Source organism: Dipteris shenzhenensis, chromosome 26 (genome assembly GCF_047967505.1).
Source record: "Dipteris shenzhenensis isolate YYH24624 ecotype China chromosome 26, Dip_SZ_1.0, whole genome shotgun sequence".
Classification (NCBI taxonomy): Eukaryota; Viridiplantae; Streptophyta; class Polypodiopsida; order Gleicheniales; family Dipteridaceae; genus Dipteris; species Dipteris shenzhenensis.
This window is the reverse complement of record NC_141621.1, coordinates 44,369,850-44,658,207: the sequence shown is the minus strand read 5'-3', so window position 1 is coordinate 44,658,207 and position 288,358 is coordinate 44,369,850. Positions and strand designations below refer to the sequence as shown.

Genomic DNA, 288,358 nt, shown 5'->3' with positions numbered 1-288,358 from the left:
TAATCATTTTTATTCTGGTCATGTAGCTCACATTGGAGTCTGATTTTCTAGGACCTTGAACTCAACCATTTATGGTTTGTGAATTCAATAGAAGGCTATCATGCCAACTCCCCAAGGTAATTATTCTCTTAATATTTTTGATACTTTCTTATTTTGTATCTTATGATCATGACATATTAATATATTTCATATGTCATGCTGGACAGTGCTGCATATCGGCTAGTATCTACTATCAGAACAACCACGGAGCAACAAGATCAAGTAGAATTCAAAAGACATCTGCCAGTGGAGCAAAAAGAATATGATGTAAACTACTCCCTCAATAAGATGAGTCATGAAAATATGAATCTATTGGAGCAGATTGGAAGTTCATTCACTGCTATGTTGTTAATTCGACAACAACCTCATTTTTTTGAATTTGGTGAAGAAGAGATTTCAATCCTCTTGAATCCTAAGAATGAGGTTAATGTCAAAGTCATTACAACCATCCTCAAGTTTGATGCAGCCTTTTCCTTGGCTTTATACTTTGCTTATTTTGATTAAACCCAAGAAGCTAATACTTTTTTTTTAAATATAGTAATGTTATAGCAAATTTTTCGCAAAATATACAAAGCGTTTCATATATGCTCGATCCTCGTATTTCGGAAGTGCTTAGCAACAAAGAAGAAACCATAGAGAATGTTTGCAAGTGGTTGAAGCACGTTCCTATGAATGACGCACGATTTATTTTTACAGCATATTATGAGAAGTAAGCATCAAACCCTACTTGTTTTTTCTATTGCATTGCTAGAATTGTCTCAAACACAGTAATTATTCTTTATTGATAATGCAGCTCACATTAGAGTCTGGTAATCATGGACATCCTTGCGAAGAAGTGCCTCTTTGCCAACTCAATGACATTCGTCCATGGCAATGTGTTAGAGTAAGTATAGACTACACTTGTTGTCACTTCTTGACATGTAGATTGATATGCAATGCACATATTCACTGTTGTTATATGTTTTGATGTGCAGATCAACTCGAAAGTTAGTAGGTGCTATCGACATAGTAATGCGGCAATGTGACTTGGCATAACAAATAGAGTATATAACATGTCAGGTATCACATCAAGAGAATAGCCACATCTATAATTGTGGATGGAGGGTGGGCTACAATTGCTTTTTGGTACTTGGTCAAATTTTTGAGATACAAAATGGCACCACACTGTCAACATATACGGATTTGCATCTCTATGCATTTATAACATGTACCATTCGAGCAATCATTGATTGCAAAATGAATGCCATCAAAGAGTCAAAGAGGATAGAAGACCTCAACTCTACAAACATGGCTTCATTAGAAGAATTGGAAGCTCTTTTAATGTTAGGGTTATGATTCAACATAGATCTCAGTATCTTGAATTTGGGGGAGAGGAGATTTCAATTCTCTCTAGAGCTTCAAATGAGGTCAATAACAACGTTATGATGGCCATTCTCAGGTTTGATACAAACTTTTTCTCTACTTGATAATTCAATATTTTGATTAAATCTAATAATCTAATATTCATTTATTTGTTGGTGCAGTATAGTTATCTCACGATTTGGTAGAGTCGTACAAAATCATGTGTATATGTTGGATTCCCTCCTTTCTCCTATACTTAGCAATAGCAGAAAGACAATAGCCGATGTTTGTAAATTGTTACAGCCTTTACATTTACATGGCGTGCGAGTCCTATTTATGGCATATCATGAGATGTAAGTATCATGGCAACGTTTATTTTCATCTTATACTGGCAACATTGTGTTAAATAATAATGGTTCTTAATTATTCGTGTAGGGAACATTGGAGTTTGGTGGTTTGGGACCTTGAAGACAACTATTGTTGGTTTGTTAACTCGATTGCAGGCTTTCATGGCTCAGTGCAAACGTAAGTATTCTATTAATCTGTTGTTACTTCTATATTATGTACCTTATGTGATAGACACACTAAGTTTTTTTAATATGTCACGATGAGCAGGTCGATTGAGAAGTTGGTATATGCTATCAGAGAAACAGGACAGTACAAAGACTCGGTAGACTTCCAAAAGCATTTAGTAGTAGAGCAGGAAGATGGGCATAGTTGTGGGTGGAGAGTTGCCTACAACTGCATGTTGATTTTCAAAGAAATTTTCTCACTTAAGCCACAGATCTCATCGGAAGACTCTTTGGAGCTCAAATATTCAGAGGAGGATATACAATTGTTTAGGGCTGAAATCATTCGAGACCTAATTGCTGCCATTAGAATACAACGTGCAACTGAAGCAATATCATTCGAGACCTAATTGCTGCCATTAGAATACAACGTGCAACTGAAGCAATATCAGAGCTTCCCTTTAAGGAAGAGGAGACTGAGTCTACTATAAAAGCACTGCACACTACAGAAGAACTAGAGACCCAGTGTACACCTACAGCACCACAACCTCCACTGGAAGCATCAAAAGAGTTGCCACCGCCTTCGCTTCTTGCATTTAAGGAAGAGGATACTGAGTCTACTCCGAAAGCACTACATACTACAGAAGAAGTAGAGACCGAGTGTACATCTACAGCACCACAGCCTCCATTGGAAGCATCAGAAGAGTTGCCACAGTCTCCACTAGAAGCATCACAAGAGTTGTGATGCATGTATGATGTTGTACTTGTAGTTTTTGTTGATTATACACCAATTTGTGACTTATTACTTAAGTCGCATAATCTGATGATATTTATATAATTACTTTATGCACACAATTTTATGATATGAATGTGTGATGATGTGATTATTTGGAAATAAATCCTTGTGTGATGAGAATTTTGATATGAATATGTGATGATGTAATATTTGTAATATATTTCTTCATGCACACAATTTTATGATATGAATGTGTGATGATGTGATTATTTGGAAATAAATCCTTGTGTGATGAGAATTTTGATATGAATATGTGATGATGTAATATTTGTAATATATTTCTTCATGCACACAATTTTATGATATGAATGTGTGATGATGTGAGTATTTGGAAATAAATCCTTTTGTGATGAGAATTTTGATATGAATATGTGATGATGTAATATTTGTAATATATTTCTTCATACACACAATTTTATGATATGAATGTGTGATGATGTGATTATTTGGAAATAAATCCTTGTGTGATGAGAATTTTGATATGAATATGTGATGATGTAATATTTGTAATATATTTCTTCATGCACACAATTTTATGATATGAATGTGTGATGATGTGATTATTTGGAAATAAATCCTTGTGTGATGAGAATTTTATTCAGTTGGACAGTCTCCACTCAGTTAAAGTAGAGCATTCGCAATGCTTCTCTCACTTTATTCCAACCCTTATCCTTATCATCTCCACTCACTTAAAGTAGAGCATTCACTTAAAGTAGAGCATTCAATCTCCACTCGCTTTATTCCAACCCTTATCCTTATCATAGTGAACACATCGTGCCTCTCACTTTATTCCAACCCTTATCCTTATCATAGTAAACACATCGTGCCTTAGTGCACTTGTATTCTTCCATCCTAGTCCTTCCACAAACACTCTCTTATTTCTCACATCCTAGTCCTTCTGAGTAACTTGTATTCTTCTATCCTAGTCCTTTTGCAAACACTCTCAGAGTCTTCTTTCATCCATCCTGATAACCAAGTATTCTTCTATCCTAGCTCTTCCACAAACACTCTCTTCTTTCATCCATCCTAATGCTTCTTATTAACTTGTATTCTTCCATCATAGTCCTTCTGCAGACACTCTCTTCTTTCATGCATCGTAGTCCATCTCCCTTTCTTTATCATCTCCCCACCCATGGATGTCCTTGGCATTGTCGAAGACGTGCAGTTCGGAATTAACGATCTCAAAGAATGGATTGCTGACCAAGGAGCACAGACAGAGGCCAGAATTTGACAAGGTTCTCCTTTGACTTGTATTCTTCTATCCTAGTCCTTTTGCAAACACTCTCAGAGTCTTCTTTCATCCATCCTGATAACCAAGTATTCTTCTATCCTAGCTCTTCCACAAACACTCTCTTCTTTCATCCATCCTAATGCTTCTTATTAACTTGTATTCTTCCATCATAGTCCTTCTGCAGACACTCTCTTCTTTCATGCATCGTAGTCCATCTCCCTTTCTTTATCATCTCCCCACCCATGGATGTCCTTGGCATTGTCGAAGACGTGCAGTTCGGAATTAACGATCTCAAAGAATGGATTGCTGACCAAGGAGCACAGACAGAGGCCAGAATTTGACAAGGTTCTCCTTTGACACACATGGAGAGAGAGGAATTTGCTGCACAAAGGCACACAGAGAGGCAGGAGACTCTTAAGATAGAAGAGAGTGAAAGACTTTTAAGACGTATGATAAAAGCATGACAAGATCTATTAGACTTCTTAAGTAACCTGCATTATCGCAGCTCTCGTCATGGGCGATTTGATGCGGATGCTGAGAGAACAATAAGAGCCTCTCAGAGAAATTATAAAGAAACAATTTATGATTGCTTAAATTTCTTCTTCGCATGTAATTATGTTGAGGATACAACTGTGGAGGCAGTGAAAGATTGGGTTGTTGAGAACATAAGAGAGACCAATGATGAGATCTTCTAGACTTAGATAAGAAAAACTGTATTAAGGTGTTTTTTAACAACATATGGCTTTGTATTAAGGTGTTTTTTGACACCATATGGCTTTGAGTAATATGATCTACTTCTTGTACAAATGTGATGTTAAGATGATGTTAAGAGAGATTGTATTAAGGTGTTTTTTGACACCATATGGCTTTAAGTAATATGATCTACTTCTTCACAAATGTGATGTGCTCTTTTTGAAATGTACTCTAGTTTTCATAACATGTCACGCCATTTTTTCTAATTTGATTTTTTAAAATCTTCCTTTTTGACTCAATGTTTTGTTTTATAAGAGCCTCTTTTTTTGGAATGTTTTATCCAAAATTATCTCACAAAATGAATTTGGACAGCAGTGCAAGAGTCCAAAATTAATAAAATAGGTGTTGCATTTTGAATCTCTACCACTGAGAAAAGGGGCTTTCTCCTATTGGAATATATAAAAACTAAGCTAGAATATAGAAGGGGGGTTCTTCCATTGCATCATGGTGTGAATGGAAAGGCACCACCATGATAGCAATACACACCAATAGAGGTGGGGTCCTCTTGCATAAGCGGTATAATGTTTCCTTTGCCTTTGACCCCTACCATAATCTTTACACAAGAAAGTAATTGGACTTTTAGTACACTTTTACAAAAGTAAGGGAGAATGTTATACATTTTCCTAATAAAATTTCCAATAATTGGAGCAAACATGGATTGCATTTATCTTGTAATATGCATGAAAATATCACCAAGTTTTATATTTTTGCTTTCCCCCCTAAAACATGTGTCTCACTAGCCTTTACTATAAATGTGGACATTGGATCCCCGACCTCTAATATATACATACTTTGGAAAAGGGAAAGTACCCATACTATATTAAATACATTTTTCATAATGAGACCTTGATCCAATTTGATAATGATTTAAAGAAAATTGAGCAATTCAATTGCATTTGAGTGTAGTACATTAATGGCCATTTGATGTCACACAATGTGTCCAACACTTTGGCTATAAAGACAATGTTTTTATACAAATTGCAATGCCAATGTTGTTAATGTGATTTAAATTAATGAAAATACCAAATGGATTCTCCTATTAGCTCTTCTAAATTCAAATCTTTTCTTATCATCTTAGATTTTACTACTACATTCAATTATGATTATGAATAAACCCATTTTGAAAGACTATTTCATTTTTTAAGGACAAACCAACCTATGCCTAGAGAAGTCTAGCGATTTAATATTGAGGATTAATAGATATCAAAAGAACCTTTTAACATTTGCTTTGCCAATTAATCTATGCTTCGTGAGTCAAAATATTGGGGTTCAATTGAACTTTGTAGCAGGTGAAACGGTAAAATATTGGGTTGATTGTGCTACAAAGTTGACGTAGGTGACCCCTTCTTCTTTTTCCTTTTTCCTCTTTTTTTCGCATGAAAAGGAAATGTTTATATAAAATAAAAGGACTTACAAAAAAGAAAATAGATAGCTATATAGCTAGGACTAATTCAGCGCTGAGTTGAATGCCTTATTAGCTACAAGAACGTCTTCGCTCTTCCTCTCGAAGAAAAATAGAGAACCTAGAATCTCTCAGCGAATGTGAAAATGAAGATCTACTAGAACTGGCACCTTCTGAAAGACCAAACGTCGATTCCTAGTGAACCAAATGATTTGAGCTAAGGTGATAGGTCACCTTGATTAAATGCCAAACAACCCAGCAAGCTGAGATTCATTCAACTTCACCTTATCACCTAAAAGAACCACTTTCCATTGTAAATAAATCCAAATTGTAGTAGACCGAGCTAGCCATTGTTGAAGCATACAGAAAAAATGCTTAATCGTGAAGCATTCCCAAAATAGGTGGCGTCTCAACTTTGCAAAAAGGACATAGAGGTGAGATGTCCTACCACTTCACCAATAGATCCTTTGTACATAATTTACAAGTTCTAATCCTCCATACGAAAAAATTTAACCAAGTGGAAGGAGTGAGCTTCTAGACCCATTGCAATAGATGGGCCCAAACATTTACCGAGTCCATCGGAGCCTTGGACCACCAAGCCAATTGAGTCATGTGACAGATATTACTCTCTTGATCCGCAACAAGATCTTTTCGAGCCCTCCTACCAATGTGCCATGAAGAAAGGATCCTTCGAAAGCTGAAAACGAATCACCATCTCATGAGGCTTAATCAACTATTGGTGGGGCTTAATCAATGGAACTCCAACTCAAGGCTAATGTGCATGAAAGGGCCACTTGTATAAATTGGAACCTAACCTCAATTGCCCCACTTATATTTAATCTTTCCCCATTTATTAACGGTTAAATAAATGGCCATTATTTGTTGAGGGGTCATGTATGACAGTGGATTTCAAGATGAAACCAAACTAAGCTTAAATTAAGGATTCCGCGTGTATTTCATGGCGTAGAAAGAAATATTTTCTGGATTACAAAAGTAGCTTTATGCCATAGGACCAACAGTTTTGCTTCGGCATTGGGCGGCAGCGCAAAACACCAAGTACAGAGACTGTGACCTATCAACTTTCCCCTCTTGTGTAGATGCGAGCATGAGCGTGTATAACTTCAGAAATCAAACCAGAGTGTGTATAGCCTCATAGAGGAGTGCATGATGGCAAATAGTTCGAAGCCTCATGCAGTGGTGGTACCACAAGGAACTTTGAGACGTTCTCTCTATAGGAAAAAAAGAGGATTCTCTATATCATTTACTAGTTAGAAATTAACATAACTAGTAAGAGTGCAAACTAGAGAAAATGGAACACTTCCTAGTTACCTTATCTAGGGAATCAATCAAAAAATTCCCTATGCAAGTCAATGCAGGGAATCATTAGAGAATTTCACCATATAGGAAAATTTTCCTAGATAGTGAAATTCATTAGTAATTCCCTACATAGTTTAACTAGGAAATGTTCCATTTTCCCTAGTTTGCACTCTTCCTAGTTATAGTCTAGTAAATGATATAGAGAATCCTCTTTTTCTTTGTAAGACAAACTAGGAAATGCCCCATATTTCATAGTTTGCAAACTTCTTGGTTATGAACTAGTAAACTATATTGAGAATCTTCTATTTTCCTATATAGGGAGAACGCGAAATAAGTGATTTTGTCTAAGTTATATCATTTAAGAAATGAAGCACTCATGTTTCACATTTTCATATGTAGCAATTTTAACTTTTAAAGTACCTAGAGCAATAAGCAATTGTTACTATACTTACATTAACTCACATTATCTACAGTAAGATTCAACAAAACCATCAAAAAGATTATGGAGTTCTCTTTAATATTTCTACAAATAATAAGAAGGTAAAAAGTCCATTCGTTATTACAATATTCAAAAGAAAAAGCAAAAAACTTCTACTAACTATAAGAAATATAAGACAACCAAAGAGAGCTAAAAGAGCTCTACGTAACATCTTTGAAGACTTATTTGAATCAAGCTAAATGTCATATCAAAATCTCTATATCTTTTAAACTAAGCACACCAGATTTTTCCATGAATCTAACTTTTTGACTTTCAATAAGCCAATGCACAATGTCCCTTATCATAATGTTACTGGCTGGTTTCTTGATGTCTGTAGAGTATTGTTTGAAGCTACTCTCCATCTTTTTAAGCTTCACATATGTACTTTTTAAGGAAAAGTACATATCATGAATTGTGTGGACTCCCATGTATTTCAAAAGTATCGTCTCCATATTTTCCTCAGAAATGTCATCCACCTGAGGGCATAATAATAAAGCAAGTGACAATATATTAACAAACTCGAAGCAAATGATTTAAATAATGAAGCCTAATGTAAAAGGCTGTCACATACTCTTTTATACTTGCTTGAAATCGTAGTCACCTCCATGTCTGTACCTTGAATATCTTTTAAGTTGTAATTAAAATAAAAAATTGAGATTAAAATCAAGGTATGAAGACTTAAAATCATAGAAAATAAATTCTAAATATAAGAATACCTTGCATCCCTTTCCTTGGGATTTATCACTTCTTTGCACGGTCTTCTGTTCTAAGTGATCTCTCATTTTTTCACTCACCTATGAATGATAAACAACAAGTAGTGTTAATGCCATTGGAAAGAATTATGTAAAGAATACAAGCATACAAAGTACTTGCTTTACTTTTAAAGGGTATTGCATAAATGAAAACTTTTACCTTTCTCTTTCGTTCACTTTTTCTAAACATTTCATTCATAGAATCAATCACATTTGATATTGGATCCTAAAAATATGACAAAATTAAATTAAAACTTGTCTAAAAAGAAGATGCTGATCACAATTGAATGCCAGAAAATAGCTTCAATCATAAGCATATCTAAAAGATAAAGGCAATTCATACCTTATCTTCATTTGTAGTGATGTCATCATGAAGCATCTTAGAAAATGTCATCTCATTCATATTAGCATTCGCTTCACCATAAGAATCCTAACATAAAATATTCAAGATAGATGAATTGTGAATAACTGAATGGTTAATAATACTTTTTCAAAATAGAAGACAACTCATGATTGAAACTTACACACCTGATCAGAGTGATAATACTCAAACCCTTCAAATCTCTTCGCCGTGAACTTATCTATCTACACAAAAGAACATATGATTTTATTAAAGAAAACATTTTATATCCTTTATAAAATTAAAAACATATCTTTTATTGGAAATGCTTCAACAACCTCAGACGTTGGACGTCCTTGTCCATAAAATTCTCCTCCAATAGAAATTGAATTTCTAACAGACTGCCAATGAATTAAATAATCCAAGTAAGATGTCACATAAATTACACGAAAAGGAAGAAGATTGCAGATTGAAGAACCAACAGGTCAATTACATAGCATCGTCATCAAGCCATGAGCCAAATGGTGACATCAATGGAATGTATTGAGAAACAAAAACCTTGCCAACCTTGCCTATTTTTTAAATCAAACCTGACCACCTAAGAGTAGCTATGAAAGCACCCAGGGGAGGTATTGACATGTAAAAACCACACTTGACCACGTTAAGTAGCAATGCATGCACTAAGGGAGGTGATGGATTTGTAACTCACATCTGACCACCTTGTAGGAGCCAAAGGCTCATGGCACCAAGGGGAGATGTTGAGAGTTGTGGTGCCATGAGCACATGTACAGCAAAGATATGAGTAAAGGGAAAGCTACCACATGGCATGGAGGAGATATCCCACATGTGAGCAAGCATATGGATGTAAGTACCCTCACCTATAAAAAAAAGGTTCATTTGAAGTAATATCAATCAAGCACTTTGCACTATCTCAAGATTCTCTTTATGAGTCCAAGCTAATATATCTTGGAGGCTAATTGACTTGAGGTACATGTCATGAGCACTCTCTTCATCATGTCTCCACATAGGTTCCATCCACCTTAGAGTGCTCCATTTGATCCTGTGGCACTCTAGTTTTGTCAGGATGGACGTGACACATATGAGGAGAGTTTGCAAAGAAAAAAAGAAACAACGATATTGAGGAGGCAAGGCGTAATGAAGAGACTTCTCAACTACCAAATCAATGCACAAGATTTAATTTCCCAATACCTTTGGATCGAACAGTCCACATACATTGCCCCGATCCTCCTCCCCCAAACATCTCCTTAATAGATAAAAGAGATTATCATTTGAAGCTCTCTCGATGCCTTTCATGACCTAGAGAAGGGCGGGGGGAGTTCGGGACCTACTCCATTTTGCTCTTCATTTTTTCATGGTGATCAACCACTCCTCCACAAGTCACTTTTCTGGTTTTTTTAAGGGGAGTGTTGGAAAAGTAGGGGCTCATTTTGATTTGTCCCGAATGTTAGAAAATTGGGGCCTCATTTGGATTTGGGACAGAAAGCTCATCCACCATGCTATTTATCCTTTTCTTAAAAAAAATCTAGGTCGATTACCAAAAATAGCAAAACTCTGACAACCTATATCATTTCATCAATAAGAGAACCAAAATAGCATTTGCTGACTTAGGTACTTCCTCACAAGAGATTCTCATGCATACTCTCGGTGCTTCAAGCATACAAATATCATGTTATGTGAATGTGAATCCACAGAACAAGAACAAGGTAGCAATATCTCTCGTCAATATCCAAGAGTCCACCAAATGTCCTTGGAAGCATATTTTAAAACACAGTTTTTTTAGAAAGCCCAACAAGATGTTTTTGAGGCGATATATTATACTGGATATCCTTTGAACATGGTTCAGAGCCCCCATTAGAAAAAGGCAATGACCTCTGTGAGAGTAGGAGCTACGTTTAGTATGTCATCTTACCATGCTATGCAAAATGACATGTTGGATATTAGATACTATGATAAGATGAGAGAAGAGATACACCATGGCATGTATGATGGCATCGGATAAGACTGCTTACACCATTGTGAGCCATGGATGGAAGAACGTGACAAAGAGACCACTAATTAATATAAGGAGTAGCATGACTGGTAAATGAAGGGCTAGTTCAAAGTTGGCATCCTAGGTTGCCTTTAATTTCAGGGAATAAAGTGCCTAACAATTGTAGCCATGTTTCAAGTATGGAGGTCCTCCGTGCTAGTTTTGTAAGAATGTGCAAAACAAAAAAATTTGGCATGATATAGACCTTGTTTTCTAGGAGAATACTCCTATGAACTCTTTCTAGATGCAAAAAGCGCATGGAAATTAGTGAAGTATGGCTACCAAGAGGGAGAAAGAAGACAAACTTGGTGCAAGACATTCAAGGTGAAAGGGAGAAGAGAGGAGGCATGGCAAGCAGGTGATGGAGTTGAAAATGGAGGAGGAGGAGGGGGGGCAAGAGAAGAGGGCAATGGAGGAACCCATGGGAGCAAGCGAAGGAGGATTAGGAGTGAGAGAGGGAGGTTTTAATGAGTGGGACCTATGGCAAGCAAGATGTGGGAGGCAAGGAGTAGAGAGGCTGCAAAGAGGGGATACAATGTGGCACGGCCCTTTCTGAGTGCAGCATGGCACAGGACAAATAAGGAGATTAGAGAATCTATATATTCTTTATTTGTGAGGTGCTATGTGGCTCTCAAGAAGAAATGACATGTGTTGGGAGCTTCCTTTGAGTGCCATCCTGTTTGGCTCTAACCCATTCGTCCACATCCTCTAAGATAGGTGAAGATACCTTTCATCTGTTGCAACCTCAACGAAGTCCGATTGGCCAAAAGCTTTGAAGGCTTGGATCACAACCTTAAGCCCACACTAACTGCTTTATCGACTTTTCTTAGCTCAACCACCTAGGGGGACCACCATGTGAAAACCTTTATATAGCACGTGCATCAAGGGTTATTAAAACACACCCTATCTATAGTTTTTTGTAACCTATGTATGACCCTTTTATAATTTTTTGGGATGATTAAAGTATCCCTTCTGTATGAAAATTCTCACTTTTTGAATTAAAATACCCCGTACGTATGTATATTTTCTATAGCTCCATAAAAATATAAAACCCCTTCTGTTGATCACACGTGCTATCTTATGTATTTCTTAGTGACCCCCCTGGGCTCAACCCACACCACATCTTCTACATTGAGAAAAAAAAGATTCTATTTTAGTAAATTTATTAATTTAGAAGATTGCTATAAGGGCCACATGGTAGTGCCATATGGCACTGCCCACTTTGTAAAAACCCCATATAGCACATGCGATCAAAGGGTATCAAAAAAAACCCCTACCTACAAAATTTTATAACCTATATACAACCCTTCTATAAATTTTGAGATGATTAAAGTATCCCTTCTATATGAAAATTTTCACTTTTTGAATTTAAAAATCCCTTATGTATGTAGATATTCTGTAACTCCATAAAAAAATATAGTCCCTTCCGTTGATTGCACGTGCTATCTTACGTATTTCTTAAATGAGCGCCCCCGGTCTTGGGAGCCCCTCCTCATATTAAAAGGTGGCATATGTACATGTTAGCAAGTGGTAACAGTTTACACATGAGTTGGTGGGTTGTAAAGAGGTGAAGGAGTCTTCTCCCTCCTACTTTGTCTCAAGCATTTCAACCATAGTTTATGCATCTCTAGCATAAGGTAAGGAGTCATGAAAAACTTGGCTACTCCCATTGACAAACACAATCTAATTCAAATAATCCAATGGTAGAACCCAATTCAGGGTGCATTACTAAGAAACCCTATGTATCATGTGCATTCAAGGACTATTAAAAAAACCCTTCAACTTAAATTTTTGACTTTATAAACACACCCCTCTTTACTTGTGAACTAAGTGATTTTTTTCTAAAAGATGAATTAAAGAGGAATTAAAAAACCCCTCCTATTATTGTAATTCTATTAAATTTTTAAAAAAGGTTGAATTAAAATACCTCTCCTTTTGAATGCACGTGGTACACTAAAATTTTGTGAGGTGAACCCCCCAAGTGTCAAACTATGTATCCAAAATCAATATATTTGCAAAGTCAAGAAAGACATCATACCCTTCATTGGGCTTTCGCTTCTAATCACTTGTATTATCACTTTCATTATTCTACATGAAAGGATTTGCAAACTTTCATTTCAAGTAGCAAAGGGGAAGAACAAAGAATTGTCAACAAATGTGATGGAGAAATTGAAAAAAAGTTTCATTTTATGACATTTACAAACATTTAATGTATAAAACAATAAATTAGCTGAAAGGCAAAAGTCATGATGTGACCATAAAACCCAAAGTCTTCAAAGCCCCATGCATTTCCCAAGAGGTAATGGAAAGTCTTCTCTCTTGTGTTTAAAAGCAATGAAAAGTAGGTACAAAACAGATAACACTATGCAGCTAAAAGTAGCAACATAGATTCAAGGCAAAGGACCTTGAGGTTGTTTGGAAAGTCAAGTGCAACGTGTTTCTCTAATCACTTTCCAATTTTATAGATGTTTGTGATTCCTTGTAAGATTTATAAGCCTGTTGGGCAAATGTTGATGACATATGTTTAAAAGAAATGGCACATTCATTTCTGCTTCACCGATTACAGACGCTTCACGAGATCAATATACCCCCACAGTGTACGATTGGTAAAGCATGGGAAACTCGCAACGAGGTACATCTGCACGGGAGCTGACGACGCGGGTGATGATTTGGAGCTTGCAGTCGAGAACATTGGTGCAAGAATCATGCTGTGCAGTGTGGAGAGTGGATCCCTCTTTAGATTGGACCGTTAGAGACGTCATATCCCCTTTTATATGAAGGTAACTTCCTCCCAAGGTTCGGCTTGTCTACAACATGTGGCTGGATCGATTGCCGGATACTTCCATTGTTTTAACCTCAAATCATGTCGCCTCCCTTGAGTCGATCCTTTACTTGAGTGTTCACGGGCTTAATATGAATTGCAAATTTTGGAAATTGAAGTCAAAAAGAGAAAGAGAAGTTTTTTCCGAATTCTGCATTTGACATATAAAACAACAACGAAAACGTTTTTGAAAGTTGTTGAATGTTGTATATTATGTTCAAAGTTGTTGAATGTTGAGAGAGAGAGAGAGAGTATGTATTATATACATTTTTTAGGTATCATGATTCATAGTTTATAGTTCTAAACTTTTAAACATGGATGATGGAACATTTACAGGGCTACCACCTACATGATACATACTAGTTACTCTCCTTACTCACCCTCATGAGTCTAAGTACTACATCTAGCCTCTCATCTTTTGCTAATTTCTCTAGTTTGTATCCTTTGTTCTTGTAAGCTTTTTTGCTTATTGAAGCACATAAAGAAGCAGTGACTCATTAGTATGCATTGGAAAGCTAGTTTAAATTATGTTAAATAAGGGTTTTTCATATCTATTAGATGTTTTGTGTGAACAATACTCTAATTTGATGAAAGAAGGAAAGAAACATATTCAAGAATACTTGAATCTCAACAAAGACCTTGTAGTTCCACCATCAAATCATCAAAGGCTCCCTTGTAGTTTTGTCTTTCAAGAGTTTGAAACAACTAGTTTTACACACATTACTTACTTCAAATGTCAACATCAAAGTCCATAGAGTGACACATCTAAGAGGAGTTTCAGAACCTAAGGATGCCTATTGACAATGCTTAGGAAACACAAAGGGTTCATCTCATGACCGAAGTACTTTTGTAGAATCAATAGAATGAACTTACCATTTTTCTCCCTTCTAACTGCTGCAGTGGGACCCCTGTATATCACTTGAAACATTGTGCTTTGACTGGAACAATTTTGAAAAGCCTATAGTTGACTTCTATTATTTGCTCCAATACTCTAACATAATTTAACTCATTGCCAATTACATTTGTATCTTTGTCACTTGCATAACTTTGTTGTTGAAATGATACAACAAGACCACAGTCCATGGTTATGCACAACTGTCAAAACACACTCTGAGGTGTGTAGTGATAGCGGTAGAGGAAGAACTTGGGCCTTTGGAAGAACCAAGGCCTTTTTTGTTAGCCCAATATGGGCACTTTCACTAGTAATGACCTTTTTCACTGCCGCAGTGATTACATGACCTTTCTTCCTTTAAGCCCTCCTTCTCAGCTTCAATCCTTGTATCAAGGGTACGATGTCCTTGAAACTTACCTAACTACAGGGCTACCAAAGCATCGGAGCCACTGCCATGGAGAGAACTTTGAAACCGATCCTCTTGATCCATAACCATAGGCACTAATTCCTTCTAGGTGAGAGTACTCATCCTACCACTAATGATAAGGGAAGTATAAAAAGCAGAGTACTAGGGAGTGAAATGAGACAACAATAAAGTAATGGCCATATCCTCAAATGAGATATCCTTTTCTACCTAAAGTATCTCCTATTGGAATTCCTTAAGCTTATTGATATGTTCTCTCATGGAAGATGACTTAGCAGGATCTAGTATTCTCATCTAAACATCAAGAGAGACCCTCTTCATCGGAGTGGTTCGGCTATAGAGGGAAGTGAAATGCTCCTAGATAATCTTTGCCAATGACATGTGCTTGACATGTCTAATGATCTGAGGAGTAGAGTTCAAGAAAATGAACGATTGAACCCTTGCATTGACACGGCTATAGAGGGAAGTGAAATGCTCCTAGATACTCTTTGCCAATGAGATGTGCATTCAAAAAAGGTTCTCTCTGTGACATTTGGGTAGCTCACATTTAGGTCAATGGTCTTTAATAATGACATTGGGAGTTCATAACTAAGGCAATAATCTCTCATTTGTGCGCTCACATCTAAGGTGGTGTTCTCTAATTTATGGGCTCACATATAAGGCAGGAAGGAGAGAAGGCTGAAGAGGTTTGAAGAGGATGGCTTACTTCAACCTTTGAGAAATTTTCCTTCACTCAAACTACCCCTTCGATATGAAAACACCCTTCAAAGTAGCTATCCTTTTGTGTACTTCAACAGCAGGCCGTACCTTCTTAATTCCCACCACGAATAGCTTGTTGAATCTCCTCTCCATATCTGGGGTCTTTTTAGCCATCCTTAGGCTTTGATACCGTGTGACAAGTCCAGCAATGCAGAGTAGCAATAGAGAGAAAAATAGCATTTGGATGGAGTACATTGAGCATGTGGGGCCATATCAAGTTCTCTAGTTTTTCTTTAATGGTGAGAACTCCAATAGAATAGTAGGGAGAATTTTGGAACAGAAGTACCCTCACCGTACCTTCACTCCTTGCATGGCACATGGGTTGAATAATATCTTGAAGGATATTGGTTAGTTGGATTGGGTGGATCCTACCATTGATATGGGTAGCATGATGTATCTTTCATCACTTGCCATCACTACATTTTGGCTTAACATGTTGCATTTTCTTACCAAGGCTAGGGCTGCCTAAGTCCCCATAAAGGATGCCCACAACTCGAGCTAGTGGGGTCGGTTGAAGGGCTAGCAGTCAGCCATTATGGCCCTACAGATCCTCATAAGGGCTAGCTAGACCATTTTTGAATTCAAATGTGAGAGCTGCGCATTCATAAAGCCCTTGTTTGGTCTTGAAAGTTGTCTGGGTAGGGCATTATACATCCAGTAAGCCAAATGGGACAAGCTAGAATGTTGTTTGGTAATAAAAGGGTGAAATATTCAATTCATTGTGCTCATGAATATAGCTGGATGATTGTTGAATCCAAATGGGAGAACCAAAGATTCATAAAGCCCTTGTCTAGTCTTGCTTCCCTTATATAACCCCCCTCCCTTACACTCACGTGGTACCATACGATAAACCCTAGTGGACCCCCTGGGCCAGAATTGCAAGATGTTCAGTAATATGTGAAAGAAGGCATATTTCCTCGAGGGTTAACTCCATAATAGAAGCTAAGATTCGTTACTTTTGGACACGCCTCCATAAGGATGTATATGAATGTCACCAATGGAACCTATCAGCTTAAGGATGTTGACGGCATGGTGATACACAGATGCACTAATGAGTATCACCTTTAATTCTTCTATGCTTAACCACCTTGAGGGCCACCAAACCCTCTTTGTCACTAGAGAGGATCTGCTAGGGAGGGAAAGATGTGATGCCAAAATTTGATACTTTTTATTTGGCATTGGTATTGCTTTCTTCTATGTTTGATAAGAGTTTGAGTATCAAGTGATAGCCTAGTGGCTCTCACTTATTTCTATTTTCTAAGATATTATATGGGATTGAGAGGATGAGTGGAATGGATCATTGTAAATACCATGTGTATGAATGATAAATAACTTGCTATGGGGTGAGAGTTATTTGTGTATGGGATATTATGGGGTTTTTAGAAAATAGGAAGAGTGGGTCATATAAAGAGGTGGGCTCATGTCCATGTGTTCCAATAATATAAGAGAGGACATGCCAAGTGTGTGGAAGGCATGTGGAGTCAAGAGAAATCCTTCTAGAATTCCTATGTGGAATAAGAAGGATGTGGACATATGGAAAAGAGAGGGTCCCTATGGGCTCCATGTGGGGAGACTCTTGACTTATTTTAAGAGTCTTGATCATCTTTTGATGGGACACATGGCAAGAGTAGCCAAAAAGGACATGGATGGTCACATACAGGCTTATGTGATTGACAGGGAAAGGAATCTACAGGCAGCAATTGTAAATGGGTGAAGGAGGGTGACAAAATCTCTATAAAAGGAACCCTCCTATCCCTTGTTCATCATCTCTTCTAGCATTAGGCCTCATGTTGCTATAGCTCTAGTCTCCTCAAGCCTCTTCTATGAGCCTTCTCTCTCTCTTGTAGACATTCTCTTATGTAGACTCTTGAGTCCATCTCTCTCTAGTTCATTCTCACTTTATGAGTAGTCTTGGAGCTTCTGCTTCCTCTTGTATGTATAAAACCTCTTCTTCTCCCTTGTGTTTGTAGTATACTTTTTGAGTTGCATTGGAGTGGAGTCTCACTCTATTGGCAATGAAGGTCACTTCAGGTTCTCTCTCTTGAGTGTCTCTTTCCTTTTTCCATTGTTTTCTCTTCCAAAGTTCTCAAAAGTGTTGTCTATTCGGCCGCACATTGCACATACATGATTTATCTATTTCCCACGCCACAAAGGGAGCTCTTCCTTTCCTCCTAGGTGACCTCTATGGGACTTGGATCGTTGATGAAGTCTAAGTATGGAGGAGTATCATCCTATGTCTTCAGTTATTATATTATATTTCAAACCAAAAATCTATGACTCTCTGTGTGTGACTATTTATTTTTCAGACAGGTTTTACCCCCGTCTAGTAAACTGCCCATATCTTTCCGACCGCTTTTTTGTTTCTTATGAAACTTATATCAAAGCGAAGCCCATTTCAAGATGCATCTAGATATGTGTTTGAATATTTTATATCGTGTCTCTACTGAAAGTTTTAGGTCTCTGTGTCTTATGACAATTTGGAGAGTGTTTTGAGCTAGGTGTAAAGGTGTCTATGAAGGAGGTGCAATGTTTCCTCGGAACCTACCCATCCGACGCAATCAGCCCCTTCAAACTCCTTGATATATATTAGTTCATGTCATGTTGAGCCGCAAGATCTTCTTTCAACAACGTATCGCTCTTCTCTTTGGTGCAGACCGGCTTGCTGAGATTATGGCCTCCACTGATCCTTTCCTTCTCCCTATGCTTGAGTACAACATCACTTGGGATGTTACCGTCTTCATTCTCGTCTAAGGGAGGATAGTATGGTGTGTCTCTTGGTATAAAAGCTTCTTTTTAATGTCCCTTTCCTAGTGATGAATATCTCTATCACTCAGTTCAAAAGCAATAGAAAGTGAAGAGGTGCGTGAAGTTATTACCCCCAATTTCATGTCACAGTGGTAGTAAAGGGAGCTTAGATAGGGTCATAATTGTCAAGTATAGTAGCACCACCACTTATAGATGTACCAATAGCATCACCAAGAGAGTTAGAGTAGAAATAGATGGAACAATATATGGAGCATGAACACATGAAGAAACTGAGGGAGAATTTGGAGGAGCTAAAATAGAGGAGATTTCCATGATTGTAGCAGAGGTTCTAGCTAAGGAATTCCTTTATGAAGAAGAGGCAACATAGGGCAACAAGACATGGAATGTCCCTGCTCTCTTAATGAGAGTAGCACACTGTTTTGCACAGACAAGCAAATTTTGGGGCTGATTGTTGCTTGGGAGTTTGAATGGAAAAGGAAGCCTAGAGTCATAGCTGAAAGGAGGATGTCATATGTATGCTAGGCAAGGACTACGAAGAAAATATCTTGTCATATTTCACCAACTTGTAGATATGGCCTTTGGCCATGTCAACTACAGATACTCTAAGATGGATCCACAAAAATATGTATGCATAATCCATGATAAGATGAATTTAAAAAAGGATATGATTCCAAGACTTCAGGTGAGGTCCAAGGACACTAACTCCACATGGCAATTATAGGTTTCACTCATTGAAATGATTACGCATGGGCACAATAGAAGCACTTCTTCTTCTAATTTCTCTTCTTAGGGTATCGTCTGAAATTAAGAGGCCACCTCCCCATTAAGCCTCCATATGAAGACCTTGTTGGGGCAAGGGGGGGAGGGGGGGGACCTTGGGTTTTGAGAGATGGCAATATGGGCAGCATGACGGCTGCCATGGGGGTAGGAGTCATATAAAGAAAAGGAATCACCACTTAGTGAATGGATGACTAACGATAGATCAAAAAATGACCAACGGATGGGAAAAAAATCCTTGGATATTAGCAGCCACCCCCTGGTGATTCTGTTGTGTTCTCCTAGTCAATTATATAATAATTGTTCATAATAAATTTTAAGTGTTTTGTTCATCAAATTATTGTGACTTATGGAGAATTGAACCCCAAGCAATATTCTGAGGGGATCGGCCATTATGTTATTATGGTTAAAATAGTATGTTCATAAGGTCAAAATATCAAGCTAGTTAGATAAAACCTTATCTAGAATGGTTATGGTGCCATCCTCTAGATGTCAAGGATGTCAGAAATGATAGTTATAGATTGGCATAGGTGCCATTGACTTGAACACCATATGATTATATTGAGAATGGCACCAGTGCCGTTAATCACATGGATTGAGTGCCCTTATCCATTCTCTAGGTGATGAATGGCATTGGTGCCATTCTCCAAATATTCATATAATGTTGTGTTCCAACACTTCAACTCATCTGGTGAAGAATATCCCAACAAAAAATTTGAGGAAGGCGGAGTAGGTAAAGAAGACACCCTCATGACAATTTCTAGGTTAAAGAAGACATCCTCAATTGCATATGGTCAACAATTTGAGTTATAATGTCAAAATATTGAGCCATAGTGTCAAATCATGCATATGGTCAAAATATTATGGCCATATGATGAAATATGCCAAATGATCAAAACTTTAGCCATATGGTGATTAATCTTGTGGATTGCACATAATGGTTATGGTCCCATTCTCTAGATGTCAAGGATGTCACAGACGATGGTTAGAGAATGGCACTGGTGCCATTGTCCACAACATTGTTTGATTATATTGAGAATGGCCCTAGTGCTATTAATCACATGGATTGAGGAGAATGGCACCAGTTCCATTCTCCATGTGATGAATGGCATTACTACCATTCTCCAAATATTCATACAAGGTTGTGGAGAATGGCACCATTGCCATTCTCCAAAACTTCAACTAATTTGGTGAATAATACCCCAAAAATTTTGATGAAGGTCTCATGAGTTAGTAGCCTGTACACCCTCATGACAATCTCGTGGATTGCACACAATGGTTCTAGTGCCGTTCTCTAGATGTCAATGTTGTCAGAGATGATGGTTAGAGAATGGCATTGGTGCCATTGTCCACAACGCAATATGATTATATTATTAATGGCACCAATGCCATTCTCTATTCTGCAATAATGAATAATGTCCCAAATTTTTTTGAGGAAGGCATCATGAGTAGGTAAAGAGTACAACCTCATTTGCATATCCCAAAAAAATATCCCAATGTTTTTTTAGGAAGGCATCATGAGTAGGTAAAGAATACAACCTAATTTGCATATGGTCAAATCAATTGCATATTGTGAAGAATGGCGATCCATAGGGTCAACAAATCTTTGGCAAATGGTTAAAAGATCATTCCATATGGTCAAAACTTTAGGCCAAATGACCAAAGTATTTAGCCATATGATGATAACTTGTGAAGAGTTTCATGGACAAAACTTTTGCTTATGGTAAAAATCAATTGCATGTGGTTAAAGGATTGAGCCATGGGGTCAAATCTTTGGCAAATGGTCAAAAGATCATTCCAGATGGTCAAAATATTATGGCCATATGATTAAAGCATTATGGTCAAAAGGTCAAAAGATCCAGGCAGATTAACAAAACCTTAGCAATATGGTGATGAATCTCGTGGATTGCACAGAATGGTTCTGGTGCCATTCTTTAGATGTCAAGGATGTCACAAATGATGGATATAGAATGGCACTTGTGCCATTGTCCACAACACCATTTGATTTTATTCAGAATGGCACTGATCAAAACTTTAGCCATATGGTGATAACTAGTGAAGAGCTTCCTGGCCAAATCTTTTGCATATGGCAAAAATCAATTGCTTTTGATTAAAAGATTGAACCATGTGGTCAAATCTTTGACAAATGGGAAAAAGATCATGCACATGAACTTAATATTAGGCCAAATGGTCAAAAATTTAGCCATATGTTGATTAATCTCATTGATTGCACACGATGGTTGTAGTGCCATTCTCTAGATGTCAATGTTGTCATGGATGATGGTTAGAGAATGGCACTGGTGCCATTGTCAACAACACCATATGATTATATTGAGAATGGCAACAGTGCCATTAATCACATGGATTGAGGAGAATGGCACTACTTCTATTCTCCATTCTCCATCTGATGAATGGCATTGGTGCCATTCTCCAAATATTCATGTAATGCTCTCTCTCTCTCTCTCTCTCTCTCTCTCTCTCTCTCTCTCTCAATTGGTCAAAACTTTAGCCATATGGTAATAACCTATGAAGAGTTTTATGGCCAAATAGTTTGCAAATGGTGAGAATCAATTGCATGAGGTTAGAGGATTGAGACATGGGGGAAAATGGTCAAAACTAAAATGCCATATGGTCAAATTATTACGGCCCTATGGTTAAAATATTAGGTCATAAGGTCAAAATATCACGCTAGATGGTAAAAACTTTAGCCATATAGTGATTAATTCGTGGATTACACACAGTGGTTCTGGTGCCATTCCCTAGATGTCAATGTTGTCATAGATTATGGTTAGAGAATGGAATTAGTGCCATTGTCCACAACACCATATGATTATATTGAGACTAGCACTTGGGCCATTAATCACAAGGATTGACGAGAATGGCACCAGTGCCATTCGCCATGTGATGAATGGCATTGGTGCCATTCTTCAAATATTTATATGATGTTGTTGGAATATGAAGCCAATGTGAGCCTAAAATGAGTGTTCTAGGTGTGTTTTATAGTCTAGTGAGTTCTAGACATGCCATGTGTCATATTTGGAGTCATCCCATATACACTATGGCTTTCTAGAGTCTAGTGTCAGACTATATAGTGTTGTACGTGTCTATTGTCTATTACATCAATCAACATCAAGCTCTTTGGTATCATGTGACTACTTGTCCATTGCTTTCATTTTCTTTCCATTTCATTTCCATTATGCTTGTAATCTTTCCTTTCCATTCCTAGTGTTAGCTTGCTTCTCTCCCTACCACTATGACCTTTCATGTGGTATAAGAGCCATGTTTCTAGCCCTGCTCTCTCTTTCCCTTTCCCTTTCAAGAGGTTGAGGTGAGGGAGGACAATGAAGCTACTCTACCTCCTCCTCATTGGAAGGCTGCCCTCTTCTCTCCTTCCTTGAGCTCTCTTCTCCATGCCATGATCTACCATCTCTCTTCTCCTTCCTTCAGCTATATCTTTGTGTGACCTGTGGACAATGTGATGCTTCTATCCTGATCTAGATACAGAATCACAGCTTTGTGTCTTCAGCAAAGTTGTAGAGGACCTTGAGTACTACAAATTTTGCTTTTACATCATTGCCATCCGAGTTCTTTGTGAAAAGTTACAGCCCTTGCAAGAACTAATAAAATTTGTTTTTGTGTGGAAATTTTGTTTTGGAGCTCAATGATTTGATAGCCCAAGCATGACGCAGCCAGCTCAATGTGGAGCTGTCCATCCTCTTCATCGTTGATCTCTACTCTAGCCTGCCATTTTCTCCTTCTTCCTGACGTTCTCTTGGAGACGTTGTCCACACTGTCTCTGTCTTCTCTGGCCGTGACTTGATGTGAGCTCTTGATATTACATTGCGGTGACTCCTTCATGTGACTACTCCAAACTTTGGTGAAGACTTACCGAGCTAGATGTGACTTCTCTGATACTACTCTGGCACACTCCACTACAGTGATCTCTCTGATTAGTGGATTACATCGATCTTAATGTAGACTACTCTACATCAACAAGTGACATCTTCAACATTGCTTATTTGATCAGTGGTTGAGGTACTTCGCATTGATTGACTTTCCGATTGGTCGTGGTACCTAAGGCTTCTACTTCGACATTGATGACTCTCCTTCTGGCATTTTTAGAGTCATCATGTAATTGCTCCATGTAGCTACCCAAGGACTTCACCGGACACATATTTTGGGGCATTCCTACCTAGCAATTCATCAACATCGTCATCGTCTCGTAGGGATGTGCACACGTGCAGAGGTTACTTGGAGGACATCTCTTATCATAAGAGATCTATTTTTTATTACAACATGCTTGATGTTATTTTGGGGTCCTCTGCCCTGGGTAGTCCCCCTAAAATGATATGTATTAAGAATTTTTTGGTTTTCATTAAGTCTAAAGGTCCTCTGCCTTGGATAGTCCTCCTAAAAAGATGTATTGGTTTTCCTATGTTTTGGTGTGTGGCTTCCTAACATGTCTTGTTATGAAGCCAAGGGGGGATGTACTGTGGGAGCCATATGTATTGGCTTTGATAGTTCTCATTTATCAAGCCTGGCCGAGTTCCAGGATGTTGGTGTATTCCTAGACCTATGAGCTGGTCATGTAGCCATGCTATAACATGAGCCTCTGAGCATGTTGAGTCTCAAGCCATGAGAGTGCTTGGATTAACCTCTGAACACGCTCAAACTTTAGCCTCTGAGTTACATGGGGTGCATAGTTTGATGACTGTCATTGTCATGTTTTGTTCTTGGTTCCATTCCCGTAGTCTCTCACCTTGCCTTCATGGGAGGGTGTTGGAATATGAAGCCAAAGTGAGTCTAAAATGAGTGTTCTAGGTGTGTTTTGTAGTCTAGTGAGTCCTAGGCATGCCACATTTCATATTGGGAGCTATCCCATATACACTATGGCTTTCTAGAGTCTAGTCATACTATATAGTGTTGTACTTGTCTATTGTCTATTACATCAGTCAACATCAAGCTCTTTGGTATCATGTGAGTACTTGTCCATTGCTTTCATTTTCTTTCCATTTCATTTCCATTATGCTTGTTATCTTTCCTTTCCATTCCTAGTGTTAGCTTGCTTCTCTCCCTACCACTATGATCTTTGAGTTGTGGAGAATGGCACCAGTGCCATTCTCCAAACTTCAACTCATCTGGTGAAAAAAAATCAAATTTACGTGAGCGATTTGAATTATTCCCTATATGTCAATGTTGTCACAGATGATGGTTAGAGAATGGCACTGATGCCATTGTCCACAACACCATATGATTATATTGAGACTGGCACCTATTCCATTAATCACAAGGATTAAGCATTCTCTATTCTCCATGTGATGAATGGATTGTAGGATCAACTCCAGCTACTAAAAGGATCAACTCATAGGTATAAGCATGTTAATGTGTACTAAAACCCTAGTCCGAGACATCCCAACTAGAAATTTTTGTTATTTGTATTTTAAAATCTCCAAAATTATCATTTTTGAATTTCAAAAATTCTTGCAAATGTCATTCCCCCCTTTGTAATATTTAAAATTAGTGCCTTTAGCATAGTGGCATTCAGTTACATGATAACTAGCAAGATATGCTATTTTATACTTTATTTTTAACATGCTAACAAGATGTGCCATTTGGTACAATCTAGCAATCATTAAAAATGTAGCATGTGAACCCACTTACACCCTAATGGGCCAACTTGTTGCCATACATCAAGTCCCAAAAGTGAAAAGCTAAATTGTCATCACATATGAAACGATTCATGAAGATGTCAATTCGTGAGGACGCCGTGAGAATTTTGACCTTGGAGGGAGAGAAGCAAGTAAGGCCTTTTCATTTTGAAAGGGTTTTTTGCTTCTTCTTTTTTCACATTGCTTTTTTTTTTTGCTTTTGTTTTGTTTTTTTAAAGCATTGCTTTTAGTCGAAATCAAAAATCAAAAATCGAATATTTTAACTATGTATGTTAGACGTGTATACTTTTGATACTCCGTATGGTATCATTTTTAACATCCCTTAACAAAATTTAGAAAATTTTATGTAGATTGATTAAATTATATTGGATGTCAAGAGGAGCCAAACATGTATACTTACACAAATTGGAAAACAATAATGAAAAACTAGGTAGACTTTGACTATGGGGCTATTTAAAATACATGCTTACATATAGATTCTCTACCATTTTATAGAGTGACCAACATTCACCAGCCACTACCTAGTATAAGTTTCATCATAAAAGCATGACTCGTTGAGAACAACACATCATAACACATGGAATATGATGTGAAATTCAATTGGATTTCGGCACTTGATAATGCCATGCTTAAAATGTGATGGGACGTTGATTGCAAAAAAAAAAGAGCACTATATTGCCTTTATAACTACTGCAACCTCTTCTATAAACTCATCCCTTCCCCAAACACCAGACACCATATACTCCCTCAACCTTAGAAGTCTTCACCCCAGACAAGCTTCAAGCAAAACACATCATCCAAAAAAGGTCCTGCTGGAGGCAAAGACAGATTAACCCACTCAAAGTATAAAATTCCTTCATGTACATCCCACCAAATTCAATGCTCTGCACAGATAGACCCAATTCCCAAGATCAAGTACATGAATATATAGTTTCATATTTTTAGTATTTATATCCACTCATCAAACTCAACATTAGTACAAAGACTCATCCAGAGAATTTCTTCTAGGAGGTCATCCATTGCTGGTAACACAACACCCTGCCACTCTTCATCATTTACATACAACAGTAGGTGCGACACACCTTGTGCTTCAAAGTTGAGGATTTCTTCAAACTAAAAGTTTCAACTGAAGCTCACTGCATCATACTGTGATTCTATCTCTAAACAAAAGTACTTTTTTTTTGTTTTTTATTTCCTCCAGTGACTCCTCTACTGGTGTCACTCTATTTCCTTCCACAAAAATATCTACAGAACCTGACCCACACCCAAATGACACTGATATGATATCTACACTCTAGTCTCAAAAAAATACATATTTTGGTATCATATCTATCTCATAAAACAAATCTCTCGGCCACTGGCTCCTGGGAAACTCCAATCCTGCAGCTATCTCATCTGTTATCTGAAGAATTAGAGTCCACCTCTCCTCTGTAACTTCATTGTATACTACTTCATATTGCACATGTCATGATACAATTATTGCCTCCACCCTGTGGTTCATTTCGAACACCAGAAACATCTTCCTAGTTACACCAAGTCCATCAGTCTCTTAGCCCTTCCCTAGTCTGGAAGACTCTCTAGTTGGAAAATGATTGCGACCACCAACTCTTGCTGCCCACAGATTCTATAAGTGCAAATTCAACTCCTCTGGCTACAATTTCACTCTTCAAGCTCTCAAGATATTGCTACTAACAGTTTTCTCATCATCTACAGCTCCTCCCAGGACACATAATCAGGATTTCAAGAAGCTCTCAGTCAAGGATGCACCACATCTTTACAAGCCATGCATGGAATTATACACAACTACAGTCTCTCTGTCATGAACTTACCATCCATAAGCTCCCATTTATTCTCCCTAGACCTATGTTGAGCCAAGCTCGGGTGGTGCAACTTACTATTCTCTACTCATCTCTACTTATCGGCCTTTCCATCAACCCACATGATGATTATCTTCGAGACTTTTCAAGGCATCGACCCATAATCAAAATCCCACAGCCAAGACTTGTAAGTCTTCATCAAGAGCAACAGCTCATAACTCTTTATGTGATCATAACTGCTCCACAACATCTCCTTCTCAAACACTGAGCTCTAGCATTCCATAAATCTCCCAAAAACTACAGTCAATGTGACCAAAGAGTGAGAGGGACTAGCTAGCGAATCGCATCGATCATCTCTGCTCATACACAACTACGTCCAGCATCTGTATCTTTCTCTTGCTCGTAGAGTACTCCATACTCATAGCTTCATGTCGCCACAATGCTTCAGACAATAGAAATGATACCACAGCTATGCCTCAGGCTTCCACTAAGCAATAGCTCGCAACCTCCTTCCAGCCAAGAAATCATCAATCCCACGCACTACAAAGAAAGCTCCCCTGCGAAGCTCACTGCGTGACTCTCCATTGACCTTCCCCCCCTCATCTCTGGTCTTCAACTTCCTCCAATATCCTCGAGCTGATGTGCCCAATCCCTCTTAGTTGCTCTCTCTTCATGCCTCCAGCCACATAGTAGCCACACCCAATAGGACTCCAAAGCTCCTCGTCCTCCCAGAATTCCTCTGTGAGCTCCTCCCCTTTCTGTAGTCGCGACCCGCCTCTTTCAGCAACAGTCCCGTCTTGTGATGCCCAGCCACCACCTTGCCATCTAGAAGCGCCTCCTTCACTCCACATAGCCACAACTCATGCATGCTTTTTTTATTACAGCCACATCATCACGTGGAATTTACCACTCTATAGGAAAGCTAGACTCACATGGAGAATGGAACCAGTGCCATTCTCCACAATCCCACATGGAGAATGGCACTATTGCCATTCTTCCCCAGTACAAGGACATCTTCATTGGTCTTATGAAATTCCTTGGTTGGACTTTGTTCATAATTAATTTTTCGTAATCGTAATAATAGGGGATGGCTCTCAAAAGCGGGGACAAGGTCATGATGATGGTGGGGAATGAAGTGGTTGCATGTAGAGCATCACACATGCTGCCAATATTGGGGATGGGAGAGTTCCCAAGAGATCTATGATTTTCCAGCACACTTTTACAAACATACGCATTAGAAACATGTTATATTTTTCAATTGTCTTTACATATGCAATATGTGTTAAGGCTCAGAATTGAAGGCTATTAGGGCAATCTATTCCATAGACATGAGTGTGTCCCAACCACGCTCCATTGTGGCTCCTTGGTAATCTTATGCTTGAATCTGGAGATTGTTGGCTTGTCTATCGTTAAGATTCATGAGATACTAGCAAATTTGCAATTTTCCTTGAGCAAATTATTCAGTTCAAAGTTCTCGCACACTTACTTTACTCTCTCAAAGATCCCCTTCCATATGTGCTCCACCCTGACCTGCCTACGAAGCATGACCATGACAAAAACCAATTCAAGAAGTCCTGCATCAGAAGATTGGTGCCTTGCGTTGTCCTTGAACAGTATATACATAAATTCTTGTAACCCCTTCACAACAGCAAGGTATTAAAACCACGAACATCAACGAGACAAGGACAGAGTCCAAGAAGCATTAGGTCTGCTGTCTGTGCAAATACCTGGATCACAAAGCTATCTGTTGAGCCTATGAACGCACACCTGAGATAGCCACTACAATGCCTTGGTCAAGTATCTGCATCAATGCAAAAAAGCACTGTTATTCAAATTTCAGATGAGGCTAGGTGTCTTTAGTTGTTCCATCCATCTCCTCTCGCAGCATTGAGGTCCCTTCTTTTCTTTCAGGTCCATGTGGAAATAATATACCATTTACCTCTTTCTTGGACCTTTCTTGCGACCTTGACTTGTCAGCATCGTCCATAATGGCATCATCATCCACAACTGCAGCCAATCATCATCCATTAGAAAAAGGCATGCAAATTACAAGCAGGAATGAAAACAAAAGGTGGGCAAACCAATAATGTGAATGAAAGATGTTTAGGAGTGATTGAACATCAATGTTGCCCAATCAGAGAAGTTTTGTTAAGGTCCTTTTCTAACAACTAATGGTGAATGGGAGGGGGCATAACACATCCCATATCGCTCATTAGTAGGAGGGCTTATGTACGTGATGATCTGTACAGTGTACATGTTGGAAAGGTCACCTCCCCATCTGTAAGCCCCCAAATGAGGAGTGCGTGGGGGAGGAAGACCTAGGGCAGGATGTGCCCAAGAGAGAAGAAAGAGGGGGCTGCCACATGGGCAGCACCTCACAGGATTGGAACCTGCAGATGGCGTCAGCATGGCGAGGGTAGTAGGCAGGTGAAGGGCCTGCAATAGACCCTGATGATGGCGCAGTACAGGCGGGTCAGGACAGTAGGATGTACAGGAATACGGCGCAGGACACGTGGCTGGGAAGAGGACCTGGCAGAGGCGCAGATATGGCAGGATGTGCAGGCCCAGATATGCAGCAGCAAATCTGGCTGTCAGTGGGCAGAAGGCAGGCCTTATATAAGCTGGATCCCTGCCTTGAATGGAGGGCAAAAGGGCCCTGGAAGTTTGGGCCAAAAGCCCTGGATTGTGTGCCCTTTTAGGGCTGGACCAGCGACAGACTGGTCGGCCAGTCTGGTTGGCCAGTCTGCTGCAGGCTAGTCGGTTTTTTGTCAGCCCCCTTGGGGCCTATAGAAGGAGAGGCCCTGGGCCTCATTTCACATCCAACAGTTCAGCAAAACCAGCAGCAGACAGGAGCAGCCAGAAGACATTTTCTTGGGCCTCATCTTGGAGGTGAAAGAGAGTAGAAGGTGTGCTGCAGACTGAGCTCTCAAGGGCTGAACCTTGGCTGTCTCTCAGGGCAGCAAGGTGTTGTGATCTGGACAGAAAGTCTACAGAAGCTCTAGGTGGAGCACGCAGGCTCGAGTCTAGAGATAGCCAGCAGATAGGAGAAGGACCTTGTGGTAAGATCAGAGGACCACATCATTGGTGGGACTCTGGATCTGTCTCTCTTGTATTGTGTCCATAGTTTTGGACGGAAATATATATTTTTTGGTGGTTTCTCTATCTGGTTGGTTCACTGTCTATTGATGAGTCTGCACATCTATTGAATGCACGTAAGTAAAGAAGTTTGTGATTCCACACCCACCGCACACTGTGTGCGCTCCTGGGCATTACTATAAGTCTTCCGCTGCGTGTACCCTCTGTTGGGTATTTTCTAACATGGTATCAGAGCCCAAGTAGGAGGCTCACAGGTGTGGGAGCCTGAGGGACCTTGCTGAAGGACGACCCTGATTCAAAAGCTCTAGGGAATCGACTTCCACGACTGGAGGATTGTGCCCTTGTGAGAAGGAGGGTGACTCGGGTTCAGTCGGATGCATTCAGAGTTCTGGTTTTACTGAAATTGAGTTTGGTTGACTTTGCTGTGTGGTATAAACAGCAGAGATGTCGACCTCTACAGCCTCTTCATCCCCTGCTTTCCCTTCCTCCTCCCCCAGTTTTCTCTCTTTCACTATCCCTAATATTGGAGAGTCTGGGAACCTGGATGGGACTAATTACCCGATCTGGAAAGTGAAGATCCAGAGTCATTTAGTGGCTCGGAAGTTGTGGAAGCTGACCACGGGAGAGGAGTCGAAGCCGGAGGTCATGGTGGACAGTAAAGGGGAGATACTCATGGCAGTAGACACAGAGGAGCTTGAAGCTTGGGAAGACAGAGATGCCCATGCCTTGGCAATAATCATAGGGACTACGGCGGATTCCGTTCTTCCACATATCCAGCTGGCCGAGACATCAGTAGAGGCATGGGCTACCCTAAAGGATCTGTACGAGACGGACAATACCTCCCGGATTGTGCTTCTTCAGCATCAACTCTACAATCTTGATATGGAAGGAGATACGGTACATAGCCATTTGACGAAGGTCAAGGTGGTGAGGGATCAGCTGGCAGCAATTGGTCAGAAGACAGACTCATGCCATCTGGCCTTGATGGTACTGAGGAGACTACCTCGGAGTTTCAAGAGCTTTGTTACGGCTGTGACAGCAAGACAGAGGACCAAACCTCTGACGTTTGAGGAGTTGTGTCCATTACTGCTACATGAGGAAGCTCGGGAGAAGCTCTACAACGAGGATAAAGATGACAAGGCGATGCTAGTGAAGGATTCCGCTGGCAAAAGAAAGGGCAAGCCTAACGGTAGCAAGTCCAAGCAAGACGACTCTAACGACAAGGGGACTTCGAAGAGAAAGCACAAGAAGAAGTGTTTCTACTGTGATACGCCAGGACATTTTGCAAAGGACTGCAAAAAGAAAAAGGCGGATCTGAAAAACAAAAAGGAGTGTGACTCAGATTCAAAGGGAAAGGCCAAAGCAAATGTGGTAATCGAAGAGTTGTTCCTGGTGACATCACCGAGTGTTACTGAGGTCAGATATGTTGATCTAGAAATCACAGTAAGGATGTATGACATATAGATGTGGGTTGACGAGGAGTCAGATGCCTTTATGAAGGTGAAGGACAGCATGGAGCGCTTGGTACCTTTCAGGTGTGTGGCTGTTGACACTAACACGAGGGTGGATTCCATGGAAGGCCCTGGGGTCTCATGGTCAGATGGATGCTGGAGTTCAGAAGGGGACAGTACAGGATTACACAAGCGCTTGGTGGGTGCCTCGATGAGAGTTTGCTTTCAGAGCGAACATTCAAGCAGTACAACAGTCTGGTATGTATTTGATATTCTGCATTTGAGTCTTTATAGCATGCTGTGGAGAGACTCTGCTCTTCATTTGTCTTAGGTAATAAGAGATTGGAAGGAATTGGCCTTCTTCGAAGGCAGAAGGGGAAGTATTGGTGCTTCTTCAAATCTTGGACGCAGATTGCTAGAAGGTGATGGACAAAGAGTACTAAAGCCAGAAGAGTACCTACTTGAGAACTCAGTGAGAGTTCATGGTCCAGGTTATCTGGAAATATTCATTGGTTGCAGACCTTGCCAAAGGAAGGACGGGTTGAAACAAACCCTCAAAGCATGGTGCCTGGAAGACTCCAGGTTGTTCACTCATTATGAGGGGGACAATTGGAAGATCGTGACGGCTGGATTGCTCGAGTTTAGAGGCGGGAACGTGACTAAAGGAGGTGGTACCACGAGGTGCTACCAAAGATGGACCTGTGTACCAGGATGGTGTGCGGAAGCGGAACCGGACCTGGTGGAGCAAGAGCCACTGGATGAAAAACCAGGAAAAGATTTCGACACCGAAAGGTTCCAGAGGACTACAACCAGGGAGTTACTGGAGCATTTTCATCGACGTGTTGGCATTGGGCCGATATGTGTCGGTGAGAGGGGGTGTTGGAAAGGTCACCTCCCCATCTGTAAGCCCCCAAATGAGGAGTGCGTGGGGGAGGGAGACCTAGGGCAGGATGTGCCCAAGAGAGAAGAAGAGAGGGGGCTGCCACATGGGCAGCACCTCACAGGATTGGAACCTGTAGATGGCTTCAGCATGGCGAGGGTAGTGGGCAAGTGAAGGGCCTGCAACAGACCCTGATGATGGCGTAGTACAGGCGGGCAGGCCCAGATATGCAGCAGCAAATATGGCTGTCAGTGGGCAGAAGGCAGGCCTTATATAGGCTGGATCCCTGCCTTGAATGGAGGGCAAAAGGGCCCTGGAAGTTTGGACCAAAAGCCCTGGATTGTGTGCCCTTTTAGGGCTGGACCAGCCACAGACTGGTCGGCCAGTCTGGTCAGCCAGTCTACTGCAGGCTGGTCAGTATTTTGTCAGCCCCCTTGGGGCCTATAAAAGGAGAGGCCCTGGGCCTCATTTCACATCCAACAGTTCAGCAGAACCAGCAGCAGACAGGAGCAGCCAGAAGACATTTTCTTGGGCCTCATCTTGGAGGTGAAGGAGAGTAGAAGGTGTGCTGCAGACTGAGCTCTCAAGGGCTGAACCTTGGCTGTCTCTCAGGGCAGCAAGGTGTTGTGATCTGGACGGAAAGTCTACAGAAGCTCCAGGTGGAGCACGCGGGCTCGAGTCTAGAGATAGCCAGCAGATAGGAGAAGGACCTTGTGGTAAGATCAGAGGACCACATCATTGGTGGGACTCTGGATCTGTCTCTCTTTTGTATTGTGTCCATAGTTTTGGACGGAAATATATATTTTTTGGTGGTTTCTCTATCTGGTTGGTTCATTGTCTATTGATGAGTCTGCACATCTATTGAATGCACATAAGTAAAGAAGTTTGTGATTCCACACCCACCGCACACTGTGTGAGCTCCTGGGCATTACTATAAGTCTTCCACTGCGTGTACCCTCTGTTGAGTATTTTCTAACAGTACATGCCCCAATATGACAGCTCTAATGAAATTTAGCCAATTCCTTGTCAATCTGGAATGCACATTGGCACAGCCAAACGGGTATTAAGGTTTGTGTTGGACAGCCGGGCATGGATTGCGATATTCTGGGAGCTCAGCCAGAATGCTTGACTTTGCGGACATCAACTGGGCTGGGGATCCAGATAACTGAAAGTCTACCTGTTGCTTTGTGAATTTGCTCAAAGGAGGAGCCATCAATTGGTCCTCATCAAGAGATAGGAGTCTGCCATGCAAACAAGGAATAAATCTGGCTCAAAAACCTCAAGAGGGACCTCAGACTCGAGCAAATGTGGATAGTGCTTTATAACAACCAAGGGTGCTTGCTTCTGAGAAAAAGGGGAAATTCGATAAAAACACAACGGCCTGCAGCAGTAACACCTTATACGATAACTGGTACAGAATGGAGACCTGGACCTGCAGTTCTGCAGCACCCACAACACGCTGGCAGACATGATGACTAAGTCCTTGACAAAGGATTGGTTCGCCTGCTTGACTAGTGCTATTGGGCTCAGGCCTGTTGAGCTCTTCTCAATCTGCAAATTGAGAAAGGGAATGGAATGTTAATATTTTACTGTGTAGAATAGCAGGAGGGTAGAAGGGGAGGATGGAATAGCATAAAGGAAGGGAGGGATTGCAACAGACTAATCTGTTATGCAGAAGCGGGAACCAGCTCCACTGGTATGAGCTGTAAAAATTTTCTTGCCTTGAAATGCCACATTGAAATGCTCACACATCGCAGTTTGAATGATTCTCTTGCTTCTGCTCTTTCTTTCTCTTGCTCTCACTTGTCTTGCTTCGAGCTCTTCCCAAAGCCTACATTTCTCCAACTCTGGTTCCAGGAAACAATTACCTCCAACATGAGCAGCGTCTCCCAGGAGGTTCCAAGAAACACTTACCTCCAACATGAGCAGCGTCTCCCAGGGGAGATGCTCAGCAGCTTCTTGAAAGGTACCCACCCAAGCTTCCCTTGGAGAGCAACAAGATAGGAGCTCCATGCCCCTCTAGTTGCTGCAATTGACTGATAGATGAGTAGCAGGGAGGGTTGGCATCTGCCCCATTGCTCACAGGATGCTTCAAAATCCCTGAATGGGTTTATACAGCCATCTGTGATCGCTTTTCAAAATGGTACATCATCCGACATCCCATCTGCCGCACATACATTTGATAGCAGTACATACAGCGATGCCTTCTCTGGATCCAAGTCCATAGCACGTTCTGCTGCTCTTTTTCCTCGCTCGACATCACCATATATTCTGCAGGCACAAATCAATGTTTCCCAAGCTGCAGCATCGGCTGGAAATGGCATTTCCTCAATGATATCCTCTGCCGCTTTCAACTGACCAGCCCGGCCAAAAAGGTCAATCATGCACCCGTAGTGCTCGACTTTGGGCATGATGGCATATTCTTTGCTCATGCAAGAAAAGTATTGGCAGGCCTCATATACAAGCCCAGCATGACTGCATGATGAGAGAACACAAACAAATGTGATCTCATTGGGCTTGAAACCTTCCTGCAGCATTCTTGATAGCAGTTGCAAGGCCTCCTTACCATGGCCATATTGAGCACATCCTGTAATCATGGCATTCCAGGACACTACATCCCTTTCATGCATACAGTTAAAAGCCCTCCACGCCTCCTCTAAACACCCACTCTTGCCATACATGTTGACAAGGGCATTGGCCAGCTGAGCATCTGACTCAAAACCATGGTCAATAATATTTGCATGAATTATCTTACCCTCAGTCACAGCTGCTACGTTTGCACATGCACCTACAGCACAAATAAATGTAGAAGTGTTTGCTTGCACACCTTCTTCATGCATCTGCTGGAAAAGTTGAAGGCTTATTTCACCATAGCCGTATTGGACATATATGCCAACCATAGCAGTCCATGATACAACATTAGGCCGATAAATTTTATCAAACACCATTCTTGCTTTGTCCAGACTCCCACATTTGCCATACATGTTAACCAAGGCATTTGCAACCACCACATTTGAGTCAAATCCATTAGCAATAATCACACCATGAAGGCTTTCACCCTCTTCAAAATCTGCCACGCCACATGCATCTAAAACACTCACAAAGGTAGTTTCATCTGGCTTGATTCCAGCCTGCTGCATTTGTTGGAAAAGTTGAAGGCTCTCGTTCCCATCCCCATGTTGAGCATAAGCAGCAATCATGGCAGTCCACATAACCACATCCTCACAATAATATATGTTAAACACCCTGCGTGTCTCTTCCATACTGTTGCATTTGCCGTACATATTGATTAGGGCAGTCCTGAGAACAGCTCCCGAAGCAAATCCCTCCTTGATAAGCTCAGCATGGATTTCTTTGCCTTCCTTAAGGACTGCCAGGCTTGCACATGCACTAAGGGCACTACAGAAGCTAACCTTGTTGGGTTTCACACCTTCCCACTGCATTTGGTGGAAGAGGTAAAGAGCTTGTTTGCCATGCCCATGCTGCACATATGTCGAAATCATGGCAGTCCATGAGACCACATTTCTTTCAGCCATTTTGTGAAACACCCTCCGTGCATCATCCAGTTTTCCACACTTGCCATACATAGTAGCAAGAGCATTCGCCACTACAAGATCTGACTCATCTCCACTGGAAACGATGCTGGCATGTATTATCACACCTGCTGCTATCGATTCAAGACTGCTACATGCACCAAGAACGATGCCAAAGGTGAATTTGTCAGGTTTGAATCTTTCCTGCTGCATTTGCTGAAAAAGTCGGAGGGCCTCGTTCCCAAATTCACGTTGAACGTATGATGACATGATGCCATTCCATGTACGCACATTCCGTTCACGCAATGCATTGAATATTGAACGTGCATCCTCTAGAGCATCGCACCTATCATACATGTTTATAAGGGCGGTGCCCACTAACACGTCCCACTCAAGTCCATCTCCAACAACAATGGCATGGATCATCCTACCTTGCAGTAGAGATGCCGTCGCAGAACAAGCAGCAATGACAGTACCGAAGGTGACCCTGTCTGGGATCCGACCTTTCCAGCGCATTTCCTGAAAGAGACGGAGAGCTTCGTCGCACTGTCCGTGTTGAACATATGCAGCAATTATGATATTCCACGAAAACAGGTTGCGCTGGGGCATTTTGTCAAAAATTGAGCGTGCCTCGCCCAAAGCTCCACACTTTCCATACATATCCACCAGCAAATTCTTCAAAAATAAGTCTTCTATATGGTTACTTGTAGTTAGGCGGTCATGGAGCTGGCGTCCCTTGGAAAGATTCTTCGCATTGGTGCAGCTCCGTAGAAGGGTGGCAAAGGTGGCAATGTCTATTGAAGAGCTCCGTTTCAGGCGATGCAGATCATCACTGAATGGCCCATCGTGCGACTCGAGACTAGTGGTGCCACAATCGAGCGAAGGGGTGTGTTGGGTGGTGGGAGCATCGCTAGCACGATATGAAAGAGTGAATTGACGTCCATGATGAGGAGGGAAGGGAACGAATTGGACGCTTACGAGCGGGGAAACAAGGACAGGTGAGAGGAAGACCTTACTTAAGTTTGGGGAAGGTGTAAGAGAATGCATGGACGGTTGGAAGGTGGGAGATGAAGACCTTCCTTACGTTTGTTGGAAGGGAAGGAAGGTAGCACAAAATGAACTACGGAACCCCATTAATTAATTAGCGTGCGGAAGAGGGGGGAGAGACCCGCTTCACAAAGGCGAATTCAACAAAGAAGGGGAGGGTGCAAGAGGCTTCTTGAAGAAGACTTTTTCTACATAATGTTCTCCAAGTGCCTCTTTCTCCAGAACGTTCTGCAGGTGGCTATATATATGAGGACACTCTGAAGGGAGGAGGTAGGGGGCTGTGAAGGCTCTCCAGAACTAAAATAGGAGAAGGGGGAGGGAGAAAGAGAGGAGGGAGGGAGAGGCGAGGGCTGAGTGGAGGGAAAGAGAGAGTGAGTGAGTGGAGGGGAAGAGAGAGAGAGACAGTAGAAGAGGAAATTGCAACAAGGAGGCAAGAGGTCGATTAGAGCAGGGAGCGCGTGTAGATTTTATAATTAATAGGTAGGGAGTGTAGATGCAAATAGGGAGCCTAGATTGTACAAATGATGGAAAGATTGTAGACACTCAACGCTACCTTAAGCATCCCATAGTCTCTTCACTCTTCTAGTATCCAAAAATTATCTCCCTTTTTCTATCCACCGCTTCTTCTGCAATAACTAGAAATTGATTGTATCTTTTTGGACTCTTGCAAAAGTAAGAGTAGCATTTTTAACCAAAGTCTCAATTGCTTGCACCAAGGGAAATGTGGATTTAACTTTGTAATCCATATTCGTACAATGTGCCATACAATGTATTCCAACACAATAAGGAACACATTTTGTTTCTAATTGCCTAGAAACACCATTCTAACAACCTTGCAAGACTAAAGAACCATCATAAGAACATCTCCTTACATATAGTTCACCAGTGGAATTGACGATGATGCTCGCACCTGCCGATGCAAAGCTTGCACCTTGGAGAATGTTCTCACTTGCTTTCAAGTAAGCGGGAGAGAAAACAATGAGCGTATACTTTCATCTCACCGAGCTAGTCGACACTAAGCGAATCGTTGCAAAACCTTCCAATGGGGCGGTGGCTAGGGAGATCTCAGCTGTAAAGGAGATGATATTATGCCTTGGCGAGGGTGATCAAGTGGTCGTTGTTCCTAGCGTCTAAGAGGGAGTCACAAAAGATAAAGATCGCAGGGAAGCTGCAGAGAACAGATCGTAAGGTGAGCGAGAACAAGATCAGAAAGCCTGCAATGGAAGGGCATTATAAGGTGAGAGCCATAGAAATGAGGAAAACCAAATCAAAGCGAGGGGCAGCATGCATGGCAAGACTGCCAGTGGCATGCCTGCCAGCAAACTCAAGATCCACCAAGTACATGGCTGCCACTTCTCAACACACGCAAATTCAAAGGAGTAACTTAATCATTGCCATAGCCTGCCCCTTTTAGGGCATTGCTAACAAATGCAACTGGAGGGTGTTCCTCCCACTGTGCATCTTTATGTCACCACATTTGTTTGTCACTTGAGAGCTTGTTGTAGCATGGGAGCCATAGACAGAAATACATGCTAAGGTTGGTAGAAAGTGCTGGAAATAGATATTTCACCTTGCTGGATATCTATGCCAAATGCAAAAGCATGGGAAGCATTTTACAAACTGCCGATTTGAAATGAGGCCTTGTGTTTCATGAAAAATAAAATGAGGCCTTCTAAAACCACATAATGAAACCAAAAGGTAATCTTTTCAACACACAAATTCACTACATAATCAATTGGAGAAGGAAAAGCACAATCACACCATGAGAGCGACAGCAGACTGGGTACAATCTCCCTCCCCTAGATGAGTGGCTCACGCTTCCTCAACTAGAGTATTTATGATATTTCATAAAAGCACCAAGGAGCCAAAATTATCCCTCTCATCCAAAAATGAGGGATTTTGCTTTACATAGCCATCTTAGGGCCCAAAATGAATTATGTCCACAACAAAATATATTGCTCAAACTTGCAATAATAAAACAAATACAAAATTGGCCCATGGCCATATATAATGCGCTGTGCGACACCTTGATCGGTACCCTCGCACTAACTCCAATCCTTGCTATGAGTTCCATCATCTGTACTCACGCTGCCAATTAATTACATTAGTTATTAACAATCGATTGAACGAATCACCGAATCAACCAATCCCAACATAACCGCACTCAAAGCATAATAATCAAGCACAACACCAATAACACTAGCAACATTAGTATTAACATGGAGTCACCCACAATACCGACCATCTAGCATGGCAAAACACAAGCTAGTCACGCGTCCCCAACTAACCACACAAAGTATTCACTAGGACCCCCGCCGCATCCGGTGCGCTCCTATGGCACTAAGCATCATCTCTTGGATGATTCTTAAATTTGAGCAAGTATTTAATATAGACATTTCCTTTTCGGGTCGAGGTTTGTTGATTATCAATAATGCATTTGGGCTCTAGAATTTCTTCTTCATCAACAATCAATGGAACCTCTTCATAGACAAGATGAATAGGTAAAGGTCCTTTAAAGGGCTTTAAGAGGCTGATATGGAAAGCATTATGTATTTTCCAATTATGAAGTAATTCAAGCCTATAAGCTAGATCATTGATTTTTTGAATCACCTTGAATGGTCCATAAAAACGTGGTGACATCTTGATTACTGGCCATTTCTCAACACTCTTCAATCTTCTTTTCTCAATCCGAAGAAGTACATGATCGCCTTCTTTAAAAAGCATGTGTTTCCGTTTCTTATTAGCTTGTTTTGTGTACTTCTCTTGAGCGATTGCAATGGCTTCTTGAACCTCTTTGAGAATATTTTGATAGTTGTGGGTAAATGCATCTGCTGCTTCCACTCTATGGATCAATCGTGTGATAGGAATAGGTAAAACCTTCCCATAGATAATCTCAAAGGGTGCTCTTCCAGTTGTAGAGTGAGGAGTATTATTATAAGCAAACTGTAAGAGATGAATGTATTTGTCCCAAGTCTTTGGTTGACTTCCCGCATAAGCTTTTATCATATCCAGAATAGTACTGTTTGTAACCTCAGTTTGTCCATTCGATTCTGGATAAAAAGCTGATGAGAAGTCTAACTTAGTGCCTAGATTATGAAATAATGTAGTCCAGAAGTTACTGCAAAACTTCGAATCTCGATCAGACAATATAATCTTTGGCAAGCCATGATGAACAAAGATATGCTTGATGAATAAATGTGTAGCTTGCTAAGCTGTTAAAGTCTTCTTGCATGGGATGAAATAAGCTTACTTACTAAAGCGATCTACTATCATCCAAATCATATCATTTTGATTCACTATAAAAGGAAAACCTGTTATGAAATCCATAGATATTTGTTCCCAAGGTTGCGTAGGAATAGGCGAAGGCATAAGCAATATTGGGGTCTTTCCTTTGTAACTCTTGATCTTCTGATAAGATGCATTTGGCTACAAACTTAGCCACATCTTTTCTTATAGTAGGCCAATGAAATTCTCTTGCTATCACTTGTAAAGTGGCAGTCACTCCCCTATGTCCCATATATGGTAGTTGGTGCATTTCCTCCATTACAATTTGTCTAAAGAGTCGAGTGATGCATAATTTCTTTTGATAAAAGAGGTATCCATCATTGCATGAATAGTCCAACATAGGATTCCAATTGTTATTCTCTAATTTGTTCCATATATCAGAAAAGTCTGGATCCCCTTGATAAGAATTCTTCACACCTTCAAAAGGCTGAGTCTCTACAGCAGTGATGTGATTAATACTTGGCTTTCTGCTAAGAGCATCAGCAACTACAAAGAATGGTCTAGAGAAATTGGCTAATTGCAACACAGGAGCTTGTGTGAGAGCTTCCTTCAAAGTTGTAAAAGATTTATCTTGACGCTCAGTCCATAAGAAATGCTTAGCTTTTCTAAGAAGGTCTGTCAATGGATGTGCAATGTATGCGAAATTCTTGGCAAACTTTCTATAAAAGCTACACAATCCCAAGAATGATCTTAATTCATGTATATCTTGGGGTTTAGGCCATGTGATTATGCACTCAATCTTCTTTGGATCTACTCGAATCCCATCGGCAGATACAATGTGACCCAAATACTCTATCTTATCTTGAAAGAAACTACTCTTTTCAGGGTTTATGTACAATTGATTTTCTTTCAAGAGTGAAAAGACTAGCTTCAGATGTCCTTTATGCTCCTCAACATCTTTGCTAAATACCAGAATATCATCAAAAAATACTACCACACAATCTTGGTGTTTAAGAAGGATTCGGCTCATCATTCTACTAAAAGTAGCTTGAGCATTAGTTAGCCCAAAAGGCATAACTAGGAACTCATAATGTCCCGTTTGAGTTCTAAAGGCAGTCTTGTATATATCCTCTTCTTAGTTCTACCATATGAACTTGATGATAGCCGGATTTGAGATCTATCTTACTGAAGGCCTTGGCCCCTTTCAATTTGTCCAAAAGATCATCAATCCTCGGAATTGGATATTTGTTCTTCACTGTGATTTTGTTCAATGCACGATAGTCTATGCACATTTGGTAGGTTCCATTTTTCTTTTTGACTAATAAGACAGGTGCTCCATAAGGAGAACTATTAGGTCTTATCAATCCTCTCTCTATTAGTTCCTCCATTTGCTTTTGAATTTCCTTTTGTTCTAGTTGATTGACTCTATAAGGAGCTTTGCAAGGCGGAGTATTGCCCGATCGGATTTCTATCCTATGATCTTCAGGTCGAGAACATGGTAGTCCAGGCGGTAAATCTTCTAAGAAACAATCAAAAAATTGAGAAAGAAACTTTTGGTGTGTAGGCTTAGTGTTTGGTTGAGTAGCCATTATCGTATTCACCAAAATCAAATATGTCTTCTCACGTTTTCTAATTGCTCTTTTGGCTTGTGTGTGGTTGAGTAAAGGATTGATCTTAGGTCTCATTGAGCTTTTTAGACATGTTTCTTGTCTGTCCTTCTCAATCCACATCTGATGTTAATCATATTCTATCTTAGGATTGTATTGATGTCTCCATGGCATTCCTAAGATGATGTCCACTCCCTGTAGGGGTGCCACTAGAAAGTCTCGTGTATCCTTGTAAGGTTTGATTGAGATTTCAAGATTCTTGACTTCTCTAGTACAATTGTACTTTGTTTTGGTAAAAGCAGCTTTGACCTTATAGTTAGATGGGAAAGACTCTAGGTTTAGCTTTGCTAAGGTTCTTTCCGAAATGAAATCATGCGTACTACCATCGTCATGCAAAATAACAACCTCTTTGCCATTAATGAAATCTTTCATCTTTAGAAGAGCATGACAATTATACTTACCTCCCTCTTGCTTGGCTGCTTCATCGTCAATCATGTGCACTTTCGCCACCAGGGTCTTCTTTCTTTTAGGACACTCAGTGGCTATGTGTCCCACCGTGTTGCACTTGAAACACCTTATTTTTTTCTTTGGAAAATTCCCACCATTTAGAATCTGTCTTCTGTGGAGCAAAACCATTTTTAGATTTAAAGAAAGGCTTTTTATCAAATTTCTTTTTCTTATGGAAAGGTACATGCCATTCTGAATCTTTCCCTTCTTTTGGGATCCCATTCTTCCTTTCACAATTCATTGCAAGAGAAATTGCTAAGCTTAGTGAGCGAGGATGAAACATGTTAATCTCGGCTCTCAACTTAGACTTTAGACCTGCTACATACTTCCTTCGTTGATCTCACTCATTAATTTTCTCTAAGGATTGTAATTGGATCAATGTTTGCCAAAATCTATCAATATATGTGGAGATCGTTTCCTTATCGAATTGCCTGAAAGTATCCCATTGTTATCTAGCTTTTGCTTTGAAATGTGAGGGGAGGAAATCTCTCTTGATGAGCTTTTGAAAAGACTTCTAAGATTTTGGTCACCTTTTACTGTGCTTAGTGATGTTCCACCAAAGTGCAGCACTCTCTACTAAATTATTTGCAGCACATTTAATCTTATCTTTTTCAGAGAATTTCTCCCCCGAAAAATAATCATCAAGCTGACTGATCCAAGACAAGACTGTGCGTGCTTCTTTCTTTCCATCAAAATTTTGAAATGAGAAAGCTTTTCTACTTATCTTAGTCTTCTTCCTCGAATTTTGTGCTCTCAGTGTGGCTTTGACTGTCCTGATAATAGTATCATTGTCGGATGACTCATCATCAGATGAATGTCTCTTCCTTTTCTTACCATTGATTTTCTTTTCCAATCTCTCCCTATGCTCACGCTCATCGGCCAACTGTGCCTAAAGTGCGTCTAGCTGCTCTTGGAGCATGGGTGGTTGTGGCTGATGCGCCATGATAATGCGATAAGTACAAATAAAATGGAATGGAGGAAAAATAAAGATATTAAGTGTATGAGAATTAAACGGATGAAATAAAGATCTGATTGAAGTGTATGGTAAGACAACAGATGGCGGAAGATAATAAGTGCATGAAATATAAAGCAAAAAGAAATCAATTATCTCGCTCTTTGATCGGATGTAGAAAGGACTAGAGTGAGAGATATGTGACCAATGATGTTGCTCGTAGTCATCTTTGCACTCGACTGATCTCCAATTAATTGCTCGGTGGTTCGTCATTCCAATCACCTTCTTGATTTGAGCTTCTTTAGATTTTGCCTTGCTCTCTCTCTTTTTTTTTAATAATGCGCCTTCGTTGGTCGGTGGGGTAGGCTTGCACTTTGTGTTGCAGAACACCAACGAAAGGGAAAACGTCTCTCTTTTTGTTTTAATAAATCCTTTTTGAAGGGCTTTTTGAACCTTAGGGTACCTTTGTTTGAAGTCAAAGGATTTCCTTTGACTTAATTCATTGTCTTTTTTTTTTAAACAAGCCTTCAAATCTCACGCAAATCTCACGCAACGTGTGATGGTAGAAGCAAAAGAAGTGACCGCTATGATGAGACTGCAGGGTTGCAGTGGCTACTATCTTTGATAGCAAAGTTCTTCGTAAGTCTCTACAGAGGTCTCTTTCCCAAAGGTGGCATGAAAAATATGCTCTTCACAGCTTCAAGATATCAATGCAGTCTGTCACGAGCGTGCAAGCTGAGGCTGAGTGTGCTGACAACAAGACTTGCAATAATGATTTGAATCTGCTTTGATGAGCAGGATCAACAGGTGGTTGTAGGCAGGCGCGCGGAGTTGCAAGCCCTAGATGTGAGAGGCTGCAACGAAATTCATGAGGCCGTGACAAGGCAAATTACAAGCTGCTTGTGGCTTGATCTGTAGCTGTGAGTAGTCTGTGGAGGCACGACATCCAAGGGATCTAATGGGCACATGAACTGAAAGTGTGGTTATTGACGGTCAAGCCGTAGTGTGTGCAAAACAATGGACGCACAATGCAGACTTCATATGAGAGAGCAGAAAGCTAATCGAGGTGCTAAAGCCTATAATGACTCCTAGAGTCCAATAGCACATGTGACAGCGTGTGCGACAGTCAAATTTCCCTTGGAGACTTGGACACTATGCACTGCACGATGCACACGGTAGAAAGAAGGCTATGCAAATTGCCTCGCCTTCCACCTCTTGGCAAAACATGACCCTATGGGCCCCTGTGGGCTTCAGAACAGCTTCTTCTCTCACGAGGGATTTTAACTTAATTTTCTTTTCTTCTTCCACAAGAGCATGACCATCTGCTATGATACCCCAAAAGGTAATCTTTTCAACACACAAATTCACCACATAATCAATTGGAGAAGGAAAAGCACAATCACACCATGAGAGCGACAGCAAACTGGGTACAATCTCCCCCCTTAGATGAGTGGCTCACGCTTCCTCATCTAGAGTATTTATGATATTTCATAAAAGCATCAAGGAGCCAAAATTATCCCTCTCATCCAAAAATGAGGGATTTTGCTTTACATAGCCATCTTAGGGCCCAAAATGAATTATGTCCACAATAAAATATATTGCTCAAACTTGCAATAATAAAACAAATACAAAATTGGCCCATGGCCATATATAATGCGCTGTGCGACACCTCGATCGGTACCCTCGCATTCTCTCCAATCCTCGCTATGAGTTCCATCACCTGTACTCAAGTCACCAATTACATTATTTATTAACAATCGATTGAACGAATCATCAAATCAACCAATCCCAACATAACCGCGCTCAAAGCACAATAATCAAGCACAATACCAATAACACTAGTGGCATCAGTATTAACATGGATTCACCCACAATAGCCACCATCTAGCATGGCAAAACACAAGCTAGTCAGGTGTCCCCAACTAACCACACAAAGTATCCACTAGGACCCCCGCCACGTTCAGTGCGCTCCTATGGAGTATTTTGCCATAGTCACACGACTAAAATAATAATGTCCAAAGCAAGATATATATCAAAAATATATTTTTCGTAACACATAATGCTCCTTTCAGAGTGGGAACATGCTTTGTGGTTTCAAAATAAGTTTACACATGAACAAGCCCCCAAAAAAGACTCCATAAATGAGTGATTTTAGTACTTTTGGAGTTTGAGCTTTTTGTAAATGCAAGTGGCTGCATTGAAAGCGATGAGGGAGACACACAGAGAGAGAGAGAGAGAGAGAGAGAGAGAGAGAGAGGCTAAAAATGTGGAGGATTTGTAGAGGCAAGTGATCATTAAAAAATCTAGATTTTTTGATGGCCATTTTTTGCTTCTTGTTGAATCACCTTCACTTAGATTTGCCTATGGCAGGCCAAAAAGGCCCATTTTTGTTCATGAGGTTTGCTCATTTTCTCATATACAAGCGGTCTAGGAAAGCAAAAATGAGCAATCTTAATACTTTTGGAATTTGTTCTTTTTAACAAATGTTAGCTGTCGAGATAAAACTCAAGACAAAAATGCCCATTTATAGTCTTTGTTTTTGCAAACTCTAGGCTAAACTATGTGGTCAAAAGGTTGGTCAATTTGAATAAATCAAAAGTGGTCATTGTGCCCACTAGACTCAATTTTGTATAGGCCTTGGCAAAGTTTTTCAAGTGTTTGCTAATCCATGAACAAAAGACTTTGCTAATCTTTTGACTTGTAATGTCCACTTGATAGGTGAGCTTACATCAATCCATCTCCACCTTTTTTTCTTTTTTTCGCAAGAAGAAGTAAATTCTATTCATGCTTGAAAAAACAATACAACCGGCTTCCAATAGGAGCTATCGATGAAAAAAAAGAAAAGAGTTGGTTGCTGGCTATAAGAACAACCATTCATTTTCAGATCTCATGGCTCATCGCCTATAGAGAGTCCGAAACAGGAGCTAGCAGGCATGCTGGTGGTATATATGCCCAATGAATACCCCTCGCGAAAAGGGTGTAGAAAAATCTTGCTGGCCATGTCTAGCAGAAACGCAATCCATCTCAACCTAAACACAATAGTTTGGCATTAAGGCCCTCTTTCTCCCCAACTCTTTCCTCTATGACTCTTTTTATCGAGGAAACTGGGAAGCTCTTTACGTGTGATACTTGCAATAAAAAAGGAGTATGATTGGCAATTTTGGCTAAGGTTCCATATTATTCTTGGCATTAAGGGCTTCATTAACCATGCTAAATATGATAATACTGGGAACAAAACTCTTGATGAGCCAATTGCATTTATGAAAGAAGAGATGAAGGTGAATTGGGAATCTCCCATAGCGGCCTCCTCTCTAGAAAGGTGAATGTGAAGATGAAGGCAAAGGAGGGGAAATATAAGTTTAAAGATATAAGTTTGGAAAGGATAGGAGCTTGTAACTTTTACATGGAATATAGTTTCAATAAGGAAATAAGTTTGGTTGTCAAGGGAATAACATTCTTTTGAGTTCCAAATGTTAATGTGTGACAAAAATTTATTACATGGATTAGTCTTCTTTAGTTCATGAATGTTTTATAAAACAAATAAGTTTGGTTGTCAAGCTTGTGATACTACTAATGACATTATCCTACACTATATTTTGTCAAATTTGCTCCGAGCAAGCTGATGCAACTTAGTTTGAGACCACGTTCTTCTTTCGAATTCTTTTTGCTGCACATTGTTTTGCTGAACAACCTCTTCATTTGATTGCTCTTTTTTAGCAATTGCTAATTTCTTTTTTGTGCTCATGCGGTCGCTTATATGTAAGTGGATATCTCTTTCATTGTACTTTTTCATGAGAGCTCAGAGAGAAGATGTGATTCTTGAATCGGTTGGCAAAAGAAAAGATTTCTTTAAAGTTGACATTCATATGCTTGTCTTATTTTAGAAGGTGTGAAGAACATGCAGGAGATGATAGTGATGTCATGTAATTTGTGCAATTACACCCTTTGGTGGGCATTCCTATACATTAAAAATTTACATTAGAGTATTCCTCCACCTCATTTCATGCATCTCATGAAAACCTAGATTAAAAACCATGAAATCCTGAACGACGTGACTTAGGCCTAATTTTTGCGCAAGTCGCACCGTTCCGGTGCAAAAAGTAGGCCCTGGTCACACCGTTTAGAGTTCCTAGTTTTGAATGTATTAAATCAAGTGGAGGAACACTCTGGTTCAAAGAAAACACAAACCAAAATTATCAAGCTAAAAAATTAGGGTTTTTAAATATGAAGGAATGTCTCTAGACATTTGGAAATTTCCCCCCTTGAGTATGTTTTGAGTTGAGTTTATACTATCTTTGGAATTTTAGACTTGAACGAGGCCCTTGTAAAAACTATCCTACAAAAAATTAGGGTTATAGAGGCCTACAAAAAAAATAGGGTTATAGGCTTCTTTCATGTCTTATTTCATCAACAACATAAGATCAACTCAAAGAAGACTAGTGAAAATAAAGCACCCAAAAAAAAATCAAGTCCAAAATTAAGGGTTCTAGATTTGACCAAATGTTCCAATGAATTTGGTATATTTTTTACTAGAGAAGGTTTTGAGGTAAGTGTATATTTTATTTCGAGTAAGAAGTCCCACAATATACTCACCTCAAAGCATAATATGGTACAAAAAATATTAGATTAATTGGGACATTTGCTTACATGTAGAAACCCTTATTTTAGACTTTATTATTTTGATTTGTGATTTGTTTGCATCAGATTTTTCTTTAGTATAAAATCACCTCACAGTATACTAAGGTGGAAAAACATACCAAATTCCTTCAGGCATATGGTCAAATCGAAAAGCGTGAATTTTGGACTTAATAATTTTGTTTTTTGTCTTTTTTGCACAAGTGTGTTGCTAGAGTTGATGAAATACGTATGAAAAAAAATCATATTCAACAAACCCTATGGCTAGGAAATTTGGGACGGTGTTCGACCTAGGCCTAATTTCCTAGCTAGGGAGCTCTTTTTTATTTGGATTTCATTACATGCATGAAATCAAGTGGGGAAACACTCTGGTGCAAACAAAAAAAAACAAAATTATCAAGTCCAAAATCAGGGTTTCTATATTTGACCAAATTTGGTATTTGTTTTCAACTGAGTATGCTTTCAGGATAGTTTATATTACTTCTAAAATTTAATAATTGAATGAGGCCTGCAAAAGCTACCCTATAAAAAATAAGGGTTAGAAAGCCCTGCAAAAAAAAGAGTTGGAGGCTTCTTTTAGGTTTGAAATTTTACCCGCAGTATACACTCCCCTCAAAGCTTACTCTGATAAAAAACCATATACAAAGTGCAATAAGGAATTTGGAATGGTGCAACCTGGGCCCATCATAGTATTCCAGATTTCCTACATTGAGGACACTTTTTAATATGGATCTCTATCAAATGTACATCAGCTACTACGATGCAAGGAAATGACAAAATTTCATTGATACATTATTAGGGTTTAGGGGCATCTTCTATGTGGTTCAGATATTTCTCTTGATTCCAGGATGCTTTGTGGCGAGATGACTCTGTTATGCACAAGGGTGGAAGCATAGGATCTAATCGAGAAGGGATGTCTTCTATTGCGCATTATCTTAATAACTTCATCCCCATATATTGGTCTTCCATGGGCAAGGAAAGTTTCAATAGAAACAAGAATTAAAATAACTCATGATTATTAAGATGGTTAACCAAATCAAACATGCTGAATAGAATATAAATGTCAATAACGTCAGCAATTTAACATGGTAGAATGGCGGCAAACAACTATCACCTAAATAATAAAGTAAAATGCCCTTGCAATTGTATGTAAAGCAAAATATCTAATGATGGTACCAAGCATGATAAAATAAAATATGAATGTCAATAACATCAGCACATAGAGATGGTGATGATAGCAAAACAAAACTAATACGACATACAAAGGCAACACATACATAACAAATAACATGAACTTGCATTTAAAAATTTTAAAAGCACACTTGACTCAATAAATTACAATAAAACAACACATATTACATTTAGATACCACAAATGTTGTTGAGCTATTGGGAAGAAATTTACAAATCTTTGCTTTGGGCCAGCAGCCTAAATTTCACATACGCGCATAAGCTACCGAACGAGATACATTTCACCGACGAATGAATGCTGCGCCCCTATAAGAAATGGTGAATCTAAAATAAATCAAAAATTTGTGAATGAGCCATAGTGGATTCTTGGAACAGGGATCTTTGAAGGGAAAATGTGATCCAACAACTTGTCCTCCGTAGTGGCTCCTCTTTTATTCCTTGTTGAAGTTGATGGATCTTGCTCCCAAAAAATTATATGGTTGCAAACATCTCAAAATCAATTTCTATAAAGCTTTTATAGAAAATGATCAATAGTAAGAGAGTGCGTGCTTGAAAATAGCTCCAAAGTGACTATACTTTTATATTTAAACGACCCTCCATAAAATTTCATTGAAAATAAAAAATTCCAATAACTACAACAAAAATTAGATTAAAAAACTATAAACGTTATTAAAATATTGATTTAAAAACAAGATCATAATATATGAATTAAACATACCAAGTTTTTGAATTAAACATACCAAGTTTCTAAAGCAGATTCTTTGAAGGTGCCAAAGTGATCTGTTACCTTTTTCTTCTAACTAGACTCCATTGTGTTGCATGTTGAATAGCATGCAACTTACTCTAAAACAAATTACATGCTCCCCAACATTCTAAAATCTATTTCATGACACCCTTGTAAAATCCTACATATGGTAAGAATGTATGTATTTGAAACTATCTGCTTACTTGAAAGGATATCCAAAGTGACTATTCTTTTACTATTGCACTCTTCTCACTCTCCATAAAATTTCCTAAAAAGGAAAAAAAACCTCTGATATTCTCAAATCATGTACTGAAAGAAAACAACACAACTATACAAAACAAATTACAAAGTGGTTGTTTCTTCAAAGTTGCATCATAAAATTTTAAATGTCATGATTGTCTATATATTGCACTATTCCAAATGTTGTCTCACCTCAACCTCCATGAAAGGTGATTGGGTGCACACTAAACCTCCATTAATGTTTCAAAATCATGCCTCTCTAGAGATTGTAAAAGGATAGTAATCATTATTGAGCGATGGATGTAACAAGGATTCATTTTCATGCATAAGCAATGCATAAAGTTTAATCCTCCTACTTCCTTTCTCAAATAATCTCATGCATTAGCTCTTTCTAGGCCTGCTGAAACACTTTGTAGCATTCATGGTTCATCCAGCAACATTGATTGCCTCAAGCTTTTGAAGTGGAAATTGTTTGAAATCTAAACAGAATCTTAGATCAGAGAGGAATTGGAGAGACTTGAAAGAGAAGTGCCCAAAATGGAGCAAGAAGAAGGCAAGGTGCATCTCTATCAAAAATCTTGAAATTTTGAGAGAATGATGATGAAATGGGAGAGCTTCAAATGTAGAGAAGGGAAATGATAAGATACTGTCGTGAAAGTCCATCTCATGATAGGCAGAACTGAGAAAGAAGCTTCCCACTCAAAAGAAACTCAGACATTCAAAAATAGGGCTTGAGCAAGAAAGGTTTGAAATGGTGCTCCAAAATGAAAGAAAAGGAAGAGAAAAAGGTGAGAGTAAGACGAGTGTGGTAGTTGGATGGGAGGATTTGGTTTCTAGGTAAATGGTGCAAGTTTGGTTGAGAAACATGGTTTTCTAGTTGGTTACTATTCAAAAACATGATTGGAAAATTGAGGCACCACGTGGGAGGTCTACATCAAACTTTGGTCCATTGAATAAGACAGAGAAAAGTCAAGCCATTATCACTATTATATTTTCCTTTACTAGCCTTCCCCTTATCCTTCCATGTCACCAGCTAAAGGACTATCTTACAAGGCTTTTCAGCATAATTTAAATAGAACGCAATGCCATGCAAATCATTGACCTACAACTAGACTGCAATGTCAAATAAAACTTCAAAGGCATGCTTCAACAAAAGCAAACAAGAACAACTGCAATATAAAGCAACACATCATTAAAAATAGAATGGACCAAATGCACCTCAAGAAGTGGCACACACCACAACAAGGCAACATCAGCAAGCGCCTAGAAACAATGCTATGTCCACACAAGCAACCAAAACTGAAGCAGTCAGCTACATAGCAACGTTCAACATCAATGCCATAAGTCTTCAAAAAGTTCAGCTTCTCACGATGCCACCATATATTCATCGACACCATGGCTTTGCATAAAATTTTCACCTTCTACTTCACCTAGGTAAATAGGGCTACCCAACCTAGGTCTAAATTTTGACACATGGTAGAGCCTTATCCACATGCCACATCAGCAATCATCTAAAGTGCCACATGGCATCATAATGCCACATCACCTTTACCTAATCAATAAGCCTACACATAGGTGCCATATCATCCTTACCACCTTAGATGACATACTAGCATGCATGTCACTAGTAGCGACAACTCAATAGTGCCACCTAAGCACATAGCAACATGTGAACACACACTACCACACCATCACAAAATGCCACATCATCATTTTAAACCTCTCCTTGGACAAATTATGGCTCGAATTTTAAATGGTCATAATTTGTGATCCCAAAAGATTTTTGTAGTGTTGTAAATAGCAAAAAGGATCAATAGATCATCCTGTACTTGCTGAACATATAAGATCTACATTTTGACTTTTTCACAAGCTAGGATCATGTAGTCCTTATCATTGGAAGCACCTCCTAATCCATTACAGCCACCCAACACATAAAATGAACAAAGATAAAAAACTTTTGCTACATTTTTCAATTCAATGTGTAGTCTAGCTGTAGACTAGCACAGTCATCATAGAGGAGATTAAACTCCACCCATCCAAGTGAGCCATAGTCCATATCACCTGATTAGTTTCCACCATCCCATCGGATCTATCATCAGTGTACACATTTGTAAATTCGGCATACCACCTCGTATCTTAGCAGTTAACACTTCATCACATCTTGCAGAGATTTGTGACACTTGGCTCTTATACCATGCTGGAGTATTGGGGGCAGAGAGTGGAGTGCACAAGGTAGGTAACTTTATGCTATGCACTGCATAATACATTGTATTGAACATAATCATGAAAATACATGAGGACACCTTAGGGTTAGGGTTAGGGTTTATCCTTATGCTCTTATGTCTATGGTGCAATTTACACTGTCCTTGATTGTTGTTTGAGCCATAACTTTTTGTCTTCCATTTATGTTTATACACAAATACCTAGATATGTGTCATCATTGAGAAGGGAGATGCATCATTGAGAACTTTTTAGAATTTAGGCATATGTAGAGGATGAGATAAGTAATAGATTTAGATGTTTGAGAATCTACAGTCTCATAGAGTTTATAGATACACATCTGCACAATTGTTTGGTTGTTGTAGCAAAATTGTTTGAGATGTTTGAGAATTTATAGTCTCATAGAGTTTATCGATACACATTTGTAGAATTGTTTGGTTGTTGTAGCAAAAATTGTATTATAAAATAATTCACATGCCACTAGTCTAGTCGAAAGGAGAAAAGGCGTGTCATTGGGAAATGTAAGATTTATAACAAATTAGGAAAAACATTTATTGGAAAAGGGTTATAAACACTATATGTTAGCTTATGAAAAGAATAATAATGGGACCCATTAAAGAAAATTCAAGGCCTTTTACTAGAAGAAACCCAAGGCTCAATCACTTGGATGTAAAAAATGAGCACGCATAGTTGATCATCAGAGATGGATATTGGCTAAAATCTAGGAAATAATAGTGGTTGGAGATAGTAAGAAAGTAAAGCATAAGTTATGTTCGATCCTACACTTGAAGAAGCTTTCTATGTTAGATGTGAAGATCTATTGATAGAGGCAAACACATGATTCAAATACCAATTTGATTCAAAAGTTGTAGCCCCCTCCCATGGTGATTTGAAAAGTTGTAGGCCCCTCCCATCTAACATAGAAGCTTTCTATGTTAGATGTGAAGATCTCTTACTTAGACATTGATAGAGGAAAATATCTTATTCAAATACCAATTCAATTCGAAAGTTGTAGCACCCTCCCATGGTGATACATGATTTGATGATGGTAAAGGGAGAAGTTGAGAGGCAAATCATCAAGGACAATAAGAAGATGGAGATGATTATAATATAGAAGGTCAAAAGGCTCCAACCGATGCACAATCTTACTAAGATGATGACAAAACTTTTGTATCAATAGCTAAAATGATGCCAATTAAAGCTTGAATCTTACTAAGATGATGATAAAGCTTTCTATTGAATGCTAGTTAGTAACAACAAATCAAACCCCTGGCCAAAAATCAACAAAGACAACTGGTATGATAATGCAAGCACAAGCTAAATGAAGCACATTTGACACGAGATATTTTCATCAAACAAAGAATTCAACATAGCTCTCGAAAACTATAGCACCAAGGACAATGTTACCAAAGGTAAACATATGGGTTCTAGTTCCTTCTATTACCACATCATTTATTGTGTATATAGAGCATTAATGGTTATAGGATCCAGGAAGCTTATCTACTAGATTTAAAGGTAGAGCACAACCCACATATCTATGTTTATGTTCCTTAAATCTTCCTCTCTTTTCTCAAACACATTTACTATGAAATAACGAGAAAAGGATGTAATGGATTGTGTCCTTATCTTGGTTTGTGGAATTAAAACAAATACATCATCCTTGCAAGAAGTCTACACAAGTAGCTTGGGAGTGAAATAAGATTTGCTTGACAAAGTTTCCTTACATAAAAGCTTTTTGCAAGACTATTGAGCAATTGGGCAATCAAGGATCTATTGGAAGAGTTAATGGATCCAAATGGTGCCTTATTTTAAAAGTTTAGAAGCAAAGTTGGATCTTTCATAGTTGTTAAGAAAATCCATTGGATTTTTTCTTGTATATAAACTTTGAAGTTTAAGGCCTTTATACTACTCATTTTGAGGTTTCTAACCCAATTTTAAACCTTATTTCAACAACCTAAAGTTTATAAAGGCATACCAAAATGGCAATTGTAAATTGTATTTGTATGATTATAGGAGTATTTAAATTTGTAACACAATAGTCGAATCTTGACTTTGATAATGAAAGCTAAGAAAACAAGGATTCTTCTCATACCACCCACCCCCACTTTAATATGTCTCCTTGACTTAGGCCCACTTTCTACCCATGATCTATATCAACTCTCAATTAATTTCTCCTTTTTGGCACATCAATTGGCTCGTAATGGAGTTGGTTGCAAGGATGTCATATGTACAACACAAATTGAAATTTTGAATGCCACTAACTGGCTTAGCTAGTGCACTTATGCAATGGTCTTAACAAGAAATTAGTAACTTGTGAGATGATAAAAAATCTGTCAGCTCAAAGGTGAACCAACTTTGGCATGAGGATGTGCATATCCATGTTGTTTCACAAGCAAAACAGAGGTGCATGGTGGCGAGCATGTGGGCACCCTCAATTAATTTTTCTTTTTTGCACATCAATTGGCTCGTAATGGAGTAGGTTGCAAGGATGTCATATGTACAAGACAAATTGAAATTTTGAATGCCACTAACTGGCTTAGCTAGTGCACTTATGCAATGGTCTTAACAAGAAATTAGTAACTTGTGAGATGATAAAAAATCTGTCAGCTCAAAGGTGAACCAACTTTGGCATGAGAATGTACCTATCCATGTTGTTTCACAAGCAAAGCAGAGGTGCATGGTGGGGAGCATGTGGGCGCCCTCAAGTCCCAATCCACAAGAGGGAGATGGTGAGGCCTTAAACTCTTCCAAGTTATGTCATAATGATGCTCAAAATGTGGTTGAGTTGTGATTGAAGGCTCTTTAAAGACCATGGACCACCCACCCATGGTTAATCACGGAGCCAAGCAAGATGCTCCCGTGGGGTGGTGACCCACACATTAAAAATTTGGGTGAATCCAAAAGTTGAGTCGGTTGCCACCTCTTGCCCCATCATAAGAGATTTCTTGGACGAGCAACCTTGGCACCAGAGTGTTGCTCCCCTTTAAATGCTACGATTTTATAAAGGAATCCCTTGCCCATGACATTTGTGCCTTTAGGCTTTGACATCTGGACTGTGTTTGGGAAAATGAGATATGTGAGACTCGGTAGAGCAAGCTCCTTCTCTTGTTCTTGTCTCTTGGTGGGTAGGGATAAATACACATGGCCAATATCTGGCTGGTAAGGTTGTTGCATACTTGCCATGAAGGGTTGGGTTCAACTCCCACCTATGGTAGTGGCAAGAAATGATATCATTAGAAGTGCTTGCTCATCCACCGTGCGTGAATTCACAGATCCAATGTTTTTGGGCAACAATACGTCTGGGAGTCTCAAGCTGGCGGTTCATTCTCTGTGACACGTGTAAGGCAGGTTTCAGACGAGAATTCCTTGGCAATGTAGCTTAGGCAGCTGACGGATGACACGTAGGCAAGCCCTAAAATTGGGTGGTGCTTTGAATACTGGGATGCCACGTGGAAGGCAACTCTCCATTCCACGGTCTTGTTGTTTCCTGGCATTTGTGTGCTCGCTTCATCGTCAATCTCATCATCTCAGCACCACCTCTTCCAATTCGCCATCGCCATCGCCATCGCCATCGCCATACCATTCAAACCTTCTCAGGCACGTTTCTTTCCTTTTCATTCCTCGCTTTCTCTTCACTGAATTTGACGTTTCCCTGTTCGCTGCTTTCCCTTACTTACTTGGATCCCTCCATCCTACGTTTCCGGCAATCGTTCGGTGCTTATTAGTTGCACTTGTCCACCTCCTCCTTTCCAACCGTAGCTTCCTCTCCGTCAGCTGTTCCCCTTCCTCAGCAAATGTATTTAGCATTGTGGAGATCTGGGTGTGAATCTTGAGCGACTCATTCAGTTTAGCAGCGTGGACAGAAAACGCTTCCTTTGTTTTTCTCTTGTGTGGCAGACTAGGAGAAAATGGTGTCGTTTGTGCTTCAACATCGGAAACTTGAAATTCCGCCGTAGTGGCTCCAAAGAATAATATGAAAGCAAAGGAGCACAGAAATGGCAGCGAATCACAAGCCTAGCGATTATGCGGAGGCAAAGTTATCGCCACAAAATTTGCAAGTCTCTGGCACCACTTCCGAATACCCTTGTTCCAACGACGATATAAGGTACCATCTTTTTGTTTCCTATTTTCAAATAGGGAATGGGGCGATGCCTGTTTTTGAAGCCGATGGTACGCAGGAAAAGCTCGAGGATATTGTACCGGTGCTTCATGAACATTTAATTGCCGCAGATATGCAGATCAATGTACTCAATGAACTAAAACCTGTTGACTTGGGCAGTTGCATAGCCAAAGGAATGGAAACCTTTCAAATTGAGGACAGGGAAAAGAACACTTGCTGTACATCAAGTTTAGGCTCGTTAGATGCGGCACCAATAAAGATAGGAGAGGAATCGGAACGGTCTATGTCTCCTGAGGCGTCCTTCACGCATGCTCAAGCGAACTGTCAAGATGCGGATATGGGGCTTAAAACGCCAACCAGAAGGGATAGCCATCTCCAAGGACCTCCAGTTTTTAGCAAAGCACGAAAGTCTCGGAGAAAACATGGTCTCAAAGCAAATGGTAAAATTGTTATGAAGGCAGTTCAAGTCAGTGAGCGAACAAGAGAGTCATCTGTGTACTTGTTCCACCCTAGCCTTTTTAAGTTAAATGAGAACGTGGCCTCAGTTGAGTTTAAGGTTTCTGTTGAAAGCAAGGATAACCGTTGCCCTGACAAAGAAAAGAAGGTGAGACTTTTTACCGAAAATCATAAGAATATAGAGGGGAAGGCTGTGGAAGGAGGGGAAAAGGCTTCCGTTGACACCTTCGTATCTGAACAGTCTGATGGTTTAAATCGAAACAGTGCACCTGAAACGGAAACATTGGCTGAGGAACCACGAACAGAAAATTTTCCCCCTGGGGAAGGTTCCGAGCTAAAGTGCGTCACATCTGAAACCGATTTTTCAATAGATTGTTCTAGCTGGCACTCCGGTTCTGTTGTTAAGAAAAAGGATGGTGTCTTTGAAGTTGACACAACTGATAAGGAACTTGCAACTCAAGAGATAGCTCCTGATCATTATCATCGACTTGGTGAGGAAGAGCTTACGGTGAATGATGCGTCTGAGTCAAAGGGTAGAGAGGCTGAAAGCGTGCTGAAAGAGCCTGTTGCACAACTACAACCAAAGGAGGGTGAAAGGATGCTTGAGAAGACTATGGGACAAAAGAGGGAACTTTACAAATTGCCTGAAGAGAGTTTTGAGCAGCAGAGGAACATTCTGTTTTGGTGTTCTTATTTAGCAGTCCAGGCTGTTGGATTCCAATTGAAATTGATGTCTCATGTGCTGGGAACCATTGTATTTGCATTCCAGCATTTGTGCCTGTCTGTGCCATATCCAATATTTCAGATTCTGCAGGCCAAAGGTAAGGTTACCGAAGAAGACACAGAAATGAAAGGGCACTTGAAAGAGTTTGGCTTTGGAGGTATCAAGGAAGCATGGCTTACCGTGCAACCCGTGTTGACAATAGGTGCTAAAAGGATTGGATTGGGTTGTGTGACTGCAACCTATGTGTGTGCCATTTTGAGCTTCCTTTTTGTCACCACATTCTTCTTCAGCTTTCTTCTGATAAAAGGTTGTGTCCATGAGCCCATCCAGATGAGAAAAATTCTGCATTTTGATTACACCAAGCCCCACCCTGCTGCGTCCATCGATCTTTTGACATCCACCATGTACCTCAAGGCTAGCAGCAAGTCCAAAGGGGTCACATTTCCTGCCAACAAGTTCCATGCTACTGTTGTGCTCACGCTCCCCGAATCAGACCATAACAGACAGCTTGGTAATTTTCAGGTGTGCTACTCTCCTCTCTCTAGAAAAGGGGTGAAAACGAATTGATCGGTAGTGAGGAACGTTCTTAATGCAAAATACAACTTTCCCACTGGTCCTCGTAAGATAGCGTGCGTGCCGTTTGTTTAATCTTGTTTTTGGGTGAAGGTTTATGTTTATCGTGTGAGGGTCTCTTGAAATTTCTGTTTTGAAGCTGTTGTGAGGTTCCTATACTACCGCCAAAGGGTGCCGAAAGTGTGGGCACCCAAAAACATTCATGGGCGGGTTGAAATGGGCACCCTTGATTACACACCGACCGCCCATTGTGAGATCATAAAAAATGGGTGTCTATGGATGAGCACCCCTTTTACACACCGCTCAAGTACAAACCCTTTTTGTAGAAATGAGGGTCCGGATGGGTGTGGAGCAGCTGGGGGACCCAAATGGTGATGGTGATTGGCTGAATTCAGCTTGCCCATCGGTGGGCAGCAAAGCTTGGCTGCCCAAGGAAGGCCTTTCTCCGGGCATGACGTGGACTCCATGTTGGATTAGAAAAGGTCTAAGCTTGGGCACTGTATGTGTCTTCAGGTGCCCGCCCAAACTTTAAATCCTGACTTTCTATTTGTCCAAACGACCGCCCAACCTTGGGGGCGTTCGGAGTGTAAACAGTCTAAAAAATAAATCACTTTATATTTGGCACTCTGCGATGCACAAAGATGACCCGTAGTACTTGAAGAGCTTGACTCCCGAGACATTTTCAGTGCCATGAAGCTAGACCACGCACCTCAATGAGATCATACTGGCATATCCCCCAAAAAATTGAGCAAATCCTGTTGGGGAATATTCCACATTATAGCCCGACGTCGCACACTTGAGCAGTGCTGGGCGGGGTTTGTGCTAGTCAGAACACCCGGATGGACAATCGGCCAGTCAAGTCCACCACCTTCGGACATGTTGCAGTTTGGGCACTTGGAAATCGTTTCAGAATACAAGGAATGAGAGAGCCACTAAGGAGTTCTTATGGCCAACAAAGCATATAACAGATTAAAGGCAATCTTTAGAGCAGTGTGTGTGTTCCAATATGATTCAAAACTCGGTGAAATGAACAAAATGAGAGCCCGAATGCCTATGTATCGATTCGTAGACCATGCTCGATCTCGATATTATATAGTCTCTCAACTTTCAAAAAACCTGATATGACATCTGAAAGTGTTACAAGTTCGTCGTCTCTTTTGGAGCTAAAATCAGTACAAACACAGTAAGTGCTGTCATATCCCAGCTAGAACCTGCATTTACATGCCGCCTAGTAGTGTGCCCCAGGTGAGATGCTACTACCACTTCAGGTTTTGTCATGGTTATGGATAGGTTTACATTTCATTTATTTGGGCTGATTTCCACAGTGTTCTCCGTAAAGACTTGATGTCAAAGTGATTGCGAGTACAATAAAAAAATGTCATGTTGCTCCTGGGGTTACTCGAGTCTCGTAGATGTGCTTTACCGAGCTGGACGACGTGTATAATTAAGTGATACGAGTTAGTGACAGATCTTCTTTGCAGGTTACGGCAGAACTCCTGTCAATTACAGGTCAGGTCTTACTCAACGCAAGCCAGCCATGCATGCTTCGTTTCCAGAGTACCACATTACGGCACGCAAAGTCAGTACTCATGGCTATCCCTTTGCTTACGGGTTTTTCTTCTGAGACACAAACTCTGGTGCTGCAGTTGCTTGAATGGCAGGAAGAGAAGACTTCCCCAAGCTCTAGTGTGAGAGTTTCTTTGGTACCAAGGGCAGGGTGTCCTACAAGTACTGGAGTGCCAGAATTATATGGGGCAGAGATCCATGTGGGATCTGAACTTCCATGGATGTTGTCAACTGTTCGGAGCTGGAGATGGACCTTGTTTGTGTGGACAGGCTTCAGTTTATTTGTTACGGGTGTTCTTGTCCTCATGTGCCTTTGTAGACAATTCCTCTTGCCTGACATAGGGGCAATCAAAAGCGATTTGAAATTGGGTGCACAAGCCAAAAGCAGCATGCCAAACGGTCGACCCGAAAAAGGAGTCTCCTGTGGGGATGAACATTCAAGCGTGTCTGAGGAATGTAGGGCGAAAAGGGCAAATGAAACCATATGTTTTGAATCCATCTAATCAGTAGGTTGGCATTGGTTGCAATGTCTTCGGTTTTTGGCATAGCATAGGCTACATAGCCAAGGTGCAGTGGGGTTGGGATTTCGTGATAATTACAGTGTGAAATATGTAAAACATCTGCCATCTAATCACAGCAGCAGAGCCTTGTTGTATAGCATAGGCCAGATGGCCAAGATGCAATGGGTTTCTGGGCTTTTCCGTCACAACTACAGTGTGGGAGAATATGTAAAATGTTTGCCATCTGATCACAGCAGCATAATCTGAGGCAACCATCCGGCGTACATTGTACAGAAAACTCTTGATCAATTGAGTATCTTCCCAGGAACCGGTGTGCAATAGAAGTTCATTTTTCAAAATAAGGATGCCAACTTTCTTACCAGGGCATTCGAAGTTCCGTAGTACGTTGAGTTGCCCACCTCACGAGGGAAATGAACATGGATTACATCATGCATGACGCGAGGTGCTTGGAACCATGGAGGGATTTCCCATGACCATTCATTTTATCTTGAAAGCCCATTAAAGGGCGGTGTGTTTGGTGTGAGATACAATGTAATTGTAGCTTTTCGTGTAAAGTTTGAAGAGATATATCGTTTCCATTTCATCTTTTAATACTGACATTGCTGTATTTGTTCCTCTTGCCATTTTTTAATCATGCCATGCACATCGTGGCAATTCACTCTGCAATTCCCTCTGTTGGCATAGCTAATTCACTTATCAAGACTTCCTCCTTGCTCGGGTGTTTGAATTGCTATTAAGTATGACCAAAATACATGTGGTCAAGGATAAAACCTGGTGGAAACCCTTGAAAGCATCATGTCATTTAAATTACTCCTTGTTGTAGCCTCACAAGGCGATAAGAGCATAGAGCCTTCATTACTAGATTGCACTTTAAAGATGGTAATAGCAAAAAATTATGATAAACACGCCATTGGTCTAATGAAATTCTATTTATGGAAATAATGACGCCCACAATAAAGAAATTCACATTGAAAAGAGCAATTTAATAATGGTTTTACGGGTACTTCTATTGTCCCATTTAGCATTGTAATCTTACAATTTTCATTAGAAAAATTTTATGATGGCCTTATTTCCACTATGACACCAATATAATGATGTTCTTTGTTACACTCATTCTTATAAATATGACACTCACCATTGCTATTACTGGAAGTGTGCTTTTGTTGTCATGTGTGTTTAGGAAAACTTGTAATGGTCTTATATTTCCATTGCAATGCCACTATAATGATCTTCATGACTCCTATCATTATTATAATTACCCTACTTATCATTACTATCTTGCGATCTCCATGATCACAGATTTACACTAATACTCTTTGACTACTCTTGCGGTTTAGATAGACTAGTACTAGTATCATGACTCAAATTTGTTCAATTTGACATCACTACTAAGATAGACCCTCTTGTTCACTAGGTCATAGCATTTGTAGCCCTTTTTCCCCACTAGGTGTTCAAGGAAGATGCGCTTAACTACTTTTGGCTCCATTTTTCTTTTCACCTCGTCAAGCACATGTACATGACATCTAAACACCTTCATATGTGCTAGTGTTGGCTTCCTTCCATGCACCTCTCATCTGGGAACATGTCTCATGTATGATTGCAGTGGGTGATATTGATAATATGCATTGTAGTGTGCACAACTTCTGCCCAATAATGCAATGTCATGTTCAATTGGTTCATAAGAGCCGTGGCAACCTTGGCAATCACTCTATTCTTCCTCTTAGTGTGACCGAATTTTGTTGAGCCGTGTAGCTACATGTTAGTTGTTTCTTGATGCTATTCTCTCTCAAGTAGTCATCAAATTCTCAAGACATTATTCCCCACCCTTGTTTGCTCTTAAGCACTTCACATAATTATCAAACTCTTTCTCAGCAATGCTTCAAAACTCGATAAATTTCCTCCAAGGCTTACCTCTTGTGCTTTAGGAAATATACCTGTGCCATATGGGTATGGGCATCAATGAAATATAGAATTTGGCTCCACCAAGTGATGCATTCTAGCATGGTCCCATATGTTTGTATGTAGAATTCCACAGGCTTACTAGTCACTCTCCCTCTCTTTGGAAATGGGAGTCTACTTTGCTTGCCTGACACATAATTGATCTAGGCAAATCTAGGTAGACCAGTCACACACAATCTCTCCAGTTTGCATATGCTTTAAAAAGTTATAAGTTGAGATGACTGATTCGTCAGTGCCATAGCTCAACATCCCTGCTTTTCTCATGGCATTTAACTACATGCATGCATGTGTGAACTATGGGGTTTCCTATGTCAAAAGCAAAGAGTCTTCCTTTCTTTCTAAACTCCTTAATAAAGCATCCATACTTTGCATATCCTGTTCAATCGTCTGTGCAATGGACACTAAGTTCTTGGTAATAGTAGGCACATAAACCACGTATTCGAGGTTATTCTATCCTCCATCTCTCATTGCCAATGGCACATTTTCTATATGCATGATTGGGTGCATGATGTCATCACTTGTAGTAGCCATGTACTCCTCACTCTTCACATGTTGCTTATAATCAAACCACTCCTCATGATGCATCATGTGGTTTATGGCACCCACATCAATAAACCAATCATCATCACTAGGCAACTGTGTCATGCTACCAATGACATGTTTCATGGCAAATAAATATGTCCACACATTGAAATGGAGGCATCTAGGCCTTATTGCGGACCTAAATCATTGAAGGTCACTAAAACTAGATCATCAAACAAATGAATTAATACTTCAACAATCTACTTGAGTTCTACACCATTAGTCAATAATAGCCTTGTTTCCTCTGCAAATGCCATGTAGCCACTACTTCAACTATATCTTATGATCCTCAATGCTCATGCCACATAGTTTTACAATAATGTCCCAGGCTTCCTTTGGGTTTGTCGATTTCTTGAGGTGGGAGATCAAAGTTTGTGAGACACAAATAGAAATTTAGTGCAACACTTTTAGGGATTTTTCAACCCATGCTTTATACCCTTTACCGTCTCTTCCATTATATTCTCACCCTAATTTGGACACTCATCATCTCTCACAAACAAGACCCCATTAACCTTTTCCCATAATGAAGTTGAACCATGCAGTAAGACCATGCATTGAAAATTTCTTTTGACATCTTTTCACCCAATATTTGCATAATGTGTGAATCCTCACCCATAATGCAACCACAAAAAGAAATAAAATCGCAAAATCTTTGTTACCAATCAGTCAATGCATCCAACCATCAACCATATCACTCAACACAAGTAATTCCAAGCATTTGTTAAGCATCCACACAGATACTTTTTCAATGTTCCAGCATGTGCAGACTCAATGCATCACAACAACACATAAGTCGTCTGATAAAAAAATCCTTGAGCATGCCTTTCCAATGATCTTCCTATCTACTATCTAACATGATAAAATGCACAAGAGATATGACCATAATGGACCACAATAATGTATATCGGCACCATGTCTTAATGAATTTCCAATATGTCTTTCAAGGCACAAATGCAATCATTTTTCTGTGTTCTTACTTTTATTACTACATGCCTCCCACAAGAATCCACACAAAACCTGCATTTCTCTCAATATTCACACTATTGTACATGCATTTAGCATTCATTATTCATTTCCTTCCTTTAAATGTTCATACATTGAGTACTCTGCACTATTTCAAACTCTTTCACTTAAACATGCAACGTATAAGGAAGCCTAAAATTTTGCGCTCTAGAATTAGGCATTGTTTCCTATAATTGGCATTATTCTAAAATCAACATTGTTTAGAAATTTTATACTCTTAATTAGCATTGTCTGAAAGCCATTGGGCAATCCATGGAGCTCAAGGGATTTGTATTATTTTTCTTTGACCCTCACCAACACTAGGTTCTTGTGTCTACCTTCTAGCTAATAAAAATTCTAACGACAAGATTAAATATCCCAAGGATTCTACTGTTGAGAAAAGAAAGTTGAGATGATCTAACATGTGATTAAGGATCTTGAATGGATTCAGAAGGGCCTGGATGAGTATTCCTTCAGCAACACCTAGAGGAATCCAAACACGAGTTTTCCAATCGAGAGGGCTCCGTTGGCTTTCTCTTTTGTTGCCATGCAAGAGAGAATAAGCTCTCATGCATTGTATAATTAGCAGTGTTTTATCTTTTGAGTAGAAGTATGCAATCCAAGGCACCAAATTTTCATGCCTCATCTTGCCTATAGCTATGATTCGTTGCTCAAAACCCTTGCACTCAATGGTCACATCATTCAATTTCTTGATTGCAAATATAGAACCAGCTTCCATAACCACCTTGTAAGTAGTTGCAATGCTTTCTTTTCCTAGAACCTCTACTGATGCTTGTAAGAGTTCCTTGCCCTGCATTGATAAAACCATTTCTATTGTGTTGTCATATACACAATAGTATGGAAACTGAATGTTGATCTTAGAGGAGGTCAGATGCAAATTTTTTGTATAAGCAAGCTCAAAGTTACTCAAAAGCGCGTGATTGATTTTGCACCCATATTTTGACGAGGATTCCTTTGAGACTCCTCTTGCTTTTCCTTTGTTTACCTCTTTGTATTTGAGAGGATACTCTTTTCTCTATTTGTTGCACTCATTCTCAATCTTGTTGCCCAAAATGCTTTCTAAAGCTCTCTATCTCGCAGCTTCAATGGCTTCTTGAGCTCCACGTGCTCTAATACCACTCCTTTACGAGAGAGAGTATAGTGTGTGCATCTGAGACAATGGACACTTATACTTTCCTCGACCTTCTCCTTCTTCATTATACATATCAATTTTCTTCTCACTGTCATTCTCAATCTCACAATACAATATAGATTTTACACTTGAGGTGGCACCGAATAAATAAGGTGGGGGGAAAGAGTTCTCCATGAGATGTTTGGTGGGTGTAAGTGCCTCACACATCAAAGCCGGCTCTCAAAACAAAATAATACAATATGGATTCTATCTTATTTCTTAAGGGTCAATTCACACCACACACAAGCACAACATGTAATATGTACTTAACATGGGCTATCAAGATTTCATGTAGATGGTCTTATACTAGATTCAATATCAGGTGGTTCATGTCCAATCTTTGTGAGGCCTCTCAATGCCTCTATAGGAGCCTACATGACACCATGCAGTCATTGCTTTGAGTTGTCTTGTTAGACACCTCCCAGCCATTTCTTTTGTCATTTATCCAATTACAAGCATCCAAAAACCATGAATAGTCTTGGGATTGGGTGGTAATTTGAAAAGTTGAAATACTTGGGAAGGGTAGTATTCCTCTTGATGTAAACATTTACAAGCTTCTTGGATCAATGGGTGGCACCATTGGGGGACATTATTTTGTAGATTGCAATCCCAACCATTGCAATATCTTGGAGATGTATATTTAGCAATATTGAGTTTTGATGTTCAGGGACCATGTTTGGTATTTCCTTCATGCACCAAAAAGATAAGATTTCTTGGAATGGGATATAAAGGGTTTGCATTTTCTTTTTTTCAATATTTTGAGTATCATTCTCTTAGAAGTATCTTGGGGGAATCACACATCATATGTAACCCTATCATGTGAGTTCAACAAATGTGTTTTTGTTAATTCCATTACTTACAGATTTATAAACACATATGTGTTGAAGTAGCATGGTGACAAGATAGAGGCAAAAAGATGAACAATGAAGCTTGTTTATTCATTGAGAGTGTCATTATATAGACACTGGGTACATCCATAGATTACATCATATGTGAGCTCAATAGTGATCATCTAGATCCACAATCATCTCCATGAATCTCTCAATTAGACACCACACTCCTAGATTCACTCATTCACACCACCCACTAACTGACACATCATTAGTCACACCTAACTCAAGTGCGCGTGCACACACACACACACACATGTGTTCAGATTTCAAACAATTGTGGCATGTTGCATTACACTTCTAGAGGCCAGTTTACCATTCCAGTAGTGATTCGCACTCATGTGATCACACTCACAACCACAGACCTTGTAATCCTTGTTATTAACCCGATTACATCAATTTGTCCCATAATACCCCCCCACATATTGATGACCTCAACCCTAACAATAGTCCATGGGAAACTTCATGGCTTGCACACCTCTAGTGACAACACTCATGATCACTCACTCTAGTTGCATCAGCTGTAGACTCATTTGGGCATCCTCACCCCAACATGATCTCACTCTGACTTTGGTCTCTTGGCTTACAATTGGAGGATTGGACAATGACTATGCATGGGAAATCCGATGGATCTAACAAGGTAAAACCTCAAACATATGACTAATAATCATTTAAGGGGACATCCCAGGGCAGAGAACCCTTATTGACCACACACACAAAAATTCTAAGTTGAAGATGTGGGGAAATTCCCCCCCTTGATGGAATTATTTTTCTAACATTGTTTCCAAGACACCATTGTATCAGACTCATAAACTTGCTTGTCCATTGCATTGTACTTGGTGTTGATGATGCAGAGCTTAGGCTTCTAGGTAAGGTCTTACCACATGGGCAGTGTCTAATGCCCTACAAGGTTTGACAAATAGACTCTAATAAGTGGAACTTAAGAACATATTCTTCAAGAGCACAATCATCATGTCATCCCCATATAGATGCAAAGAAGTTGCATACATCATAAGATATGTTGCATAGACCACTATGTCATCTCCATAAATGCAAAGTAAGCTAAAATTATCCAAAATAGCAGCCAGAGATAGCAGCAACTTGGAGGGTTGAATTCGTACATATGGAAGATCTAATGAAGGGTATTTTTATGCCAAAATAAAGCTTATATACTTGAGAATATCCAACCTAGAGGATAGCTGAAAATATGCGCTAGGTTGCTTGTGAGAGTTGAGTTGCTTCAAAATTGATTGGTTTTTCTTTGATTTCTCCCTTGTCTGTGGACCAAATATGCTCAAACCTTTAAAAAAGCTAGCTCATAAGGTCTCCACAACTATAGCTAGGAGGGTGGGTTGAAATTTTACTTCTATGGGTCCTAGGTAGCAAAAGTTTGTTGAGACATAATCGTGTCGATACGGGCTGAGAAAGGACAATTTCTAGAAACCCTCTAGAGTGGAAGTGAGCATATATGAGGGGAATCTATGGCTAAAAGGGTTTGGAGAATGGTTGCCTACAAAGGGAGAATAAACACTTGAAAATTTTGCTCAAAAAGAGGAAAAAAATGGAAAAGTGAGTGTGAGGATGAAGATGATGACGTGGCTAAAAATGGCTTAAGGAGGGTGTGGTGACTCTAATACCACATGTTGGAGTAGCATGGTGAAAAGATAGAGGAAAAAATATGAACAAGAAAGCTTGTTTATTCATTGAGAGAGTGTCATTATATAGACACTGGGTACATCCATAGATTACATCATATGTGAGCTCAATAGTGATCATCTAGATCCACAATCATCTCAACCATGAATCTATCAATTACACATCACACTCCTAGATTCACTCATTCACACCTGCTAACTAGCACATCATCAGCCATACCTAACCCATGCACACCTACAAACATGTACACATGTGTTCACACACTCACTCATGTTATCACACTCACAACCACAGACCTTGTAATCCTTGGTATTGACCCTAGTACATCAATTTGTCCCATCAATAAGGAAGTAAATTAAGGCCTAAAGGTTAATATAGAAAAGGGTGTACTATATTCAAAAAGTTTTAGAAGCTCGCAACATGCAACATGTTGTTTGAGTAGCACATGGCTACTCTATGATTCAAATTAGTATTCATGGAGCACCTAGACTTGATGGTTTGCTACTTGAATTTTGAAGCATTTTTAGGCCTTTATTAGTAATGGTACAGCTATAGTACCAAATCATGGATGTAAGATGGACTAGTCCCATGAGTTCATGCAACACACCAAGTTGGGCTAGTGCTACAAAACATAACAAAAATGATCTCTCTAAGAATAAAAATATCTTCTTTTTGGCCTATGCACGGCATGTTGTAAAATAGAATGGATTTCAAAACATTAAGAAATGCAACCAATTTCTATAAGGTTTAAGTGAGAAATTCTTGGAAATCTAAAGGTAATTATGCACATGATGATAATTATAAACACTTATCATGGATAAAACTAGTGAAACAATAGACCTCACACGTAGTTCCATTTAAGTCACTGACCATAAGAATAAATAAAACATTGCTCCTACTATTTAGGATGGAGAAGTCACAAAAAGTTTGTTAGATAAACAACCAATGGATGCTCAATTAGAAATTTGCAGATTGAAGGCAAATGTGAAATCGCCTTGTAGTAACTCCCTTGTAAGTGGTGAAACTCCTCAAAGATGCAAGATAGTAAACTCATAATAGAAGATATTTTATCCATCGAAACAAATGTCTCCATCAATTGCCCCACAAATGTGAAGGAATATGCCTTACAATAGAACATATATAACCTTGGTCAATTAAGAACACATGGCTGCATGGTGTTTCAGGCATTAGAGGATACTATGGAGATCTAGTGGGCAGGCATGATTACTAGTAAGCATCTCTACCTTTTGATCTTTTGAGTTTTGAGCTTTACTCTAGCATTATTGGCAGTTATGCATTGGTTGATATTGTTTGCCCATTTTGTAGCAGTTCTTCCACAAGTAGTCAACTTCGTCGCATATGCATTTGCTCCATCTATTCTTGTGACTCCTATTAGAGCTCTTAGTATTATTGTTAGGTATAAATAAGGCTTGCCTTCAATAAACAACATTTGTATACATGTGCTCTTAGTGTGATTTAGACTATGTAACACAAGACAAAAGCACAAATGTTGGGTGCTTCTAGGAAACTATTATGCTTGGCGCTAACTATTATGAAATATATGTTGAGTGGACAAGCCTTCTTGCAAAAGAAAATTGCTAGTGGGACTAGGAGAAAATTCCAAATCAAGTAATATTCAAGCTAAATTTGTACTTGAATGAGCATCTTGCAAATAGTGTATGCTAAGCTAAATGGAATTTCTATTTGGAACATTATAATGAGTTCCTCTACTAGTTTAAAGATTTATAGTGTCAGAAACTACGAATTACCTTATACATTCATTTCTCTCACTGTGAAATTTCTACATCCACCGTTCAATTTACAAGGATTACATCATTGACAAGAATGCTAGGACTGGAAAATGTGTGATGATAGCAGTAATCCATGTAGCATTCTACATACACAAAAGTTAAGGACAAGAAGGTAAGAAGCTAGGCCTCTAGATTTTGGGATGAAGATATTTCGACATCATGTAGTTCAAGAGCTGCATGCCCACCTTTCACACTCCCTTAACATATATTTAATTTAAATGTAAAATCAAGACATGTCTATCTTTTTCAAAATGAGAGGTGGTGTTTTGTGGTAAAAATGTCATGTCAAATTTTTTACTTGATCTCTCCCTAGGTGACTAATGCAAATGAAATTAACCAATCATTCATCTGGGAAGACACTTTTTTTCTTGGTGGTATAAATGAGTCAAGGAGATGTGTTTAGATGACATGGAGTATCTCTTTGGTTCAAACAAATGCTTGACTAGCTCTATATGGGAATTTCTTTGTAAACAATTAAGTGTGCTAGCTTTCACTTTGGTTGTGCAATAGATAGATGGATAGACATAATATACAAATAGACAGACAGGTACGTAGGTAGGTAGATAGGTAGGTAGGTAGGTAGGTAGCTAGGTAGATAGATAGATAGATAGATAGATAGATAGATAGATAGATAGATAGATAGATTGGTAGATGGTAGATGGATAGATAGGTAGATACATGTATAAGTAGATAGATAGATTGGTAGATAGATACATAGGTATCTAGATAGATGGATAGATGAATAGATGGATGGACATGAGTGTTTGGAAGGATATAAAAAAACGTAACAAAGATAAGCTACACCAATAGATAAGAAATAGTAGCAAATAAAACTAGAATTATGAAAATTAACATAACTTCTTACATAGACTGGTGCACAATCCCGATTCATTTTTGTACTTCAATTTCTATCCCACCCTTTCCTCCTTTACCTCCCCCCCCACTTTCCTTCCCACCTTTCCCTTCCCTCCCTCCTCTCTCCTCACATTCCCTGCCAATGCGAATGTACTTCCTTCTATTCCCCCCGTGTATGCTATCTCATTGATACATTCTTCATTTAGCCGAATACATGCAAAATGCAAATGCGAATGCTCTGAAACTAATCGTGGGTGTCACATGGCACATTTCCTTTGCTTTTCATTTCGAAGTCAGCATCTCCACAACCAGCTAGCGGCGAGTTCTAAAGCCTACAAATTTGAAACTCCTACCCAATCGTAGCACCTTCTCGGCCACCTACCTTCCAAGAAAGGAGAATTTGAGGCTGTAGCATTTGAAAAGAGATTCCAAGCTACAGAATTAGTAAAATGAAGAAGATTCCACATTGAAAGAGATCCAAGGAGAAAGAGAGTAGCCTTTCTTTGCAACATTTAGAATCCATGCCTTCCATTAATTCCCTTTTTTTCTTAACTTTCCAAGGTAAAATTTTAAGGGCGAATATTTGCCCAAAGGCAAATCTAGGAGCTTCTCCAAACTAGTTTATCTAATATTTCAATCTTGAAATTTGATAAATTCGCCCAAAAATTAACATAACTTCCTCATATGAGACCCAAATTTAGCCCTCCAAGTACTCAAATCGATCGGCATAAGCCATCTAGAGTCATATATATGGTTAGAATTTTAAAATTCCAGCTTATAGAAAACGTGTGCAAAGTATCGTGCCCATTAGGTATGAGCACATTTGAATGACACACCTCATATTCTCATAACACTTCGTGAAAAACGGCATTTATGGTGAGTTTGACCATCCAAAGCATATACGATGGGCACGATAAGTTTCACACGCCTCAACGTAGGTTGGATTCACATGTGTAAAGTATCATGCCCATCAAGTATGAGCGCATTCTTATGACACACCTTAGATAGTTTCTTTTGGCGGTTGTGCATATTAATTGGTGAAAAACAGGGTTTGTGGCAACATCGACCATCCAAAGCATATCTGATGGGCATGATAATTTTCACATGCATCCAATTGGCACAAGACTCAGAAAAGGTGAAATTGACACTAGTGCAAGGTATCATGCCCATCCGGTGTGTGCGCACTTGAATAACACACCTCAAATACTATTTTTTGGCAGTTGTGCATAATACTTGATGAAAAATTGGGTTTGTGCCGGCTTTGACCATCCAAAGCATATCCAATGGGCCCAATACTTTGCATGCACCTCAACATAGGTTGGATTGAAGCGTGTACAAAGTATCATGCCCATCGGGTATGAGTGCATTTGAATATACATCTCAGATACTATTCTTTGGCAATTGTGCATACCACTTGATGAAAAATGGGTTTTGTGGCACGTTTGACCATCCAAAGCATATCCGATGGACACTATATTTTTCATGCGCCCTCTAATTAGATTATATTAACACGTGTGTAAATCATTGTGCCCATCGGGTATGAGAGCATTCGAATAATACACCTCAGATACTATTTTTTAGTGGTTGTGCATGACACTTTGTGAAAAATGGAGTTTGTGGCATGTTTGATAATCCAAGGAAATCTGATGGACATGATATTTTTCATGTGAATAAAAATAGATTGTATTGATGTGTGTGCAAAGTATCATTCCCATCGGGTATGAGTGCTTTCGAATGACACATCTCAGATACATTTTATGGCCGTTGTGCATAACACTTGGTGAAAAACGAGGTTTTTGGCAACTTCGACCATCCAAAGCATATATGATGGGCATGATACTTTGGACACAGACCAACATAGGTTGTATTGACACACGTGAAAAGTATCATGTCCATCAAGTGTGTGCACATTTGAATAACACACCTAGAGCATGTTTTTTGGCGGTTGTGCATGACACTTAGTGAAAAATGCGATTTGTGGCGAGTTTGACCATCCAAAGCATATCTGATTATGATACTTGGTAGAGGAATCAAAAAAGGTTAAATTGACATGAGTTCAAGGTATCATGCCATTGGGTATGTGCCCATTTAAATAACACACCTCAAGTAATATTCAATTGTGCATAATACTTGATGAAAAAGTGGATTTGTACTGACTTTGACTATCCAAAGTATATCCAATGGGCACAATGCTTTGCACCACCTCAACATAGGTTGTATTGACATGTGTGCAAAGTATCATGCCCATCGGATATGAGTACATTTGAATAACACACCTCATATACTATTCTTTGGCAGTTGTGCATAACACTTGGTGAAAAATGGAGTTTGTGGCGCATTTTACGATCCAAAGCATATCTGATGGACACAATATTTTTCATGCATCTCTAATTAGGTTATATTAACACATGTGCAAATCATTGTGCCCATTGGGTATGAGAGCATTCGAATAATACACCTCAAATACTATTTTTTGGCACTTGTGCATAACACTTGGTGAAAAATGAAGTTTGTGGCACATTTGACCATCAAAAGCATATCTGATGGGAACCATATTTTGCACACTCCTCAACATATATTATATTGATGTGTATGCAAAGTATAGCACCCATCAGATATGAGGGCATTCGAATGACACACCTTAGATACTATTTTTTCAATGTTGGGCATAACACTTGGTGAAAAACGGGGTTTGTGGCAACTTTGACCATCCAGAGCATATCTGATGCACACAATACTTTGCATATAGATCCACATAGGTCGTATTGATGCACATGCAAAGTATTGTGCCCATTGGGTATGTGCACATTTGAATAACACACCTTAGAGCGTGTGTTTTTGGCAGTTGTGCATAACACTTGGTAAAAAACGAGAAAGGGTGAGTTTGACCATCCAAAGCATATATGATGGGCATGATACATCGCACAATCCTCAACATATATTATATTTACTTGTATATAATAGTATCATACCGATTGGATATGTGCGTGTTCGAATAACACACCTCAAATACTATTTTTTGGCAGTTTGCATAATACTTGATGGAAAACGGGATTTGTGGTGGCGACTTTGTACTCAAAATAGATTGTATTGATGCACGTGAAAAGTATCATGCCCATTGGCTATGAACGCATTTGAATAACACACCTCAAATACTATTCTTTGGCAGTTCATAACACTTGGTGAAAAACGGGGTTTGTGGTGTGTTTGACCATCCAATGCATATCCAATGGGCAAGATATTTTGCATGCACATCAAAATAGGTTTGATTTACATTTGTGAAAAGCATCATACCCTTTGGGTATGAGCACATTCGAATTATACACCTTACTATTTCTTGGCAGTTGTGCATAACACTTCGTGAAAAAATGTGTTTATGGTTTGTTTGACCATCCAAAGCATATTTGATGGGCATGATATTTTGCACACGCATTAACATACTTGGTGAAAAACAGGGTTTGTGATGATTTTGACCATCTAGAGCATACTTGATGGGCATGATACTTTGCAAACAACTCTAAATAGGTTATATTTATACACGTGTAAAGTATCATTCCCATCAGGTATGTGCATGTTCAAATAACACACCTCAGAGCATGTTTTTTGGCGGTTGTGCATAACACTTGGTGAAAAATGGGGCTTGTGGCAAATTTAACTATCCAAAGCATATCCGATGGGCAAGGTACTTTGTACAAGCCTCAACATGGGTTGGATTGACATAAGTGAATATTATCGTGCCCATTGGGTATGTGCACGTATGAATAACACACCTCAAATATTAATTTTTGACGGTTGCATAACACTTGATGGAAAATGGGGTTTGTGGCGACTTTCACCATCCAAAGTATAGACGATGGGTATGATAATTTGTACGTGCATGTGTGTAGAGAGTATCATGCCCATTGGTTATATGCACATTCGAATGACACACCTCAAATACTATTCTTTATGAATGGTTGTGCATAACACTTGGTGAAAAATGGGATTTGTGGGGAGTTTGACCATCGAAAGCATATCCGATGGACATGATACTTTGCATGTGCTTTAACATATATTTTATTGATGTATGTGCAAAGGATCATGCCCATCAATTACGTGCACGGTTAAATAACACACGTCAAATACTACTTTTTGGCTTAAGGTTTAGGATATAGGGTATATAGTTTAGGGTATATAGTATAGGGTTTAGGATTTAGGGTATAGGTTTTAGGGTTTAAGGTATAGGAAATAGTGTTTATGGTATAGGAATTCGGGTTTAGGCTATAGGGATATCAAGGTTTAGGATTTCGGGTAAGGAGTAGAGTTATAAATATGAGCCATGCTACCATTTTTAAGGTTTCAATTGGTTTAAGTATAATTAAACTGCATTCACAAGTTTTTAATAAGCTGGAATTTGAAAATTCTAACCCTATGGATGACTTTAGATGGCTTATGCTGATCGATTTTGTACTTGGGCTAAATTTGGACCTCATACGAGAAAGTTATGTTAATTTTTGGGCGAATTTATCAAATTTCAAGATTGCAATATTAGCCACACTAGTTTGGAGAAGCTCCTAAATTGGTCTTTGGGAAAATATTCGTGCTTAAAAATTTATCTTGAGGAGGGTACAAAAAAAAGTAAATTAATGGAATGGAGGAGAGGAAAGGGGTAGGGGGGAAGGGGGGGGGAGGAAAGGGGGAGGGGTGGTTATCATACTTATATTATATATTATTATAATACTTATCATATTTCCTTTCCAATATATTTTTACTTGAATCCAAAATCTTACAACGTTCCTTGTTCTTGATGCGATGAAGCATTCAAAGTCAACAAAGATGATCAACAATTGGAGCCAACAACTTGAACACAAACTTAGCAAAGATAACCAAGTTGGATGCTCGATCAAAGACAAGAATAGCTTTATTCATGTGGTCATCATGATATTTTATAGATTGCCAAAGAGGTTAACTTATGAGATTTTCTTATAAGCATACCCGTATTCATGTATTTCATGGGCTTCAACTTTGAAAAAGCACAATTCTTTATACATCATTAATTCATTAATAAAACTCCACCCCTAACATTTGCAGGGAATGGACCCTGTGTCATGTCTCCTATCCATTTTTTCAATCATATGCTTTTCATCTTTTAAAAACTAAGTTAATAGAATGATAGGATTTAAGATCAATTTCAAATTAATCTTATTTTAAGTTATCGCCTACTATTAGCACCCTTCATATCGCCTACTATTATTGCCCTTCATGTGGCCCAACCTAGACTAACAACCTAGAGAAAACCAAAGCAGACAAATGAAAGACCATGGTGCATAACCTAAGATCTAATGTATATCCCAAATTTATGTTAACTTGAGGCTTGAATTTGGTAGTGTCAACTTAAGCTTGCTTAGCTATACATGTTTCTAGGGATTTGGGTTACTAACAATCATTTACTGAATATTTCTTCTACGTACAATTGTGATTAGAGTAGGCATCCCTCCTTCCTCGTGAATTACAAAAGTATTTAAGTCTTTTCCTATCTATTTGTATGTAAGAGAGAATTGCATGATATACAAAGCACTAGCCTTCTGTTTGAGTTATGGACATTGGGCTACAGAAGTTTTGAATTTTGTCAGTCCCGTAGCAGCAAGGTTTGTTTTTGGTGGTGTAGTGTTGTTACAGAAAGAAATTGTGTTAGTGAAAGTGATATTGCAAATGTAGGAAAGATAGCAACGAGGATGGGCGTACCTGTTGTGTACTTTGGATTGGCATTGGTCTTCAGTCTTCTTGGATTTTTGCTTCCCAGCATTACATCTTCACAGCATTGTAAAGCAATATGCATTCAGAAATGCCCAGAGATTCTAGCTCAACAGTAGAGGATGGAGGCCCTCCAAAGCCCCTCATTGGGATAGTTTTTAGATTTTTGCAATTGTGCAAAAAAACTTTTGTAGGTTGTCAAAATCCCTCAGGAATAGAAATATCACTCTTTTCTTTTGGCTTTCTATTCATGGAGGGATTGCATAGTGAGCCTGTGGAGATCCAGGTTTGGGATGACCCTACTTGTCCTCATTGCCACATAGCAGTTGAATCAATACAGCATTGCCTTTGGGAGTGCAGATAGGCGAGGGTGATCTAGAAAGGTGTTGCTAGGATTTTTAGCATCGTTCATACAACACCTTTTTATATGACCTAGGGTTCAGTAACATGGTTATATCTTATTGTCCCAACTTCATATTAATCCGACCAACATCTTTCTACCAAGCCACAAGAGTGGATTTAGATAGTAAGGTACTTCTTTACATCCATGTAGTCTCCACATGTGAAGCATCTTGCATGATAGGAGAGTGTTTTGAACCATCTCCACCATCTTCTGCATTAGACTTATCATCACAATCAAATATATTTGGTCTTATGCATTGCCATTTTGTTAGTGAGCTCATGTCTTGAGATATGGATTGTTTGTTTGATGAGAACACGACTTCTCTCTTCAAGGTTCCATCTCTCTTCTTGCTTTGCATTCAATAAGCAACTATCCTCATCCATAAAGTCAAAAGGAGCTAATGTAAGGTCGTCTGCAATGATCTCCTTTCGTACCAAACTATAAGTGGGATTTCAAGAGACTCTAACTAATCCCAAAAGTTAATTTTCATCCTTTCTATGATTATGAACCTTAATCTTCATGTATGATCCCATTACAAAAAGAAATGAGCAAATTAGAAGTCACATGCCACCTACCAAAAATACAACCAAAACCTAGTAATCTTTTAGACTCCAAAAAGGTTACAAAAATATAGCCGAAATCTGCCTATTTGTAGCCATATACTAGCCCAGCAAGATTGCTCAATCTCCAGCAATACATTAGCTTAATGAAGGAGTCCATTCATGCAATACAACCAATAAGTTCTCCCAGTCTGCAACAATACATTAGCATTTTGGTTTGCCATGCAGGAAAACCATCCAATGAAGTCATGATGGCAAAGACTTGCATGAAGGCGGTGCCCACAAGCTAAAATGAAGGACCAGCAAAGAAATGGGTTGGTCATGGTCTTCAAAAGAAAACAGTGATCTTCTTGTGTGCAAAAGAGTAGAAATAAATGCCTAATGATGCTCCAAATGTGAACCCGAATCAAAGAGTAGCAAAGATATGCCTCTAAATGTGAAATTGAGTGCTGTGATATGTCCAAACCCCTCAAAACGGTTCACAAGAGCACTCCAAAATGCTATTGATGCTATCTAATGCAGAAGACAACTGACATAGATGTGGTCAAGGCCTTAAAGCAGCTAAAAAATGACTCTATTGAAGGTGGTTATGCAACCTCAAGCTCAAAACACGTTAGAAATGCCTCCAAAGTCATCAAAGTGATGCACAAAGTGCTCATAAGTGGTCTAACACACAAAAGCAGCAAGTTGAGGCTATCTTGGCATCAAAAAGCTTTGAAACAGCCTTGAAATAACCCTGGAAACCCTCACATGTAGAAGTGTGGTGATGAAAATACTGACCATAAAATTTTGTAGATTTTCTTGAAAGTGACATGATTAGGAAAGACTACATTATGATATGATGGGAGCACTTTTGGAGAGTTCTAGGTATTGAGAAAAGGGTGTGACTCTAGGAAAGTTAAGAGGCATCCATAGTCTTGTGGTACGATTGCTATGGACAATCCCAAGACCAATGGATAATGCTAATAATGTTTTAGTTTTATTATTGTTTTCTTGTATGAAATTTGAAGAGAGACATTGCTAATAAAAGAGTGAGAGTGAGGAGATAGGGACACTTGAATTGTCCCCTCTATGAAGCATGTATGAGTACAATTTTTAAAGCCCACACTTCCTTGCTTGGACCTCACTTTTGAGCTATTTCCCTTGCTCCAGCATACATATATCAGCTGACTTTCAGCTTGGTGACCTACTACAGCAATTCAAACCGCCTTGGTGAACCACCTTGCATATTTTAGACCTACTGTAGCATTTTGAGCAGTTATAATGACCCCAAGTTCTCCTTTTCTACTTCAGTTCTCCTTTTCTGGTTCAGTTCTACATTTTAGAGCATCTTATTGCTACATTTGAATCAAACACAACAAGACAAAGCACCCATAGACGTGCACATAAATCCGTTTACTGAACTAAATAAAAAACTTATGGGCACGTCTATTTGCGCATCTATTTCCATGTCTGGAGACCCGCGTCTAATAGTGCATCTATATAGCAGACACACGTGCATATAGACATGCATTTAGACACCTAAATAGATGCTCTGCTTAAAATTTTTAAAAATAGATAGATGCATCATTAAACGCGTGTATAGATGCATTTTTAAATGGTCTTATAAATGCGGAAATAGACGCTTCTCAAATAGACAGACGCGTATATAGATGCATTTATAGACACACTGATAGACGGGCTTTATAATATTTTTTTTTTAATTTACAGAATGCTGTATATGTTGTGTATGCTATATAGTTACAAGAATCCCATTTCCACATTGTGTAATTCAATTCTTACAGCCAACCGCATTTTAATTCAAAATTCCAAATAAAACATTACAACTCCTAAACGCAATAAAATTGAAAGCTCAAAAAGTGCTTGTATGTACATATAGCACGAAGCTAAGCCACGTCATGTGGCTTCAAGTACAAAAAATAAGGAAGCTAAGCCACGTCATGTGGCTTCAATTACAAAAAATAAGAGGAGTGTATATACAAGAGGCACGAAGCCAAGCCAGTGGCTTTAAGTACAAAAAAGAGTAGCCAGCACTACTTCTATGACTAATCTATGTTCTCCACATCCTCGCTCCCTTCCATGCTTCCTTCTGCGCTCCCTGCTGTACCTCCTTCCTCGTCTTCTTCCTCGTCGTCTTGTGCACGGGCCTGTAAACAAGGGACAACATATATCAATGCATGAAAAATCAAATCTTTACTTATAATATTGACATTATTTAATTACTTTCAAATACCTCAGGGGCTACTCCAATAGCCCAGATATACTACTCCTCAGTAATCAACCCGTCATGATAGAAGTGCCTCCATGAATCTCCTCTGCGATGGTGGCAGTGGTAGGCTATCTTGACAGGAGTAGTGTATCTGCCCACGATCTCAAGCTGCAAGACAACACAATTTGCGGAGGTATTAGTACAAAGAAACAACCTCCTAATAAACTACATAAGCAATATAATTTGAGATCGATACTTACGAATTGGGCCTCCCATGATTCAACAACCCCTGCTCCAAAATGCACGCTTCCATATTGCTCCATCTGGATCCTTCGTGCCTCCACGTGCTGCAGACTAGGTTCCTCCCTCACTGACTTCATTACTTTCTTCCACTCACGCTTGTGAGCGGTGTGGGGCGGGCCCCTTGGTGGTTGGCCTCCCTCGAGCCTGGCAAGCTCCGCTAGTGCCTGCCTCTTAAGCGAAGATCTTTTATTACCAAGTATCGTAACAATATTTGACTTGGCCCATTTATCTGTGAACAGGCGATTGGGGGGATTAGGATACCTAGAGCGAACAGCAGCGAGGGTCTCATCAGCCAACCTCTTTGGCTGGTCTTTGAAGTGGATAAAGCAATCTCTATAATTGTTAGCAATTACAGAGCGCATGAAGGCCACGATGTCCTTCCCCCACGCATCCATCAAGATGCCTCCTATCTGAGTAATGTCATAGAATATCATACCATCACCTGGAGGCATGTCTAAATCATCTGAATCATCATCGTCCCCACTGCCACCCCTCCCAAAGCACTGTGCCATGCATCCCCCACTGCTCTCCTTGCTACTATGCCTACTACCGTGTCATGTCGAGCTAGTATGCTAGCCACTCATAGCTAGAGACTGCACGGGACTACGTTGACCACTCGTAGCTAGAGCACCGAGTCTCGACTGCACAGGAGTACGCCGAGGCTCTGCGAGACAGAAGAACCTCCTGACGGCATGGGGGAAGGGGCATAAGATGGCATGGTAGAAGGGGCATAAGATGGCATGGGGGAAGGGGCATAAGAGAGCATGGGAGATGGGCCTACACTGTGTAGCCAACTGGGCTGTGGTGACTCCGCTGGGGTGATCTCAGCTAGTGTGGGGTGGTTTGGAGTCCATAGTGCCGACTCCTGGGGGATGTTTAGAGTACCCGTCATATACCCGTATAACTCCGCAGGACTAGGAGGGTGCCCTAAAAGGTTAAATAAGTCCCTAAAAATAGAATCTCGGGGATCAGGTGAGTTCGAAGCACTTCCTGGCCACATGATAAACTGGAAAAAAGAAAAAAAGACGATTACTAATGAGCTGAGAAGAAAGGGGAAGGGAAGAGAGAATTATTGTCAGAGCACGTCCATAGATGCGTTTGATTAACACATCTATTTTTGCATATAATAGCATGTCTATAGATGCAACTGTCTGTGTCTACAAATAGGCTAGACACGCGTCTAGACGCACCTATAGACGTGGTTTTAGATGCGCTCTGAGACGCACCTATAGATGCGCTCCTACAGATGGACTTTTCTAAAAAGTAAAAAAGAACATGCGCCAGACACACAAACGTAACACTGATACCCAAATCATGCATTTTTTGGATACGAGAAAGTACAAATCCAAAGAGAGCAAACTTCCAAAAAAGATCAACTGCAAAAAGACTTACCTTGGATAGAGGTATGGAAGGTTCTTCTCCTTTTTCAAAGTTGCTTCTCTTCCTTGCTCACCCTCCTCTCCTTTAAGCTTAGAAGTAAGTGTGGGTGCCTTCCTCTTAAGTGTAAGCTTGGAAGTAAGTATGGGTGCCTTCCTCTTAAGCATCGAAACTGTGGATTTGCTAATAACGAAGCAAGCATGCTGCGTGAAGTATAAGTAATGTACAGAAAAGCGAAGCGAGCATGCTAAAAGTAGGTTTAAAAGCTGCGTCTATAGACGCATCTAATTACACAGATCAGATGCAATTTTAGACATGCTTGTAGACGCGTACCACAGAATAGATAGACGCGGTTTTAAACGCACTGGTAGACGCACACCACAAAACAGATAGACACGGTTTTAGACGTGCCTTTAGACGCACCACAGAGTTTAAAATTAAATATTTGAAGAAAAGCAAATTTTTTTGGGTTGTTTGTTTGTAGGATGTCTTCATATTCAACAAGTAGCTCCAGTGAGGATGAATCCCTCCGTATTCACCATCGTGAAATGTGGTTGGAGCAAAAAATCAAATGTATGTGTGATCGATATCGAGGAAACATGTATCGTGCACGCAGGATTACACTCAATCACATCTCAAAGTATGGAGAATGGGATGCGACCATAAACATGGTAAGGGTTTGTAAGTTAAGGTTGATTGAGACACCTATGGGTGTTCATATGTTTCAGTTATGATCCCGTTTTAATTTGATACAGGATGCAGTGCCACACCTGCATATGTTGCCCTATGCTCGCCGTGAGGAGGTGAAGCGTCGATGATATGAGGTGGGATCTTCAGGAGGGACCGTTACAGATGCATGGAGTGATGGTGATAGTAGCCCTCCACCATTACCTCATGAAGCCGTGGAGGAGGAGGTGTTTGATGATATGGTGCACGATTTATATGTCCATCAAGTGAGGGACGATAGCATGGAGCAGGATGATCTTTTTATTACAGCATCGACTCCACTGTTTAAGGGGTGCACATTCTCTGTTCTACGTGCCTCCCTTGAGTTACTAAACTTGCAAACCATCTATGGATGGAGCAATGCAAGTTTGAATGCATTACTCAAGTAAGCTTTAAAGTCTATTTTGCAAACATGGTGAATTATGCTAGTGGGTCAATTACTCAAATGCTTTTCCTCATTTATGGTCTTCACGTGCAGGCTATTGTGTAAAATGCTTCCAAGGGAGAATAAATTACCGACCTCAAGAGATATGGCAAGGCAACATGTGACCTCTCTTGGAGGATTAGATTACAAGTGCATCTATGCATGTGTCAACGATTGCATTTTGTTTCGTGGACTACATATGGATGCAAGAGAGTGTCCTACTTGTGGAGAGGCAAGATATAGAGCAGATCTCAAAAGATTGGATGTGCCTCGTAAGGTTTTGCGACATTTTCCCATAATCCCTCGCATCCAACATATGTTCAAGTGTAAATCTATTGCAAAACTCATGTCATGGCATTCCTCCCATCGATCAACCGATAGCAAGTGGAGAACTCCCGCGGACTCTCCTGCGTGGAAGCATATTGAAGACACATAGCCAAGCTTCAAGGAAGAACCTAGGAGCTTGAGACTTGGATTGGGTATGGACGGTGTGAACCCATTTGGTCTCAAAAGCACCTCTTACAGTGTATGGCCAGTGATATTGGTGAATTATAATCTTCCACCCTCTATGGCTATTAAGAAAGGACATGTTATGCTGTCCCTTCTAATTCCAGTGAAACATAAAGTCAAAAATCCTGATGTTTATTTGGAGCCTTTGATTAACGAGCTAGAGATACTTTGGAGAGGTATCGAGGTGCATGATGTGAGTAGGCCTCCCTCGTCATGAGACTTCAACTACAAAGCAGTCTTGATGTGGACGATGCATGACTTCCCAGGCTATAGTGGGCGTTTAGAAAAGCATTGCACTTCTAATTATGAATAGGCAAAGGATGTGGCACCCTAAACCCACCTTCAACTCTTAATTGCGTCTATTGTTCAGGTCTCACTACATCGGGTTACCATGCATGTCCTGTTTGTGGTCCTTTGCTAGTTGCTTCATGGGCAGACGCATTGAATAAGGTCATCTATGAGAATTACCATCGATTTCTCCCACCTGATCATCCTAGATATGTTTCCCCTTGGAATGAAGTCCTCTCACAATCACTCACCACGGGAGATTGGATGAGAATTTGGGACGGTTCCATGACTTCTCTACACTTGGCATGAGCCGGTAAGGGTTTGTAACTATTGTGTGCTATATTGGCTGGAAATAAAGATTGCCTGCTAACACCAACTTTTGTTTAGATACTCCATCTTTTATCGTTTACCATATTGGTCCCACCTCAAGATCAATCACCTACTTGATCCCATGCATATCTTCAAGAATGTGGCATCTACCATTTGGGAGCATTTGAATGGAACACAAGATTCTGCAGGCATAAGGGAGGATCTACGTACCACAGGGAGGATGCGTGAAGCTTGGCCACAAGAGAGACCAAATGGGCATACTTTTTTACCTCATGCACTGTGGATGTTATCAAAGCTAGAGATGGCGACGGTGAAGCGCGCTATTACTAAAATTTGTACTCCCACTGGATGCATGAGGTGTTTGAAGGGAGCCTTTACAAAGAGCAAGAAAAGAGGTGTAGAGCAATTGGCTTGAAATTTCATGATTGGTACAAGATGCTCCAAGTAAGTATTTTATGTGCATAATATCTTTTTCCTTTCAAATTTGTGAGTGAATAATTATAAGCAACTAATCAACCACCTCCTCGTGGGTTCAATTCATACTACCTACTAGCATTTCACGTAGTGCATCAAAGGACGTGAAAGATTGTATTTACAAGATGGGCGAGCTTGTGAGGTACTTTACATGATACAAAATATGATGCGTATTAATGCTCCATGCAAGTTTGAATGCATATTGCTAATATGTTGTACTTTTTCATTTCTAGGTATGTGAGCTCAAAGGAAATAGATCTTACCACGCTTGAGAATGCTCGAGTTATGTCAGTGGAGGCGGTTTTTTTAGTGGAGGAGACATTTCCACGTTCTATTCTCACAAGTCAACTACATCTTATAGTGCATTTGGTGGATGAGATTGCTATATGCGGTACTATACATGCACGATGGTTGTTCTTCCTCGAGCGCTTCATGAAGATATTGAAGGGCTTCGTGAGACAAAATGCAAGACCCGAAGGTAGCATGGCCGAGGGTTGGTTGGTACAAGAGTCACTTGTATATATTTCTAGGTTTCTTGTTAATGTAGATAGCTCTCTCCCACGACTATGGAGAGATGATGAAGACCTAAGGATGAACTCTATTGTGCCTCAAGGGAAAGGACGCAACAAAGTAATAGACACGGAGTTGCATAATAGTATCAACCTCTATTGTGTGCTTAATAGTGATGTGATGAAAAGATGGGTGACAAGATACGAGGATGCAAAGGCAAGAAGACAAGAAGAAAGGGCCCTCTTTCGTACGGGCCCTCTTTCGTACACACCACGGATCTCGTGTGCCATACCCTCAGTATCTAAGAGCACTTCCAAAGGATATTCATGTGGATTGGCTACTTGATGAAATGGAGAAAGCAGAGAAAGACGAGGGGATGCATATCACAATGGAAGAATGGGAGTATGCTAGGGGATGCATGAGCAAGGTCAGTATATAGAATGTTATGCATAAGTTAGGAGCTTTCAATAATTTAGATTGCTTATTTAATTGATTTTTTCTTGGTGTAGTGCACTATGTTCAATGCTATATGGTGTGAGGGCAGGCATTTTCGAACACAACGGATTGATGATAAGAGAAACACACAAGATTGCGGCATCATTGCTAGCTTTGAGGGAGCCAATGGAGCCATCGATGATTATTGTGGCATAATCCAAGATATTATTAAGCTTGACTTCGATGCCTCTTTGTGTATATTTTGGATGTAAAGTGGTTTAAGGACGTGGTGGAAAGAGGCCCTAATGCAACAATCAAACGCCATGCAAGTGGCTTTGTAACTATTGACTCCACTGTAAAGTTTTAGCAAAGTAAGAAGGACACACTAGTACTACCACAACAATGTGAACAGGTACTATGCACACATATAAAAATACTCGCTTTTAAATATTTGATGCAAGAAAAATAACATGATTGTATTTGTGTTTGAATTAGGTTGTCTATCAACCAATGGTGGATAATAATAGATTGTGGCATGTCATACCTATTATGCCACGTTCCAAAGTAATGTATAGTACATTTACTAATATGGAGCGTATGGAGGATGATCATGGCCATGGACGTGATGATGACCGTGATACGAGAGAGGAGGATGATCATGAGATAGGAGATATAGATATTGAGGCCATTACCAGTGAGGACGAGCCTACCATTGGTGATGCTAATTTCGATGAGCACATGAGTAGCACAAGTAGTAGTGGGTTGAATGTATTTGTAGATCTAAACACTTGTTTCGATTTTGAAGTAGATAGTTTGGCAAGGGTTGATCTCATTGAGGATGAGATTGAACCATAGCCCATCATTGATATTGGCAAAACTATTTTACATATTGTCTTATTCTCCTCACCTCACTTAATTCTTGTATATGTGGGCTTGCAAAAAAGCATTGATGTTTCTGTTAAAATTATGTGCTTTGGTAATCATGGGCAATGTTTGAAAAGCAATGATGTACACCAAAATCTCACTTTCTGTATTCTCTGGTTTGCATCGAAATACGCGTCTAATTCCCAATGTAAACGTGCAAATAAACGCGCTAATACACGTGCAAATAGACGCACTGATAAACACCATGTTAGACGGGCCAGTATTTTCTTAGTTTAGACACCCAAATAGACATGTTAATACATGCACAAATAGATGCGTTGATAAACGCAATGTTAGACGGGCCCATATTTTCTTAATTTAAACGCGCAAATAGACGTGTTAATACACATGCAAATAGACGAGTTGTTAGATGCGCTATTAGATGCACCCGTAATTCCTTTACTCAAGCAACGCCTATAGACGCGCCTGCTATTTTGCGTGTCTACCAAGCACGTCTATAGTTGCTTTATATTGTTGTGAAATTTCGCATTTGGAGCACCACTAGCCATCTATATCTTCCCTCTTGCACATGTGGAGTCTATTGTTGTAGTTTGGAGACCTAGAACATCCATCTCAGCTTGCTACAAATGCCTACAAGAACAGAGGGGTTGGACTCCCACCTCCATGGGTTGCCACACAGAGCAACAGGCCCATGAGCACCTTGAACAACCCTGCAACCCTCTTGGGGACACATACATGGAGCACACACCCTAGACCTATCCTCTAGACAACCACACCTGCTCTGGGGGTGGTTGGAAGCCCCACAAATTGTGTGCCAAATTGTGTACCAAGGCCTATAGCAAGTTAGTCCTCCCCTCAACCTGGGAAAAAATATATTGAATCCTTGTCTAACAACTTTAGCATGTATTTCTAGGCCCTTGTCTACCACTCCTATGCTACCACACCATTTTCCATTCAATTGTATTTGCTCCAAAGAGTGACATCAAGTCTATAATGAGCATATTCGGAGAATTCCATGAGAGCACATCTCGACTTGGAAGCTTATCCAACTCTTTCGCAAGTGAGTCACACATGCATATGCTAGATCCACAAAGTTGCAAGTCAAACTTCAATATATATTTGTATGGTGAATGATAAACCCGTTAGTGGGTCATCACGATGTCATGCATTTGTGGCATTATTGGAGTATAGAAGCATAATACATTGCCTAGAGTCATGCTACTAAAGACTCAATGTGGTTGAAGAAGAGATGCTACCCATGATTAATAATGTCGTTCCATGACATGTTGATAACCAGGGCTGAGGGGGCAATGTGCTTGGTAAGAGATAGTAGTAAGCACATATCACAAAGTACCAAACACATGAACGTGAGATCTACTTCAGAAAAGAGGCTGTGCTAGGAGGTTGAGCAAGTGCCTACTCACATTTTCACCAAGCCAATATAGGATGCAAACGACAGGTAATTTGATGTGCTTTTTAGCTCGGTAGGAGTGTTGGGTGTAGTGTTCAACAAGATTTTGGGGCTGCCTAACAAGTCTGTGGGGTATCTTTACAGTTCTGTTAGATTAATGAGGAGGTAATCCCGGCAACATAGAATCTGCTTTAGGTGAAACTCTAGGAACGTTTGAGGCGTGAGCGTCTGTATGCATTTCCTCTACGCTAAGGGCACATCTCGCCCGAATCGTTTCGTCTACTTTGCTGTCGTTATGTTTCTTTCACACTGGACAGCGAATCCACGGCATGATTATCCTTAATGTTCATGACATATTGCGCCATTGAACATTTCACGATTACGAACACTTCATTAGAAATCCTACACTTAGAAAGCTTTACCGCCACAACTTTCTTCAAACCGTACGAGTGTTGAATTTTTCATAAAAGCAAAGTCTGCATTGAGCTTCTAATCTATAGCATAAGAATCCGAAGATGGGAATCGTAAACAGAGTGAAGTCGACAAAGTCTGCTCTACAATGGCAAAGTCTGCTCTATAATGGCAAAATCGCAAGCTAAACGTAATAGCGTTTGACGCCAGATCCTTTTGAGGGAAACTAAAAACGTCTGGCGTTTCGGTCCGAGACCATCATCTTCAAACGCAAGATCGACGATTTTAAAAATCATGAGGGAAAACCTTTGTGAACCGCAAGTTGTGTGGATGTAGCAATGGATCAAGAGCTGTTGAATTTTCGTAAAAGTACAATCTGTAACATCGACTGTTCACTATAAGAGTAAGCACTTCACAAATAACGGTTCGGCCACCAGTTTCCCTTCAGAAATGCACAGTTTGAGCCTCTATAGTGAGTAAATCCGAAGCGTAGGAATTATAAAAAACCCAATGTCTACAGAGTCTTCCCTTGACAAAAACCTTGCCCCGTCTGATTCAACAAGACAAAAGAATCAGATGCTGTCTTATTATATTGTGCTGGCACAAACACAAGGACTGATTCAGACCTCCGACAACAGCTAGGAATCCTCTAATTGCATATCATTACCACTTCGTATAATAGGGATCGTATGTTAAAAGCTGTCTGCTAGCAGCATCCATATCCTGATTGAGGTCCATCACTTGCTGCTGCTCTTCTAGCGACAGATCATCCACTTCTCGGTGGTGGAAAAACGATCCGCCACCGATCTCCGATCCTGAGCCCGTGAGTCCCTGTCCACGTATTGCCAGGGTACTCGGAATGCTTGCAAATACCAAGCACACCACCACAATGCCTGCAATTAGCTTTCGGCTGACACCGGACGAAGCCATTAATTCTGAATGACGCTTTGTTCGATGAAAGAGCGGGTTCCTGCTGGTGGTTTGCACACGAGAAGCCCTGCAAAAACATGGTACACGGTCAATGGCATGCGTATGGCTGCTACTAACGTGTTCTTCACGAAAAATGTTTTGGCAACCAATATTCCTGAACAGTGCTTAACAACGTATCACATCTGTTCTCAACGATCGATCTGCAGGATCTGGCGTGGTTTGTTTCAGGGCACTGTCAGCCTTCAACCACAAAAGGATTAAGCAGAATAATGAAGCATTAATCTGCGAGAGGAAAGAAGCAATAGCTATCTATACGTGATGCTGCTGGTTCACGCCCTAATTAGCTGGACAAGTTCCAGATTGACGAGCAAGAGGCGGTACTCCACAGTTCTCACCATGGCCAGAACTTCGTTCTACAGATTTATAGGAGTGCGCTCTCTCTCTCTCTCTCTCTCTCTTCTTTAAAATATCTTATGTAACGCCACCACAAGCTGCAGATACACACAGGTCAAGCATTCACGATCGAAGAAGGTTTCATGCACCGTACTAGAAAGCAGGAAAGACGAAGAAAAGCAGGAAAACGGACGATCGAAGATGCTGCACAAAAGACCCAAAAGGGAGGAAGGGAAGAGGAGCATGAATCACTCAAGAGACCTGATGAGTGAGGAGTAGAGAGGTTGTGGCGATGGAGATAAGGCAAGGAAAGGCGTAAGGGGGCAGAGGATTTTGAAGGGGGGGCACAACAGTTAGGAGTAACCGTTCACGTAAATTTAGTGGTGCCATGCAAGTCGTAGTAGGGCGCAAGCATGAAGTGCTATCACATAAGTACATTTCTTATGAACAAAAAGGGAACAATTCTAGGTCCGCATGAATGAGATCAATGCATTTTTTGGGCAAAATTCCTCAAATTTGGCAAAATTTTGGCATCTCCTCAGGGCTCAGTGCTAAGTATGTAAGTCTAGAATGTGTGATCAACAGAAGCTATTTAAAAATCCAATCAATTCACATATTTTACATTTACACATAGGGTTATGAAATTTGTGAAAAAATTTATTATACAGGGGCTTTTTTTTCTATTTTGAATTAGAAGAGTTCGTTATTTTAGTAGTATGAGTGTTGCCCTTTTGTTGAGGTGGCGTGGGTTCAATTCCTAGCCTTATAGCATTTTATAAGGCTTCAAGCATTGCAGATCGTCCATGTTACCAGCTTTAGGGTCGACCATTCTTGCAAGTCGGCATCTCCTTTTTTACCTTCATAATCAAGAGGATGTTGTTTAGACTCTCATTGCCTTGAGTCACCATGCTCTTTGAGTCTCCTCCAAGTTGCATTGTAGAACAGATCCTCTATGGCACCCAATGATTGAGTCACAATTTCGTAAGATTTTTGCCATGGAATCCTCTGTGCCCAATGATGGAGTCACAATTCCATAAGATCTTTGCCATGGAACCCACAATGATGGTCGACGGACTAGATTAATGCCCATCGCAAGCCCTCTACCCCCAGCACTGCAAAGTTTCCATGAGAAATCACGGTAGGGTCTTAGAGGTTATACACTCCAAGAGTTCCCACTTGATCTACATGTTTGTCTGTAGTTTCGGCATCTTATTTTCAAGCTCCTAGTGACTCACTTCTTGTAGAAGCATTGGAGGTGAATTACTAGATGCCGGACTTGCTTTATCCTTGGATTAATCCTACCGCAGTAGCCTGTGCCTCTGTTTTACTCAAATTGGACATGGGACTATCTACTTTACGCTTTTCATATAGGAATGTTTGCTTCAATGCTTGGGCTCCTATTTTCTTAAGAACCATTCTCTCATGAAGTAATAGGTGATTCAAAATACGTGAGCAAACTTTAGTGATGGAAGATCTAAGGAGAAAGCTCTAATGGTTACAGGAAAACCATACCATTAGCCACCGCCGTAAGGATCTTTTGAGTTGCTTTATTGTTTGCAAGATTTGCCTTGCTTTTTTGGGTTGTATGTCTCATGGTTATTGATGATGAGCACTAGGAGGCCACATAATGCTTCTCTAATAGATGTAGTTGTACGTGAAGTCTGAACTACCCTACTAAGAGACTGAATATATGAAGAAAAATAGCCAAATCCAAACAAGTAGTCCACCTTGGTCTGCACCAATTTTACTGGTAAAGAAAAAAGATGGTACTATGTGTTTATGCATAGATTACTGAGCAAAATACTTTACTAAAATTGATTTAAGATCAGGATATCAAGTACAAATTAGGAAAGAAGATGTCCCTAAGACATCATTTCGTACTACGTATGGGCATTATCAATTTAAAGTAATGCCATTCGAATTAGCAAATGCTCTAGCAACTTTCATGACACTTATGAATAGTGTCTTAAGGCCATATCTAGGGAAAATTGCTGTAGTATTTTTAGACGATATCCTTATTTATAGTAAAACCAAAAAAAAACATTTGGAACATTTGCAAAAAGTGTTCCAACTGCTTAGAGATAATTCACTCTTTGTAAAAGAATCCAAATGTGAATTCTTTGCAAAAGAAGTGAAATACTTGGGACATATAATGTCCCAAGAAGGGGTTTGTATGGACCCTGACAAAGGAAGGGCCATATTGGAATGGCCACATCCTATAAATCTAGAAGAATTACAGATATTCTTAGGTTTGTCAGGATTCTATAGGAGATTCATCCAAGATTATGCTAAGATTGCTATTCCAATGATAGACCAACTTAAGGGGAAGGGAAGCACCTTCATATGGGATGAACCTCAAAAGAGAAGTTTTGAAAAATTAAAGGTAGCTATAGTGGCAGCTCCTGTCTTAAAAGTAGTGGATCCCAATGAACCATTTGTGGTTGAGACAGATGCCAGTGATTTTGCTGTTGGGGCATTACTTATACAAAAAGGTCGACCAGTAGCTTTTGAAAGCAAAAAGCTAGATCGTGCCCAATGGAATTACTTGGCATATGAGAAGGAGCTATATGCTATAGTCTATGCTTTAAAGAAGTGGAGGCACTATTTATATGGTGCAAAATTTGAGATCATCTTTGATCAAGAAAGCATTAAATCGATTTGTAATCAGCCAAAGCTTAAAGGTAGAAAAGCTAGATGGGCTGAGTTAATGCAAGAGTTTGATATACAATTGACATATAGGAAAGGGAAGTTTAATGTGGTAGCAAACTCTCTTAGCCGAATGCCAATTGTTAAAGAATTGAGTTTTACTCAATTTCAGAATGATTTCCTAGAGTCCTTAAAAGGGAAATGTGAATTTGATCGTCTCTTCTCTAAAATATGGAAAGCAATAAAAACCAGGGATCCAACTAATCGAGAGGCTTTCACTGAGGAGTCACATGGAAATGGCAACACACCATAGGTTGGTGATAAAGGACTCAAGTGGAGAAAATATGCTATTGAAGATGGCTACCTACTCTACAAGGGTAGAGTATGTGTCCCGGATGATAATGACATTAGGCGCCAAATCCTTTTTGAATGTCATGATAGTCCGAGTGCTGGACACCCGGGAATTCAGAAGACATATGTATTCTGAAAAGACAATTCTTTTGGCGTGGAATAGGTAAGGACGTCCAAGACTCGTATTGAAGTGCCAAAAATGCCAGGTCACTAAGGCTAAATGCCTTAAGGTAGAAGGTCTCCTACACCCATTGGAGATTCCATCTGGCAAATGGGAAAGTATCTCCATGGATTTCATTGTGGGACTACCTAGGACACAAAGGGGGCACAACTCTATGTGGGTAATTATGGATCGGTTGACCAAGATGACTCATTTTATTCCTGTCAATGAAGATGTTAAAACTCCAGAATTAGCTAGGCTATTTGTGGAGCATATTTATAGATTGCAGCCGGTATTGTTAGTGACGGGATTTTGGAGGGTTGTGTTTAAGAGACTGAAAACTTCATTGAATATGAGCACCGTGGACCATCCACAGAGTGATGGTCAAACTAAAAGAGTCAATCAGATCATTGAGGATATGCTTTGAGCATATGTAAATAAACGGCAAACTAATTGGGAACAGTATTTTTCCATATTAGAATTTGCATATAACAGTGCCAAACATTTAGCTACAGGTTTTAGTCCATTCATGATGATGTATGGATTTCAACCTAGAGCCCCAATGACCGTGGGACTTGAAAAAGAGAAGGTTCAAGCGACCAAAGACTTTCTTGAGGATATGAATCAAATGCTTAATTTAGCTAAAGATAGCATAAGAAGAGCTCAAGATAGAGCATGAAGTTATGCACACCCTCACCGTAGAAAGTTGGAGTTTGAAGTAAATGAGAAAGTCTACCTTAAGGTACCTGAATCTTCAGAATCTCTAAAAACAGGTAAGGATGTAGAGTACATCCAGTTTTTCATGTTAGTAGGCTAAAAAGAAAATTAGCAGATGATGATAATCTCATTAGAAATGGAACTTATTGAACTTGCATCTTTACCACATGAACCAAAAAAAAATTTAGATACACAAGAAAAAAGAATGCAACATACTATATGGAAAGAATGTCTAGTTAAGTGGAAAGATAGATCTGAAGAGAGTTCAACATGGGAAAAGTTAAGCAGTCTCCAGAGGAGGTTTCCCAATTTTGTTTTTGAGGACATAAACAATTCTTAAGGGGAAGGGAATGTTACATCAACTATAATACCGTGTGACCATGGTATAAGGTGGGAAGCCAGAGGGCTTGACAGCACTTGCATTAATAGGGCCTAAAGAGCTTAGATCTAGGGTCATGCCTAGGTCTAGGCATTTATGAGGTGGTGCATAAGGAGTCCTAGAAAGGGCTACAAAGAGAGGAGTCCCTTGTGGGACATGTGGCACCAAAGTTGGAGGCCAAGTGGCAAGTGCTAGGCTAGGAGGGAGGACTCTAGAGGGAGCCAAAAAAAGAAAGAAGGTTGAGGGGGCTCCAAGAAAAAGGAATCCGTGGTCGGGTGGAAGATGATGAGTAGAAGCCCTCAAGGTTTGAGGAGACACAAGTAGTGTCTTCTCACATTTTATTTTGGTCCCCTCTTAGTGCTTGGCTCCTCCTTGATGACCCTCTATCTTCCTTGCTCTACTTGCTCGGCTAGCATAGGTAAATTTCATTGCCAAACTTTCCTGTGTGATGCTTACTTATGTCCAAGACTTGCTTATTCCACTTGGCAAGGAGGGCTCCACGTGGCGAAGGAGAGAGAGAGAGAAGGTTCCACCTCACAAGGAGGGCTCCATGGGATTCCTCTAATAGGGAGGAAGGTTCTAATAGGGAAGGTTCCACTTGGGAAGGAGGGCCATATGGCGAAGGAGAGAGAGGAATCTTGTCATAGACGGGTCCATTTCCTCTCGAGTTGTGAGCATGTGATTTTCAAGGAGAGGCAATTTCTTCATTTTCGGACATAATAATAAGGTTGCCTATGGACAAGAAGCTCGCAGCTCCAAATGAGTCCAAAATCCATGGAGCTATAGCACAAGTAGTGCCGCTTGCCTTTCTGCTGCTACTCCAACTCCCCTTCTGCCTTTCTCTATCACTGTAACAGGGTTAAGATCGCCTCCTTCTTCACCCTCCTCCATGACATTGAGCTCATCTTTTTCGCCCTCCCATGCCTCCTCAGTTGCATCCAACGCCTCTTCCATAAAGCGACCCGTTGCTTCTTCTCTGGACCTTGGTAGGCTTCCCTCAACTTTGGATGACTTCATTGCAGATATTTCTACTTGCTTCTGCTGTGAGGTACTCCCTCCCCCACTGTGGTCTCTTTGTGCTTGTTATGTCCAAGACTTGCTTATTCATGCCCATTACACAGTCGATGCCTACTTTTTGGGTTGTTGCCTTGTCCGTGTTCAATCTCTCCCCTTCTTTTCCCATTGCCTCTATTATCTCATAGATGTTTGTGTCGTCCCCACTTACTCTTTCTTCCTGCTACCATAGGAACTCTTTTTTCAAAGGCTGCTACCTTCCCCTCTGCTCCTTCGACCACCTTGTTTGCAAGTTCTCCAACTGCAACTCCCAGCTCTTCGGCATCAACTACCTCGACCTTTTCTTTCAAGCTTCTATCTCCCCTATTCCACTGGTGCAATAGGGGGAGAGAGACATTAAGAGAGTCTGAATGGTGGGACGTCTCTTCAGCAATCGTCAGTATGCATCTAATAATAGATGTTATATTATCTCCATAGAGACTTTCCCCGAAATGTGATCTCTTACTTGCAATAGTTTTCTCATATATTATCGCCAAAAGGAAATTTTGCATAGAACTGTGATCTCTTACTTGAGTTGATAGCACCGATAAGCAATGTCGATGAACATGTACAAGCTAAGAACAAGGCAGATACAGTTATGCATAATGACAAAGGCCAGAAGGTATGCCGGCTCATGGACACGGGGCTTAAGACCGACAGACCGCGAGAAGAATGGGAGTAGGGCTATCAATAGTAGGAAGGCCCTTGGTGAGAGGGGTACTTGTGAATTTAATGCCGATAACGTTCAGCAAAGTCCAAAATGCAGGAGAGACCACAGCATCTGTGGACTAGTAGAGAAGCTCGGCAGCCATAGCTAAAATCCTTCTACTGCTCTCAATCAATCGAAGGAGGTCGATGGATTCGAAAGCTCTCTCATAGAAAACTCCTCGATCTAGAATAAGGCGGCTCACTAGGGATGCCTCTTGCCTTCTTTCAAGCTTCTATCTCCCCTATTCCACCAGCGGAATAGGGGGAGAGTGACATTAAGAGGGCATTGCTCCTTAGGTTAGTGATTGCTTCTTCCCACATTTCCTTTCTCTTTGCCCTCTGAAGATGATGACCAAGCACCTCTAACAAAAAGGGAAGTGCTCCACAAGCTTGACTAACTGTCTTTGCTAGCTTTTCGAAACCTAGCTCTGGATAAGGTTTCTTGAAAGTGTGGAGACACAAAAGTCGCAAGGATTGATCATAGCCTGCATTGTAGTTCATAGAGTTCACCCCTGAAGACATCAGAGAAGTCGTTCGGTCATTTGCAGGCTACATCGAAAGTTTAGAAAGGTGAAGAGGCTTCTACTTTTGTTGGCTTGCTTCTTTTCCACTTGGCAAGGAGGGTTCCACGTGAAAAATCGACCATTCGATTGTGTAACAACAGTAAAGTAGGCTTGCTCATTATGAATGGTCATTCTTGGTGTATCAACCACATGGATATGTGCAAGTATATTCTTTTGTAGACATCTGCAACTAGATGTAGACTGTTGTAACTTCCCATTGCTTCAAATGCTCCAACTGTAAACTCTTTACTTTCATAATTCTCTAGTTGCTATGTCAATAGTTATTCCTTACTTTACTTCAATCACTATATACAAGTTGTCATTTTGGATATTGGAGATTTGAATTTTTGGGGGGAATGGGACAGAGGTCCTAGCTCCTTAGGAATTTCTCCTTTTGTAATTTCAATTTGGGTGGAATAGGGGGATTGTGCATTAGTTTTTTCTCACACTATGGTTACTCTTTCATGTTCTTATGCTCCTATGTCAATACATGTTCTTGACTTTCTTGAATCTCTCTTTGCAGAGTGTTGGTTGGAATATTGGAAACTGAATTGTTTGTGGTATCAGCCCAAGGTCCAAGATCACCAAGTATTTCTCTTTTGGTCAGTTGCATTCTTTGATTCATTGTTCATGCAATGGCTTGCTGTTCCTCAAAGTATAATAAAAAATGAATGGTGGCTGAGATCTAATATCCAATTTTCTTTTATGTATGCTAGAAGTCATGACTAGTCAGGAAAGAGAAAATCTCCAATAGGTGGACAGGCTGGTGGTAAGAAGAAAATTTCTACAAAAAGAAAAGAGCAAGCACCAACAACACCATCCCCCACATCTGTTGACACACAAGCCAAATCTCCAAATGCAGAGGAGGTTGAAGAGATGTTGGTGGAGAAAGAGTCTGTTAGTAAGAAGGATAGTGGAAAGGCTAAGGGTGATACAGAAGGTGATGAATTTGTCCCTGAATCAATGGATAGTAATGTTGAAAGTGATTTTCTTGAGTCCATAACTGTCAATAGAGGAATGGTACCTCCCCGTATCCCTTTGTGCAGATTACTTATCAACCCTAAGGTGAGACAACTTAGGAATGACCTCTCCATTCTCAAGAGAGCATTTGAGATGGAGGGATATGTCCCCACAAAGGGGTCCTTTATGATTTCAGTTGGGATGTCTGATGGGACAACCAAAGAGGTGGATGATGAGATAAGAGCTTCATGGGATAAGCATTGGCATGCTGTGAATGATGAGTTTGAGCATGAGCTTCAACAGACTCCTGCATGGGAATTCCTGTCCTGCAAGATGTTATATGTGTGGGAGGGAAACCATCGAACTGCCTCATGGATGGAGAGCATTGGGGAGGTCTTTGTTAATAACAAGGCAAGGCATATTAGGATTCATGCACATATTATAACTCCAGAGCTTGATAGTGAGTTGAGGTTGATTGCAGCTTTACAAAGGTTTAACTTGTGAGTATCATCTTTCTTTCTTCCACTAGTTGTTTCAAGAACATATTTCTATTTTCAACTTTAATGCTAAAATAGATTCCATTGTCCAGATTGAATGAGCAGGCAATTGTCACAACAAATCCTAAAGGTTACTTGTATCATACAAGTATACTTGTTAGTTCTGATGCACAAGTATTTCTAGAGGATTTCATGGAAGAAGAAAAGAAAAATATTGAGGTTGTATGGCAAAATGAGATTGGTCAAGGTAGAAGGGTTTGGTGTCCCCTCACACAGGCTATTCTTGGTCGCATGGTTTATGCTGTGAGTTCTTATACTTTCTACCTCATGCTTTCTTTCCTTTTGCTTTTACTTCATCACTTCCTCTATATAGTTTGAATTATAGCTTTGCTGCATACTTGCTTTTGTAGGGCAAGTGGAAATTTGATTTTGAAGTAGCTTGTAAGAAGCTACCTCCTGGAATGGATAAAGATGAAAGAGTTGTTAAAATAGCTAGGATTAAAAGAACAGTCACTCAAACATATAGGAGAAAGGTGCACAGGGTGAGTTTGTGCATTTCCCTTTGTCTAGTATTACTATGCATTGCTTTCAAATGTCACGCTGAATTTCTTTTGTGTGGTTTTCACAAATTTTGTCAATAATAAATCTTGCACATGGCAAAGATTGGTTTCACAAATTATGGTTCTTGCTATATGAAGACACAACCCCTAAAATTACACTAGACAAGTTGTATCAAGTGGCCATTGCTTCTTGCAGCAAGGCTAGGCAACTTTCATTATTATCTTTACTTGGGTCTGATTTGAATTTGAAAAATAGTTATGGAATGCCAACAAGTGACCATGCCTTCATTCGGTGGCTTGCAAAGGAAGTTTTTATGGACCAAGTTCTTGAAGAATGTCATAGATTGTTGTCACAGATTCAGGCTTCCTTTGTTGGTATTTCTCCTTTGGAGTTGCTAGAGCATCCTACACTATGCAAATATTTTGAGAATATTGTGGCAAGACATCGGAGTGATTTGTATGAGCCTTTTGCATCCTTCATGTCTGTGGCTACCGTGCCTGCCGTTAGTTCATAAGTAAAGAGGGGTGGTTTTATTAGGGAGAAAATCTTAGTTGAGGGGTTTTTTTAATATCCCATGAACGCACGTGATACATAGGTTTTCTTAGTACTACACCCCTCGAGGTTGTATTTGGCATTGGTGGAGGTTGGAGGTCACATCCCTCACTGCCTTCTCTACAGCTTGGAGAGCTTGGTTCATGTGCACTTCTTCAACCTCCTTCTCATCTACTTGCACCCAAAGTGCCTTGACCTCTATGGCAATTGCTTGGAATTGGTCTTTGATTTTTGCTACAGTTTATTTATCCGATCCTCTTGCATGCTCTTCCTTGGCCAAGCTAGTGAATAGTTCAGACATTTGGATCATTTGGCTAGCTTGATGATGGAGAATGACAGACGGTGCTGAGGATTGGTGACACTACTGATACAGTTGGTGCCCATGTAGCCATCGTGATGATTCTATAGTACTTGTGGGGTGTTGTTCCAATGGTATTTCAGTCACTTGGGTACAATAGTCATACCATTGATCTGGCACTAGCTCCCCTTGTGCCTCACGGATTGGCATGGCGTCGATGTAGTGCTAGTGCTCATGTAACCTCAAGCTCTAATGGTGATCTTGCCTTAGGCTCTAGTGCCAATCTTGCCTCAGGCTTTGGCTACTACTGTTGTTGGAGATATATTGGTTGTAGTTGTGCACCAAGTTGTAGCATTTCGTGGGACAATTCCTCAATTTTGACCTCCAAAATAAACATTTCTTTTGAGGTATCCACATTTGCCAATGTGATAGTAGAAGAAGTTGGTGATGGCTCCCATGCTGGTGAGAAGGGAATGTCCAACTCCTCAATACATTGTGATGACTCAGGCAGAGTCATTTCTCGCTCCTAGAGCTCTTTTTTTATGATTATAGCCAAGAAGTGTGGAATTTTACATTTTTGGCCTAATGAACCATCCAATTTTTTTGTGAAAAAGATGACTAAGTGCTCGATCCCATCTTGCTTTAGTTTCCTACTTAGCAAAACAAATCTGTGGAGTGGAAGGGATCGATTCTTCCCACACAACCCCCAGGATTATGGATAGGAATTGTGCTTCTTCCTTGAGGCAAGGGTTAATGATGGTGCGAAGTAATATGTCGTCCCTATCGAACATTGTTCCCTTGGCAAGGAGAGGCTGTACTTTGAGAAATTTAGCATTGGCAGGCCTTGTACGGTATTTGGCACCTTGTGTAGGGAGTGAGTAGGCCCTTGAATGACTATACTCTCGAGGATAATGTTGAGTGGACTCTGATGTATAGTGACGGTGCCGTACTTGCCATCCTGTGCATTGCTAGAGTGGTAAGAATGGAGAAAGTCCCTGATGTACGTGGTCACTCATACAAAATTCCAGACCCTTTGCTCTAAGAAATATGTTGCATTGAAAAGAGCATAAGTCGATGTAAGTGGCCACACAAGTTCCAATGATTGGGCCCCATCAATGGCTATGTAGGCCGATGGTGACTGGGGTGGCAATTGTTCTTCTTGGGTTTCCATGTCATGCACAGAATCCTCCTTAGAGCTATCGCTATGAACCACAAATGCATGTGGTCACCATGGTTGAGAGGAAGTAGATGGGTACGAACTCTAGAAGGGATCTCATGGTTGAGGTGGTGGTCTCTTTCTGCGAATCCTCTTTTGTGGCGGCATTGTTTCTAAACCTGCATCCATGTGCATATGGTGTACCATTGATCATCAGATTAGTTGGCATGCAGGTATGACATTTGTGTGTGTTTGTGAGATATCTTATTTTTACACATGCTTTGAGAGTGTGGAATGAAAGTGTGTGGCACAATTATTCATGCAATCCACTATGTGTCTAAGCGAAAGCATTTGAGTGCACATGACCTAGTAGCTAGGTAGGGACTACCTATATGCTTTTTTTATAGGCATCATTCTGAGCCCTAGGTTGAAATTGATTGATGCTACCTATATGTGTAAAGATGTACATATATGCCAGTGAGTCCTTGTGATACAATCTAATCTTAACTAAGGAAGACTTGGGTTTCCCAAATCTTTATTTTCATCGGGGATGGCTTGCGTGTTGTAGTAGTGCTTCAATCGGCTCCCATTTATTGTTGTGTTGAATTGGACTCCATCCAATGTTTCTAGCAGCATAGCTCCGATGGGATTCATTTTTCTGACTCGATAGGGTCCTTGACCTAGATACTTCAGTTTAGCCGATGGCATGGTTAAGTAGAAATTAACAGCAATACATTTTGCAATAGAAAAGCAATATATTGCTATTTTACTAAACTAGCTCGGTGGTTGGATCATGCAACCATGGCTACTTCAGCTCAATCACCAGTTATGTGATTGTCCTGAACCAACATGGTTGCATAGACATTAGTTGTTGACTAGCCCAGTGGTTGAAATTATTGTTTTTCTTATTACCTAATTAGTTAAATTTAATTTCCTACTATTCACGTCATATACCACATAATTTCTAGACCAGGATGGCTTGGACTTAATGTGATTGTCCTAAACCAGTCTGATGCTGGTTCAAGACAAACAATAGTTACTGATTGAAAATGTGAAATTCAGAAATGGAAAGCAATATATTGTTATTTTCTAATTGTGAAATGTTATTTTCTAATTGTGAAATTCAGAAATGAAAAGCAATATACTTATTGTCTAATATGTGAAGTTGAGACCATCAAGCTAAATCATCCCGATGGTTGAATTTGTGACAGTGTCCTAAACTAGCCTAGTAGATGAGATTGTATTTGTTCTAAACCAGCCTAGTAGTTGAGATTGTAATTGTACTAAACTAGCCTAGTGGTTGAAATTGTGACTATGTCCTAAACCAACCCGGTGATTGAAATTGTGACTATCCTAAACCAGTCTGGTAGTTGAAATTGTGGCTGTCCAATTGTGACTGTCAAGGTGGTTGAAATTTTTTTTCTTCTAGTAGCTTGATTAGTTCAATTATTAGATGATTAGTTCAATTTAGATTCATTATAACTGACTGTATTAAAATAGCTCGGGGGTTGAAATTGTTTTTTTCACCCCTAGGTTGATTACTTTAATTAGACCATGTTTTTACGTGTAAAATGTTTTGTAGTATTTTGGTGTCTTAGTATTGTTGTACTGTACTGTTGTTCCATTTAAAAGGGCTCACTGTACTGTTGCTCCCACATGTTGGTCAGTAGACGGAGTTGTATCTCAAGTTTATGGATCAAAATCCTGACATTTCAATTGGGTCGAGGAGCTTTGATCATTGTAAGCCCTAGTACATTAGGAAACTTAAAGACATGAATGTTTGTTGTTGTAAAACACACATAAACTTTGACCTAGCCCTTTAACCTAGTTGGGCAAACTATGAATAACTTGAGATCTAGTGATGTTGGAGCATGGCTCCATGGGGATCGATGCCCATGTCTCCTCGATGAATGTGCAGTATATAGGCCACCTGGATCCTCATCATGTGTTGCAAGGGAGAGTAGGTTTTGTAGCCTAAGGTCTCTGTGGGAGCCAGTGGTTTGTCCAAAGGAAGACCGTGAGTCACACCGCATTGAATGCATTCATGGCACATGCATTGCATTCGTGTCACATGCAAGCATTGCAATTTGAATTTGAAGAAGAAGGCATTTCATGTCTATCTAAATGCAATGAGGGAAGACAACCATGTTGCTCTAAAATGGAGGAGATTTGAAAATGTCAATGTTGAAGGATCTAGTAAAAAGAGATGGCTACTATCATATAAGAGCACTCAGCTCAGGGAGCTTATAGGTCACATGGTTCATCAGTCCATCCCAAAATATCTTCAATTGCAAAATGTATGGTCCAAACTATCGAATAAGAAATAGTACAAAAGTGTTTGTCCTTGTTCACAATCATGAGGTACCTAGAGCAAAATGTATCCCTAGTTGGTTTAGTCAATGGCAAGTAAACAATTTGAATATTTTCTCACCCCCTCTACACACAACTTTGAACCATTTCACATCCAATATACACATGTTGAACCATTTCACATCCAACATACACATGTTGAATTCTCAAAATCTTGATTACATGATAGCTTGTATCATTCCAACATACTCGAGCTCACTCTCCACTATTTGAGTATCCCTTGCACTAGATTAAATCTCTTGGGAGGAGTGGCTCTATGAGAGGATTACCTATTGTTCACATGATGTAGGTTGCAAAATCAACTTCCCTTAAGTGCCATAAGCACAATCCTTTCACCAAAGTTATATATGCAAAAATGCTATTATAAGGAATAGCATTTTCTTTCACCAAAGTTTTATATGCAAAAATGCTATTATAAGGAATAGCATTTTTGCAAAGATTCTTGCAATCATATCCAAATGAAGGGATGATGCATTTGGCACCATTCCATGGGCTCTTCATTATAGATACAAATTATAGGGCCAAACCATACCAAATATAGTCTATAGATAGTTTCCTCTTATTGAGAAGCCATCCAAGTAAAGGTATTGAAACACCACCTATTCTCCTTATTTTCTTGTCCTTTTTCCCCTCCTCCTCTCTTCTCTCTTTTCTCCACCTTTCTCCCCTCTTCTCCTCTTTTGCATGACTTTCACCTTCTGAATTTCCCCTTATCCCCCATTCCCTTCTAAATTTCTGTGCTGTTCTAATTCTCCTCGTTTCTCCAATATCCCCTTCTAAATTCCCCATCTCCTTCTCTTTATCCCTCCTCCCCATCCCCCTTCTCTTTGTCCCTCCTTCTCCCTATCCCGCTTCTCGTCGTCGCCCATCCATCTTCTTCCCATCCCTCCCAACCCCTTTCTCACTTCTCCCCATCCCTCCTTCCCCCATCTCCCCACCCCCACCATCCCGCTTCTCCCTCTTTGTTTAGTATCTCTTTTCCTCACTGGAGTCTGGGACCATCTCATTGTTTAGTTGCACATATGTTATCCATGGCATCTAGTGAGAGTCCTTCTAGTGGGAGTGACCTGGTAAGAGACCTACACATAGAAGAGTCTAGTGGTCCATCAAAGAAGAAGTTTTCAATTTTTGATAGAGTGAAGAAGCTTGTTTGCAATCTTAATCCCCGAGGGCAAGAGCAAATCATCCAAGAGATGGTGCAAAAGCACGAGAGGTCTAAGAGCATGTGCTCTTAGTCTCATGCCACATCACATGCATCATAGCATCGGGTACTAGGAGCCATCATTCCCATTGTATGAGCACATTTTGTTCACATGGATAGAGTACTAGACAACACTCACATGATGCTGATGCCCCACATGATGATGATATACCTATTTGCTACTATATTGATGGCCCTATCACATTATGAATTCAAATAGGAAAGTGCACTCTCACGAATGTTGTAGACATTTTGAGGCTGACCTTCACATCCATGGATAGTTATTGGATGTGCAAGGGGGTGACGATGAGGATGAGTCATAGGAGGACCCTTCCTATGTCTAGCTTGATGACAAGGGAAATGACTCCAATGAGGACGTAAAGAAAGGGGGAGATGATATATATATATATATATATATATATCTAAAAATAAGGGGATTCACTTTTTGAAAAAAGGGGGTGTCCCATGCGTTCATGTACCTCAAGAAAACCCCTATATAGGGTCCTCATGAGATAGTAAAACACCCCTACTTAAGCTTATAAGGATACCCAAAAGAATATATGTCCCCTCCTTCCTTAAATCACTATTGTTTCTCATTAGTTTAGACCATAAACAAATTTAGATTGCATCCATCAATAATGATGCATCCTATTTGATAACTATAAGTCTGATACATACATCCATATTTGCTACCTTGATTTCTCTTAGAACTATCCCCCCCATAGATGGCACAGTCCCCAAACTTAAATTTCATATTGGGAAAAAATAAAAAGCACCCCCACACATAATATATAATAGTATGCCTCATCTATAAAACAAAATTTGAAATTCAAATGATATAAAGGAGTGAGTGCTTAACAGTATAGAAAGGCCAAGGCAAAGATAGTTGAATACTCTAGCAAAAGAAGGATAAGAAGTCATGTTGTGCATGCTCCCTATTGTGCTCTATTGCTACTAAGAGATGAAACCACCAATAAAATATTATGCATTATCCTCACCAAGGTAGTAGAACCACAGCGTTCTGATTGGGCAGAGAAACTAAATGCAGCCTTATGGGCATACCAAACCACACTCAAGGTCAGTACAGGGAATACACCTTTTCAATTGGTGTACAGTCTTGAAACTGTGGTCCCACTAGAATTTGTAATACCAAGTCTACGCATAGCAATATAGGAATGCATGGAAGATCATGCATCCCTAAAAGAAAGAGTTTATCAATTGGAGAAGCATACAAAGACTAGATTAGTCGCCTACCATGCCATGACAATAGAAAAACGCAGAAGAAAGGCTTGGTTTGACAGGAATCTTAAAGCCAAAGACATCAAGGAAGGTGACCTAGTCTTGTTATACAATACCAAAGTACACAATGGAAAACTCAAATATCTAGGTCAAGGATCCTACTGAGTAAGAAAAATGAATCCCATCAGAGCTGCGCAATAAGTTATGGGTTTGTATGGATTACCACAAGCTCAACACCACAAAACGATCCTTTCCCTCTACCTTTCATGGATTCCATGATGGATGTTGTTGCTAGACAACACGGTGATGATGGCCTTTTTTGGGATGTGGCACCCCATGAACTACAGTTAAGTTGGAGCGCATTCTGTCACTCAATGACTTAGCATCCAGTCAAATTAAATCCACACGTGCGGCCATTACTACCGGCTAGTCTTTTGATTTCTCGAGGAAGGGATATGGCAGAATAGGGCCAAAATAAGGCCTGAGGCGGCGGTACCCATTAAAGGGCTTTTTAAAAAGTTCACCCTTAAGCATGTCGAGTAAAAATGTGCCATCATAGTAGCAATGCATGAGCCAATACGATCCATCCCATCAAAACTTCAGCTTGCCGAGGTGGGGGCACTTGGCTGGACTAGAACAGCAATACTGCATCCTTGTCTTTGAAGATCCGGTTCTTCACATGGTGGTCAACCCATTTCTTCTAATGGTGCTACATTATATCAACAATATGGGCCAAAACAAATCTGGTCTCATCGAGTTATTGCAACTAATCCATGCTTCCGAGTTCAGCCACTCTGTGACTGCAATCCAAAGGCTTGGTACCAAATACTCCATGGGTACCACCACTTCGATTCCATAGACCATCTTGAAAGGGGTGAGGCCTGTCTCTACCTTATAAGTTGTCCAAAAAGCCCATAAGACAGAATATAGCTTTTGATCCCAATCCATGCGGTTTTCATTGATGATTTTCTTCATGATCATTGTCATGATCTTGTTGGAGGATTTTGACTGACATGCACCCAAATGACTCTTGCCTTGCATGCATTTTCTTCCTCAACGCACTCATTCTCTATCATTTGCAACTCTGCTCATCTTGATCCTGCTCTTTGCGCTCTCTTGTACTTTGCCTCAGATCCTTCTAGCTTCTACCTGGTGCTTTACACTCGACTCTCAACCTTCGACAGTACAGCAACTTTGGTAGATGATTGTGGTTGATGATAACACATCTCAAAGGTGCAGTGAATCTACTATGAAATGTGATCCCCATTCACCCCGAGGCTGATAGCATTACTGCACAACTCCAACAAGGAACAATAGTGCATGATACCTTGTACATGCTCACCACTAAGTTGGTTGCCTTAGCGCTTCATCTCCTTCTTGATGGCAAAGTCTGTTGTTCCACTGCCAAGGCCAAAGATATGAAGATGTTGTTTGGCAAGACGATCTCCCAGGAGCACCTTCTCCGCAACCACATCGACCCTGCTCTCATCCCCTTCTTCAAAATTTTTCTTGAATTTGACAAGCAAAGTTTGCTAATATCTCGGCTGCTGCAACAAGGTGGTTAATGCAGGTAGAGGAAGGAAGCCCATGGCGTGGGCACACCTATTCATGGAGCGCTTCCTCCACAAGGTGAAATGACTCGTAGAGCAGGCCAACGCTCAAAGCCATGTCGGTCAAATGTACTCCATCTTGTTCCCCATCTCAGCATCACCAATATTTGGAGCATTGGAGGCAGACCCCACAGAGACGTCAAAGGCTGGGAAGCATCACTCGAAGTGCACACTGGTGGAGAAGGAGACTGAGCACAGCAAGAAGACCCCTAGAGTCATGGAGCTAGCGAATATCAGCCCTGAAGAGACCCCAGACTCTGAAGCATGTGCAAATGACGACTTCAAGCCTCGTTCCCCTTGCCTACTGATCTCGAGATGGTACCTCCACCACCTCCCTCGATAGTCCGACTGATCCAGCACACCTTCCCCCTATTTCTACTGCCTTAGCTTTAGAACCTAAGCCAACCCTTCCTTTTTCTCTTTCTCCAGTATCTCTGATCATACCATCCACTTCAGTGTCTATTCTGCCCCCCCAAATGACCATGGATGTGACGCCCACCACAGGGGTGATCCCCAAGCTCAATGACCCCATCAAGGCACTATTTAAAAGAAAGGCTGAGCAAGGCCCCATCATAGAGACATTTGCCACAACTACCAGAAAGCGCTCGAAGCCGGACACGGACCAGGAGGCACAGTCGAAGCTCTCCATCACCATGCCCCCCACCCAGTTGGCCATTCCAGTGGAGTTCCCACGTCTGCCCCTACCTGAAAATGTTGAGGTGGCCCACCACTATGCCCAATACCTTATGGGGTACCTAGAAGTCGGCCAGGTAGAGTGTCTTTGCTAGGATCTTGCACAAGCCAACAGTAGGCTATGGCACCAGGGAGAGGAGATGGCATGGCTGCTACACCAAGAGTTCGTTATCACTAGGCTTTCCCAGTTGTCATACGAGGTGGAAAGCCTCAAGCTGCAGATGCAGCAATAGGCCAGAGAGGAGCATGTCTGCACGCTGGAAAGCCTTTGCAAGCAACATGTAGACACAACAACTTGAGCCCTCCTCTGGGATACGCAGCTCCGCACCACCTAGAAGTAGATTGAAAGTGCAATCCCCATAGATGGCAACATGCTAACAGAGTTGCGAACACTCAATGCGACAAAGCAAGCCTAGCAATTGAGACAACATATTGAGTGCCTACAACTCATCCTGGCACCCAACTACAAACAGATGGCCGTTTTTAGGCAAGCGATGCAGATGTGGTCGACACTTTCACTCTCCAACCACAGGGGTGAATTGCAATAACCGAGGCCGACAGCTAGTCTTTCACCTAGGTCAAGACACCATGCTTGCACCAGATGCCAGCATCCAAAAGCAGGCAGCTCTGTCCCTTGTAAAGGGAAAAGCCCCCATGTCGATAGAGCCTCCATGGACAGATGCCCTCCTGTTACTTGTTAGATTGGCTAAAGAAGCATAGTCGCCTTGACTCTGGCTCCACATTATGGCCCTCCAATTCAACTGGGATGACGCCAAGGATCAAGTCAGGGCAACCAATCTGCATTTTGGTCTTGAGTCCAAGAGCTGGGCAGAGTAGGAGTATGAGCCGAGGTAGCAGATCAAAACGCTCCAACAGAGCAACAATGTCTTGTAGAAGAGGAGAGCACAGACACAAAACCAATGCAATCCGAAAGAGATGCTAGTAGATGTGCCACCTCCGGTTAGTAGGCCCTTCCTTCCACTAAATGACAGAAGCAAACACATCAGCTTCTTCTCCCCCAGACGGTGTTGTAGCAAGTACAATAGAGTGGCAACAACGGTCCACATCTTGTAGACAAACAACAACAGCCTTCTACTCGAGCAGAATCTCAACACTACCCAACAGTAATTGGTCTTCAACCAGCAAATTGTTGACGATGCCTACCTAGTGGCTTGCCCAGTTGGTGGCACATTCACAGATTCGGTAACCCCCATGGTATCTGATGCTCTCCAGACGTTTGCAGATACATGCACACAATCGGGACTCTGTACCCCAGTTATTGCCACTGCCTCCACTAGTAGCACTGAATCCGCCTACCATTATGCCTCGCCAACGGGCGCCTCCACCACCCAGTCAACGACCCGTTGCATCGATGGCTCAACCAACCGCTGACAATGATGAGTCAGAGATTACTGGATGACACCCAATCTTTTATGCAACTCACAAAGGAGTTTCTCCCTACAAGTACCTGGTATTGTTCACCCTCTGAAGATCTAGCTAGTTCTTCTTTTGTCTTTGGATATCAGCTCGACTACTACTTAAAGCCCTTATCAATGGCTCGACAAGCTCGAGGGTGCGACGGAGCACACCACGATGTGCAGTCTGGAAGTGGCCTCCTTTGATGGGCTTACCCCGATATGCAGTCCACATGAGGCATCTTTTGAGGCATTACCAAAGCTTCACAAGCCTTCTTCCGATTCATAATGTCTCCTTGAGTTAGAATCTTCCGAGTCATCATTTGGGTTCTTAGCCCTGGCTATGCCATAAATTGATGTAATGTTTTATATATCAGTCTTGCTGTTAATATAGGTTTAGCTTCCCTTCAAGGTATCTGACTTCTCCTCAGGGCCTTGTGGATTCTAAGTTTTTCAAACTATTCCCATGGGGTTGCCAAAGTGTTAACCGGTCAAACCACCCCAATTGGGTAGGCGAGAGGGGCAGGAGACTGTGGTAGCTCCACTAATCACGAAGTCACCCAACCCCAACCCGCCTCTGATAGGCATTTAAGGCACAGTCAAGAGGGTGGTTTCTCCTTGTTCAATGTGGCAGCACCCTTGTTAATGTGGCGGTGCCCATGCGACCATAGCCGTTCGATAGTTAGTTCAAACCCCATGACACCTTACGATGATTGTTGGTAGGAACTAGACTTTATATGGGGTACCTTGCCCCTCTTTGTATGTTGTTTCCAAACTCCGGAAATACAAGTGACCTTGCTCAGGTAGACTCATCAGTTGAGTCATAACACTCCGTGGAGAACTTTGAGCATCGTATTCTTCATTTATGAATTCTAGCTTCCAACCTTGTCTTTGTATATTCTTGATGTGTTGTATCGTCATGTTTGATTCAAGAAACCCGATCCAATCGTGTACTGTTTAATGTCCGATCCGCTTGCTTCATTTCTCGGCTTGTGGTTGTGTTAGTGAAACGTTGTATCGATACGATCGCTTAACGTAGCAGACAAACCCCGTCACAGGTAGACTCGAATTCGTAAAATCTATGACATGTCGCTGAGCTTGATCCATCTCTATCGCCCATGGCATTTTCACCTCCTTCCATCTAATCAGATGCAATAGGGTCTCTCTATGTCAGCACATCTCCATCAAATATAGAGACCAATGCAGACCTATTCATGAAAGTAAATCAGCAGGAAGGGAGGCCCAAAACCATGCTCCTCTTAAAAGAGATAGTGCTACCTTACTCGGATCTCATAGTAAACTAGGTAGATGCATAGGAAATGCTCCTTGTCTCTGCCTCTGCCTCTACCAATGTGCATAACATGTAAATCTATTGTGCTATAGGTGTGCCTATGAATCTCCCTTCCAAAAAACTCAACTCATGGGATGAGAACCGCATTTGTCCGATGGCAATCCTCAAGGTGTATGAGACTCATCTATCCTCCAAAAATTGGGGTCTAATAATCACTCCATCCTCTGATACTCTCACGGTAGAACTGGATCTTGGTGGGAACTCTTGGTCCCCCCCCCCCCAAAGTCCATGATGTATAGAGCTAGAGTAGATTTAACTTTTTGCCCCCCCAAAAAAAGAGAGAAGATCCAACTGTATGATACAATTGATCTCATCATGCGAGACCAGGGATCAGGGGAATCTAAGTTGTAGTGTAAGCTGGGGGGTAGACAACCCATCTGAATACCTTGACTGGCAAACCATTTAGATACGACTGTGTACCTGGTCATGCTAACCCCTCTCTCAATTAGTTGCTTGGATGACTCTAGTGTCAACCTCGATAGTCACCAACTAGGTAAGGACCAAACCTTGTGAAAATACGTCACTATGTGGAAGATGGCATCAACTTGGAGTGATGTCAAGGTGAATTGTGCCTGTATGATTTTATGGGGTTCTGAGGGCTTACTCCAAATCATCTTGGATCCCATAATTATTTGAAGCCTCTCGAATTTGTGCCACTCATGATAGGTCACTCCCCTTGTACATCATGGCTATCGGCCTCACAAGTTTATCAATAGACACCCCTTCGTTAAGGGGTCTTAGAAGTGTGCTTGAAAGCATTGTCACTCTAGCCAAGCTAAAGCACCCTAACCTCTTCTAAGTCATGTCCTAGCTGCATGGGTCATCAAGAAGATTGGCCCCGCAAAGATTGCCCCTAGATAGGTGCATGATTGCACGATCTCCATTGACTCCCCTCGATAAGTGAAGCTAGGAAATGAAGTACTACCCGTGAGGTGTTGAAAATCATAAGATTGGTCTTGCCAACATTAACTGTCAACACACACGTGTAGAGAGAGAGAGAGAGAGAGAGAGAGAGAGAGAGAGAGAGAGAGAGAGAGAGAGAGAGAGAGAGAGAGAGAGAGAAGAGAGAGAGAGAGAGAGTCTTTGCACACCTCAAAGTAAAGAACTTTCATGTGAGCCTGGAAGAAGTAGGGTAGCAAATAATGGAGAAGCAAGGAAGGAAGCTAGTTGAGAAGTGAAGTTCCATATAAGATAGACATCATGCCATAGATGATGCATAATATCCTATAGATTGTAGACAATACAAATATGCAATAGAAAGGGACAACATGTCCAAGAAGTAACAACCCATATAATGCATTGCCTCAATACAAAATAGGTAGAATTCAAGAGTCAAGTACATGATTAATGGGGAAAGAATGATACGAAGCCCTTGCAACCCAAAATGCCAAGTAAGGCTCTTCTAGAAAGTTTATGGTTTCATTATAGTTTACATGATGTTCATGCATAGGCCCTCGAGCATCTAAAGTAGCTTATGCATTTGGTCACTGAATTGCTAGTGTAGGTTGTAGCCCCTCCTTGATAGTAGGGGATGATTTTATCATTAAGGAATGCTGCCCTTGATCTTCTTGAGCAAAATGAATGGCCATTTTGACTACAAGGGCCCTTGGAGTGCACAACGTGTGAACGGGCTCATAGGGGCTTATGTCTAATAGGTTGGTTGGGTTCTCACTAGTTTAATTGTAACCCATTTGCTCCTAGATCTTTAAAAATCAAAGCTCAACATGTATAACTCAAAATCAAGCATGGTTTGTCACAATAGATAGATATAATCCAAAGAAAATTGTATGCAATGAAAACAATTGTTTCACATTGTATGGAAACATAATGAATGATATATTTTAATATAAAATCATTGAATCAATCAATGCCTATGCCTTTGTATTTATTATGAGTACACAATGGAATATAATCCTCTATGTTTATAGGAATATCATTATTAGTCTCATGAATATCATGGACTCCAATTATCACCTCTTTGCTAGATGTTCTTTGCCCCTATGATACTTTCTTTACATCAGTAGGCATACTTGAGTTTTTTGCCATGAGATACACCTCCTATCATTGGAATCATCAACATTAAATCGTTCTTTCTTGGGTTTCCCCTTGAAATATCTATATTTGTGAACCTTTGACATGTGTGGGACATCATATGCAAAAAAGATGTTCCTAAACATATGGAACTTGCCTCAAACATACATGAACATATTATGCTGCTACTCACTTATCATGGATGAGCACTCCAATTTTTTTTGCTAGCGACCCACCTTGCGAGAAAGCCATTTCTAGTATTGTGGCATGCTTCCCCAAGTGATTTGTAAAGCTCATGCCAACACTATGTAGAGTTGGCTGCAGTGGCACAATAGAGCCAATACCTTTGCACATAGTTCGTACATCATATAAGAAATTCATTCAATCGTGTCAAATTGCACTGATGATGAACTTTTGGATTGGCAAATCTTGATGCTTGATTCCATGCCCCTGGAAGGGCAACCATAAGAACAAGATGTAGGTTTGTAACAAAACAAAACAAAGAGCCATAAGAAGTCTTGGTTTATAACAAACTCTCTATCTCTAACTATTTCACAAAGAAGGAAGATAACATGGTCCCGTAGGGCCATTGCAAAAGGAAGCGGAGTGAACTAGATGGAATATAAGCTCTCTTTTGGAGCAATTCTGCAACAAATAGCTGCCCTCGATAGAGAATTTGCCCAAACAATACCGGATTTAAAGTTGCAAGGAAGGTTTAGGTTATAGATGAGAATCTACAAACAGTATGTGGATTGATAAAGGAAGAATGCGTATTGTAGGATGTGGATATTGTAATGAGCTCATTAAATTTCCTAGATAGACATGCGATGTTTGAACTCTGGAATTTGTACATTGTGAATAGAGTGTTCCTTATAGTAAATACGGTGGCAAAATTAGTATGGCCTTGCATAAGAGTAATTGAGATACCACTTAAATGCTTTAATGCTAAAAATTTAATTGACCCCCTTAAAATATAAATGACTCCCTTCCTTCGTCAACTATGAATACATCTATACTTCTGTACTTCTATACTTAACGTTGTTCTCTACGTTAACAAAACAAAAGGCTGGCCTTGCCAACAGGCTCCCACGTCACGCACCCACCTCTCCAATGGTAATCATAGTGTTAGCTTCCAATCATTGTATAATAGGCAACTAGTACTCACGTGTGGGAATATATGTGAAGGTCATTCAAAAGGGATGCAAAGCGTGTGAAATCATTTGGGTTGGTCTCCAATGGCGATGTCGCACCAGCCTACTCTCTCGTCGTCCATCTCCATCTCCATCTGGGGTAGTGCTTGCCGCCCTCGGTTCTCCATCCTGTCTTCCCTCTCATCTCCACATTTGTTGCCCCGTAAGTACAAGTAATTTTCCATCTTTTCTCGATTTTTCCAGCTCCCAATTCATATTAACATCCCCTTTTGCTTCTGCCAGGTAGCAACGACAGACCATTGAAGCTTATAGTTTTCGCTCGGAAGAGGTCCGGTTTTGCCGAGCTTCTTTTCAATAAAAGGTTCGCGGTTCCACCCGTTAAGCTGATGTTTGAAATCAGGGAATGCACACGTGTTTTTCAATCCGTTGATGATGGATGCATTCCCATTGTATACAGACTCGCTGAGAAGGAGAAGCGACGACGGCCCCCATTGCGGCCTGGAAGAATCTCGCCTACACGTCCTGTACCTGATCATATCCCAAGGCCACCGTATGTCGGTTCCCCCCGACATTCTGAGTTCTCGAATGAACCACAAATACAAGATAGTGCAGGCATAGCTTCCATGATAGCTTCAGGTCGTCTCGCTGCTGAAGTCCTCAATCAGGCTGGGACCTTGGTCAAGGTGGGTGCGTGATGCAATCACAGCAATGATGGAGTTTTTATGTAGAAGTTTATTGAAGCGCAAGTAATAGCTCACAATTTAGATTTTTCAACCACTATCTTTATTTTGTTTGGCCTTGGCGTTCACCAAATGAGCTACTACATACAACTGAAGGATCCCCTCAGGAAGGGGGCTGCATACATCATCTGGTTCCTCAATGGGAGGCTGGGTCTGACTGTAGAGGCATGAGTTTGCTGCTCATGGCTATGGCTGATGGCTGAGAAGTTCTGCCACATAGGCACTGGAATGGAGAGGTTATGGTGGCTAAAGGGTCTGCTAGGGGGTGCTGACAGCTACTTAGTCTGTTGGCGGAAATGCTGCACAAGGTGATGCTGGAGGTGGCCTCCTTTTACAGCCCTGAAGGAACCTGTAACGGCTTTTTGACAGATTGTTCTGTGACTGTCATTCATAGACTGGTCTGTAATTGCCATTTCATAGACCATTTTTACAGACAGAATGAGTCTGGTTTATTAGTTTATAGACCGAGATCTTAGCCTGTAAAAACTTTGCTTGTCATCTTGCATCTCTCTCACAAATTTTGTATTTGAGAAACTGGTATATTTCCCAATCACTTTTTTAGCATGTGTGACCTCCTGGAGGCCTTCTGTGGTTGTTCAGGGGGTTCTATAACATCAGAATCCTTCATGCGATCCAGCAAGTTTCTTTTAAGGAGAAGCAGGGGGAGACTTCAAGCACTTTTTGCTTTCCTTTTGCCTTTATCCACCGCTATTTAAGCTCAGAATAGTGATTCTCTTACCTGTTTGATTTGCTACCTAAGACTTCAACATCTGAAAATTGTACAAGGCATTTGAGTTGAGTGCCATCACGTAGGCCCAAGTTTTTTCGGAGTAATCATCAATGAATGTGATGAAGTAGATAGCTCCACCTATCGATCTAGTCTGAAAGGGTCGTACAATGTCTGTGTGCGCCAGTTCCAAGCTATCTTTTCCTTTGTGTGCTTGTCCTTTTTGATGTATTGGAACGAGCGTGGCAAAACTTTGTTGCTCTATCAAACAGCCCATAAACCATCTGTTACTTATGCAGCTTTGCCAAGCAACCTCAAGTGATCATACCTCTATGCCATAAAAAAGTCTTCTCATCCTCAATATACGTACTGACATTTATTGTTGGGATATTAGTGTCTCCAACTCAACCCCAAGATTTCAGCAAGGCAAGATATGAAACTTTCCATTAATCTCAGCTTTATTTTCACAATCTTTTTCTCAAAATCTGGTTAGATGTCTTATCCTTCTTATTCTCCCTAAAGGGAGAGTTAAAAAACTAAGCGCTTCATCACAATGAACGCATAACCCTTCATGTTTATACTTCTTGCATAGCACTGGTTCCCACCATTTCATGGGCATTCTTGGAACCGTTTCTCCGTGTCTATGCACTATGATTTTGAAAGGTTGAAGCGTGTTGCTTCTTCCTACCCAAAGATCAACCTTGGTGCTTTACTAGCAGCAGGTTGTTTGCCCCCTCAGGTTATTTAGTTTCTCATGCTATGCATAATGTATTTCTGCCATGAGCATTGCTCTTCGGGATTTTTTCAAACTTAATAGGAGTCTTTTTATTGATTCCACATTGCGTATGACTCTTTTGGTTCCTAAAAGAACATAGAGTTGAATCCGCAAAAGAGAAGGGTCCAAGAAAATTTTGTGCCCAACTAGAACTTAAAAAAGGGGGCATTTTATTGGAGAAAGCGCGGAGGCTAAAAATCACTCAACTCTAACTTCACCTTTGCAAATTACATTAGGTCAGGTTAGAATGCATAAAAGCAGAAGATTGCAATCGAGAAAGTTTTAGATACTAAATCTGGAAAATGATGTAGCTTTGAACATCTCCTAAATTTTGCAAACATCCATAATTAGAAGTATTTGTAGCCTACCAAGGTCTCTTAATGAAGATCAATTGAGAACGTATTAGATACTAAATCTGGAAAATGATGTAGCTTTGAACATCTCTTAAATTTTGCAAACATCCATAATTAGTTTAGAAGTATTTGTAGCCTACCAAGGTCTCTTAAAGAAAATCATCAGATCTAGATGTGAAACATTTCCCATTAGCAAATCACAATTTCAAGACGACACTCCTAGATGTTCCAACATCAAAGAACCGTGAATGATTTTCAATTCAGGACGCTAGGTCTGCAAGGGGTTGTTTTTTGGAAGGGTAGCTCATACTGGGACAGATGGAATTGAGAATGAAGGACGGAGGGAGGTATGAAGAAGAACGGAGGAAGTTAGGAACAAAGTCACAATTCTTTCTTCAAGGAGACAACCACCAAGATGCCTCTAAATGGCCTTAGATTTGTCTTATTAACTTTAATGTTTTCCCCAACACACCAAGTCTCACCCCCAAGGCCTTGGATAGACAGTCCCTTGCCCCTAGCCACACCTAGCTAGGTGCATGGTGCCTCCCCTGTAGAAGCTCATGATGTTGAATACTATAATTTCCACAAGGGAAGATGTCCGAAAGTCGTGTGTAAGGCCAAACCGTGTGAAGATATGTCATCGTTTGGAAGATGGCATCAATTTGGACTGGTGTCTTGGCGAATTCTGTCTGTACGATTTGATGAGGGATTGAGGGTTTACTCCAAGTCATCTTGGATCCCATAATCCTTGTAGCCTCTTGAATTGCCGCCAACCAATTGCAGATAGGTCACTCCAGAAGGGTGCTGCATATGTGGCTATTGGCCTCACAAGTGTGTCAAATAGCCACCCCTTTGTCAAGGGGTCTTGGAAGTGTGCTTGAAAGCACTATCTCTCTAGTCGAGCTAGAGCTCCATACCGTCATGTGAGTCGTCCCATGGGTGCATGGGTCATTGTGCAATTGGCCTCGTGAAGACACCCCCTAGATAAGTGTATGATTGTAAGATCTCCTCTGGGCCCTGGCTCCCCTCTGTAATTCAAGCTGGGTCAATGAAGTATTGCCCTTGAGGTGTTGAAAATTATAACCTTGGTCTTGCCAATCTCTTTTTGCAAAACACCTCTAGAGCCTCTAGATGTCTCTGTAAGCCTGTTGTTGAAGAGGGTAAGAGGACTACGTCATTTGCGTACATTAATATTTGTATCATTGAATTGGTAAAGCGATGATTCCTCACCTCTTAGGTGGTCAATGATCTCATCAATGTAGAGCCCAAGTAGTGTTGGTGGGAGGGGGAATCCCTTCTTCACTTTGGTTGTGCTCCCAATCCAATCTGATGGGCGTCTAGGGGCATGTACTCTTTCTGTGACTTACTCATACAAACTCATCATGCCCATATATGTCTCTTGGGATCTGCATCTCCTGAAGTCATCAAATCGTGCGGGGTTGTGGGACTGTTTCAAAGGCCTTCCAAAAGTCTACAAAGCAAGCATAGAGTTTGTGGGACCTTGATCTCATTTCCTCGATGACGGTCCGTAAGGTGAAGATACGGTCAAGAGTGGAATGTTGTCTCCTGAAATCCAACCTGTCCTAAAGCCCGTTGTCTTTGTGCAGGAGCTGATGTCTCTGTCTAGTACCGATCCATAAATCTTGGCCAATGTGTGACCACTCATGAGAGTACGGTAGCTCCCAAGATCCCTTGCTTTGTGTATCAGCACAATGGTAGTGGTACTCCCAAGGAGGGGGGAGCCATGACACATAGCATACTTAAACATTTGCGCTAAGATTGGGGCCAAGTCCTCTTGTCCATGTGCAAAGTGCTTAGTCCACATTCCTGTGTCCTGGACTCGACCGTGTTGTGGAGCCGACACAATGCAGCTCGTGCATTCTGCGTGGTGAACAAAATGGATGTGGTTGGCTTGGGTGATGGAGTTTATGGTTTTTAATCTTATGAGTGACTATTGTGAGATTGAAACTCACTATGTTGTGTTTTTTGAGGATGAGTTTGGGAATGTTCTTGGATTCATCTATGTATATGTATATATATGGGTTGGGAGGACAAGTCAGGTGGTGTATGGATTAGGACGTCAGAGAGTGATGTCCGTATGTGTGCCAGACACCTAGATTTGTGATGGGGATAGGTGGCTTCCCTTCAAAGAGAATCCCCCATGCAATAGTGTGGTCCTCTCCACGAAAGGATCGGATCACTTCATCCTATGTGAAAGGAAAAGCCTCTTGCGGTGTGTCATGTGCCGTGAGATCTGCTGTGCTCCAGGTATTGTCAAGTGCCCAAAAGCCTGTTCACGTTGTGTGGATAAAATTGTAAATATGTTTTTCACTTGTTGCATGCTGATGGGTAGGTGCATAGCTATGTACATAGCTAGTGGGTGGTGGCTTTGAGTTATGGACACTCTGATAAAAACTCTATATTGATGTAGATATCTTCTTGAGATTGTAGATGCTTTTAGAGGGACTCTCGGGATACGATGATAGAGCAGTGTGGGTGCATCAAGCACTACAGAGCATTTGGTGTGGGATGACATGTCTTTCATTGTTGTCCTGTGTTATGTTTATCTTGCCATGAGTGGTTCCCGATTTGTAAGACAGGTGAGCATTCATACCAGGGCTTGTGGGCTTCATGACTGTGGGGTCATATGTGGTAATCAAGCACTAAATGTTTTGATTGAAGGTTGTGTATAAGGGTGTGCTTAAAAGCCTAAGGTTGAGGATTAATAGACCAACGGTTTAAGAAAACCTTTGAGAGGAGTAAAAAGCATGGGATGACGTGGCTTTTTTTTGAAGTAAGGTAATCCATGCATGCAAGGGTGGGCTACGTGATGACGGGCTGGATCTTCTGGAGCATGAAGGTGGCAAAGACACGTGAACATGGCGGCTACTGGGGAATTCCAATGATGAGGAGAGAGAAGAGGGACGGGGGAAGATGGGAGAAGGGAGGTCATGGGACGAGAGGTGGTGAGTTGCTAGTTGGTCGTATTCCACCAAATGAGCATGAACTGTGGCTTTAGAAAAGAGTTATGGAGTGTTGAGGCTTGTGGGCAATAGAGAGGGTAAGCTTGAAAACGATAGGCTGAAGGAGCTTGGTCGGGAGAGATCGTCTGTTCCATGGAGATGCAGAGCTTCTTGTTTTGGGCTGTGGCGTGGCCACTATGCAGTGGGAGCTTTGCAAGAGCCGGATGCTACATGAGCAAGAGAAGTCGGGTGCTGACTATGATCACGTGACAAGATACAAATTTTTGCTCTAGTGGGGTGTTGATGAACAGGAGGTGGCGTCGCTACTATGCATGTTCATGAGCTCTGTGAGCAGGAGAGAAGCTGTGAGGCAGCTATCATCACGTAGATATATAGGCGCCATGAGTCCGAGTACATGGAATAGTTTATGCTTGCATAGTTTGGTGCAAGAGGCCGCAACCGGGGTGTGGGGTGATCAAAGAACTAGCATGAAGGTCTTGGGAACATGCGCGGAACAGCTGCAGCCCTTATTCTTGTGGTCACGCTATAGCCAGTAGTTCGCAAACGGGAGAAAAGCCAGGAAGAAGCTGTCTAGTAGTTCATGGGTGATCTTAGGAGAAGCTTGATGATGTTCTTCTAGATAGAGGGAGCTCATGGATGATAATAGAATCTTGTGAAGAAGCTCGTGGCGATGACAGTAACCTAATTGGAGCAATGGACCTTGGCGGCTGTCTGCATAATGTTTGGATCTTGCTTGCATCCTAAGCATGGATGTAGTTGTGGAGAATGCTTGTATAGTTGGTTTCTAAAAGGTGTAACAGTAGCACTTGGAGATCAAAGAATTGGCGTGAAGACCATTGAGAACATGTATGAAGGGCTTGCACATCCTATGATTTTGTGATCATGCTACTGGAAGCTGGTGCACTTACTTGATGTTGATGGGACAATGGCTTTTGGTTTCATGATCATGATGACGATTAAAAGAAGCTCTCTTGTGGGATGTGGGTTCATAGCATGTATGGATGTTTATACCTTGAGTTGTCAGGAAGTGATGGCAGTTATGTAGTTTTGAAGTTGTCATTTTCTTGGGATTTATGTTTCATGGGTCTTCTATGTATTTTCTGAGCTTGATCCCAGTTAGTAGGAGAGCTTGTCTTGAGCTGTATAGTCCATTGGGTTTTTTTAGGTTGTTTGGCTTCCGGAGGAAATGTGGCCAGAGTTTGAGTTGTATATAGAGGTATGCAGAGACAAGGATATTGAATGAATGCCTTTTACCTTTTGATGGTGTTGCTCACTTGCTTTAAATGTGGATGAGGGTGGTTGTGAGGCGGATTAGGCTCTACTGCTTTTGTCCATCCACGTTTTGGTGCCTCCACGGAGGAGTTCACTTCAGTTTACAAGACTAAAAGAGCAGATGTTCTGAGCTGTGTTGCAAGCAATGGGGAGGAATCCACACATGAGAGTGATACAGTGTGAGTGGTGTGGAGGGTGTGGTCATAGGAAGGACAGATGCATTGAAGTCCAGCTATGTGTGATCCGACTCTATGCCAGAGTGCAAAGAGCTCTAAAAGTGCTTGCCCGTAGGAAAAAGAATGCTCTTCGGATGCAGAGTGAGCTTCTTGAGTAGTGTGTTTGCTTTGTTGCTTTCCAGTTTTGTTGTGGTCGATATAGGCCAGGGTGTGGCAGTTGTAGGATTGTGAGGATGGCACAGGACTTCCCAAAGTACTGGGGTATGCCGTATGAGAATGCAGTAAGGTTCCTGGAAAAGATGGAATTTACAGCACTTATGAAAGATAGGGCAACACCTGAGATTTTGTTTCAGATCATGAATTATTGCTTGTAGGGAGATGCAAAAGCATGGCTGCAGACTCAAGTTTCTACCTTCAGGACTGCTCATCCTCAGCAGCAAGAGTATATAGTAGCCTTCCTTGCACGGTTTGCACAAGCTAGGAGCCCTAATGAAGTTTGGAAAGAGTTGTGCAAAGAGAGGCAGGAGGAAGAGCAAGATGTGAATGAGTATCTAATTCAGTTTGCCAGATTATGGAGTTTATGGTGTGAAGCTCTTGTTCCAGAGGTACCGCCTCAGATGATCAAGCGTGATTGCTTCATAGCTAGCCTGAAGCCTACACTCAGATTGAAAGTGGAGCTGAAGAATCTAGATCGTTTTGAGGATGCTGTCAGAGTGGCCAGGGAAAAGGATTGGAAAGTCCAGAGACTGAGGCAGCTTGGCATGCAAGAGGAGCCTAAGAATCTGACTGGAAGTCCAGAAGTAATAAAGGTTTATGCAGAGAGGGAGCCGGTGTCTGTTCCTATGCAGGATGATTCCCTGAAGAAGGACTTGCATGATGCTGTAGAGCTTATGAAGTCACTCAGCCTGAATTGGATGGAAATTGCAGGAAGAGGAAGAGGAAGAGGTGTGCAAAATAACATCAGAGATGCACAGGCTGGGAGTGAAGGAAATTCAGCTGGAATAGGTAGAGGACGGGGATACATGAGCAATGTGAAGTGCTGGAACTGTGGAGAGTGGGGACATATCAGCCCTCACTGTGATAAACCAACAAGAGTAGGTGGAGAAGTTTATCCTGTAATGCAAAAGACAAATGACAGGTCAGGAGACTTTAATGCAGAAGTGAAGGATCTGAATCAGCCCTCTACCAGTGGAGTCAAATGGGAAGATAAAGGAAAAGGGAAGGCAATCAGCCTGATTAGGGTGGAGACTATTTCGGAGATCATGCCGGTGGCAAAGAGAACAAGGAGTGCAACAAAAGAGAATGGACCCTCTGCAAAAAAAGGAAAGCATGTGGAGTTTGATCTCAGTCCTCAGTCTCCCAAAAAGAAGAGTCGGAGGCCCAGGAAACATTATAAAACTTTAGATTTGCAGATTGGTCAAGGCTAGGAGGAATACACACAAATGAATGATTTGAAGGGGAGGACAATCAATATAACTTTTGCACAGTTACTTAGTTGTGCCCAAAGCTTAAGAGAGAATGGAAAAAGTGGCTAATCCCAGGAAAAGTAATGAGCAGGAACCTACAAGAGGAGAGATGGAGATGATGTTGGTAGAAGATCTTCCAGATTTATGCCCTGCAGTGGATGCATGGTGTCGAGGTATGAGTGTTGGAGAGGCATATGTTGATGGCGGTGTACAGATAAGTGTCATGACTCAGGCATGTATGGAGAGTTTGGGGCTAAAATTGAATGCACATTCAGATTTTAGGCTCCGATTGGCAAACCATGCAAAGGTAAAGTGTCTGAGTATATGCACGGGAGTAGTAGTGGATGCTTTTGGAGTATCATGTTGCATTAATTGCCACATTATGCTTGTTGGTTTGGGAGCATACCCGCTGATTTTGGGCAGACCTTGGCTCAGACAGGTGGGAGCAATACAAAACCGGAAGATGGGTACAATTACAGTGCATAATAAGAAGGGAAAGGTCAAGAAATTTGATATGAGTAGCAGACGGGAAATAGAAGAAGAATCAGAAGAAACAAGCATGGAAGAGGAGTCAAACAGTGAGACGGAAGAAGAAAGTACTACATTTGAGGAGGAGGGGCAAGTATCATCTCTGTTAAAAGAGTCTGATGCATATGAATTGCAGGTAGCAGAGATACAAGAAGCTAAGGAGGAGAGTAAGCTTGAAGACATGGATAACTTGATGCAACCTTCACCTTCCTAGACAGAGAGAGAAGAGATATTGCTGTCCATGTTGAATTTTAGTTTGGAAGAAGTGGAGGAGGAGGAGTATATGAAGGTCATTCATCAGTATCCAAAGCTCTCACATGAAGAGATCAGGGGTTTCAGATGTGAGCCAATGCACATTGAGCTAAAAGAAGGCAGTAGACTTGTTTTTCAGAAGTTGAGGAGGACACACAGAGAGCTTTTGCCTGTGCTGAGAGAGGAGTTAAATAAGTTGCTCAAGGCTGGGCTGATACATCCAGTGGAGCATTCAGATTGGGGTAGTCCAGTGGTAATCATTCCCAAGCACAGAGGAGGATGGAGAGTATGCATTGATTGCAAACGTCTTAATGCGGTAACAAAAAGCAACCATTATCCGCTTCCTTTTATTGATGATATATTGGATAGTGTGGTAGGGTATGAAAAGTACAGTGTGTGTGATGGATATTCTAGATACTTTCAGATTTCAATTGTAGAGGAAGATCAAATCAAAACTACATTCATCACATCCGGGGGTTGCTTTTGTTACAGAGTAGTGCCAGTCAGGTGGTATGTTGGAGCTATAAAGAAATGAGTTTGGAAAGCGTGTTTTTGCTTCGATTTTTGAGTTGGAGAACTCGAACAGATGATGCATGGTTTGTTTTGTGTTGGATCCTTTGAATATGCCATTTGCACCATTGACCAAGCCATCGTCATTGATATTGAAGAATGGATCGGCATGGTATTAGGAGAATACTGATGAAGTGTTAGCCCCTTTCATTGATAAATTTGTGAGAGCATTTCTAGATGATATATGTGTGTACAGTTCCAAGAGAGAGCATGTATGGAGGTCGGATCAAGTGTTCCACAGAATGGATGAAGCAGGAGGACAATTCAATCCACGGAAGTGTCATTTGGGATGCTCCAAAGTGAAGTTATTGGGACATATAGTGTCTCAAAATGGCATTGAACCTGATCCAGAGAAGGTGAAAGCACTTATCTTACTTCCAGCTTCCTCTACATCTAAACAGTTGCAGACTTTTGTGCATAAAGTAAAGTATATGACAAGATTCATACATTTAGTCTCTCAGCTGTTGTATCCTTTGCAACAAGCTATGAAAGAAGAACCTCTACAATGGAGTGAGGATTGTGAAGCAGTGTTCCATAGAGTGAAGGAAGTGTTGGGAGAGATTGCTTGTGTGAAAGCTCCAGATTTCTCTCAGACCTTTTATGTGAACCCTTCATTTGGACCAGATGCTGTGGGAGCCATCTTATTGCAAAAAGGGGAGGAGTCCCGTTATATGAGGCTTGTGTATTATGCTAGGAGAGTTAAGACAGAAGTAGAGAGGAGATATACAGAGGCAGAGCTGATTCTGTCAAGCTTAGTGTATGCTTGCAAGAAGTTCAGGGCATATCTTATCTCGAAGCCATTTGTTGTTTTGACTTGCTACCCTTTATTGCCTTAGCTAGTTAATAATTCAACACTTTCTCGAAGCATGATGAAGTGGTTGGTTGAGCTACAAGAATATACTCTCATTTCTGGTGGAGAGCACTTCCAGAGCCACACTAGCAGATCTGTTAACATACAAAGAAGGTCCCAATTTTGTGAAAGAAGTGGAGAAGAAGATAGATAAAGAGGAGCATGCTATCATTTCAGGAGCATCTATCTTGAATTTTGATGGCTCATACAGAAAGAGTTTATACTAAGCTAAAGGAGGTTATGTGATTACTGATTCAGAGAGCAAGCTGATTCAGAAGGAGGGAGTTCATCTGGAAGCCGGAAGCAATAATGAGGTGGAGTATGCAGCATTATACGAGGGGTTATTGGCTGCACTAAAGCTGAAAATTCAGAAGATAATGATCAAAGGAGATTCTCTACTAGTAGTGAAGCAGGTCCTGGGATGTTGGCAAGCAAGAAACCCGAGGTTTTGAGAGGGTATCTAGCCAAAGTAAAAAGGCTGCTTCAATAATTTACAGGATGTGCGAAGGGAGGATAATCAAATGGCACATGAATTGGCTCAGGAGATGAGTGATCTAGATCTAGTGATAGTAAAGCTTGAAGATCCACTGTACAGAGGGAGAGAATTCCTGGCTCAGGTAGTGGATTTCTCACTTACTGGACATTTGTCTCACGAGCTTAAGAAGAGTTAGAAGTATCACTTCATACGGAAGAGTAGACAGTATATGATGATTGATGATGAGCTTTACATGAGAGGGGCTGATCAGATTTTGAGGAGAGTGCCTTGGAGAGAAAAGATATATTATATACTGTCATCTAGTCATGAAGGAGCTTGTGGAGGACACTATGCTTTTAAGATTACACTGCAGAAAATACTTCTGAAGGGTTACGTGTGGCTTTCAATATAGAAGGATGTGCAGTAGCAGCACTGGTGTAGATCCTGCCATGAATGTCAGAGGATGGGAAAAAGAATTCTTAAAATGGAGCCGAGAAATATTATGCTGGTTTATGATATTTTTGAGAGATGGGGTATAGATGCAGTTGGTCCTCTACCCAGAACTGTCAAAGGGAAGTATTATATGCTTACTGCAGTGGAGTACTTATCAAAATGGGCAGAGGTGAAGGCAGTAAAAAGAGTGGACAGCAAAGGGGTTGTTGATTTTGTATATGGACACATATGCTGCAGATTTGGCATTTCCTGGGAGTTGCTTTCAGATAATGGTCCAGGATTCAGAGGAGAAGTGACGGATTACTTGTGCAGTAATCTGAATATAAATCATAAGTACATCACCCCATATTACCCTCAGTGCAATGGGTTGAATGAGAATTTTAATGGAGATTTCAAATTGATGATGACTAAGATGATGGGAAGCCACACGAAAACTGGGATTTGGAGATGAATCGAGTTTTGTGGGCATACAGGGTAGCGGTGAAGTGTGCACAGCACTCGATTCTCTTTATTTCATTTGATATATGGGAAAGAAGCAATATTGCCACTGGATGTGGAAATACCAGCTTTGAAATTTTTGGTTGAAGAAGGATATGATCATGTAGACAGTTACAGGGAGAGATTATTGGCACTGCAGGTGATGCAGTTAGATAGGGATTTAGCTTCTGAGCATTATGTCGGAGTGCAAATGCGGAGGCAAGAGTTGGAAAATGCAAAAATTAAGAAAAAGGAAATCGAAGATGGAGACTTGGTTCTCAGATACAATAGCAAACTGGATAGTACATTTCATATTGCTTTTCGGACCAAGGGGGAAGGTCCATACAGAGTGGAGAAGAAATTTGAAAATGGAACTTATCAATTGACTGATTTAGATAGTAAGAAACATAAGAAGAGAGTCAATGGTGTCCGGTTGAAGAAATACTTTGCACGATTGATGGTAGCACTGAAAGAGGAGGATCATGAAGATAATGAGCTGTGGCAAAAGTGGTGGAAGTCAGTGCAAAGTGCAAAGGAAGAGAATCTGGATCTTTCATCTCTTTTTGGCTCACTGTTGGACATGAATGCCACAGTAGAAGAAAGGGATTGCTAGAGATGTGTGGATAAAATTGTAAATATGTTTTTCACTTGTTGCATGGTGATGGGTAGGTGCATAGCTATGTACATAGCTAGTGGGTGGTGGCTTTGAGTTATGGACACTTTGATAAAAACTCTATATTGATGTAGAGATCTTATTGAGATTGTAGATGCTTATTGATTGTGGTGATCAGCTGTTCAACTACATCGTTTTATCTTACGCGGGTGCAGAAGCCCCAACAGCTAATCTTATGATTTTTGATCTTTAGAACAACAAAATTTCTAAATTTGTATGATTGGACTTATTCTAGTCTTACAAAGGTATATTTTTCTATCACCTTAGCGGACATGCAAATTCTTTGAATTTTCGTCCAAGTGGTGATCAGCTGTTCAACTACATCGTTTTATCTTACGCGGGTGCAGAAGCCCCAACAGCTAATCTTATGATTTTTGATCTTTAGAACAACAAAATTTCTAAATTTGTATGATTGGACTTATTCTAGTCTTACAAAGGTATATTTTTCTATCACCTTAGCGGACATGCAAATTCTTTGGATTTTCGTCCAAGTGGTGATCAGCTGTTCAACTACATCGTTTTATCTTACGCGGGTGCAGAAGCCCCAACAGCTAATCTTATGATTTTTAATCTTTAGAACAACAAAATTTCTAAATTTGTATGATTGGACTTATTCTAGTCTTACAAAGGTATATTTTTCTATCACCTTAGCGGACATGCAAATTCTTTGAGTTTTCGTCCAAGTGGTGATCAGCTGTTCAACTACATCGTTTTATCTTACGCGGGGTGCAGAAGCCCCAACAGCTAATCTTATGATTTTTGATCTTTAGAACAACAAAATTTCTAAATTTGTATGATTGGACTTATTCTAGTCTTACAAAGGTATATTTTTCTATCACCTTAGCGGACATGCAAATTCTTTGAATTTTCGTCCAAGTGGTGATCAGCTGTTCAACTACATCGTTTTATCTTACGCGGGTGCAGAAGCCCCAACAGCTAATCTTATGATTTTTGATCTTTAGAACAACAAAATTTCTAAATTTGTATGATTGGACTTATTCTAGTCTTACAAAGGTATATTTTTCTATCACCTTAGCGGACATGCAAATTCTTTGAATTTTCGTCCAAGTGGTGATCAGCTGTTCAACTACATCGTTTTATCTTACGCGGGTGCAGAAGCCCCAACAGCTAATCTTATGATTTTTGATCTTTAGAACAACAAAATTTCTAAATTTGTATGATTGGACTTATTCTAGTCTTACAAAGGTATATATTGTAGATGCTTTTAGAGGGACTCTCGGGATATGATGATAGAGCAGTGTGGGTGCATGAGGCACTACAGAGCATTTGGTGTGGGATGACATGTCTTTCATTGTTGTCCTGTGTTATGTTTATCTTGCCATGAGGGGTTCCCGATTTGTAAGACAGGTGAGCATTCATATCATGGGTTGTGGGCTTCATGAATGTGGGGTCATATGTGGTAATCAAGCACTAAATGTTTTGCTTGAAGGTTGTGTATAAGGGTGTGCTTAAAAGCCTAAGGTTGAGGATTAATAGACCAAAGGTTTAAGAAAACCTTTGAGAGGAGTAAAAAGCATGGGATGACGTGGCTTTTTTTTGAAGTAAGGTAATCCATGCATGCAAGGGTGGGCTACGTGATGATGGGCCGGATCTTCTTGAGCATGAAGGTGGCAAAGACACGTGAACATGGCGGCTACTGGGGAGTTCCAGTGATGAGGAGAGAGAAGAGGGACGGGGGATGATGGGAGAAGGGAGGTCATGGGACGAGAGGTGGTGAGTTGCGAGTTGGTTATATTCCACCAAATGGGCATGAACTGTGGCTTTAGAAAAGAGCTATGGAGTGTTGAGGCTTGTGGGCAACAGAGAGGGTAAGCTTGAAAATGATAGGCTGAAGGAGCTTGGTCGGGAGAGGTCGTCTGTTCCATGGAGATGCAGAGCTTCTTGTTTTGGGCTGTGGTGTGGCTACTGTGCAGTGGGAAAGCTTTGCAAGAGCCGGATGCTACATGAACAAGAGAAGTCGGGTGCTGACTATGATCACGTGATAGGATACGAACTGTTGCTCTGGTCCGGAGTTGATGGACAGGAGGTGGCGTCGCTACTATGCATGTTCATGAGCTCCGTGAGCAGGAGAGAAGCTGCGAAGCAGCTATCATCACGCAGATATACAGGCGCCATCAGTCCGAGTGCATGGAATAGTTTATGCTTGCATAGTTTGGTGCAAGAGGCCGCAACCAGGGTGTGGGGCGATCAAAGAACTAGCATGAAGGTCTTGGGAACATGCGCGGAACAGCTGCAGCCCTTAATGCTTGTGGTCACGCTATAGCTAGTAGTTCGTAAACGGGAGAAAAGCCAGGAAGAAGCCGGCTAGTAGTTCATGGGTGATCTTAGGAGAAGCTTGATGATGTTCTTCTAGACAGAAGGAGCTCATGGATGATAATAGAATCTTGTGAAGAAGCTTGTGGCGACGACAGTAACCTAATTGCAGCAATGGACCTCGGCGGCTGTCTGCATAATGTTTGGATCTTGCTTGCATCCTAAGCATAGATGTAGTTGTGGAGAATGCTTGTATAGTTGGTTTCTAAAAGGTGTGACAGTAGCACTTGGAGATCAAAGAATTGACGTGAAGACTATTGAGAACATGTATGAAGGGCTTGCGCATCCTATGATTTTGTGATCATGCTACTGGAAGCTGGTGCACGCACTTGATGTTGACGGGACAGTCCCTTTTAATTTCATGATCATGATGACGGTTAAAAGAAGCTCTCTTGTGGGATGTGGGTTCATAGTATGTATGGATGTTTATACCTTGAGCTGTTAGGAAGTGTTCATGGCAGTTATGTAGTTTTGAAGTTGTCATTTTCTTGGAATTTATGTTTCATGGGTCTTCTATGTATTTTTTGAGCTTGATCCCAGTTAGTAGGAGAGCTTGTCTTGAGCTGTTGAGTCCATTGGGTTTTTAAGGTTGTTTGGCTTCTGGAGGAAATGTGGCCAGAGTTGGAGTTGTATATAGAGGTATGCAGAGACAAGGATATTCAATGAATGCCTTTTACCTTCTGATGGTGTTGTTCACTTGCTTTAAATGTGGATGAGGGTGGCTGTGAAGGCGGATTAGGCTCTATTGCTTTTGTCCATCCAATGTATGAGGTGAGATCTCATTTGTCGGCACTCATCGTCAAATGATGGGTTCTAGGGCATCTTCTCAGCTGGGTGGTGTGTTGCGGCACGAGTCGTGGAGAAATCTGGTGGTGCCATTCTGAACCACTGCTACGAGAGTGTTCGAGGCATGGGTGAGGTCTACATCATCTTCAAGGAAGGTCAGTAGCTCATGAGACAAGGGCTCATGTAGACCGCATCGAGAGCAATGTCAAAGTGGATCTGCACATGGGTGGGGTAGGAGGGTCTCGTCCTGTGGTTGACATGGCAGTCAAAACACTGAATGCTAGCTAAGAGTGGTCAGCGCCGAGTGTGTTGGGGGGGGTGACAGTAAAGTCATGTACTCGTGGCACAAAGGCTGGGGAGCCCATTAGGTAGTCCATTGTGCTGGTCCCTCCTTCATGTGGAACGCAAGTGAAAAACCTCAGGATAACAGCCGTCTTTGAAGACCATTATATATGATCAGGTCATGACGTCAGTGGGGATGTCATAGTAGCTAGTCCCTGCTATGTGTGATGGCGTTTATGGTTTTCAACCTTGTGAGTGACTATCATGAGATTGAAACTGCACTATGTTGTGTTTTTAAAGGATGAGTTTGGGAATGTTCCTGGATTCATCTAGGTATATACTACCCCCATGTCCAATAAGTGTCGCCCATACCTTGTCACTTGTGGTGCATCCTTAGAGTGTCTCACTATCCCGAGCTCAAGTAGGTCTATCTCTGTTCTCTGAGGGGATTTGATCCAAAGTCAGGTAGGCCCATCTGTTTGCTTCTTTACGTGCTTTGAAGTCACCTAAGAGGAGGATCTCCACTTGCCTAGCGAACTCTGCGATGTCATCATATATCGTCTCGTTTGGGCTGCGACCCTTTGTGGCGAAGTCATGCGCATAGGATGATGTATCCACGGGGGAGTAATGTACTGTAATGAAAATCTTGTCGAGCAACTGAACATGTATCCACAGCTATCCTGCATGCTCTTCCTGCATCATCACAGAAATATGCGGTCTCACATGTATCCTGCTATTTCTCCTCATCTCCTCCTATGGGCCGGCTCCCAAGTGTGTCCTGTCATTGTGGGCAGCCCTTTCTCTAGACTCTCATGTGTCTCCATGTAAAAGACCATGTCTCTATCAGTGGAGGTCTCTGAGAACCCTCCTGGATGGGATGGAAGGGTGCCATTGCAGTTCCACACCGCCATACTCAATCTATCCTCTTACCTCGCCCGTAGGCCCTACACCGTCATGTGCTGTCCATCTCCCCCTCTTCCTCCTCTTCCCTTTTTTGCTTTCTTGGATATTCACTTTGCCATCTTTGTAGGCAGCCCATTTCTTGTCTTGCTGCGATCACATCTACCATCCCTTCCCTCCGGTGCTCTTGTTGCAAGAGCGTGAGATCATCATCCAAGAAAGTCCTAGTACCGTTCAGTGTTCCCCTCATGCTCATGAGGGTGGACCTATCTGTTGCTGTGAGAAATCTCACTACCAGTGGCCTGGTTGGTGCATCAGCCTTGCCCACTCTCCAGGTTGTATCACACCTAAGGTGACCCCCAGCTCGGTGAACAATGCTTCGGCATCTGCCATAGGGGTGTTGCGTACTGCTAATCCTCTAACAAGGACATTCAATGCCTTGCTGTTCTATCTTCTTCCAAGGTATCAGATATGAACTCCTTCATGGGGCTTGCTATACCTTTTTTAACCACCCTTTCCACTCTAGCATCGCTGCTTTCCCCTTGGTAAGTTGCTGCGTGGTTGCCATATCTTTCCTGAGTTTTTGATCCTCAGATTTTAGCTCATTCATTATTTTGGATGTCCCTTCTGGAGTCACCTTCACGTGTCTCTAAGTTGTTCCCATTGCATGTATCTTATGTTGGAGGAAGTTTTTCTTGATTCCCATCCTCCTTTTTCTTTCTTCCATTCCTCTCTCTTGGTCTTCTCCTTCCTCCATTCTTCTTGCATCTTTCCTCCATGTTTCTTTTGTTAAGGTTATGACATCTCATAGTGATAGAGGTGTGCCTGCCTAGACAAGAGTAGGTTTACTGATTCGTTTATGCCCAAGGAATAGGGCTGAATTGGAGCGGCCCTGGGTCAGCTACGATAGCCCCCTTGGGTCGGGCTATTTACTACCCTATATACAGGGCTCTCCTTATTGGAAAAGTCACCTCCCCATTTGTAAACCCCCATATGTGCTCCGTACAAGGTACATGCACTGTACATATTTTGTACAAGCGTACTTGCACCGTACTTGCTACGTACAAGTTTATCTACTCCGTACCTGTTTCGTACGATCTTCCATATAGGTATACCTGTAGATCAGCTGTCAGCAGCTTGTACGTGTCTTCCGTACAAATGTACATGTAGATCAGTTGACCGTACAGCTTGTACTTGCTTCGGGTATTCCATAGAGTTTCTCACGTGCGAATCTATCTACAGGTTCTGTACTTGTTTTGGCATTGGCTGTGAACCAGGTTCTTGGTTCTTGCTTGCAATACCCCTTTTTGGGTCACACTGCAGTCATCTACAGACATTTGCAGTTTTGGGGCTTTTGCAGGACATTGGCAAATTTGGGATTTTCAGTTCATTTCCCTTCTCTTGGTTGCAATTTCTTGCAAGACATTGGAGCTTTGGGATTTGGATTGCAATTTCTTGTTCAGATTACAGGACATTGGGTCACATTTGCAGGACATTGGGTCAGATTGCAAGACTTTGGGTCACATTTGCAAAATTTCAGCAAAATTTGGGCTTTTGTAGTATTTGCCCTCCTTTTTGGCTTCTTTGCCCTCATTAAATTTGGGGCTTTTGCCAGATTGGCTGTTTTTTGTAGTGGTCATTGCCTGACACGGTCACATTTGGGTCAAATTTGCATTTGCCCTTTGATTTAAGCTGGAAATTTGCAGAACATTTATTTGAAGACATTTGCTGTCATTTTTGGACAGCCATTACAGCCAGATCTTTGCAGTGATAGCCTTGAGGTTTTTGTGTTTTCAGGTCTTTTCTTTTCAGGGTATCCCATTTGCAATGGCTGGCAACAATCATGATCTATTTGGCATTCTTCGTGAAGATGATAAGTTGGATGGCACCAACTATCCGATGTGGTCTTATCTCATGAAACATATTCCTGTTGCAAGGCATTTTTGGAATATTGTTTCTGGGGTTGATCTGAGGCCAGCCAATGCTACAGTGGCTGCTCCTACTGCTGGTCCCTCTGCATAGGGTACTCCTCTTGATGCTTTATCCTCTAGCACCCTTGCTGCTGCTCCTCCAACTCAAGAACAAACAAGATGGGATGCAAGAGATGCAAATGCACATTCCTGTATTGCGTTATCGTGCAAGAGAATCATTATTCCACACATCCGGTCATGCAGGACATCAAAGGATGCTTGGGACAAATTGGCTTCTCTTTAGCAGATTCGAAATGAGGCACGTGTTGCATATTTAAGAAGGCAATTGCAGGAAGTCAGTATGAATGAAGGTGACTCTATGGATGCATACTTGACAAAGGTCAAGGACCTCATGGAACAACTTGCCAATATTGATGAGGTGGTGCCAAATTCTCAGCTTGTCAGTACCACATTGAATGGGCTGCCAGATACATATCAAGGGTTGGTACAACCCTTCGATTAGTGGCCATGGGTAATCTAGACCACTACTCTTTTGATCAGCTAGTCACTTTGCTTTTGCAGGAAGAGCAAAGTCGTGCTAATAGGCAAGCTACTATTCTTATTCATGCATTTGCTTCACAGCAGACAGGAAAAGGCAAGGCTTCCAAGCCTATGGGCAAGCCTAAATATGCGCGTAACAGTGGCAATTCCTTCAATGCATCTAAACATACAGAAGATAAGTCAAAGAAAAACAGATGCAACTATTGTCGCAAGCCAGGGCATGAAATTTCAGAATGCAAGAAGCGCATTGCTTCCGAGAAAAAGAAAGCAGGATTGAAAGTCAATGCCTCACATGCAATTGAATCCCACGACCAACTGATGCTTCACATGCACATACTCTCCAGGATGATTGGGCATGGGTTGTCCATTGCTCCTTTGATCCCTCCAAAGTTGATGCATTCTTTACTGCTAATGATGCTCAGTCTTGGTATTTTGATAGTGGTGCTTCCAAGCACGTCACGTCTTGCAGATAGTTGTTTCATTCCTTAGCTAATGCACCTCGAGGGGGGACTGTCACATGTGCTAATAATGCTTCCTATGCTGTACAAGGAATTGGAGATGTGCAGCTCACATCCATTTCAAGCCATCCAGTCACTTTGACAAATGTTCTTTTTGTGCCTGGAATTGAAGTCAACTTGATTTCAATTTCAGCAATTGCCACTTCAAGTTTCAGAGTGATTTTTGATGGATACAGATGCCTAGTATATGATCTTCGTGTGATGACAATGCCATAGTTCTCACTGGCACTTTGCAAAAGGGGCTTTATCACCTTGATCATCACTCAGCTGCACTTTCTATTGAAGCATTTGCTATTTCAGATTCACAGTTTGCTGAAACTCATCTTTGGCATGAGAGAATGGGTCATCTCAATTATAGAGCTCTTGCCAAGTTACATTCACAGAGCATGGCAAATGATGTATCTCAAACTCATACAGTTTCCAAACATGTGTGTGAGGGTTGTCTTTTGGGTAAGATGCATTGGTTTCCTTTTCAAAAGAATTGTCCAAAATTCTCACAAAGGAAATTGCAGCTAGTGCACAGTGATGTCTGTGGCCCAATGAGGACAAATGCGGAGGTACAAATATTTCATGATTCTAATTGATGACTTCACGAGATATTGCTGGGTGTATGCTTTAAAAGCCAAATCTGAAGTGTTCTCATGCTTTCAGAGGTGGCTGAATATGGTTGAGAATGAATCAGGATGCGAGCTTGTCACCCTCAACACAGATAGTGGGGGAGAGTATATGTCAAAGGAGTTTGGTGCATTTTTGTCTTCACGGGGCATTGTTCACTCATGCACTACTCCTTACACTCCTCAGCATAATCCTGTTCCTAAAAGGAAGAACAGGTCCACTATGGAGATGGCTAGATGCATGCTTAAGGCCAAGTCCTTGCCCAATAAATTCTGGCTTGATGCAGTGATGTGTGCCAACTATGTGCTGAATAGATCACCTACAAGGGCATTGAGGACTGTTACACCTTATGAAGCATGGAAAGGTAGGAAGCCTTCACTTACACACATGAGAGTTTTTGGGTCTCTTGCATATGTTCATGTACCATCTCAGCTGATACATAAGCTTGATGACAAGGCAATCAAATGCATATTTATTGGTTACAGCCAGGAGAGCAGAGGGTATCGGTTATACCAACCAAATACTGGGAAGATTATTGTTATTAGAGATGTAATCTTTGCTGAACATTCGGCTTCTCCTCTTGTGGACTGTAAAGCTAAGCCAGAAGTTGACATGTTTGATGCCTTTGACTCTTGGTTACCTCTGCTTCCCTTAGAGGGAGACTTTGATCAGCAACATGAGCCCTCTGCAGGCCCTCCAACAAGCAATGATCAGCCAGTACCCCATGCTGATTTGCAGGTTTCTCTTCTAGCACAAAATGATCCCACTATTCATGATGCAGTGATTGAAGAAAGAGCTGTCAATAGACAACAAAGGCAAGTTTCCAGATGGCTTCTTGACACATTGAGGGATAGCAAACAAGATCAACCTCTTGCTGACCGGACAAGATCAAGGAATAGACAGATGCATAGTCACTTCCTTGAGTTTGCACTCCTTGCTACAGCTTGCAATGAGGAGCCTTTGTGCCATAAAGATGCTTTTGACAGCAAAGAGTAGATGGATGCAATGAGAGCTGAGTTACAACTTATTGCAAAAAATGACACATGGGAATTAGTAGATCTCCCTCTCGGCAAGCATGCCATTGGTACCCGGTGGCTCTACAAGTTAAAAAGGAAATCTGATGGCAGCATAGATCGACACAAAGCCCGTCTTGTTGCAAAAGGGTATGTCCAACAACAAGGCATTGACTTTGAGGAGACCTTTGCTCCCACTTCCAGGATTACTACTATTAGATGTGTTATTGCCATTGCAGCCCATCACCATTGGCAAGTGCACTAGCCTGACATCAAGATTGCCTTTTTCATGGGGATCTGTAGGAAGAAGTTTATGTGACACAACCTCCTGGCTTTGAGGTGTTGGTTCTGAAAACAAGGTATGCCGGCTGAGAAAAGCCCTTTATGGTTTGAAGCAGGCACCCAGGGCATGGTATGCTAAAATTCATGCACACTTACTATCCCTTGGTTTTGAGAATAGCCCCACAAGCCCACTCTTTATGTCCGTGGGAGTGGATCTGATTTCTTAGTGCCATTTTTATATGTGGATGACATGCTGATTACGGGCCTTGATACTCAGCATATTGCAGCTTTGAAGGCTGATTTACAGCAAGCTTTTGAAATGTCAGACATGGGACAGCTGCACTATTATTTGGGCATTCAGTTTGCTCATGTTGAGGGAGGTATCATGATGTCACAGTCCAAGTATATTGGACAGCTCCTTGATCATTTTTAGTTTGAAGATTGCAAGCCAATCTCTACTCCAGTGGACCTTGGCTTCAAATTTTCAGCTCATGATGGGAGCCCACCATGTGATATCACTCTTTACCAGTAGGCTGTTGGATGTCTCATTTACTTATGCCACACCAGACCTGACTTACAGTATGCAGTATCTCAGCTCAGCAGATTCATGCACATGCCTAGTTCACAGCATTGGCAGGCAGTGAAGAGAGTCTTCAGATATCTCAGAGGCACTCAGGATTTAGCCCTCTTCTATGGTGATCAAGGTTCACTTACCATGCATGCTTACACGGATAGTGACTGGGCAGGTTGTTCCGACACCAGAGCGTCACATACCAGCAACTGTTTTTTGCTTGGCAGTTCATGTATCTCTTGGCTCAGCAAGAAGCAACCAACAGTTACCACATCCACATGAGAGGCTGAGTATAGGGCACCCTTCACTGCTATAGTAGAGTGTGTCTGGCTTCGACAGTTACTTACAAATCTTGGCATTCGCCAGACATCCTCCACTATGGTCTACACTGACAGCAAGAGTGCTTTGGCCATTGCGCGTAATCCGGTGTTTCATGCGCGTACCAAGCACATTGAAGTTCACTATCATTATGTTCGACAACGGTTGTCAGTAGGAGACATAGAGTTGTCCTACCTTCCCACAGAGGACAACATAGCAGATATGTTTACAAAGGCACTTCCTCGTCCCAAGTTCGAAGTCTTTCAACATGCTTTACACTTGGTTCCCTTTGTTACATGATCTGGCATACCTTGTACATTCATAGGTGGCTATATCCTTTTGGATGAACATGTGCCACCATGACCAGAAAATACCAGGTATTCTGAGTTTCCATAATACTTCAGCCCATACCATGGAGGGGGGTTTGTAGGCCATCTTCTCGTTGTCTTAGTGATGCCCTATAGGCCCTAGTATGTGCCTTGTAGGCATAGTTATAGGCACTTTAGTGTTTTAGTGCCTTTTATGCCACATAGGACATTTAGTCCTATGTGACACCTAGGACACTTAGTCCTAGAGTCTATCTTCATGTACCTTGTACTTTCATTTTCTTCTATCTAGTTGACGTGACACCTTTCCAGCTTTGACTCTTGGGCTTGCTCCCACACTCACCGCACCTACAGCAGTGTTTTTATGGTAGATCCTCGACGCCCAACAGAATCTCAGCAGTGGAATCCTTTCAATTACCATCTACAATCTGTTGTACCCCATCACATTGGATGTGTTGCATCAAGTATTCTCCCCTTTTGGGCTTCTTAAGAAGATGGTTATGCGTAGTGGCCTCAAAGCTGAAATACACTTTACCTCACAGACTAATGCATTGCAAGCACAAAACAGCTTGCAAGGTTGGGATATATATGATGGTGGTTGTGTTGGGATGGTCACCTGCCCATCTGTAAGCCCCCATATGAGGAGAGCATGGGGGAGGTAGACTTGGTGATATTGGGGCTGTCACATGGGCAGCACATCAGCTGCCATGTGGGCAGCTGTCGAAGCAAAGGACAGGCGTATGGCCTAAAACAGGGCCCTGTGAAGGGCGTGCTGACATCAGCAGGGTATAGCCCCACTATTGGGGCTGGACGGAGGCTGTACGGCGCTGGAGAAGGGCTTGGCAGAGGCGCAACAGGGCGGGGGTGACCAGCAGCCTGGTCGGCCAGGCATAGGGCTGGTTCCTACCATGCCTAGAAAATGGGAGGGCAGAAGGGGGCTGGACCCTGAATATATAGGAGGGCAACTGCCCTTGAAAGGAGGGCCAAAGCCCTAGTATTGTGGGCCAAGGGCCCTTGTAATGAGAGCCCTTTAAGGGCAGTTTTCCAGCAGACTGGTCGGCCTGTTTGGGTCGGCCAGAATGATGCTGCTGGTCGGTTTTTGTGGAGCAGGCCTTGGGCGTATATAAAGAGGCCATTGGGCCTCATTCATTAATCACTTGAAGCAGCAGTTGGGGAGCAGACAGCAGCAGCCACACGCCCACCCTTGGACCTACACACAGGAGGAGAAGGAGGCTGACACAGGGCTGCAGACTGAGCTCAAGGTGCTGCCCACCTAGGCTGGCTTCCGGACAGCAAGATGGAAGGGATCTAGACAGAGTCTACATATGCTCGAGGTGGAGCACGCGGGCTCAGAGATCTAGAAGTGTCAGGCTTGTAGTAGAAGGACCTTTTGGTATTGTATCCTGTCCTACTTTGTGGACGGACGGAAATATAAAGAGTTGCTTCTATATTTGTCTCTGAGCATTGTCTATTTACTGGCTTGCACATCTATGCACATAAGTTAAGAAGTTTGTGATTCCACACCCCACATCACACTGTGTGAGCTCCTGGGCATTACTATCAGTCTTCCACTGTGCGTACCCTCTGTTGGGTCATATGGTATCAGAGCCCAAGTAGGAGGCTCATAGGTGTGGGAGCCTGAAGGCAGGGACTTTGCTGAAGGACGACCCTGATTCAGACACTCTCGGGAATCAACTTCCACGATTGGAGGATTGTGTCTTTGCGAGAAGGAGGGTGACTTAGGTTCAGTCAGGTGCGTTCAGAGTTCTGGTCTACTAAAAATTGAGTTTGGTTGACTTTGCTGTGTGATATAACAGCAGAGATGTCGACCTCTACAGCCTCTTCAACCCCTGCTCTCCCTTCCTCCTCCCCCAGTTTTCTCTCATTCACTATCCCTAACTTCGGAGAGTCTAGGAAACTAGATGGGACCAACTACCCGATCTGGAAGGTAAAAATCCGGAGCCATTTAGTGGCTCGGAAGTTGTGGAAGCTGACAATGAGAGTGGAGGCGAAGCCGGAGGACATGGTGGATAGGCAAGGGAAGATAGTCATGGCAGTAGACAGAGACTACGACCAGGGAGTTACTGGAACATCGTCATCGACGTGTTGGCATTGGGCCTAGATGTGTCGGTGAGAGGGGTGTTGGAATGGTCACCTCCCCATTTGTAAGCCCCCATATGAGGAGAGCATGGGGGAGGTAGACCTGGTGATATTGGGGCTGTCACATGGGCAGCACATGAGCTGCCATGTGGGCAGCTGTCAAAGCAAAGGACAGGCGTACAGCTTGCAACAGGGCCCTGTGCGTGCTGACATCAGCAGGGTACAGCCCCACTGTATGGGGCTGGACAGAGGCTGTACGGCGCTGGAGAAGGGCCTGGCAGAGGCACAACGGGGCGGGGGTGACCGGCAGTCTGGTCGGCCAGGCATAGGGCTGGTAAGGCTGGTTCCAGCCAGCCTACCATGCCTAGAAAATGGGAGGGCAGAAGGGGGCTGGACCCTGAATATATAGGAGGGCAACTGCCCTTGAAAGGAGGGCCAAAGCCCTAGTATTGTGGGCCAAGGGCCCTTGTAATGAGAGCCCTTTAAGGGCAGTTTTCCAGCAGACTGGTCAGTTTGGGTCGGCCAGAATGATGCTGCTGGTCGGTTTTTGTGGAGCAGGCCTTGGGCGTATATAAAGAGGCCATTGGGCCTCATTCATTAATCACTTGAAGCAGCAGTTGGGGAGCAGACAGCAGCAGCCACACACCCACCCTTGGACCTACACACAGGAGGAGAAGGAGGCTGACATAGGGCTGCAGACTGAGCTCAAGGTGCTGCCCACCTAGGCTGGCTTCCGGACAGCAAGGTAGAAGGGATCTAGACAGAGAGTCTACATATGCTCGAGGTGGAGCATGCGGGCTCAGAGATCTAGAAGTGTCAAGCTTGTAGTAGAAGGACCTTTTGGTATTGTATCCTGTCTAACTTTGTGGACGGACGGAAATATAAAGAGTTGCTTCTATATTTGTCTCTGAGCATTGTCTATTTACTGGCTTGCACATCTATGCACATAAGTTAAGAAGTTTGTGATTCCACACCCCACATCACAATGTGTGAGCTCCTGGGCATTACTATCAGTCTTCCGCTGTGCGTACCGTCTGTTGGGTCATTTCTAACAGGTTGTACCTTGCTGTTAGATTTGACAGCGATGTCCTCCTATGGTAAATGTCGAGCTACAAATGCCATCGAGCAGCCAGTTGTTGGAGCTATGATGCCAAGGGGAGTAAACACCCAAGTTCTGAGGAGAATGCAGTCAGGCCAATGCTTGTAATGCAGTCCAGCCATGTTGCCACTCCCAGGCATGCAGCCAAACCATGCTTCAGAGCCATGTTTGGATGTAGGACAAAAATCTGGTTGTTGTCAAGAGATTCCAGCTGCGAATACTAGAGGATGTTGTGGGGTAAAGTGTTCTAATGAAAACAGCAGCTTAAATGAATGTGGACGGGAAGAACCAAATACTAGCTTTTCGGGGGCACCCAAGGATATTACGAAAATACCTCCTAGCTTTGCAATGCACAGGCTTGATGGCACAAGGGCTAAATTCAGGGATGCTTTATCGATGATGCTTCATAGCATGATCCAAGCCGAGGCAGTGAAGCAGATGGGCCAGCAAATTGGTGAGCAAATTTGTGAGAAGGCCGGAGAGGTTGTGCACATAGCAATGCAGGAAAGGGGCAAGCAGCCCATGCTTTCTCCTATGCACCGAAATGATGGGAATCAGAAGGATACAAAATATTTCAGTCTTCACAAGCAGTTTTAGCTTGAATGAAGAGATTTTGGGCTACTTTTTGATTAGGCTTCTCCTTTAGTAGGCTGGCTTTTTTTTTCAGTTTCTTGAGCTGCTTTAAGCTGATTCCAAATAACTAGCCACCCATGATGTGCAAATTTTGTTTGTTTTTATCTGAAATACAACTTTCTGCTATTTGGATAATTTCAATGCATTGGTGCCTAGGCTCTTTTTTGACAAGGAGGATTTTTAATTGTTTAAGTGATGCACTTTTTCAAAATTTCTGATATAAACCAAGCACTCTGTGTTTTTTCTGCAGCCAGGTGTAACAACAGATGAGATTGATGAGGCTGTGCATAGGATGATTATTGAGGCTGGGGCATATCCTTCTCCACTAGGCTACAGTGGATTTCCAAAAAGTGTCTGTACTTCGGTGAACGAATGCATCTGCCATGGTATACCAGACTCCCGTCCATTGCAGGTCTGAGCACGTTAATGCCAGTGTATTTGCTGCTGCAATGAGTACACGTGTTTACTATTTAAGTTTCATATTCGGCAATGGTTGAGACACATCTGCTGTTTGTTGTTCTTGATGGAAAAGGTTATGCCAAAACAGAGCAGAAATTGGCCTTTGCATCGAGCTTCATTTTGTTATGAGATTGAGAATGCAATGTTTTGTATATGGGAAATTTAACAAATTACAGGGTTTAGGGTTCAGGGATGGGAAATCTAGCAATGTCATTATCTTTTTTCAGTTCTAGCTTCTCCATGTGACAGAACCTATACTAATCTTTTGTATGCCAGGCCACAACAATATATTACAAGATTATTACATGAATATAACAATCTAAAGCTCTTAAGCTTTCAAGAATTTCTTTTTATGCTTCAGAATGCCTTTTAAATAGTTACTATCCAAAAACATTGTAGAGAGTTCAGGCCTGCCCGCTGTGGAGTTATACATATTTCTGTTATGGTCATAGCTGCTGCAGAAATGTAGCAGATGGGCGAGCCATGGTCTCATCCCAAGTTTTGCAAGTCTCTGCCCCTCTGCTCATGTTCTGCTCATGTTCAACAGTCCTAAGGGTTGACTTTTCTAGAGCTTTAATTGTTCATATCAACTTTTTATTTGCATTCCTGCTTCTCCAGCTAGGTCTTCGACTCCTGAAAACACAAAGCTTTTCTGGGAGCTTGTTGGAATTTACAGTGGATAGGGCATTAAGGCGATCATGCCTGCCCTTGCCAAGGATATGGGTAAGGGGTTTCTGTTATGATTCTGACCAAAGCAATGGTTATATGTATTATACAAAGCCCACTTATTTCAGTATTCTAGGTTATGTTTGTCTTAGTGCCAATCGTTTTATGTATGCAAATGACATCTTCCTCATGTCCTCTTCAGCGGCAGTTCTACGGGGACAGCTAGAGGTGTTTTGCAGGGAGAGACACCTGACAGTCAGCCTTGGCAAGACCAAGGTATGTAGGCGAATCAATTTGGAGGCTCCTAGCTGTAGGCAAATTAACTTGGAGGCTCTTGGCTGTAGGTGAATCAACTTGGAGGCTCCTAGCCGTAGGCGAATCAACCTGGAGGCTCGTGGGTAGTAGGCGAATCAACTTGGAGGCTCCGGGGGGTCTTGATTGTAGGCGAATCAACCTAGAGGCTCCTAGGTAGTAGACACATTTCTTTTTTGAGCTTTTGGCAGCCCGGGCAGCTCCCGGGTTGATGGCGAATTCTTTTGGAGGCTCCAGGGCAGTAGGCGAATCAACTTGGTGGCTCCTGGGCAACAGGCGAATTTCGTTTTTGAGTTGTTGATAGCTCCCTGGTTGATGGCGAATTCTTTTGGAGGCTCCTTGGCTGCAGCCGATTCCGTTTTTGAGTTTTGGCAGCCTTGGCAGCTCCCAAACAGCCCACGGACTGCTCTTGTAGTAAAAAATCAGCAAGGTGATTTGTTAGAATAGCCCTAGGCCACTTTCCTAGGCTGTGACTTGCCTCTATCTGCCTTCCTCTGGTCTAGAAAACTACCTCCAAGATTGACCATCAACTCCTTGCCTAGGCCCATGAAATTAATACATTGGATTAGCCCTTTTTATAATTTAATCAATGAGAGGCCAAAGGTATTCATAGGTCTAGAAAATTCACATCCCCGTGACATACCTCTACCCTCCTCTTGAAACCTAGCAAAACTCGTTTTGCACTCAAGAACTGCAGTACTAAGTATGTACTAGTACAAATAGTATTGCAGAACGAGCAACACATAACTAACATTGCAGAATAAACAATGCAGAACCAATAGTGCATATATGATTCTGTAGAGCTCGATATACGAACCATATACCAATGCACAACTACAGTGACTAGTACATTGATCATGGAAGTCCCATGGCAGACATACTCTCAGCAAGCGGTACCTTGGATGAGACATGGAGTGTCACCGAGCGACTTCTAGATAACTAAGCTTGTGTGTACCGAGGGAGTGGAGGTGCTAGCCCCCTCTTGAGCATCAAGCAATGCTCCAGACCCGTGCTTTGCTGAGCCTGAAAGAGCCACAATCGAATTCGGCTCAAGCTAAAAAGCCTCTAGGTAGAGGTGCAATAACTGAGGTGAATCTGCAATTCATCCTCCTCCATCTACTTCGCATATAATGGTAATAATGACGAAACTTTACCAAATAGTGACGGAAAACTCTATCTCGGACTTCTTTTTTACTTTGTGCGAAGATCTGTTCTGGAACCAAGATCTCATCTAGTTCCTCTACCTTTGGCTGTTCCTTATATGGCATATTTTCTGGCACATCACCATGAAATTGCTTCAAGAGACTCACATGAAAGGCGTTGTGAATTCTCCAATGATTCGGTAGATTCAGCTAAGTAAGCCACATCACCGAATTTCTGCAAGACCTCAAAGGGTGGCCCATAATATCTCATACTGAGCTTGGCATGCACCTTGGTCTGACCCTTACGAGTTCTCAGCCTTGCTTTCTTGAAACGCAAAAGAACCCAATTACTGAAACCAGCCTTCAATTAATGAAAGGGAAGTAAAATTGATTACATTAACAATTCAGCTAAAGTATTACCAGCAGACTGGGAGCTAGAGTGCCCCTGTACCAAGACAAAGACACAGATTGACCCCAAACCTTGGTGCCCCTTTCTGTATTTCTTTAATTAAGTGAGAGACCCTGAAATCCAGGTTACATAATAGATACATTCCTTCTTACAACTGGAGCATTCCATATCCCAGTGGGCATCCACATATCCTGCATAGCCTTTACTGTTCACCACTCTCACTAAACCTGGCAATAAGCATCCATCTCTATTCCAGATTGACTGCACTGTACTCAGCTTGGAACTGTTACTAGCAGCCCACTTAGCCACTCTGTTCCTCACAGCTATCAGTAGTGCGCAATTAGTCATCCATTTGCTCAAAGCAGAAAAGGAAAGGATACAAGAGCTTTCTCCACTATCTAGGACTACCATGAATAATAGTCTCTTGTTGGGGTAAAGGCACATTGCCAACCCTTCATTAAAAGATAGGACACCTATGACTGTCTTAAGACAGTCATAGGGTAAACCTAATCCTAATAAAACATAAGTGAGTTTGTGGTGTGGCTCATCATTCTTCACACCCGCACTAGAGTGTCACTCTCTCTCACTCTCACTCTCTTGCTCTCTTCCACTACTCTCTCCCCCTCTCAATTGGTATTAGAGCCTACCTTAGCTTCCCTTGCCTCCCTAGTCTCCTCTCCCTAGCCTACCGTACGGACGTACGGACAGAGCCGTACGGCCGTACGTCGTCCGTACGGTTGTACGGACGGATCTGGCGCAGGACTACACACAGTACGGGTACGGGCGCAACAGATCAAGGCTGCGCGGCGTGCGCGACGTGAAGGCGGCGTGCGCGGAGTGAAGGCGGCCTGCGCGGCGTTTTTTCGCAGCTCCTAAGGCGGCGCATTTCGTAGGGCTGCAGGGTTTTTTGTCGCGGGCGCGGGCGTCGTCAGGCTGCAGCAGTACAGCAGCTGCTGTACGCAGCAACAGTCAGCTGCATAGCTGCTGTGTGCAGCCATTCATACGGCAGCCGTACGGATTGTCCGTACAGTCGTACGGACTGCCGTACAACTGTGTACGGGCGTCTTCTTCACCTGCAGGTACAATTTTTGCTGCAAGACTCGATTTTTGGGGGAAGCGTGCTTGCTACAGGCACCGATAGTACACAGGTACTCTGCAGGGACAGAAGTACAGCAGGTACTTTGCAGGTACTGAAAAGTACAGCAGACATTTTTGTTGGAAGAGGAATAGTGCTGAAGCACTCTGTTTTGTGCATGTGCGCGCAGTACATGAAGCATTTCTGACACATTCCTGAAGCATTTCAGCTGTATACTGTGCATTTGTTGAGGTACAGCAGGTACTCTCGTGTCACTCACGCTTGAGGTGACTTGTGCCACAGTGGTGGTGTTTGCGCAGTTACTTGTCTTTCAGGAAGGTCAGATGCTTGTTTTGCAGAAGCTTCTATGCATTTACTGAGTGCAATTCTCAGTTTTGGGTGACCATTTCAAAGGGCTTTTGCCTGGATGTGTTTGCAGTATATGCCTTGAGGCAGTGTGTAGCCAGGGAGCACACATTTGCTTTGTTTCCGCAGTGCATTTGGTGACATTTGTTGCAGGTCACATTCTTTGTACGCACTTTGAAAATCTTAGTTGAGCCACGCTTGGTCAGGGCGCATCGAGTTTACTCGGTCCCTAACTGCCCATCGTTGACAGTGCTCAAAAGATTTTCTTCTTGGTGTTTGTACTTTGTGATTTGTGTTGTTACTGAGTACACAGGGGCAGTCTATGCATTGCACATTGTCAGGTACAAGTGTCAGAGAGATTTCATATTGCATGCTACCTCAGTGTTGAGGTGTTCTCCACTTGATTCAGGTGTCAGATCAAGGGGCTTTTGCCCAGACTTTGTTTGATAGCACTTCGGTTACCGACAGAGATCTTCAGATGCATTTTCTCCCCTTGGTATAAGGGTGATTGCTTGGGATTTATCCCATTTACTGTTGCAGGTTTTGTGACAGGCTGAAGGGTCATTTACTGTTTTTGGGGTGTTTGTCAAGTGGTTTCTGCAATTTAACTCAGTGCAATACCTCATCTGAGGTGGGAGAAGTGATCAGTACAGTCAGTACAGCAGTGTTTACAGCAGTGTTGGTGGTTTTGTCAGATGATTGTGCACTGTTAAGCACTTGTTGAGCAGCAGCAGCAGTCTGAAATTACTGTTTTTATGCCTCTCTGAGCTCAGAACAGTTTGTCAGAAGGTACAGTATTTGTAGGGACATTTACTGTTTTGCTGCAGATTTTACTGACAGTAAAAACAGCACCATTGAGCGTGCTTCTGGCTCTTGAATAGAGCAGGTTTTTTCTGAGAAATCAGAATTTTTATTCAGTCTTTTTTTTACTTCCAGGGAGTCAGGTACTTTCCTCATCTGATATGGCATCAGGGGGAGGTGATTCTTCAATTCTGAACATAAAGAAACTGGAAGGAGCACACAACTATGCATTATGGGCAGAACAGTGCTTGAATGTACTTCTGTTAAAGAAGATTGCTAAGCCCATAAGAGTGAAGGGTGTCAAGCCATCTGATATGGCAGCTAATGACTGGGAAGAGCTTGATTTGTCCGCGAGGGCAGCTATCATGCTCACTATTTCAGACACTCTTGTGTTCAATGTACAGGCTGAAAAGACCTCTTATGGTCTATGGCAAAGACTAGAAGAATTGTATGCCCAAAAGAGCTCAGCCAGTAAGGTTTATTGGCTGAAGAAGCTGGTCGATCTTCGCATGAAGGAAGGTACAGCTATGACCTCACACTTGAGTGAGTTCAATGCTATCTTTACACAGCTGATTGCACAGGGGTTGAACCTTGATGAGGAGTTCAAGGCTACTTTCTTGCTGTGTACCCTCCCCGAGAGTTGGGACACTTTCAAGACCACCCTGTCAAACTCGAATGCCACTCTTATTTATGCTGATGTAGAGAGCTCTCTCCTTATGGAGGAGATGAGCAGAAAGAATAATGCGGGCAGCAAGTCTTCAAATGCTTTGCAGGTACAGGACAGAGGCAGGACTCAGCAGAAGGGGAGATCTGCTAGTAAGTCCAAATCCCGCAGTCAGTCCCGTGGCAAAAAGGACATTGAATGCTTTTATTGTGGCAAGAAGGGACATGTGAAGTCAAAGTGCTTCAAGTTCATACGGGATCAGAAAGCCAAGAAGGCTGAAACAAAGGATGCAGGAAATGCAAGTAAAGGCAAAGGCAAGGCCAAGGCAGATGACTTGGATGCAGTGAATGTTGCAGCAGAGGACAGTGACAGTGACATACATGATGTTTTATGCTCTTCTGCTGTAATAGCACATGCTTTGGTTATTGATGGCCATGACATGCACACCTGGCTCTTGGATTCAGGTGCCTCTTTTCATGTAGTACCTCATAGGGAGTGGTTTACTTCCTACACAGGTACTCATGGAGTTGTTCATCTTGGGAACAACTATGCATGTCAGATTGCAGGGACTGGCAGTATACAGATAGTATTTCCTGATGGACAGTCATTTATGCTTGATGGTGTTCGCCATGTGCCGCAAATCAAGAAAAATCTGATTAGCACTGGCTTATTGGATGACAGTGGTTACCACACCACATTTGGGGATTCCAAATGGGTGATTACTGATGGCCAGACTGTAGTGGCTGAGGGTTTTAAGAGTGATACCTTGTATCCTCTTTATGTTTCCAGTGTGGGTAATCATGTTGTTGCCATAACCGAGCTGCCAAAGGTTTCATTGTGGCATAGCCGGTTGGGACACATGTCTGTTAAAGGAATGCAAGAACTGTCACGTTTGGGTTATCTGCCGCCTCTCTCTTTTTCAGATTTGCCTACTTGTGATCATTGTATTTTTGGCAAGCATTCTGTAACTCCTCATAAGAGGAGAACTCCCCAGAATAGAGCACCACTTGATCTAGTGCACACTGATTTGTGTGAGATGCCACAGTTATCACTAGGGGGTGCAAAATATTTTATTACTTTCATTGATGATGCCACACGTAAAGTGTGGGTCTATTTCTTGAAGCATAAGGGAGATGCCTTAGATGCTTTCAAGAAGTTTGTCGCTCAGGTTGAGAATCGGACAGGTCGTAGGCTGAAATGCCTCAGATCCGATAATGGGGGTGAGTATGTGTCACATGCTTTTGTGCAGTTTTGCCAAGCTAAGGGCATCAAATAGGAACTCACAGCCCCTCATAATGCATCTCAAAATGGTGCAAGTGAGCGGATGAATCGAACTGTTCAGGAGAAGGTTCGATGTATGTTGTCTTATGCTGCATTACCCCATGGCTTTTGGGCAGAAGCCGTGCAAACAGCAGTTCACATTATTAACAGGTCACCAAATAAGGCTTTGGAGTTGAAAGTGCCAGAGGAGGTGTGGTCTGGCAAGCCACCCTCATATAAGCACTTACGTGTATTTGGCTGCGAGTGCTTTGCTCATGTACGCAAAGATCTACGCACCAAACTGGATCCAAAGTCTATCAGATGCATCTTTATGGGTTATGGTGACAAAGGTGAAATGGGATACAGGTTATGGGATCCCGTTAAACGGAAGATTATACGCAGCAATGATGTCATCTTTAAAGAAGATAGTGTACACAAGGAACCCGTGCAACCTGTGGAATACAGGAGGGTTATTTATGATGATGTTGGACAGCAAAGAATGCCCATTTATATGCAGCAGCAGGCTGCTGCAGATCACCCTGTTCAAGAGGGTATACAGGCTGAAAATCAGCCAGATAATTTTGCCAATGATGCACCACTGGATGTGCCAACAGATGGGGCTGTAGAACAGCCAGATATGGTGGTACAGCCACCCGTCATGCATGAAGAACAGGCTGGACAGCAGCCTAATCCGGAACATTTTGTTAGGAGGAGCACCCGTGCACAACGGCCTCCTGCCAGGTTTGTTCCAGGAGCCAATAATGTGGCTGATTTTATCATGCTGACAGATTGTGGTGAGCCCTCCAGCTTCAAGGAAGCTATGGGAAGAACAGAGAAAAAGAAGTGGGAGAAAGCCATGCAGTCAGAAATGGACTCCCTACTTCAGAATGATACATGGGACTTGGTGCAGTTACCTGCAGGCAGAAAGGTTTTGCCATGCAAGTGGGTTTACAAAGTCAAAGTGGATTCAAATGCTTTACCTCGGTATAAGGCCAGATTGGTTGCCAAGGGATTTAAGCAGGAAAAGGGCATTGACTTTGATGAGATTTTTTCCCCTGTAGTCAAGATGACTACTTTGAGAGCAGTGTTAGCTCTTGTTGCTCATGATGACATGGATTTATGTCAGATGGATGTGAAGACAGCTTTTCTTCACGGAGATCTTCATGATGAGATCTATATGAGTTAGCCAGAGGGATATGCTGTTAAAGGGAAAGAACAGCTTGTGTGTAAGCTCAAGAGGAGCTTGTATGGACTCAAGCAGGCGCCAAGGGAATGGTACAAGAAGTTGATGCCTTCATGCAGTCCCAAGGGTATTATCGGTGTCAGACCGATCATTGCTTGTACACCAAACGGGCAAAGGATGGCAGTTTGATGCTACTCATTCTATATGTGGATGACATGCTTATTGCAAGTAAATCTCCGCATGAGATTAGTGCTTTGAAGAAACAACTGCATAAGTCTTTTGACATGAAAGACTTGGGTGATGCAAATCATATTCTTGGCATGCGTATTACCCGTGACAGGTCCAAGGGACTTTTGTTTCTGTCACAGAAAGAGTACATTGACAAAGTACTGCAGAGGTTTAAAATGGAGGGGGGGAAGTCCATTAGTACCCCGTTGCCTCCACATTTAAAACTCAGCAGTAAGGACAGCCCCAGATCAGATGATGATAAGGCTGAAATGGCCAAGGTTCCGTATGCATCTGCAGTTGGATCTTTGATGTATGCCATGGTTGCCACTCGTCCGGATATTGCTTTTGCGGTGGGAGTCATCAGCAGGTATATGGCAAATCCAGGCAAGCGGCATTGGGAAGCAGTGAAAGGTGTCTTGAGGTATCTCAAGGGTACCAAAGACTTGTGCATATGCTATGGTAGGCAGGATGCATTGGTGCATGGTTTTACAGATTCAGACTATGCAGGGAATGCGGATAACCGGAAGTCTACTACCGGTTATATTTTCACATTTGCAGGAGGTGCTATATCATGGGTGTCTCGGTTGCAGAAATGCGTTGCACTGTCAACCACAGAAGCTGAATATGTTGCAGCCACTGAGGCTTGCAAGGAAGCAATATGGCTTACTCGGCTGGTGGGAGATTTGGGCATTACAGGAGATATGCCAGTTTTGCATTGTGATAGTCAGAGTGCTATCATGTTGGCAAAGAATCCGGTCTTTCATCAGAAGACCAAGCACATAGAAGTGAAATATCATTTCATCAGGGAGGTACTGGAAGACAAGCGACTTGAGCTTGTGAAAGTACATACTGATGATAATCCTGCAGATTTGCTCACTAAGAGCTTGCCTACAGAGCGGTTTGCACATTGCCGCCACATCATGGGATTAGGATGAGACCATTCTTATTTTATGGTCTTGTATACAGTAACTGTATATTGCTGTAATTTTTATTCTTTTCTCCCCTTTAGGCACATTGGCCTTTAGGTGGGAGGTTGTTGGGAGGTTGTTGGGGTAAAGGCACATTGCCAACCCTTCATTAAAAGATAGGACACCTATGACTGTCTTAAGACAGTCATAGGGTAAACCTAATCCTAATAAAACATAAGTGAGTTTGTGGTGTGGCTCATCATTCTTCACACCCGTCTTCACACCCGCACTAGAGTGTCACTCTCTCTCACTCTCACTCTCTTGCTCTCTTCCACTACTCTCTCCCCCTCTCATCTCTCACCCTATTGATAGCATACAACCTGAGACATCAACTTGATTCCCATAAGAGAATTAGTGTCACAACACAACACTATGGCAATCACACCTGTACCATCCCTCTCGGGGTTCCAGGGATACTTCCCAAGCATGGATTCTCGACCCCAGCATACTCAGCAACGAGGCTGTACTCAAGATGTGCCATCTGCCTAGCAACCATTGCCTGCGTGAGACCCATCTTTTAATGAAACCAAAGCATAATCTCTATTGAAAGTGACCTCCATCAAGCATAGATAAAGAGCGTCCATTTCAGGTCCAAAACACTTGCACTCAGCTTAGGCCTGTTCCTAGCAACCAATACTTGGTCACACAGACTCCCTAAGCTGCCTTGAGTGCCCTTTTAACCATTCACCTACTCAAGACAAGGATAAAGCAAGGATACATAGCTAGCATCCGTTGGCAAGGCTTCACACTCTGGTAGGCATCAATGCCCAATGCTTACTCCTTGTTATGCATTGGTCTCACCAAGCTTAACAGTAAGCATTTAAATCTGTCCTAAGCATTTGCATAAAACCCGGAGCTGTTACTAGTAATCCATTCTGGATCACACAGTTCCTTCAAAGCAAAGATAGGAGCGTAAAGACACAGCCTGTCCCCTTGGAAACTAGGACAAGGAGGAAGACCAACTACTTCACAGCCCTTTGTTGACCCGAGGTCTCAGAGCACCAAGCGATCAACATGTGAAGCCCCCAGCCGCAACAAACATAGCAGCAGGTGTATCTGCTACAGCCCAACAGTCCGTACACCAGCAGCCCATACAACTATCCATATAGAGGCGTGGTCCCAGTCGTACAAGTGATGCGCAGCCCTATGTAATATAAACAAATATGGATTTCACAAAAAGAAAACAAGGTGGATGATATTTAATCATTCATAAGGCCTGCCCAAGATAAAAAAAGCAAACAAAAAGGAAATGGTGTGGAGGAAGACTACAGGAGATAAGAGAGAGAGATAGAGAGAGGGGGGGGGGAGGGAGAAAAGGTGGAGATGGTGTGTAAGAAGACTTGAGGAGATAAAGAAGGGGAGAGAGAGAGAGAGAGAGAGAGAGAGAGTCAACCACTTTAAAGTCTTCATTCAAGTCTAATGAAGAAGAGTCAACATATTGTCCAATAGGAAAAATGCAATTCCAAAAATTCAAAAATGCCTAATTTCTGCTTTGCCAAATTTGAAGCGTTGCTAAGGCTATCCCAGCCAAAAAGTGTGTGTGGCAAGCCTTATCTAGGAGGTGGATGCAAGTGGGAGGGAAAGGATCTGATACCTATCAAAAGATACAAGTGAGAAAGAGAGAGTGGAGAAGCAAGACACGAAAGTGCTTTTGACATTGAACTACTAACATAAGAAAATATGAAGGGCCATGAGTTTTACAAGAAACCCCAATACCATTGTAATGGCACCCTTCACTAGTTTGGATGTGTACTCTTTTGTGGTCAATTATGTTCTTGTAGTTGGGTTGCCTACTTGCAAAACATGGATTTGATTTGACATTTGTCGAGTCCTTGTGCCCATGGGTCTTGTAGGCCTAAAGGTGTTGCCATTTTCCTATAAATATGGGGACTAGTTTTGGTTCAGCCATTGAAGGTTAGAGAACTAATGTTCAAGTTGAAGTAGTAATCTCTTGTATTCAAGATCATACTTGGAACTTGGTCACTCACCTTGGCTAGCAACGGTATGTGGATCTGATTTGAGCAATTCTTGCGTCTTTGTGCTTATGGGTCCCATTTTGGATGTGCTTTTATGGCCTCCCCATACACCTATGGCTCTTGTGATCATTTTTGACATTCCTCTTTGCATTTTTCTAGGGTTTTCAGTCGTAGACATTGTAGGCTAATGTAAAAAAAAGTCAGATTTGCTAATTTTATGTTCTCAGGTCTTGTTTGACTTTGCATAGTTAGTCCAAATTTGTGTTGTGGATTTTCCTAGTCCTTGCGGACCTTGTCATTAGCTTACTGTTGTTTTGTTGTTTAGTTGGGGCCTTTAGCTTTATTGGATTTGCAGCTCTTGTCTAGGAATTATCTAGTTGCTTTTTGAAGTCAGCAAGGTAACAAAGAGAGAATTATGACTTTTTGTCATGATGACCAGCTGAGCTGTCGGTATGTGCTTTGGCCTAAATCTTGTTCTATTATCACATTTTTATTTGTAATTCGTTGTATCATGTGGTCCAAAACCATTTGGAAGAAATGAGCCAATCAGCCATGTACCATTATTGTTCTATGCTTGTGTGCTGTCCCTTGTCCCTAGCACCTTTGCCGGTCATCGAGGTGGATGTAAGAGACTTGAAGCCAACATACTTGGCCAACCAAATAATCGGCCCTTATAGACTCGCCTTACTTGGCCCAAAAGACCATATCCTTTTAAGGAACAACCCATCCCAAAGGAGTCGCTTGCTTGCTCCAAGAGCTTGTTGCACAAAAGAAGAGTACACTTTGTGCACTTAACCAGAAACAATGTCCTTCAACCTTCATGAAGTTGACTTCCAATAATGCTTTCGTCTTCAAATCAATCAATGTGGCTCTAATACCATGTCAAGAATGACCAGAGCTGTATGTTTTTAGTGTATAAGCATTATATAGAGGCTGAACAATGGACATACTTTCATCAATGTTTTTCCTTCCCATGTTGTTGTTTCCGCTCTTAATTCTTTGTTTATCACACGTCTTAAATTTGCCATTGCCTAATGCATTATCTACAATTCTCCTTGGTTGCTTTTTGCTTCAGGGATGAGAAATAGTTTAGTTCTCTTTGCTGGCTTTGGAAGTTATGATGGCTTTTCCCTTTCAGTCTTTTATGTTTATGTATAAATTTTCCATCTTACAAAAAAGTTCTCCTTCCATCCAAGTTTTCCTCATTTAGCATTGTTAAGCCAAAGTTATTGTGTCATACTGATTTTTGCATCCTTGTTTTGTTTTTGATTTTGCTTAAATGCTTTTTGGTTGGATATGTAGGATGGAGATATTGTAAACATCGATGTGACTGTATACCTAAACGTGAGTATTCTTACCAAGTTTCTATTTGTGCTGCTGAAATAGAAAATTTGTAAGTGAGGTTGTAAAGTAAGAAAATGTGGGGCAAATGATTTTTAAACCAATAGCTTTTTCCTTGACTTAATTAGCTTGCTTCTTGTGTGAGGGTACAGGGATACCATGGGGACACATCAAAGACATTCTTTTGTGGCATGGTGCATGATGAGGCAAAGAAGTTAGTGGAGGTATTTTTATTTTCTTATGTATTGAAGGTGCACATCCTATTGGAGAAGATTATGGGTTGTGTTTGCTCCAGGATGAATTTTTGTTCAATTGGAGACAATAACTCTTTATATTCTTGTCTTGCTAGTTTTCGGCTATTAAAAGTAGGTGTGAAGGAGAGACAACATATTCTTTTCGTCCGAGCAGCATTATTATGGAGTGGACAGAGCTCTCTACCATTTAATGCTTGATTCTAAATAGTAAAGTCATTCTAACTAACATATATCCTCCTCCCCCCCTTCTCTCCCTTTCTCTTCTCCCCCCAACCCCCCCTCTAGAGATATCGTCTCTTATTTGAGTTGCTATGAGGCCTAGTTGTGTTGCCATGATCTATTGGCACCGAAGCTCATTTTTGCTTGAAAGGCGTCACTTTTATGGATAATACCAATTGAGTCTCCTAGTTATATACAGAGAGTTAAAAGCCCAATTATTTAATCCTAAGTTTTTGTTGCAGTGCACAAAACCTAAGCACAAGGTTGAGGAAGCATTTAAGGATAATTGGGGAACAACCTATGAGAAGTGGGATGTAGTGGTCAAAGCTTTTTGGTGCAAAAAAAACATCCAAGAGAGGCTGCAATTACGAACTGCTACATAAGAGTCCATAAACATTTGTGTACTCTCATCTAGTAAGAGCTATTAAGTTCCAGGTGTAACTTGTGCCACAACGAAAGAAGGGCAAGAGTGTCTTCAAATTGGATTTAGACACGCATGAGCACATCTTGAAGTGGTCTTGGAGCAGTGGACGAGGACGACTAAGATAGTACTAAGAAAATGTAGTCTCATTGCAAGGAAACAATATTCCACTTATCCTGAAAAATGGAAATTGTATTTGAGACTACGCTTCATTTAGTAAATCCCAAACTAACCACTGCACTTGTTTTTGTAAAGCCTAAACGATAAATCCCATGCTTGTTTTTAGTATATACCAAACAACCACCGCGCTGGTTTTATTAAATCCCATAACGAATCCATAAATCCACAAATCCATTCATCTCGTAATAATAGAAGCAAACCACTGCACTGGTGGCTGTTAATATCCTAGTATGGAACCAACCACCGTGCTGGCAACCACTTATTCTACACTACCGCCATGCTATCCTAAAATTCATTGCATAGTGCTATACTAAAACAATCCCCTTTAGGCTGGTTATCTTTAACTGTCAGATTTCAACCACCGGGATACTTAAAACATTTAAGTATTAACATAAAAGAGGTCGACACAAAATTAGGTCTTACGACCACCATAGATCATTGATGATGGTAGTCCGAGAAAGTCTACAAGTCCAAGAAATGCCTGCATCTTTGATTGAGGCCAAAAAGTCTAAAGAATAGGAGACGAAGTATGGACAAGCAATGTTAATTATCACAAGCAATGTGAAGTTCTCTCTCATGAGTCATGCTATGAGTGGACTAAGGTTGTATGTGACTAAGGCTCTAAGGTTAGCGTGTGAGTGTGAAGGTACTTAATGGTAGGGTCAAGAGTCACTTGACCTTGAGTGATTTTAGGAGATGAGGTGTCATTAGCTTGCGTGTGATTGGTTTGTGATATGTCACTAGCCGATATGTGATTGGTTAGTAGACATAAGAGAAGGTTGCCCTCAACCTACAAAAGGAGGCAGGTGTTATCGGTTCATAAACCATGCATGAATATGAATTCATTTTGCCTCGCATCTCTCTCTCTCTCTCTCTCTCTCTCTCTCTCTCTCTCGCTTCAGCCCACTGAGGCTTGTATGAGTTCGTTTTTTTGTGTACTTTGTCCCATAGGCCCGTCAGGCCTCCCGTGGATGTTAATATATCTTTCTTTCTTTTCTCTCTCTCTCTCTCTCTCTCTCTCTCTCTCTCTCCCCCCCACCATCTGATTCCAACAATTGTTATCAGAGCCATGATCTTAGAAGACATGTGAGAGGTCCAAATATTTGCAACGACATAAGGCTCTGGCGATTCAAGACGATTTGCGTCAGAAATCAGATCTGCATATTTGCATGTGAGGCCGTCATCAAGAAGCAGTACCGTCAAAAACTTTTGAAGTTTCATGCACTTGTAAATTCGGGTGTATAGCATGACAAAGACAGCTCGCAAAAGATCAAGCAATCGAAGAGCGGGCATGCTGGCTATTGATATCCTTGCAGACGTGTGTGGACGATTCTTCCAACTGTAGATATGACAACCCATTCCGTCAAAACGCTGCCATATTCTGTCTGCACCGACCTGCTGTTTGGAAGGCTATATTTCGCTGTCTACATGTTGCTTTAGTTCCTTTCTGTTCACGAAGTTTCTACTGCTCTTGTCATCGGCCATTTGTACATAGCAAGGAGACACGATTTTTTTTTTCAAGAAAATTACTTAATTATGAATGAAAACCGCGAGAGCAAGCTCAAATGCGGGAGTACATCATGCAATGCATGAGAAAAAAACAGTTCAAAGGGAGCTAATAAAGAACCAAGGCGGAGGCTGAAAATGCCATCTCAACCCTGAAGGAAACTGAGAGAAGAAAGGAGATCCTCTCCAAACTCTATCCCTGGTTGCTCGGGAGGATCCCTGGTTGCTCGCCCAAATGGCCATCAGAGTGTGTACTATGTTGTTCCAAATAGTGGCCATAGTCTGGGAAGGGTAAACCTGGATACCCTCCATCGCCTCTGTACACCTGGCTCTCCAAATATGCAAGTTGCAATGCTAGCCAAAATCTCCTAAGACGTGTCTACTGAGGCATGAGCAGCTCTGAAAGGAGTGAGGGGAACATCTTGGAGGGAACAAGACTCCACTAAGTGTCGTCGTACAATGAAAGCTGGATCTGGATAATGTCCCTCGAAAAACACCTATGGGCCAGTAAGAGATAACCAAGCCACTGAACCCCAGGTCATAAAGAAAGGTGCTGTATGAAAGATGCTGAAAATCCTAGCAACACCTTTCCAGATCGTTCTTGCCTGTTTGCACTCCCAAAGGCAATGCTGTACTGACTCAACTATCATGTGACAATGAGGACAAGTAGGGTCAGCCCCGAACCTGGATCTCCACAGGTTCACTGCAATCCCTTCATGAGTAGAAAGCCAAAAGAAAAGAGTGATCTTTCTATTCCTGAGGGATTTCCAGAGCCTACGCCAAAAGTTCTTCCGCACAACTGCAGAAATCTGAAAACTATCCCAATGTGGCGCTCTGGAGGGCCTCCAATCTCTACTACTAAGCTGAAACCTCCGGGCATTTCTAACTGTGTAGCGAAAGAAGGGGAAGCTCTTCTCTCGGTGCCCCTCATAAATCCATTTCTACTCCTCTGGGTCCCACTACAAGAACCTAATAGGGGAACCACCATACAGCTAGAGTCTCCAAGACCCTAGCGCAAGGAGAATAGGATCAGGATTAAGATACCACTGTGCCTGCCCCACTCCATGAATCCTGCAATCCTGACAGGCTGAAATGCAACCTCCAAAAGAATATAATCAGAAGATCTGATAAGTCTGCCTCCCGACTAAACATCAAAGACAAGGGTATCCTCATGTGCATCCTGCAATGTAATGATTTGAAACGGAATGCCCGTCCCTGAAAATGCTCCCCACCAAGTGGACTCTGCAAGCGGCATGTCATCTGTGTCAATCCACTCTGGCGGAATGGCTACCTGTATTTGCTGTATCCTGAGTGCACTCCCTCTGAGGTGGCCAACTGCTAAAAGTCTATGATCCTCTAGAAGTCTCATAAAGGCATGCCAAGCGCCTATAGTAGAGGCAGGTCCCCTCTCTAATCTAGACCAATGCATATAATGTGGCACTCCAAGTGGCCTGCCATGATCATCCAAAATCGAGTCATTCCACATGACTGGCTGCCTGTGAATTTCTTCACGAGAGTTAGGTGGAACTCTGCAAAGTGTGTTTCTGAAGCCCCAAGATTTTAGAATAGCAGCCATGAGAGGGGAAGGGGGAGATTTGAGATGGGCTGAGATAAAGATCCATCAGTTGCTGTCCAACCAATCTCCCCCATGAGAAGGGGCACAAGACTGAATGCTACGTGAGAAAAAATCCTTCCAAGGCTCCTGTCCAGGCATCAATCCATGTACTACAAACTTGCAGAGTAAGGCCATACATTGCAGGTTCGGGTCAATAATATTGAGACCTCCTTCTCTTGTGGGGGGAATGAGGGTCTCCCAAGCCACTGTGGCTACAACATTTGAGGTGCCATCTAAACCACTCCATAGGAAGTTCCTGATAGGTCTCATGAGCTGAGCGATACAACCTCTAGATCTGCACCAACATGAGCATACAAACCAGGCCGTGGTCAATAAGACCTGGTTCACAACCACAACTTTGGATGCAAGGTCAAGTTTGGCTGAACTCCAAAAGATGAGTTTCCTCGTGATACTCTCCAACACGGGAGTGAACTGCTGTGCCGGAGAGATGTCTACCCCAACCTGGCATCCCAGATACTTGACAGGACTCCCCTTTGAATCCAAGTGAACCCTATGTCAATCCCCTAGACTGGAGTGTCCTCATTGCTGATCCAAATACCATTGGATTTGTTTCAATTTATGTGTGCACCTATCACAATGCAAAACAAAATCCAATGCCGTCCTAAATGAATTCAGTGTCTGTGGAGTGGCATCCAAAAAAATAGTCGTATCATCTGCCAACTCACTGTCTAAGAGCTCATCCTCCTGCCTTAGAGGAAGCCTGAGCCCTACAATCCCAGCTTGAGCTCTAATGTAATAGCTTATAGCCTTAGCCACAAAAAGGAATAAAAAGGGGGCTAAGGGACATCCCTGACGGACTGATTTGGTAATCTCAAACTTGTCCATAACAACCTGGCTGTGGGCTGATCTGTAGAGGGTTGACACCCCTCTGATCCATGTGTCTGAGAAGCCAAAACAAGTAAGTTTGCTCCCCAGAAAGCCGGAGTCTACCCTGTCATAAGCTTTCTCAAAGTCCAAGAATAGAATGGCCAGCCTGTGGCCATTATGCATGGCCTAATCCGAAGCCTCCCAAAATGAGAAGATGTTATCAAAGATGCTCCGGCCATGCACAAAACGTGTTTGCGTATCATGAATAAGATCTGTTAGAAAGGGTTGCAAACGAAGGCTAGCTAGGATTTTATACAAGGTACCTAGCAAGGTAATCGGTCTCCACTGAGACATTAAATTCCTGCAACCCCCTTTCGGAATCAAATAAATAAGACCCTCCGTAAGTGAGTCTGGCATCTCACCCGAGTCCCATATACCCTACAGGGCTGAGGTAATGTAATCCCAAAAAGTAATAAAAAATAAGGGGGTAAGTCCATCTGAACCAGGACACTTGCTCTTGTGAAGGGTAGAGAGAGCAATCCTGAACTCTACGTTGGTGAAGGGTGCATCAAGTGAAACAGTCATATCCCCTGTCACCAATCCTGGTAAGTGCCGCCAAATAACCACTCTAACATCGTCTGTGGCCTGAGTGTCAGGATCTGCTGTAAGAAGGGAGGCATAGAAATCGGTGGCAACCTGCAAGACGGCATCTGGATGTGTCTGAAGAACTCCGTTTGAGTCAACAAGCTATGAGACGCTCTCCCTAGAGAAGCAATGCTTGTTGACCCTACCTCCTGTCTGAGTCCAAAATGACTCTCTGTCATGAAAGGCATACTTTGCTCTTTGATCTAAGAGTGACTGTTGCTGAGCCCTTGCTGCAGCAAGGCGCTTCTGAATCCAAGCATCTGCAGGCCTCTTCTGCTCCTCCCTCTGGAGGGCAGCCAATTGCTGGCGAATACCTATCTCAGGCCTGAGGATCTCACCCCTCCTGATACGAGCAACTGAAAGATAAAAGTCGCTAATATGAGAGAGGGCTGCAGCTAAGTCTGAAGGAGAAAGCTTCCCATCCTGCAAATGAGATACCCAGGTCCTCGACATTGCCTTTGTAAGGCCCTCCTCTGCATAAAAAGGATATGGAATCCTAACACTGGTAGAGCGGTGCCTCCCATGGGGATCTGAGACCATTAAAACTACTGGAAAATGATCCGAAGTGGACACCCCAGCTGCAATGCTAACAATATCACCTCTGTCAATTGCCCAATCATCCACATAAAATCTATCAATCTGTGCATATATAGGCATCTACAATCCCCTGTTCGACCAAGAAAACATGAGAGAATGTGGCTGGGTGTGAAAAGCATCATCATGTCAAGCATCCCTACCACTGTACTGAAAAAGGAAGGCATACCGGGGTTACCGTTGCCCTCATCCACAGGGCCACCCGTCGCCCCCGACGACCGAGCTCGACTAGGCCGCGTGATGTTAGAGGCCAATCATCTATCGCAGGGTTTTTTCCGACCTCCCATTTGACGGCCCCTCTATGATTGGTCTCTGACGATCACCACCTGCACATGTATACTGTATCTCCCCCCTCTGCCCCATTTTTGGTGCCCCCCCCTTCTTTTTTGTATCATCTGGAGGTAGACACATATTTTTTGTATCAGGACTAGACACACGGTCCTTCATAACCTCTTTTTTGTTGAAACGGTTGGCTGGCCCGTTTTGAGACCGCCACCGTTATGCTCATTGTATCAGTTATCTTTAGTCTCATAGACCTTCACGGTCTCCTGAAGACTTTAATAAACTTTCTTTCTTTCTAGGGAGTGAATGCCACCTTCTCTACCATCCCTTTTGTCTGAGGGCATTTCAACCATGTTGAAATCGCCCCCTATAATCCAAGCATTTGCAATATGTGACCAAGAGAGCAGTTCCTTCCACAAAAGAACACGATCCCCTCTAGAATTGGGTGCATACAGGTTTAAAAGACCAACCTTATGCCCACCAATCAAAAGTAAAATCCACTGAGCTCTAGAAGGGACTATGATCCCGTGTCTAATCACCAAAGGGAGTATAGAAGAAGAAACATAAATGCAAGTACCTCCCCTGGTGCCCAAGGCAGGTGACCAAAAAGTATGGCCTGAAAGAAGCTTACCCGACTTGGCACAATCCCTGACATCCAATTTGTGTTCCTGAATCATCAGAATGTCCATGGGACCCCCAGTAACACCTGGATGAAGTTGGTTACGAATCAGTTGCCTGCTGACTAAGGCTGTATGTGACTAAGGTTCTAAGGTTAAGTGTGTTAGTGTGAAGGTAGGGTCAAGAGTCACTTGACCTTGATTGATTTTAGGAGATGAGGTGTCATTTGCTTGGGTGTGATTGGTTTGTGATATGTCACTAGCTGATATGAGATTGGTTAGTAGACATAAGAGAAGGTTGCCCTCAACCTTCAAAAGGAGGCGGCTGTAATCGGTTCATACACCACTTATGAATATGAATTCATTTTGCCTCGCATCTCTCTCTCTCTCTCTCTCATCATCCTATGCATGTGAGGTTGCCACATAAGGGAACAGCCCGTATGAGAGTACATGATGATATCACAGAGTTCTCTAGATAGGGTGACACCCTCCTCCTTGGTGACTTCAATGCATGCGCAGGGGGGACATCAGATGCTCCACACGTGACAGGATATGGGCGGCACCTACTCGTGATGGGAGCAATATATGATTTGATCATATACAACGGCCTTCAGAGATGGCCATCATCGGGTGGACTCAATTGTTTTCCATATGGAGGGGAGGCAAGCACTGTGGAACACTTGATGGGCTCCCTTTCCTTCGCATATCAGACTCACGACTTTGTAGTATCCCCTCCCCCACTTGGTGCTGATCACTCTTATCTGACATTTTGTATTTCCACTACTAGGCCAGTCACAGATAGAGTCCTCCATGTGGCCACTTGGACCCATGTTCACTTCGACCGGTCTCTCGATTCAGTCTACGTCAGTCACTTAGCTCGAGAGCTTCCGACCCTACACGGAGCGGAGGTAGATGTTGCTCAGGTTTCAATCACTTTGGTTTCAGTGGTACACGTGGTTGCATCATATCTTTCCCTACAGCTCAACCCACACATGCCCCGGCTGGGAAGATGCCTCATAACCCCTGGTATGATGACGAGTGTAAGGAGATGAGAGCTCACCTCACACGCAAGCAGGCCTTGGGACACTTGACCTCATTTGAGGCGCATCGCCTCTCAGATCGGATGACACGACGTAAGAAGCGGGCGTTCTCACTCGCAGGATTGATGAGGTGGTTGGATCCTTTCGAGGGGGAGACCCGACTATCGGCTGGGGACTCCTATCAGAGGGAAAACGGCCCATTCCCATCACGGACCCAGAGATTTGGCATAGATGTGCATGCTCCTTATATGATATCCCGAGTCAGATGCCAGCAGATATGTCCTCTATGCCCAGACCCACTACTTGTCACTTGTTCACTCCGCAGAACGTGAGGAATGCCCTCCTTCGTCTGCACAACCGGAGAGCACCAGACCATGAGGGGTTACGTACAGAGCACTTTGTACATGGACAAGAGGTCTTGGCCTCGGTTCTAGCGCAACTGTTCAACCATGCAGTATGTCACGGATTCCCACCAACTTGGAGCACTACCACCATTGTACCGATACATTAGGCAAGGGACCCCATGGATACTGGAAACTACCGCACTCTCGAGTGGCCACACTCTGGCTAAGATTTATGGATCGATATTGGAGAGGGTGATCAGCAGCTATACAGAGGACCATGGACAGGCAAGTAGGCTTTCGGAGACAGCATTCCACAGTGGACCATATTTTTACCCTAAGAGCCATCATCGAGGAGGCGAAGTCGAGACACCAGAAGGTCTACCCTTGCTTCGTGGACTTTCGGAAGGCTTTTGATACCGTCCCTTGCTCTCGCTTGATCAGGCGACTACAGGAGGTGCATCTCCCAGAGGTCATGATCTCGGGAGTGATAAGTCTATACGAGTCCGTCAGAGGGCCAGTCTGCACTCCTGGGACGCTATGAGATTGGGTTGAGAGCACCATAAGGGTGAAGCAGGGCTGCCCTCTCTCATCGACTCTCTTCGGACTATACATTGATTGAGATCACATCCTTTGTTGATCGCCTAGGAGGAGAGGGCTCCCTATTGGGCTGATCTGATGGTACAGATACTACTTTATGTAGATGACATAGTCCTCATTTCGTCCTCTAGCAGAGGGTTTGCAGAAACACTTGGAGGCCTTGGAGATGTTCTGCAGAGAGAGGGACCTGACAGTCAACCTTGGGAAAACCAAGGTTATGATCTTCAACACATCCCAAGCAGTGCTTCATCAACATCGATGTCAACATAGTTTCACTTACTGTGGGGAGCCAGTGGAGATAGTGCAGTCCTACACGTACCTAGGGGCAGTATTCACGGGGCCAGGCTTCACGATGACCCATGCCGCCAGAGCTCAACTCACACGAGGGAAGGGAGCCTTGACCCGATTTAAGATTAGAGAGACAGTGCTTCTAGGCGCATTTCCATGATCCACCGATGAAGGGCTGGCTTTTTGACACTCTCGTGAGACCGACTGCCATGTATGGAGCACCATTTTGGGGGAGTGACCTTTAAGCTACTGACTGGAAGGGATTGGAGAGGCTACAGGTGATCATGGGACCTAGGATGATTCGGAGTATGCCTTCATTCCCCCATCAGATCATGTTGGCAGAGTTCGCCATGACACCTTTCCAGGTGGACACCCTCTTCTAGACCGTGACGTGTCTCCACAGAGTTTGGGCCCTACCTCAGTGGAGATGTTCGACCTACTATGAGATTTGAGGGCGATACTACTGTCACTTTCAGGAGGGGCTTGGCTTCGGACCACTCACTCGATTGATACATTTCCCCGACCAAGTTTGCATTAGGCTCTACCTGATTGAGATGGGGAGACACACATATTCCCTTGTCTGGCAAGCCAGAGATCAGCTAGAATCTATGCCTCAGGACACTGAGCTAGACCGAGCACAGACACGCGTCATTGATTTTTACGCATCCGAGATGAGATCGAGGAGAAGGAGCTTGAGGAGACGAGAGCACTATGGATCAACAATGAGGCCCGGCACCACGATGTGGCTGGACGAGGGACACAGGGACCACACATGACACGTGGGACGACCAGAGTACACAGGATTGAGGTTCGACCTATCTCAGCCCTCCTCAGAGGAGACCGCCAGAGATGAGTCATAACTCTCGATGTAGCCCATTGGATACAGAGATCCAGGAGAGCACGCCCTTGCCATCGCGGGAGATAGCCCGACAGACACAGGTACGTGAGCTCTTTGCATCATATCAGAGGACCATCAGGGAGCCGGGTTATATAGAGCCTCCACATGTAGCAGATTGCTCCTTTGTTTCCTACTATATATTTTGTACTAGCTTTTTGCATTTTTTAGCAATTAGTACTTACCGAGGGCCTTAGTGAGCCCTTTGCTTTTGCTTCAGCTGACAATGGCTTGTATGGGTTACATATATCTTGTATCTTGTCTCATAGACCTGTGAGGTCTCTTGAAGACGTTAATACACCTTTCTCTCTCTCTCTCTCTGTGTCTCTCTCTCTCTCTCCACACGATGCTGCCAGACGAGGGACACACACTCCACGTGCGACAAGGAGAGGGACCAGAGCACAAATGATCGAGGTTCTGTCTATCTCAGCCCTCCTCAGAGGTGGCCGCGAGAGACGAGGCATCACCCTTGACGTAGCCCACCGGATCCAGAGATTGAGGAGACCATGCCCTCCACCACGTCAAGAGATAGCTCGACAGACATAGATATGAGAGCTCCTCACGTCATCTGAGAGCCACTTGGATATATGGAGCCTGAGCATGTTCTAGGACTGCTAGCTCTGAGCACTTGATACTCTTCAGTTATTTTGCTACTCTGGTATTTTGATTCACTAGTTTAGCACTTTAGCTTTCAGCAAGGGTCTTAGTGAACCCTTTGCTTCAGCCCTCAGTGGCTTGTAATGAACTTTTTGGTTTTGCACTTTGTCTCATAGCCTGCGAGGCCCCTTGCAGATGTTAATACATCTTTCTTTTCTTTCTTTCTCTTCTTCTCTCTCCCACCATATGATTCCAACATTTTCGAGCCACTTTTGAATCCTTTTGTCCACACATCTATGCCATTGATGGTCAGAATGGATGTCTATGCCAAGATACTTTAAGGATTCCACAGCTTCGAGGTTTGTTTCACCATAAGTGAAACGAGGCGGTGTTCTCTTGAGAGTTTTCACCAACATAATCTTTGTTTTGTGTGTGTGTTACTTGCAGCTCACTATTTTGGTAGAAGATATTCAGCACATGCATCAGTTTTTCAGCATCTTCTTGTGTTTCTGCTGCTAGGAGAATGTCATCAGCATACATGACATAAGCACCAATTTGAGGTCCCTTTTACTCCGCTTGAGCTGTATACTTTGTAACGAGAGAGAGAGAGAGAGAGAGAGAGAGAGAGAGAGAGAGAGAGTCCATATAATTAGACTCTGTATATTAATAATTATGTATACAATATCATATATACATTACATGTTATGTATTTTTAATGTATAACTAGAGTCCGTTTCTAGGCGAAACTCCTGTCACAATTACATAACGTTTCTAATATCTATTGGAAGCCTACGAAATGCAACCAAACGTTTTCGATAACTCTGATAGAGGCATATTGGAATTGATCATATGCTAGGAGTGTCACAAGGCCAACTACTTGTCTTTTATCACCTCATCTCTTGCCATAAAATTTTCTCTGATACTCTTTATACAAGACATTTGACAGAACGAAGCCTTTATTATTGGGTGGAAGAGCCTCTCGTCACGCTGTGACTTTATAATTTTCTTTTTGGTCTTGACTTGCAATCTAACAATGAATCTAAAATTTGGGTATGGTTCCCATTACAAAGTGTACTTTCTATTGCAAATTTCATGAGAAATGTTTTTCTTTTGAGTTTTCTAAGATGGCACTCATCCTTTATTAAGAACATCATTTTGGCCACAAGAGTATTAGATAGTGCTTGCTCCATTTTTAGCATCATGGGCCTTTCTATTATTTTAAAGACGAATTAATGTCATGACGTATGGGCTTTGGTTGATTCTTGTTTTAGGTGACACGCAAATGTTTGGAAAAAGCCATTGCAATTTGTGGTCCAGGGGTGGAGTTCAAAAAGATCGGAAAGACAATAAAGTAAGCATTTAAAAATTGTTTTGATGTGTCAAATAAGTGCATTGTTGTAAGAGCAAGACATGTGGAAATTTCATAGAAAAGGTAAGAGTTAATTTTATAGACATGGTAAGGAAACGTGTAACTAGGTGTGCTGCTAGGAGTGGAAGAGGAACGGGAAGGAATGTGGGACAAGAAGGGGTGAATCAAAGCTCAAAGAGTGTGTGAAAGAGTGAGTAGTAAAGAATAAATAGGTGAGGGAGAGCTAAGAAAGGGGAGAAGAAAGAAAGAGTCAATTTGAATTTTCAAACCATAAAACTGACATGAGTATGGGTACTTTTGTGGTATTGTAATGCATCTTTCACCCACCTAAACCAAACCACACCTAAGCAATCAAACACAACCAAGTCAAGGAGTATGATGGCTCTTATACCTCAGGCGAATATAGGTTACCATAATTGGCCCTATCTTCATCTATGATTGTAGCAGTTGAGGGCTATTAGAGATGTTGGTATGCACTTACACGTAGATGGTTTGAGAGTTTGGGGATCCATATGTACAGATGACCTCTCTTTCAATATAGCATTGAGGCCACTTCTATTTTGCTCACCTACTCGGATGTTAACCAAGCTATCCGAGAGGATCCCTTATAGCTACACACATTGAAGACTTGGGTGGACCCAACAAGATTTCTGTGAAGCTCAGCTTCTACATGGACCATTGATTATAGATATCAGAGGAGGGCTTCATCCACCCGGTATTCTTTAAGGATATCAATCGGATAGTTTTGTGGCTCTTCGCATCGACTACACATTGAGAGTGGGTGGGCTAAGGACATACCTAGAGAGGGTTATATGTACATTCTATGTGATTCACAAGAGATTGAGTCGAAGGTGCACTTTGCTTTTACATGCCCTGTGTACTACAATATTTAAGGTCTTTACCATGGTCTCTTCGGGGATGGGTTCAGACCCCTCACTAGTTTCTTGTCTTACTCAGATCAAAGATGCTTGGTGACCTTCATTCATGAGGCCGCCTGGCACAGAGATCTGCTGAACAGGACACATAGATGAGATTAGGGTGCACTCTAACCAAGAAGCATTGACCAGCAAGCCTTATGGAGATGGCGTAGCCGGGCACGAACTTCATCTACTGGTCAAATCATTGAGATACGTGACACACTCGCCAACGGGTAGATGCACAGATTAGGCTCGGGGATCTTCCCGCATGTTCAGCAAAGGAGAGACACGGCTGACCAGTGTGATAGTGGCACATAACAAAAAGAAGAAGAGATGTAACTATTGCAGGAAACTTGGGCATGCTATTTTTGAATGCAGGAAGTGCATTGGTTTCATGGTTCGCAATATCTTGGTTGGCAGAAATCTTTGGGATTATGTCAATGGAGATGAAGAAAGACCAGATACAATGCCTATACCTGTCACTCCTACAGCTGGAGGCAAGGGTAGAGGTACAAATATAGCACAGGTAATTGGAGCAGCCGCTCCCACAGTAGAGCAGAAAAGATGGGACTCTAGAGATGCACAAGCTCTTTCAATAATTTCTCTTTCTGTCAAGAGGTTCATTATACCTCATATTCGGTCATGCAAGACATCTATGGCAGCTTAGGTAATACTTGAGAGTATGTTTGTAGCAAGGAACGATGCCAGGGTTTCCTTTTTGAAGCGAGAACTTTCCCATACACATATGGAGGAGAGAGATTCCATGAATTCTCACCTCACAAAGCTTCAGGATCTCAGGGAACAATTGCTTAACATTGATGAAGTCATTCCGGATTCAGAGATGATCTCCACCACTTTGAACTCTCTTCTTGAGTCCTATCTCGGTTTCCACACCTCGCTGAATTTGTCATTGGGGGGGGGAAGCAATCCTCTCTCCTTTCACGAGTTGGTAGGACTTCTGTTGCAGGAGGAACAAACACGTAGAAATATGGCAACCCGGGCTGGCGAGCATGCTATGCTCTCCAAGTTCAAGCCCAAGGGTAAAGGGCAGCATAAGCCACATACCAATCAGCCCACACATCAGCATAAAGCTGATTCTGGACAGCCTTCTTATAAGGCACAGGGTGATACAAACAAGCAGAAAAAGAAGGGCATCTGTCATTATTGCAAGAAGCCAGGTCATTATATTGGAGAGTGCAAGAAGCGCATAGCCAAAGAAAAGAAAAGGGATTCCGGTATGGCTGTATCAGATGCATCAGGTCCACATTGCCATGATGGAGGAGATGTTGCAGCCAACTTGGTGGAAGAGCACTCTGCCTTTTTGACTTGCACTTCAGATTTTTTAGTGGGTAGTTCAGATACTACAGCCACTAATGATGATGACCCATATTATTTTTTGACTTGCAGTTACGATCCTTCAAAGGATGAATGCTCTTTTAGTGTTGATGAGACACTACATACTTGGTATTTTGATAGTGGTGCTTCAAAGCACATCACTTCCTTTGTAACTTTGCATTCTTCACCCACCAAGAAGAAGGTAACTTGTGCAAATAATTCTTCTCAATTCAGTGTGTGGAGTGGGAGACGTTATTCTCACATCCACTGATGGCACATATTTCAGAACATGCACGGTACATCGGAGAGCTAAGAAATTGGTACGACAAAACTATCAAGCTCTTGATAGGTAGGAAAAAGCCAGGTATAAAGAAGAATTTGCTTTCAGTGTCCTCACTCAATAGAGGAGGATTTCAGGTTGTTTTTTATGATGACAAGTGTGCAGTCAGAGACAAAGAAAATGAATATGCTTTGAGGTTGTCTGGCACTTTGTATCGGGGTCTTTTTCAGCTTGATTTATATGAAAAAAGATCCCATCTTGCATTATCAGTTAGCACTCCCATTGCTGCGATGCACAATGCGGAGTTATGGCATGCCAGGTATGGGCACATGAGCTATGGCAGCTTAATGACACTTCAAAGGCATGATATGGTCGATGCATTACCTCCTTTGGAGTCGCCTCCTCCTCATGCATGTGAAGGTTGCATTCTTGGCAAAATGCATAGGCTTCCCTTCAAGAAGGATGGTGCAGTGAAAGCTACAAGAAAATTGCAGCTTATTCACAGTGATGTCTGCGGTCCCATGAGGACACCTGCTTTTGGGGGTTATCTCTATTTTGTTACATTCATAGATGACTTTACCAATTACACTTGGGTCTATGGTCTCAAGGCAAAATCAGAAGTGTTTATGCATTTCAAACACTTTGTAGCTATGGTTGAAAATGAGACAGGACTCAAGGTGCAAACACTTCGCACAGATCGAGGGGGGGAATACATGTCTCATGAATTTGAGACATTTCTGAAAGGAAAAGGCATTATGCATCAGCTTTAGTGAGGGTTATACCTCAATAGAATGGCAAAGCTGAACGGAAGAATCGCATTGCCATGGAAATGGATAGATGCATGCTCACAAGTAAGAAGTTGCCTCACAGGTTTTGGTTGGAAGGCCTTATGTGTGCAAACTATATTTTAAATCGGGCTCCTACAAAGGCTTTGAAGACAATCACTCCCTATGAGGCATGGCATGGGAGAAAGCCTTCAGTGGTGACACGACCCTGCAGGATCTGACCCTATCACTGACCTAGAATCTCGTCCTCAATCCAACTAGAATCATAGCGCAGGTGCCTCGATCCTCCCGACCACCCCCGAGCACGTGGGCTACAGCTTGACTCATCCATAGGCCCGTATCTAACCGAGGTTTCCCATACCACCTGAGCACGTCCAAAGGACCTTCGATACACCACCTATGATCCGCCATGTAGATGGTCAGAGTCTCGGCTTGGTCCAAGCCCCATCCATCAATTGAGGAGCGCTCAACTGATTTACACAATAGCACTGGCCCTCCCTCTATATAGAAGAAAGCCCGCTATAGATAGCACAATGCTATGAATAGCTCCCTCCATATAAAGCAAGCACTATATATGAATCAATCTCTATATATAGCAATCTCGGCTAAAAATAGCCATCCAGCCCTATGCTATCCCGTAACCCATGTTCACCTGATATCCAACCCTAGGTACACCATGCACATGACATGCTCCCCTTCCTCTAAGAACGCACTCCTGAGTTCACTAGAAAGCCCGAAAACTCTATGTGAAGATGAGTCCATGCGAATAACTATACTTTGACTATCAGTTTGAGTGTGCTATACTTTCCATGAGATTCAAATCAAAGAAAATCTAAGGCCAAAGCCACAATCTTTGATAACTAACCCAAGGAAAGTAAATCTCTCAATCTAAACAAGGTTACATATCGTCGAGTAATCTCCTCGAGAAATCAAGTAACGCCTAAATCCACAGAGTTAATTCCGTTGACATATCCGTACACAAGCATGGTAAAATCTGTACCTGAAGGTAAATGATTCTATCAACCTTATCTATTGAGTATCCTTGAACCCAAAATCTTAGGTTGAGATCCAGGAATCATTGTTTGAGCAACCCCATCAATTGAACCCCTCAAGATCAATTTTTGGGTTGCAATTTCTGTCAACCCTAATGTCTTGAATTACTTAGTATTCAGAAAATCCCTCAACGGAATACCCTTGTAATTTAAATTCTTGGGTTGAAATACATGACAGACTTTCCATCGTAGAACAATTAGGTATCCGTTCATAACTCATGATGGAAGAATCTTCATGGAAGTATCAATGGGCAAAATCCTAACCAAAGATATGGTTCCCCTGATCTATCCTCGAAATGCCCCTACATGAGGATAATCAGTAAAATTCAGTTGGCTATATCCAGTCAATGGTACTGTTCTAGACATGTATATAGTCAACCATCATAGCAATAACATCCTATGTGATCCAAAGACTACGGAAACATACAATTCGAAATCTCTTAAAATAAGATCCACTATCGAATATCCTGTATAAACTCATGCACAATAAACCGCTCCGATCACAGGATCATCCAGTTCTTAGGATCTCTTATCTAGGAACATCAAGTTCCAAACAAGGCACTGACAGACCATCATTAGAAGAGATGCGGTAACCCTCCCTAAGATTGACTCTAGACTATGGAGCTCCAGGGTTGAACCCAAAAAATACATGGCTTCTCTCAGGGTAAAGAATCTTAGTCAGCCCTCGTAAAAAATCTAATCAGGTTGCCCCCAATTCAATTTAGCCTACTTGTACTTCACCCTAGAGGTCCTTGGGTATTATTTCACGCTGGATTATACCACCACATCAGAGAATCTTAAATGTAACATACCTTAGTGTCCCATACCACCAAAGTATATAGCAAATAAAAAACTCAGTGGACAATATGAGTAAATCAGGTAGCCAATCCCTCTTCAACTCAGATGATCCCAGATTGAGTCAGGGTGGCAAATCCGTTCTCAATCCTTTTCTTAATGTGATTATATCACCCCCTGGTGCTACAATACCCCAACCAATAGGTCAAAGAAGAAAACCGGTTGGTAGCATCCCTAACAACTCTTGAATCCGGACTATCCATGACCTCGGGCTAAAAGAGTGAGAATCAGAATGACCCCGCCTTTGGACATGATTCAAAGAAGGAATCCAACAAGACACATCATGGTCTAATCAATAAGAACCTTCATATGTCCAATGGTAACTTGAAGAAATGTCATAACTCGCAATCACATCGAGATCAAAACTTCAAATAGAAACCAAATAGGAATCTACGCATCAAGATTCGAGAAAGGAAAATCCAATTGCCTTTGTTAAATCCGGTCTAATATGTAACAAATACTCGGGCACCATCAATGTACCATATATCTAAAAAACTTCAAGATATAGGCAAGAAAAGTATAATTTGAAAAAAAACCATCAAATTATAGATGCCACTAGTTACAAATCAAACCCAAGTTAACCAAAACCTGCTCAATTTAATAACAAGACAGTTTATAATTCATACAAAATTGGGGAGCTTCTTGAACCAAACCTGGTTCAAAAGATCCAGTTGAGCCAAAAAATAATTGGGTGTCGGTCAAAACTGAGGATGTCAATCTCTTCATCGCTTCTCAATATCACGGAAGCGGTATAAAGACTCTAAAGCAAGCTGTCTACATTTAGAACAGCATGAGCCTTCTTCAATATATTTCTGGTACTGAGGGGTTTTATAGTAGTGAAGAGCTGCCCAGAGTTCATTCATCAAGGAATCCATCTCTCGTAGCAGGTCATGAGATCTACGATTAATCTCCGATGTAGCCTCATCCTCCATCTCAATAAAACAGTAATCCAATGTAGGTGTCTCATTACTTTGATGTCCTTCCATGGCTGGAAAATATCTCGCACGGGAGAGGGACTAGAAGAAAAACAGCTGCGTCCAAACGCGTGCTCTTCACACTAACAAAAAGAGAATCTGGGGCTGTGTGGAATTGATCAAGGAAGAAGGCGAGTAGACGACAGCAAGAAAGATGGCGGAATCTGATAGGTTGATCTCAGACGGAAAGAGGGTGGGAAATTCGCCTTCATGCGCTGAAGTGCTGAAGTGAGAAAGAGAGAGAAATCCTGGGTATGTAAATAGCAGGAAGGGCCAGCAAAAGCTAGGCGAATTTAGGGTGGGTGCTTGATTTAGAGCAAGTGCTTTCCTTACTAGAGAAAAACAAAAAAGCAACCTACATTTTTTAAACCAAAAAACAGTCTCGCTTTTAATAGATCTGGTCCCGCTTTTCTCCAGCCAGCCAAAAATAGCCAAAACGCGCTAAAATCAGGCCATACGCTCCTTCCCAAAGCCAAGTGCCTGCCCCCAATCATATCGCCCCTGTCTCTGATGCCCGAATCTCCTAGACAAGCCGCTTTCTAGGCTTATGAACGCCCTCTCTTTCCTCCTACTTCTCAACTGCAGCAAATCTAGGTCTCTAGGGTAGGAATCTCATCCTTGAGAACCTACAGCGAATTCTTTCCCTAACCAGCCTACTCTCACGCGTCCCCACACAGCCAATCACATCAACAACCCAAGCGTGGGTAGTTATAGGTCAGAAACGATCCATCCTCATATCTCTTACTGAAAGCATCAAGTCTTCTCATCACCTACCCTTCTCAGGGAATCACGATTTCCAAACACGTAGCAACCGAGAGAGAGCACACAGCCTATGGACTTCTATTTCTTCCACAACTCTCCCAATCATGAGCGCACATCATCAGCCAATGATTCAGCCCATACATGAGCGGAAATTCAGATTTGCAAAAGCAATCTCAGAAAGCGTACCTAGAAGACATCTTTTCTGCATACCTCGCGTTGAATTCAATCGTGATAGGACGGCTTTGATACCAGAAGACACGACCCCGCAGGATCTGATCCTATCACTGACCTAGAATCTCGTCCTCAATCCAACCAGAATCATAGTGCAGGTGCCTCGATCCTCCCCACCACCCTCGAGCACGTGGGCTACAGCTCGACTCATCCATAGGCCGTATCTAACCCAGGCGTCCCATACCACCTGAGCCCGTCCAGAGGACCTTCGATACACCACCTATGATCCGCCATGTAGATGGCTAGAGTCCCAGCTTGGGTCCAAGCCCCATCCATCAATTGAGGAGCGCTCAACTGATTTACACAATAGCACTGGCCCTCCCTCTATATAGAAGGAAGCCCGCTATAGATAGCACAATGCTATTGTTATGCTCTAGCCAAGATAGTATGACCTCGGAAAGATCGGTGGGCATTTTCTCTTAGATGACCGACTTTTGTAATATTTTATGTGCGTAAATAAAATGGTCAAGGGAAGTAACTGCCAAGGTCCTAGGTGAGGGTGTATTGGCATCGACTAGGTGGTTTTGAGTGCTCAGGCCTAGGTGCACCTAAACGTGTAAAAATGCCAAGGGACAAATGTTTAAATTGTGCCCCAAGAGAGGGGTAAATGGTGTACCAAGCTAAAGGTCTAGAATAATGACATGTGGCAGAGGGAACCATCTAGGGAACTAAGGGCTTGTGGATAAGGATGAATGAAGAAAATCACGTATCTTTTGGATGCTTGCAGTCTACAAGAGAGGCTGGGAGGAAAAATATGATGCCAGCGCCTGTGATTGTGAATTAGCCAGTGAATCAATGAAAACCAGAGCGTTTAAAAAGGTATACGTATCATTTGGTATCAGAGCCTCAGGTTGGATGAAGGGATCGCGTAGGGATGTGAGCGCAGAGAGCTGCTTCCGTTGATGGAGCGGCTGAGCCGTAGATGGATTCGCTACAGGAGCGGGTACAGCTGTCGCAAGGCAAGGTTCCCGTAGGCGGGTGATAGAAGAGCGTGGTTGACTAGCTCGACGAGGTATGGCGAGGAGTGTAGGGCGTGCATCACCTACCGTAGCTACATAGCCGCATGTTTGTAGTGGTATTACGCAACGGAATTCGGGATATTGCAAGGACGTATGGCTCACGTAGCCAGGCTAAGAGCGGAATCGGTTCGGTCGATGAGCCATCGAGTAGTTCAAGGTGGTTGCGCATCTAGGATGTGGTGTCGTTAGAGACGTGGCTACGTATTGGACGCTCTGTCAGCTGTGATCAGCTCAAGCCAGTTTGCAATCGAGTGGAGTAATCGATGTGCTCCAACAGATGTTGCTTGACACGTTTCACGTCTAATTGAATAGCGACCGTGTGAGCCAGAAGCTCACGCAGTGGAACGTGATCAGTAGATAGCATGTTGTGATTGATTTCACTGGACAATCCGGAAACTTCAAAGTATAGAATGCTGACGAGGGAGCAGAATTCTGGGTTTGTTAGCACTCTTGAGGTCCCAGAGCGAGTCGGCGATGTTGAAATGGAGCTGATATAACTCTTCATCAAAGGAAATCGGGACATATGCATTACGTGGAGCTTCCTGGAGCATCATTTTTTCCTTCTATATAAAATTTCAGTTTTCAGTGTGCAGTCTATTATTCCTGTACAGCAAAAGGGATTTTGAAGTGGATTGAAAAAAAAAAAACTATTTTCCCTTTTAAAAGAATGGAAGCGGAGGGACAAGATTCCAGGGTAAATCCTCGTGAATCTAGAGCGCGATCTACGCAAGAAATGTCCCATCACACAACACCTACTCTGGTGGGTAGGTGTCACGGGGGCGTGAAATTCTAAGTACTTTAATGTACTACAAGACCGTGACAACTTTGGTTTTAAAAGTCCAAGCGTGGGCTTAATAATGTGTAATTAAACGCGGCATGGTGCCTAGCACATAAGCGTAATTAATCCCTAGGCCCAAAGGCATCCCAAGGAATTAAAAGAGTGGTTGTTGGGAAATGATGATGTGGCATTTTTAATGGGCCTCCTAGAGGGCCATGTACCTTCAGTGGCCCCCCTAGAGTTCCAGGTGGCTCTAGTGCCTTCTACATGCTCCTTTGCCATTCCTGGACCTTCCTGGGCCTTCTAAACTTCACATGTGTGGTTTTCTCTCTCATCTTCTCCCTTTGTTGAGATTTTGGACTGGTTTTTCAGCCTCCTTCAGCTGAATTCCGTTTTTCTTCATAACTCCTCACCCGTTTGGATTCCTCGACTTCCGTTTGGCCCGATGGCTTCCCCTTTGCCTCCCCTTCGTAGTGATATGCTTTTCCCTCCGTGCGTTTGGTAGAATGGGCAGAGCTGAGCACTTCTTTTGCTGGTCGAATTTGCAAAAGTGGCTTTTTGTGGACCTTTTTTTCTTCTACCGCCTCCTGGGCCTCTCCTCTTGCAAAGCTACAGCTTTCTGTTGAATTTCGAGTGGTCCGACGCGCTGGTTGATTGGTTTTTCTCAGTTTTGGAGGACTTTCCGGCGATGAAACTTCTCCAAAACCTTCTCAATGCATTCCTCTATGAAGCACGCTTCTTTTGAGCCCAAGAACTCCCACTTCCTCGCGACAGAAGTGCTTCTTTTCGCATTTTTCAGTGGAATTCTTGCTGGTCGGCTCTTGTAAATGCTCTTTCTTCATGCCTTTGCACTCCTCTTTGGTTGAGAATGCAATTGGGCATTGGCTACTATGTCCTCTTGGCGATTGAGGACTTGGTTCGAGTCTTCAGGGCTTGGTGAGTTGTGATTTTGCTACTGCAATTTCTTTTTGCCATAAGCTATTGGTTGGCCTCGTGTGCCGCCTCTTTCTTGGCTCACAGGTGCCCAGGCAGTGCTACATGAGTCATTCTTTGGTTGGGTACTTTGCTGATTTTATTTTGGAGCTTTGAAAAGCTTTGTGAATGCCATCTGGAAACCACTCAAAGAGAGTGCAGCTGGGGTTCAGTGTGATTGCATCTGGACAGCCAATGGAATTGCACTCGGAAAAGAGAATGCCTTTGGGTTGAGCCTATGGGTTAAGTGCACTTATGGGATGGTGTTCTATGCTTGAAAGCCTTGCGAAGGCTTAGTGAATTGGGGCTGCGTGCTCAGTTGCAGGGAAGGTCTCCCAGATGCAACTTGTAATCATTTCACTGTGAAATATAAAGAAATACCGAAAGGGGTGCCACGGTGTTTGGGGCCAATCGGGTGCACTTGTCTATGTTTGTTGAGCAGGGGCATTCTAGCCTCCATCCCTTTTTCAGTGGGTTTGTTTGTGAACAAATGGGTAAATGCCAAATGGTGATCATGCAATAGTTAATGGTTGTGATATATGCTTTGTGAGCTGTAAATAAGTGCTGAAGTGATTAAAGGTTTAGTTCCACTGCCCTCTGAGTGATTAGAGGCCGGTTTCATTGGTTCCATTGCTGGGATACCACACACTCTTTCTCAAGAGGTGGGCCTCGGTAGTTTGGTGGAAGGATATCTTTGCTGCACTTTTTGACAGCTGAATATTACAACCATAAACATGGTGAGTACCCATGAGCAAGAGAGCTCCACAACTCCTCAAAGGAGAAGGCAGGAAAGCCTTAATGATCCAGCTAGTGTACAGCTGCAGGGAGCACAACAAATGCCTTTTGAGCAGGCCACACATGAAGCTACAACTGAGCTCAACGGTGATACTAGTTCTAGCAGTGAGTCAGATGATGCTACTATGTTGAATGCACAGCTTGCAAGTGCAGTGACTGCTTTGACTCAGCTGGCTCAAAATTTGGCTCAGATTGTGCAAACAAATGCCAAGAAGAAGAAGAAATCAAGAAAGCACAAGCACGGAAAGAGTGAGTACACACATGCATCAGCTTCTCATGGCGGACCGCACACTCATGCATCAGTTTCCCATGAGGGACAGCCATAAAAAATGACTCAGAAAGTGACTTCCAAGGGAGAGGAATCGCCCAAAAGAGCACTTGAGAAAGAGGTACAAAAAGTACATCCAGTGCAACAGTATGAGCAGCCAGCACAAGGCCTTGGTTTGGGTATTTCTACTCCTCAAAATAATAATGTGCAGTCCATAAATGTGGCTCAACCACCTCAGCCATATTTGAGGCAGCAACCTATCTTTGATGCTATGTTGATTTCACCGCCAATTGGGCATAGAAAACAAGCCATGTATGACAATGTGGGAATGCAGCCAGGCATGCAAGCCACAGTATATGCTCCCATGCCTAATGTTCAGCCAAGCGTGGCTCTCCCTAGTGAAGGGAATGCTGCAAAGATACAGCCATCTTTGGGACAGCCAATATCAAATGCATATAAAGAATTTAAGGATGGTGGTTCTCATGTCAAGTTTGATACATATAATGGAGTACAGGACATGTACAAAGCCCTCACATTCCTTCAACAGTTTGATGCTGCATTTCTTGGGGGTTTGTTTATAGAAGCATCCAAGATGAGGAAGGTTGCCACATTTTTGAAAGGCAATGCACTTAAGTGGTACACCAACCTTATGCTTCATGGAGATGCACCTACTACTCGGCTGGAATTTAAGCAAGTGTTCTCTTCTACTTGGCTTACTTCAACTTTTGAAGTTGAAGTACTTTCACACTGGCATGACTTGTCATACAAACTTTGCAAGAATCTTGATGATTATACCCAGAGGTTTTGGGATGTTTTGCTGCCATTGAGCTCTTACAGGCATGTTTCTTTGAAAGAGCAAATAGAGAGGTACTGTTGTGGATTGCCTAGTGAGCTACGTGATTATTGCATCAAAACCAAGGTGGGTTCTATGACTCAATTAATTGAGAATGCAAGGACAGCATATGCATGGATGCAGGAGAAGAATTTGGGCTTTATGGACAGCAAGAAAGAAGACAACAAACGGGCTGCCAAACACCAGGATAAGGACATGAAATCTGAAAATAAAAATTATGGCAAACGACCGTTTCAAAAGGGAGGAAAAGCCCAATTCAAAGCTGGTCAAAGGCGTGGACAGCCTAATAAACGGCCCCGTACCAAGTTATCTGATGAAGAGAAAAAGTCACTCATGGAGCAAAACAAATGTTTTATATGCAAAGGAGAGGGACACCGCTCTTATGATTGCCTATTCAAGAAAAGAGACAGGTCAGATGATGATAAGAATGGTGATAAACAGGCTGATCGGAAGGGCAAAAAGCCTAAACCTTCTGCAGGACTTCTTCCAGATGTGATTGGGAGTTTGCCACATGCACATGATGAAGAGGAAATGAAAAAGACTGAGATGTGCAGAGCATGGGGAAAAATCAGAAATCAGAATTGTTTGTTTTTCTTTGATTCTGGGGCAAAGGCAAATTTCATAACTCCTGATATGGCAGGATGGCTTGGCATCGAGCCTGGGGAAATGGGGCCATCTGGCATGTGTGATATGGCCAACCCTGAACTCAACACACCTGTCACTCCTATCATTGGCAAGTTGAGGATGCATATCCAGGGATATCAGGATGCAGAGGACTTCTACATTATGCCTTTGCCAGAGTGTGATGCTTTGCTTGGGATGCCTTGGATGTACAGGGTGGGGGCTGATGTGCAGATGAGAAACAAGAAGATTTCTTTAACTCATAGAGGCAAAAATCATGTACTTGATGTAAAGTTGAAAGGGGAGTCCATCCCTGTAGTTTCAGCTTCTTGTATTTCCAATGTAATAAAGCGTCATATTTCAGCGTACTTGATTTTTGTCAAAGAGGACAGCCAACCAGTTCAGGAAGGCTCTACTCTTTCTGCTTTAGATAGAGAAAGGGCTGCTTTTATTTCAGATTTTTAGGATTGTTTCTCAGATGCACTTCCTCAAGAATTACCTCCCAAGAGGCGCGAGGATCATCAAATTGATATAATTCCAGAAAGCTCACCGCCTAATATACCTCCCTATTGTGTCAGTAAGGCACAACAGGAAGAGATAATGTCACAAGTGAAGGAACTCTTGGAAAAGGAATTAATACAGTCAAGTAATTCTCCTTACTGTTCCCCTGTGTTGCTTGTGCAAAAGAAGGATGGCAGTTGGAGAATGTGTATTGATTATAGGGCTTTGAATAAAGTCACAATTAAGAACCGTTTTCCAATTCCACGCATTGATGATATATTGGATCGGTTGGAAGGTTCCTCAATGTTCAGTCGTATTGACCTTAAAAGTGGATACCATCAGATAAGGACACGGCCTGAAGATGTCTACAAGACTGCCTTCCGCACTTCATTTGGCTTATATGAGCTCCTTGTGATGCCTTTTGGTTTGACTAATGCACCTGCCACTTTCAATAGAATGATGGACAGAATTTTTAGAGCACACAGAAAGTTTGTGGGCACTTTCTTCGATGACATCTTTGTGTTCTCTAAAAATGAGCAGGAGCACAGGAAACACCTCACTATTGTGTTTTAAGAGTTGAAAAGACACAAGCTATTAATAAACACCAAGAAAAGTGAGTTCTTTATGCATGAGATTCATTTTCTCGGTCATATAGTGTCAAAGGATGGAGTCAAGATGGATCCTGCAAAAGTTGAGGCCATAAGGAGTTGGCCAATTTTGAAAAATCTGCATGAAGTCAGAAGCTTTCTTGGGTTGTGTTCATACTATCGGAGGTTTATAAAGTAATTTGCAGAAATTGCTTCTCCCTTGCATGCTTTACAAAAGAAAGCTGTACCATTTCGGTGGGGACCAAAGGAAAATGCAGCTTTTGAAGAGCTGAAGCAAAAATTGTATTCTGAACCCGTTATTATCTTGCCAGATCTTGCAAAACCCTTCGCTGTAACTTGTGATGCATGTGGGAACAGCATAGGAGGCACTTTGATGCAGGATGGCAGAGTGGTTGCATATGAGAGTAGAGTTCTCAAAGATGCTGAATTGTACTTGCAGACATACGAGAAGGAAATGTTAGCAGTGATACATGCTTTGACCACATGGAAACATTACCTTCTTGGAGCTGATTTTTATGTGCAAATTGATCATCAGTCACTTAGATATTTTCTCACGCAGAGAAAATTATCTGAAAAGCACATGAGATGGGCTAACTTCCTCTCAATGTTTCATTTTCAAATTGTACATGTACCGGGTAACAAAAATGTCGTGGCTGATGCACTTTCCAGGAAACCACAGCCTGAAGCAGTCTCCAAGAAACCCAGTGTTTCAGCAGTGAGCATTGCTTATAACAATGTGTTAGATGTGATGAAAGATCAGTATGTTAATGATGCTGATTTTTCAACTATTTATGAATAGCTTTCTGATGGTCAAAGGCATGATCACTATATGTTGAAAGAGGGTTTCATTTTGATGCATGGATGACTCTGTGTCACTGATCAGATGCGACAGAAAGTCATAATGGAAAGTCATGCTCCTCCATATGCAGGACATAGGGGAATTACAGCAACAATTACAGCAGTGGAGCAATACTTTTATTGGCCATCTTTGAGGAAAGATGTGGAAGAATATGTGAGAACATGCATGGTTTGTTAGAAAGTAAAGTTTGACAGGCAGAAGGCACCTGGGTTGTTACACCCTTTGCCAATTCCGGATAGACCATGGCAAAGCATAGCTATGGATTTTGTGTTTGATCTTCCACGTACTCCTACTGGACATGATGGATTGTGGACAATAATTTGCAGGTTTAGCAAACAAGCCCACTTTGTGCCAGTAATAAAGAAAATTACAGTAGATCAAATGGCCAAATTGTTTTTGCAGCATGTCTTCAAGTATCATGGGATGCCTGAATCCATAATCAGTGATAGAGATCCGAGGATGACCAGCCTCTTTTGGAGAGGACTGTTTGAAAATATGGGCACTACGCTGAATTTTTCGTCATCTTTTCACCCTCAGTCTGATGGACAATTGGAGCAGGAAAACTCTACCATCTTGGATATGTTTAAATGCTATGTCTCAGACCACAAAAGCAAGTGGGAGCATTATTTGCCTTTGTTGGAATATGCTTACAATAATACGGTGCACACATCCACAGGTAAAGCACCTTTTGAAATAGTGGAAGGTGCCAGGAAGATACCTCCCATTTTGCATACAAAAGAGAAAATCTTCGAAGCTGATCGTTTTGTGGAAAGCCTTGAAGAGGCTTACAAGAAGATCAAATATGCCTTGCAAAGAAGTCAAGACAAGCAGAAAAGAGCAGCAGATAAGCACCGCAAAGAATTGGTATTCACAGAAGGTGATTGGGTTTTGCTGTGTTTTCAGAAGGCAAGGCTGAAAAATAAGAAAGGCAAGGAAAGGTTGTACATAAAGCTGAACATGCGTTACTATGGTCCTTTCCAGGTTTCTGAAAAGATAAACGAGGTAGCTTACAGGCTGAAGTTGCCTCCGCATTGGAAGATACATAATGCCTTTCATGTGAGCTTATTAAAGCAATATCATGGAGATATTCCCGAGGATGTACCTCATGAGGTGCAGCCTGAAGTGGAAGAACAGGATGAACTTTTGGTCCCAGAGCAGATTCTGGCACACATAGATAGAAAGCTCAAGGGTAAAGTTATCCGTCGCTACTTGGTAAAATTTCAAAATTACCCATCACTTGATGCGAAATGGATGGAGGAAGGTGAACTGGCAGATTCACCTGGGATATTGCAGCTTTACCTTGATGCTTTCCAATTAGAGCCGACTGCGATCCGGGCTCCTACAGGTAGTTCAGCGAAGCGAGCGTCTGGAGCATTACCTGATGTTCGAGAGGAGGGTAGCACCTCCACTCCCTCAGTACAAACGGGCTCATTGTGATTTCATGAGGTCGCTTGATGACACTGTATGTTTCATCCGAGATAGTGAGCTGACAGTATTTTTGCTGTGAGACTTCATGATATTGATGCATCTTGACTATTGATCGCCGAGGATCACATAGATTTTGAGCAGTATATATGGATGGATGCATGCCTCTCCTAGCCATATTTTCAGTGTACTGTATACTATAGCTGTGGCTTTCTTGTATACTCTTTTATGCTATATTTCATGCTCGCTCCTGTGTTTTGGGGCAGCAAACTTTGGTTTGCTGCTTCAAGAGAGGGGTATGTCACGGGGGCGTGAAATTCTAAGTACTTTAATGTACTACAAGACCGTGACAACTTTGGTTTTAAAAGTCCAAGCGTGGCTTAATAATGTGTAATTAAACGCGGCATGGTGCCTAGCACATAAGCGTAATTAATCCCTAGGCCCAAAGGCATTCCAAGGAATTAAAAGAGTGGTTGTTGGGAAATGATGATGTGGCATTTTTAATGGGCCCCCTAGAGGGCCATGCACCTTCAGTGGCCCCCCTAGAGTTCCAGGTGGCTCTAGTGCCTTCTACATGCTCCTTTGCCATTCCTGGACCTCCCTGGGCCTTCTAAACTTCACATGTGTGGTTTTCTCTCTCCTCTTCTCCCTTTGTTGAGATTTTGGACTGGTTTTTCAGCCTCCTTCAGCTGAATTCCGTTTTTCTTCATAACTCCAAGGACTGAGTTGGGAATGAGTAGTGGGGATCCAGAAACGAATGGTCAGACCGAAAGAATCAACCAAATTTTAGAGGATATGCTTAGAGCATATGTGTCATTGAGGCAACATACATGGGACAAGTGGTTGCCATTATTGGAGTTTGCCTACAATGATAGAAAACATTCCTCTACAGGGTTCAGTCCGTTTGAGCTGAACTATGGTTATAGACCAACGAATCCAACTATAGTTGGAATACCTCAGAAAGTGCCTAGTGCCGCGAACTTTGTGGTTCAGATGCGGGAGATGCTAGCACTTGCGAGAGCTAACATCCGCCAAGCTATGGATAGAGCTAAGGCGTATGCGGATGAAAACCGATCCGCTAGAGAATTTAAGGAAGAAGGAAAAGTTTTTCTCAGAGTTCCTTCGCACTCTAAGTCTTTGACTGCAGGAGAGTGTGCTAAGTTATCACCTCGATATTGTGGGCCATGGTTAATTTTAAAAAGAATAGGCAAGGTAGCCTATAAATTAGAATTACCACCGGGGTGTAAGGTGCACCCAGTGTTTCATGTTTCTCGTTTAAAGAAATTTTTGCATACTGGTGACTCAGTAATCGAAGGTGTTTTTGTTTCAGGAGATAGAGGATAATTCAAGACGCAAATCAACAAGAATCCTGGACCGAGGAACAATGCAAGTGCGCAATTGGAAGATACCCACGGTGTTAGTTGCATGGCATGGTCTACCTCTATCGGAAGCTACCTGGAAATCCGTATACCAGTTACGGAGAGTATTTCCCAGATTTCATCATCGAGGACGCTGATGCTTGAAGAGGGAAGAAATGTTATGCTCTAGCCGAGATAGCATGACCTCGGAAAGATCGGTGGGCATTTTCTCTTAGATGACTGACTTTTGTAATATTTTTGTGCGTAAAATAAAATGGTCAAGGGAAGTAACTGCCAAGGTCCTAGGTGAGGGTGTATTAGCATCGACTAGGTGGTTCTGAGTGCTCAGGCCTAGGTGCACCTAAATGTGTAAAAATGCCAAGGGGCAAATGTTTAAATTGTGCCCCAAGAGAGGGGTAAATGGTGTACCAAGCTAAAGGTCTAGAATGATGACATGTGGTAGAGGGAACCATCTAGGGAACTGAGGGCTTGTGGATAAGCATGAATGAAGAAAATTACGTATCTTTTGGATGCTTGCAGTCTACAAGAGAGGCTGGGAGGAAAAATATGATGCCAGCACCTGTGATTGTGAGTTAGCCAGTGAATCAACGAAAACCAGAGCGTTTAAAAAGGTATACGTATCAGCTATGAATAGCTCCCTCCATATAAAGCAAGCACTATATATGAATCAATCTCTATATATAGCAATCTCGACTAAAAATAGCCATCCAGCCCTATGCTATCCCGTAACCCATGTTCACCTGATATCCAACCCTAGGTACACCATGCACATGACAAGTGGACCACTATAGAGTTTTTGGTTGTGTTGCATATGCCCACGTGCCTGTGGAGTTCAGACACAAGTTGTCATATAAGGCACTAAAATGCATTTTTGTGGGATATAGTTTACAAAGCAAAGGCTATCGTCTCTACAATCCTGCTACACACAAGATTTTTGTCAGTAGAGATGTCATATTCTCTGAAAATTCTGCATATACAAATGCTGAATTTCAGATATCGGCCTCTTCAGATGATGTGTTTGAGGGGATGCTTCCTATAGCATTTGGTTGCCCCGCTGAAAATCAGAATTTACAGCAACCTCCGCCAGCTCCACAAGTATAGATTCAGCCCCCAGCTGGATTGGTACAACCTCAGGGTGTGGATGAAGTTGTCATGCAAGAAATTTAAGAGATACACGCAGCCAAAACAGTCCCGCATTGGTTGCTTCAGACTCTCAGGGAGAGTAGGCTTGAAGCTCCATTGCTTGGCAGAACTCGTAGTGCAATAAGGCACATGGAGGGAGCTCATTCAGTTGAATCAGCTTATGCAGGTACTCTTGTTGATGAGGAGGAGCCTGAGACACTTGAAGAAGCAAAAGATAATGTGCATTGGATGAATGCTATGCACGATGAGTTGCAGTCCATTCATAAAAATCAGACTTGGGATGTTGTGGATTTGCCACCAGGTAAGAATGCCATAGGTACACGGTGGGTTTTCAAAGTCAAAAGAAAGCCAGATGGGTCCATTGATCGGTACAAGGCAAGGCTGGTTGCAAAAGGATATGCTCAGAAAAAGGGCATAGATTATGAGGAGACTTTTGCTCCTATATCAAGGATGACAACCATTAGGTCAGTTATAGCCATGGCTGCAAATTTTGAATGGAATGTTCATCAGTTGGACATTAAAAAAGCTTTCCTTAATGGAGACTTGTTGGAAGAGGTTTATGTCAAACAACCTCCGGGCTTTCAAATTTCAGGAAATGCACTTCAGGTATGCAAGCTGAATAAAGCTTTGTATGGGCTGAAACAAGCCCCACATGCATGGTATGCCAAAATTGATGCCTTTTGACCAACAAGGGGCTGCACAATAGTCCAACTGAGAGCACCCTCTACATCAAGAAAGATGGGGGGGATATTCTGGTCATCATTCTTTATGTAGATGACATGCTGCTCACCGGATCAAATGAGGAAGTAATTGCAGAGTTCAAGGCTCAATTGAAAGCTACTTTTGATATGTCAGACTTGGGCTTGTTACATTTCTTTTTTGGGGATCCAGTTTATTCATGTTATGTCTCAGTCCAAGTATGTTCAAAAGCTCTTGGACAGATTCAACATGCATGATTGCAAGCCTATGTCCACTCCCATGGAGCCGGGGCTGAAGCTTACAATGCATGATGCGGGTGAATCAATTGATGTCACACTCTATAGTCCGGCTGTTGGATGCCTCATTTATCTCTGCAATACACGACCTGATATTCAGTTTTCAGTTTCTCAGGTGAGCAGGTATATGCACAGCCCAAAGATTATGCATTGGCAGGCTGTAAAACGCATCTTCCGTTACTTGCAAGGTACAAAGTCTTTTGGCTTGATGTTTCCCAGGGTGTCATGTGCACGGATTGGTATCTGACGTGTACTAGGTACATAGGACTAGCTCAGGTAGCCTGGGGAGGCTTAGAGCTAGGCAAGCTTGATTCTCGGGTTGAGTGGCAAGGGTACGAACTATTTATAAGTCTTCGTTATTTTTGGCGCTCGGGGCCGGAGTCTATAAAAGGGGCCCAGGGGGTTCAGTTCTCAATGTGCAGTTGGGAGCAAGTTTCGTTCCCAGGTGCCAGGTCTGTTCCTGGATTGAGTCGCGGACACGCGCCTGCATCTTAACGTAGCCCAAGGCCCAGTGGCAGATCCAGGGCTTCACAGCGCCACCTGGTGGTATGGGACACCAGGCTGGTTTGGATCTGATTGGGAGTTCGTGCCAGTAGCTCAGCTCGTGGCTCGGAGGGGACATCTCCTGATTCGGGATCACATCCCGTAGATGTCATGGTTGGGTGGTGAGCAGCCTGCTCAGTTCTCACGTGGTGTGTGTTTGTTTTGCAGATCAGAGGTTTCAGGAGTGTTGGGATGTGTCAGTTGGTATCAGAGCCAGCTCCTGAGGTAGGAACTTCTGATGCGAGCATTTTTGACGAATTCTTTCTCCAGGTATGCCCTAAAATTCGAAATTTGTTGCTGCAAATTCTGCATGGTTCCTGGGTTATCAGGGGTGGTGAGTTGGTAGGGAAAAGGTAGAATAAAGGAGGGAGAGTTTCGAAATTCCTGAAGGAGGCTGAGAGAGAAGGATGTAGGAAGCAGAGAGAGAGCAGAGAAGAAGGAAAGAGAGGTGAAGGGACTGACAAGGGCTGCGGGGGAGGCGGAGTTTGGACGCCAGGGCTGGTATGGAATTTCGGCCAGGGCAGGGAGAGGCGCGATGTGCAGGAACAGGGTGCGACCACCCTGCGAAGAGGGTTGCTTTTTTCGAAAAAAGCACCACCCTCCAAAGCTGGGAGGGTGGGCCTTTTTTTGGAAGCAGGGCTTCCTAATTAGGCTGCCCTGTTTCCTATATAGATGGGCAGAGTACCAGCCCAGCCATAGCCTTGCACATAGCCTCGCTGCGCCATCGAGTTGCGGGATAGCCATCCGTACAGCTGCGCCTGTGCCGGCCATCCGTACACCAGCGCCAGCCGCCGTACAGCGGCTGACGCCGTACAGCCTGTGTCAGCCGCTGTATGGCCTCCGTCAGCTGCTGTACGGCCTGCATCAGCCGCTGTACGGCCTGCGTCAGCAGCCGTACAGCTTCCGTCAGCTGCCGTACAGACTGCATCAGCAGCCGTACAGCCACGTCAGCTGCCCGTACTGCTGCGTCACCTGTACGGTCAGCAGGATTCCGGATCGCTGCAGGATTCCGTACGCTGCATCTGGCATCGATTTCAGCCAGACTCCGGGATTGTTGCGCCTCCGGGTTCGCCAGTTTTCAGCATCTCCTTCCGTCAGCATCTCTTGGGACGGTTTTCCTCTGCTCCATTCTCCTTTTCGCTTCGGTTTAGTCAGTTATTTCTCTCAGTCAATTTTTTTTTTGCCGAAAAAACAGTGCTAATTATATTACTTCGAGAACAAGATACAAAAGGTCAGCTTGTAGCTGACGGGCTGCGTTCACAAATCGGACGCAGCCCTAAAAGGTAACAGAATAAATCATACTCTCACGGAGGGATAAGACGAGTGTGAATGAACAGCCATCAGGGTGGTGAGTAGTGCCACCGAAGGCCCTGCGAAGTCTGCTCGAAGAAGAGGCCCTGTGTGTCCCAAGCCTGGAGGAAGCGTCTCCGCTTCTCCTGACCGGCCCGGGAATCTCCCTGAATCTGGTCCCACTGGCCTCTGAGGGTATGAATAATCTCGCTCCAAATCTCCGTCATGATTTGGGCAGTCGATAAGGAGGTGCCACCGAGGATCTGTGCGCAGCGCGAGGTCCAGATGTGCCACCCTGCAATGCTGCTAATAATCTCCCAGATTGGCTGTCTCTCCCGAACTCCTGTATCAGCCTCTGCTAGGTGTTGCGGGATACCCTCGAGCGGCCCCCACGTCCCCTGTGTGATAAGGAAAGTGGGGTCCTGCTGGCATGCCTCGAATAAGTGATGAAGACCAGGTGCGGTGCTGCACCAACAGAACGCGCCCCAAGTGATCAATCCTAGCTCTGGTGCTGCGCGAGTAAGAATCCCGAAAGTCCACCTCCACACTTCCTGGGCGCGAGTGCAGCTCCACAGGCAGTGTTTTGGTGACTCCTCATCCTCATGGCAAATCTGGCAGCATCCGTCCTGGCCTATCTGCCGCAACCAGCTCCCCACTGGAAGACCTTTGTGGGCAAGAAGCCACAGGAAGTATGAGATCTTCCGCGGCCGCCAGCTCTCCCACAAGGCCTTCCAGAATGCGTGCAAAAAGAACCTGGAAATACCCTGTGCATACCAGCTGGGCCGCTGGGTGGGGGGGCGGCTCTGCATCCTCCCAAGAACTCGCCTGCCCAGAGTCGTGCTGTAGGCGAAGAAGGAAGTCGGCCCCTGTCCTGTCACAATCTCTGGCCACCACCACTCTCCTGGGTCCCAATCAAGCTCTGACAAGGCCCGCCCCTCCCAGAGCCAGAGACGCCAAAGCTGCATCTGGTCCTGCTCGATGCTAGGATCGGTACGCCAGACCTTCCCCAAAAGGCCTACGACCCAAACCCTCTGCCATGGGAGTAGGGGGTCGATGAGCGCATCCTCTCTCCTGAGTCGTCCATCCCCAAAAACCGCGAAGAAGGAGATAGAGGAGTCATCCATACGTCCTGCGATCACCAGTGGGATGCCACGGGGGGTGAACTGTCCCAGCCAGCGGGCGTCACTAGGCATGAGGACCTGAGGCTCAGGTGGAACCAACCAATCAGCTGGGATCGCGCCGTCGATCTCCGTGCGTCTCGCCTGGGCTCCACGTGCACCTCCAGCTGCGTCTGCAAGATCAGCCGTCTCCAGATGTCTGTACGTATCTCTCCAAACTCGAAGGGACCGGGCTGGCCCCCTCATCCAGCCATCCCACCTGATATGTGATCTCTCCCCCAACTGAAGGCCCTCGGCATCTCTGACCTGACCGTTCCAGATAAGCGGCTGGCGATCGATCTCCTCCTGACAGCTAGGAGGGGACTGAATGAGACTGAGGCGGAGCCGCCTCCAAACCATGAGGAGGCTACGAACGAGTGGGGAGCGGGGTTGAGTGAGTGGGGCGGAAGTGAAGATCCACCTGAGGGACGGTAGCCACTCTCCACCTCGACGTGGGACACAAGAACCGACTCCCTGCTGAAATAACATCTTCCACGTCTGCCCCCCCGGGGTCAAACCGCGGATGACAAGCTTGCCTAACAAGGCTTGACTCTGAAGCTCTGGATTGATGACCCCCAGGCCACCCTCAGCCTGTGGAAGAATGACTGTCTGCCAAGCAACCCTGGCTCTGGTATCTCTGAGACCATCCTCCCCGGACCAAAGGAAGTTCCGAACCAGCCTCCTGAGCTGTGCCACGCTGGATCTCAAGAAACACCAGCAGGAAGCCACATACCAAGCCGTGGCTAGGAGGACCTGGTTAACTACCAGGGCACGACCTGCAAGGGAAAGCTTAGTAGTGCTCCAGAAAGCCAGCTTCCGTCGGATGGAGTCTAGCACCGGGAGAAACTGCTGAGCTGGGGTGATGTCTAGGCCAACCTGAAAACCAAGGTATCTAGCTGTCTGTCCCCGTGGAATCCATCTGAAACCCAAAAACCTCCCCCACTGAGAACACGCCCCGGGGTCTGTGAGAAAACCAACTGATTTGTTCCAATTGATTTTCGCACCAGCGGCCGAGCAGAAGACCTCCAGGGCCATCCGCACCCTCTCTAGCATCCTCTCATCGTCCTGGACATACAGGGCTGTATCATTTGCGTACTCCGAGTCCAAAAGCTCCGTGTCCTCCCGGAGTGGAAGGCGAACACCCCTGATCCCTGTAGACCTCGCCCGAAGGTAGTAAGGCATAGCCTCGGCGAAGAAGAGAAGGGGGCAGCCCTGACGCACTGATCTCTCCAAGCTAAAGCGCTCACCCATCCTGCCTCCAATGATGACCCTGCTAGAAGCTGTCCTGTACAAAGCTGAGATACCCTGAATCCAACCTGCTGGGAAACCTAGCCGCTCCAGAGTCCCCTCCAAAAAGGACCAGTCCACTCGATCATAGGCCTTCTCAAAGTCGAGAAGTAGAATGGCAAGGTGTGATCCGCTGTGCTGAGCCCACTCCGCCGCCTCTGAAAAGGTGAAGACATTATCGAGGATACTGCGATCCTGGACAAAGCCTGTCTGAGTGTCATGGATGAGGTTTGGGAGTAGAGGCCGAACTCTGGCGCTGATCATCTTGGCGAGGATTTTGTAGGCAGTGGTAAGGAGAGTGATCGGGCGCCACTGACGGATCTCCTGTCTATCACCTCCCTTCGGGATGAGGCAAATCAGTCCCGAGGAGAGGCTCTCTGGCATCTGACCGTTGCTGAAAATCCTCTGCTCACCTGGGCATTTCTGTCCGTCGATGGCCATCAAGGCCTCCAACATCTCGTCCATGGTGAACGGTGCCAACAACGTCGCCTGCATGCTAGGCTGGACCAGGGATGGAATGTGCCTCCACACCTCCTCACGGTCACGTCGAGTACAAGGGGCAAGCGGCTCCTGCTGGAAGAGGGTCCTGTAGAAGTCAGTGGCCAACCCCAAGACCTCCCCCGGATCCGTAACGATGTGACCATCTGCTGTCCTGAGACTCCGAAGCTGATCACCTGCAGCTCTCTGGCCATGCGTCCTGAAGAACTCCCTGCACATCCGGTCACCCTTCCGGGCCCAGAAGGAGAGAGAGGCGTGATAGGAAAACTCTGAGCGACGCTGGAGTGTCTCCTCCAGAAGGGCTCTGGCTCGAAGGGCCTGGATCCGAAGCTCCTCCGAGCCCGGGGAAGCCTGCTGGAGTCGCTGAATGGAGGCGAGGTTCCTCCGAAGAGCTCTCTCTCTGCCCCACCAATCCTGTCGAACCTGTAGGGCTGCGAGCTGGCAGATCTGGCTGGACTCCTGCAAAGCCTGCGCCACCGAGCCAACCTGATCCACGCACTCGCCCCAGTCTCTGTCCCAAAGACTGCAAATACTGCTGCGCACATCCTCCCTCGAGAAAATGGAGTCAGGAATCCGGCATGAGCGGGGGGGAAGGGACTGAGCTGCCGAATCTAATGATAAGAACACAGGCGCATGGTCGGACAGTGTCGTCCCTGAAACTATACCCGCCTGACCGCCTCTGCCGATGGCCCAATCACTAACATAAAATCTATCCAGCCTCTCCAGGAGTCTGCCTCCTTCCCTGCGGAAGCCCCACGAAAAGTCCAAGCTCCCGTGCCAGCGTCGGAAGGATGGGTCTCGCCAACTGTCCCTTCCTCCTGTCGCAAAGATAAAAGAGTCCCAAGCTGACTGCTCTGCCTGAGACATACCTGTAAACTCCGGTCCTCTGCCCTGTTGGTCCTCCAAGGTCTCCAGATTGTTGAAGTCACCTCCAACAATCCAGGAATCCATGTCTGGGAGAATCCCTGTAAGTGTCCTCCAGAAGGTGGCTCTACAACGGAGATCTGTGGGAGCATAAATGTTGAGGACTCCAACTCTGGATCCCTCCAGTTCCAGGCCTACCCAAAGGGGACGGCCTGGTATCAGCGTGCCATGACCGAAAACTCCTTGGGCTATCTGCTCGCCCACGGAGGTACAAACACCACCACTCCTCCCCAGTGCGCCGATCGAGGGCTCCCAATAAGTGTGAGAACGTCCAGGGAGAATCTTCCCGCATCTGCGGGAGTGAGCCGCAGAAAGCTTGTGCTCCTGGAGCAGAAGTACATCCAAACGACCTATCACTACTGGCTGAAGTTCCTGTCTCAAAATGAGCTTCCTAGGACCACGGGTTCCAGAAGAGTGAAACCCGTTCACATTCCAGGAAACGAGGTGTAGGTTCATGGTGAGGGCTGGGAGGCTGCGAATAGCTGTCTGCTCGTGGTCGAAGTCGAAGAAGAAGCTGACATCTTGGAGTGGAGACGCTGATTCTTATGGGAAGGTTTGGAGGGGGAGGCGGGGTCATCCTGCCCGTCCTTCAACACCTTCAGCAAAGGCGAGAGGCCTTTGGTACCATGAATGAAAGCTTTCTCGAGCCAGCTCGAGATCTCTGAGGTGGTCATGCCGTAGAAAGCGCGGAGTTTCTGAGGGGTCCAGGCTCTGACATCTTGGGGGAGGGGCCAAGATAGGGGGGGCCTGAGGATCACAATCAGTCTGAAGCGTTTGGCGGCGCAACGCCACCGCAGGCGCACGTCACCCTCGGACCACTGAGTCTCGAGAAGCTGCCCACTGGACGGGCCTATCCAGGAGCAAACCTGAGCATGTGTCTGCTCCCTGAGAGCCTCCCATACCGAGTCGTCTGTCCAGGTCTCGGTGCCGTCGCTAAGGAACGTGAAAGCAAAGCTAGGGCCATCCCTGGGGGTCAAGGCGGCTATCTTCCCATGCGCCCCTTTGCGGAGCAGGAAGATACTGATGTCGAGACAAGCAGGGAAAGTCCCGAGGTCGGCCACATCCAAGTAGTCCCAGGGGCCACATCTGTAAAAGTCGCGGGGGAGCTCTCTCTCCTGAAGCTGAGGCCCGTCGGAGTCTGCTACTGAGGGGCTAGCGGATAGAGAAGCCTGCTCCGGTGAAGGTGTAGACTCAGGGTGTCCTGCCAGCGGAGGGGGAGGGGGAGGAGGCTGGGGAATAGGCAACACAGACTCCTCAGGGGCGACTAGTGGAGGAGGAGGAGGAGGGGGATCGGGGGCTGCCCTCGGCTGAGGAACCGTCGGTGCAACTAGCTCTGCGGGAGAGCTGAAAGAGGCGGGGGGGGGAGGGATGGGGATGCATCTGGAACTGGGGCTGAGAAGGAGGGGGAGAAGACTGAGGAGGACGAGGAGGGGGCTGAAGCTGCGGGTCGGGAGAAGTGGGGTGCAGATGGGGGATGGCCTGGGGCTGAATGGGAAGAGGCTGGGGAGAGGAGGAGAGGGGGACCTGAGTCTGTGGAGGGCGGGCTACCGTCGAAGAAGATGCTCTCCCAGGTCCCTGGGGCGGCTGCCTGTCAGGTCTCTGAGGTGCAGCTGCAGGTTGGGTAACCTCAGCCTCTTTGCCTTTATCAGAAATCTTCTTGTTCTTTCCCCTTTTCCTTCTAACCTCAGTCCAGCCGCCAGCTAACTCTGGTCCGGGCTCCGGCTGCCTCTGCTCCTCCTGGCGTGGCTGCCCGGAGGGGGGGGGAGGGGGCGGAGAGGGGGGAGGGGGCGGAGAGGGGGGCCGGGGGGGGGTCGAGAAGAGCTGGCGAAGCGTGGACAAACAGCCGCCAGGTGCCCGAAGCCGTGACACCTCAAACACTGCCCTGGCTGTCCGGTGACTACCATGCTCTGGGTGATGCTGCCGGCATTTGTCACGATCTCGATCACTGTCGGGAGAGTCGTAGGATCCGCCACAGCCACACGGACTCGGGGGGCTCCTGCCGTAGTCACCGCATCGGCGAAAGTATCGTGCATAACCCAGCCAAAGTGGGAGCCCAGGTCCCTGACAATCGGCCGTAGCTCAGCAGCAAGACCTGGAAAAACTAGCGTCACTGGATGACGAGGTATACGGAACCGAGCATCAAAATCCGCTGCGCTAAATCCGCGGTACCACGGGACTATCATGACAATCTTTTCAACCACAGTCGTGGGGGAGCCAGCAATCAGGTTGCTCGCCGCTTTCGCATTGGAGAGTTTGAGCCAGAAGATGCCCCTTCCCATAAGGGCCACCTCCTCAATATGGCCGTCCTCTAGCATGAGGGTGGACTGGAGCCAGTCCCTGATGGCTGATCTGGAGGGGGAATGTCCAATGACTCTGCCATAAACAGAGGTAAGAGCAAAGTCATTGGCAACCTCCTGAACCCGAGATGATTGTTGCTCTGTCAGGATGACGCGGTAGGCATCTGGAGAGGGAGGGTCCGTCTGGGCCTCCGGTTCCGGGCAAGGGGCCGCCATACCGCCAAAACAAACTGCGAGGCTTCCGATGAGGAAAAGGATGCCACCCAAAAAAGGGAGGGGGGTAGATGCGGGAGGGTGGAGCCTGGGTGTGGCGGGAAGGATGGAGGGCGGGGGGCGCAGGAAGTGGGATGGGGGGCAGGAAGCGGAGATGGCGCGGGGTGGAGGGGTGGGGGCGGGGATCGGGGGCGGTGGAGAGGAGGCGAGAACGGAAGCGGGGGCGGGGGAGAGGCAGAGTGGGGTGAGAGGCGGACGGGAGGCGGAGGGAAGGGTGAAAAAAAAAAAAAAAGAGTGAAGGGGCGGGGGAGGCGGGGGGCGGAGAGCGGGAAGGGGAGACGGGGTGAAATGGAGGGGGGGGCGGTGAGGCGAAAGGGGGCGAGGGCGGGGGGCGAGGGCGGGGGCGGGGGGCGAGGGCTGGGTGGGCGGAGCGGGAGGCGGGGGGGTGTGAGTGGAGCGGAAGCGGGGAGGGGTGGAGCGGAGGGGCAAGGGGGAGAGACGGAGCGGGGGGGGTGTGTGCGTGGCGAGGGGGGCGGAGCGAGGCGGGGAGGGTGAGGCGGGGTGAGGGGGTGTGAGTGGAGCGGAAGCGGGGAGGGGTGGAGCAGAGGGGCAAGGGGGAGAGACGGAGCGGGGGGGGGGTGAACGTGGCGAGGGTGAGCGGAGGTGCGAGGGGGGGTGAGACGGAGGTGAGCGGGGATGGCGAGGGAGGGGGAGGTAGAGGTACGGAGGGGGAGGGGGAAGCTCGCAGGAGCTTACGGGTTAACGTTATTTCTCTCGGTCTATATTCAAAACAGATTTCAGTTATGTCTGATTCTGCAAATCCCGAGTTCACCATGGGAGAGCAGGATTTGGATTACACTCCTGTGGGAGAGGAGGATCAGGGTCTTTATGATGACCTGATTATAAAAAAGGCCTTCAGTGAATTCACCACTGCTCTAGATGGAAAATTCGAGCAGGTTAATGCAAATCAAACGGGGTTGACACAGCAACTCCAAGGGATTCAGGCGACTCTCACTCTTCTGGCTAGCACTGTGCAGGCACTCACGCATGTGGATGCCATGGCTTCAATGCTAGGCCCGAATATAACTCCAGACCCTTTTCCGGGAGATCAAAAGATTCACATATCACGGCACCCTTGACAAACATATTGAAAGGTCGTGGACGCCGGTCTACCCAGCCGATCTCTTGGAATGATGCAATGAACAAGGCTTTTGAAACCTTGAAGTTTTCTATCAAGAAAGCACCTGTTCTTGCATTACCCGATCCTACCCGGCCTTATGTTTTAGAGGCCGATGCGAGTGATTATGCGATTGGGGCAGCTCTATTCCAAGAGGGCAGACCTGTAGCTTTCGAGAGTAAGAAGCTAGACGACACTCAATATCGTTGGCCCACACTCGAGAAGGAACTTTATGCTGTAGTGTATGCTCTTAAGGTTTGGAGACACTACTTATATGGTTCAAAGTTCCTTGTATTGACTGATCATCAGTCAATTGAAATACGTTATCGTAAGGGTTCGTTGAATAGTGTGGCGGATGCCTTAAGTCGAGTTAAGTTTGTAAATGCTTTGTCATTTACGGAAATATCCTCAGACCTATTTCAATCCTTGAGAGGGCTATACGCAACTGATACTCATTTCAGTTCTTATTGGCAGAGAGTCTAGAGTATCTTGGATTTAAGGTCCAGAACATCCGGCACACAAATCTTTTCATTCCGGAACAGCAAGCCGTTCCTAATCATCCACTGACCTCCTGCACACAAATCTTTTCATTCCGGAACAGCAAGCCGTTCCTAATCATCCACTGACCAGTTGCATATCGACTAGAATTGCCTCCTGATGTTAAAGTACATCCAATCTTTCATGTCAGTAGACTGCAGAAGTCTTGGGTGCAGATGATCAACTTGTTTCTCCTCACGAGATAATAGAAGTTACAGATTTGACTTTTATTCCACACGAACCTGAGTGTATTCTTGAATTTCGTGACAGAAAGATTCGCAATCGATCTATCACGGAATACAAGATCAAGTGGAAGGATCGTGTTGAGGAGGATGCAACATGGGAGACATTACAAAACCTCCAGAGAACATTTCTGGGTTTTTTAGCGAACTCAGGAGTGAGTTCTTAGAGGAGGGGGAGTATGTCATGTGCACGGATTGGTATCTGACGTGTACTATGTACACAGGACTAGCTCAGGTAGCCTGGTGAGGCTTAGAGCTAGGCAGGCTTGATTCTCGGGTTGAGTGGCAAGGGTACGAACTATTTATAGGTCTTCGCTATTTTTGGCGCTCGGGGCCCGAGTCTATAAAAGGGGCCCAGGGGGTTCAGTTCTCAGTGTGCAGTTGGGAGCAAGTTTCGTTCCCAGGTGCCAGGTCTGTTCCTGGATTGAGTCACGGACGCGCGCCTGCATCTTAGCGTAGCCCAAGGCCCAGTGGCAGATCCAGGGCTTCATAGCGCCACCTGGTGGTATGGGACACGAGGCTGGTTTGGATCTGATTGGGAGTTCGTGCCAGTAGCTCAGCTCGTGGCTCGGAGGGGACATCTCCTGATTCGGGATCACATCCCGTAGATGTCATGGTTGGGTGGTGAGCAGCTTGCTCAGTTCTCACGTGGTGTGTGTTTGTTTTGTAGATCAGAGGTTTCAGGAGTGCTGGGATGTGTCACAGGGGGGGGTGACTGCAGATGCATGCTTACAGTGACTCAGATTGGGCTGGAGACTATGATATTAGGCAGTCCACCAGTGGGAATCGTTTCTTTCTAAGACATGCTTGCATTTCTTGGTTGAGCAAGAAACAGTCTACAGTGGCTACCTCCTCATGTGAAGCTGAGTACATGGCAGCTTTCACAGCGACAGTTGAATGTGTTTGGCTGCGTCGTTTATTTGCTGATCTTCATCTTTCATCGGAGGGTCCTTCTCCAATTCTCACTGATAATCAGAGTGCTATAGCAGTGGCAAAGAATCCTGTGTTTCATGCTCGCACGAAGCACATTGAGGTTCACTATCACTATGTCAGAGAGAAGTTGCATGCAGGAGAGATCAGTATGATCTATGTGTCAACACATGACAATGTTGGAGACATCTTCACCAAAGCACTTCCACGTGAAAAGTTTGAGGCATTTCGCAGTGCCCTGAACTTATCTCCTTTTGGTGATTGATCATTTCCTTGTACATGACATTGGCATTGCAGGGGGGTGTTAGAATTATTATTATAATTCAGCAGTGACCAATATAATGTAATAAGTAGGTTAGGGGCACTTTTCCCTCTTCTAGAGGTTTTTTCCCCTAGTTCACTAACTACGGTTAGTGAAGAATAAGGTTTTGTCACTTAGACAAAACCCATCCCACTTCTTGTATTAGTCACTTCTTCTATTGCAAGCACTACGTTCAGCTCTCTTGCTTCCTGTTCTCTCACTATCTCTTTTCTAACAAGGTTGCTATGTCCCTACAGGACGAACATGTGCAACCATGACATTAGATATTCAAGTATGCTGAGCCATGTCCAGGATACTTCAGCCCATACCATGGAGGAGTGTTTGTAGGCCATTCTATGGGCTATCCATAGGTGCCACTTATTCCTTGGTATGTGCATTGTAGGCCTAGTTATAGTCAGTTATGACTATTGGTACAGTTTGTACATGTACCACCTAGGTCAGTTAGAACACTCAGGTCAGTTAGGGCGATTAGCCCTAGGGCTTTGATATGTTGGCTCACCCTTGAGCCTCCACACTTCTTGTTGCAGCATTTTGAATACATCATCTCGTTTTTGCTCTTCTATCACTCATTCTGGGCTCCTTTCGTCCAACATGAGGCACCAACTCTCCCATCCTTGGGAAACATAGCACGGTGCATCTTACCAAGGAAGCATGGTTCACAAACATGCTTTGAAGGCGTATGCATTTTGGGAAGATCAACAACCATACTATCCTTATATAACTTCACTTAAGCTCCAAAGTTGAGGTGTCCAAACCTCTCATGCCACAAATGGGTATTTGCCATGGTAGAATCAAGAGCAAAGGCATGTGCTTGCAAGTGCAACATTATCCAAACACTTGTCATATGCATCAAGTCTATAAAGATCTCTAGTTAATGTGCCAGTGAAGACCATGGTAGAGGCATGTGACACCTAACACCATAAAAAAGAACCTGATAGCCAATGTAGCTATGGCTGAAATAGAAATAAGGTTCTTGCGAATGCCTGGAACATAAAGCACATTTTTAGAGCGACAATACCACCAGAGACAGAAGTAAGAGCAACTTGCCCAATACCTTTCACGGTATATGATGCATTATTGGCACATGTGACACTGCCCCCTTGAGATGTATGCTCTAATGAGCTGAATAACTTCCGGTAGGAAGTGATGTGCTTGCTAGCATTACTATCAAAGAACCAAGCATCATGAACATCTGAAGCTGCCATGTAAGCATCATGAACATCAAGATTATACTAACATGTAACCAAGAAAGCCCAATGCTTGTCTTATGCAAAGTTAGCGGACTCATGTCGATCTTTTGCACCAGAAGAACCAGATACTGCAAGACCAGACTCTTTCTTCTTCTTTTCAGAGGAAATCTGCTTCTTGCATTCAGAAATATCATGTCCAAGTTTCCTGCAATTGTTACATCTCTTCTTTTTGTTATCCCATGAAGAAGAGGCACCATGTGAATGATCAGCATGTGAATCAGTGGGTTTACTAGCTGAAATTTTGTCTTTGCCTTTGTTTTTATGATAGGCAGCAAAGGCTTGATTACAAGCCAAGGAAGCATTGCGATTTGCACGACTTTGCTCCTCCTAAAGAAGAAGAGCCATTAGTTGGTCAAATGAGAAATGATTGGCATTGTCACCCGCAGCCAATCTCAATGTAGTAGCAAAGCCTTGAGAAGAATCAGGCAACCCATCAAGGGTAATAGAAACAAGCTGAGAATCATGCTTAGTCTCATCAATATTGGCCAATTGCTCTTTCAAATCCTTGACATCAGTGAGATAGGTATCCATGTTACCACCCTCTTTAAGCTTCAAGTCTTTCAACTGCTTGCGGAGATAGGCAACCCTCGCCTCATTCCGCACGTGATACAAAGATGCAAGCTGATCCCATGCTTGCTTAGCTGTCTTGCAAGACCGGATATGAGGGATAATAACCCGTTTTATTGAAAGAGCAATCAAGGCATGTGCTTTGGCATCACGACCATCCCATTGAATCTGCTCCTATGTAGGAGGCTAAGTACCTGTAACAGTAGCTACATGTGTTCTTGAAGTAGCACCAGAAGCGGTGGGTGTAGCACCAGAAGCGGCATTACGTGTAGGCATGGCCTCAGAACCTGAAACAATATGCCATAAATTCTTGGCAACCAAAACATGTTCCATCATGTATGACCACATGGGATAATTGGTGCCATCAAGCTTGTCATCAGCTCCAAGCATACCAAAAAGGTAATCTTTCTTGCTAGCCATCAATGCAAATAGAGAAGCAGTACCACAATGGAGAAAGTCAAAGGAGAGATGCAACTCTCAACTGTAAGAACTGGTGAGTCCCATAGTCACAAGAAACGTTTTGTCTGTTTTGCCGTTTCACCATTTCGACAGGTTTTGTTTTGTGTTGTCATACGAAACGGATAGGTTTCGAAATGATAATATATATATTCAAGGCTATTGGCTACTAAGATATGTTATACTCAAGTTTAGAGTTAACAAAGAGGAATATAAGTCAAGACACCCAAAAAGACATTCTTCAAATTTATTTTAAGCTTTCAATCTTGATTCTCAAGTTTCAACTTCAGATAAATCAATCTTTAAGGATTGAAAAGCATATGTATTCTAGAATCTAGATATATGAACATTGAATCATTGAAAAAATGAAAAAAAAAGTTTTAAAAATTATTTCAGGACTTGGGCGAAACAGCGTTTCATGCCAGCGTTTCATGCAGAGCATTTCGTCTTGTTTCGAAATGTTTCGTGATGAAACGTTTCGTCGGGTTTCGACAAGACGAAACGCATCTTCATGTGACTATGCTAGTGACTGCACAAGTCTCAAGGCTTTCGCTGCAAGAGTGCAATAACCTGTCCCAAAAGCTGAAATGTATGACCTTCAATGCACCAGAGTGCATCAACAAGGCCCAAACACGAAGGTAGATAGAGAGAGTTGCTTCAGAAATGCCTTAGCAGGCTTCAAAACCGAGATTCGGTGGTGAAAGGGACCTCAAACAAATGCCAAATGTGACCGTACAGAAGTAAATACCTGCTGTCAATTCCTTACAGTCAATAAATGCACTGCTGGCTATTCCGTTCATTAGGACAGCAGCAATAAATGCTTCAAAATAGTGGCACAAATCCCGAAATAGGTCCATACAGCATTCAATGACCTGACAGCAGTCCGTATTTGCTGTAAATGCGTATTTCTGCAGTCCGTACTGCAGTAAATGCTGCTGACAGCAGTCCGTACAGCAAGTGCAGTCTTGTACGGCTGACATGTGCCCTGTAATGCAAATGCAGGTTCCCAAAACCCTAAGTTTGCTGCTGTAATTGCGGTAGCAGATGCCAACAGCCAAGGGCGTATGTTATAAATGGTTCGAAATGCAGCTGCACGCTGCAAAAGCCAAAGTCGTCTGCAGAGACCACCGAATTTCACACGTGTGAAATGGCGGCTACAGCAGACGTCCAAACAACTTCAAAACAGTACCGTACTGTAGTTATTGTGCCTGTCAGTCGTGCATACAGTCTGTACTGATAGTATGACTCACACGTGTTGAGCTGCCTGCAGAGGAAGGGTCCGTACAGATTCGCAGCAGAGTTCAAATGCTCCAAAAACAGGTTATCTATGTAGTAGGAGCTCTTGGAAGAAGTTTTTGGCAACATAAAAGCTTGGAGAAGCCCTGAATGCTCACACGTGTGGAAGGAGCGAGGGAAGTGAACAGACCAGCAGGGAAACGGGCTGCCAAACAGCTCCCAATGGTTCTAGGAGGACTGTCGGGTGGCTGGAAATGGCTAGAGGGTGGATCCCTGACCCGCTTTGATACCACTGTTGGCTATGGCAGACAATGGAAGCTCAGAAATGAGTGATAGAAGAGAAAAAACGAGCTGTTGTATTGAAATTGCTGCAACAACAAAAGAGGGAGCCAATATGACAAAACCCTAGGGCTAAATGCCCTAACTGGACTAAGTGTCCTAATTGACTTAGGTGGTGCATGTACTAATTATACCAATAGTCCTAACTGACTATAACTAGGCCTTCATGGCACATACCAAGGAATAAGTGGCACCTATGGATAGCCCATAGAATGGCCTATAGAGGCTGCACCCATTCAGATCATTGTATCTGTTATTTTCCAGTCTCATAGACCCTTAGGCCTTTACATTCCATACTTGAGCACTCTGGAGATTAGGATGGGCATAGTCAATGAGAGACTATTCCAAGCTCGGTTGAAGTTCAATAATCAGTTGCATAGCTCTGTTGAGCACTCAGGAGATTAGGACGAGCATAGTCAGTTTTTGTATAGCTCGGTTGAAGCTCAATAATCGTTTAGTGGAGAAGAATTTTTGGTCAATGTTGACTTTTTGACCAACCTGGTCAATGTCAGCTTATAAAGCCCTCGGTCATCAGGATCATCCTGTAGTGTAGCATAAGCCTTTCCAGTATCCCCTGCTTTAGCAAGGGCCTTCTGTCTGCCGATTTAGGCCCCTTGCCTTCTACTTTCTGGCCACACTTTTTGTTACATGGTTCCCAAAGTGGAAGGTAGGCAGGTATTATGAGCCAGAGAGCAGAAGCAACCCTTCCAGTGTTGGCTCAGCCTCCAGCAGCATGCCCCAATTCAGTTGTAGGCTGCAGCCCCAACATCATCCACTAGAGTCGTAGAAGGCCTCGCAACCTCAGCAGAAGTATCTTAGTCTACAGCAGCAGTAGATACAGTCCATGCAACAGCTCCAGATAGCCCCCATCAACCTGAGAAGCCCAGACAGAAGCTCTCTCAGCAGTAGACGTGGCAGCAATAGATACTATAGCCTCTACAGGATCCTACCTTTCATGGGGATAGATCGGCCATAGCCTCTAGAGTACAGTCTAAAATGAAATCGTTTAGACTTCACAAGAAGTTGTAGCTTGAATGAAGAGATTTTGGACTACCCTTTGATTAGCCTCTTCCTTTAGTGCTAGCCTTCGTCATGGCTGAGTCTACCCTTCACCTCCTGAGTGTTGATAGAAACTCAGTATGAAGACTTTGTATATATGGATGCTCAAGTATGTGCGTGTATGTGTGAGACCATATTTTTATACTATGGTCTACACCACTGTTGGGCGTTGATGACGTCAGTGGGGATGTCATGGTAGCTAGTCCTTGCTATGCGTGATGGAGTTTATGGTTTTCAACCTTGTGACTATCATGTGATTGAAACTGCACTATGTTGTGTTTTTAGAGGATGAGTTTGGGAATGTTCCTGGATTCATCTAGGTATATAGCCTCTACAATACAGTCTAAGCTATTGTCTCGGCCATGAATAACTTCACAGCCTGAGCATAGCCCTTCTGTGGGACTCAAACAAACCCTTTTTAACGAGGAATAAGAACGTATGTATAGGGGGGTGTTAATGGTGATTGCTAGGCTCCAACAGAGTAATGAAGATAGTAGGTAGCATAAGCATTATGTCCACAGTGATGTGTTTGTGTGTGCGCGTGTGTGTGTGGTCTACAGTCAGGATTCCACACTCCTGCACTCAGTAGACTAGGGCGGGTATAGTCAATGAGAGAGTATCCTAGGCTCTTTGCTCATTACAATGGTGTTTCCTTAAATATCAACATGGTGGAATGATATCTGACAATAGAAGGTTCTTAAGTCATAAAGCCAGGCTTGAATGGAGTAAATGCTGTCTAGTTTAAGGGTCTAGATATTGAGGGGTAGTCCCTTAAAGTAAGTACCCATATTAGAAAAGCAATAAGGGTTATCTCTAGACCCTAGGAATCCCAAGAGAGTGGAGTTGTCAAGCATGACCTCAAGCCCGAGCACAGCTGCACATGGAACTAATTTGTGATAAGGCTTCAGTTCTGATATCTGCATTGAGCAAGTCTTCCCACCAAATGATCTTATTATAGAAGTAAAAGCCAGAAATCCTACTCTTAGCTCAAAGAGAAGACACCAAAGACCAAGAAGTTCATGAGTAACAAAGGTTGTCTTATTAAGGACCAAAACTTTTAAGAAGATCCAAGGTGAGATGAAGTCTCCAAGGGTACACTAGAGGAGCCTCATTGTCCATAGAAAGGAATAAGTTTCAGAGTAAGTTTAGCTTTATCAGGTTGTTGCTCTGTCTGAGCGGATCTCTAGGATGGAGGGGAAGGATTCAAAATCATGATGAATCAAAAACTTTGTATGAGGGTTTTCTTTAAGTTGTCTTTCCTTTTGTGGACAGAGTTTAAACAATAGTGTTACCATTTCAGAAAATGTTGCAAGCATGTAGTATTTTGATCTTAAATTGAGAGAAAAGAATCATCATTAGCCTCTTTGAGATCTTTTCTGCAAAATAGTTTGTGAGTGTATGTCCATGTGGTGTTTATCGAATGTGATGATATGTTTTGCAAACCTTGTGTAGTGATCATGCAGATGAATTCAATTATGGCGTGGTGAAACACTTTGTCGGCCATGGTGTTGGCAAGATTTTCCATTCTGCGCCAACTATTCTACATTGTCGTAAGTGCATCGCTCTGGAATTGCTTTTCAATCACATGATAGGCTCTATCACATGTGAAGGGCAGCTATTGTCCAGTTTGCTATTTGATTTCCTATATGAGTCATGTGCAAAAATCAGTGTTCCCAACCTTAATTACAGATTCTATCAGTGTCACAGTATTCAATAAGTGTTCCAACATCAATTACAGATTCTATCAGTGTCACAGTTTTCTAAATCCAAGCATTTTATTCTTAAAGATGGGAGACCATTAATATTTCTACTAGAGTAAAGCCCATCTTAGGGAAGGAAATATTGATTGGGTCCTTTCTTTTGAGAGAAAAGATTTGTCTGTTGCTTAATTGAACAAGTGGCTGCTGTGGTGGACATCCTGATTATGTCAAACTCTCGGCTTGAAAATAGGGAGCATAAGTACAGCATCAATATTAAGAACTATGATTAGTCAAGCATCCCATGGATTGCTGATCTGAATTGTTTCCTCAAATTTTCTAATAGAAGGTTCTTTGTGTGTGTGTGTGTGTGTGTGTGTGTGTGTAGAGAGAGAGAGAGAGAGAGAGAGAGTGAGAGAGTGTGTGTGTGAGTTTCGAGATGGAGCTCATCGTCATTGCCTGCTATTCATGGTCTTGCTGCAGTTCCGTTTCAGCCCGAATCACTGTCTTCTGTTCCATTGCAGCCACAGTCAGTTTTTGGTGTAAATACTTCCTTACAGCCACCGTCTTGTGTTCCGTCTATAGATACTCTCTCGACAGTTTCGTTCCAGGCCTTGCCGTTTCCCTCGAGAGTTCCTCTTTCCTCTGTTGGAACATCTCCCGTACCCTTTCCCGTACCCTCTGCTGGCGTAGCTTCTCTATCATCATTGCAACCCTCCCTTGACTATCACGCTGCTGCTTCTCTACGCTCGGTTTCTTCGTCTCAACAGGTGTTGCAGGTTTCTTTGGACTCCAAGGCCCTTTCTCCTTCCTTGCTGCAAGTTTCGTTGGACTCTCTTGGAGCAGCTTCTCCTTCCTTGTCGCAGGCTTACCCTTTTCTATCAGACCCACAGTCCCCTTTTAAATTTCAATCGGTTTTGGCTTCACTTTTGAAAGGTTTTGGGAAAAAAAGGAGAGCGATTCACTACTCGACCTCCGCTCAGCCTGATAAGACGACCAAATATGATTATTCGAGTTGTCCCTCTTCGTCTGTGCAGTTGGGGCTTCTTCGACGTCTCTGTGAGGAATCTGTGTTGGAAGCTAAGGATTCAACCTCGTTGGCATCTAGATTTCTTCCTCCTGAGCCCCTCCTTCATAGTATTTTCCAGGCGCAGCAACATGGAGTGTGCCTCTACTTCATGGGGAGAATAATGAACGTGTCTATGTTGAGAGCCCGGTGCACTGCAGCAGTTAGTAATGATAAAATTGAATCTTTTGTCTTTCTAGGCAAGGGTTTTTACTATGCTCATTGCACTGCTGTGGACACAATGTATCAGTTGGTTAATATGGTAGGGGTACATGGTGTTGGTTATTTTGCTTATGCTTTGCCTTGGGATCCGTTATTTGACCTAGCAAAAAATCTCATGAGTTTTTGCCCTGTCTGGGTCACTTTGAAGGCTTTGCCGATACCTCTTCTCCCACATATTTCCTCCCTTGCAGCCCTTTTAGGGAGAGTCTTGCATCTTTCCAAGCGGGATTTCTTGGTCATGAGTAGGGACATCCGAATTTGCATTCTGTGGGATATGGAGCAACCTATACCCTCATGTTTGGATATTGATTATGGCTTGGCGCATCCATGTCGCATTCCTTTACATTTTGCATCCTTTCCGAATGCGTGTTACAAGTGCAGGCAAATTGGTCACTTTGCTCAGAGTTGCCCCTCACCCTCATGTCAATCTCATGTTGTGAAGGGCATTTTACCTTTTCCTCATGCTTCTACTCCTCTCCAGTCTAATAAGTTAGAGTAAGAAAAGAATAAAAAGTATGGGGACAAGTGCAATCTCATGGCAAAGCTTCAGACACGGAGCCCTCTTTGGTTCAGAAGTCTCTTTTGGTATGCTTTGACTCTGAGGCAGCCTCTTTGGTTATTGAGTCGCAGTCCATTGAGCTACAAGTAGATCTCTCTCGTTTAGATATAGTTGATGATAGTAATGAGGAGCAGCCTATGGAGTTGAGAGAGAGATATGCAGGTGGATATCTCTCCTTTTGATATAGTTGATGATGATAGTGTGGAAAAGACTGTGGATTTGAGAGTGCAAGATACTCAGGATGCTTCTCCTCCCCCAAAAAGTACTTTTATAATTGAGGATATGCATCCTATGTTGCAACAGGTTTTTGATCTAGTGATTCAACGGTTTCGTCTTCTTGCTTATGTCAAGAAGAATCACAAAGGTCAAAAGAAATTGCATTTTATTGATGGCACTACTACTTCACTCAATGCTTTTCCCCTACAACAGGGGATCACTTTGGAGGATATTGTCTTTATGTCGCCACCTGGAGGTGTGTAAATTCATATTTTCCTCCTTTTTTTTTTGGAGTTTTTTGGTTATCTGCATTCCCTAGTGACTTGTAAACATTTTCACTTTTCTAGTTTTCAGCTAGCCTCCTGGCTTTTTCTAGGGGTCTACTTGTAATCTTTTTACTTTTGTACTTCATGGTGGGTTTTCACCTCTTCTGAGGTTTCCCACAGAGAAATATAAGATTTCACTTTAAAAAAAAAGTGTGTGTGTAGAGAGAGGGGAAAGCTCCTGCTGCATCAAATGCTACTGTTTCTGCTTCGATGCCTTCAACTTCTGAATTGAAAGTAAGGGAAAAAACTTTTTAGGAAGCTTGGCAGAGTCCAAGAAAAATTATGATAGCAAGGAGACTTCTTCCCTCATGTACTTGGAATGGTTCGTCATCAAGTGGGAACACTCCTCAAGAAAATTCAGGGATTGGAATTACATGGGCTGCAGTAACAATCAGTCGTACCCTCTTTCCTGAAGAGGAAGTGGCTGCTCTTTAATCTTCTTTGCAAACATTAGTTTCATCTCAGGGTCGGGGGCCGGATCCTGAGGTTGAAATGCAAACTTGAGCTTTTGGGTTCTCCAATGTAAATACTTTGTAAATATGTTGTCATACATAAAGTGTCTTACTCTCAATGTATAGGGTCTCTGTGATCCCAGGAAATGGAAGTTGGTTTGGGGTTATCAGCATCAAATGCAGCTTGACATAGTTGCATTGCAAGAGCATAATCAGCATATGTATGCTGGTCATTATGGTTATTTTTCTGGTTATGATATTTTCTATGCAAGAGAACATACTTTTTTAGGGGTGGTTTTCCTGGTAAAACATGAATTCAGTTGTTGCTTTAAATGATTGTCAAGGTAGATGGCTGATTATCCAATGTCTTATATAGGGGGAAGTTTTTGAGTTTGCTTCAGTTTATGCACCACAATGCTCTCGGCAGAGGTTTAATTTGGGCTGATATGCAAAGTTATCCCTAGAAACAACATGCATTCATTTGTGGAGATTTTAATAATTCTCCTCAACTAGGTGATAATACATCAGGTCATACTCATATGTTAGCATCTGAGCTTCAGCTTAGCATTGGTCTACTTTATCGACTCAGCTTCCTCTTATTGATTTGTGGAAAGAATCACAGCCTATGCTGCCTGGTTACACTTTTCAACACAATGCTCAGTCTACTTATCGGGCTCGGTTGGATAGATGGTATAGAGTTGATCCTCAGCATTATGATTTTCTCACCGTCAATTTATGGGTGGATTACACGTTTACACATTCCGATCATGCCCCTTTGTGGTTGAAGATTGCTCTCCATGAGATACCTGATGACAGGTGTCAGGCTTGTTCACAGAAGATTGCTCATTGTCAACAACGGTTATTTGCAGCATGAAGCATACAAGACTCTGGTTAAAGATGCAGTTCAGCCACTATCTTGACAGGTTGCCATTGGTATTGATTTTGCTTGGGAAGCCTTTGTTACACGAATGCAAGCTGCCATTCGTAGTTGAGAAGAATTTTATCTCTCATAGCACTTCTCCTTTTTTATCCCCTGTACTCTTGGTAATGAAAAAAGACGGCTCATACCGAATGTGCATTGACTACAGAGATTTGAATAAGACCACTATCAAGAACACCCCAGGATAGATGACCCGTTGGATAAACTCAAGGGTGCTCAATTTTTCACTAGATGCAAGTGGCAAAGGCATGGGGGCTGTTCAGAGACAAGAGCATGGAGTTATAGCTTTCGAGAGCAGACAATTTGAGGCCAAGGAATTGAACCATCATGTTTATGATCAGGAAATGTTGGCTATCCTACATGCTTTCGAGAAATGGCACCACTACTTGTACGGTGGAAAGATTAGAGTTAAGACGAATCATAGGACACTCAAGTACTTTCTTACGTAGCGCAATTTGTCCATGAAGCAAAGGAGGTGGTTGGATGCAGTTCAATCCTATGATTTCGACATTGAGTATAGGAAGGGGAAAGAAAATGTGGTTGCAGATGCCTTGTCTAGAATGTGGGCTTGTAGTTTATATGCCATTTCCACCATCTATCAGGAGTGGATTCATGGGGAGCTACAGGAGCCTTCTAGCGAAGGGCATGCTGAATTTAAGCTGCATAATGGGCTGTTGTAGTGCAAGGAAAGAATTTATCTTGTGCCGGCAGACTCGAAGTATAGATTGCTAGTTTTGCACGAAATGCACTCATCTCCTATGACAGGACATGTGGGTATCACTAAGACATATGAAAAGATCAAACAGAGCTTCATCTGGGATGGCATGTGGCGGGATGTGGTTGATTATGTCACTCAATGCTTGCCTTGCCAACATAATAAGGGGGGACAGCCAGCTACCCGTAGGTCTTTTACAGCCATTACCTATTTCAGAAGGCAAATGGACTCACATAGCTATGGATTTCATCACAGGGTTGCCTTGTACAAAGAGGGGATGGGATAGCATTTATGTGGTGGTGGATAGAATGACAAAATAGGCTCACTTCATACCCACTAAGACCCGGCATTCAACAACATACGTTGCTTGGCAATTTATTGAGCATGTTTTTAAGCATCATGGCTTCCCTCAAGAAAAATGTCAATGACAGAGATGCAAAATTTATGGGTCACTTTTGGTAGGAGTTATTCACAGCAGTGGGTACTATCCTCACACTTAGCACTGCTTACTACCCCGAGACGGATGGACAGTTAGAAAGGGTGAACAAATGGGTGGAGGAATACTTGAGGCACTTTTGTCATGATACGCATAAGTCCTGGGATAATGCCAAACACCTTTTCATTGGCATGAGCCCTTTTGAAGAAATGTATGGATGCAAGGTTGGGATGCCGTCTTTTATTTCAGAGGTGGCTTTGAAAAATCAGCAAGCAAGAAGTGACTTGGAAAGAATGGACGTCCTTCTTGAATTGGCTAAGAAGAATATACAAGATGCCCAAGCCAAGCAAGTATGCGGATGAACACAGAAGGTATCTGTCTTTTGAAGAAGGAGATTATGTGCATTTACGTCTCCATAAGAACTGTTATGCCTCGCTGAAAGGTAACACAAACATGAAGCTTGCTCACAGGTATTACGGTCCCTACAAGATCATCCGCAAAGTTGGAGAGGTGGCGTATGAGTTGGAGCTTCCCAGTACCTCCAAGGTTCATAATGTTTTCCATGTGTCCTTGCTGAAGCGACATATAGGACAGCATGTCCAAGTTCTTCCCGAGCTACCACCTATGGAGGAGGGTCACATCCTCTATGTCCCGGAGCACATCATGGGTTTCAGAGACCATGTTCTCCGAAACAAGGTCTACATAGAGTATCTCATCAAGTGGTAGAGACTCCTTGAGGATGAGAATTCATGGCAGCCAGAAAGCATTGCCTAGGACCACCCCTATCTCCTATTGGGCTGATTAGTAGTTGCTATTTGCTGCACTTTTTGGACAGGCAAGATGTGAAATTTTGAGGGTGAAATTCTATGGGAAGGGATGGCTGTAATGAAGAGGGAAAAAGGCCCAATTTGGAGGCCCTTTAGAGGCCTTTTACGTGGGAAATGTGGAGGGGCTATATAAGTCCCCATCCACTCCTTATTGTACACTTTGGATGTGACATCTAATCCTATTTACTCTTCCACCTCCTTTCTGCTAATTGCTGCCTATGCTCTCTCACCTTCTCTCCTCCCTACTCTCTCTCTATCTCTCTGTACCCCTCATTCTTCTCTCTCTTTCTCTCTCCTCCTCCTCCTCCTCCTTTCTTCTCCCCCATGTCTCTCTCCCTTCTGCTATTCTATCACCCTTCCTCCAAAATCTGCCCTACCCCTTTTCTACAACTTTGAGCACATCGTTGGTTTTGTGTGCATTTGCTGGCGGGCAAGGGAGCTGTGTGATCCCGAATGGATTATTAGTAGTAGCACATAGTTTTTTATGCAAATGTTTGGGACAGATTTGGATGCTTTTAGTTTGCTTGGTCAAGACGAAGCCCAGCAGGGCTGAAGCTAGGGCCATTGAGGCCTGAGGCAATGTGGAAGGCTTCGAGTGAATTGTCTGATCCCGAATGGATTACTAGTAGTAGCACATAGTTTTTTATGCAAATGTTTGGGCAGATTTGGATGCTTTTAGTTTGCTTGGTGAAGACAAAGCCCAGCACGGCTGAAGTTGGGCCATTGACGTCTGAGACAATGTGGAAGGCTCTGAGTGAAGGAGGATTTGTAACCATTGTGTAATCCTATTCAGGGACTTCCAAGTAAGAAAGAAATACTGAAAGGGGCGCCAACGGTTTGGGGCCAAATTTGTGTCCTTTTTCTTGAGCAAGAGCACTCTAGCTCCCAATTTGTGTTTAGTTATTTGCTGAATATTTTATGTGAAAACATTGGCTGGTTAGCTGTCTAATACCACCCTTTTGTTGGCCTTGAGGCCGGTTTTTTTTTCTACTTCAAAAGTGGGGGCATTTAGCACTCTCCAGGGCTCCATCAAGATCCAACACAATTCACCCATTAGGGGTTAGCTAAGGCATTCATTCTAGCTCTTTGGACTAATCCTAGTCCTTTGTGGGCATCCCCACAATGCATATTAACAAATGTAGATAACAAAAGGAAAAATTTCTCTAGGTGACTAAAGGCAATCCTCTTTGACAAGAGTCAAAACAAAACTAGTTCTCTTTATTTCATGGGATAATTACCATTCCGTGACATCCCCTCGGCTTCTAATCAATCATCCTTAACTAAAAAGGTTCTTTGTACAATTGTAAAATCAGTGGATACTCTGCGAAAAAATCTCCATCCACCCACTTGGCATCCAATGCCGAGTAGTTCTTGAACTTGATAAGCTACCTGCGGGTGACCTTGTCTTAGGGTCCTTTCTTCTCTATGTGATACACAATCTGCTAGGGTTGGACGATCTTCTCCATCTCTTCCACCTCGGTTGGCTCTTCCACCACTGGTTCTGTGGGCTTAGGTCTTTGGTTTTTGTTAGAAGACTCATTTGAAAAGCATTGTAAGTCTTCCAATGCTCGGGCAACTCTAGCTGATATGTGGCCTCATTGATGGGCTCGATGATTCAAAAGGGTCCATAGTACCTAGTAGAAAGATTTGGGTACACCTTCTTTGCCCTTCATCTTCAGGAGGCTTGCTTTCTCGAACTAGAACCCAACCTCATTTTTGGATGTTCATTTCTCTTTATGCTTATCTGCAACCCTCTTATGCTTCTCTCTGCATCTTTCTATTGCTGTCTGAACCTGAGCAAAATTTGTATCCGGATCTCGAACATATTGATCAGCTGCAAATATCTCATCCTCGGTCCTTAGGATACGCAGTAAAATCACCTTCCCATAGACTTCCTCAGACGGGCCTTTTCTTGTGGAGCTTGAGTGGTGTTGTAAGCAAACTTCACTAGAGGAAGTACTTTTTCCATTTTGATTTTTGCTCAGCCAAATAGCATTTCAAGAGATCTAGCACTGTGGAAATTAGCAATCTTACTTTGACCGTCTGTTTGGGGGTGTAAAGAAGACGAGAAATCTTACTTTACCCCCATATTATCAATCAAAGCTCTCCAAAATACGTTGGTCTTTGTGGGATCTGGGTCACTTACTATAGACTTAGGCATTCCATGGTACTTGAAAATCTGAGCCAAAAACACTCTTGCCATGTGGTTCGCCTTGATAGTCTTCCTCAGAGGTATGAGTGAGCTTGTTTGCTAAATCTGTCAATAATACTCCATATTCCATCATTCCCATACTTTGATCTAGGAAGATCAAAGAGACATCCATGGCTATGCTTTCCCAAGGTGCTTGGTGCACGGAAGAGGTATCAACAGTCCTGGTGTCTTTTCCCTATCATACTTTACTTTTTGGCACGTAAGGCATTTTGTTACAAACTTATGAATACCTTTCTCATATTGGCGAAAAGAGTCTCTCTTCAAGGATTTAGTGTTGGAATATGGAAGAAAGAACTAGAACTAGAAACTAGAAATGCGATGACATGACTGAAAAATAAGAAATACCTTGAGAAGAGTGTAGACAAGACACAAGCTAGACTGATAGATTACAATGATGTGACCCATTGAATATATGGGCCAAAGTACAAGACATAAAGCAAGAGTGCTTATGGGATAATTATAGAAGTGCCACATGGCACACACTCAAGACATAAAGACTAGACTTAGACTTAGACTTATGTAGACTAGGAAATAGTACTTAGTGTGCACTTATCTCCAACACCCTCCTTAAGTGGACACTAGGAGTAAGACAGAAAGACAAGACTAGAAGACAGACTTTATAGACTGAGAGATAGAAAACATGACAGACAAATGATCCTGAGACACCTCTCAAGTGATATCCTCATATGGGTCCACAAGGGTAAGGACAAGATGGATCTAAAACACAGTCAGATAGATAGACAAATAGACAGACAGACAAGACTAGATAGACAGAAGACTGACTGTAGACAAATAGAAAGACCAAGACACTAGAACCCCTTGACCTACATCATCGGTGGTCAAGGTGGTAGACAAAACATAGAAGTAATCAGAAAGCCCACTTCTCATCATGTGAGGAAGGAACAGCAGGATCAGCTGATGGAGATGTTGCAGCAACATGGGCTGAGGTAGTTGCAGGAACTGATGTAGAGGTTTTGGAGTAGCAGTCCTTCTCCCGGTGATTATCACGGCCACAAATGGTGCATGGATGAGCCTTGAAACAGTCCTTCTCCACATGATTAGTTTTGCCACAATGGGTGCAAGGCTTTCTTACCTTAGAACTTCCTTTCTTTGTGAAAAATGCAGTGTCAGTTACCTTTCGTTGTTGAGTTCTTTCTTCCTCTTGGAGAGCATTGATAATACCCTCAAGAGAAGGATTATTATGATACTTGAAGGTAGTGACAAGAGTATCATAGGAGTCAGGTAAGCTTTTGAGAAGCACAGCAATAGCAATATCTTCGGAGATGGGAGACTTGACTGACGCAAGCTGAACCATAAGACTGCGAAGATAATTGACATGAGAGGCTATAGTAGCTCCTTCTTGCATATGTAGATCAAAGAATGAGATCATAAGTGCAATCTTAGAGTTTTTAGATTGGGCTCCAAAAAGAGTATCCAGAGTGATCCATGCTTGAGGAGCAGACTGTATGTCGGAGATGTGATGAGTGTAATCATCTCCAAGGCCGAGCAATATGATAGCATAGGCTTTGTCATTCTTGGCAGCAACAACTTGCTCAGATGGACCTTCGGGAGCATCACGGTGAACAATGTCCCAAAGGCCTTCTTTCATAAGATGGCACTTGATTTTGATCTGCCAAGTATGAAAGTTGGACCCATTGAATTTGTCGATAGATATGAGAGAATGAGAGGAAGATGCCATGTAGGAAGGTCTTACCTCTTGCTAGGATGCAAGGGCAGTGTCTATTCCCTTACAATTTTGCAGAAATAAATGAGAGGAAGAGATCCCAGAAGCCGGTTCTCTCACCACTTTGTCAAGGCCATAGCATATGACAGCCCATCGAAGCAGGAGGAACCAGCAAAAAAGGAGAGACTGTTCAGCAAACTGAAAGAGGCAAAAGCTCAGTACCTTAATTCCGGGCAGAAGTAGAAGTGTAAAAAGGATGTAGATCTCCGTGAAGATGGAGCAGAAGAAGTCGTCAGCCTGTGCAGGTACGGATTCCGTTTTTTCGTACGGACTGTACGGACAGCTGTACGGATGACGTACGGACGATGGCGAGCAGAGTATGGACGTACGGACGACGGCGAGCAGAGTACGGACGACGGCGCAGAGTACGGATGTACAGACGACAAATTTACATAGATCTGGCACTCAGATCTGTGGCTGAGCTGCACAGATCTGAAGCGCAGATCTGGCGCAGAGACTTGGAGTTGGTGGAGCAGGCGTACACGCAGATCTGAGCGCAGATCTGAGCGCAATGGCGGGGCAGAAAGAGGGCAGATCTGAGCGCAATGGCGGGGCAGAAAGAGGGCAGATCTCGGAGAAGAGGCGGTCAGCAGAAGCGTAGAGGAGGGCGGTGCGGAGGTAGAGGTGCCACGAGAGGCTGAAGAGAGAGATGCCGGAGGGAGAGGTAAACTGAAAGGAGAAGACGAAGCTATGGCTACAGCAGAGTGAGAGGAGAGGAGAGGGGATCTACATGCTCTGATACCATGTTGGAATATGGAAGAAAGAACTAGAACTAGAAACTAGAAATGAGATGACAAGACTGAAAAATAAGAAATACCTTGAGAAGAGTGTAGACAAGACACAAGCTAGACTGATAGATTACAATGATGTGACCCATTGAATATATGGGCCAAAGTACAAGACATAAAGCAAGAGTGCTTATGGGATAATTGTAGAAGTGCCACATGGCACACACTCAAGACATAAAGACTAGACTTAGACTTAGACTTATGTAGACTAGGAAATAGTACTTAGTGTGCACTTATCTCGAACATTTAGTAGTGGAAGCAGTGCCTTAGTGACCTATGTAGGGAGGTGCATGGGGCTCCTCCATCTCTTTCTTCCTCATATCTTGAGTGACACATAAGTGATCATCCTTCATAAGATACCCTTCTTTAAGAGAGTATTGGGTGGTTGATTGTCCCCCTTGCATGTTCTTCATAATTTCTCTGAAATCCGGATGATGCAATATTGTCCTTTCATATTCTCAAAGTCTCTATGATATGCAATAGTGACATTATTGACTTGAGGTCTGTGTGCTCCTGGTGTACGTAGAATGTGAAAATGAAAGATGGACAGAATATTTGCCCATCTCGTATGCTTCTCGGAAAGCTTAGTTTGGGTTAAGAAATGCCTAAGGCTTTGTTGATCTGTCTTGACCTTGAAATCTGCACTCAAAGGTAGTGCTTTCATATGGTCAAAGCATGAATAACAGCCAACTCTTGCTCATACGCTTGTACATGCCTCTCTGCATGAGGTAGCTGCCGGCTCTCGTAAGCTACCGCATCTCCATATTGCTGTAAAACAGTTCCAACACATTCTCCACAAGCATCACAATCCATATCAAAGGATTTGTGCAAGTTTGGAATAATGAGAATCGGCTATGTGGTTAACTTTTCTTTAAGTGTGTTGAACCCCATCTGAAAATTGCATACTTTTTGGTCAAATCAGGGAGTGGGGCAGCAATATCAGCAATGAGCAAAGACCCAAAACCTGTGTGGCCTTTCTTGGATGGCTTTGATCTTTAGAAATCACACGCTCTAGATGATGGATCTGTCTAGGAAAAACCTTACTCTTCTTCCATTGATGTAGAGCTTGTTGTGCTGCGATTCTTGAGTCACATGGTGAAGTGCTTCCTATGCTCTTTTTTTAACCTTGAAAAGACAAGAATGCTCTTGTGGGTCCCATACATGGGACTTGTCCTATTAGAGTTGCCTTGCTAGGCTACAAGGCTGAGAACCTTTATTGACTCAACACAAACACATATAGAATTAATCATCATCTACCACCTCAGAGAGGAATAGATCATGCAACATAGGAGAAGAAGCTTCATGCTGAGGTCCAGTAGATGTAGCATCAATATTCTTGAGCTTGTCCAGGGTCTCCTTGGCTGAAGTAGTGAGGTCAAGTTGATGAAGCAATTTGTTGACCAACCTCACACCAATAAGCGCCAGTGCTCCATGGTGTCAAACTGAGGTAGCAAAGGCAACAAGCTGAAATAGATAACCAGCCAATAAAAGAGCTCGTCTACGGCTCTGAAACGAATCAGCAGCTGGAGAAAGGCGTGAATAAACGTGTCCTGCTGCTGGTGGATGACCTCAGAGGTTCCAAAATGCAAACCCTAATGGAAAAGCGGCAAGAATCCTCCTCGAAATAGAGAACCGAGTGAACCCAAGTCAAATAACAGCAAGTGGATACCCTAAAGTGCAAGAAGGAACCAATAGAACAGCACTTGTGGGCAAGATGTGTGCTCAAGATGCTGGAGCAGGTCCGAAATCCTCAAGAAGGTAGCTGGAAAGGCGCCAAATGCAAGGATATATCTCAAAATCTGTGAAGGCGCTTCAGCAAAGCAACTCCAAGCTATACCGAGATGCTGTAGTGGAGGTATATCTGTACAAAAATGCACCAGCAGGTCACCAGGCCAAGAATCGGGTATTCTAGATGAGTTAGAGGCTAGAAGCAGCCCCCAAAATGGCTCTGTTGAAGGAAGTTCTGCAGCAGCAACCCTAGAACAACTCGAAAATGCAAGCAGCAGCTCCAAAACAGGTCTAAAAACCTCCAAAAGACCTCGAGAATCTGAACCAATGCTGGTAGTTGGTTGATTTCTGCTGTAGTGACCTGCAAACCCTAAAAACGGCGGTGAGATGGCTCCAAGATGGCTCAAATATCCACACGTGCAGGCATCTCTTGGAAGGCATGCCAACCAGCAGGCAGAGAAGGAGAAACTTCACTGACCACAGCTCCAAGAGGCCATCAAGAGCCTAGATGCTTGCTCCAAGAGATTCGAATAGAGGCGGCTATGAGGGTAGGCTATGGAGAGGCTAAGCGGGAAGAAAGAAGCGCAAAAAGGCTGCAAAGAGAGGCGAAATGAGGCGGCTAGCAGTGGACAGACGGAAACATAGGCAAGGTGAGGCGGCTGTGCAGAAACCCTAATCGGGTAAAAACCTGCTTTGATACCATGTTAGAAACATGGTGTGAGTGAGAGAGAGAGAGAGAGAGAGAGAGGCTAGAGAGGAAGGAACTGGTACTCAAATGAAGACATGATAGAAAGGCTTTCATTCATTCATCAAGTATGACATGACAAGTGAAGTACAAACCTTATAGAGGCTACACACTCACACACTTGCACCACGTGCATATGGGATAAGTCCCATAGTGACACGTGGCACTCACACATGAACTAGTACTAGATCTTCTAGTTCTACACAATAACACATCACATCTCATTCACTGTTTGGCTATGATATCTCCAACATGAAGAAGCTGTTCTGCATATTAAAGGAAAAGCAATTGTGTGTTTGTACTTTTCCAGATGCGCTTGTCTTTAATAATTAGGCTAGTCATTTTTCTGTAACGGAGGAATGCTTATTGTAAGAAAGCCTAATAGAGAGTTGTCTGAGTGTTTTGTCGAAATATTATCTTCATTGAAATTTCAGGCAAGGGTGGTTCTTTAATGAATCCTTGCACTCGATATGTGTTTCATTAATTTGAAATAATGTTTGGTATCATTCAGATGGTTGTGGATTGGAAAAATGTTCTCTATGATGTTGTCACCTTCATATTTGCTGATTTGTACCAGGTAACAATCAGCCTGGACGTATGGTTGTTGGGCAAACCTTCACAATTGGTATGGTCCTAACAGTTTAAATCTGTGCTTTTAAAATTCTTACATTCCTGTGAAATGCATTTAAGATGAACAAGGCCAAATTTGACGTTAATCTTTCCACATTGATTCTTTGACGAAAGGTGCTTTATACATTCCAATTTTTCTTCCTACACTCACGTAATACTTTGTGAGCTGTGTTTCAAATACAGGAGGCCTTTAAGACCTTTGCAATGCAGCGTTGTTTTTCTGTTCAGTGCTAGAGTTTCTGCCTAGATGTAGCTGTTCAGCTCCCTTTTATTTTCTATCTTTCAAATTCTCTTCCATGTTCGGCTATTTGCACTTGTGGATGTCAATATCACTCATATGTTCATTCTCCTTCTAATCAGTTTAAACTTACAAGCCTGTGTTGTGTGTGGTGGGGGGGAGGGGGGGAGAGAGAGAGAGAGTGAGCGAGAGAGAGTAGAAGGGAATATCTGGAGCTCACACTGTACAGCTTTTTGCCACTAGCCTGCTTGCATAGCAGTATAAGCAGCAAGAAATTGAGCAAATTGATTCAATTTTGTTAGCAAAGACGTAAAGGATCCCTTTTGAACCCCCTCGCCCGCCGTGCTGGGCTCTCCCCCCCCTTTCTTCCCCGCCATGGCTCAACCAATCCATTGGTTGGATATCAGTGCGCGCACACACACGCACGCCCGCAGAGAGAGAGAGAGAGAGAGAGAGAGAGAGATGTATCTAGTGTAGATAATCATGGACTTAATATTGTATCCCCATCTAAAACTGATTGAAACAGAGCCGATGTTGACAATGGGAAGCATCGATGACATCACGTGGGAAGATGACTGGACTGTTGTCACAGCTGATGGAAGTCTTTCTGCTCAATTTGAGCACTCACTTCTTATTACTGAGACGGGAGTGCAGATTCTTACAGTTGCTTGATAAACACTTTTACGAGTGCTATGGAGGCACTATTGTTTCTTCTATAACTTGGCCAAAAAAGGGTCAATTTTGGTGTATATTAGCTGAATACAATGCGTTTGCAGGTTCTCACACAAGTTTCACCCTGAATGTCTTTCTTCAGTTCATAATTGTATATTAGTACATTGTTCATGGAATGAGGTTTTATTGCAGCACAACACTGCTAAATATATATTCATTGCAATGTATCCATCTTAGGAAGGTAACGGTCAGCATTTCAAAGATTACACTTATTTTTCAAAGGCAGTGTATGTATCATAGTTTTCTAGATGACTATTAGATGTAAGAAATGTTTTTTTAACAGGAAACATGAACTGCCTTCTTTTGTATGCAAGGATTAACTTCATTTCAAGTTCTCCATCCAGTGCAAAGCTCACATTGTTTTCAAAGGCAATTCATGTATCAAGGATTCCAAATTTTAGGAGTTCTACTCATGTACCTATATTGGCCTATGAGTGCTTTAATGTTGTTTTTGCCCAAGGAATTTTTATTAAGGACGAATGGATACAAAATCAAGATTTTTAAAGTTTTATAAGGGAAAATGAATATATGACCTGCATAAAAGTAGGGTTTTGCATGCACATTTATGTAGGTATTTTTGTTGTGAACCCCTTGGTTCCTTCAATTTTTAGGTCCACTTTTATACAATGAGAATATACAATTTTGAGGCTCAAGAATATGCTATTGAACAAAGCTTGAGGTCCACTTTTATGCAATGAGAAGGCACATACTCATGGCCATCAACACGAAGGTCTTGCTTGGCTCTTTCCTCCATGGTGATCTTTGACACATGAAGGATGATCCTCTGCACCATAACTCTCATTAAGTATGACCTAGTTCCCGTTAACCTCATGGCCTTCTTTGTAGGTTTAAGGGAGGCTAGTGGTTATAAATTTGTAGGTGAGTGCCTTTCAAGGAGGAAAGTAAGGAGACAATTGATTGTCTAAATGCCAAGAGCTATCATATCCCCTTTGGTGATGTAGAAATGTTGGTAGGGCAGATTGCCTTTCAAGGATGAAACTAATGAGACAAGTCATTGTCAGGATGCTAAGAGCTATCAGTCTCCCTAGTTTTCAACTTTGGAAGAACTACCACTTGTTCAAGACGGCAACATCTTCTTCCTATAATGATTACTGTGTGGTGTATCATGCCATTGTTCCCCCCCACACCTTTGTGCTTATATGCTACCCTCAATTGATGTGCTGTCTCTTATGCTTGGACATATGCTTATGCCATATCTGACTTCTTGTTGGCCTTAAATAGCTTGAGATTTTTAGCAATTGTAGGGTTTTCCATAAGTGATGTGTCAGTCGAGCTTAAAATACATTCAACTATACTTCTATATTATTGATGTGTCTTTCCATTGGGAGGATCCAACATCTAGATAAGGTGATGTGTTAAACATTATATCCTCTCTTTTTTTGTCTTATAAGTCAACATGTGTTGGTTTCTTGATATTATTAACTATGAATTTTTGCATTTTGTTTAGATTCCTTCAAATACAATATTAAAACCAACGTAGTGATTTAGTTTTGCACAACTACGGACTTTGATGGGCATGGCCAATCAATTGCTTGGCGTTGCACCCATTGGAATATTTGGCCATTGAACCTTAGCCATATGAAGCAACTCACGATGCCTTCTCTGGCACATGATTCTTTGCCATGAATCCAAGATCTTATTTTTTAAACACGTGGTTACACCCTTCCCATTCATACCCATTAGACTATATCTCTTCATCTGCACCTTAGATCAAGGAAAGGTTTAAAACCGTTTCCATCCATCCACATTTGGTTGTATGTCTTCATAAGTATTTGGCTACATCTCTTCAATCGTGTCTTGGACGAGGAGAAGTAAAAAGGAAACATGCTTAGCTCAAGTAACTCTACACCAAATTGCAAGCACATGGATCTTGTTAGGAGTCTATGAATTGCATACAAAGGCTTCAAGATTGGCAAGTGATGGTGAATGTTGGAATAACTTAAGTATGTAAATCGAAGGGCAATATCCAAGTTAGGAATATGGGACTTAAATTGCGAGGCATAGAGGTCGATCACAATGAAGAGAACAATTTCAAAATTGAAATATGCTTAAACATCATTTGATAATTTATAGTGGTCCGCTACCAAAAGGGAACCAAGCCATTCACAATATGGATGCTCAAAGTACCACCCGACCATGCGCTTTGCTCTATCTTTAATACCTCAATTGCAATTTCAATTATAGTCTCATGTCAATCTAAATTGGAGACTTGATCACAAACATAGAGAGTATTCGTGTAAAATCACAATCCTTACATGATTGTTCTCATTAGGTCTCTTGTAAAGCTGTCATGATATTGGCTCTTAAGCATCCAACTTGAGAAATGATTTAATGTTAGAAAAGGTGTGATAGACGTTGCCTCACGATGCTTGAGTGGATGGAAGATGATCGACTCACAATTTTTCCTCAAGTCCTCCATCACACCTCAATCTCCTCAGATTTTGTGTTTTTTATTTCATTAAAACTATGTGCATGCACACACAGAGAGAGAGAGAGAGAGAGAGAGAGAGAGAGAGAGAGAGAGAGATGGTAGCCTCAAATTGTTTTCCTCAACTCCTCCATCACACCTCAATCTCCTCATAATTTGGCTCTTCAAGTTCATTCAAACTATGTGCTTGCAAAACTATGAGAGAGAGAGAGAGAGAGAGAGAGAGAGAGAGAGAGAGAGAGAGAGAGAAGGGTGGGGTGGGGGGGTATCTTTTCAAAAGTTGCCACTCTTTTTTGCAAAGACCATTTTTCTAGAAAGACCTCCCTTCAATAAAATCAGCCTTTGAAAAGACATCTACATTCACTAAATCTTCCCTCTTTGAATGCCCATAACTACCAAACAAAGCCAAATGAGCAAAATTGTCATAAGATAGATTTTCTAGAGCTTTTTCCCCTCTAAATCTTTGTGAGATGTCTTTCTACTATATTCCACTATTTGATGTCTCAAGTTAACCTTATAGTCCTTGACATGAAACCCATGCCCAAAAACATGTTCTAACACTTTTTTGCATTGAATCTAAACAAATAATTCCTTCAAATAGCAAGTAGCCAAAATCATTTTGTACACCAATTAAATTGCAATCTTGAACATCACATGGGATTTGTGTTAGCTTGAACCTTTGTGAGTTGAGAGTGGGACTTCTTCTACCCTAATCACATTGCAATCGTGAAAATCACATGGGATCTGTGTCAACTTGAACCTTTGTGAGTTGAGAGTGGGACTTCTTCCACCTCATCAAACTGTTGTATGGAGATTGAGTGGATGAAATGAAGTACAAGAGTATAAAATGCTAATATGGTGTAACCATAAGTGCAGTTAAAACCCTTACAAGCAACTAACTCAATCCCTAATTGTGGTTAAGGCAAAAAAACCTTAATGAGGAAAAAATTGGCCCTAACCTTATTAGTAACCTAAGATTGACCATCGCTTTAATATCTCCAATAGTTTTGACATTTTTTTAATTGCATGTGTGTCCCATTCTTCCTATTGTGATAAGAGCACGTTTGGTGGGATTTGTCATGAAATCTTCCCCATGTACTTGCCAGATATCTATTCTCAAAGAACCCCCCAATCATGCCAAGAGCAAAGTATTTACATATATCCTTCACTTCACCCTACCCCACCCTTCTAGTCCATCCCAAAGTCATCCCCTCTACATACTATGACTATAAGCAGGACCTTTTGGTAGACTACATCCTTGAGCTCACCCTACCCCAGCTATCCATCCCATCCCCTATGAATTTGACCATTTAGTAGACCATATCTATGAGAGTACTTGTATACTTAACTTACTCAAAGAACCCAACCATAGCCTGTGGTTTGCCTTATTTTGGCTATTTAGCCTTGGTCAATATGTATAAATTTTTGCACTTGTCATCAATGAAGTCTCCAAATATTTTTATGCTTGTTGTTGCCAAGGATGTGGTGTGCCTTGCATTGCTATTTTTATGCTTATGACAAAGGAATTCTCCAAAGATCAGGTCAGGAGAATGCTTAAAAAATGAGATGATGAAAATGACATTGAGGGTTAAGAAATAGGAAGGCCTATCCAAAGTAACTTGGGGCTAACAAACCGAATTCATTGACATTTATTTGGATAACTTTAGTGCTTAAAAAGTGGGACCAAACATTTGGTCGATCTCAAATAAGGCTTTAATAAGTGTAGGAAGATAGGGTTCTCCTTGAATCTAGCAAAGTGTGTCTTCTACATTAGAGTGTGTATTCTACTTAGACCCATCATCTCCAAAGAAGGCATTAGAATCAAGCCATATAAGATGGAGGCAATTGAGAAAATGTCAAAATCCAAGAATTTTGCTCAACTATGGTCATTCACCAACTTCATGAGCTTTTATTGATGGTCTATGAATTTTGTGGCACTATATCACCAAGAAGGATTTGAGCTTTCATTGGAATGAGTAGCTATCAGTAGCATTCCCTTCATTGAGACAATGAGCATCTAGAATATCCATTCTGTGCCAACCAAGGTGGGATGTAGTTTTTCGACTATGTACAAGGGCATACTTTAGTTTCTACCTCAAGCAACCTTCCCAAAGAACATATCCTAAGGCAAGAATATGGAGCTCGCATTAAGGGGCTAGAGATATAGTTTGATTGGAGGAAAAATCTACCACCAAGGAGCTGATGAGGTCCTATGATGATGGGCCCTTCCACATGAACAAGTGTCATGCTCATCAAGGCACACACAAGGCTTACTAGAGGCCACTTCAATGGCAAGTTCTCAGGTAGGAAAGTCCTTGAAGTAGGGTTGTGTTGGAGCATAATATTAGACATGCCCCTACTTGATGCATCAGGTGTGACATGTTCTTGCTGAGGACATGAAGGTTATTGCCACAACATCACATGCCACTCAACCCAATTGCACCTTGGGAAGCATTCCAACATTGGAGTCTTGACTTCATAGGACTATTCAAATATAGTTTCCTAGCACACCAATAGCAAGTATATCATGGATTACACAACCAAGTGGGCACAAGCTAAGGGATGAGGAAAAACTCAAACCAAAGTATGGCCAAGTTCATTTACAAGACACGGCCCTCTTTTTGATGCTATCTTCCAACGCTTCACGAGTGCGGGCACGAAGATCGTCGGTACAGTTGGCAGGCGGGGAAGGTGTAAGTGTAGATGTCAAAATAGCCATTGGTATGGTCGTCGGTATATCTATTGGTATAGGGGTCGATAGATACCAACCCCTATACCGACATATATACCGACTACCATACCTACTGCTACCAACCCTTGCACCAACGCTTTCACCGACGCCTGATACAATTTTCCATACTGACGTTTTTACAGAACGTCATTTCCAAGGGTCCCAAAATAATTTTGGACCACAAGTTTGGTCATTTGAAAGATAAAAAATATAAGAATATGTACACCAAAATTGAGATCAAAACACTCATGTATTGATAGCGAACTTAACATACAAATTACACTATCAATTTAACATACAAATTAATGTACAAAATGTCACTATGAAAATGTGAGGGCCAAATTACACGTAAGAAGTCTTGTCGATGTAAAAACTATGAATCAGTAGCATTTACATTGATGACTTCATCTTGAGCCAAGTCTTGTGCACCAAATATATCTATCTCAAGGTTTACATACAATTGATCACCTACATCATCATCCCCTATTGTATGTCTACCTAAGACTTGATCTTCAAAACACTAATATATTGATAGTGAACTTAATTAACATACATATTAATGTACAAAATGTCAATATAAAAATGTGAGGACCAAATTATACATAAGAATTAGTAGTAGTTACATCGATGGCTTGAGCCAAGTCTTCCGTGCCAAATATGTCTATCTCAAGGTTTACATACAATTGATCACCTACATCATCATACCCTATTGTATGTCTACCTAAGAATTAATCCTCTAGTTCACCGGCCTCTAGTTCTACCTCTTCTTCCCCAAAGTCATGATCTCCACCTTCCTCCATAATAGTGTCATTATTGTCACCTTCTTTGTGGCCCATATTTTCATCTTCATCCTCTTTCATAGATCCATTGGCATCATTATTCGGATCTTTTGTCGGCATCTTCGTATCCATACTCCTATCTTTAAAAATATGTTTGCTTCGAGGAGAAACTTGGACCACGTACCACCATCTTGGATCTAAACGATCTAGATGAAAGACCACCTACGTTGAAGATACAAATTAGGTGCTAGTAATTATATTCATTTATGCTCAAGTTTAAAAAGAAAAATGAACATCTACTGACAAGACTTGTTGTAGCTCCCTCTCCATCTCAAGGTAAGAATTCCTCTCTTCCCCTTCTATTTCAAGTTTTTTTTGTTTCTTTGTCTTTCTTTCTACCTCTCCTCTTGTTTCCCTTCCTCTACTTTCACTTTCCCTTCCTTTCTCTAAAGTTTCTCTCCTCCTTTCCCTTCCTTTTCTTTCTCTAAAGGAAGAAACAATACATGAAAAACAATTATGAAAGAGAAGAGTATTAAAGCTCTACCTATTGTTTTCATGCTTTCTACTTGTTTGTAGGCTTCTCTTTGTCTCCTCAATCCGTACTCTTTGGAATGTTGCTTCTCCAAACTCCTCCTTTCACTAATCAGTTTTCGTAAAATGGTATGTTTCATCTCTTTTATAGGGCAATAAACACGAAACATCTCCTCTTCCAAGCGGGATCATTTGGTGCTAGGACATGTCATTTCTAGGTAAGAACATGCTTCCTCTCTTTCCTATTTTTCTTTTCGCGAATGCATTGGCCTGTAGCTACGTGCTTCCTCTCTTCCCTATTTTTCTTTTTGTGAATGCATTGGCCTGTAGCTAGTGCCTTAAGTGCTAGCTGCAGTGATGAGTGTAGGAACTCTTCTCCTCTCTTCTCGCCTCTCTTGTCCTCTTCCATCCTGTCTTTTCCTTCACTCCTCTCTTTCCCCTTTCTCTTATTTTCACATCCTCTTTCTCCCCCCTCTCTTTTTCTCTTATTTCCTCTCTTTACTCTCTTTTCCCTCCCTCTTTTTCCCATCTCTTTTCCTTTTCCATTGTCTCTTTTCCCTTCTCTTTTCTTCTCTGTTTTCCTCTCTTCTCCCCTCTCTTCTCTTATTTCCTCTCTTCTCTTTTTTCCCCTCTTTCTTCCCTCTCTTTTCCTCTTTTATCCTCTCTTTTCCTTCAATTTTCTCTTTCCCCTTTCTATTATTTTCAAATCCTCTTTCTCCCCTCTCTCTTTCTCTCTTATTTCCTCTCTTCTCCCCTCTCTTCTCTTTTTTCCGTCTTTCTCCCCTCTCTTTTCCTCTTCCATCCTCTCTTTTCGTTCATTGCTCTCTTTCCCCTTTCTCTTATTTTCACATCCTCTTTCTCCCTCCTCTCTTTCCCTCTTATTTCCTCTCTTCTCCCCTCGCTCTCCTCTCTTCTCTTATTTCCTCTCTTCTCTTTTTGCCCCTCTTTCTCCCTTCTCTTTTCCTCTTCCATCCTCTCTTTCCCCTTTCTCTTATTTTCACATCCTCTTTCTCCCCTCTCTCTCTCTCTCAGTTCCTCTCTTCTCCCCTCTCTTCTCTTTTCCCCCCTCTTTCTCCCCTCTCTTTTCCTCTTCCATCCTCTCTTTTTTTTCACTCCTTGGGCTCTAGTAGCATATCCTCTTAGCTACTACCACTTACCTTGCTTCAGTATGGCATTTTTGGCATAACTAGTGGCTTGAAATGAGACATTATTTTACTCGTTCTATGGGCTAAGGATAATGGTACTCACATAATGCATTATATCCCTTGGGATGCTCTTAAAGCCACCAAATGTCAAGGGGTCTAGGGTTTCCAGATGTGGCTTTTAAGAATGTTTGTTTAATTGGAAAGTGGCTCCCTCGCATATTCAAAGGCGTTGAACCTTGGATTGAGCTGACCATGTGGTTCATTGAGTCTAGTCATAACCCAAAATTGGGTGCTTGGAATGGGCTTTCGTGGTATGAAAGACTCTTTTCTGACTTCCCAGTGAAGATAAAAGGTTCGAAAATTGATTGGGGGAACAGTGTCAACCTAGAAAGTGGTCATTGGGAGATGCTCTTGGAAATGTTTGGGAGGTCTAAGAGGTGATGCATGTCTGTGTGAGTCCATTTGGTGGAGTAAGGCAGTGGTATTCAATGGGCAGCCTCTAGTCCACATGAATATAGCTCTAGAAAGGTCTATGCTATTGGTTGCATATTTGTGACTCTAGGAAGGAAGATTGGCTCCCTTTGGTGGACATAAGCTGCAATTTCCTATTGAATACTCATGAGACGGCTCTCATTTATTTAATCCTCAAAAGGATGCCTGAGAACTAGCCTTCAAACTGTATCAAAGATGAGGATAGGCATGGATTGCATTCATATGTGAGGAAAGTACAGCTTATAAGAGCTACAACAAGGGTTCTGTATAGACAACTGATAGATGGACAGGTGATGACAGATGACCTAAATAGTAAATGGGGTTTGCATAGGTTGGAGAATTAAATTTAAGGGGATTTGGCATGGCAGTCACTATGGTAGATTCAGTTTTATCCTATGGAAAATGATGCATTTGTGGTTGCCCTTCAAAGCCAAGTTAGCTAAAAGGAATGAGATTAATCTGAGATGCCTTTTGTATGGTCATGCTTCCCAACATCTGATATGGAGATTCCCAGTGTCCAGGGGTATTTGGCTCAGGATTGAGGTTGCTATAAGAAAGTCAGGGCTGGTGTTCAAGTTCAGGATTGTCCTTCCCCTTTCTTCACTCCTATCTTTCCCCTTTCTCTTATTTTCACATCCTCTTTCTCCCCCCTCTCTTTCTCTCTTATTTCCTCTCTTTCCTCTCTTTTCCTCGTCCATCCTCTCTTTTCCCCTCTCTTTTCTTCTCTCTTTTCCTCTATTCTCCCCTCTCTTATTTCCTCTCTTCTACCCTCTCCTCTCTTCTCTTTTTTCCCCTCTTTCTCCCCTCTCTTTTCCTCTTCCATCCTCTCTTTTCCTCTACTCCTCTCTTCTCTTTTCCCCCCTCTTTCTCCCCTCTCTTTTACTCTTCCATCCTCTCTTTTTCCTTCATGCCTCTCTTTCCCCTTTATTTTATTTTCACATCCTCTTTCTCCCCCCTCTCTTTCTCTCTTATTTCCTCTCTTTTCTCTCTTTTCCCTCCCTCTTTTTTACCTCTCTTTTCCTCTTCCATCCTCTCTTTCCCCCTCTCTTCTCTTCTCTCTTTTCCTCTTTTCTCCCCTCTATTATTTCCTCTCTTGTCCCCTCTCTTCTCCTCTCTTCTCTCTTGTCCTCTCTTCTCCCCTTTCTTCTCTTTTTTCCCCACTTTCTCCCCTCTCTTTTCCTCTTCCATCCTCTCTTTTTCTTCACTCCTCTCTTTCCCCTTTCTCCTATTTTCACATCCTCTTCTCTTTCCCCCCCTCTTTCTCCCCTCTCTTTTCCCCTTCTAAGCAGCTAGACAAGTAATAGGGTGAATCTACATAGAGTTAAAAAACTCTAAAATCTGGTAGATATGGAGTCACACAAGATGCTACACATGCATGCATGGAATGTACATGTCTTTGGTTCGTCGATGGAAGGCCATTGATACATATGGTGGTACTAGTGCATTGCACTTGTCCATGTGGCATGGGCATGCCCATAGGGCTTTTAGTTGATTCGTGTCGGTGTGGGATTCATGCTGCGATGATTGTTGATGGAGGTGAGGGAGGGGGAAAGAGAGAAAGGGAGGGAGGTAAGAAAGAGAGGAAAAGGAAGGGGAAAGGGAAGGAGGGGGGGAAGGGAGGGAGAAAAGGAAGGGAAGAGGAGAGAAGAGAGAGAGAGACAGAGAGAGAAGGGGGAAGGGGAGGGGAGGTGAAGTGGAAGGGAAGGGAAGGGTAGGGTAAGGAAGGGCGAAGGGGAGAGGAGGGGGAGGGAGGAAGGGGAGGGGAGGAAAGGGGAATGGGGATGGGGAGGGGAGGGAAAGGAAGAGGGGTGAGGAAGTGGGAAGGGGAGAGGAGGGAGAGGGAGGAAGGGGAGGGGAATGGGGAGAAGGAGGGGAGGGAAAGGAAGAGGGGTGAGGAAGGGAAGGGGGATGGGGAGGGGAGGGGAAGGGGGAAGGAGAGGGGAGGGAAGGGGGAAGGGGAGGGGAGGGGCAAGTGGGAGAGGGAAGGGGAGGGGGGGGGGGAGGGGTGAGGTGAAGGGAGGGGTAAGGGGGAGGAGGGAAGGGGGAAGGGGAGGGGAGGTGAAGGGGAGGGGGGGAGGGGAGGGGTGAGGGGGGGCAAGGAAGGGGGAAGGGGAGGGGGTAAGGAAGGGGGAAGGGGAGGGGAGGGGAAGGGAAGGGAAGGGAAGGGCAGGGTAAGGAAGGGGGAAGGGGAGAGGGGGGGGGAGGAAGGAGAGGGGAGGGAAGGGGAATGGGTATGGGGAGGGGAGGGAAAGGGAAAGGGAGAGGGGTGAGGAAAGGGGAAGGGGAGAGGAGGGGGAGGGGGGGAAGGGAGAAGGGGAGGGGAGGGGGCATAGGGAGGGGGAGGGGAGGGGAGAAGGAAGGGGAGGCGGGGGGGAGGAGGGGAGGGGTGAGGAAGGGAAAGACTGGGGAGGGGGCTTCGTAATACATGCTCTGGCAGCCGCGGCTGGCTGAGCACCTAATTAGAGAGGAGGTTAAGGGGAAGGGGAGGGGAGGGGTGAAGGGCTCATAAAAACTGAGAGTGCTCTCAACGGAAGCATTAACAGAAGAGGGAGAGAGAGAGACAAAGAGCCACACAAGTTTTGGTGGGTGTAGAACCACCCTAATCTTCTTTTTCATTCATTTATATATGTGTTTGAGTATTGTACATAACCGGGGTAAAGGCACAGTGACCTTTAACCCCCACAACCTCCCACTTAAAGGACAATGTGCCTTTAAGGGAGAAAAACTAGTGAGCATACTATCCAATGCCCATCAATACATGACAATACTTAAACCGATGACTAGATAGACTCTTCGTTAGCATATCTACAAGGTTATCGTCTATATGAATGTTGACAAGCTCTATGCGCTTGTCCTTAAGTACCTCCTTGATGAAATAGTACCTGACCTCAATGTGTTTGGTCTTTGCATGAAAGACCGGATTCCGTGCTAGCTGAATAGCACTCATGGAATCACTATGCAATGTCGGTACACCTGTATGAATCCCCAAATCTCCCACTAGCCGATCAAGCCATATACCCTCCTTGCAACTCTCTGTGGCTGCAACATACTCAGCCTCTGTGGTAGACAAAGCAACGCAATTCTGTACGCGAGACATCCACGACACTGCACCACTTGCAAAGGTGAACACATAACCAGAAGTGGATCTCCTACTATCCACATGCCCTGCATAGTCTGAATCTATGTACCTAAGTACATGCATGTCTCCTCTACCAAAGTAGATGCATATCTCCTTGGTACCCTTCATGTACCTCATGATGCACTTAACTGCCTCCCAATGCCTCTTTCCTAGATTAGCCATATACCAGCTAACAACTCCCACTGCAAATGCAATGTATGGTCTAGTAGCTATCATAGCATACATAAGACTCCCAACTGCTGATGCATAAGGAACCTTGGCCATCATGGCCCTTTCCTCATTTGATTTGGGACTATCTGTATGACTCAGTTTCACATATGGAGGCAATGGAGTACTCACTGCCTTTCCCCCCTCCATATTGAAATGCTACAATACTTTTGTAACATACTCTTTTTGTGAAAGCCAAAGGAGTTTCCTACTTCGATCACGCGTGATGCGCATACTAAAAATATGACCTACAAGTCCCAAATCCTTCATATCAAAGGCCTCATGCAACTTGGCCTTTAATGCATCTAGCTCATAAGTATTCTTGCTAGCCAATAGCATATCATCCACATATAGTGCCAAAATTATCAGGCTATTATCCTTAGCCCTTTTAGTGTAGAGGTAGTGATCAATTTCACTCCTTCTAAAACCCTGGGACCAAATGAAAGCATCAAACTTCTGATACCATTCTCTAGGCGCTTGCTTAAGACCATAGAGACTCTTCTTCAGCTTGCAAAAACTAAATGCTCTTTGCCCTTTTCTTCAAAGCCTTTCAACTGTACCATGTAAATTTCCTCATGCAAATCCCCATGCAAGAAAGCTGTCTTGACATCCATTTGCATAAGCTCCATATCCTCTGATGCCACTAGTCCAAGCATGCATCTAAGTGTGGTCATCTTCAGAACCTGGAGAATATCTCATCAAAGTCCACACCCTTCTCTTGCTTGAACCCTTTAGCGACCAAACGGGCCTTGTACCTAGGCACATCATCACTTGTGACCTTCATTTTGAAGACCCATTTACATGGCAATGCTTTCTTTCCATGTGGCAAAGAAACCAAGTCCCAAGTCTTACTCTTCATAAGTGAACTCATCTCTGATTACATAGCATACTCCCACTTGCATTGATCCTCGTGCATCATAGCCTCTCTGTAGCAAGAAGGCTCCCTGCAATTAGTAAGCATCACATAGTCTACCCCTGGAAATTCTCCTTATTTCCACATCCCTCATGGGTGCCTTATGCATCTTCTTCTCATTGAAGACTACATCATGGCTGCGTATGATCTTCTTTGCTTTTGGATCCCAGAGATGATAGCCCATCTCTCCACTTTCACCATAACCCATAAAGATGCATTTCCTAGACTTAGGATCTAGCTTCTTTCGAAGCTCTTTTGGCACATGTGCATATGCCTCACACCCAAATATATGCAAATGAGAGTAAGAGGGCTTCTTGCCACTCCATGCCTCTTTAGGAATACCACCATCCAAACTCTTACTAGGTGATCTATTGATCACATGTACTGCAGTCTTCATTGCCTTAGCCCAAAAACCACCAGAAAGACTTGCATTGGAAAGCATGCATTGCAACCTTTCTTGAATGGTATGGTTCATCTTTTCTACAACTGGATTTTGCTCTGGAGTATGAGGGGATGTGAGCTCCCTCTTAATCCCACGTGTATCACAGAAATGCTGAAAGTCATGAGAGAGATACTCTCCACCATTGTCAGTCCGTAGGCATTTAAGCATTCTACCTGACTGATTCTCAACCAAGGCCAGCCATTTTTGAAATACCTGGAACACATCACTCTTCCGAGCTATAGCATAAGCCCACACTTTCCTAGTTGCATCATTAATGAATGTCACATAGCATTTAGCCCTGCCTAATGACCGTGTAGGCATGGGACCACATACGTCTGAATGCACCAAATCAAGCTTTTCAAACTCTTTCTTTCCCCTTATTTTATGGGCTGATTTAGTCTGCTTCCCATAGAGACAGTGCTCACAAAATTCAAAATCAGAGAAACTCAAATGCGATACATAACCCAAATGGCATAAGAGTTTCATCCCATTTTGGCTCATATGGCCCAACTGGCAATGCCATAAAGAAGAGCTTGGCTGCTCGGTTATTGCAACAACATGATCAAATACCCCTGATACATGTAAGGGATATAAAGTCCCACACTTGGCACCCCTAGCCAAAAGCATAGAGCCCTTTTGAATTTTCCAACTCTGAAAGCCAAAAGTGGTGTGAAAACCAGCATCATCTAGCTGACCCACTGAAATAAGACTCTTGGTCAACTTAGGCACATGTCTCACATGTTTCAAAATAAATGCAGACCCATTTGCAAAAGAAAACTTTATGTCACTTGCTCCGACTATGTCACATGCATAGTCATTTCCAAGATGCACACAACCTGTCTTTCCACTGTCATAAGTGGAGAACCATTCCCTATGGGGAGTAACATGGAATGAAGCACCAGAATCCAAAATCCAATCCTGGGAATATGCATCATCTGAAGTGGTAAGCAACTCTGCAGATAAACTAGACATGAAGAGAACGTCATTGTCACTATCATGTGACTGCATTGATCTCCTCGATCTTCACATTTTCTTTGTCCTCCTTTGGACTCTCTTCCTTCTTATTTGCACCCCAATTTGCATTCTTTTTCTTATCCTTTTGCTCTCTTTTTAGCTTGTAGCAATCCTTTTTCATATGGCCCTTCTTGCCACAGTGGTAACACTCAATGTTCTGTGCCCTGGATTTGCTACAAGACTTCCCTCTTTCTTGGGACTTCCCCCTGAACTGTGATCTGCCCCTTTGCACATTTAAGGCTGCATCCTACTTGTTGCCATCCATAGACTTCCGTCTAATCTCCTCGGCCAACAAGCTACCCAGAACATCATCAAATTTCAGTACTCCACCAAATGCAGAGTTACTGACAGCTATACAGAAGGTATCCCATGAGGATGGCAATGAACATAAGAGAAATATTACCTTAGTCTCCGCATCAAAATTTATCTTCTGAGCATGAAGCTGGCTGAAAATAATATTGAATTCATTCAAGTGAGAAGCAATGGAGACCCCTTCCTTCATATGCAGCTCAAACAACCTCTTCATGAGGTAAACTTTATTAGAGGCAGTTTCCTTCTCATAAGTGGCACATAGTTTCTTCCACAAATCTTCCATAGTCTGCTCATTTACTACTGCGAAATAAACTGACTCTGCAAGATGAAGTCTAATAGTAGATTTTGCTAATGCATCCAACTCATTCCAATCATCCTCATACATATTTGCAGGCTTAGCTTCAATCCCTACCAAGGGTTTAATCTGCTTCTTTTGAATAAGCACATCCCTTATCTATTCTTTCCACAAAGAAAAGTTTGTCCCATCAAACTTTTTAATGCTGAAAACCTCCTTTTCAGACATGGAAGAGGACACCATGATGCAAGTGAAGCAAAATCCCAAATGCTAGTGCCTACAAGAGAGAATCACACCAAATACCAGGTGCACCCAAATGTGTATGCCACAATAGAGTGAAATATCACCAAAACTCATGTCTCAAAGCATCTGACTCATGTGCATATACTATGCATCCATATGAGCAAATCTGGCCCAAAAGAAAAAATGCCAACTGCAATGGCAATCCAAAATGCCAATAAGTGCCAAATGACTCAAGCATAAACACTGTCCACTGGCATATGCATCAATAATATCTCATCCAAGAGAGCATAGCACTATCAGTGCATCACCTGCAATGTGTCAAAGCTGTCCCTCAGCATAAAATAGCATCCATGTGCAAAGCGTCCATAAAAATAGCATCCCACAAGGCAATTTGGGCCTATCAGTGCATCCAATAAGGACCGCAATGCATCCAAATGGCCTATAAATCATCCACTGCAACCCAATGCACACCACGAATGAGCGCACACTGCTTAAACTATAACCAGAGTGATCTGCATAAGGCATGCTCAAGAAATCATAGTCCCACGATAATGACCGCTTCTGAAAATAGAACCTGAGATGTCTCAAAACATGGGTGCCATTGCATAATCAGACTCAGCAAGAAAATCTGCAAATATCTCTCTTCTATCGGAACTCCAGAGAAGATCTAGTGTGATGAGGCCATGAATTGTATAGCGTTACAGGTGATAATATACGTAGGCCGTGGATTTCCCTGGAGAGGGAGAATGCGTCGAAGAGACGGAGAGCCATTTATGGAGGGTGGATGAATCGTGAGAACTGAGAGGTATTGCAGAAGGTGTTTAGTTCGTAGTTAGAAGGCTTCCCTTCACCAGTGCTTCTCTCTACTTGGCGACAGTTTCTTCTCTGGGCAGATATGAAGAATTTCCTCGACATTGTGTGTATGAGATGAGGTAAAGATTATAACTGTTCCTCGATGAGAAGAAGGAATGGTTGTTTAAGGAGGAGGAGCTCTCCTGTGGGATATATGTTCATGCATGCATGGTTGTTTACACCTTGAGCTATCAACACTTATCCACTGCCATGTGGCATAAATCTAAGGTTTCAAAACCTTAGAATGAAAAATGCATAACAAAGAGATGAAATCCAATACACAGAGATCTATAACTCTGAAAATACTCCACTGAATCGCGTAAGAACTGACAGGTAGGGGTTTTTGGGCGTCCGGAACGCAATGGGATAGATGGTTTTGGAAACCGTGGTCTCAATCACTGGGTCCAACACACGGACTAAAAAACGTTTTTGGAAATAGAGCTGTTTGTAAACTCCACTGGAGTGCGAATGATGAGCAACATAGAAGTTTTAGGACCTCCTGAGTCCACTGGAATTGACAAATCTGCAAATGGTTGCTCCAAACTTGAGTTCTAATACCCGGGCAGAAAAACGTAGGAACTGACACAGTGAGTCAGAAATCTAATGAAATGATCCAAGATTCAAGAATGAAGGTGTTTCCAAGCTCTTGAAGTGAAGTGGACACCAAAAGCAAGCAATAGTTGCCTCTACAAGTTAATACAGAGTCTCTATCATCGAACGGAACAGGGAAAAGCTCAAAAAACGACTTTTTCTTTGAAAAACACTTAACAGGCTCTCTAAACCACTTCGTAAAACCAAAGTGACTTTTCCAAAGGTTCCTCCAAGGTCTCTGCACACTTGGATGCAAGTAAAGTCACCCACAAAGCTTCCCACAGAGCTTCTCCTTCCTCCCACAGAGCTTCTCCTTCCTCCCACAGAGCTGCTAAGCTTCTAAGCATTCATGCATACTCAGCTAGATCACCCGAGCTCTGATACCAGTTGAGAGTGCTCTCAACGGAAGCAAGAACGGAAGAGCGAGAGAGCGAGATAGAGAGCCACACAAGTTTTGATGGGTGCAGAACCACCTAATCTTCTTTTACATTCATTTATATATGTGTTTGAGTATTGTACATAACTAGGGTAAAGGCACAGTGACCTTTAACCCCCACAAAAACATGCTTTGGCGGCCACGGCTACCAAGACCCTGCACAAAAAAAAAAAAAAACAATTTATTATTATTATTATTTTTTGCACAGGGGCTTGGTGGCCGTGGCCGCCCAATTTCTATTTTGGATTATAATGGGTAGGGGTGAAGGGAAGAGAGAGGGCAGGGAGAAGAGAGATGGAGCGGGGAGGGGAAGAGAAGAGAGGGAGAGGTGAGAGGAAGAAGAGTTAGAGGGAAGGGAGAAAAGAGAGGGAGAGGGGAGCAGAAGGAAGAGAGGAAGATGAGAGAGGGATAGGGGAGAGGAAGAAGAGGGAAGACAGAGAGAAGAGGGGATGAGACAAGAGAAGAGAGAGAGACGGGAGGGGAGAGGGAGAGGGGAGAGGAACAGGAAAGTGAAGGGAGGGAGAGGGAAGGGGAATGTGAGAGGGGAGGGAGACGGGAGGGGAATTTATATAAGGCATGAAACCCTAAAAATTTTGAATTCAGACGGGGAGAGGAGAAAGGTGCAGGAAGTTTGAATTCTAGGAGAGGAAGGGAGAGAATGGCAAGGAGAGAGAGAGTGAGATGTTCAAATTCTAGGGAGGGAGAGGGAGCAAGAGAGGGAGAGAGGAAAAAGAGAGGGAAATTCAAAACTTTAGGGCTCCATGGCTATATATAGCCTCTCACATTACCCTCCCTTTGCTTTCCCCTTCCTCTCCCCTCCTTCCTATCCCTCTCCCTTCTCCCCTCCCGTTCTCTCTCCTTCCTCTCCCCTCCTATTCCCTCTCCTTCCTCTCCCCTCTTGTCCCCTCTTCTTTCTCTCTTCCCTCTTCTTTCTCTCCCCTCTCCCTCTCTCTTCTCACTCTCTTCCCTTCTGCTCCCCTCTCCCTCTCTCTTCTCCCTCCCCTCTTTCTATTCTTCCTCTTTCCTCTCTCCCTCTCTCTTCTCCCTTCCCTCTCTCTTCCCTTCACACCTCCCCCTTTTAATCCAAAAAACAAATTAGGCAGCTGCAGCCGCCACGCCCCTGCAAAAAAAAAAACTTTCTTTTTCTGCAAAGGCTTGGCAGCCACGACCCCCAGAGCATGTTTTTGTGAGCTCCTTCCTCTCTCCTTCCCTTCCTCACCCCGGGCCCTCCCCTTCCCCTTTCCCTCCTCTCTAATTAGGCGCTCAGTGGGTGGCTGGGGCGGCCACCAGAGCATGCATTAGGGAGGCCCCCTCTCCATTCTTTCCCTTCCTCACCCCTCCCCTCCCCCCCCCCTTCCTTCTCCCCTCCCCTCCCCCTCCCTCTACCCCCTCCCCCTCCCCTCCCCTCCCCTCCCCTCCCCTTCCTCCCTCCCCCTCCTCTACCCTTCCCCCTTCCTCACCCCTCCCCTCTCCATACCCATTCCCCTTCCCTCCTCTTCCCTTCCCTTTCTCCTTCCCTTCCCTTCCTTTCTCCCTCCCCTCCCCTTTCCCCTTCCTTTTCCTATCTTTCTTACCTCCCTCCCTTTCTCTCTTTCCCCCTCCCTCCCCTCTATTAACAATCGCATCGTGAATCCCACACCAACACGGATCAACTAAAAGCCTTGCGAGCATGCCTATGCCACGTGGACAAGTGCATTGCACCAACCCTAGATCATATGAATCAATGGCCTTCCATTGATGAACTAGGGACATGTACATTCCATGCATGCATGTGCAGTGTCATGTGTGACACCGTATCTATGAGATTTTAGAGTTTTAAACTCCCAAAAGGTGTTTATTGATACCGTTATGATATCTTGAAGATTTTAGAGGACTCTTATGTGTATTATTGTCATACATGGGCCATACATACATACATACATACATATATACATAGTAAATTAATGTCATGCATGGGCCATACATACATAAATAAATTTATTCATGCATTTAAATTATTTTTATTAATTTAAATTATAATAAAATTAAGAAACAATTAAGTCTTTTGATGTAACTATTAATGAGAGTTTACAAGTGCTTTTTATGGATTAAACTATGTCATGTTAAATTTTATAGTTTTGATTTAATTTCCTTCAAAAAACTCTTAAAAATTGCTTGTTTTTATGTTTTCATCTTTGTTTTGAAGAGGGTTTTTTCTTAAATTTTATCCAAAATCTACTCTAAAAGTATCTATAAAAATGAATTTATACATTGACAAGTCCAAAATTAATGAAATAAGTGTTACCAATGCATCTCTCTCTCTCTCTCTCTCTCTCTCTCTCTCTCTCTCTCTCTCTCTCTCTCTCTCTCTCTCTCTCTCTCTTGAAATCGTCGAACAAAACATGAAAATTGAAAGTGCATGCATATCCGAAAGTCCATAAAGCTCCAATAGTCAAATAAGTGCAGGTGCGCATAGAGATTCGCTAATGAAATAGACATCATGCAGGACGTCTTGGATGTGCTGGAATAAGCAGATGTTGATGACGCATGTATCTCGGCATGCGAATGACACCTACGCAAGTAGAAAAGGATGAATGTAAGAATTTAAAATTTTGAATGGAAAGACATTTTAGCATACATTTACAAATGAACCCTATGATGCTTAATCATGTGAAGTGGTGAGTAGGTGTCTGAAGAAAGTGTACGTGTAGTCGTCATTTCTACCTCGACCAAAAGCAAGCATCGGCCGATGCACTCTGTATCCTATGAAGGATATGATGATCCTAAGATGTCCATACGAACCACGAACTCTATGACTCTTTAGTTTAAAGAAGCCAAGCAATGTGCTTCGAATGTGGAGCCTCATGAACCACTTGCCAATTAAGAGGTATCTATAATCAAAAGAATAGTCTCTTTACACACGAAGTCACAAAAAAAAACAACATTCATATATCTTCTTGTAAGAACGGAATGAAATGTTAGGGACCACCCACTTGTAGAAGCTGTTCATCTCAAGAATGTCAACCAATAATTGTGTAGATGCATGGCCCCCCCATCGAGGGGGATCTATTACAGCAAAGAAAGTCAATAATCATAATGTTGTTTGTTTAACAATATATATTACTCAAATGTGGCTTCAAAGCAATCATGCACTTGGCACTACCACAGCAGAGTGACTGATGAATCTGAAGCTCCTATCCATCATATCTAGCTGCATGCAAGAGCATGTCCGTGGGTTTAAAAAAAACTCTTCATCATTACATGACCTATATTGAAACTAATGTACAAACAACGAAACATATGCTTTTACTTTTCAATGAAGAACGGTTGAATGTAGAAAGGCAACAACCATGCATACTTGCTTTGGTTGCTTCACTTATAGGACTTCCTTATACACAACGTTTGTAGTATATGGTACGCTTGAATCCTTGACACTAGCCTCGTCGACCTTGTCTTGAACAAATACTTTCACAGGATTTGATGATCGTAAACATGAGAAAGCCATATATAATTGTCCGTGGTGGCTGAACATCGGTTTTGCCAAGTATAAGCCAAGAACGGACATTGTTTGACCTTGGACCTTATTAATTATCATGCCAAATTCCAATTAATAGGGAATCACCTCCTTTTCATATCAAACGGTAGTTGCAAATTGCTTGTAATGAATGCTATCCTCGGAATGAGCACCATGTCATCGATATGCATACTAGTGATGATCTCAGCCTCCAACACCTTCAAGGTGTGGAACTCTTTGCATATCAATCGAGTGCCATTGCATAGTCCCTTCTGTGGATCTAGGTTGCACAATAAAATGATTGGAGCATTTATCTCCAAAACCAATCAGTGAGGTGGATAACCACCACCAAGGTCAAGGCTATTGAGGTACTTTGTTGCATACAGAAATGAATCTGTATCTGTACTATTCATTGAATCTACACTTAAATACTCCTTTCTCTCCCTTTCCATTTCATTTATTACTGCATTATTGCTTGCATTAACTTCAAGGTTCTATGGTGCAGGAACCGCATGCTCTCCAAAGTACGATGCAAAGTTCACAACTTGCAAAAGTTCGGTATACACCCACTCAATCAGGCCCTCCATGGAGTTGTTTTGCAAAAGCATTTTCTCCGAAATTACAACACCACTTTCTTTTGCACCCATGCTTTTCCCACTTCCAATGTCCAGAACCCACTACATGAACTCACATTCTGACGTACTGTTCACTAGGCTGTAGCACCTGCATGTCTTGTTTGAGCTTCAAGATCTTTATGTGTCTCTAGATTATTGACTGGCATAAAGCAACATTTATGATGTCCTCTCGTCCAACCTTTGGAACCACTGGTAAAATCTGTCAGAAAGGGCCCCTCCCAGTAGCACTACTTTGCCAAGAAATAGCCGATCGTTGAGACATGATGCCTTCTAAAAACATCAGCAAGGGTACTGCTCACATTAATATTGCAAGTGCTAGTGGCATGTAGATTCAATGGTATCTTGAATCGTGAGTGTGTCGTACATCCATTGGACATCAGGAATGCCACAATACCAGAAGACGTGCATACCAACACAATGTGTCCCTCCCCACATAACCGAGAAAGCAAACAATTATAAAGAAATTTCTTTCCAGATTCTTCAGGACCATCCAGAAAGAACACGTCACCCATGTTTGCATGGAGGCATGAACAACTATTAAATATGATCATAAGTGACCAGCTGATAAGGATTTAGGCTTGCTTCCATCATACAGGTGATTTCTGCCTGCTACTAAACATCAAACATCCTCTCCTCTTGAAGCAACACATTTGTAACAAAATCATTTGCTCTATCCACTATAGGCAAACCAACAAAATCTGCCAATCCAAAGAATGTGCTCCAAATGTGCAAGGCACTACCCTATTGCCATTGTGCGACGATGAACCGGATTCTCCACACTTACTTCCAATGCATGAAAAAAATCATCTGAAAGCTCCAAACATAAGTTTTCCCATAAAGGCCGAGGAGATGCTGGCTCACAGAAGAGCAAAATTGTCGCAAAGATTTGTCTCATCTATGCATTGTTCTGAATAAATGCAACCTCTTGCATACACACAAACCACTCCTCATCACTTTTCAGTAAGCCTCTAGCAATGCATGCTTCCTTGAAAGAGGGATAAATTTGCCCACTGAATGTGTGCACGTAGGTCATTTAAAGACTTACAACCCTTGCAAATGTTAAGCAACATGCGCATGAAGTATTTCTCGCCTACAGATGGTGAAACATTATACATGTAGCCAATGGTATTTCCCAACTTTCTTTGAGTCCACGTCTTCCTATTTTTGTTCCAAACCCACGTGCTTGGAAAGTCTCCATTAAGCATAGTGTTTGCATCAGGATGCAATGCATTGCATTTGAACCACTTTGTAATACTGGTTTGTCTATTTTGCTCCATTACCACTACATCTTGTAAGCTATCATCATCTCAAAATATCACACTATTCATCACTGGGAGATGAACTTGCAATCACTACACATCAGGATTTTCAGCGTGCATGGAGTATTCATAAATCCTCCAACACGCTTCTGAAGCCGACACGTAACGTGCATCCTAGTATTGTGTGATCTCATCAATAATACCATCATGCGGATTGTGTAGCTCTCCTTTCCCTCCTTGAGCAATCAAATCAGGGTGGTCTTGTGGACTCTAGCTAGAACTCTGGATAGGACGTAGCAATGCTTCTGAAATTTTAGGCCATTTTGGGCTACAAGTGAATGTAATGAAAAAATTTGGTTTACCCCTTTTTTGTACAATTGCCATAGCATCCTAGTACAACTGGCACATATATCGGGGTCTTCCCATAAAAGAAGTGGCAACACAACCCTATGCCCTATAGCATTGCCGGTGCAAGTTAGATATTCGTTGTATCCGGCCATTGCGGCCTAAAATTTGGATGTCCCTATTACCAACATCAAGATCACTCCCTTGTCCTAGCATAATAGCAACAACCTCGCTAGCCATGGGAACCAGGTATTGTCTGGAGGTTGCATGGTTCTCACAAATAACCATCCTTAACTCTACATGTGGATTTCTTCTCAGCATCTCCCCCATAGCTACGAATACATTGGCATAAGAATTGCATGCATGTATCATTCTTTGCAAGGATTTCAAAATCATTGGATCCAAACCAGGCATCCCATCCAAGCCATTCTGTAAATCGTGCTCTGTGTCATATACATGTAACTATGCAAAAAGTGGAATCTCGTGCCTATTATCATCAAGAAGCAAACTACCCACATGATGATACACACTACCATGCATCAAAAAGTTATCTATACCTCTGTCCCCAAAAAACATCCCATCAACTTGCACACCTAATAACACAAAAGCCATCACACTATTGTATGCTCTTATGTTTTTTTTGAATGATTTGCTTGTAGTATCATTCCCATGCAATAAACTTTCAAAATCTCAGGTGGTCCTTATAAAGGCAACAATGGCACACCGCCAACATAATAACAATGTTTTCCCACTACTTGTTGCATATCTATTCTTGTTTCTTGCTTCCATAAGTTGGCATGACAAAAACTATATAATTGGTCCATAGGTCCAAGTGAGTGAATAGTAGGAGCATAGAATACTAATGGAAACATAGATGGGTGCCCTATATCATGAATCTCCGTATGGGAAATCCACGTAGAATAGAGAGGCAACCCACAGCACCATGGGAAACTATAGCAATGTTGGCAAAAGTATGACGTCTTGCATGGCAACATCTTTGAGCCCTAGTTGCATCCAATTGCATCCTTCCACTTAAATTTTGAATCCCATTAGCTTGTCTTTTGCACATGGTTCTTTGTCTTGCAAAATCATAGCATGCCCTATGCATTAACTGCAATCTTCTTGCCCTCAGAATGTACCAAATTTAAAGCACGTCCCCCCATCTCTTGTAATGGACACAACTATATACGTCTCATTCTTCCTCTCTCTCTCTCTCTCTCTCTCTCTCTCTCTCTCTCTCTAGCTCAATCTATCTATCTGTCTTTCTTTGTATATGTGTGTATGTGTGTTTGTGCATGCATACTCTATTTTACATTGTGTATTTGAGTGTGTGTGTTAATGTATGCATATATATATATATATATAGATACAAACCCCCCTATATGGTATCTCGATATTCCTATCTCTGTTAACATTTATATGTTCGCATTTATGTATCTATAGATGGTTGCATAGTTGAAGGATGTACATCCAAATATTATCACATATGCATAGCTAAGACAGTTGAAAATTTTGTTCTTATTTTCGAGAAGAAAAAACAAAACTTTGGATATGACGTAGATAAGGTGTACCCCACAAAGTAATGTAAGGAAAATTATTCATGAAAATAGTACAAAAAGATATTAGGTCCATTAAAAGTATAAACGCAAAATTTATAAGAGCAATTCAGTTGTTGCTGTGAGGGGTTGCAATGGGGTCAAGTTTGCGACTCATCCTCATCATTATAGCTATCAATCTATTTAAGTTAACTTTGAATGTTGCTACTTCAGTGTGCAACATTTCCACTTGTTCCTTCAAGACGTCAATATGCACCCTGCATCCTTTATCACAAATGACTAGACCTTGTCTATCTTTGCCAAGAAGATTTTGTGTGTACTCATTCGTGGCCTTCACGCCATTCTAAATCCAAGCAATCCTTGCAGTGAGAGTATCATTGGATGTCTGCATGTCTTCTCTAATTAATCCGCTGCTAGTATAGTGAATCTCACTCCATAAGGCAACCAAGTATCCATTATTCAGTACATTCATAGCTCTATTGTGTGCACAAATATCGTGAATGGACTTTAACTACTTTGCAATGCTTGCAGAAGATTGGCATGCAAATGCATGTCTAGTTTGCCAGGCCAAGGCCCCCACGCTTGTGAATCTTCTCAATGTACGAGGCTTTGTCGCCCACCTAAGCACTTCACATGCCTTGCAATAGTAGTAGTCGAATTAGAAAGGAGCGTAGCTGCTCGCCTCACTGAGCAAGTGGAAGGCCTTGCCCTTCCGAGTTTTTTTAATGTACGTAGATCAAGTCATTGATGGATTGATGATAACACAACATCAAGATCTACCTCTTCAATATTTTATGTGTTTGGAATGTTGTTCGAGGCCATTTCCACCACTGCATACAAAACAAAGTGAATTATTGTTTATCTATGTGCACATGTTTCAACGTATCTCTCCCCTTGGTTTTCTAGTAGCTTGAGTTTCAGGGAAGCACCGTTCTTTGAACTACTAAGTTTTCTCCAGAACCCTAAAGTATAGTTGTGCAGGTATGTGGCTTTATTTGTGATCTGTGTGTGTATGTCTGTGTCTATACACATATACACATACAAATTAGCACGTGGATTCCTCTCCTTATAGACGTGCGCATATATATATATACATATGTATACACACACACACACACACACACATATATATATATATATATACATATACATACATATATATATATATATATACATATACATACATATATATACATACATATACATACATATATATACATACATATACATACATATATATACATATATATACATACATACATACATACATACATGTGCATACACACGTAGTAAATTGGCTTAAAGAAGGATTGCCTCTCCTCTTTGTCCAAGATGTCATCATGCTCCTGAGAGTATTTAGCACCTATTGTGGTTTTGTTCATATTCCAAAGACCTTTTGGACAAGATCTCCTTTTTTTTTTCTCTCATATTTCCAGCACACAGGTTCTCGAGGTTTTTTTGGATGTTTGGTAGCTTATTAGCTTCTTTGTCCTAGTATTCTATTTTCTTCCATTGGATCAGATACTGGGCATTATGGACCCTCTGGCTTCAACGAAATCATTGTTCTTAGTTTCACAAAAAAAATGTGTGTGTGTGTGTGTGTGTGTGAGAGAGAGAGAGAGAGAGAGAGAGAGAGAGAGAGGGAGAGGTTAACATCTATATACATAGAAATGAATACTTATATATCCTAGTATGCCATGCTCACATTTTGGACAACACATAATTTAGTGTGCCAATATCACGCTTATTAAATCGACCATCTGCTAGATGGTTCTGAAGAGTTGAAAGCTTTGTTTTGGGGTTGCATTTGTGTATTGATGTTCTCTTTCAATGTTGTGTGTGTGTGTATGTACATGCTACTCATAGAAATGGAAACACGAAGTGTTAGACTAAAGGAAAGCAAGCTCGGTACAAAATGCTCCCATAGCTATGTCATAGACCATACGGTTCTTTAATTGTATGGTAAGCCTTCTCCCACAACCATTGTTCTCTTTAATTTTGTCTCGTATGTTTGGGTTTGTTCTTTTCCTCGTGTACCACCCCACCTCTCCATACAACTCCTACTCGGTCCCCCATATCACTCTTCTCCTAAAGCCCACAATTGCCATCCTTCCAAGTGTTAAGGTTTTTTTTTCAGATGCTCCAATTTGTTGAGTTGAGCCTACAATGGGTGTTGGCCTCCAGCTAGAAATGGCAAGATTCTATCTAGGCCTTGATGTTCTCTTTCAGTGTTATGTGTGAGAGTGAAAATTCAAACATATGATCTTCTTTCCATGTACATCCTATTTTATTTACAAATTCTATGCATGCATTTAAAATCACATGCCATTCATCACTTACACATTGATAGTTTTAAAGTAAAGACATAGAATACACTTGAATAAGCTTTCTCTCTCTCTCTCTCTCTCTCTCTCTCACACACACACACACACACACACACATACAAAAGGAGGACCAACCTCGAGTAATGGAGGGTGAGAGGGAGGTCTTGGTGGTATGAAGCGTGCATATGGAGATGAACTGGATGAGAGTCCATACAATACAAAATGCAAATAATTTTTTCAAGGAGTCTCTCTCTCTCACTCTCTCTCTTTCTCTCTCTACGATGTGATAGGCTTCCTACGTAGCCTTCAAATTTAAGGAATAAAATTTCTAACACTTAGCTTGTAGTGTTAAGGCAGCTTCACTTAGGTCAACCCACACCACATCGTCTACTTTGGTTAAAATTTTATTCCATTTCAAAAGCTGGATACAGGGGGCCACGTGGGAATGCCATTTGGCACACCTCTTGGTAGCCTCTCCTCATATTAAAAGGAGGTATTTGATAGTACTGTCTTGTGCTAGAACGTGATGCTCCAATGCCACTCATAGTCATGGAAACACGAAGTGTTAGACTAGAGGAAAGCAAGCTCGTGACAAAATATTCCCATAGCTACGTCATAGACCATATGGGTTTTTTAATTGCATAGTAAGCCTTCTCCCACAACCATTGCTCTCTTTAAATTTTTCTCAAATGTTTGGGTTTGTTCTTTTCCTCCTGTACCACCCCACCTCTCCACAGTTTCTACTTAGTCCCCCATTTCACTCCTCCTAAAGCCCACAATTGCCATCCTTCAACAACCATTGTACATGTTCTTTGCTCCAGGAACTCCATGTGATCCACAATTTTTGTAATGACATTCTTTTCCTCCTATACTACCCCACCTCTCCACAGTTCCTAAATCCCTCATTTCACTCTTCTCTTAAAGCCCACAATTGCCATCCTTCCAAGTGTTAATCTCTTTTTTCAGATGCTTCAATTTGTCGAGTTGAGCCTACAATGGGCGTTGGCCTCTAGCTAGAAATGGTAGGATTCTATCTAGGCCTTTTTCCAATTGTATTATATGTGACACATTATCTTAGCAGTGTATGCTTCACCTTCCTCTTAGTAGATGTTTTCCATGGTATGAGGATATGCGATGAGGCATCTTGAGACCTTCCTAGAGCCTGACCTTCCTCTTGGGGCTCAGCTATTTTAGTGTTATAGTACCTCCATAGATTTGTGGTCTCTTGAAATTCAACTACATCCATTTGTGCAGTAACAAATTTGTTGGTTAAGTGTTGAATGAATTAACAACAAATTATGTGCATCATCTCTCTTATGGCATACACTCAGTTTGGAAGCTTGTCTATGGCCTTATATATTTGGAAAAAGGGAGTCCCTATTGGAATTAAGATCTAAAGTCTAATTACACAAAGACTCATGGTGATGTGAACAATCGTATCTACTCCTAACCGTCAAGAATGATCTACAAAGTTGTATCCTCAGTGTTCAATACATCATATTTCCGATTACACGCTTCTATGAGTGAGCACTATGTGTATGGATTTCAAATTTCTACATGGCATCAGGCCTTCTTTCCTGGCATGCCTGTAAGGGCTCACTTCTCAAATGCTTACCCTTCTTGGAAATCTTCTCAAGCCTGAGAGATAACAAAGACCTCCCTCATGGAGGACAAATACCTCGACTCTTCCCACCTAAGTGGGACATGACAAAGTGGAATTCTGCAATATTTGGTTTTCATCCATCTACCCCAAGTACATTCGTAGTGCATTCGGATAGGACTCCTTGAGGCATGAGGATAATCATCAACTTGGTGCATTTTTCATTTCTGGCAGCCTCTTAGCTGAGTTGGACCTACACACGGGACCCTCATCAGAACGATTCAAATTTTGGAAAGAGGCTTGGATGATAATGATTCAATATTTGGAAAGAGGCTTGGACGATAACGATTCAATATTTGGATTAGTCTTGCTTATCATCCAGATCATTCGCAAGGAGAAACATGACATGCAAAACTGCAAGAGGAGCTGCTCCTTTCCTCCAAACCTGATTCTTGTGATGCTCGCTATCATCCAGATCATTTTGAAGGAGAGAGGGAGGTGCAAAACAAGAGCACCTGCTCCTTTCCTCCAACCCGATTCAAGAAAGTCTCATTGTGTAGTGGACAGTCTTGCGAAGAACTCTTGCAGCTACACTAGGCCTGGGCTACATTGCATATCGTAATGTCTGGAGAGCTTCCCATATAATTATACCTAGCCACATATCAGTCTTGAGGGTAATGTTCACCAGCACTACCTAGCTTGTTGATGTATCAATGCCACCCACGAACATATCCTAGCATGATGATGCCTGTATCACAAGAAAATGGACGAACAATCCTGAACCAACAATCCTGAACCAACATAACCAGTCATGCTTAGACAAGCTTGCAAAAGAGAACGGACTTGATTTAATCCTATGTCTCTATTGTATCGTGCTAGGCCTAGACCATCACCGACAAGGCATCGACCTTTTTGCTCCATCACTTCTTAAATGCTCTTTCTATGATCTTGCTCAACCGTTCAAACGCAAACAAACTCGACTCATGCTACACTTACTCAACAGCTAGGAGATGAGTTTAGAAAGCACTATAGTATTTAAATTGTTCAATCTTGTCACCAATATTATCCTCAAACCTTCCGCTCGAGATGTGGCTACTGGCTAGTATGATGGGGCTGCTCAAGACTTCAATCAACAAAGGTGCAGTAAATGTAGAGCGTGGATGGCAGGCAGTGAAGCCATGAAAGTCAAGATAATTGATAGAGCTTCGTTTTTACAGTTGTACTGCTGATCTGCCTGCACCGTTTTGTGAGTTCCGTTAAGATGGAAGGGGGTCCCAAAAGGGCCTAGGTGTAGGTCCAGGTCAGCTGAAACTCGAGAGTTCATGAATCCTTGAGAAATGAAAAATGCTCCAAGGCAAAAATTATCCTCACACAACAACACAAAGCAACTATAGACACGCTTGATAGACATGTAAAATAGCGGGCGTGTGTATAGGCATTGCTTGAATAGAGAAATTATGGGTGCATCTAATAGCACGCCTAATAGCTCGTCTATTTGCACATGTATTGACACGTCTATTTGCACGTCTACACTGAGAAAATACGGGCCCATCTAACACTGCCTTTGTCAACGTGTCTATGTGTGCGTGTATTAGTGCATCTATTAGTGTGTCTACACTGAGAATTAGACGCGTATTTAGATGCAAAATAGAGAATACAGAAAGTGAGATTTTGGTGTCTGTCATTGCTTTCCAAACATTGCCCATGATTACCAAAGCACATAATTTTAACAAAAACATCAATGCTTTTTTACAAGCCCACATATACAAGAATTAAGTGAGGTGAGGAGAATGAGACAATATGTAAAATAGTTTTGCCAATATCAATGATGGGCTACGGTTCAATCTCATCCTCAATGAGATCAACCCTTGCCAAACTATCTACTTCAAAATCCAAACAAGTGTTTAGATCTACAAATACATTCAACCCACTACTACTTGTGCTACTCATGTGCTCATCGAAATCAGCACCACCAATGGTAGGCTCGTCCTCATGGGTAATGGCCTCAATATCTGTATCTCCTATCTCATCATCATCATCCTCTCTCGTATCATGGTCATCATCATGTCCATGGCCATGATCATCCTCCATACGCTCCATATTAGTAAATGTACTATACATCACTTTGGAACGTGGCATAATATGTATGACATGCCACCATCTATTATTATCCACCATTGGTTGATAGACAACCTAATTCAAAAACAAATACAATCATGTTATTTTCCTTGCATCGAAGGTATCAAATATTTAAAAGCGAGTATTTTTATATGTGTGCACAATACCTATTCACATTGTTGTGGTAGTACTAGTGTGTCCTTCCTACTTTGCCAAAACTTTGTGGAGTCAATAGTTACAAAGCCACTTGCATGGTGTTTGATTGTTGCATTAGGGCCTCTTTCCACCACGTCCTTAAACCACTTTACATCCAAAACATACACAAAGAAGCGTCGAAAGTCAAGCTTAATAATATCTTGGATTATGCCACAATAATCATCCATGGCTCCATTGGCTCCTTCAAAGCTAGCAATGATGCCGCAATCTTGTGTGTTTCTCTTATCATCAATCCGTTGTGTTCGAAAATGCTTGCCGTCACACCATATAGCATTGAACATAGTGCACTACACCAAGAAAAAATCAATTAAATAAGTAATCTAAATTATTGAAAGCTCCTAACTTATGCATAACATTTTATATACTGACCTTGCTCATGCATCCCCTAGCATACTCCCATTCTTCCATTGTGATATGCATCCCCTCGTCTTTCTCTGCTTTCTCCATTTCATCAAGTAGCCAATCCACATGAATATCCTTTGGAAGTGCTCTTAGATACTGAGGGTATGGCACATGAGATCCGTGGTGTGTACGAAAGAGGGCCCTTTCTTCTTGTCTTCTTGCCTTTGCATCCTCGTATCTTGTCACCCATTTTTTCATCACATCACTATTAAGCACGCAATAGAGGTTGATACTATTATGCAACTCTGTGTCTATTAGTTTGTTACGTCCTTTCCATTGATGCACAATAGAGGTCATCCTTAGGTCTTCATCATCTCTCCATAGTCGTGGGAGAGAGCTATCTACATCAACAAGAAACTCAGAAATATATACAAGTGACTCTTGTACCAACCAACCCTCGGCCATGCTACCTTTGAGTCTTGCATTTTGTCTCATGAAGCCCTTCAAGGTCTTCATGAAGTGTTCGGGGAAGAACAACCATCGTGCATGTATAGTACTGCATATAGCAATCTCATCCACCAAATGCACTATAGGATGTAGTTGGCTTGTGAGAATAGAACGTGGAAATGTCTCCTCCACTAAACAAACCACCTCCACTGAAATAACTCGAGCATTCTCAAGTGTGGTGGGATCTATTTCCTTTGAGCTCACATACCTAGAAATGAAAAATTACACCATATTAGCAATATGAACATCTTGCATGGAGCATTGATACGCATCATATTTTGTATCGTATAAAGTACCTCACAAGCTTGCCCATCTTGTAAATACAATCCTTCACGTCCTTTGATGCACTACGAGAAATGCTAGTAGGTAGTATGAACTGAACCCACGAGGAGGTGGTTGATTAGTTGCTTATAATTATTCACTCACAAATTTGAAACGACAAAGATATTGTGCACATAAAATACTTACTTGGAGCATCTTGTGCCAATCATGAGATTTCAAGCAATATAATTGCTCTACACCTCTTTTCTTCTCTTTGTAAAGGCTTCCTTCAAACACCTCATGCATCCACTGGGAGTACGAATTGTAGTAATAGCATGCTTCACCGCCGCCATCTCTAGCTTTGATAACCTCCACGGTGCACGAGGTAAAAAAACACGCCCATTTGGTCTCTCTTGTGGCCAAGCTTCACACATCCTCCTTGTGGTATGTAGATCCTCCCTTATGCCTACAAAATCTCGTGTCCCATTCAAATGCTCCCAAATGGTAGATGCCACATTCTTGAAGATATGCATGGGATTAAGCAGGTGATTGATCTTGAGATGGGACCAATATGGTAAACGATAAAAGATGGAGTATCTAAATAAAAGCTGGTGTTAGCGGGCAATCTTTATTTCTAGCCAATATAGCACACAATAGTTACAAACCCTTACAGGCTCATGCCAAGTGGTGGAGGAGTTGTGGAACCATCCTAAATTCTCATCCAATCTCCCGCGGTGAGTGATTGTGGGAGGACTTCATTCTAAGGGGCAACATATCTAGGATGATCAGGTGGGAGAAATCGATGGTGATTCTCATAGATGACCTTATTCAATGCGTCTGCCCGTGAGGCAACTAGCGAAGGACCACAAACAGGACATGCATGGTAACCCGATGTAGTGAGACCTGAACAATAGATGCAATTAAGAGTTGAAGGTGGGTTTAGGGTGCCACATCCTTTGCCTATTCATAATTAGAAGTGCAATGCTTACCTAAACACTCGCCATTGCCTGGGAAGTCATGCATCGTCCACATCAAGACTGCTTTATAGTTGCAGTCTCATGACGAGGGAGGCCTACTCACATCATGCACCTCGATACCTCTCCAAAGCATCTCTAGCTCGTCAATCAAAGGCTCCAAATAAACATCAGGATTTTTGAATTTATGTTTCCCTGGAATTAGAAGGAACAGCATAACATGTCCTTTCTTAATAGCCATAGAGGGTGGAAGATTATAATTCACCAATATCATTGGCCATACACTGTAAGAGGTGCTTTTGAGACCAAATGGGTTCACACCGGCCATACCCAATCCAAGTCTCAAGTTCCTAGGTTCTTCCTTGAAGCTTGGCCATGTGTCTTCAATATGCTTCCATGCAGGAGAGTCTGCGGGAGTTCTCCACTTGCCATTGGTTGATCAATGGGAGGAATGCCATGACATGAGCTCTGCAATGGATTTGCACTTGAACATATGTTGGATGCGAGGGATTATGGGAAAATGTCGCAGAACCTTATGAGGCACGTCCAAAGTTTTGAGATCTGCTCTATATCTTGCCTCTCCACAAGTAGGACACTCTCTTGCATCCTTATGTAGTCCACGAAACAAAATGCAATCGTTGACGCATGCATGGATGCGCTTGTAATCTAATCCTCCAAGAGAGGTCACATGTTGCCTTGCCATATCTCGAGGTTGGTAATTTATTCTCCCTTGGAAGCATTTTACACAATAGCCTGCACATGAAGACCATAAATGAGGAAAAGCATTCGAGTAATTGACCCACTAGCATAATTCACCATGTTTGCAAAATAGACTTTAAAGCTTACTTGAGTAATGCATTCAAACTTGCATTGCTCCATCCATAGATGGTTTGCAAGTTTAGTAACTCAAGGGAGGCACATAGGACAGAGAAAGTGCACTCCTCAAATAGTGGAGTCGATGCTGCAATAAAAAGATCATCCTGCTCCATGCTATCATCCCTCCCTTCGGATTGATGAACATATAAATCCCGCACCATATCATCAAACACCTCCTCCTCCATGGCTTCATGAGGTAATGGCGAAGGGCTACTATCACCATCACTGCATGCATCCGTAACGGTCCCTCTTGAAGATTCCACCTCATATCGCCAACGCTTCGCCTCCTCACGACGAGCATAGGACAACATATGCAGGTGTGGCACTGGATCCTGTATCAAATTAAAACGGGATCATAACTCAATATGAGCACCCATAGGTATCTCAATCAACCTTAACTCTTTAACACTTATCGGTCGCATCCCATTCTCCATACTTTGAGATGTGATTGAGTGTAATCCTGCATGCACGATACATGTTTCCTCGACATCGATCACACATACATTTGATTTTTTGCACCAACCACATTTCGAGATGGTGGATACAGAGGGATTCATCCTCATTGGAGCTACTTGTTGAAGATGAAGACATCCTACAAACAAATAACCCAAAAAATTTTGCTTTTCTTCAAATATTTAATTTTAGAACTCTGTGGTGCATCTAAAGACGCATTTAAAACTGCGTCTGTCTATTCTGTGGTGCGCGTCTATAGGCACGTCTAAAACTACGTCTGCTCTGTGTATATAGACATCCAATTACATGCATAGTTAGACGTGCTATTAAATGCGCTTATAGACACAGTTTTCAAATCTACTTTTAGCACGCTTGCTTTGCTTTTCTTCACATAACTTATACTTCGTGCAGCTTGCTTGCTTTGCTATTAACAAATCCATAGTTTCGATGCTTAAGAGGAAGGCACCCACACTTACTTCCAAGCTTATACTTAATAGGAAGGCACCCACACTTACTTCCAGGCTTATAGGAGAAGAGGGTGAACAAGGAAGAGAAGCAACTTTGAAGAAGGAGAAGAAGCTTCCATACCTCTATCCAAGGTAAGTCTCTTTACGGTTAATCTTTTTTGGAAGTTGCTCTCTTTGGATTTGTCCTTTGTCGTATCCAAGAAACGAATGATTTTGGTATCAGTGTTACGTTTTTAGGTCGGGCGCATGTCTTTTTCTACTTTTTAGAATAGTCCGTCTGTCGGAGTGCGTCTATAGATGCATCTCAGAGCACGTCTAAAATCGCATCTACAGGCACATCTAGACTGTTTGTAGACACAGACAGCCGCGTCTATAGATGCACTGTTATACGCAAAAATAGATGTTCTTCTCAGACGCGTCTATAGAAGCACTCCGACAGTAATCTTTTTCGACAGTAATCTTTTCTTCCCTTCCCCTTTCTTCTTAGCTCATTAATAATCGTCTTTTTTTCTTTTTTCCAGTTCATCATGTGGCCAGGAAGCTCTTCGGGCTTACCTGATCTCCGGGAGTCTATTTTTAGGGATTATATAACCTTTTAGGGCACCCTCCTAGTCCTGTGGAGTTATACGGGTATATGACGGGTACTCTAAACACCCCCCAGGAGTCGGCACTACAGACTCCAAACCACCCCACACTAGCTGAGATTACCCCAGCGGAGTCAGCATAGCCCAGCCGGCTACACAGCTGAGGCCCTTCTCCCATGCCGTCTTATGCACCTTCCCCCATGCCGTCTTATGCCCCTTCCCCCATGCCATCAGGAGGTCCTTCTGTCTCATAGAGCTGTCGATGTACTCGTGTGCAGTTGAGACTCGGTTCTAGAGCTACGAGTGGTCCATGTAGTCTCGTGCAGTCTCCAACTATGAGTGGCCAGCGTACTAGCTCGACACGACACGGTAGTAGGCGTAGTAGCAGGGAGAGGGGTGGGGGATGCATGGCACAGTGCTTTGGAAGGGGTGGTGGTGGGGACGATGATGATTTGGACATGCCTCCGGGTGATGGTATAATCTTCTATGATATCATTCAGACAGGAGGCATCTTGATGGATGCATGGGGGAAGGACATCATGGCCTTCATGTGCTCTATAATTGCTAACAATTACAGAGATTGCTTTATCCACTACAAAGACCATCCAAAGAGGTTGGCTGATGTACCCTCGCTGCTGTTCGCTCTAGGTATCCTAACCCCCCCAATCGTCAGTTCACAGATAAATGGGCCAAGTCAAAGATTGTTACGATACTTGGCAATAAAAGATCTTCGCTTAAGAGGCAGGCACTAGCGGAGCTTGCCAGGCTCGAGGGAGATCAACCACCAAGGGGCCCGCCCCACACCGCTCACAAGTGTGAGTGGAAGAAAGCAATGAAGTCAGCGAGGAAGGACCCCAGTTTGCAGCACGTGGAGGCACGAAGGATCCAAATGGAGCAATATGGAAGCGTGCATTTTAGAGCAGGGGGTGTTGAATCATGGGAGGCCCAATTCGTAAGTATCGATCTCAAATGATATTGCTTATGTAGTTTATTAGGAGGTTGTTTCTTTGTACTAACCCCTCCGCAAATTGTGTCGTCTTGCAGCTTGAGATCGTGGGCAGATACCCTACTCCTATCGAGACAGCCTACCACCGCTACCATCGTAGAGGAGATACATGGAAGCACTTCTATCATGACGGGTTGATTACTGAGGAGCAGTATATCCGGGCTACTGGAGCGGCCCCCGAGATATTTGAAAGTGATTAAATAATGTCAATATTATAAGTAAAGATTTAAATTTTCATACATTGATATATGTTGTCCCTTGTTTACACGTCCCTGCACAAGAAGACGAGGAAGGAGGCGGAGAAGGGAGCGCAGAAGGGAGTGCAGAAGGGAGCGTGGAAGGGAGCAAGGACGTGGAGAACATAGATTAGTCATAAAAGTAGTGCTAGCTACTCTTTTTTGTACTTAAAGCCACTGACTTGGTTTCGTGCCTCTTGTATATACACTCCTCTTATTTTTTGTACTTGAACCCATATGACATGGCTTAGCTTCATGCTATATGTACATACAAGCACTTTTTGAGCTTTCAATTTTATTACGTTTTGGAGTTGTAATGTTTTCTTTGGAATTGTAATTAAAATGCGGTTGGCTGTAAGAATTGAATTACACAATGTGAAAATGGGATTCCTGTAACTATATAGCATACACAACATACACAGCATTCTGTAAATTAAAAAAAAATATTATGTAGTGCGTCTATCAGTGCGTCTTTAAACGTGCCTATATACGCGTCTGTCTGCTAGGGGAGCGTCTATTTGCGCATCTATAAAAGCGTTTATAAGACCGTTTATAAATGCGTCTATACATACGTTTAACGATGCGCCTGTCTGTTTTTTTAAATTTTTAGCAGAGCGTCTATTTAGGCATCTAGATGCGTGTCTGTTTGCTATATAGACGCGCTATTAGATGCGGGTCTCTAGACGTGCAAATAGACGCGCAAATAGATGCGCCTGTAAGTTTTTTTTAAAGTTCAGTAAACGCATCTGTGTGCGCGTCTGTGGGCGCTTTGTCTTATTGTGTATATATCTTGGTTGACATGAGAACGTTGAACTTCCCCGTATGAGTCTAGAGGTCATTAGTGCTCCTTAGTGTACTTTGGGTAGATGGGTACTGGGAAATGCAACAGCCAAGTTGCAGCCGCAAGAGGAAGCATGGGCATATGGGGGAGGAGGTGGAGGTGGCAATGGCGAGCAGCAGAGCAGGAGAGGTAGTGAGTGGCAACTATGGCAAAAGCTTGTAGCAACAGCAACTGAATGAAGTAAAAGAGATTGCAAGTGATTGAAGCAGGAATCCTCCCAACCCCTGTGTTTGGCGAGAGATCAGCTAGGAGTTAGCTGCGGCGATTGAAGCAGGATCGTTCCAAGACTATGCGGAGCTTCCCAAACCCTGCGTCTGGCATCCGTGACTTTCCTCCCCGACGGCTGCCCTTCCAACCCTGTACCCCCTAGCGTCCATCCCTCATAGCTTCCCCGCTTCGCCTCGAATCTGGAAAGCTTGTGGGTGTACTCAGATCTTAACTCAGCTGGCACGCCACAATTGTGAACAAATCAGACGTCGTAAGACTCCTAACTGCAGCTTCACCTTTCTCTTCAAAGCCGACCCATCCACCATCCTAAGATTACGTTCTTAGTTCGCACATTGGAATAACCGTTGGTACTTCTACGTATACAACTACAGCAAAGATCGTGATCGTGTGCTGCTCCTTCGGCTTAGAACTACGTAGAGGTAGCTGTTTGTCTACTATTGCTTCTCCTTTTTTTTTCACCACGGACATCTCTACAGTCGCCGAGAATGTCCTTAATCACTAAAAGCTACCATACACAGATCTCCTACGTTGGTACATGCACATACTTCCATTGATTTATAGCACTTCGCCCTCATCTGCATCAACTGGGTGAAAAAAATTGAGGGTACCTCAACAAAGACGGCACTGGTAGCCTCCACGCAACCCTTCTTCTGATGACAACTTACAAAATGAGCCCGAGATCGTTAGTATGCTTGACGAAACTATCAGTTGTGCGAAACTTCAGAACCAAGTACATACCTACGTAGCCTCCTTCCCAAGGTAGTCTCCTTCCCAACGTAGCCTCTCCAAACCGAACGCGAAACTGTGCAAAGGAAAACTCAAGTTGCAGTTTGATTTCATCGATTTGAATTTCCTTTTCCCGAATCGTGCAATGTTCGGCGAAAGCTATGGAGGGATCTCCAAAATATAGCAAGGTCGCGTTCCCTTCGTTAGGCGGTGGAGAATCTTTTACCATATGCAAGGTGCTTCCACGTGGACGAGCTAAGAGTCGAGATGCAAGTTCTCCTCCATGCGCCACGTGGCACCCCTCTCGAGAGATAGAGAAAGAGAAGAGAAGAAGAGATAGAGATAAATATAAATGTGTTCGTACAATCCGAAGAAATAATGTCCATACAACTACAACCCCCCAGGTCATCATATAATTGCGTAGCGTGCATTCAAATCCTGAATAATTTGATACTTTGAATTTCTTTATAGCCGGCAGCCGGCTACCTTCTTTTCTTTGAAGGAGATGTACATTGTACGAACTTTGGAGTATCCAATGGAAAAGTAAAATGTGTTGGTAAGTTGAATGATTCTGATCACATGCATGCAGATATATCGTCTGCAGGCCCTTAATGGTAAGTTGCTACGATAGCGTACTCCACCTTCATGTCCCGTAAAATCACGACCTTCCAGCACACAAAAAAACGGAAAATGCAGCAGGCATCGTCACTGGTCAGTGCTTTCGTCAATCAGGATGCTTGACAGTGCAGCAACCAAATTTACAGCCCATCTTCATCCAAAGCCCAAAGCTCGGCCTCAAAGAAAAGATGCCGAGCTTTTTATGCCGAAGATGCCGAGCTTTCATCAGAGCCTGGGCGGAATCGCCAGATTTGCACCGCTTTGAAAGATTCGCAGTACCCAATTTAGAGCTGAATACGGATAATGGAAACAGTCCTTCGTTTCAGGCTTCTGCGATGATGGTGCTTCTGCAATTTCTCACCAACCCAAAGTGATCGATTTTGACGTGCACAGTGTGTGGCTGCCCCATGGCATTCAGATTCCACATTCCACAGGCTATAAATCAACGTCCAGCCTTGCTTATTGGACTCACCGAAACCTCACGTTTGTTGGGTGGCGACTGAGCAGTGATGATGACTCTTTAACTTGGCTTCGTAGTTCTTTCTTCTGAATCAACCTCAGTAGAAATCAGATTGCACTGTCCTGTCCTAGAGCCTTGATTGTACTCTCCAGAAGTTTTCAAGCTTTAATAATGGAGATCGCTGGGGCACAGTTAATTTTGGAAATAACACAACACACACAACAACATATCGCCGGAAGGCTAGCTGGGGCACAGTTTATCGTTGCTAAGTTAGATGCGATAGTGTGTCGAAACTTGGTTGGGACTTGATGAGTTTTAAAGGCCGCGAGAAAGCACCGAACGGTAATTCTCGTTTGAGGTCGGAAGGCAGAGCTTCCACTTACGGACTTACGGCCCCTGCTCGGGGCGCTCGAGCATCATTACTACTTACAGGCCGTGTTGAGCTTGTGGCATGTGCCTGGAAGGCCAATCTCATCATCCTGCCTGTTTTTATTTTTAAAACTGTTGTCTTTGTAGGCCATACATGTAGGCCAAGATCGAATGTGTCCTTTCACATATTCTGCGTTCCCTCGTTGGCCTTTTACAATGGTTTGTAGTATCGTTTCGATTTCGTGTCATTTCTAAATCTCCGGAGCATGTCGACGAAACCTTATATTTGAATAGCGTGGTTTGCAGAACTGGACTCAGAGGCGTGTATGATAGCTCTAATGTGTGAATTGAAAGTAGAGTGTTAGTGAAGAGCAGAGCTTTGGATCTATGAATCGTACCTCACGACATGGTGAAGGCTGCAGTCGTGAGTAAAGATCTAAGGAGCTCCCTTTATCTCCAACTGAGGCCGGACTTCGTGCTTTCAGCTGCCGACTCATGCATCCGCCTGCCGTATTCGGGGAGTCATAGGACTCGGCAGCCGTGTGTCTGATGCGGGAGCTGCTGCATTGTAGGCTTGCGTCCCTTGGACTGAAGGGAGCTCCATGGGTATTTGCTGTCGCATGCTTTTTTGAGTCCTTGGATACTACGGGGATTCCTTAAAATGAGCTTTGGTCGGGCTCTATGACTAACTGCTCAGCCACTACTTTACGAAATCCTTTTGTCTTCATCTAAACGATGATAACTACGGTCGAAGGGTTGTTGATATCAAGCGGATCATCTCAGAGCGATGGGATCCTTCTCCGACGATTGCAGAATATCTGATCAGCGCAGGAATATGGCTTACGCTGCCCACGTAGATGTTACAAATCTCTCAGATTGTAAGTATATTGGATTCAAAGTTTGTAAAAGTTGTCCAGAACGAGTAGAGTGTATGCCACGATTCTCATCAGGCTTGCGTTCTTTTGTTGTTCGCAATGCAGGCGGACGAAGGATCTCAAAGATATATATGTTGCGTTGTTTGTACAACAGGAGTTTTTTGTTGATATGCTTACTGCTTTCTACAAACGATCCTAGTATTGCTTGTTTACGGGACTATCCACTACTTTGTTGAAGGGCTGTGAAATGATGCTAGCATTAGTCAGAACTGGAAGAGAGCTTTGCTTTGCATTGAGACGGACTTTCAGCCTTAATCTTGCATGTTTCCATTTGATATTCAAGTAATCAAAATATGTACACATGCATACCTGAATGTAGAGCTTTGCTTTTGCATTGAGACGGACTTTCAGCCTTAATCTTAAATGTTTCCATTTGATGTCCAAGTAATCAAAATATGTACACATAATATTGCATATCTGAATGTAGCATCGTTTACACCACTTTTCCTGTCAATTTAGTATTATGAATATATATTTCCTTCGTTTGAATGAAACAAGTTATTCAATGATTAACGAGATTTCCTACATTTGTGATTGCTCGTGACATTCCATCAATGCTTCCTCGTATTGAGGAAATGAAAAGCTCCATATGGAAGAAGCCTTGAATGAAATGACGACGTAAACTACATGTTTTCGAATGTTTAGCATTTAAAATTTTGTTTCAGCCCTAATTTTGAATGTTTCCATTTGAAATTAAAGCACTCAAAATATGTACACATGCATATCTGAATGTAATCATCGTTTGCACCATCAAAACATGTATACATGCATATATGAATGTAATCATCGTTTGCACACTTTTTCTTTGATTTTGATATTATGAATATTTAATTGTTTTGAAGAACACGTAATTTAGTGATTAGATTATGAAAGTTCTATTTCAATTTGATATTTAAGCACTCAAAATATGTTACATGCAAATGTGAATGTAATCATCGTTTTCACCACTTTTCATGTGATTTTGATATTATGAATATTGTTTTCAACAAGTTATGTAAGTTATAATTGCTCGAACTATTTAGTTTGAACTACTAATTTCGTGTTCATCAATGCTTCCTCCTATGAGCAAAGGAAGAGCTGCATATGGAAGGCTTTTAATGAAATGACTATGTAAATGACATGTCTTTGAAAAGCTCCATATGGAAGAAGTTTCACATGTGATTTAAAACAAGTGTGGCTTAAACAAGGGATCATGTTAAGGATGGTGTAAATTGGACCATATTGGACATATGACTATACAAAACAACAAGCACATAGAAGACTTGGCAATAAATAAATAAATAGCAAGGAAGCAAAAGTTTTCACCTTAGGGTCAAGAAAATAGTAAATTGGACCATACCATGAGGACATATGACTATACAAAACAAGCACACAGAAGACTTGGCAATGGAAAAATAAATAGCAAGGAAGCAAAAGTTTTCACCTTAGGGTCAAGAAAATATCAACATTGACACATGGCAAGAAGCGTCATCATTAGTTGTGTCATCAAACATGAGTTTCGTAATTGAAACCTTGATCTTAGGGTTAAGAAAATGATCACAATTGTGGGAGGTTCCAAAGATGCTCAGTACCCCTCAAATGTAGTAAATACCCATGCTAGATTGAGCCTCAATAACTCCTACTTGGAGTCTTCTCTTGGGCATTCACTTCCCTAGCCTTGAAGAGCACAATGTGCCCATCGCAACATTTCAAGAATTTCCTCAATCGGAGTCCTAACGCGACTTTAGTTATGATCGAAAATGTACATAGGGTTCTCCATGACCTGCCCCCTTGTCCACCGAGAAGCCTTCACTTAGACTCAAGAAAATGTCACGCGGAATATAGTCTTATCACTAGTTCAGAAGATCAATGCCTTGTCTCAAAGTGAGTCAGCCTTATCAACGTTGACACATGGCAACTAGTATCATATCATTAGTTCAGACAATGTATGCTATGTCACAACGAGGTAAGGAAGAGAAGCCTTCACTTAACAGTCAAGAAAATGTCATGTGGTATATAGCCTTATCAACATTGATACATGGTAACTAGTGTTATATCATTAGTTGAGATGACCAATGCCATCTCACAAAGTGAGTCAACAAGTCACATGATTAGGCAATGTTGGTAGGCACAATCATCATGCCACATCATTATTGCATCCATCATGCCATATTGTCTGTATTGCATCATTAAGCCATATTTGGGTTGCATTCACGTCTTCACATTAAGTTAATGGGCTTTTAGCATTCGTTAATTATGCTTTAAAGTAGTGTGAAAACAACGTGATCACGTTGCTTATCAAAAAAAATAATTGAAAAACGGATAAAACTACTATTGGTAATATTCACATAATCGAAAGTAACATGAACATTATCGGTGGTAATATTACCAATTTTGGTGGTTATTATTGTCGTCGGTATTATAATCGGTAGTAATGCTATATTATCGATGGTGTTTATATATTTAGTAATTTAACTACCAACGATAGTGTTGCTTATAGATTCACAGATTTTCGCACAACTCGGTGTTATATATTGGTGGAAAGAGCAATAGTGGCTCGTCATTCAATCCGATTATGGTTCATATCTCGATAAATCCTTTAGTAAGTTAGGAAAGAAAGTGAACCATGATCTAGATCTGAATAGTGGTAAGGGTGAGTGGGAGAGAGTGAGTCAGCATTGATATACATGTGGGTGTGATTCGCTATTATTACATTTTGAAAAAATCGAAGATCAACAACATGAGTGCTAGTGGATGAGTGTTAGTTGTGTGTTCTTAAGGATGGCCTATACTTCGACTCCTTGCATTTTGAAGAACTTGCGACGACTATGAGTGCCAATGAATTTGATTGTTAGGGTGGAGTCTTAAGTTAAGGCATGGAGATAAGAGAGGGATGAGATGGCAACAATATTGAATTGAGTAGAAATAGGGCACATGTTGCGACTATGAATGCATAATTAGAAATGTCTGTAACTAGAAATTCTTGTCCACAACCTTCAAGATGAGTTGTGACTAGGCAAACTATGGATGCATCAAGTGATGCTCATGTTAGTACTTATATGCTTGATAATGTTCTTGGGGTTGAAGGAGTTCTAGAAGAGGATGTCAATACCAAAATAGGCACCACCCCAACGCTTGATCCACATTGTGAGGTTGTTAACCAAGATACGGGGAGAGGATTTATGCAGGCACAATCCTCTCAAAGAGATATTCCTTGTGCATGGGATGAAAATTGCAAGTCACATGGTCCAGAATGGGATCTTGTCATTCATGTTTGTGACTACTTTGAGTGGAAATGCAAGTATTGTGGAATACAAAGATTTGGGCGAGCACCTCGCATCAGGGATTTGTTGCTTGGTGACTCAAGAAAGAGTATTTAGCATTGTGTGACCCCAGGCGCTGCTGCAATAGCTCACACCTTGACAGAGAAGTTGCAATCTTTTGGAAAAGTCAAAAGAAGATCAATTTGGAAAAGTCAAGGTGTAAGTGGAGCAAAGTCTGTAAGAACACATGGTGGCAGAAATATGTATAAATGTTGCAGGCTCCCATGCCAGAACTCCTTGTGTGATACGTCTAACATGCAAGATAGATCCCCACCTATGGCTCATGAAGCTAGATCGGTAACTGCGACTCCTAATTTTAGGCAACCCATGATAGTTGAGAGCATCCGGATTCAAGAATTGGAGAATGCACAGTATGTACTTGGTAGATCAATCTTGCAGTCAAGATATCCACCACTGAGTATGGTCGATAGCGATTATATGAGAGCTTCAAGGAATTGTATTGCTAACTATGGATTGGGCTTCAAGCCCCCTTCATACCACACATTGTGTACAATATTGTTAGACAAGGCATATGTAGAAGAGAGAGATCCAATAAATCACAACATTTTCAAGCAATTGCATAACACCGGATGCACAATTTTCTCAGACAAGGGGATAGGCATAAAACGCCATGCTTTATTCCATGTGATCGGTATATCGCTACGTGGGGAGGATTTCTACACATTAATTAATGCCTCATATGTAAAGAATTCAAGGACCTATATAGCTGGTGTATTATCAAAGGTTATAAGAGAGTTGGGCTCTGAAACGATTATGCAGGCTATCATGGATAATGCCAAGAGTTGTAAAAAGGAGGGTAGAATATTGCAAAGAGAGTATACCAATCTATATGCATCTGCATATTGTACGCATACCTTAAATCTTGCATTGAAAGATTGATATAAACAAATGCCATGGTTCAAAGAGATTGTTTATGAGGCTCAAGACATCATGAAGTTAATACAATCAAAGCAACATCTCAAAGAAATCTTTACATTTCATGATGGTTCTATCATGTTGCAATTGCTAGAAGCCATAAGATTTGCCACATACTACAACAAGACAAAGCAACTATAGGCGCACTTGATAGATGCGCAAAATAGCAGGCGCATCTACCGGTGCTGCTAGAATTAGTGAAAATAGAGGCGCATCTAATAGTGCGTCTATTAGCATGTCTATTAGTACGTCTACACTGTGAATCAAACACGGATTTAGACGCAAAACAGAGAATACAAAAAGTGAGATTTTGGAGCAGTTTGATAAATTACATCACTGCTTTCCAAACATTGCCCATGATTACCAAAGCACATAATTTTAACAAAAATATCAATGCTTTTTGGCAAACCCACAATATATACAAAAATTAAGTGAGGTGAGGAGAATGAGATAATATGTAAAATAGTTTTGCCAATATCAATGATAGGCTACAGTTCAATCTCATCCTCAATGAGATCAACCCTTGCCAAACTATCTACTTCAAAATCCAAACTAGTGTTGAGATCTACAAATACATTCAGCCCACTACTACTTGTGCTACTCATGTGCTCATTGAAATCAACATCACCAATGGTAGGCTCTTCCTCACAGGTAATGGCCTCAATATATGTATCTCCTATCTCATGATCATCCTCCTCTCTCGTATCACAGTCATCATCACCTCCATGGCCATGATCTCTCTATATACCAACCTTGCTCATGCATCCCCTAGCATACTCCCATTCTTTCATTGTGATATGCATCCCCTCGTCTCTCTCTACTCTCTCCATTTTGTCAAGTAGACAATCCACATGAATATCCTTTGGAAGTGCTCTTAGATGCTAAGGGTATGGCACACGAGATCTGTGGAGTGTACAAAAGAGGGCCCTTTCTCCTTGTCTTCTTGCCTTTGCATCCTCATATATTGTCACCCATCTTTTCATCACATCACTATTAAGCATGCAATAGAGGTTGATATCATTAAGCAACTTCGTGTCTATTACTTTGCTACGTCCTTTCCCTTGAGGCCCAATAGAGGTCATCCTTAGGTCTTCATCATCTCTCCATAGTCGTGGGAGAGAGCTATCCACATCAACAAGAAACTCAGAAATATATACAAGTGACTCTTGTACCAACCAACCCTCAGCTATGCTACCTTCAGGTCTTGCATTTTGTCTCACAAAACCCTTCAAGGTCTTCATGAAGCGCTCGAGGAAGAACAACCATCGTGCATGTACAATACTGCATATAGCATGCATGGATGCACTTGTAATCTAATCCTCCAAGAGAGGTCACATGTTGCCTTGCCATACCTCTTGAGGTCGGTAATTTATTCTCCCTTGGAAGCATTTTACACAATAACTTGCACGTTGTGTGGATAAAAATGTAACTATGTTTTCCACTTGTTGCATGCTGATACCTAGGTGCATAGCTATGTACATAGCTAGTTGGTGGCGGCTTTGAGCTATGGACACTGTCATAAAAGACTCTACACTGATGTAGACATTTTCTTGAGAAGGTAGATACTTTACGGGGACTTTTGGGAAACGATGAGTTGAAGTGTGGGTGCACTAGTTCACTCCAGAGTTTTGTGGTATCCATATCACTTGTGTTGGTTTCAGGATGACATGCATCCCTCATTGCCATCCATTGTCATCTGATGATGTTTTCCCGCATGGGTTGTTTTATGTGTGGTTATATGTGGGCATTTATGCATTGAATGCCTTGTATGAAGCTTGTATGAAGAGGTGGTGCCTAAGATCTAGAATTTGGGATTACTTGTCTAGGCCTAAGTTTTGTGACGGGATGGGAGAGTGGTAAAAGTGCCTATGATGATGTGGCTGGAATCTAGGAGAGCATGCAAGGTGGCTACGTGATTGGAATCTGGCATGTTCTGGATCGTGAAAGCTGGCAGATATCAGAGGATGGTGGCTTGCAGGAGGAGTCTGGACTTCACGCGGAGCTGGGGGGATCTTGTTTTGGAAGGTGATGAAGTTGAGAGCTTCTGGATTGTGGAAGGCGTCTCAATTACGGAGGCCAAACTGCTTTGGAGAGGGAGAGCTTCAGGAGATGGCGTCACTACTACAGGCCTGGAGGTCCTTCGGAGGGGATGTTCTCTGAGGGAAGCTTGATTGGAGAGGCGGCATCTCTATGATGGAAGGATGGAGAGCTTTTGATTGAGGGCACTCATCGTCATGGTAAGGACGAGAGCTCTATGAGCAGCTTGGTGATAGGGCGCATTGCTCACTGGTGGATTGTAGCTTTGTTGGGGGGGACTTGGCTTTGAGGAGTCCTACTCGAGGGGTGAGGGACGCTAGATCTTGCTGGAGAGTCGATGGTTGCTTGTGGGGAGCTTTAGGATTGGATGCAGCACTATTGTATGGGCTGGGAGATCCTGGGTCAAGGAGGCATGCGAGCATATAGAAGGGGTCGTGAGTGTCGGCCGTGGATAGAAGAGAGAGCTTCTAGATTTGGCATCTCTACTACTATGCAGGCTTGGAGTAGATGGGCTCTAGGTTCTCTGCGAGAGTAGAGAATCTTGTGCAGCTTAGGAGCATGTATTAGCATGGTGGGGAGCTGGAGGACCTTAAATGATGAGTGCGTGAAAGGAAGCTATTATTTCATGAAGAAGAATAATGAAAGCGCAATAATGTGCTAGCCTGGTTAGTCATCATAAAAGCATAGAGTAATCTACAAGGTTAAGGCAGAGAGGCCTTAGCCAGGGGTGCCGGATGCTAGCCATTGCCCTTTTGCCTTGTGGTCATGCTATAGCTAGTAGTAAGCAATAGGAGAAAAGCCAAGGAAAAGCTGTCCAGTGGCTTGTGGATGATCACCCGTGGATGATCACCCGAAGAGCTTGATGATGCTCTGCTAGACTGTGGGAGGTCGTGTGGATTGCCATTTGTTAGTCAGAAGTGAAGGAGTGCAGTTGATTTAAAGTAGTAGCTTTTCTGCTTATATCAAGGGATCATGGTGATCACAAGAGTGCCGAGAGCTAGTCTTTAACCCTGTCAATGATCTATGCTCCTCATAGTATAGGCCATGAACATGAGAGAAGCTGAGTTTGTCTTGGGAGGTTTTGTTTACTTTAGAGGGTGGTGGTTTTGAGCATACAAGGCAGTTGATCACTTGATGACTAAGGTGCTAGGGGTAGTTGGAACTAGTGCTTGCAGTCATTTTCTAACCAAAGAGTCTTCCAGACCAGGGAAGAACTAAAAGACTGATAACATTGGTCTAAGTAAGAAAATGTTTTTGGTGTTTGAGATGAGCCATAGAGTGGAGGCTATTATTGTACCGCGACATGTGCAATATGAAGTAATATTCAATGAAGTTAGAGAGGAGCAGTGGGTTCTTATTTTACAGATAACAGACGAGGTAGCTGCAGGATTGGAGTTTCTTAGGAGCCAGTGGTAGAGAGATCTATTTTATGAGATAGATATGATACCAAAATATGAAAATTTTTGAGATTAAAGTGTAAATATTATATCAGGGTGATTTGAGTGTGGGGTTTGATTCTATACATATTTTTGTGGAAGGAGATAGAGTGATACTAGTAGAGAATGTTATAGGAGGAAATGAAAAAAAACATAAAATGTATTTTTGTATAGAGGTAGAATTATAGTATGATACAGTGTGCTTTAGCTGGAACTTTCAGTTTGAAGAAATACTCAACTTTGAAGAACAAGGTGTGTGGCACCTACTATTGTATGCAAATGATGAAGAGTGGCAGGGTGTTGTGTTACCAGCAATGGAAGACCTCTCAAAAGAAATTCTCTGGATGAGTCTTTGTACAAATGTTAAGTTTGATGAGTGGATATAAATACTAAAAAAAGAAACTGCATATTCATGTACTTGATCTTGGGATTGGGTCTATTTATGTAGAGCATTGAGTTTGATAATGATGTACTTGTACAAATTTTATACTCTGAGAGGGTTAATTTGCCATTGCCACCAGCAGGACCTCTTTTGGATGATTTATTTTGCTTTGAACTTGTCTGAGATGAAAACCTCTAGGGTTGAGGGAGTATATGGTGTCTGGTGTTTGGGAAAGGGGTGAGTATATGGAAGAGATTGTAGTAGTTATAAAGGCAGTATAGTGCTCTATCTTTTTTGCAATCATCTTTTTGGTGTCTCCACGGAGAAGGTTCACTTCAGTTTACAAGACTTAAAGAGTAGATGTTCTGAGCTGTGTTGCAAGCAATGGGGAGAAAGCCAGACATGAGAGTGATACACTGTGAGTGGTGTGGAGAGTGTGGTCACAGGAAGGACAGATGCATTAAAGTCTAGTCACATGTGATCTGACTCCGTGCCAGAGTGCAGAGAGCTCTGAAAGTGCTTGCCCATAGGAAAAAGAATGCTTTTCGGATGCAGAGTGAGCTTCTTCAGTAGTGTGGTAGCTTTGTTACTTTCTAGTTTTGTTGTGGTTGAGATAAGCTAGGGTGTGGTAATTGAAGGATTGTGAGGATGGCACTGGACTTCCCAGAGTACTAGGGAATGCTGTATGAGAATGTGGTAAGGTTCCTAGAAAAGATGGAATTTACAGCACTTATGAAAGATAGGGCAACCCTCAAGATTTTGTTTTAGATCCTGAATTATTGATTGTAGGGAGATGCAAAAGCATGGCTGCAGACTCAAGTTTCTATCTGCACGATTGCTCATCCTTAGCAGCAAAATATGGAGTATACAATGGTGAGAGCAGCTTTCCTGGCACAGTTTGCACAAGCCAGGAGCCCTAATGAAATTGGGAAAGAGCTGTGCAAGGTGAGGCAGGAGGAAGAGCAAGATGATTCAGATGTGAATCAATATCTAATCTAGTTTGGGAGGTTATGGAGTTTATGGTGTGAAGCTCTTGTTCCAGAGGTACCACCTCAAATGATCAAGTGTGATCGTTTCATAGTTGGCCTGAAGCCTACACTCGGATTGAAAGTAGAGCTGAAGAATTTGATAGTTTTGAGGATGCTGTTAGAGTGGCGAGGAGAAGGAATGGAAAATCCAAATCTGATTGGAAGTCCAGAAGTAATAAAAACTTATGCAGAGAGAGAGCCGGTGTCTGTTCCTATGCAGGATGACTCCCTGAAAAAGGACTTGCATGATGCTATAGAGCTTGTGAAGTAACTTAGCCTGAATTGGATGGAGACTGCAGGAAGAGGAAGAGGCCGAGGTGTGCAAAATAATAGGAGAGATGTGCAGGCTAGGAGTGAAGGAAATTCAATTGGAGTAGGTAGAGGACAGGGATACATGAGCAATGTGAAGTGCTGGAACTATGGAGAGTGGGGACATATCAGCCCTCACTATGATAAGCCAACAAGAGTAGGTGGAGATGTTTATCCTGGAATGCAGAAGACAAAGGATAGGTCAGGAGACTTCAATGTGGAAGTGAAGGATTTTAATTAGCCCTCTACTAGTGGAGTCAAATGGAAAGATAAAGAAAAGGGGAAGGCAATCAACCTGATTAGGGTGGAGACTATTCCGGAGATCATGCCGGTGGCAAAGAGAACAAGGAGTGCAATAGGAGAAAATGGACCCTCTGCAAAAAAAGGGAAGCATGTGGAGTTCGATCTCAGCCCTCAGTCTCCTTAAAAGAAGAGTAGGAGGCCCAGGAAACATTACAAAACTTCAAATTTACATATTGGTCAAGGACAGGAGGAATACACCCTGATGAATGATTTGAAGGGGAGGATACCCAATATAACTTTTGCACAGTTACTTGGTTTGTGCCCAAGCTCAAGAGAGAATGGAAGAAGTTGGCTAATCCCAGGAAGAATAATGAACATGAGCCTACAAGAGGAGAGATGGAGATGATGTCTGTGGAAGATCTTCCAGATTTATGCCCTGCAGTGGATGCATGGTGTGCAGGTATGAGTGTTGGAGAGGCATTTGTTGATGGTGGTGCACAGATAAGTGTCATGACTTAGGCATATATGGAGAGGTTGGGGCTAAAATTGAATGCACATTCATATTTTAGGCTCCGACTGGCAAACCATGCAAAGGTAAAATGTCTGGGTACATGCACGGGAGTAGTAGTGGATGCTTTTGGAGTCTCATGTTGCATTAATTGCCACATTACGCCTACTATTTTGGGAGCATATCCGCTAATTTTGGGCAGACCTTGGCTCAGATAGGTAGGAGCAATACAAAATTGGAAGATGGGTACAATTACAATGCATAATAAAAAGGGAAAGGCCAAGAAATTTGATATGAGCAGCAGACGAGAAATAGAAGAAGAACCAGAAGAAACAAGCATGGAAGAGGAGTTAGACAATGAGACAGAAGAAGAAAGTACTACATCTAAGGAGGAGGAGCAGGTATCATTTCTGTTGAAGGAGTTTGATGCATATGAATTGAAGGCAGCAGAGATACAAGAAGCTAAGGAGGAGAGTAAGCTTGAAGACATGGATGACTTGATGCAACCCCCACCTTCCCAGATAGAGAGAGAAGAGATATTGCTATCCATGTTGAATTCTAGTCTAGAAGAAGTGGAGTATATGAAGGTCACTCATCAGTATCCTCAGCTATTTATTACCTCACATGAAGAGATCAGGGGTTTCAGATGTGAGCCAATGCACATTGAGCTAAAAGAAGGTAGCACGCCTATTTTTTAGAAATTGAGGACACACAAAGAGCTTTTGTTTGTACTCAGAGATGAGTTAAATAAGCTACTCAAGGATGGGCTGAGATATCTAGTGGAGCATTCAGATTGGTGCAGTCTAGTGGTAATCATTCCTAAGCACACAGGAGGATAGAGAGTATGCATTGATTACAAACCTCTCAATGCAGTGACAAAAAGCAATCATTATCCTCTTCCTTTTATTGATGATATATTGGATAGAGTGGCAGGGTATGAGAAATACATTGTATGTGATGGATATTCTAGATACTTCCAGATTTCAATTGTAGAAGAAGATCAAATGAAAACTACATTCATCACGCCCTGGGGTTGGTTTTGTTACAGAGTCATGCCATTTGGATTGAAGAATGCACCAGCATGGTATCACGAGAAAATTGATGAAGTGTTAGCCCCTTTCATTGATAAATTTGTGAAGCATTTTTGGATGATATATGTGTGTACAGTTCCAAGAGAGAGCATGCATGGAGGCTGGATTAAGTGTTCCATAGAATGGATGAAGTAGGAGGACAATTTAGTCCACGAAAGTGTCATTTGGGATGCTCCTAAGTGAAGTTATTGGGACATATATTGAGCTTGATCTAGAGAAGGTGAAAGCCGTTATCTTACTTCCAACTCCCTCTACATCTAAACAACTACAGACTTTTGTGCAAAAAGTGAAGTAGAAGAAGATAGATAAGGAGGAGGATGCTATCATATCGGGAGCTTCTATCTTGCATTTTGATGGCTTATACAGGAAGAGTTTATATCAAGCTAAAGGAGGCTATGTGATTACTGATTCAGAGAACAAGCTGATTCAGAAAGAGGGAGTTCATCTGGAAGCCGAAAGCAATAATGAGGCGGAGTATGGAGCATTATATGCAGGGCTACTAGTTGCACTTAAGCTAAAAATTGAGAAGATCATGATCAAGGGAGATTCTCTACTAGTTGTTAAGCAGGTCCTGGGAAGTTGGCAAGCAAGAAACCCGAGGTTGAGAGGGCATCTAGCCAAAGCAAGCAGGCTGCTTCAACAATTTACAGCATGGAATATCTAGTATGTGCGAAGGGAGGATAATCAAATGGCACATGAATTGGCTTAGGAGATGAGTGATCAAGATCCAGTGATAGCAAGGCTTGAAGATCCACTGTACAAAGGGAGAGAATTCCTAGCTCAGATAGTGGATTTCTTACTTACTGGACATCTACCTCAGGAGCTTAAGAAGAGTTAGAAATATCACTTCATACGGAAGAGCAGACAATATATGATGATTAATGATGAGCTTTACATGAAAGGGGCTCATCAGATTTTGAGGGGAGTGCCCTGGAGAGAAGAGATATATTATATACTGTCATCCAGTCATGAAGGAGCTTGTGGAGAACAGTATGCTTTTAAGATTACACTACAAAAAATACTTCTGGAGGGTTATGTGTGGCCTTCAATACAGAAGGATGTGCACCATTGGTGTAGATCCTGCTTCCATGAATGTTAGAGGATGGGAAAAATATTTCTTAAAATGGAGCCGAGAAATATTATGCTAGTTTATGATATTTTTGAAAGATGGGGGATAGATGTAGTTGTGGTCCTCTACCCAGAACTGTTAGAGAAAAATGTTATATATTGACCGTAGTGGAGTACTTATCAAAATGGGTAGAGGTACAGGTAGTGAAAAGAGTGGACATCAAAGGGGTTGCTGATTTTATATATGAACAGATATGCTACAGATTTGGGATTCCGCTAGAATTACTTTCAGATAATGGTCCTGGATTTAGAGGAGAAGTGACAAATTACTTGTGCAGTAAGCTGAATATAAATCATAAGTACATCACTCCATATTACCCTCAGTGTAATGGGTTGAATGCGAATTTTAATGGAGATTTCAAATTGATGATGACTAAAATAGCAGGAAACCATACCAAAAACTAGGATTTGGAGATAAATCGAGTATTGTGGGCATATTGGGTAGCGGTGAAGCACATCACTCAATTTTCTCCATTTCATTTGGTATATGGGAAAGAAGCAATACTGCCATTGGATGTGGAAATACCAGCCTTAAAACTTTTGGTTGAAGAAGGATACAAGCCTGTAGACAGTTACAGGGAGAGATTACTGGCACTACAGGTGATGTAGTTAGATAGGGATTTGGCTTTTGAGCATGTGCCCAAGTGCAAATGCAGAGGCAGGAGTAGAAAATGCAAAAATCAAGAAAAAGGAAATTGAAGATGGAGACTTGGTTCTCAAATACAATAGCAAACTGGATAGTACATTTCATACTGCTTTTCAGACCAAGTGGGAAGGTCCATACAGAGTGGAGAAGAAATTTGAAAATGGAACTGATCAGGCATAGGTCATTTTTGACAAAAATACTGACGCTTTTTACATTAAGATTTTTGTTTCATGGGTGCAAACGTCGCTATAAGAGTCGCTAAAAGTGTCAGAAAAGAACCGTCGCTATAAAGCATCGCTATATAGCGACACTAGTAAACGTCGCTATATAGAGACACTGTTAATCATCACTATATAGTGACACTGGTAAACATCACTATATAGCGGCGATTAACAGAACTAAAAAAAAGGCTTAGTGGGGCTAAACAGGGCTTGCTATGGCCCTGTTTAGCCCCACTAACCTTTTTTTTTTGGGTAATTACAAAACAAAGGTTTTTTATAACAAAATTTCCCTTGCGAAAAGGGTGATACAAAATCGCCCTTGTGAAATGATGAGCAACAAAAGCATATACATGTCGGACATATACAACATTGTTTGTAACAAAATTACTCTTTCGAAAGGGCGATACAAAATTGCTCAAAAGAGCGAATATACAAAATGACATACAGGGTGAAGAAAATGCTACTACCACTACTACTCATCCGAATTTGAATCGTTCTTGTCTTGTTGGCTTGTTCCTTGGTCCTCGTCAGCTGCGTCTTCTCCCTCATCTTCATCACATGCATCTGATCCTTGGCCGTGTTGATCGCTCACCTCCGATGATGGGATGCTTGAGCTTTGACCCTAAGAGTGAACCATATAAATCAAAATTAGATTGGAACTTAAATTAAAAAGTGAGATTACAAGTAGGAGTAAACTTATACTGTGTGAGTAGCCACCTCAGTCCAATCGACCGTCGCTCCCATTGCCTCTTGCTCAATAAACCACGGCTTTGTACCTATTCGAAATGTGCATCGCGTCTCTGCATCTGTAGGAAGACGACCCATCGCAGCTTGCTGTGGATCCAATTTACGAGAGTTAGAGTTAGCTAAAGTGCATGTAATATGTAGTAAAACAAATAGAACAATACATTAAATGAGAAGAAGTAGACTTACCATGGTTGCCTCGAATGCATACCGTCTGCCTGCACCAAAGTGCAAAGTACCTACGACGTCCAGCCATCTCTTCGTAGCCCTCCTCTGACCCTCGAACAATTCGGGATGGTCCCTATTTTGCTTCTTGAAGTACTTCCAATCAGCTTTGTCTGCCCCAGCTAGGTTTAGCCAACCCCTTTGTGATGGAAGTATGCAAGGTTGATCTACGATGCTTCAAGACCAAACGCATGTGCTCTCGCATATAATCATCATTAAACTCCACATTTGGCGGGTTAGGGTATCTTTGTTTTAACTCATCGATGACCGCCTGCTTCTTTTGGCCATCTTGATACCGCCAATCGGTAGCAATGCCGCTCTTGAAGTGATGACTCATCAACCTCCTCATGGTGGCCATCACTGCTTTGCCCTTTCTATCTTCTATTATCTCTCTGGCAGCTGTCATTTGATAGAAGAGATCCCCTGATGAGTAAGGAGGACTGACGGTAGCAGAGTCACAAGGAGTGGAAGCTGCACGAGCGCTTCCGGAGCGAGTTTCCGGAGCGAGGAGTAGCAGTGGGAGTAGGAGAGGGAAAGGGACCTGACTGATACTGTGTCTCCGGGCCAAGTGGAGACCTGTAGGAACGTGAGTGTGCTGACTCGTCTACATCTCCTGAGTCAACACAACATGAGCCACCCTTCCTACTCTTCCTTCCATTATGAGAGGCATGCGCAAGTGATGACCCTGCGGTCGAAGGGGCACGAGGGGATGGCTAGGTAGTACGTCCACCCGTCGGTGTAGGGGAGGGAATTGCTGAGGTCCTCTGAGATAATAGAGAGAAGAATCTCACTTCCTCCTCATCGCTCATCTGCGCTACAAACTCGTCAGGACTCCCCACAAAGCCATGCGTGGCTAGCAAAGGAGTTCCCCGAGGGGTAGTCGTAGTGCTACGTGAAAGAGGAGTCAGACCAGGGGTAGTCGTAGTGCTGGGTCTAAGAGGAGTCGGACCAGGGGTAGTCCTCGGGGTAGTCGCCTGAGAGGAATCAAAGTCCTCTGGAGCATAAAGATCATGAGCTCTTCTCCTGCGAGGCTGTCCGTACTCATCGGATGAGCGACGTGATCCCATGTCTAACATAGACACAAACACAAAAACAAAAAACAAAAAAACAAACATAAGCATAGGCATAGGCATAGGCATAGGCAAAGAGGGAAAGAAGAGGAAGAAGAGGAAGAGGAAGAGGAAGAGAAAGAAGAGCAAGAGGAATCTAAAGAAGAGGGAGAGAAGAGGTAAAAGAGAAGGGGGAGGAGAAGAGGAAGAAGAGGGAAAGGAAAGAGAGAAAAGAGAAGGGGGAGGAGAAGAAGAAGAAGAGGGAAAGAAGAGGATTTTAGAGGGAAAAGAGAAGGGGGAAAAGAGAAGGGGCAGGAGAAGAGGAAATAGAGAAGGGGGAAAGAGAGAAGGGAAAAGAGAAGGGAAAAGAGAAGGGGGAAAAGAGAAGGGGAAAAGAGAAGGGAAAAGAGAAGGGGGAAAAGAGAAGGGGGAGGAGAAGAGGAAATAGAGAAGGCTTATGCTTATGCATGAGCTTATGCAGAAATAGAGAATAAGAGTTTGCATGGCTAGCAAAGGAGTTCCCCGAGGGGTAGTCGTAGTGCTATGTGGAAGAGGAGTTAGTCATAGTGCTGGGTCCAAGAGGAGTCGGACCAGGGGTAGTCCTCAGGGTAGTCGCCTGAGAGGAATCAAAGTCCTCTGGAGCATAAAGATCATGAGCTCTTCTCCTGCGAGGCTGTCCGTACACATCGGATGAGCGACGTGATCCCATGTCTAACATAGACACAAATACGAAAACAAAAAACAAACATAAGCATAGGCATAGGCATAGGCATAGGCAAAGAGGGAAAGAAGAGGAAGAAGAGCAAGAGGAATCTGAAGAAGAGGGAGAGAAGAGGTAAAAGAGAAGGGGGAGGAGAAGAGGAAGAAGAGGGAAAGGAAAGAGAGAAAAGAGAAGGGGGAGGAGAAGAGGAAGAAGAGGGAAAGGAAAGAGGGAAAGAAGAGGATTTTAGAGGGAAAAGAGAAGGGGGAAAAGAGAAGGGGCAGGAGAAGAGGAAATAGAGAAGGGGGAAAGAGAGAAGGGAAAAGAGAAGGGAAAAGAGAAGGGGGAAAAGAGAAGGGGAAAAGAGAAGGGAAAAGAGAAGGGGGAAAAGAGAAGGGGGAGGAGAAGAGGAAATAGAGAAGGCTTATGCTTATGCATGAGCTTATGTAGAAATAGAGAATAAGAGTTAGAGGAAATAGAGAGGGGGGAAAGAGAGAAGCACATTCTCTTTTAGAGGGAAAAGAGAAGGGGGAAAAGAGAAGGGGAAAAGAGAAGGGAAAAGAGAAGGGGGAAAAGAGAAGGGGGAGGAGAAGAGGAAATAGAGAAGGCTTATGCTTATGCATGAGCATATGCAGAAATAGAGAATAAGAGTTAGAGGAAATAGAGAAGGGGGAAAGAGAGAAGCACATTTCTTTTAGAGGGAAAAGAGAAGGGGCAAAAGAGAAGGGGGAGGAGAAGAGGAAATAGAGAAGGGGGAAAGAGAGAAGGGAAAAGAGAAGGGAAAAGAGAAGGGGGAAAAGAGAAGGGGAAAAGAGAAGGGAAAAGAGAAGGGGGAAAAGAGAAGCGGAAGGAGAAGAGGAAACAGAGAAGGCTTATGCTTATGCATGAGCTTATGCGGAAATAGAGAATAAGAGTTAGAGGAAATAGAGAAGGGGGAAAGAGAGAAGCATAAGCATGAGCATAAGCTCATGCTCATGCACAAGCATAAGCTTATGCTTAAGCATAAGCTCATGCTTATGCTTATGCATGAGCTTATGCAGAAATAGAGAATAAGAGTTAGAGGAAATAGAGAAGGGGGAAACAGAGAAGCATAAGCATGAGCATAACTCATGCTCATGCATAAGCATAAGCATGAGCTTATGCGGAAATAGAGAATAAGAGTTAGAGGAAATAGAGAAGGGGGAAAGAGAGAAGCATAAGCATGAGCATAAGCATGAGCTTATGCTTATGCTTATGCTTAAGCATAAGCTCATGCTTATGCTTATGCATGAGCTTATGTGAAAATAGAGAATAAGAGTTAGAGGAAATAGAGAAGGGGAAAAGAGAGAAGCATAAGCATGGGCTTATGCTTAGGCTTATGCTTATGCTTAAGCATAAGCATAAGCATAAGCTCATGCTTACGCTTATGCATGAGCTTATGCGGAAATAGAGAATAAGAGTTAGAGGAAATAGAGAAGGGGGAAAGAGAGAAGCATAAGCTCATGCTTATGCTTATGCATGAGCTTATGCGGAAATAGAGAATAAGAGTTAGAGGAAATAGAGAAGGGGGAAAAAAGAAGCATAAGCATGAGCATAAGCTCATGCTTATGCATAAGCATAAGCATGAGCATAAGCTCATGCTCATGCTTAAGCATAAGCTCATGCTTATGATGGGATACCTCAAGGTGTATGTCTCAGGCACACCTGTGTTTTTATGTGTGAGTGCTAGAGGCACAATTAGGTGCCCACAAGCAGAGTTAGGTGGTGGAGAGCCACATAGGATGATTGAGAGAATCTAGGAGCAGATTGAGGAGATGATTGTGGAGCTCTGAAGTCATCAGTGATGTCAGTGAGCATGTATGAGGTGCCTACTTAAGGACCTCACTCTTCTTCATTCCATAATGCAAGTATTCTGAGTTTGTGTCCACTCTTTCCTTTCCTTTCAATTTACCAACATGATATCAGAGCCCTTTGATCCCCCTTGAGCCCATTTCTGCCACATCATCATCTTCTTCTTCATCTTCTTCTTCACCATCTCTTCCTCTTCTCCCCAAAGTTTGCTTAATCTTGTTCTCCTCTGGTTCTCAACCCTTTCCCATGCCCTTCCTACTGGAGATCCACCTCGAAGGGGCAAACCCTTGGCTAAGAGGAATTGAAGAAAATCGCGCTCGTTTCGTCGCCATTACATGAATTCCATCGACTTTTTCTTCTACGTTTTCTCTCAGCACACTTCATCTTCCTCTAATTCCTTTCAGGGGTAGATTCTCCATGCCTTGGGCTATCTTGTGCTGAAATCTGAGCAGCAATGGCTACATATTCAAGGAGAAATCAGTGAAAAACCAGTCGACTTTGAAGGGGCAAGCTATGGAGTTTTGACACATTTTTTCGCCTCTTCTTCCTAGAGGACCTTCTATGGTATAACAGCTCTCTTTTGCCTTAAAAACCCCCTTTTCCTTTGCTCTGAAGAGTAAGCTATAAGCCCTCCAAGTTCAGCCTTTTGGTTTTGACAGTTTTGACAAGCTTTTTGAAGATGATGCTACATAAGATGCTATCCTAGCATTTCTGGTTTTTTGAAACTTTCAATAACATCAGTACAAGTGTGGCTTCAGTTTTTCTTTGAATTGCTAGACCTAGATTTGATTGGAAAGTATTCATTTTAGCCACCTCTATGAAGCATGTAAGAAGAAGCATCATTGACTGAATATTGGTCACTAGTCTTTGCTACATCAAGTGCTTATATTTTGGAAACCTTTCAGTTATTTTTTGCCTTGTAAGAGAGAAAGACACTGCCCAATATTTGGGTTAAACCCTCTCATGGCTACCTTATTGAATCTAGAGAAGTTCAATGGAAAGGGCTTCCACACATGGCAGATGAAGGTGAAATTTGCATTGATGAGGGAGAACCTCTGGGGACTTGTCAAACCGACTCCAACCGCTTCTTCTATAGCCTCCAATGCTACAGAATCCTCAACTCTGACACACCTGGCAAGGGATCTTGCTAGAGAGGAGAAAGCATATGGTATCATTGCTCTTGCTTTAGGAGATGATTATATTCACCACATCTCTGACTTAGAGTCTCCTTCAGAAGCTTGGCAGAAGCTTGACATGATTTTTGGTGCTAGCTCTCACATCTCTAAATTATCACTTAAAATCTCTTTCTTTGAATTGAAGATGGTTAGTGGCACTACTTTGGCAGCTCATGTCAACTATATGCGGAGTCTTATGACTCAATTAGCTTCTATCAACTCTCCTATTACTCCAGATGATGCTATGGCAGTGTTACTTAAGAGTATGCTTGAAGACAGGTTTAGCAATACAAGGAGAGTACCAGGAAATAGAAGATCTTATATTTACACGAAATCTTAAAGCAAGATGAGGAGGGTGACAAGGATACGCATATACCTTCTCACTTTCAGCAAGACTATAGTCTCCCGGATGATGACGAGGGTATGGTCGACATGATGGATTCCATTTTTAGGGGCACTACATCCCACGTACATGTGATGTCAGAGTCTGAGGTCAAAATGCAAGAGTTGCAATCACCACAATTGTACGAGGGTGCTAGGATGTCTAAATTACGTGCTTGTCTCTCAATCTTGAATCTACAAGTAAAGTATGGGTGGTCGGATACAAGTGTCTCGGCCTTAATGAGGTTAGCCCTTGCATTAATTTGACTCATTATTTGGATATTGTTTGTTTTGAGAATCATCATTTGGATAGTGTATACCGAATCATCATTGTTGGAAGCCTATGTATGTTTTGAATTGTCATAGGTTGCTCCAAAAGATGTTGCCTGCACCAAATACCATGCCCGCATCAACAGATGAAGCAAAAAAGATGCTAACAACGGTAAGTATGGATTATGATACCATCCATGCTGCCGTAATGATTGTATTCTCTTTCGTCGTGAGCATGGAGATTTGGCTAGTTGTCCAAAGTGTGGGGAACAATGATATAGAGATGACTTGCAGGGTGAGCGGATACCGGTAAAGGTCTTGAGACACTTTCCCATCATTGCAAGAATACAACACATGTTTTGATGCAAATCCATAGTGGAGTTGATGACATGGCATGCATCTCATCGGTCCACTGATGACACATTGAGGATTCCCGTAGATTGTGCAGCTTGGAAGCACATAGATAATCACTGGCCGGACTTTGCAAGGGAGCCACGCAACTTACATCTTGGGCTAGCCATGGATGGCATGAATCCTTTCGGGTTACGCTCGACATCTTGGTCGACATGGCCCATAGTCATGGTGAATTAAAATATCCCACCATGGCTAACAATAAAAAAGGGACACCTCATGCTTGCACTACTTGTGCCAGGAAAGTACAAGGCAAAAAACATGGATGTGTACATGGCAACTTTGATAGAGGAGTTATAGATATTATAGAGAGGAGTGTAGGTCTTTGATATTTCCAGAGCTCCTAGACATACTAATGATATTTTGGTCAGGGGTATCTTGATGTGGACCATGCATGACTACCCAAGATATGGAGAGTGCGCAGGTACATGGTTGTGTCTTTACATGTACAATGAGGGATTATGCTTTTTTGACTCTCTTTTGCACGCATGTCTTGTACTAACACATTCATGCACGCGTGCAGGACTTGTTACAAGTGGGTACCATGCTTGTCCTATTTGTGCTCTGAAATCGCTTGCACGCTAATCCAAACATATGAGGAAAAATGTTTATGAAGGTCATGCTCGATACCTTCCACTCGACCATCTCGCACGTGGAGGTCAGCTTGATCCACCACCATCATATTTGAAGGCAAGTGACTGGATTCAAGCTTGGAGGGCGAATGGAGAGGAACCTCCTCTTGGTATGAAGAGGCTATCAATCTTTCACGAGCTTCCTTATTGGGGTCAGTTACAAATCAATCATCTCTTGGATCCCATGCATATCTTCAAGGATGTGGGGGCTACTATTTGGGCACACTTGGTTGGTTCCAAGGACTCGAGAGGAGTGCGAGAAGACTTGCATGCTATGAATAGGATGTCTTGTTTGTGGCCCCAAGTGCATGCTTCGGGAAAAGTTGTTGTCCCGAAAGCAACGTGGATCCTCTCTATGAGGGAGGAGGCAGCGGTCAAGGCAGACATTGCCTCTTTTCAAGCACCGATAGGGTACATGCGTTGCTTGAAAGGAGCATTTTCAAAGGACAATAAGCTTAGTGGGCTCAAGTCCCATGATTGGCACAAGGTCTTATAGGTATTCTAAGTAGAATTAGTGTACTGATAATCGTGATGCGTTAGCCTAATTATTATTATGTTATATTGTTGACATGACTTCATTGTTGCTTTGATAGTTCATCCTCCCAATTACAATAAAAGGGTTCTTACAAGAAGATGTTAGAAATGCTATATTCAAGATCTGTGGTATTGTGAGGTATGCTTACTATCAAATCGCATTATGTATTTTCTTCATGGATATGTCAAATAGGTGGATATCTCAAATATCTTACATATGCATGGACATGTGAAATAGGTGGATATCTAAAAAAGAGATCTCTATATCGAGCATCGAGAAGGCTAGGGTGGAATCCATCGAAGCCGTATGCTTGCTTGAGAAGCACTTTCCCTCGAGCATTATGACAACTCAAGTCCACTTGCTTGTGCACATAGTTGATGAGGTGGCTATAGCAGGTACCATTCATAGTCGATGGATGTTTTTTCTCGAGCAGTTTATGAAAACTTTAAAGGGATTTGTAAGACAAAGAGCAAGACCGGAAGCAAGCATGGTAGAGGGATGGCTTGTGCAAGAGTCATTAGTATATATCACAGAGTTTCTTGCATCCATGGATCCCGATATGCCACAAGCTTGGCACAACAAGGATGATGATCGCATCGTTGGTGAGGTTCCCCAAGGAAAAGGGATTGAAAGAAAGATGAGCGAAGAGCAAATGGAGAAATTCAATAAGTTTTGTATCCTCAATAGCCCTGAGATGCAGAAGTGGATTGAGAGATATGAAGTGGCCAAAGCAGAAAGAATAAATGCAAGGACGAGATTCAGAGTAATGTACAAGCGATCACAACCATATCCATGGGATCTGGCTCTTCTCCCTACTCACATGTCACTTGATTGGCTACAACTGGCTCTACGTAACACTGAACGTGATGGAGAGACAATAAACGAGCGTGAGTGAGAGTTATCATCTAGATGTATGGTGCATGTAAGTTTCTTACCTCTTGACGTAATTAAGTAATTATTTGTGGCAATATATGCTATAAAATAGATGCATCTTTATTGTTTTAATGATGCTCTTTTACAGTACAAAAAGTACATTGCATTATGGTCATATGGACGACATTTCCATGTGGAATGCATCAATTCAAAGAGAGTCACGTATGATTGTGGAGTCATGGCTAACTTCACACAAGATAGCCGAGCAAGTGCTTCGGATGCCAATCTTCTCTCCTCACAGTTGGATTATTGTGGAACCATATGCGACATCTATGAAATTGATTTCAGACGATTTACTATTTTCATTCTTGATGTAAAATGGTTTAGAACTACTTACAATAGTCCCCATGTGACAGTGAGAAAGATAGTAGCGGTCTCTTTGCAATAGACTCCACCAAACATTGGACCGATGAAAGTGATACTTTTGTTCTTCCCGAGCACTGTGAGCAGGTGCATACTAATGATTTAATTAGTCGAAGCTTTCATTTTTAAAGTCCATTGATACAAGTACTTGAGCATAATTTCATATATATAATTGACGACATTTGGCATCCATCTTCAATATAGGTGGTTTTTCATCCGAATCATTCTGATCCGAGATGGTGGTACGTGATCCAAGTTGCACCACGAAGTAAGCAAATTTTTGAAGATCAAGATGTGGATATGGAGATGCCACTACCAATGCCGGATCCAATTGATGAATCTAGCGAAGAAGATGTAGATCACCATATGAGCCAAGAGGAAGATGCGCATAATGACATCGCACGGGAGGAGGATGGAGATCACGATATTGAGGAAGAAGACAACAATCATCAAGAATCACCACACTTTATTGAAGAAGATGATCAAATACTTTTAGGTGAACGTACGATGCTAGAGTACGATGATGATATAGGAGATCAACTCGGTATAGAGTTGGAGATAGACTTTTTTGGTGCCTTAGACTTGGCTCAAGATGAAACAGTTGATGTAAATGCTCTTATTTGATTTTTCTCATCTCAAACTTGGACATGAATGTATGAGCTTCAAAGGCTTGATGTACATGCTCTCATTTTTTTATTCTCTATGAGCTCAAACATGTATGAAAATTTAAAAAAATTTGTCATTGGAAAAAACTAACTTTTAAGGCCTATTAAAAAAAAAAAACCTCTCTAGAAAAATATCGCTATAAAATTGTATATCAATGTCGCTATATAGCGACACTTAAAAGTCGCTATATAGCGATGTTTATAAAAGTCGCTATATAGCAACGATTTAGGAAACCCGCTTTTCATACCGACGATTAATGCTAAGCAGGTGCTAAACGTTGGTACGTAAACATCGCAATAGGATCCGTGTGTAGTAGTGGTGTGTACAAAAGAGGGCCCTTTCTCCTTGTCTTCTTGCCTTTGCATCCTCGTATATTGTCACCCATCTTTTCATCACATCACTATTAAGCATGCAATAGAGGTTGATATCATTAAGCAACTTCGTGTCTATTACTTTGCTACATCCTTTCCCTTGAGGCCCAATAGAGGTCATCCTTAGGTCTTCATCATCTCTCCATAGTCGTGGGAGAGAGCTATCCACATCAATAAGAAACTCAGAAATATATACAAGTGACTCTTGTACCAACCAACCCTCAGCTATGCTACGTTCAGGTCTTGCATTTTGTCTCACAAAACCCTTCAAGGTCTTCATGAAGCGCTCGAGGAAGAACAACCATCGTGCATGTACAATACTACATATAGCATGCATGGATGTGCTTGTAATCTAATCCTCCAAGAGAGGTCACATGTTGCCTTGCCATACCTCTTGAGGTCGGTAATTTATTCTCCCTTGAAAGCATTTTACACAATAACTTGCACGTTGTGTGGATAAAAATGTAACTATGTTTTCCACTTGTTGCATGCTGATACCTAGGTGCATAGCTATGTACATAGCTAGTTGGTGGTGGCTTTGAGCTATGGACACTATCATAAAAGACTCTACATTGATGTAGACATTTTCTTGAGAAGGTAGATACTTTACGGGGACTTTTGGGAAACGATGAGTTGAAGTGTGGGTGCACTAGTTCCCTCTAGAGTTTTGTGGTATCCATATCACTTGTGTTGGTTTCAGGATGACATGCTTCCCTCATTGCCATCCATTGTCATCTGATGATTTTTCCCGCATGGGTTGTTTTATGTGTGGTTATATGTGGGCATTTATGCATTGAATGCCTTGTATCAAGCTTGTATGAAGAGGTGGTGCTAAGATCTAGAATTTGGGATTAATTGTCTAGGCCTAAGTTTTGTGACGGGATAGGAGAGTGGTAAAAGTGCCTATGATGATGTGGCTGGAATCTAGGAGAGCATGCAAGGTGGCTACGTGATTGGAATCTGGCATGTTCTGGATCGTGAGAGCTGGCAGATATCAGAGGATGGTGGCTTACAGGAGGAGTCTAGACTTCACATGGAGCTGGGGGGATCTTGTTTTGGAAGGTGATGAAGCTGCGAGCTTCTGGATTGTGGAAAGCGTCTCAATTACGAAGGCCAAAGTACTTTGGAGAGGGAGAGCTTCAAGAGATGGCGTCGCTACTGTAGGCCTAGAGGTCCTTCAGAGGGGATGTTCTCTGAGGGAAGCTTGATTGGAGAGGCGGCATCTCTACCATGGAAGGATGGAGAGCTTTTGATTAAGGGCAGTCATCATCATGGTAAGGATGAGAGCTCTATGAGCAGCTTGGTGACAGGGCGCATTGCTCACTGGTGGACTGTAGCTTTGCTGGGGGGAACTTGGCTTTGAGTCCTGCTCGAGGGGTGAGGGACACTAGATCTTGCTGGAGAGTCGATGGTTGCTTGTGGGGAGCTTCAAGATTGGATGTGGCACTATTGTATGGGCTAGGAGATCCTCGATCAAAGAGGCGCATGAGCATATAAAAGGGGTCGTGAGTGTCGGCCGTGGATAGAAGAGGGAGCTTCTAGATTTGGCATATCTAATACTATGCAGGCTTGGAGTAGATGGGGCTCTAGGTTCTCTGTGAGAGTAGAGAATCTTGTGCAGCTCAAGATCATGTATTAGCATGGTGGGGAGCTGGAGGACCTTAAATGATGAGTGCGTGAAAGGAAGCTATTATTTCATGAAGAAGAATAACGAAAGTGCAACAATGTGTTGGCCTGGTTAGTCGTCATATAAGCACAGAGTAATCTACAAGGTTGAAGGCAGAGAGGCCTTAGCCAGGGGTGCTGGATGCTAGCCATTGCCCTTTTGCCTTATGGTCATGCTATAGCTAGTAGTAAGCAATAGGAGAAAAGCCAAGGAAAAGCTGTCCAGTGGCTCATGGATGATCACCCGAAGAGCTTGATGATGCTCTGCTAGACTGTGGGAGGTCGTGTAGATTGCCATTTGTTAGTCAGAAGTGAAGGAGTGCAGGTGATTTAAAGTAGTAGCTTTTTTGCTTATATCAAGGGATCATGGTGATCACAAGAGTGCTGGGAGCTAGTCTTTAACCCTGTCAATGATCTATGCTCCTCATAGTATAGGCCATGAACATGAGAGAAGCTGAGTTAGTCTTGGGAGGTTTTGTTTACTTTAGAGGGTGGTGGTTTTGAGCATACAAGGCACTTGATCACTTGATGACTAAGATGCCAGGGGCAGTTGGAACTAGTGCTTGCAGTCATTTTTTAACCAAAGAGTCTTCTAGACCAGGGAAGAACTAAAAGACTGATAACATTGGTCTAAGTAAGAAAATGTTTTTGGTGTTTGAGATGAGCCATAGGGTGGAGGCTATTATTGTACCGTCACATGTGCAATATGAAGTAATATTCAATGAAGTTAAAGAGGAGCGGTGGGTTCTTATTTTACAGATAACAAACGAGGTAGCTGCAGGATTAGAGTTTCTTAGGAGCCAGTGGCTGAGAGATCTGTTTTATGAGATAGATATGATACCAAAATATGAAAATTTTTGAGATTAAAGTGTAAATATTATATCAGAGTGATTTGAGTGTGGGGTTTGATTCTATACATATTTTTGTGGAAGGAGATAGAGTGATACTAGTAGAGAATGTTATAGGAGGAAATGAAAAAAAACATAAAATGTATTTTTGTATAGAGGTAGAATCGCAGTATGATACAGTGTGCTTCAGCTGGAACTTTCAGTTTAAAGAAATACTTAACTGTGAAGCACAAGGTGTGTGGCACCTACTATTGTATGCAAATGATGAAGAGTGGTAGGGTGTTGTGTTACCAGCAATGGAAGACCTCTCAAAAGAAATTCTCTGGATGAGTCTTTGTACAAATGTTAAGTTTGATGAGTGGATATAAATACCAAAAAAAGAAATTGCATATTCATGTACTTGATCTTGGAATTGGGTCTATCTATGTAGAGCATTGAGTTTGATAATGATATACTTGTACAAATTTTATACTCTGAGAGGATTAATTTGCCATTGCCACCAGCAGGACCTCTTTTGGATGATTTGTTTTGCTTTGAACTTGTCCGAGATGAAAACCTCTAGGGTTGAGGGAGTATATGGTGTCTAGTGTTTGGGAAAGGGGTGAGTATATGGAAGAGATTGTAGTAGTTATAAAGGCAATATAGTGCTCTACCTTTTTTGCAATCATCTTTTTGGTGCCTCCACGGAGGAGGTTCACTTCAGTTTACAAGACTGAAAGAGTAGATGTTCTGAGCTATGTTGCAAGCAATGGGGAGAAAGCTAAACATGAGAGTGATACACTATGAGTGGTGTGGAGAGTGTGGTCATAGGAAGGACAGATGCATTAAAGTCTAGTCAAGCCTGATCTGACTCCGTGCCAGAGTGGAGAGAGCTCTGAAAGTGCTTGCCCATAGGAAAAAGAATGCTCTTCGGATGCAGAGTGAGCTTCTTTAGTAGTGTGGTTTCTTTGTTACTTTCCAGTTTTGTTGTGGTTGAGATAAGCTTGGGTGTGGTAATTGAAGGATTGTGAGGATGGCACTGGACTTCCCAGAGTACTAGGGAATGCTGTATGAGAATGTAGTAAGGTTCCTAGAAAAGATGGAATTTACAGCACTTATGAAAGATAGGGCAACCCCCAAGATTTTGTTTTAGATCCTAAATTATTGATTGCAGGGAGATGCAAAAGCATGGCTGCAGACTCAAGTTGCTATCTGCAGGATTACTCATCCTTAGCAACAAAATATGGATATACAATGGTGACAGCAGCTTTCCTGGCACAGTTTGCACAAGCCAGGAGCCCTAATGAAGTTTGGAAAGAGCTGTGCAAGGTGAGGCAGGAGGAAGAGCAAGATGATTCAGATGTGAATCAATATCTAATCCAGTTTGGGAGGTTATGGTGTGAAGCTCTTGTTCCAGAGGTACCACCTCAAATGATCAAGCGTGATCGTTTCATAGCTGGCCTGAAGCCTACACTCGGATTGAAAGTAGAGCTAAAGAATTTGATAGTTTTGAGGATGCTGTCAGAGTGGCGAGGAGAAGGAATGGAAAATCCAAATCTGATTGGAAGTCCAAAAGTAATAAAAACTTATGCAGAGAGAGAGCCGGTGTCTGTTCCTATGCAGGATGACTCCCTGAAAAAGGACTTGCATATTTTCCTGAGTACACCCTGCGGCATAGACTATGGGGGATTAGTGAAATCGACCTCTTCAGTCTACCACCATGGATGCTATTTGACAAGTATCTCCTCTTGACTGGGAACTTGGTGAAAAACTTTAGTAATTGGCACAGCCTTGAAAAGATCCTTCCTTGGCAAAATTAGTTCAACAAAATGATCTTTCTTTGAAGACTAAACCCAAAAATCATCTAAGTAAATGGCAATGAACTCAATGAGATAATCTTGAAAAGTTTCTACTATAAACTTATGGAAGGTTGATGGGGATTTGTTAATCTAAAGAGCATTACTCATGGTGCACAAGCACCCCATTTTGTGAGATAAGACAATTTTAGACTGATCTTCTGGAGTCTTAGTGATTTGATTAACCACTATAACGATCCATAAATGAGGACATCTCATGTCCTGCAACGTGGTCCAAGATTCCATCAGAGTGAAGTGTATTCGAAATGGATTAAGGACTATTTGTGCATTCAACTTTCGATAGTCCACGCAAAATCAAACTTACCATTTTTCTTAGGCACAACCACATTAGGAAACAACCAATCACTATGATGAATAGCATAGATAAAACGAACACACAAAAGTTGATCCAACTCATCTTTTACCTGTTTAGAATAGTTGGGAATCATTCTATACTTCTGTTGTCAAATAGGTTTGGCATTTGGCACCAAAGTTATCTTATGTTGACACAAATCATAAAGAACTCCTTGTAGATCAGTGTAATTCTAGGAAAAAACATCCTTATACCTAACAAATAAATTTTTTTAAACCTTTATTTGATCGAAAGAAAGATTGGCACTTACCACTACTATTGCAGGGTCATCTTCTATTTCGAGATCTAGTTCTTGTGTTGGCTCTAGTACTAACTGCTTAGTACACTGAGTCTTGTAATAGTCATGCCAGCACTTCAGCTAGCTCTTGTTTCCTTCAACAAGTCAGTGAGAGAGGCTACTCAGAGCCTTCCAAGGATTTGTAGGAATTCATACATTTTGAATATCTATTTTAATGATCATCTCTTCAGAATCCCAATCATGGAGTACTTTTGCACTTTTAAACCAAGGTCATCCCAATGGTATTGGATAGGCATGCTGCTTCATTGTAATCACAATAAAACTAACTATATAATAGATCCAACTTGCAGAGATGACAACATCCCGTAACATACCTTTTGGATCAACTGGTCATTGATCTTCCATACATACTCAAAAAGCTGATGGTTTGTAGGACTAAAATTTCAACCTCTTAGCAATTTCTTTAGAAAATAATGTTCCCCCTAGAACTACCAGCTACTATCACTCTCGATATACTTTGTTCCTTAACTTTGATGGTAATCACTGGCACTTCCTCATTAACAACTGGAGTGTCAATAACAAAGTATAGTGGCTAAAGAATCTACCTCTTTTAGTTGCTTAGATGAATCTTTATTTTGTTGTGCAAAGAAATGGAGCTATCCACATTAACTCAATGAATGTCATAATGACTTACATGTTTTTGAAGAATTCCCATGCTCAGGCTAGCTATGCTAGATTCTATTGAAACACTTGATTTTGATGCATTTTTCTTAGATTTTTAGGATTCCTCTTGCTCAATGTTGGACTGCTGAATTTGTTCAAGCATTTCCACTGGTGGAGCTTTTCCCTTTAATTCCCTTTCAACTTTAGTAGCCAACTCCTTTTAAGCCTTATTTGAAGCATCCTTGTTTGAAGTGGTTGCAAGTGGTCCTTTTGACCAAGTAACCACTTGGCATCAAGTTCATCTAGCATTTTGGCTACAATTGCTTGGCATTCTAGATCTACTTCCTTCTTTCCATGTTAGTTTGAAGAAATTTCAAATGTTCAACCCATATTGGAAAATCAAAGTGTAGATGATTTTCTCCACACACAAAAACACTTGACCTTAGATGGATTTGTTTCTCCTTACCATTCTTACCTTTTTTCTTTTATAGGGTACATGGTGGCTTACCATTCGGTGGCCGAGCATCAGTCATCACCTGGATCACTAACACTTGGTGACTTTTACCATTGAACCAACGATCCGAGTCATCATGCCCAAACTTGGTACATGTGCTACAATATCTAGTCTTGCATTCTTCTTGCAAGTGTCCACCTGGAGAACACTTGTTACACCATTTCTCATTATTGTCTAGTTTCCCTCGAATGTCCAATTCTTTCAAGGCCTTCTTCATCTCAGTTTTGAGCTTATCTTTCTTTGCTGACATGTCCTTGGTATTGTTGTCTACATCTTTCTTCTTTTTAGCCTTCTCTCTTCTTTAGAGCAACAGCTTGGTCTAGCAACTCTAAGTCTTAGTCGAATTGACTATCTCTGGCTTGTGTAAATCTACCTGAGTGTAGCACCAGGCATGCATAGACTTCTCATCTGGGAAAGTTATCAACTGATTGATAAGAGGTCATGTCCTAAGTAAAAAGTCTTGGACGGTCTCTCCTTTGTTTCGCTTCATCTCACTTAGCTTTGTTCAAACATCTTCTTCATTGATCTCCTGTCCAAATCTTCACAGGAATGCTTCAAACATAACCAATGAGGAAAATCCAATAGGGAGATATTTGAACCATCTTTGAGCATTTTTGTTAAGGTAAACGGGAAATAATGCATGTGTTCCTTGTCTATTATGGCACCGTTGATGTGGCAACTTGCAAGAAACTCTATAGATTACTATATGGACCTTCATCATCAGTACCTTTGAAATTTTGTAAATTTACCTTGATGTTGGTGTTGGGCTTATATCTTTTCCCTTCATAGCACAATTAGATAGGTCTTCCAAGCGAAAGGACCAAGTCTCTCTCCTCACACTCATCACTCCTATTGGACAGTTGATGCTTCTGCGAGTATCCTTTGGGAATTGAACTCTGGTTGTGAGCTCACTCTAGTTCTCATGGTAGGATGTAGCCAATTCCTTTGGCTCAAGAATTCTTCACTACTGGCCACGTATCTTCTTCTTCTTTTTGAGCAAGTGTTAGCCATTGACTAAGGTAGAAATTATTTGAATACTTTTTGTATCCCATACTCCAATCTTCAAGCACACCACCAAACTATGCCACTCATCTAGATTTACTTAGAGGAATTTCTTATAGTATCCCAAACTTCCTAGTAACTGTTTCACTTCGTATCTAGTAGACATGAACCTTACTAACCTCAACACTAAGGCTTCCTACCTTGGTTCTCTATATCTCTTGAACTAACCAACTCGTCCACTCACATTTCATTGGACCCTTTCCTGGTAGGATCACCAAAATGTTGATGCTTTGGTCCACTCACCCATGACTACCTAAAAATCCATGCAGTGCTCCATGAAGATGCTTGCTCTTATAGCCTTAAGTATGGCGTGCTCAGGTGATAGAATAGAAAACAACATTAACACTCAAGGGAGTAGTTATTCACAGGAGAATTTTGAGTTACACACATACTGAAGAAAGTAATTGAGTGCAATTCACCATAAAAGACAAGAGTATAGACAAAGGGAATCAACTTATATTGATATTTTACTTACAACCAAGCCATCTAGGCTTGCAATGAACATTTAGCTTCTTGACCTAGCCAGCTCAATTGAGAGGGAGAGAACTTGGTGCACTACTCTCTTGTTCTCTCTACTCTCCTTGTTACAACTGCATCTTTTCTAAGTATGAAAAACTGCCTTCTAAAAGCCATAATGCTCGTGCACCATGCCACTATTTTCTACTAGATGATTAGCCACAATCTGTTGCATGTCAACTGTAAATGGTGCTCAGTCCTCCAGAATGTTCCACCTCTTCCGAGTAAGTTAACTCTCAGTGGACTGCACTTTGAGCCGTGCTCATGTTAGCCTGTGACCAAGGGATAACATTCATATGAAAGGTCTCACAACTATTTTGGATATGCTAACACTAATTTACTTCACACTGAGCATCATTAAATTTACGATGAATTTTCGTGGTTGCACTATATAAGCCTAATGAGGATTAATTTAATTTGATATAGGTTCTCACATGTAAGTGTTGCTTTTCCATTCATTAAAGCAAGTAGCTAGGTGATGACCATAAATAGTTCCATGAAAAAAGCATAGAGTGAGACATAAATTTATCTTCCAACATGTTACTACATGCTCATGTCACACTAGTAGCATTCACAATAGTGTATTGTTTGGGCCTATTACAATTCCAAGAGAATTCTTTAACATGTTATGACACTTCAAAAGTGGAGCCTTATTTTTGGATTACATAAATGTTTTATTGTTTTTTCTTTCCCACCTCCTAGTGGGAATTGTAAAATGGAATGATATTGATTTCAACAACTCAAGTGACTATTGATCTATTAGTATTGATGCTATTAATAAATAAA

At 42.5% G+C, this 288,358-nt stretch overlaps 4 protein-coding genes across 7 annotated transcripts; 2 read left to right on the top strand and 2 right to left on the bottom strand.

Moving 5' to 3' along the window:
* Positions 1–28,260: 28,260 nt before the first annotated feature.
* LOC147885143 (pentatricopeptide repeat-containing protein At5g27110-like) lies at positions 28,261–37,009 on the bottom strand. Of its 3 annotated transcripts, none has more exons than XM_087397089.1 (4): positions 33,787–37,009; positions 28,873–28,940; positions 28,661–28,734; positions 28,261–28,467 (listed from the first exon to the last, which is right to left on the bottom strand). In XM_087397089.1, exon 1 carries the CDS (start codon positions 36,938–36,940, stop codon positions 34,496–34,498), a length of 2,445 nt encoding a protein of 814 aa, XP_087253215.1. In that variant the 5' UTR covers positions 36,941–37,009; the 3' UTR covers positions 28,261–28,467; positions 28,661–28,734; positions 28,873–28,940; positions 33,787–34,495. The 3 variants fall into 3 exon arrangements, with proteins under 3 accessions (XP_087253215.1, XP_087253217.1, XP_087253216.1); XM_087397091.1 differs by having other exon boundaries at positions 34,275–37,009; XM_087397090.1 differs by lacking the exons at positions 28,261–28,467; positions 28,661–28,734; positions 28,873–28,940 and adding an exon at positions 33,434–33,601 and having other exon boundaries at positions 33,757–37,009.
* Positions 37,010–55,814: 18,805 nt separating this feature from the next.
* Positions 55,815–60,812, top strand: LOC147885142 (uncharacterized). Of its 2 annotated transcripts, none has more exons than XM_087397353.1 (3): positions 55,815–56,366; positions 56,541–58,083; positions 59,616–60,812. In XM_087397353.1, exons 1-3 carry the CDS (start codon positions 56,257–56,259, stop codon positions 60,201–60,203), a joined length of 2,241 nt encoding a protein of 746 aa, XP_087253479.1. In that variant the 5' UTR covers positions 55,815–56,256; the 3' UTR covers positions 60,204–60,812. The 2 variants fall into 2 exon arrangements, with proteins under 2 accessions (XP_087253479.1, XP_087253480.1); XM_087397354.1 differs by having other exon boundaries at positions 56,492–58,083.
* A 26,952-nt stretch (positions 60,813–87,764) lies between these two features.
* LOC147885141 (uncharacterized) lies at positions 87,765–88,813 on the bottom strand. The gene is made up of 2 exons (XM_087397126.1): positions 88,742–88,813; positions 87,765–88,154 (listed from the first exon to the last, which is right to left on the bottom strand). The coding sequence occupies exon 2, from the start codon at positions 88,085–88,087 to the stop codon at positions 87,821–87,823; it is 267 nt and encodes an 88-aa protein (XP_087253252.1). The 5' UTR covers positions 88,088–88,154; positions 88,742–88,813; the 3' UTR covers positions 87,765–87,820.
* Positions 88,814–112,179: 23,366 nt separating this feature from the next.
* Positions 112,180–216,610, top strand: LOC147885140 (methionine aminopeptidase 1D, chloroplastic/mitochondrial-like). The gene is made up of 10 exons (XM_087397624.1): positions 112,180–112,344; positions 112,425–112,503; positions 112,600–112,825; positions 139,412–139,573; positions 151,973–152,014; positions 152,164–152,235; positions 164,205–164,284; positions 201,486–201,583; positions 215,284–215,331; positions 216,101–216,610. Exons 1-10 carry the CDS (start codon positions 112,227–112,229, stop codon positions 216,244–216,246), a joined length of 1,071 nt encoding a protein of 356 aa, XP_087253750.1. The 5' UTR covers positions 112,180–112,226; the 3' UTR covers positions 216,247–216,610.
* Positions 216,611–288,358: the final 71,748 nt, after the last annotated feature.

Excerpts from the sequence above, each read along its gene's own strand:
- LOC147885143 (XM_087397089.1), bottom strand. The coding sequence starts at position 36,940 with ATGCATTCTCTTACACCTTCCCCAAACTTAAGTAAGGTCTTCCTCTCA.
- LOC147885142 (XM_087397353.1), top strand. The coding sequence starts at position 56,257 with ATGGCAGCGAATCACAAGCCTAGCGATTATGCGGAGGCAAAGTTATCG. Across the intron at positions 56,367-56,540 it reads TGTTCCAACGACGATATAAG|TTGCATAGCCAAAGGAATGG; the intron begins GTACCATCTTTT and ends TGACTTGGGCAG. Across the intron at positions 58,084-59,615 it reads GACAGCTTGGTAATTTTCAG|GTTACGGCAGAACTCCTGTC; the intron begins GTGTGCTACTCT and ends TCTTCTTTGCAG.
- LOC147885141 (XM_087397126.1), bottom strand. The coding sequence starts at position 88,087 with ATGGCTTCGTCCGGTGTCAGCCGAAAGCTAATTGCAGGCATTGTGGTG.
- LOC147885140 (XM_087397624.1), top strand. The coding sequence starts at position 112,227 with ATGGCGATGTCGCACCAGCCTACTCTCTCGTCGTCCATCTCCATCTCC. Across the intron at positions 112,826-139,411 it reads AGGCTGGGACCTTGGTCAAG|CCAGGTGTAACAACAGATGA; the intron begins GTGGGTGCGTGA and ends TTTTTTCTGCAG. Across the intron at positions 201,584-215,283 it reads GCCAACTATTCTACATTGTC|GTAACAATCAGCCTGGACGT; the intron begins GTAAGTGCATCG and ends GATTTGTACCAG.